This window comes from Plecotus auritus, assembly GCF_963455305.1.
Source record: "Plecotus auritus genome assembly, chromosome: 3".
Lineage (NCBI taxonomy): Eukaryota > Metazoa > Chordata > Mammalia > Chiroptera > Vespertilionidae > Plecotus > Plecotus auritus.
Window position 1 is genome coordinate 107,412,533 of NC_137772.1, and position 269,688 is coordinate 107,682,220.

Below are 269,688 nucleotides of genomic sequence, written 5' to 3' on the forward strand. Positions count from 1 at the left end.
ACTATTTTCAGTGTCCATGGGCTATACATATATGCATTATAAGTTATGTGGTTAATCTCTTCCCACCTATCCACCCCCCACTTCCCTCTGAGATTCATCAGTCTGTTTCCATGCTTCCATGCTCTGGATTTATTTTGTTCTCCATTTATTTTGTTCATTAGATTCCACATGTAAGTGAGATCATATGAAACTTGTCTTTCTCTCACTGGCTTATTTTGCTTAGCATAATTAATTGGGCTATTTGGTTTTTTGGTGTTTTTTGTTGTTGTTGTTGTTGTGTTGTTTCAGTTCCTTGTATATTTTGGATTTTAGCCCCTTATCATACATGTGGCTTGCAAATGTTTTCTCATGTGTTGTCTTTTTGTTTTGTTGGTGGTTTCCTTTGCTGTGTAAAAGCTTTTAAATTTGATGTACCATTTATTTATTTTTGCTTTTTAAGCCTTTGTTTTATGTATCAGATTTTTAAAAAATCAATACCAAGATTGATGTCAAGGACCTTACTTCCAATGTTTTCTTCTAGGATTTTTATGGTTTCAGGTCTTAGCTTCAAATCTTAGTCCATTTTGAATTGATTTTTGTGTGTGATATAAGGTAGATGTCGGTCATATTCCTAGATTTAAGTCTACCAAGATCTAGTCTCATTTCCTGCCTAGAGTGCTAGGAAAATTAACACAGAACCAAATATTTGGATATGAGTAAAAATGTTAAAACTTCCATTTCAAAAGTTGAGAACTCTCAGGACCAAGATAAAAAAAAATAGATGAAATCAAACCACATGTAAACCTTAGTTTCTACTGAGTCATTTAAAAATACTTGTTACAAAAGAAAAAAATATTTGTAATGTGTTTTAAAACAAAACAAAAGAAAAAAACAAGGATAAAGGTAAATAGTAATGTAAAACCTTATAGCTGGATAATATGTTACTCTAGCTCCAATATGTATGTCCAGATAATCCATAAATTTAACACTGCCTATCAATCAGCTTTTGATGAGTCATCACCATTTTATCCTTCCCCTTCAAGCTGAAATTGGTTTGGTTTTCTGGCCTAGCATATGCTTTTTATGTTTGATGAAGTAGTACTTGTAAGATCAAGTTTCAAAATTTTGAAGCTTCTATTTATTTTCAGCCATAAAGTATCCTATTTTAATTTTTAAAATTACAGTTGCTTCCAATGGCTATTTTTGTTGTGAAGTTGTTACTTTCTGGGCCTAAATTGTGATAGCTGGCCTAATTACTGTAGGTCCAACACTGAGCTTGATTTATTACTTTGTTTAGCTTTACTGAGAGATTGACCTAAAATGCCTTTTCTTTTAAAAGCTGGAGAATTTAATAGTGTGATTGAATTGTTGCAATAGCTTTCTAGCCATTGTCTTTGCCTTCATGTTCATCCACATCTTCCAACCCAGAGTTTGTTCTCAAGGTAGCAGCCAAAATGAGCCTTTTGGTGCAAAGAGCATATCTTCCTTTGTTAAAATTTTCCACATGCCTTATTTTACTCAGAAAAGAAATCCTTATTTCCTATTAGTCACTATGTGATCTAGCCCCTGCTACACATTACAACTTGAACAAATCTAACAAACATAATATTGGGCAAAAGAAAATGTGCACAAAAAAATACATATGGTATTATTCCAAAGCAAAATAATGTGTTGTACTAAAAGTAGTGATAGTAGCTATTTTAGGGGAGAAGGGAGTGTAGTATGTAGAAGAGGAAACAAAGTTTCTGGGGTTTAGATAGTGTTCTGTTTCTTGACTTGGGTGTTGGCACATCTTATGTTCACTTTGTGATAATTTATTGTGAGTTATATACCTACTACTTGTGCATCTTCCAGTAGCTTAGCTATATTTCAGTAAAAATGCTTGCCAGAGAGAATGGGAGGTAAAAAGGAAAACATATAACAACTCTTTCAAGGAGATTTACTCTAAAGGAGAATTGAGAAATAAAACGGTAACTGGAAAGAGTTGTTTGTTTGTTTTTAATGGGAGATATTAAAGTCTGTTTATTGTGCTATGGGCTCTGTCCTGTATAAAGGGACTATTCAATATTCAAGAGGAAAGGAGACAATTGTTAGAGAAATGTCCTTGAGTAGTTAAGAGGGGATGATCCCCAATTGGGAGTGGAGGGTGGTCTGAGACAGGAGCATGGCCTAAAAGATTTTGCTGATTATGACTGAATTCCAGAAGAAGAGTCTGGGTTGTGAGTGGGGTGAGAGACTGAGTCCAAGTAGAAGATGTCAGTAGTTGTAGTGGTGGAAGATTGACATGAGAAGCTTAGACTTCTGGCAGCAACTGAATTAAACAGGCATAAAAATAGTGATGGGACTGGGTAGTCCTTGTGGCATTTTAGGGGAAATTGGGCAATAATTTCTCATTACAGCCTCTTTGGGGATTAGTTTCAACTTAGAGTGGTGAGGCTGATTGTGTTGTGATAGGGGGAAGAAAAGACAATGGCTCTCTTTATAGCTCTTATGTTACCTCTAAACAAGGGGGAAGTCTTGAACCTATCAGGAATTTCTAGATATGGAATTACGGAACTAAAATTATGCACATTTAAAAGTTTGATGAATGTTGCCAAAGAGGTGGCACAAATTTAAACTCCTATCCACATATATCATAGTTTTTATCCACTCTCTTGCGAATACTGTGCTAAAGTTCATAAATTTTGCCAAATCTAATAGGGGGAAAATAGCTAATTATTTTTATTTGTTTTACTAATCTATACTAATAAAAGGGTAATTTGCTAATTAGGGCGGATGTCTTCCAGATATCCATCTGGACAAAGCCACAGCGCTGCTCAGGCAGCCCTGGACTCAGGCATCTGTGAGGCCTGGAGTAGGTAGGGTAGGATATTATAGGAGAGGAAAAGGAAGGAGAGGGAGAGGAAGGCAGGCCTGCATACAGATAGGCTGAGAGGAGAAACAGAAATACAGAAAGGGAAAGAGAAAAAGACGCAGGAATAGAAAAGGGAAGGAAACGCAGGACTGCACGTGGGAGGGGGTGGCAACGGCAGGGGCAGAGCAGGTGCACCTGGCGAGGGGCGGGGCTCAGGCAGCATGGAGCGGGGAGCCCTGCCCAGACACAGGAAAAGGGCGGTGGCCCCTGGTGCAGGGACGGAGAGGCAGATGGTCCCAGATGGTCTGAGGCCTTCCGGGCGGAGGTGCTCCTGAGCAGGCCTTGGCCACCCTCGCTGGGCCAAGCGCCCCACACTGGGAGGGGAGGCGCAGCTTAGCTGGGGTGGAGTCGGACACTAAGGAGGATACCTCTTTCACCCCCGAGGGCTGGACCCTGTGAGAATAAACAAATCATGTTCTCTGTCAAAGAACAGTTTAGACAGCTGCCATTTTGGACTGCGTGACTTGGCAGCCACCATGTTAGCCGCATGGCTTGCAGCTCCCCTGGAGGCTGCCATCTTGAAGCAGAAAAGGCCAGCCCCTTCCTTTGAATTAGCCAGTTGTGAAAGGCTGTGTGCCTGAGCTCCAATCAAGAGCAAAGGACAGATCACATGCATCAGGGATTATAAACCTGAGCAACCCACCTGCTTGGTGTTTGCACACTTCCAGACCATGTTTGTGCACCCTTCTACGTAGAAGTAAAGATGTTTGCCTTGCTGCCTGGATCCTGAGTGTGTTTTGTGTTCTACAAGGACCCCTGACTTGGGGGCTCGCCTTATTTCTAACAATTTGGGGGCTTGTCCAGAATACCATCTGTTGCCATGGGGAAAATGGACCCCCTCTCCTGAGAAGGTGCACCCCACTGCCAAGTTGTGGCAGCCTCGGTGAGGAGAAACAGCCATTACCCCTGGGCTGACTACAAGCTCAGGCTTGAGAGTCAGCCAGCAACTCAGAAAGGGCCCAAGCAAGACCCTGGCAATCAGGTAACCTCATGCATGAGCCAAGGTAGGAAATGGACTGAGTGCTACTTTGGTGATTAGGTGTCCTCAGAAGTTGGGCATATGTGACTGGAACGTGTCTTGGACATCAAGTGGTGCAGAGTTCTTATCTGTGGTTCCATTCTCCTGCGAGGGAAGTGTCCAGGGAGGGACTAAGCAGATCTCAGGGAATACGAGAAACCTCCAACATGGGGGGGTTTGAGTACGTAGTCACACGGGACCTGCCAAGGATATGCATGCAGCAAGAGAATGGGTGGTTCTTAAATGAGGATGGACCACATTCCAAGGGTGATCCTGGAGGCATAGGACTCCCAGCCAGAGTAGCGTGTCCTTTCTTTGAACAGAAAGGGCAATCATAGTTAACAGCATAATTCAAATCCCTGTTACAAAATTAGTCAAGAAAATGCTTTAGGTAATAATTGGCTTTAAAATTCTCAAAGTTGTTAAGATATAAAGCTTTTCACTAAAACTCTAAAAGAGAACAAGGGAAGACAAATGGGATCCCTTGAATTGCCTCACCCCTCCCTATGCCACCAGGAGAGAAACTGAGGAAACATCCAAGATGACCTATTTACAATCCCAGACTCCTTCTCAGACTCCAACAGGCCCTTTGGCCATCACACCACCAGAAACCAGCCTTTCTAGGCTGCAAAAGAAGTTGGTGCAGTAAAAAATAAATAAATAAATAAAAAGAGTTAAAGCCTCTACTGGAAGACCCACATGGTGTAGCTGGCCAATTAGATCAATTTCTAGGCCCACAAGTATATATGTGGACCAAATTAATGTCCATTTTAGGAGTCCAATTCTTGGGAGAAGAGAGAGCAATGATTCGAAGGTCAGCTATGATTCGAAGGTCAGCTATGGTGGTCTGGGAGCGAGAGCACCCAACTGGGCCTGAGGCACTTCCAGCAGAGATAAAATTTCCAAACCAAGAGCCCCAGTGGGACCATAACAACATGGCCCATTGAGGGCACAACAGAGACCTTAGGGAGCTAATCATTAAAGGAATTAGGGAAGCAGTTCCCCGGTATCAGAACCTAAATAAAGCCTTTAATATTCAACAAGGCAAAGAAGGGTCTTCCGAATTTACCAAGACTAAAAGATCAAATGAGAAAGTACTCTGGGCCAGACCCTGAGGATCTGTTGGGCCAAGGAATATTATAAATTACATTTTGTCACCAGTAGTTGGCCTGACATCTCAGGAAAGTGGCCTAGGGAAGGGCTGGCCCAGAGGGCTAGAAACAGAAGCGGCAGCACTAACCTTAGGTGATGTATCTCTACGGAAGAATGTAGCAGTTTATACATAATTTTCCAAAGTCTTTGGTAACTTAAAACTTTGGAGTTTGCTGAATTAAATAATAAAAATTATAAAATATTTAGGTATTTTAAAATGAAATATTAATCAGAGTTTGCCTTGTATGAAAAATCTAGCAGATAGATTTGAATCTATTAATTAAATATGTCTTGTATTTTATTTGAAATATATCCTTAAACTATAAATGTATTACTAATCTGAGAAATGCTAAGTATTTAACTTTCCAACTAAAATTTGAGGCTTCTAAGAGCTAAAAGTTCAAATTAAGTTGGGAGATATTATATAGTTGTAAAAAAAAATGCATAAAGTATAGAAATTCATTTTTGAGAAAAATATTTATTGTATTTTCTCTGGAAAAATTAGTAGTTCAAAATATATTGTAGTCTTTATGTGTAATATGTGTGGTAAAATTTCACCTAGGATATAATATTTTATTGGCTTGATTAAAAAGGATTAATTGGTCCAAACCAAATTTTTAATATTAAAACTAGTTTAAATTTAATTAATGTCTTTTGGAATATTTACCAAAAAAAGTGTGTTGATAAATGTTAATCTAAGAAATGCGGACTGTTTACTTTTTGGTAAATTATTGAAAATTAAGTTTTCTAAGAATGAAGAATTCTAATACATTAAAAAAAAATGGTCTGTATAAATTGCTGATGGTGTGACAGAAAAAAAGAATATTGGAATAGAGATGCTTAATGGAAGGACTGAGGCATGGTTATTCACTTTGAAGGAAAAACAAAGTGGTTATTTCTGGAAATTGTAAAAATGTTTTTGAAAGTTGTAAGAATGTCCATGGAAATTATAAGAAGTTTATAAAAAAGAAATGTTAAAAGGAAATTGATTAAATGATACAGGCCAATAAGCCAGGACAGAGCAGGGAAACTGAAATATTAAAACAGCAGTTTGCAACCATCTAGAAAACTCTGTCTTCCCTAAACCAAGGACACTTAAAAGTCAGTGATTTACATTTTGCCTCCCTAAATAGAGGGTAAATAGCTTATGCTAAAGTTATCAGGAAGACTGATGGGAGAAATCCAATTAGTGTCACTTGTTGTGCACACCCAAGGACAAATGAGGTTAGAAAACAAGCCTTATTTGGGTCAGTTCTTTTCTAGTAAAGTAATTATGTTATATTAATCAGATATTTAATAAAAAAATCATCTTTTAATCATAGGAACTGAAGTTTGCTGGCCTATGTTCCTGTCTAATACACTTTAATATATAATCTTTTGGTAAAATCAAGTTTGACAACTTTCCTAGGGTTTGAATTTTAAGAAAAGTTATTTTTTATTTGTTTGTTGTTGTTTTTGTTTTTGTTTTTGTTTTTGTTTTTGTTTTTTACCTAGAGTTGGCTGTAGGTGATTCCAATAGGCCCTGGAATGCCTCAAGATCTTCCTGCAGTGGAAACTAGGGACCAATTTCTTAAGAACTGTGTACTGAGTATCTCTTCTACTTTAATCTCTCTCAGGTTAGAAGGCCTCCTAACCCAAGGCCCTCGAGTTTCCAGTTTATTGCCATGGACTGGAAGACTACATTTGTTCTAATCAAGATTTCGAAGGGAAGCAAGTTGGGGCCCTCCTGGGAAGGACCTTACCTGTCTTACTTACTATAGAGACTGCTGTTCTGACTGCAGAGTGAGGTTGAACCCAACACATATGGGTTAAGGGCGGACATACCTCAACTTGGACAGCCATACCAGGACATGTCACCTTGAAATTGATGCTAAAAACTGTGAGCTGTCTTAATAACTATTATGTACTGGGCTCTATTTGCTTAAAGAATCTGGCAAATTACAGGGGCTTACAATGTAGGCTGGAGAAATGTATACAATCTGCATCATGCTTACCCAGTTAAGTTATTGGTTATAAATTTCTTGAATGACTTGGATATTTCAGTCTTTAGGTCAAAAGATTGGCTAAAACTAGATTTAGGAGTAGATGTCACAGGACAAGATCCCCTAGGCCACTGCCACCACCATGCAAATAAAAGTAGGATATAAGGGAAAGAATGCCTGGGTGGAATGGATCAAATATTCTGTACACGCCCTAAATAAAAGCAACTAATAACGTTTGCGCAGCAGGAAGGCTAGAGCCCCAAGTGGTCCCATTTCAATTCGGATGGACCTCAGACAGTAATGGGATGGAATGTGTGCTTGCCTAGTACCTGGAGGAAACTGCCTGGGGAAAGGCTTCCTATAAGACTCTTGCCCTGTTGTTCCCATCCAACAGAGGTAAAGAGCTAAGACCCACACCCCCCCGAAAAAAAACAAAACAGTCCAGCCAGTCCTCTGATGTAAACTATACCTCCTGCCTCTCAAGGTGGGGAACAGTGCTCGGAGTTTATGAGAAATGTATCCAGAGAGAAACCAAGATGGTGGCATAGGTAAACACCTGAACTCCTGCCTCGCACAACAATTTCAAAACTACAACTAAAAGACAAAACGGACATCATCCAGAACCACAGGAAGGCGGTCTGAGTAGAAATTCTACAACTAGAAGAAAAGAGAAAAGCTCACTGAGAATCAGAGGAGCTGCAGGAGGCAGAGGTATAGAGGCGCGTGCGCAGAGAGGGCTGGCAACTGAGTACGCGGCTGGCTTTCTCAATCAGGAGGGAGACAAAAGCTCCCGACTGCTCTGAACTCCAGTTCCGGGCAAGACTCTGGGGACCCAGACTCATACAGGAAGAAATTGGACTGTCAGGAAAGAGAAAAGCACACTGAGACTCAGAGGAGCTGCGGAAGGCAGAGGTACAGAAGCGTGCACGTGGAGAAGGCTGGCAACTGAGTACGTGGCTGGCTTTCTCAAGCGGGAGGGAGACAAAGCTCCCGACTCCTCTGAACTCCAGTTCCGGGCGAGACTTTGGGGATCCAGACTCATACAGAGAGAAACTGGACTGTCTGGCAGCGGGCAAAACTCAAGGGCGGCTTTCTCTCAGAGGAGCTTGCAGTGATTACCGCAGGACACTGAGACCCGGGGGCCTCTTAGGGCAGGGCTGACGGGAAGTCATTGCTGTTTGCTCCACCCTGAGATCGCGCTCCATGAAGCCAATGCTGTTTGCTCTGCCCTGAGACTTCGCCCCATCCAAGCTGAGTGCAGAGGCTTTTGTATATGAATGGTCTGGTCCTTTGAATTCTAAACTTACCTAACAAACTGCAGTTGAGTCAGTGAGACCCAGAACATCCAAAAGAAAGCCCAATGCCCCGCAGCAGTTTGCATTGCTTCACAGCTGGGCCGCATCTGGGCACCTCCAAAACCCAAACAAAGAAGAGGAATCTGCAGATCTATCCATACCTCCTGCTGGGTGGCCTCAGGAAGAGGCTAAATTATCACCTCCTTGGAGATCCAAGAGCCAGTTTACCCAGGGGTCAGAGTAGGACCATCCAGATTACAACTCCTCAGATCCATAAGGGATACACTCAGGGGGAAGATTCAGTAAGCACCAAAGCCCCACTGAAGCAAGTCTTGTCTCATAAGGGTGTCTCCAGCACAGAAATTCTCCTATCGTAGACACAGCTGATCCTCACAGCCAATTGGCCTGGAGGTCAATTCCTCCCAGTGACACCAACAACAATCAAGGCTTAACTACAACAAGACTGTGCACACAGCCCACAAAGTGGTGCACCAAGAGTGTCCACCTCAGGTAACTGGGGAGGCTGAGTCACTGGGCCCGATTGGACACCTAGCACACAAGCCACTCTGTCAACTCAGGGAAGCAGCCAAAATGCAGAGAAAAAGAAATAGATCACAAATGAAAGAAATGGAGGAAAGCAAATGACTGGATATAGAATTCAAAACCACGGTTATAAGGTTTTTCAAGAATTTTCTAGAAAAGGCCAATAAATTTAGTGAGACCCTTGAGAACATGAAAAAGGACCAACTAGAAATTAAGCATACACTGACTGAAATAAAAAACAATATAAAGAGATCCAACAGCAGACTAGAGGACTCCAAGAATCAAACCAAAGATTTGAAATATGAGGAAGCAAAAAACACTCAACTGGAAAAGAAAAAAGAATCCAAAAATATGAAGATAGTGTAAGGAACCTCTGGGACAACTTCAAGTGTACCAAAATCAGAATTATGGGGGTGCCAGAAGAAGAGAGAGAGCAAGATACTGAAAACCTATTTGAAGAAATAATGACAAAACGTCCCCCACCTGGCAAAAGAAATTGACTTACAAGTCCAGGAAGTGCACAGAACCCCAAACAAAAGGAATCCAAAGAGGACCACACCAAGACACATCATAATTAAAATGCCAAGGACAAAAGACAAAGAGAGAATATTAAAAGCAGCAAGAGACAAACAGTTACTTACTAGGGAGCACCCATACTATTGTCAGCTGATTTCTCAACAGAAACTATGCAGGCCAGACGCGAGTGGCAAGAAATATTCAAAGTGATGGATAGCAAGAACCTACAACCAAGATTACTCTACCCAGCAAAGCTATCATTCAGAATTGAAGGTCAGATAAAGAGCTTCACAGATAAGAAAAAGCTAAAGGAGTTCATCACCACCAAACCAGTATTATATGAAATGTTGAAAGGTATTCTTTAAGAAGAGAAAGAAGAAAAAGGTAAACATAAAAATTATGAACAACAAATACATATCTATCAATAGGTGAATCTAAAAATCAAGTGAATAAAAAATCTGATGAACAGAATAAACAGGTGAATATAATAGAAACAGGGTCATAGAAAGGGAGTGGACTGACAATTCTCAAGGGGAAAGTGGTGTGGGGGGTGCGGGAAGAGACTGGACAAAAATCATACACCTATGGATGAGGACAGTGGGGGGTAGGGTAAGGGCATGGGGTGGGGTGGGAACCAGGTGGAGGGTAGCTATGGGGGGGAAAAAGAGGAACAATTGTAATAATCTGAACAATAAAAATTTATTTAAACAAAGGAGAGAGAAATGTGTCCAGATGCGTAAATGGCCGAGTATCCTCAAAAGCCCATCGTGCTGCACTGTCAGTACTCCATGCTGATGTCTGGTGGGGTCATGGGGGACCCTGATTTGTGGCCTTGTCCAGCAAATGGAGTGGACCTTGCACTCTGATACAATTGGCTATCCCTTTCATCTTGGCATATCATAAATGCTTTTCAATAGACAGACAGACTAGGAAGAGGAGAGAGAGTCCAGGGGGCTCCTTTGATCCCCATATACACACAGATCCCATTGGGGTTCAAGGAGGAGTGCCAAGGGGTTTAAGGCTAGAAATCAGATTGCTGCAGGGTTTGAGTCTGTCCTGTGTTGGTGGCCCACTGTGAACAAGAATGTGGTGGATTAATTATATTTTCTAGAACCAGCAATGGCTTGTTAACTATGCTTGAGATGCAGTTACAGGGATAGTGAACAGCTAGATGCCACCAGCCGGATGACCTGGGAGAGTAGGTTGACCTTGGATACAATTCTGAGAAAAAAAGGAGGAAGATGTGTAATGTTGGGGCCAGTGCTGCACATTCATCCTGACAACACAGCACACATAGACTGTCACTGAGGCCATACGGCACTGGCAACTTTAGTGATGAGTGAGCTGGAACTTGGAATCAAGGGTCCTTTCTTTAATGCACTGGAGCAATGGTGTCCACTCCACCCTTGGATTAGGAGCTACAGTGATGGGATGTCACATCATCCCATGACTTATCCAAGGGTTAATTGAAACCACATTGACCAAACAGCAAATTAGTCTTTGTGCCAGTGCGCACAAAGGCTGTGGAGGTTGCCACAGGCTTTCCCTAGTGGAAGGGAGTCGGAGGCTCCTGACTACACTGGGCCCCAGTTCTGACTGCACTGAACCCCGGTTCCAGATGAGCCTCTGGGGACCCTCGCTCTTGTGGGGGGAGTCTGGACTCTCGGGCGAAGACTCGGGAGCCGGGGAAGGCAGAGGTCTGCACGTGCGCACAAGGGCAAGGCTGCCGGGAAGCCAAGACTGTCTGCTCCGCCCTGAGACTCCGCCCCATCCAAGCTGAGCACAGAGGCTTTTGCAATCTGGCAAGTCTAATCCTATAAGGCTGTCTCCAGCACCGAACTTCTCCCAGCATAGACGCAGCTGATCCTTACAGCCAACTGGCCTGGAGGTCAATTCCTCCCAGTGATACCAACAACAATCAAGACTTAACTACAACAAGGCTGTACACACAGTCCACAAAGGGGTGCACCAAGAGTGTCCACCTCAGGTTAACTGGGGAGGCCGACCCACTGGGCCATATAAGAAACCTAGCACACAAATATACCCTACCAACTCAGGGAAGCAGTGAAAATGCTGCGTCAAAGAAAGAGATCACAAACGAAAGAAATGGTGGAAAACAAACGACTGGATATAGAATTCAAAACCACGGTTATAAGGCTTTTCAAGAATATCCTAGAAAAGGCCGATAAATATAACGAGACCCTCGAAAATATGAAAAAGGACCAACTAGAAATTAAACATACACTGACTGAAATAAAAAATATTATACAGAGACCCAAAAACAGACTAGAGGAACGCAAGAATCAAGTCAAAGAATTGGAATACAAAGAAGCAAAAAACACTCAACCAAAAAAACAAAAAGCAAAAAAAAAAAAAAAGCCAAAAAGTTGAAGATAGTGTAAGAAGACTCTGGGACAACTTCAAGCGTACCAACATCAGAATTATGGGGGTGCCAGAAGAAGAAAGAGAGCAAGATACTGAAAACCTATTTGAAGAAATAATGACAGAAAACTTCCCCCACCTGGTGAAAGAAATAGACTTACAAGTCCAGGAAGTGCACAGAACCCCAAACAAAAGGAATCCAAAGAGGACCACACCAAGACACATCATAATTAAAATGCCAAGAGCAAAAGACAAAGAGAGAATCTTAAAAGCAGCAAGAGAAAAACAGTTAGTTACCTACAAGGGAGCACCCATACGACTGTCAGCTGATTTCTCAACAGAAACTATGCAGGCCAGACGCGAGTGGCAAGAAATTTTCAATGTGATGAATAGCAAGAACCTACAACCAAGATTACTCTACCCAGCAAAGCTATCATTCGGAATTGAAGGGCAGATAAAGAGCTTCACAGATAAGAAAAAGCTAAAGGAGTTCATCGCCACCAAACCAGTATTATATGAAATGCTGAAAGGTATTCTTAAAGAAGAGGAAAAAGAAAAAAAGTAAAGAGAAAAATTATGAACAACAAATACATATCTATCAACAAGTGAACCTAACAATCAAGTGAATTAAAAACCTGAGGAACAGAATAATCTGGTGAATATAATAGAATCAGGGGCATAGAAAGGGAGTGGACTGATAATTCTCATGGGGAAAGGGGTATGGGGGGTTCATGAAGAGACTGGACAAAAATCATACACCTATGGATGAGGACAGTGGGGGGAGGTAAGGGCAGAAGGTAGGGTGGGAACTGGGTGGAGGGGAGCTACGGGGGGAAAAAGGAGAAACAATTGTAATAATCTGAATAAAGATTTATTAAAATTAAAAAATAAAATAAAATAAAGACCAAAAACCTTTCAAAAAAATTAAAAAAAAAGATGGCCAGAGAGGGCGGAGCTATCAGCTATCCCGCAAAAAGACTATTTAAAGCCTTGTTTAAAAATTATAGAAGAACTCGTTGGGAAAGCCAAAATTTGGCTAAGGTCATCTTGGGTGCTAGTTATTACTTTTGAAAGTGAAATAAGAAAAAATTTAAAATCTGTCTTTTTCTATTAAGCATGCCTTTAATTGGGAAAAGAAATGCAGCCAAATCATACCAAGCAGTATGTGGGGGAAGGGAGATACGTGGCAATGTAATATGGATGCCCACTCCCCAAGTATGCTAATTTAAAGTCTCCTTCTTGCCATGAAAAGTTTTACAAAATTTAGAAATGCATCTTGGATTTCTGTGCTCATAAGGAGAGAAGCCAGCTTAAAACAAATGCACACAACTCTTCAATTTTTGGACATTTAGATAGAGTTTTTAGCTAAGCTTGACTCTTTGCCATGGTACAGAATCAAACCCAAAAGTTATTTTCCTCAGAAAGATGGTGAATTTGACCCAGGGAAAAAAGATACAAAGTGGTTCTAGCAACAATATTGGTATTTCCATAACAAAGAGTAGTTTTTAAAATGCTAATGAGCTGTGTTCAAAAGTTAAATTTAAGGCCACCAAGAAAATCAGCAAATTGTCTCTGTTACAAAAATTTGCTAAAGAAAATGCCTTAAAATAATTATAATTGGATTTGAATCTCAAGAATTGTTGAAACCTCTTATCTAATGAAGAGGGAATATGCTAATTGGCCCTCACACTGTCACAAAGATGGCGGCGCCCATAGCCAATAAGGAGAGAATATGCTAATTGACTGCCCCACCCTCAAAGATGGCAGTGCCCACAGCCAATAAGGAGAAAATATGTGAATTGACTGCCAAGCTGCCCAGGGCTGCCTGAGGCTCAGGTAACCAGTGCTGGTCGAGGCTTGCACTGCCGGCAGTGGCAGCAGCAGAGGTATGATGGGGTGTCACCTTCCCCTGATAGCCAGGTCTCCTCCTGGCTCTGAGGGCTCCCAGTCTGTGAGAGTGGGCAGGCTGAGCTGAAGGACCCTCCCTCCAGTGTGTGAATTTTCATACACTGGGCCTCTAGTAGATAATAAAGATCTAAGTAGCCCAGGTAAAAACTGGCTACAACCTTTGTTAATTGGGAAGGGGCTAGTCGCCCTTCCCGCAGCAGAACAAGCAGGTAAGGCCAAGGCTTCCTGTGGCAACTCTAAGGAAGAATCTGGTAATTTACATTTGAATAGACCAAGCCTGTTTCACAATCCAGAAACGTGGTTTTGGAATCTTAAAACTTTGGAAGTTTGCTTAATTATATAAATAATAAAACTTATCAAATATCTAGGTATTTTGAAAGGACATAATACTGAAATATTAATCTGAGTATGCCTCATACGAAATCTAGAGGACAGAATTAAAGCTATTGATTAATTATGTTTTGTATTTTTTGGAAGTTATTCTTAAAAATGTAAGATGTTATTAATCTAAAGAACTGCTAAATATTTGACTTGCCAGTTCTAAAAGTTTAAGGTTCAAATTCAATTGGGAAAAATTATATAGTTACGGTAACTAAATGCCTAAAGTATAGAAATTTATTTTTGAGATAAGAATTCTTGTATTTTCTCTAAAGAAATTAATAGTTCAAAATATATTAATATGCCAAGTGTAGTATATTAGTTCTAATTAATAAGAAGGACTCAACATTGGACTAATTAATAAGAAGGATTAATTCTGTGTTCTCAACCAAATTTTTAATATAATAACCAGTTTAAATTTAATTGAGATCTTAAGATAATTATAAAAATATTATAATCTTATATATATATATATATATATATATATATGATTATAATATTTTATATATATAAAAGATTATAATATTTTATATATATTTGATGGCCTTTCCAAGTTAAATTTCAAGGCTATAACCAAGGAATGATTCTTGGAAAACTCCAAGGGCCCAGAGTAATTCAAGGAATTTGTTCTCTCTTCTTAAAGGAAATATTTTGAATTAAACTGATCTAATATACTTGAGATCACATAGAAAGCTTTATCAAATAAAAATTAATATATTTTACTTATATACATGTATTTTAAATGTTATGAAGGTTTTGGCCTCTAAAGAGGGCAAAATAAAGTAACAAAATATTTCTTAAAATCCAACAGCAGAATTTTAAGATGGAATTTTAATAACAAAAGCCTCTAGGAGAAACCAAGATGGCAGCATAGGTAAGCACCTAAAGTGCTTCTCCGCACAACAATTTCAAAACTACAACTAAAAGACAGAACAGACACCATCCAGAACCACAGGAAAGCTGGCTGAGTGGAAATTCTACAACTAGAAAGAAAGAGGAAAGCTCACGGAGAAGGAGCGGCAAAGAGCTGAGGTACGGAGACACGCACGCTCAGAGAGGAAGGGCGGCGGAGTGCCTGGCTGGCTTTCTCTGGCGGGAGGGGGAAGGAAGCCCCCGACTGCACTGAACCCCAGTTCCGACTGCACTGAACCTCAGTTCCAGGCGAAACCCCGAGGACCCAGGCTCATACAGGGGGAGTTTGGACTGTCAGGTAGAGAGAAAGGTACCCGGAGACTCGGAGGCTCAGGGGAGCCGCGGCGGCAGGGGTCTGGATGCGCGAGTGCGCACAAAGACTGACTGTGGAGGTTACCACAGGCTATCCCTAGCAGAAGGGAATCGGAAGCTCCTGATTGCACTGAACCCCAGTTCCGACTGCACTGAACCGCAGTTCCGGGCGAGCCCCTGGGGACCCACACTCTTACGGGGGAAATCTGGACTGTAAGGCGGAAACTCGGGAACCGCGGAAGGCAGAGGTCTGACGGGAAGCCAAGACTGTCTGCTCCACCCTGAGACTCCGCCCCATCCAAGCTGAGCACAGAGGCTTTTGCAATCTGGCAAAGCTAATCCTATAAGGCTGTCTCCAGCACCGAAAATCTCCCAGTGTAGACACAGCTGATCCTCACAGCCAACTGGCCTGCAGGTCAATTCCTCCCAGTGATACCAACAACAATCAAGACTTAACTACAACAAGGCTGTACACACAGTCCACAAAGGGGTGCACCAAAAGTGTCCACCTCAGGTTAACTGGAAAGGCCGACCCACTGGGCCATATAGGAAACCTAGTACACAAAGTTACCCTACCAACTCAGGGAAGCAGTGAAAAATGGGGGGACGAAGAAACAGATCACAAACGAAAGAAATGGAGGAAAACAAATGACTGGATATAGAATTCAAAACCACGGTTATAAGGCTTTTCAAGAATATCCTAGAAAAGGCCGATAAATATAACAAGACCCTCGAAGATATGAAAAAGGACCAACTAGAAATTAAACATACACTGACTGAAATAAAAAATACTATACAGAGACCCAACAGCAAACTAGAGGAATGCAAGAATCAAGTCAAAGATTTGAAATACAAAGAAGCAAAAAACATTCAACCGGAAAAGCAAAAAAAAAAAAAAAAAAAAAAAAATCCAAAAAGTTGAAGATAGTGTAAGAAGCCTCTGGGACAACTTCAAGCATACCAACATCAGAATTATGGGGGTGCCAGAAGAAGAGAGAGAGCAAGATACAGAAAACCTATTTGAAGAAATAATGACAGAAAACTTCCCCCACCTGGTGAAAGAAATAGACTTACAAGTCCAGGAAGCACACAGAACCCCAAACAAAAGGAATCCAAAGAGGACCACACCAAGACACATCATAATTAAAATGCCAAGAGCAAAAGACAAAGAGAGAATATTAAAAGCAGCAAGAGAAAAACAGTTAATTACCTACAAGGGAGCACTCATACGATTGTCAGCTGACTTCTCAACAGAAACTATGCAGGCCAGACGGGAGTGGCAAGAAATATTCAAAGTGATGAAAAGCAAGAACCTACAACCAAGACTACTCTACATAGCAAAGCTATTATTCAGAATGGAAGGTCAGATAAAGAGCTTCACCGATAAGAAAAAGCTAAAGGAGTTCATCACCACCAAACCAGTATTATATGAAATGCTGAAAGGTATTCTTTAAGAAGAGGAAGAAGAAAAAAGTAAAGATAAAAATTATGAACAACAAATACATATCTATCAACAAGTGAACCTAAAAATCAAGTGAATTAAAAAATCTGAGGAACAGAATAAACTGGTGAATATAATAGAATCAGGGGCATAGAAAGGGAGTGGATTGATAATTCTCAGGGGGATAGGGGTATGGGGGGTGCAGGAAGAGACTGGACAAAAATCGTACACCTATGGATGAGAACAGTGTGGGGGGAGATAAGGGCAAAGGGTGGGGTGGGAACTGAGTTGAGGGGAGCTATGGGGGGAAAAGGAGAAACAATTGTAATTATCTGAGCAATAAAGATTTATTAAATTAAAAAATAATAATAATAACAAAAGCCTCTAGCCTCCTGCATTTTAAATGGGCTGGAGGTGGGGCAGCATTTGTGCCTTGTGAATCAGACTTATAAGTTTACTAAATTTACTAACTTTGTCTTTTTAATAAAGATACCTATTTAAATTACTTAATGAATTAGCTTTTTAAAATATAATCAAGGTCTCATATAAATTAAGTTGTATTAGAATCCAATGTTTTTATAAGTAATTGAATCCAAGTAAAATCTAAGAAAGTTATTGATGGCTTCCCATAATTCCTCTGTATATGCAAGTAAGCCAAAGGGGATACTCTTTAAAAATATAATTCTAAATTTAATAAAAAGGAGAAATTTTTAAATTTTCAAATCTCTTCCACTAATATTTACAGGATAAACTAAAGATTGTTGTTAAAGTACCAAATCTGACTATAATTATAGTCACCATAAATGAATAATGATTTGAAATATATGGCTTTGTGGCAGTATTTGTCAAAACATCCAAAAAGCAACCATGTTTGTTACATTTGTTGCTTGGTGTAAAAAGTAAAGGCAAAAACTTTTAAGGGAACTTTAAAAGCTGGCCTGGAAATTACTCTGGAAGGAAATAAAGAGAGGTTTCCTTCAAACATCTTAAGAACTGTAAATAAAAGTCAATATATTAGGCCTCATAAAGAAAAGTAAATAATTTGTGTTTTTGCCTCCCTGACAAAGTTTATGTAAAGTTACTCAAAGACTATTAGCAGAAATTTAACTAATGTCATTTACTGTCCATAACCTAGGACAAGTAAAGTTAAAAAAATAAACCTTATTTCAGATTGATTTAAATTGGCTAATTGAAATAAGTGAATATTCAAGGAAATTTAATTGTACTGGACAAAAACCTATTCCTGAAATATTAACTAATTTTACAAATGTTTCATCTCATAGTAAAATTGCTTAACGTGCAATGAATCCAAAGCAGTCATATTTCTGTGCAAAAAAAAATTAAAAGTTATCAAGACTGCATTGTAAAATTTCCAAAAACCTCCTAATATTTAAGTCAAAAAATGGGGGATAGTGGAAAAAATATCCTGTAAGAAAATTACATCAAGCCTTAATTGCTTTAAATTTATTTTGAAAATTAATTTTCATTTGTAATGCTGATAGCAAGACACCCATGAAAACATACATTGTGTCAAAATAAGCCAAAGGAAAAATCGTTTGGGCAAAAATAAAAAGGATCCCAAGTCTACTTTATAGAAAAGATTCCTTTTTTAACCTTTGGTTGAGAATATGTTTGTATATTTTCAGAAAACTCCTTCAAGCCCATGTGGATTACTGCAACAATGGATCCCAGAGAGGAACTGACCGAACTGCTCCAGCCACAGAAATAGAAGTGGCCCCCAAGAACAGAGGAGAAACAGTCCAGAAATGAAGATAGTGAAGACGCCTTGCCATACTAGCAGTCAGCAGCTGTGCGTCGGTGCAGGTTGCCCAGGACCAAACCAGAGAGGGTCGAACCATTTGTCCACCATCCAGAACTGAAATATCATTACTGACATGTACACATAAAAAAATTGGACATTGAAATAGGGATTCAAAGAACTGTTGGCCCAGAAAGAAACTTACTGCAGGCTGATTCCTTTAGCGCCTGACAGCAATTTAAAGGGACTTGATAGAACTCTATCCTTTCCATTAAATTTAAAAATCTTGGGAGAGGATCCAAGATGGCGGCGTAGGTAAACACCTAAACTGCTGCCTCGCACAACAATTTCAAAACTACAGCTGAAAGACAAAACGCCTATCACCCAGAACCACGGGAAAGCTGGCTGAGTGGAAGTTCTACAACTAGAAGGAAAGAGCAAACAGCATTGAGAGGTGCACAAGCGCTGAAAAGCTGAGGTACGGAGGCGCGCGAATCGGGCTGGCGACGGGACCGGCGACTTGGAGCACTGCTTTTTTCAACCCGAAGGGAGACAAGCTCCCGATTACTCCAAACTCCAGTTTCTGGGGAGACGCAGGGGACCCAAACTCCTACGGGGAGAAGCTGGACTGTCTGCCGTGGGGTCGGAAAGTGAGGGTGGCTTGCTTGCAGGGCTGCGCACAGGAATAGTTGTTTACTGTGCTGGGGCGTGGGGCGCTGGACGTGAGGACGTGGTCGGAGACACAGAGCGGGCTTACTGGCAGCCATTGCTGTTTGCCACGCCCTAGCCTAGTGACGCCCTGAGACCCCGCCCTGCACAATCTACAAACCCACCCAAGCTCCAAGCAGAGGCTTTAGCATATGAATGACCTGCCCTATCGCAGCTTAACCTAGCAAACTTGCAGCCCGGGTCAGACAGCTCCAAAACCTCCAAACCCCAAGCAAAGAGGAGAAAACTGTAGTTCTCACTGTAGTGCCTGCTGGGTAGCCTTAGACAGTAGCTGACCTGCTCCCCATTGGAGATCCAAAAGCCAGTGTACCTAGTGGTCAGTGTGAGACACCAGGTTTCAACTCCTCACATCCATAATTGACACATTCAAGAGGCAGACTCAGTGAGCACCAAAGCCCCACTGAAACAAGTCCTGCACCATAAGCGTGTCTCCAGCACAGCAGTTCTTCCATTATAGACACAGCTGATCCTCACAGCCAATTGGCCTGGAAGTCAATTCCTCCCAGTGTACCAATAGCAATCAAGGCTTAACTACAACAAGACTGTGCACTCAGCCCACAAAGGGGTGTACCAAAGGCGTCCACCTCAGGTGATTGGGGAGGCTGAGCTACTGGCCCCTATAGCTCACCTACCACACAAAGCCACTCCATCAACACAATGAAGCAGCAAAATGCAGAGACAAAGAAACATGTCACGAATGAAAGAAATGGAGGAAAGCAAACTACTGGACGACATAGAGTTCAGAACCACATTTATAAGGTTACTCAAGAATCTTCTAAAAACTGCTGAGGAACTTAGTGAGACCTTTAAGGATCTTAATGAGAATGCCAAAAAAAAAATGGAAAAGGACAAGTCAGAAATTAAGCATACACTGTCTGAAATAAAGAATATACAGAAACTCAACTGTAGATCAACGTACCCCAAGAATCAAACCAAAGACCTGAAATATGAGGGAACAAAAAACACCCAACCAGAAAAACAAAAAGAAAAAAGAATCCAAAAATATGAAGATAGTGTAAGGAGCCTAGGGGACAACTTTAAGCGTACCAACATCCGAATTTTTGGGGTGCCAGAAGAAGAGAGAGAGCAAAATATTGAAAACCTATTAGAAGAAATAATGACAGAAAACATCCCCTACCTCGTGAAAGAAATAGACTTACAAGTTCAGGAAGCACACAGAACCCCATACAAGAGGAATCCAAAGAGGACCACACCAAGACACATCATAATTAAAATGCCAAGGGCAAAAGACAAAGAAAGAATCTTGAAAGCAGCAAGAGAAAAACGGTTAGTTACCTGCAAGGGAGCACCCATACGACTGTCAACTGATTTCTTGGCAGAAACTATGCAGGCCAGAAGGGAGTGGCAAGAAATATTCAAAGTGATGAACAGCAAGAACCTACAACCAAGATTACTTTACCCAGCAAAGCTATCATTCAGAGTTGAAGGTCAGATAAAGAGCTTCACAGATAAGAAAAAGCTAAAGGAGTTCATCACCACCAAACCAGGATTACATGAAATGCTGAAGGGTATTCTTTAAGAAGAGGAAGAAGAAGAAAAAGGTAAAGATAAAAATTATGAACAACAAAATGACATCAAATACATACCTACCAACAAGTGAATCTAAAAATCAAGTGAATAAAAAATCTGAAGAACAGAATGGACTAGGGAATATAATAGAATCAGGGACATAGAAAGGGCGTGGACTGACAATTCTCAGGGGGAAGGGGGTGTGAGGGGTGCGGGAAGAGATTGGACAAAAAATCTTTTTTTTAAATATATTTTATTGATATTTCACAGAGAGGAAGGGAGAGGGATAGAGAGCTAGAAACATCGATGAGAGAGAAACATCGATCAGCTGCCTCCTGCACACCTCCCACTGGGGTTGTGCCCGCAACCAAGGTACATGCCCTTGACTGGAATCGAACCCGGGACCCTTCAGTCCGCAGGCTGACGCTCTATCCACTGAGCCAAACTGGTTTCGGCAGGACAAAAATCTTACACCTATGGATGAAGACAGTGTCGGGGGGTAAGGGCATGGGGTGGGGTGGGGAATCAGTTGGAGGGGAGCTATGGGGGAAAAAAAGAGGAACACCTGTAAGAATCTGAACAATAAAGATTTATTAAAAAACACACACACAAAAAAAAAAAAAAGGACTTGTATGCATGCATATTAGCATAACCAATGGACACAGATACTGGGGTGGTGGGGGCTTGCCTGGGGTGGGAATGGCTGGGGAGGCATCAAGAGGGGAAAAAGGAGACATATGTAAAACTTTAGGCAATAAAAATAAAAAAACATCCTAAAAGAAAAAATAAATAAATAAATAAATTTAAAAATCTTAAAACATACATTCTTGTTAAATTTAAAAAATCAAAAAGGGTGAGATGCCGGAAGCCAATTCCAGCATGTTATAATTGCAAGAGTTTCATCAAAAGGTTGATGGAACTTGGGGACTCAACAAGGGCTCAGTCACATATGTTATCAACTGCTGGAATGGCTAAAGGCATTTCCCCAAACCTGAAAAGGATGCATTAAATTGATTGTTTGCTGCCAGACAGCTCAGGGCATAGTAATCTACATGTTATTGGCTCCTGTTGGCCAAACACCTGAACAGCCAAAAGCAATTCCCCAATCTGCCAATGCCTCTGTAAATGAAACCCTACCCTTTGAAGTATATATCTCCACCTGCCTTAGGACAATTTGTGTTAATATAAAGCAAGGGGTCCTGAGACAAAGAGAACTTGGTTTCTTCAGCCAAGCTGCTCTGCCTCCCCCAATACGCCTTTCAAAATTATGTTTCATCTCTGGATGCTTATTTAATTTATGCACAGCCCTTTCTCCAGATTCCAGAACCCTTCTAGATGCTGGATCAAGACCCACTGGTGTTAGTCCCGGGCAGGGGATGGGAGGGGACAGTAGCGGGGAGGCCAGGGAAGGGGGGGCAGTGAAGGCCTGGCCAGGGCTGGGCCCTACGCTGGGGGTTAACGCCCCCCAAATGGAAGCTTTAATATCAAAGTGCACCAGGCAGGGCTGAAAGTAGGTCCCAGAGAGGAAAGGGGAAGGTTTAAAAGAGAAACCAGTGAACATGGCAGGGGGAAGCTTGGGGGGAATAATATGGAAGGAGAGAGGAAGGCAGGGTTCAGGCTCACAAGGGAAAGGCAAATGGAAGGAGGGTGGGAGGGGTAAGAAGGAGACAGACACAGGGAATGAAGGGAGAGAAGGGAGGAGAGAGGAAGGGAGGGAGGTAGAGGGGCTGTGGAAGGTTCAAAGGGAGGGAGGGAAAGAAAGCAGGAAAGAGAAGGATGCTAAAATGGGGTGAGGCCAAGAAAATGGTCAAATAAAAAGAAGAAACAGAGCCGAAACCGGTGTGGCTCAGTGGATAGAGCGTCGGCCTGCGGACTGAAGGGTCCCGGGTTCGATTCCGGTCAGGGGCACGTACCTTGGTTGCGGGCACATCCCCCGTAGCGGGTGTGCAGGAGGCAGCTGATCGATGTTTCTCTCTCATCGATGTTTCTAGCTCTCTATCCCTCTACCTTCCTCTCTGTAAAATATCAATAAAAATATATTTAAAAAAAAAAAGAAGAAGAAACAGATGTGAGAATGAGGGGAGTTTAAAAGGAGGAGTTAGTAAGAAAATTAAGTACAGGGTGATTTTTTTTAAATGTATTTTTATTCAGTGTGATTTTTAAGTGGAGAAGTCAGTACTAAGATAGGACAAAAAGCACAGAAAGAGAGAGAGAAGAAAGTATTGTTTTTAATTAGCCTGTAAAAAGAATAAAACAGCGAGGGAGGAGGGCGGAGGATGGGGAAGCAGGGAAGGAGGGAGGAAAGAACTTTATAAAGGAGTCAGTAGAGAACAGTGTTAAAGAAGGAAAGAGGATGTATGAGTTTACTGTAGGATCTATAATGAAAATCAAGTATAGTTGTGTACTGGGGACAGATTTTAAAAGTAGGAGTCAGAAAAGAAAAAAGATAAATGATAGTGAATAATTAGGCAGGTAGATAGATATTTAAAAAGTGGAAGTAAGTAGAGAAGAATGTATGGGAAAGGTAGAGAGAGAAAGAGGGAGGGAAGAAAAGTTTTAAAGTGGAGCCAGTAGAGCTTAAAAGGAGAATGGGAAGAAGGAAGAAATGGGGGAGGGAGCAAAGCAGGTCCAAGGGAGAAAGTGAAGAAAAAAATTAAGGTGGGAAGGAAGGAAAAGGGAGGGAGGGCAGGGGTAAAGATAAAGGAAAGAAGGAATGTGATGAGGTATGGAGGGTAGGAGAAAGATGGGAAGAAGGATTATGGAACAGAAGTAGGAAAAAAGGAGGAAAGAAAAAATTATAAATGATGAGTCAGTAGGAAAAAGTGTTACATAAGGGAGAGAGAAAAATTGTGTGAGAGGGAGAAGCCAATAAGGAAGTTAAATACAATTGTGTGTGAAGGGGATAAGATTCAAAAAAAGAGAGAGAAGTTAATAAAAAAAATACAATAAAGATAGCTAGGTAGGTGTGTGGATGAATAGATGGATAGACACATGCACAGGTAGATAGAACTGATTTGAAAAAGGAGAAATCAGTAAATAGTAAAAGTAGAGAGTTAGAAAAGGAAAGAGAAGAAATGAAAAATGTTTAAAGTGGTCAGTAAATAGAGGGTAAAAGAAGAGATGGGATGGAATAGGGTGTAGAAGTGAAGGGGAGGGAAGAGTAACAAGAGTGAGGGAAAAGGGATAGAAAAAAAGAAGTTTTAAAAGGCGAGCAGAAAACAAAATACTTTTTTAAAAAATGAGAGAGAGAATGTGTGCAAGAGAAATTTTAAAAAGGATGAGTCAGGAAAAAGAGACAATAGGGGGAAGAAATTAGAAGTTTAAGAAGAGGAGTTAGTAAGAAAATAATTCAGTTCAATGGGATGATGAGGCTGTAACCTTCTGCCTCTGGGATAATAAGTCACTTTAGCATCTATTTTGCTCCCTCTACCTACAACCTTTAACTTCTACTTCCAGTAGAAAGTTTCAGGTAGGCATCTTAAACAGTGGCCACCTCAAATGCTTTTTGAAAGAGAAAATATAAAAGAAATTATTGTGAAATAAACTTATCCTATACTAGAGGCCTGGTGCATGAAAATCGTGCACTGAGGGGAGGGTCCCTCAGCCCGGCCTGTACCCTCTCGCAGTCCAGGAGCCCTGGGGGATGTCTGCCTTCCAGCTTAGGCCCGATTCCCCCTGCAGCCAAGGCAGGAGAGGCTCCTGCCACCGCCACTGAGGGACCCTCTCCCCCAGTGCATGATTTTCATGCACCGGGCCTCTAGTGATTATTATAAACATCTTTACATGTTTCTTCTTTATGAAATACTATTCATGACCTTTTCCCATTTTTCTCTCTGCTTGTCTTTTCCTTATTAATATAAAGAGCTCTTTGTATACAAAGGAAAAAAGCCATTAGCCAGTCATATAAATTGAAAATATGGTGTGTGTGTGTGTGTGTGTGTGTGTGTGTGTGTGTGTGTGTGTGTTTCACTGGCATTCTTTTAAAAATTTAATCATTTCAAGTTTACAAAAATATACTTCGGTTTTCTTTTTTTATTATTATTGATTTCAGAGAGAAGAAGGGAGAGGGAGTGAGAAATAGAAACATCAATGACGAGAGAGAATCATTGATCAGCTGCCTCCTATACTCCCCCTACTGGAGATTGAGCCCACAACTGGGTATGTGCCCTGACCAGGAATCGAACCGTGATTTCATGGTTCAGGATCCACACTCAACCACTAAGCCAAACCAGCCAGGCTACTTTGGTTTTCTTTGATGATTAGTGTATGTTTTTAATTCCTAAATCTTTAATATATCAGGAATTAATTTTGTTATGTGAGGTAGAAATGCAACTTTACTGCTTCAATTTTTTTTTTCCTTCCAAATGGCCAGCAGTGGTCCCATTACTGTTTCTGGAATAATCTGCTTGTATTGCTAACTTTATCTCCCCCAGTTTTAAAAGTACTTACTATTCGACTCAAGAAGAAGGCTCAACTGGATCCAGTCACATTCTATCAATCTAAGGACTTCTTCCTCCTCCTCAGCATACTGAATACTTGGCACTTACACCATAGTTTTTAACTCTGTTTCTGGGGTTATATTTATCAGAATCTTTCACTATGTTTCTGTGTATTTAACACATTAATTTCCTATTTATTGCTATTGACTAAAAATAAATAAGTTATCAGCAAATTATTAGAGTCTCCTTCCTACATCTGCTATAAAAATAGAAATTTATTACCCTATTGTGAGTATCTCCCTTCCCCCACATTGGGCTGCCAGTTGCGAGTGTACCCCCCCCCCCACGTTCTGCGTGGTTCAGGGTTCGGGTTCAGGGTTTGGGCTCTGGAGGAGGCCGCACACAAATGAAAGAGATTAGACAAGAAAATATTAATTTGGGAATTGGGGGCCAGGAAGAAGCCCAAGAGAGGATTCAGCTTTGCTCTGGCCTTGCGATCCCTTTTATTCAGGTTTGGGATCCACCTATAGCCCTTAGGCAGGCAATTTCCAGTAACAGACAAACTATCTTATCTGTAAGGATTTACATAAGACTAAAAGGTAGAAGTTGCTTCAGCTACCATTTTCTCGACTAGACAGTGGGTGTATGGCTCTGACCCTTGCCAGAGCCTCAAGGTTGACCAGTCTTCTGGGTTCCTTGTCCACCTCTTTCTGCTAGTGAAGGCAATGGGCAGCTTCCAACAACCTATGAATACTTTGTTAACTCACTGGAATTATTGATCTTTGAACATATTGACTGGTGGTGTATATTTATTTCTTGAAGTTCTCACACATTCTCACTCTTGTGCTGTTTCTCTTTGTACCGTGTTTTCCCGAAAATAAAACATCCTCTGAAAATAAGACCTACTTACAGGTTTCCTTCTGAGTGAAATATAAGGCATCCCCCGAAAATAAGGCCCCCAGGCTCTGTCTCAGAATGAAAATTAATTTATCGTAAACTGGTTGCTAGGGCCGCCCCGACTGGTGTCTAGCAACCAGTGACGTTACACGGAGTCCTGACGTCACTGCTGTGTGGAGGTGGAGCGGAGGTCGGAGTGAGCGGTGAGCGCGGGGTGGGAGAGAGGAGGAGACTTTCACAGATGTGTGTAGAAGAACAGGAGGATTAGAGCGGATGGGATGCGGCGAAGGTGGTGAGTGCTGGTCTGTCTCTGGTGACACTACCTGATGCTCGCGGCCGCCTTCATGATGACTGAAGGTTCTCAGTCAGTGGCAGACCCTGCTCCAGCCCAGATCCAGGCCCCAGCAAACCCAGTGACAGTCCCCAGGCAGGCCCCAGGGGGTAAATGTCTGATAAAGGAGTAGGGGGATGCCTGGTGAAGGTGTTCAGTAGCACAGGGGTGGGGGGAGGGGGATAACTTAAACTGACAGAGGAGGATCAGAGGGGGCAATCAAAATGACACAGGATGATCAGAGGGGACAATCAAAATGACACAGGAGGATCAGAGGGGACAATAAAAATGACACAGGAGGATCAAAAGGGGTTACTAAAATGGTAATCCCCCCTCTGATTCTCCTGTGCCATTTTGATCCCCCCTCTGATCCCCCCTGTGTCATTTTGAGTGATCCCCCTCCCCCCACCTTGATACCCCAATTCCTTTTTTTTTTACCCCTAGAAATGAGTGCAAAAAGAAAAAGCTACTCCGTGGAGTACAAGAAAGGAATCGTGGAACACTCTTGGGGCCAAAATCTTACTGCTTTCTGCAAAGAGAAGATGTTGAGTATCCGATTGGTCCAAAAATGGCGAGCAGAGTATGGTAACCTCATTGAACAAGTGGACAAGGGAAATGCTAAAAAGTGCAAGTGTGGATCAGGTCGGCAACCATTATTTTCCAAGCTGGAAGACCTGATCTGTGAATGGGTTGTTGACAGGAGAGCAAAGGCTTTGGTTGTGAATAGGGCTCAGATTCAAGAATTTGCCCTTGCAATGGCACCACAGTTTGACATAGCCCCCGAAGACTTCAAAGCATCACAACACTGGCTGGATAATTTCCTTCAGCGAAGTGAACTGTCTTTAAGAAGATCTACAACATTGTTTAGGTTGGAAGATACTCAAGTTATAAAGTGAGCACTTGCATTCAAGTCCTTTATTGATGATGCTGACTTCTCTAAATACAATCTTTCCAACATGATTGCTATGGATGAAACTGCAGTGTTTATGGGCCAATCATCTCAAACAACAATTGAACAGCAGGGTGCCTCCTTAGCATACATTCCCTCCACTGCTTATGAAAGTGCACGTGTTTCCTGTATTTTGGCAATTCGTCTGGATGGCACTAAAATCCCACCTTTAATCATTTCTAAGGGCAAGAAGGAAAAGACTGAACGTGTTTTGGGCATTTTTATTCTTGAAACTGAAAAAGCCTGGGCCACACAAGCAGTTATAAGGAAGTGGGTCGATTTAATGCTGCCGCTTGTTATGCGAGGGAGCCAAAGAGGTCTGCTAGTCTGGGATGTAGCCAGCGCTCACCGCGCTAAAGACATGAAGACATTTCTTCACGAAAGAAAAATAGATCAGATAATGATTCCCGCAGGAATGACGGCCTATCTCCAGACTCTTGATATTGCAATAAACAAGCCATTCAAAGACAATTTGTGCATGGAAATTAATGACTACATTGAAAATAGAATGGAGAGAAATCAGCGTGGAAACTTTGTGAAACCTAAACTGCAAGAAGTTGTGACTTGGGTGAAGAATTCATGGGAGAAAATCACTGACAGTTGCATTGCAAATGCACTGTGAGCAGGCTACCTTGACAAGAAGTACTCATTTAAAGACAGTGCTATTGCTAAACATGAGAGATTTGGTCCACTGATTCTGAAAGAAATGGAGTCACAAGAAATTCACCAGGAAATTCAGGAATTGGATTGTTATGATGATGTTCCAGAAGATGATGACATGATTGTCATTGAATAAATGAGTAAATTCTTGATACTGTAGGATTCACAGTTTGTCTGGTTTGTGTTGACAACTACCGTACTACCGTACCGTATACAGGTAACAAATTTCCTTTATTTTCATTTAACAATAAATGTGTACTGTATTCTTCTTTATGGAAAAAATAAGACATCCCCTGAAAATAAGTCCTAGCATGTCTTTGGGGGCAAAAATTAATATAAGACACTGTCTTATTTTCGGGGAAACACGGGTATTCATCAGTTTTCCAGGTGTGTCATTTCAGGGTGTGGTCTCCACTAATTGACTGGTGAACACCAGGGCAGGGGTCATTATCCCATGCTGCTGGTACTGAGATCAGCTGTGGCTGGTTTTGTTGCTTATCTGGTCCTGGAACTGAAATACAACTGAGGCATAGATGTTATCTCTAGAGAGGAAAGGTCAGGGGGTCCAAACTGCATGACCACTAATATGCTAGGGGAAAAAGTCACCTTGGGGGCAAGGTACCACTCTACAATTGATTGTCCATTGCTAGGCACCTGGAGCTTCCCATCCTGGAGACCTTCTGTACCTGGCTCATTGTCCTTGCTCTGCTCATGTCTGTCTAACTGCCTAAAACAGAAGAACACCACTTGGTTACCTCCAAAGGGTGGGAATTCAGGGGAAGAGAGTTTTTGCTTTTTTTGTAATTATTTATTGATTAAGGTATTACATATGTGTCCTTATCACCCCATTGCCTGCCCCACCTCCCCACTCATGCCCTCACCCCCCTGTTGTCTGTGTCCATTAGTTAGGCTTAGAGTATATGCATGCATACATGTCCTTTGGTTGATCCACCTTCTCTCCCCTACCTTCCCTCTGAGGTTTGAGCATCTGGTCGATGCTTCTCTGTATCTGGATCTGTTTTTGTTCATCAGTTTATGTTGTTCATTATATTCCATAAATGAGTGAGATCATGTGATATTTATCTTTCTCTGACTGGCTTATTTCGCTTAACATAACGCTCTCCAGTTCCATCCATGCTGTTGAAAATAGTAAGAGTTCCTTCTTTTTTACTGCAGCGTAGTATTCCATTGTGTAGATGTACCACAGTTTTTTAATCCACTCATCTGCTCATGGGCACTTAGGCTGTTCCCAAATCTTAGCTATGGTAAATTGTACTGCTATAAACATAGGGGTGCATATATCCTTTCTAATTGGTGTTTCTAGTTTCTTGGAATATATTCCTAGAAGTTTGATCACTGAGTCAAATGGGAGTTTTATTTTTAATTTTTTGAGGAAACTCCATACTGTTCTTCACAGTGGCTGCACCAGTCTGTATTCCCACCAGCAGTGAAGGAGGGTTCCTTTTTCTCTAAATCCTCTCCAGCACTTGTCATTTGTTGATTTGTTGATGATAGCCATTCCGACAGGTGTGAGATGGTACCTCATTGTTGTTTTGATTTGCATCTCTCGGATGATTAGTGACTTTGAGCATGTTTTCATATGTCTCTTGGCCGTCCTTATGTCTTCATTTGAAAAGTATCTATTTAGGTCCGTTGCCCATTTTTTGATTGGGTTGCTTATCTTCCTTTTGTTAAGTTGTATGACTTCCCTGTAAATGTTGAAGATTAAACCCTTATCAGTGATAACATTGGCAAATATGTTCTCACATGCAGTGGGCTTTCTTCTTGTTTTGTTGATAGTTTCTTTTGCTGTGCAAAAGCCTTTTATTTTGATGTAGTCCCATTTGTTTATTTTCTCTTTAGTTTCCATTGCCCTAGGAGCTGTATCAGTGAAGAAATTGCTTTGGCATACCTGAGATTTTGCTGCCTGTGGATTCCTCTAGTATTTTTATGGTTTCCCAGCTTATGTTTAAGTCCTTTATCCATTTTGAGTTTATTTTTGTGTATGGTGATCTAGTTTCATTTTTTTGCATGTATCTGTCCAATTTTCCCAACGCCATTTATTGAAGAGACTGTCTTGACTCCATTGTATGTTCTTGCCTCCTTTGTCAAATATTAATTGAGCATAGTGATTTGGGTTGATTTCTGGGTTCTCTATTCTATTCCATTGATCTATATGTCTGTTCTTGTGCCAGTACCAGGCAGTTTTGAGAATAGTGGCTTTGTAATACAGCTTGATATCTGGTATTGAGAGCCTACCTACTTCGTTTTTCTTTCTCAGGATTTCTAAGAAAGTTGGGGTTTTTTGTTTGTTTGTTTTTTTACTTCACTTTATGCAATTGTGTTTTGTTTAACAGGTGTACCAGGTAATAATGGGGATATTTTTCAATATATGGCGTTACACATATGTTGATATATGTGCGATTTGATATGTATGCTATTTTGCTGTATTGACAGCAAGCTTCAAAACTTCTTATGTCAAATTTGCTGAAGGTGTTAACATCATAGATATTTTTACGCTTAAAAATGTCAAATTTCATGCCAAAAAAAGAGCATTTGCGGGAAGTTTTTAATTCATTACTTTATTTTGAAGAAAAGTGCTGCTAAAAGTTATTGTATACTTTGGGAAGCTTATGGTGAACATGCTCCATCTCAAGATACTTGTGAATGCTGGTTTAAACACTTTAAAGGTGAGGATTTTGATGTGAAAGACAAAGAATGTCCAGGTCAACCAAAAAAGTTTGAAGACTAACAATTACAGCATTATTGGATGAAGATGCATGTCAAACTCAAAAACAACTTGCAGAAAGATTAAACGTTGCTCAGCAAACAATTTCCGATCATTTATAAGCAATGGGAAATATTTTAAAGGAAGGAAAGTGGGTGCCACATCAACTGAATGAAAGACAAATGGAAAACCAAAAAGTCATCAGTAAAATGTTGCTTCAACAGCATGAAAGAAAGTCTTTTTTGAGGAGAAACCAAGATGGCGGCATAGGTAAACACCTAAACTGCTGCCTCGCACAACAATTTCAAAACTACAACTAAAAGACTAAATGTCTATCACCCAGAACCACGGGAAAGCTGACTGAGTGGAAGTTCTACAACTAGAAGGAAAGAGCAAACAGCATTGAGACATGCACAAGCACTGAAATGCTGAGGTACGGAGGCGTGCGAATCGGGCTGGCAGCGGGTGTCTGGGTGCACTGCTTCTTTCAACCTGAAGAGAGAAAAGCTCCAGATTACTCTGAACTCCAGTTTCTGGGGAGACACTGGGGACCCAAACTCCTATGGGGAGAAGCTGGACTGTCTACCATCGGGTCGGAAAGGGAGGGTGACTTTCTTGCAGAGGTGCGCCCAGCAATCATTGTTTACTGTGCTGGGGCGTGAGACACAGGGACTTGGAAACACGGAAACGCAGAGACAGCTGACTGGCAGCCATCACTGTTTGCCACGCCTTAGTCTAGTGACTGCCTGAGACCCTGCCCCGCACAATCTACAAACACACCCAAGCTCAGTGCAGTGGCTTTTGCATATAAATGGCCTGCCCTATCGCAGCTTAACCAAACAAACTGCAGCTCTGGTCAGACAGCTCCAAAACCTCCAAACCCCAAGCAAAGAGGAGAAAACTGTAGTTCTCGCTGGACCTCCTGCCGGGTGGCCTCAGACAGTAGCTGACCAGCACCCCATTGGAGATCCAGAAGCCAGTGTATCTAGTGGTCAGTGTGAGACGACACCCAATTTCAACTACTCACATCCATAAGTGACACATTCAAGAGGCAGACTCAGTGAGCACCAAAGCCCCACTGAAGCAAGTCCTGCCCCTAAGCTTGTCTCCAGTGCAGCAGTTCTTCCATTATAGACACAGTGGGTCCTCACAGCCAATTGGCCTGGAGGTCAATTCCTCCCAGTGACACCAACAACAATCAAGACTTAACTACAACAAGGATGTACACACAGTCCACAAAGGGGTGCACCAAGAGTGTCTACCTCAGGTAACTGGGAAGCTGACCTACTGGCCCATATAGGACACCTAGCACACAAAACCACCCTACCAACTCAGGGAAGCAGCGAAAATGGGGAGACAAAGAAACAGATCACAAATGAAAGAAATGGAGGAAAACAAACGACTGGATATAGAGTTCAAAACCACGGTTATAAGGTTTTTCAAAAATATCCTAGAAAAGGTTGATAAATTCAACTAGATTCTCGAGGATATGAAAAAGGACCAACTAGAAATTAAGCATACACTGACTGAAATAAAAAATATTATACAGAGACCCACAGCAGACTAGAGGAAAGCAAGAATCAAGTCAAAGATTTGAAATATAAAGAAGCAAAAAACACTCAACCGGACAAGCAAAAAGAAAAAAGAATCCAAAAAATTGAAGATAGTGTAAGGAGCCTCTGGGACAACTTCAAGCGTACCAACATCAGAATTATGGGGGTGCCAGAAGAAGAGAGAGAGCAAGATACTGAAAAGCTATTTGAAGAAATAATGACCGAAAACTGCCCCCACCTGGTGAAAGAAATAGACTTACAAGTCCAGGAAGCGCACAGAACCCCAAACAAAAGGAATCCAAAGAGGACCACACCAAGACACATCATAATTAAAATGCCAAGGGCAAAAGACAAAGAGAGAATATTAAAAGCAGCAAGAGAAAAACAGTTAATTACCTGCAAGGGAGCACCCATACCATTGTCAGCTGATTTCTCAACAGAAACTATGCAGGCCAGAAGGGAGTGGCAAGAAATATTCAAAGTGATGAATAGCAAGAATCTACAACCAAGATTACTCTACCCAGCAAAGCTATCATTCAGAATTGAAGGTCAGATAAAGAGCTTCACAGACAAGAAAAAGCTAAAGGAGTTCATCACCACCAAACCAGTATTATATGAAATGCTGAAAGGTATTCTTTAAGAAGAGGAAGAAGAAGAAAAAAGTAAAGATAAAAATTATGAACAACCTATATATATCTATCAACAAGTGAATCTAAAAATCAAGTGAATTAAAAATCTGAGGAACAGAATAAACTGGTGAATATAATAGAATCAGGGGCATAGAATGGGAGTGGATTGATAATTCTCAGGGGGAAAGGGGTGGGAGGGGTACAGGAAGAGACCCGACAAAAATCGTACACCTATGGATGAGGACAGTGGGAGGGAGGTAAGGGCAGAGGGTGGGGTGGGAACCAGTGGGAGGGGAGCTATGGGGGGAAAAAGGAGAAACAATTGTAATAATCTGAACAATAAAGATTAAATTTTTTAAAAAAAAGAAAGTCTTTTTTTGCATTGAATTGTGACTGGTGATGAAAAGTGGATTTATTAGAGAATCCCAAACGCACAAAATCATGGGTTGATCCAGGTCAGCCATCAACATCAACTGCAAAGCCAAATTGCTTCAGAAAGAAGACAATGCTCTGCATTTGGTGGGATCAGGAAGATGTGGTGTATTATGAGCTTCTAAAACCAGGTGAAACCGTTAATACTGATCACTACCGACAACAAATAATTTGAACCACGCTTTGATTGTAAAATGACCAGCGTGTGCCAAAAGACACGGCAAAGCACCATCACACACTTCAAAACCAATTAAAAACACATTAAAAGATCTTGCTTGGGAAGTATTAACCCACCCACTGTATTCACCAAACCTTGCTCCTTCAGATTACCACTTGTTCCGAGGGATGGCACACACACTTCCTGAGCGGCACTTCAAAACATATGAAGAAGTGGAAAATTGGGTCTCTGAATCATTTGCCTCAAAACAAGAAAAGTTCTATTGGGACGGTATCCACAAATTACCTGAAAGATGGGGGAAATGTGTAGCTAGCAATGGACATTACTTTGAATAAAGTACTTTTGATGTTTCTCTTGAAACTATCTTGTTTTCTTTGATTACAAAATCTGCATTATCAGCTGGTTTACCTGTTATAAACCCATATAATTTTTATAACACAAATTAAAATATCTTTCAATAGATAAAAATGATACTGAAGATTAATGTTCTTTGTTGATTATACCCATGGTCTGAGTAAGAGAGGCAGAAAAGCAGAAGTTATGTGGGAAATGAAGAGTGGGATGCTTTGTGCTTTCAGCAAAGACAGAGAGCAAAGTTTATGCAGAAAGGAGAAAGCAAGTTAATGAGCATTATATTTAGAATCCCTACTATGGGAAAGGTGCTATCATTTAATGACATGTGTGGACAAAAAGGGGCCACATGCTAATCTGACTAACTCAGGGAAGGCCTGTGTAACCACAAAATAACAACAAAGGATGGTCTGAAATGAAAACTTTTTAAATTAAAAAGCAATTTATAGGCCAGTATCTTCCCTGACAAAGATCAACTTTGATCTTACTGAGCTTATTGTCTTTTTGCATCTACAATAACATACCTTTGGAATGTCCAGGTACCTCCCCTTTTCCCAGACCTCTGAGGGTACAACCAATGCACCAGGGTGGAGATCATAAATCCTCTCATTATTGTTATCATGTTAATTGTTGACTGTTAACTATCCTGTACCCACCTACATAAAAGAAGTGTGTGTCTATCACTTTACTTTTTATCCAATTCCAGAGGTTTCCCTGCTTTGCTTTCTCCCACCTTTCTAGTCTATTACCAATGGATTTCAAGTAACCCATTTTCGTCTCCTCCTTTGATGGACCTATAAAACTAGGTGAAAAACTGCCATTCTCAGAGCATTATCTCAATCTGTTCAGATTTTGCTTCCCTGCAATTGTTGACAGTTTGGCTCAAATAAACATACACATTCTTTACAGGTTTGAATGTTTCTTATGTTAATACATGTTACTTGAATTTTCTCTAATCCTCAGAACAAACTTGCAAATTAGATATTAGCTCTACAGATGAGAATATGAAGCTCAGAGAAACAGATTACTCTCGAGCCCTGAGTAAAGACCAAAGCAATGGAGCTGAGGTTCAAATCTACCATGCTGCTTCTCACATGGGAGCCTCTAAGGCTGAGGTGTGATGATAGAAAAGAAACTCTGGACCTGGACACTACCAGCCCAGGAATGGGCTCCTTAGCAACTAAGAATCTTTGTGAAGGTTTCAGAGGTCATTCCTCAGGACATGCAGGAGACCCATAGGGAAATTACAACTTAACTGTAATTAAACTGGCCAACTCGCCCAGGGGAGCACCCCTGTGGGTTACTCACCTAGAGCCATGAGCCCTTGTGGTTGTCTTAGCCAGGAAAGAAATGAAGGCAGGGAGGAGAGTTAAAGGTGACTCTAGGGGTGAGAGCCTTATGGAGCTCAGCCATTTTGACCCACTACATAACATCCCTAGCAAATTTGCTCAGACTCTATAGATATAATAAAACACATCCCCTAAAATTAACATGGGAAGTTGTGCCTCCAAGGCTGGGAACTCCCAGACACCATCCCTCATTAATACTCTTGACAGGAAGCCTTTACTTACAAGTGAATTACAGAAATGGGAAGATTTAACTAGAAATGATGTCTTTGGGTGCCTGAATTAATCTTTTGCCTGCAAAAATTAGAAAAATGCCGGCTCTAAAATTAACAAGGGTAAATGAGAACAGGAATTATAGCAGGTCCCTTTGGAGAAAAGTTGGTCTCAGCCAGAAAGGAACCAGCAATTGTTCCTGATTTTATTGGAGACCCTGATGGGTTGGTTCTCAAAGTGAACTGTTTAGGGGTGGGGAATGTCTGGCCTGTGGGCCATATAAGGCCCACAAAATCCAAAGCAACCACAGGCAGGACTCAAAATTCAATAAATATGGGAGCTTTTTACATAACACCATAAATTTATATTCAATGAATTATATTAAGCAAATAATATTATAAATATCAAAATGGCCCTTGTCAGGAAAAAAAAAGGTTCCCCACACCTGTGTTTGAACATGAAATCCTGGCTATTCTAACCTATTCCAATTAATATACCTACTGGTTTCTGGGAGCAAAAGCAGCAGAATTACTAAAGAACAAATGGGATTTAGAAAAACAAAACTGAAACAGAAACAAACATAGGGCTGCTCTGAAGAATATGAGAAGAGTTTCCCCTTCTTATCAATAGTTTAAGAGAAAATTGAAATTTTCATAAAAGGGGGGAGGGGTCTTATAATTCCATGTTTGAGCCCATGTAATTCTTCTATCCTTCCAGTAAAGAAACAAAATGAAAAGAGATGGAGATGGTTCAAAATTTCAGAGTTATAAATAAGCTAGTTATTCCCAGACATCCTGTGGTTCCAAATCCACATACCTAATTATCAGCTATTCCTGACTGCCAATATTTTTCAGTAATAGATTTATATAGCACCTTTTTCAGCACTCCTGGTTCATAGATAGACACTCAGTGACTGAATCTATGCCTGGTTGGGCTGGACCATCTTTTAAAATGCAAATATGTGGGAGGTAAACCTTATCAAAAGGAAAAAAAATATTTTTAGCCATCTAAGCAAATCAATTTAACTTATTTCAGCTATTCCTTTCTAAAATTAATAGAGGAATGGGAGGGGGGAAATGGGAGATATTTTTAATAATATCAATAATAAAAATATATTTAAAATGAAAGAAATAACTCTGATAAAAGTTACTATCTAAATATTTTAAAGTAACATGAAATACTGAAATATTGATTGCTAGATAAGTCTTGTGTTCACCTAATTTTGGCTTTTGGTGCTAAGAGGCTGTAGAGTGCATTTAGAGTTGTTAAAATAGTTTTTAAATTTTTATTGTTGAAAGTATTATATATGTCTTCTTTTTCTCCACACTGACCTCTTCTAACATGCCTACCCTCCCCCGCAAGCCTTCATTACCCTATTGTCTGAGTTGTTAATAAATGTCTAATGCTTTGTGAAAGGTGTGTTTCTTGAAAGTGTATTTGACAATTGAGGAACCTATGTTTCCAAAGGTTATGAAATGTGTTCATAAAAGTCAATCTAGGAAATACTGGTTGCCTACTTTTTGGTTATTATTAAAAATTGAGGTTTCTAAAAGTAAGAATTTCTAATTAAATTGGGCCAAATTTTATAGTTTAGGTAATAGAAGGCATGGGGTATGGAGATTTATTTGGGGGTGGGGAGTTAAAGAAAGAACGTGAGCCATTCTAAGGATAGTTATTTCTGAATGGGTAAGGAGATATGTGAAAGTTGTAGAATTGTTTGTAAAAGTTGTGAAGGCGATAAAAGTTTGTGAAAGTTTTAAGTTTATAAACCAGCTGGCTCTCTCCTGTTGCTTAATTACTTAGATCGGAGCCAAGACTTTATTTCCACTGCTCATTCACAGCCTAAGAGGCTTTTATTAAAAGTCTCAACAGATCTTCCTGCTTGGTAATTAGTCCCCCTCCCCCCTTTCCAGTCTTCTTAAGAATTATCAAGGGCAAGTGAAAAATATGTCTTGTGTTTTCTCAGCAAAAATCAGTAATGTCAATGGGGGGAGAAAGGTGACATGTAATACTTTCAACAATAAAGATTTTAGAAAAAACAAGGAAGTGGCATAAGGCATACACCTGTACGTGCTGCCTCTCACAACCACACCAAAACTACAACTAAAAGACAAAGCGACTATCACCCAGAACCATGGGAAAGCTGTGGAGTAGAAGTTCTACAACTAGAAGGAAAGAAAAAAGCTCATTGAGACTGTGTAGGAGGTGCAGAGGCATGGAAAAGCAAAGGTACGGAGGCGCACAAATCGGGCTGGCGACTGGGTGTGCTGTTTTTTTCAATTGGAAGGGAGATAAAAGCTACCAACTACTCTGAACTCCAGTTTCTGGCAAGACTCTGGGGACCCAGACTCCTACGGGGAGAAACTGGACTGTCTGGCATCAGGTCAGAAAGTAAGGGTGGCTTTCTCGCAGAGGTGCGTGCAGGAATCATTGTTTACTGTGCTGGGGCGCAGGATGCAGGGACATGGAAACACAGAGATGGCTGACTGGCAGCCATTGCTGTTTGCTATGCCCTAGTGATTCCCTGAGACCCCAACCAATTTACAAACCCACCCGAGCTGTGCGCAGTGGCTTTTGCATATGAATGGCCTGCCCTTTCACAGCTTAATCTAACAAATTGCACCTGGGTCAGACAGCTCCAAAACCTCCAAACCCCAGACAAAGAGGAGAAATCTTCATATCTCAGTGGCCTCAGACAGTAGCTGACTTGCACCTCCATGGATATGAAGGAGCCAGTGTACCTAGTGGTCAGTGTGAGATGACACCAGATTTCAACTCCTCACATACATAAGTGACACACTCAAGAGGCACACTCAGTGAGCACCAAAGCCCCACTGAAGCAAGTCCTGCCCCATAAGGGTGTCTCCAGCACAGCAGTTCTTCCATTATAGACACAGCTGATCCTCACAGCCAATTGGCCTGGAAGTCAATTCCTCCCAGAGTACCAATAGCAAGCAAGGCTTAACTACAACAAGACTGTGCACCCAGCCCACAAAGGTGTGCACCAAGAGTGTCCACCTCAGGTGATTGGGGAGGCTGAGCCACTGGGCCCTATAGGTCACCTACCACATAAAGCTACTCCATCAACACAGGGAAGCAGCCAAAATGTGGAGACAAAGAAACATGTCACGAATGAAAGAAATGGAGGAAAGCAAACTACTGGATATAGAGTTCAAAACCACAGTTATAAGGTTACTCAAGAATCTTCTAGAAACCGCTGAGAAACTTAGTGAGACCTCCGAGGAACTTAGTGAGACCTTCAAGGATCTTAATGAGAATGCCAAAAAAATGAAAAAGGACCAGTCAGAAATTAAGCATACGCTGTCTGAAATAAAGAATAATATACAGAAATCCAACAGTAGATGAGAGGACTCCAAGAATCAAACCAAAGATTTGAAATATGAGGAAGCAAAAAACACTCAACCAGAAAATAAAAAAGAAAAAAGAATCCAACAATATGAAGATAGTGTAAGGAGCCTCTGGGACAACTTCAAGCGTACCAACATCCGAATTATGGGAGTGCCAGAAGAAGAGAGAGAGCAAAATATTGAAAACCTATTAGAAGAAATAATGACAGAAAACTTTCCCTACCTGGTGAAGGAAATAGACTTACAAGTCCAGAAAGTGCACAGAACCCCAAACAAAAGGGATCCAAAGAGGACCACACCAAGACACATCATAATTAAAAAGCCAAGGGCAAAAAACAAAGAGAGAATCTTGAAAGCAGCAAGAGAAAAACAGTTAATTACCTACAAAGGAGTACCCATACGACTGTCAGCTGATTTCTCAACAGAAACTATGCAGGCCAGAAGGGCGTTGCAAGAAATATTCAAAGTGATGAATAGCAAGAACCTACAACCAATATTACTCTACCCAGCAAAGCTATCATTTAGAATTGAAGGTCAGATAAAGAGCTTCACAGACAAGAAAAAGCTAAAGGAGTTCATCACCACCAAACCAGTATTATATGAAATGCTGAAAGGTATTCTTTAAGAAGAGGAAGAAGAAGAAAAAGGTAAAGATAAAAATTATGAACAACAAAGTGACAACAAATACATATCTATCAACAAGTGAATCTAAAAATCAAGTCAATAAACAATCTGATGAACAGAATAAACTGGTGAATATAATAGAATCAGGGGCATAGAAAGGAAGTGGACTGACAATTCTCGGGGGGAAGGGGGCGTGAGGGGTGCGGGAAGAGATTAGACAAAAATCTTACACCTATGGATGAGGACAGTGGTGGGGGGTAAGGGCATGGGGTGTGTGTGGGGGAAATCAGGTGGAGGGGAGCTATGGGGGGAAAAGAGGAACATCTGTAATAATCCAAACAATAAAGATTTATTTTTAAAAAACAATAAGGATTTTAAAATAAATAAATAAGCTGCTTACTTTCTCTTTGCTTATGCAGTTGTCTCAAAAATAAATGTTTAAATGATGCTGTTATAGAACTAAAATAAACTGTTTTAAGTTTGACTGATGACTTTTAAAATTATTACCATAAAATATATTTATTTTACCCAGGTTTACAAAATTCATGTCTAACCTTTTATCTAAGTTTGCTTGTAAAACATCCCAAAATTTAAATTTTAAGAGACTTTTGTAACCCAGATATGACTTTGAGTTATGCCAGTGGGACCTAGATACCTCCTTATAAACGAAACATTTTAAAACCAATTAGGCCTATTTATTATACTTAAAATAACATGGAAAGCTTTGCAAATAAAAATCTTATATAATAAAGGGCTAATATGCAAATCAACCAAACAACTGGTCGTTATGACACACACTGACCACCAGGGGGCAGACGTTCAATTCAGGAGCTGTCCCCTGGTGGTCAGTGTGCTCCCACAGGGGGAGTGCTGCTCAGCCAGAAGCCCTGAGCTGAGCTCACAGCTGGTGAGAGCAGCAGTGGTAGCAGGAGCCTCTCCCGCCTCAGTGCTAAGGATGTCTGACTGACAGCTTAGGCCCACTCCAGACGGACATCCTCCGAGGGGTCCCGGCACTGAGGGAACCCCCCAAGTGCACAAAGTTTGTGCACCGGGCCTCTAGTATAATAATAACTTCTATTTGTATACATATATTTTTATTAAAATGGATGATGTAAAGATATCAGCCTGCCTGAAGGAGGAACTTACAAAGATTCAAAGTCCAGTTCAAACAGGGAGCTCCCATGGGGAGGCAGGTGTCCTGTCTGCTGGAAACCAAGATCAACAGTAATTAATATAAATGTGAGAAGTCTGGCAGAAGAATGTTTGGACTCCCCTTTGATATTCACAGTGAGAATATTTGCATTTTATTACCTACTGCTGACTCAATGGCCTAAAGCAAACTCCCCACAATCTGATAATCTTACTGTTTACTATAAACATTACCATAGATATGTCTGTTCGCATTCCTAAAAGGCAATTGTGTATTCTAGTAAATGAAAGCAGCTGGGTAAAGGAGACTCAGTGGAACTTGACTGCTATAGTTGAGTTTGCCCTGGCCTCCCCCCATAATATTAATATTAATCTTGTCTTGTGTATCATTTGTACATCAGCTCTTTCTCCAAGCCTTTGAACCCGAAAGCCACGCCGTGGCTTTTCACACTGTCAGTGACACTGAGCAAGCCAAAAGTAATGGTTGCCTGTGGGGGTGTCCAGCAGTGGCACTTCAGACATTGGGAGTTTATGATTTTTTCCCAGTGTTCAATACACACTTCTGATAAGCCATGTGCAATGTTTTATATATTTTCTTGTTTGTTTTTTTAGGTTCTTTTTTTTTACATTTTTTTCCAATCTTTATTGTGGAAAGTATTACATAAATCCCCTTTTTCCTCCCATCAACCCCTGCCAGCCCTACCCCAACCCCATACCCCTGCCCCAAGCCCTCATCACTCACTATCTGCATCCATGGGTTATGCATAGATGCATACAAGGTCTTTAGTTAATTATCTCCCACTCACCCACCTTTCCTCCGAGATTTCGAACTCTGTTCCATGCTTCCATGTCTCTGGATCCACTCCATTCATCAGTTTACTTTGTTAATTAGATTCCATATATTAGTGAGATCATGTGATACTTGTCTTTCCCTGACTGACTTATTGCACTTAGCATGATACTCTCAGGTCCCTACATGCTGTCTCAAAGGATAAGAGATTCTTGTTTTTTACTGCATAATATTCCAAGGTATAAATGTACCACTGCTTTTTTACCCACTCATCTCCTGATGAGCATTTGGGCTGTTTCCAGATCTCAGCCATTGTAAAGTTTGCTGCTATGAACATAGAAGTGCATATATTCTTTCTGTTTGGTGTTTCAGGTTTCTTAGGATATATTCCTAGAAGTGAGATCACTAGGTTAAATGGCAATTCCATATTTAATTTTTTGAGGAAACTCCATACTATTTTCCATAATGGCTGTACCAGTCTCCATTCCCCCCAGCAGTGTACTAGGGTTCCCTTCCCTCCACATCCTTGCCAGCACTTGTCATTTGTTAACTTTTTGATGGTAGCCATTCTGACAGGTATGAGGTGATACCTCATCATTTTAATTTGCATATCTCTGATGATCAGTGACTTTGAGCATTTTTTCATATGTCTATTGGCCATCTGTATGTCCAATATACTTTGGAGAAGTATCTATTTAGGGCCTTTGCCCATTTTTTAGTTGGATTGTTTGTCTCCCTTTTGTTAAGTTGTCCTTATATATTTTAGGTATTAACCCTTTATCAGAAATATCATGGCCAAATATATTTTCCCACACAGTGGGCTACCTTTTCATGTTGTTGGTGGTCTCTTTTGCTGTGCACAAACTTTTAGATTGATGTCATCCCATTTGTTTATGTTTTCCTTTGATTCTCTCGTCTTAGGAAATGTATCAGTGAAAATAGTGTAATATTTGATATCTCAGATTTTACTAATGATATATGATGTCTCAGATTTTACTAACGTTTTCTCTAGGATTTTTATGGTCTTGTGACTTACATTTAAGTTTTTTATTCATTTTGAGTTTATTTTTGTGTGTGGTGTAAGTTGATGGGCTAGTTCCTTTTCTTTTCTTTTCTTTTCTTTTTTTTTTTTTGTATGTATCTATCAAGTTTTCCCAACACTATTTGTTGGAGAGACTGTCTTTACACAATTGTATGATCTTGCCTCCTTTGTCAAATATTAATTAAGCACAGTGGCTTGAATCAATTTTTGGGGTCTCTCTTCTGTTCCATTGGTCTATATGGCTGTTCTTGGATAGTACCAGGCAGTTTTCAGAACAGTGGCTTTGTAATATAACTGGATATCTGTTATTGTGGTCCCTCTAACTTTGTTCTTTCTCAAGATTGCTGCAGCTCTTCATGGTCTGTTTCAGTTCCATATAAATTTTTGGAGTATTTGTTCTAAATCTGTGAAATACGCCATTGGTATTTTTTTTTAAATATATTTTTTATTGATTTGTTACAGAGAGGAAGGAAGAGGGATAGAGAGTTAGAAACATCGATGGGAGAGAAACATCGATCAGCTGCCTCTTGCACACCTCTTACTGGGGATGTGCCCGCAACCAAGGTATATGCCCTTGACCGGAATCGAACCTGGGACCCTTCAGTCCGCAGGCTGATGCTCTATCCACTGAGCCAAACCGGTTAGGGCACCATTGGTATTTTAACAGGGATTGCATTGAATCTATAGATTGCTTTGGGTAGTATGTACATTTTTGTATTTATTCTACCAATCCATGAACACAGTATGCTATTCCACTTGTTTATATCTTCATCTCTTTTTTCAATCTACTGTAGTTTTCTGAGAACAAATACTTTACCTCCTTGATTAAGTTTATACCTAAGTATCTTATTTTGTTGTTGTTGCTGCAATGGTAAATGCATGTGTTGTTGTTTTTTGTTGTTGTTGTTCCTCTGAGTTTTCATTATTGGTGTATAAAAATGCCATCGAATTCTGAGTGTTAATTTTGTGTCCTGCTACATTGCTGAATTCATTTATTAAATCTAGTAGTTTCATGGTGAAGACTTGGGCTTTTCTGTGTACATTATCATGTCATCCTATATAATAAAGCAGTAATATGCAAATTGACCCTCATGCCCTCACACAAGATGGCCGTCCCCATGTGGTCAAAGATGGCCACACAAGATGGCCGACAGGCGAGGGTAGTTGTGGGCGATCAGGCCAGCAGGGGAGGGCAATTAGGGGCGACCAGGCTGGCAGGGGAAGGCAGTTGGGGGGCACAAGGCCTGCAGAGGAGGGAAGTTGGGGGGGAACAGGCCTGCAGGGGAGGGCAGTTGGGGGTCCCAGGCCTACAGGGGAGGGCAGTTGGGGGGGACCAGGCTGGCAGGGGAGGGTAGTTGGGGCGATCAGGCCGGCAGGGGAAGGCAGTTGGGGGGCACCAGGCCTGCAGAGGAGGGAAGTTGGGGGGGACCAGGCCTGCAGGGGAGGGCAGTTGGGGGTCCCAGGCCTACAGGGGAGGGCAGTTGGGGCGATCAGGCCGGCAGGGGATCAGTTAGGCATCGATCAGGCTGGCCGGGGCGTGGTTAGGGGGTAATCAGGCTGGTAGGCAGAAATGGTTTGGAGCAATCAGTCAGACAGGCAGGCGAGTGGTTAGGAGCCAGCAGTCCCGGATTGTGAGAAGGATGTCAAACTGCCAGTTTAGGCCTGATCCCACAGGCCTCTAGTGTGGGAATAATGAGAGTTTTACATCTTTCCAATTTAAATACCTTTCATGTTTTCTTCTTATATGATCACCGTGGCTAGGACTCCAGTACTATGTTAATAAGAGTGGTGAAATCAGGTGGAGGGAATAATGGCGGCGGAATAGACAGACGTGTTCCGAGCCTTGTCCTGGAGCAGAAAGAAAGAACAGCTGAGGGTCGCGCAAGGAGTGTTTGTTGGCCGGTTGGGAGACAGCTGAATCCCAGAAGGAGGTGGGGGACTGCTGAACGGGGTTCCCCTGACCTGGCAGCACAAACTGCGGCTGGGTCCCCTCCCGGAGCTGCGGGCTTGGACGCGGAGTCTGCGCCATCTTGATCCGGAAAGTGGAGCTTATCTGAAGCCTGAGAATCCACAACTGCGGCACCCCAGGAACAGCTGCGAGCCCCAGAACAACGCTCCCCAACTGGCGCAAGCACACGGGTTCAGAGAAGCTCTACACTCCACCACGGAAAGGTCAGATTTCGCCTGGGATAAGGTGAGGTCTCTGGTCCCGGCGGGAGAGAGGAACGCGCGTTTTGCGGGAGCTGGAGGACCAGGGAAGTCTGTGCCTAGAAAAATCCGTGGCTGTAGGGGCTGGCGTGATCTGTGACTGTGGAAAGGGGTCCTCAGAGCTGCTAAGAGAAGGGCACTCTAAAAAGCAACCCATTTTGATCTGAAGTGCAGGGACACCCTAAGAATTTCAGGCAGTCCAGACTTACGCGCAGCCCGTGCGCTCCCTGGGTGCCTGGGCTTACTCGCAGTCCCGGAGTTCGCACACTTGGGCTTTTTCCTCTTCAAATCCTTGCTTCTGATTACTAAGCCCAATACATAGGATCACCCAGTTGGGGACACCCTGGGAGACTGCAGGGGAAGGTTGTTTTTCTGGAACCTGGGGATCGGAGCGGGGAGTGACCATCAGAGAGCCAGCTCTGAGGCAGCCCACTCCCACAGGCCCGTGGCGAGTGCCACAGGGAAAGAAGGCTCTAACACTGCCTAGAGAGGCCATAGATAGACCCGGAAGTCAATCAAGAAACACTGCCACCCAGGGGCTGAATCACAAATTGACTCTTGTGTAATCAAAAATAAAGGAATACGAGAAATTAAGACACACCGCCTGCTTAAAATCAGGACTGGCTTACAACACCGAAGAGCAGTGGATCGCAGGGAACTGCAATACTGTCTGGACTGAGAAACAGGCGTGCCAAACAGAAAAACAGAGGAAGTGAATGACCTTCACTACTCCACATTTTATTTTTACCTTTTATTTTTTTTATTTTTTTATTTTCTTTTAATTTTCATTTTTTGCATCTTTTAATCAAGAAACTTTTTTTTCTTTTTTCATCACTTGATTTTACCTTTTTAATGATTACATTTTTATTTTCAATCCGTATTATTACTACTGCTATTTTATCTTTTTTTTTTTTTTAAGTGTCATTTTATTTTCTCTTCATTTTATTTTGGGATTAGGGTTCTACATTCTATTTTTTATCTTTCCTTTAGCATCGTTTTACTCTATCTCAACTCTACCTTTAGGCCATCACTCTCTTCCTAACCTCCCCCTTTTCAGTGTCCTGTTTGTCTTACCCTTTTACTGCTTTAGATTTTCCCTATTCTTTCTGTTTACCCCTTGTTAAAATTTCACCCTACTTACATATCTAATCTCCAATCCCCTGCTCCAAGTCCACATACACCTCTCCCTTCGCTGTCTGAGTTATCCATAAACTTGTCCTTATCTCTGTCCTTTTGTTGTTGTTTGCTTGAATGTAGATTATATCCAATTTTTATGCTTTTTTTGTGAGATTGTTTTGCTTATTCTTCTTTTGTGTATTTTTTTGTTTGTTTTGTGCTTCAGCTTTCCCTTGCCTCACTCCATATTAATTGGTGTTGTAGTTTGTACTACTCCCCAGGCACTTGTTGCTGGCATTTGCTGGGATTAGTGATTGTTCTATTGGAGTTTTATCCCCAATATATATAGTCTGTTCCCCTTTCTCTCTTAGTCAATTTCTTGTCTCTCTTACTTTTTTTTTTTCTCTTTACTTTCCCTTTTCCCAATTTCATTTTCACACTCCTTTTTTCTTTCTTTCTTTCTTTCTTTCTTTCTTTCTTTCTTTCTTTCTTTCTTTCTTTTTTCCTCTTCTTCTTTCTCTCCTATCACCTAATTTGCCTTTCTCTGGTGGTCACCTTTATTGGAGGTTATTAATATCGTGAATACATTCCTGTTCAGTGCCTTGTGAGTTGTACCTGGTAGTGCTGTATTTTGTGCCTTTAAATCAACCCAGGAGAGAGAGAACTACATAACCAGACACCCAGAGAAGAGAGACCATGGGGAGACAAAGAAGCAGCCCACATATGAAAGAAAAGCAGGCATCACCAGAAAAGGAAGTAAACGAAATGGAGGCAAGCAACCTTCCAGAAAAAGAATTCAGAGAAATGGTCATAAGGTGGCTGAAAAGAATGGAAGACAAATTCGACAATATGAGCAAGAACCAAGAGGAAATGAAGAAGAACCAAGAAGAAATGAAAAATTACATCGCTGCTGTAAAGAACTCAATAGAAAGCATCAAGAGTAGACTAGAAGAAGCAGAGGACCGCATCAGTGAGCTAGAAGACAAGATGGAAAAAAATACCCAAGAAAAGCAACTTCTAGAAAAAAAAATTAAAAGGCAGGAGGAGAGTCTAAGGGAACTTTGGGACAACACGAAACAAAACAACATCCGCATAATAGGGGTTCCAGAAGGAAAGGAAGCTGAGCAAGGAATAGAAAACCTCTTTGAAGAAATAATGACAGAAAATTTCCCAGATATAGGGAAGAAAAAACCCACACAAATTCAAGAAGCTCACAGAGTCCCAAGCAAAATGAACCCCAAAAGACAGACGCCAAGGCACATTATAATTAAATTGGCAAACACCAACGACAAAGTAAGAATCTTAAAAGCAGCAAGAGAGAGACAGAAAGTTACATACACAGGAACCCCCATCAGACTAGCAACTGATTTCTCAACAGAAACTCATCAGGCCAGAAGGGAATGGAATGAAATATACAAAGTCATGCAAAGGAAGGGGCTGAATCCAAGAATACTGTACCCAGCAAGGCTGTCAATCAAAATTGAAGGTGAAATCAGGAGCTTCACAGACAAAAAAGGACTAAGGGAATTTATTACTACCAAACCAGCAATGCAAGAAATGCTAAAGGGTCTACTGTAAAAAAAAAAAAAAAAAAAAAAGAAAGAAAGAAAGAAAGAAACAGGAAGCGAAGAAGTAACACAGGGGTAAAGAATAGGAATGGCGACAAATAAGTACCTATCAATAATAACTTTAAATGTAAATGGATTAAATGCCCCAATCAAAAGACATAGGGTAACAGATTGGATAAGAAAACACGACCCATATATCTGCTGTCTACAAGAAACCCACCTCAGAAAAAAAGACGCACACAGACTGAGGGTGAAGGGATGGAAAAAGGTTTTCCAGGCAAATGGAACTGAAAAAAAAGCTGGGGTAGCAATACTTATTTCTGACAAATTAGATCTCAAACTGAAGGACATAACAAGAGATAAGGAAGGCCATTTCATAATACTAAAGGGAGCAATCCAACAAGAAGAAATAACTCTGGTAAACATATATGCACCCAATACAGGAGCACCCAAATACATAAAAAAACTCCTGGAGGATATCAAGGGAGACATTGACAGCAATACAATCATAGTAGGAGACCTTAATACCCCACTATCACCATTGGACAAATCCTCTAAACAAAACATCAGCAAAGAAACATCAATCCTAAATGACTCACTAGACCAGATGGAATTAATTGACATCTTCAGAACATTTCACCCCAAAGCCACAGAATATACATTCTTCTCAAGCGCACATGGGTCATTTTCAAAGATAGACCATATGTTGGGACATAGGCAAAGTCTCTTCAAATTCAAGAAGATAGAAATCATATCAAGCATCTTCTCAGACCACAGTGGCATAAAACTGGAAATCAACTACAATAAAAACAACCCAAAGAAATCAAACAAATGGAGACTAAACAGCATGCTAGTAAACCATGACTGGGTTACCAGAGAGATCAAAGAAGAAATAAAAAACATCATGACAACAAATGACAATGAAAACACTACAATCCAAAATCTATGGGACACAGCGAAAGCAGTCTTGAGAGGGAAGTTTATAGCTCTACAAGCCTACTGCAAAAAACAAGAAACAGGGGTAATAAATTACCTAACCCAACAACTCAAAGAGTTAGAAAAAGAGCAACAAGAAAAGCCCAGTGTAAGCAGAAGGAAGGAAATAATAAAGATCAGAGCACAGATAAACGACATAGAGACCAAAGAAACAATACAAAAGATCAACAAAACCAAGAGCTGGTTCTTTGAAAGGATAAACAAGATTGATGAACCTCTAGCCAGGCTCACCAAGAAGCAAAGGGAGAGGACCCAAATAAACAAGATCAGAAATGAAAGAGGTGAAATAACAACAGATCCCGCCGAAATACAAAGGATTGTTAAAAAATACTACGAACAACTCTATTCCAACAAACTGGACAACCTGGAGGAAATGGACATATTCCTAGAAAAATATAACCTTCCAAAACTCAATCAGGAAGAATCTAAACAGCTCAACATGCCAGTAACTATGGAAGAAATTGAAGCAGTCATCAAAGAGCTTCCGGCAAACAAAAGCCCGGGGCCAGACGGCTTCACAGGAGAGTTCTACCAAACATTCAAGGAAGAACTAAAACCTATCCTCCTCAGACTATTCCATAAAATTCAAGAGGAAGGAACACTTCCAAGCTCCTTCTATGAAGCCAGCATCACCCTAATACCAAAACCAGATAAAGACAACACAATGAAAGAGAATTACAGGCCAATATCCCTCATGAATGTAGATGCCAAAATCCTCAACAAAATTCTAGCAAATCGGATCCAGAAGTACATCAGAAAGATCATACACCATGACCAAGTAGGGTTTATCCCAGGAATGCAAGGATGGTTCAATATCCGCAAATCAATAAATGTGATACATCACATAAACAAATTGAGAGATAAAAATCACATAGTCATATCAATTGATGCAGAAAAAGCATTTGACAAAATCCAACACCCTTTCTTGATAAAAACTCTCAACAAGGTGGGAATAGAAGGATCATACCTCAACATCATAAAAGCTATATATGATAAACCCACAGCTAACATCATACTCAATGGGCAAAAACTAAAACCATTTCCCCTAAGAACAGGAACAAGACAGGGATGCCCACTGTCACCACTCCTGTTTGACATAGTACTGGAAGTATTAGCCACTGCAATTAGACAAGAAGAAGAAATAAAAGGCATCCAAATTGGAAAAGAAGAAGTAAAGCTGTCCTTATTTGCAGATGACATGATATTGTACATAAAAAACCCGAAAGACTCCATCAAAAAACTAACAGACTTAATAAATGAATTCGGCAATGTAGCAGGATACAAAATTAACACCAAGAAATCTATGGCATTTCTATACACCAACAATGAACTTACAGAAAGAGAGACTAAAAAAGCAATCCCATTTTCCATCGCACCAAAAAAATTAAGATACTTAGGAATAAACCTAACCAAGGAGGTAAAAGACCTATATGCGGAAAACTACAGGACCCTGAAAAAAGAGATAGAGGAAGATGTAAACAGATGGAAGAACATACCATGTTCATGGATTGGTAGAATCAACATCATTAAAATGTCCATACTACCCAAAGCAATCTATAGATTCAATGCACTCCCCATTAAAATACCAATGGCGTATTTCACAGACCTAGAAAGAACTCTCCAAAAATTCATCTGGAATAAAAAAAGACCCCGAATAGCCACAGCAATCCTGAGAAAGAAGAATAAAGTAGGAGGGATCTCAATACCAGATTTCAAGCTGTATTACAAAGCCACTGTCATCAAAACAGCCTGGTACTGGCACAAGAACAGACATATAGATCAATGGAACAGAATAGAGAATCCAGATATCGACCCAAACCAATATGCGCATTTAATATTTGACAAAGGAGGCATGAGCATACAATGGAGTCAAGACAGTCTCTTTAATAAATGGTGTTGGGAAAATTGGACAGATACATGCAAAAAAATGAAACTAGATCACCAACTTACACCATACACGAAAATAAACTCAAAATGGGTACAGGACTTAAATATAAGACGGGAAACCATAAAAATACTAGAGGAATCCACAGGCAGCAAAATCTCAGACATATGCCAAAAGAACTTTTTTAGTGATACTGCCCCTAGGGCAATGGAAGCCAAACAGAAAATAAACAAATGGGACTACATCAAAATAAAAAGCTTTTGCACAGCAAAAGAAACCATCAACAAAACAACAAGAAACCCCACTGGATGGGAGAACATATTTGCAAATGGTATCACTGATAAAGGTTTAATTTCCAACATCTACAGGCAGCTTATACAACTTAATAAAAGGAAGATAAAGGATCCAATAAAAAAATGGGCAACGGACCTAAATAGAAGCTTTTCGAAAGAAGACAGAAGGAAGGCCAAGAGACACATGAAAACATGCTCAAAGTCACTAATTATCCGAGAGATGCAAATCAAAACAACAATGCGATACCATCTCACACCTGTCAGAATGGCTATCATCAACAAATCAACAAACGACAAGTGTTGGCGAGGATGCGGAGAAAAAAAAACCCTCGTGCACTGCTGGTGGGAATGCAGACTGGTGCAGCCACTGTGGAGAACAGTATGGAGTTTCCTCAAAAAACTGAAAATGGAACTCCCATTTGACCCAGTAATCCCACTCCTAGGAATATATCCTAAGAAACCAGAAACACCAATCAGAAAGGATATATGCACCCCTATGTTCATAGCAGCACAATTTACAATAGCTAAGATTTGGAAACAGCCTAGGTGCCCATCAGCAGATGACTGGATCAGAAAACTATGGTACATCTACACAATGGAATACTATGCTGCCGTAAAAAAGAAGGAATTACTACCATTTGTAGGCACTTGGATGGAATTAGAGAACATTATGCTAAGTGAAATAAGCCAGTCAATGAAAGAAAAATACCACATGATCCCACTCATTTGGGGATAATGAAAAACATTATAAACTGATGAACAAAAAGATAGTTACAGAGGCAGTAAAGCATCAAACAGACTGTCAAATTACAGGGGTAAGGTTAGGGAGAGGTGGGGGAAATAAGAGATCAACTGAAGGACTTATATGCATGTATATAAGAGTAACCAACGGATGCAAAACATTGGGGGGTGAGGGCATGTATGGGAGTGGGGTGGGGGTGGGGGGCAATGGTAAGATATGTACACATATAATACCTTAATAAAAATTTGAGAAAAAAAAAAAAAAAAAAAAGAGTGGTGAAATCAGACATCACTGTCTTGTCCCTGTTCTTAAAGGTAATGGTTGTAGTCTTTGCCCATTGAGTCTGATGTTGGCTGTAGGTTTGTCATATATGGCATTTATTATTTTGAGGTATGATCCCTTTATTCACACATTGATGAGAGTTGTTATAAAAAATGAGTGTTGGATTTTGTCTAATGATTTTTCTGAGTCTATTGATATGACCCTGTGTTTTTTGTCTTTCAAATTATTTATGTGACATATTAAGTTTATTAATTTGCAAATATTGTACCAGCCTTTCATCTCTGGAAGAAATCAAACTTGGTCATGGTGTATGATTTTTTTAATATAGTTCTGGATCCAAGTTGCTCATATTTTATTGAGGAATTTTAGCATCTATATTCATTAGGGATATTGCCCTGTAATTCTCTTTTTTTGTAGTGTCACTATTTGGTTTTGGAATTAGGATAATTCTCGCCTCATAAAAAGAGCTTAGAGTGTTCCTTCCTCTTGGATTTTTTTGAAATAATTTGCATAGTATAGTTGTAACTCATCTTTGAATATTTGGTAAAACTCTCCTGTGAAGTCATCCAGACCAGGGCTTTTGTTTTCTGGGAGTTTTTGATTACTGCTTCAATTTCATCAGTTGTTATTGGTCTATGCATGTTTTCTAATTCTTCCCAATTCAGTTTTTGAAGATTGTATTTTTCTAGAAATTTGTCCATTTCATCCACATTGTCGAGCTTGTTGACATATAGTTGTTCATAGTATTTTCTTACAATTCTTTGTATTTCTGTGTCGTCAGTTGTTGCTTCACTGCTTTCATTTCTGATATTATTTATTTGAGTCCTCTCTCTATATCTTGACTCTGGCTAAAGGTTCATCAATCTTGTTTATCTTTTCAAAGAACAAGCTCTTGGTTTCACTGATTTTTTTTTTTTTTTTTTTTTGTATTGGTTTCTCTTAGTCGTCATTTATTTCTGCTGTAATCTTTATTATTTCTTTTCTTCTACTTATTCTGGGCTTTTCTTGTTCTCTTTTTAATTCTTTAAGTTGTCAGGTTAAATTGTTTAATATTAATTTATCTTGTTTTTGTGTTTTTGTTGTTGTTGTTTTGTTTTGTTTTAGGTAGGTCTGTAGTGCTATGAACTTTCCTCTCAGGACTGCTTTTGCAGTGTCCCCAAGATTTTGTGTTGTTTCATGTTCATTTTTATTAGTTTTCAGGAAGTTTTTTTATTTATTTCTTAATCTCATTGGTTACCCATTCATTGTTTAATAACATGCCATTTAGCCCCCATGTGGTTGAATGTTTTTTAGTGTACTGTAGTTGATTTCTAATTTCTTACCATTGTGATCTGAGAAGATGCTTGATATGATTTCAGTCTTCTTGTAGAAACTTGTTTTGTATCCTAACATGTGGTCTACCTTTGATAATGACCCATTTCCACTTGCAAAGAATATATATTCTGCAGATTGGGTTGAATTGTTCTATAAAAGTCAATTAAATCCATCTGACCCAGTGTGTCATTTAGTGTCACTGTTTCCTTGTTAATTTTGTCTGGATGATCTATTCAGTGAAATCAGCGGGGTGTTAAAGTCCCCTACTATGACTGTATTGCTGTTGATTTCTCCTTTAAAACTCTCCAGAAGTTTTTTTATATATTTATGTGTTCCTATATTGGGTGCATATATGTTCACTATGATTAGATCCTCTTGTTTTATCAATCCCTTTAGTATTATGTAGTGACTTTTATTGTCTCTATTATGGCCTTCATTTTGAAGTCTATTTTGTCAGATATAAGTATTGCTACCCAGCTTTATGTTTGTTTCAATTTGCATGAAAATTTTTTTTCATCCCTTCACTCTCATCCTGTGTTAAGTCTTGTTCTGAGGTGGGTCTCTTGTAGACAGCATATATTTGGTCATGTTTTCATATCCAGATACCTTATATATTTTGCTTGGAGCATTTAATCTGTTTACATTTAAGGTCATTATTGATAGGTACTTATTTATTACCATTTTAATTCTTTATGCCTATTTCTCTCTCTCTATTTCTTCTTCTCATCACAGTAGCCCCTTTAGTATTTCTTGCAGTTTGGTTTGGGAAAGCTTGTTATTTCACCATCTATTTTGAATAATAGCTTTGCTGGATATATTAATCTTACTTTCAGGTCCTTGCTTTTCATTACCTTGAATACTTTATGTCATTTCCTTTTGGCCTGGAGAGTTTCTGATGAAAAATCAGCTGACAGCCTACGGGAGATCCTTTGTAGGTAACACACTGCTGTGCCCTTGCTGCCTTTAAAGTTCTTTTTCTTTAATTTTTGGCACTTTAATTATGATGCTTCTGGATGTGGGCCTGTTTTGGTTCTTCTTGCTCTGTGCCTCTTGAACCTGTGTGACTTTTTCCTTCACCAGATTAAGGAAGTTATCTGCCATTATTACTTTAAAGAGTTCTCTATCCCTTGTTCTCCTTTTTCACCTTCTGGTACTCCTATGATGCTAATATTGTTAAGTTTCATGTTGTCCCACAGCTCCTTTAAGCTGTTCTTCTGTTATTTAATTGTTATGGGTTTGTTGGCTCTCTGATTGAATGATTTTTTTTTTTTTCTGCCCTGTCTTCTAATGCACTGATCCAATCCTTGGCTTCCCCTAATGTGCTGTGTATTCCTTTAAATGTATTTTCATTAGTGCTATGTCTTTATTTATGACTGGTCTTTTTGCATAGTAACTATACCTTTTCTCATGCTGTTGAGCATCCTTACCATCATTATTCTGAACTTTATATCTGATAAATTTCTTATCTCCATTTCATTTAGCTCTTTTTCTGAAGAATTTTCTTGTTTTTTTCATTTGAGCTGTGTGTGTGTGTGTCCCTATTTTAGCTGCCTGTTGGGTTTGTATCTATGTATTAAGTAGATCTGCTATGATTCCCCATCTCTAGTGCAAGACAAAATCAGATGTTGTTTTTAACTGGCCCTGAGTATTCATTTGGAGCTATCAGCAATCCGCGGTTTTTTGCTCCCTCTGCTAGGGCTGGGTGCCTTTGGAAAGGACTAAAATGTTCACCAATGCCTGCTTTACCTAGCCCCTGCCCCAAAAGGAGATAAGGTAAAGGCTCAAAGCCTCCAGAGAAGTGCAGTCTTGCCTGCAGTCTGATTCTTTTCAGTCTTTATTAGGCTATCAACCACGCTGTGGTGGGAGAGTTTTTCCAACAAGGTAAGGCAATTGTTTCCACCCCAGGCAAAAACTACCTGGATGGTAATGGTCTGCTAAAGAAAGATGTCCTCTGCAGTATGAGGGAATGACTCAGCACAGTAAACAAGAATGGCTGCCTTCTGAGCTCTAACTCCAGAGCCTCCAACTCTGGATTCTGCTCATGCAGCTGTTGTCCACTCTGCTGGAGCCCAAGATGAATAGCTGCACACAAAGGTTTGTATGTTGGCCCTTTAAGAGTGTGCCTGCAAATCCACCTATTTCTACCTAGCAGACAGTTGCCCTGGTGCTTTTTACAGACAGATGTTATGTGGGCCCCTTTCTCAGTGCTGGTGCTCTGAGCTGTGGAGCCCAGCTTTGGGTTGAGACCCCAGAGTTCTCAATGGGAACTCCCACTTCTGAGATATCTCTCTGCAACTTCAGCTGCTGTCTGTGGGAGCCCCCCCAGCCCTTTCACACCTCCACACTTTCTACCAGTCTCTATGAATATCCACTTTTTGTCCTTGATTATCAGGATTCTCTCCAGCTAGTCTTCAGTTGATTATTCAGGATGGTTTTTCTAGATTTTAGCTGTAATTCCAGATTGGTCCTGGGCATGTGTCAGTGTAGCTTCCACTTACTCCACCACCATTTTGGAACCTCTACCTTGTATTCTAATTTGCTGCTTCAGTTCTCAGCTTCTTCTAATCAATTGTTGATTTCTTCTTGGGTATTCTTTATTACAGTTATGTCATTCTTCATTTCCAATTACTTCTTATTTATGGTTTTTGCATCTTTGTTCATGCTTATGAAGTTCCCACCAAGTTTTTTAAACTTTTCATTAAGTTGCTTATAGTTCTAAGTTGTTTGAGCATCCTTATAACCATAGCTTTGAATTCACTATCTGATAAATTGCTTGCCTTCATTTCATATTTCTTTTCCTGGTGATTCTTCCTTTTCTTTTATTTGGTGTCTATTACTTTGTCTCCCCATTTTAATGGGTCTGGTCTTCCAGGGATACCGGGTCAGGTGTACCTGGTTGAGATGGCAGGTCCATGCCTTCTGGGGACTTGTGTCCCGGCAGCTGGTCTGAACATGCTGGGTCACGGAGGCAGTGGTGGCAGGCTAAGTTGTGGAGGCAGGGCAGTTGTCCAGGGGCACCAGGTTAGGTGCACTTGGTGGTGGTGACAAGTTTGTGCATCCGGGGGCATTGTGTCAGAATGGCAGGAACAGGTTTTCCACATCAAGGCTGTGGGGAGAGTCGTCAAGGGGCACTAGGTCAGATGTATCAGGTCTGTGTGTCCTGGCTATTCTTGTTTTTATATTCCTACCCTAATATATACATGGCTATGGGAAATATATTGTATTTCCTTATAGTTTCTAGTTCAAAATGGAGATGACCTTTAGATCTATGGTGGAAATACAGTGCATAATTTTCACAGTGCTTTCCATGTTGAGACCTGTTACTGGGGTGTTGGGGGTTAAAAAGGGCATGGAATCTCCTAAGTCCTAAGCCAGAGAATTTTTAAAATTTGGCTATTATTTTAAAGGACACAAGAACATAGCCTGAGACAAAATGTTAGAAGGAGGAATTTAGTCTTTTGGAGAATACACCACTCCCATACCTTTGCATAACCTTGACTATTTAGGGAAGAAATCAGTGAAAAGGAATATCTGTTTGCAGAGACTTCCCGGGATATCTTTTCAAAACAGGTTTACCTGTTCCTATTTATTTTAGATGTCGATTTCCCTGAAGTTTCTCTCAGCTGTGTTCCAGCCCACCTAGTTCATAATCTGGCTTCTTGAAATCTTTGCTTTGAGCAAAACTGAAGAATACTAGAGTCTGATGAGTAAAATACAACATTATATGTAATGTAATTGTGTGTGCCTTCCTTTTTATGTTTTCAGAAAAATCATTATTCTGGGAAATAACAACGGCCTTGAACAGTGTGTAGATAAGAAGCCTCATTCTCTTCCATAGGGGTGTCATGTTTCCATTGGAATGAAACCAGCTCTTGACAATGATTAGCCAAAATGATCATAGGCTTCCTACTTCCTCATTCCATGTAACAGGGAGATAGCCAGAAGGAAAGGGAAAACCAACAACATGGCCAATAGCTGGAGAAAAAATTTCCAAGAGGCTTAGGTTCTGATTTCAAAGTTTTGTTATATCACTACCAAGCATTTAGAGAAATGACATATTTTCCCAATGTTCACTATTTTGCAAAAGTGACACTCTGCTTTTAATAATACCTTGGGAGTAATTTTATAAAACATGAAAGATTTAACAAAAATGAAAAACCCTTCCTTTACAGAAGCTATTTCCATTGCCATCGAGATAAACCAAAGTGAGTGAGGCCCTGCTTGCCTTTCTCTTGGTGTTCATTCATCTTAGTTATACCTACTTCACATTTCCTGGGTCTGCTCCCATCTTTTCATTTTCCTACAACTATAATCTGGGCATGGATGTTTTTACCTAATAATCTCTCTAATTTACCAATTAGTTTCTGAAACATCTCCTCAGCAAAACCTACCTCTGTCAACCAGTATGGACATAATTATTCTCTTTGCTGAGCTGTGGAGATTCAGGAGAGCTCTGTTCCTCCTGATGTCTGCCCTTCATATGTATGAGATTAGTATGTTGTAAATCTAATAGTGGCTCCCCACCTGGTTACATATAAGAATCATTCTAGGCAGAGGATCAGGCCCCATTCTAGAACTATGAAATGAGATTGGTTTTCATAAAGCTACAAGTACTTCTGAAGCACTTAAGTTGGGAAGTCAGTGACTATGGTTTTAGTTTGTGTATTCTGTCCCTTATGGGTATCTGTGTCCATTTATGTGCACTGAGTGTTTTTAAGTAAGATAACCAGATATTTGGAACACTTCTGGTAGTGTTTGTTAAAATGCAGGTTTCCTGGCACCAGCCCTGCCAAGTCTACCAATCTGAATCTGTGGGGTATGATCTAGGAATATGCATTTTAGCATGTTGCTACCCACTACTCACCCAAGTAATTCCCCTATATAGGAGTCACACTAGAATACTTACAGGGACCAGGCAAGTTAGTTGCATGAATCAGGCAAGCAGCAGGGAAGTGACCATAGGAAAACCTATGCCTTGTACAAAAGTGTCGGCACTACTTACCTGCTTGTTGCTATTTTGCCACAGTAGAAATAGATATAATATTACCTAAGTTTTGATTTTTTTCTTAAGTGAAAAATTCAGAGATATTCAATTATTCACAAGTCAAAAAACAACCAGTAAACAAACACAGCTGCCATTAAGAGTTCTATCCATGTACCTGAAATTTCTGGATAACTGTAATGTCATGTGACACTGGGGGGCTGACCAAGTGGCTTATGATTAATTACAGTGACTTATGATGAATTACAGTAGTAGTTGTGGGTCACCCAAGCCAATTCCACCATTTAATGTTTCAGTCCCCTCCTTTAACATCCCCCCAACCCCAGGGCAATAACTCCCAAAACCATGTTATCTGTCATCCAGATATCCTACCTGTGTTGCTAAATCTGAATGTATTTTGGCTACCTCTGATATCCTACAAATACCCAAATGCAGCAGGTCCTCAAGTACAGTTGTCATCTTCCAGCACCATCCCTCCAAAAGCTCTTTACCTTGTGTTCCCTCAGTGAACACCAGTACTATCCATCTAGCTAACAAAGACAGAAAGCTGGTTGTTAACCTTACTTCTTCACAACCCCTAATTGGATAATTACCAAGTCTTTTTAATTCTGCCCTCTTACCATTGATTAAATTGGTCTACTTCTCTTCATTCCACTACCAATAACTTATTTTGGGCCATTTCTTGCCTTAATTGCTAGGATTGTCACCCCTGCCCCCAGCTGGCTTTAACTCCCTTCAATTCATTCTGCTTTTAAAGTCACTGAAGCTGGTGTAGTAATCCTACAATGCACTCTCTGATTATGTCAATATCATGACAGCAATGAGGCACCAGTAAAAGTTCAACCACGATAATATCATGTGGCCCTTCACTGTCTTTCTCTGCTCTTGCCTACCTTCTTGCTCCATTCTTCCCCCATCCCACACCTGAACTCTATGCACATCCATACAAAATTACCTCCACTTCTCCAAATGTGTTATTTTGTCCATTCCCTGGTACCATTATAAATGCAGTTCTATCTGCTGAAAAACTCATCTCCTGAACCAGAACTCTTAGCTTAGCTATGCCTACTGGTCCTTAAAAATCGCACCATCATCATTACACAGTTATAATTAACACTAGAGGCCGGGTGCATGAAACTCGTGCATTGGGAAGGGGGTGTCCCTCAGCCCAGCCTATACCCTCTCCAATTTGGGACTCCTCGGGGGATGTCCAACTGCTGGTATAGGCCTGATCCCAAACCGGCAGTCAGACATCCCTCTCATAATCCAGGACTCCTGGCTCCGAACTGCTCGCCTGCCTGCCAGCCCGATCACCCCCTAACCACTCCCCTGCCAACCTGATCGACGCTTAACTGCTCCCCTGTCAGCCCGATTGCCCCCAACTGCCCTCGCCTGCCAGACTGATCGCCCCCAACTGCCCTCCCTTGCTGGCCCGGTCACCCCCAACTGCCCTTCCCTGCCGGCCTGGTCACCCCTAACTGGCCTCCCCTGCTGGCCTGATCACCCACAACTATCCTCCCCTGCTGGCCATCTTGTGGTGGCCATTTTTGTCCTCATGGGGGTGGCCATCTTGTGCAAGGGTGGGAGGGTTAATTTTCATATTACCTCTTTATTATATAGGATGTATTAAATGATTACTATGTGGTAGGCATTGTTTTAAGGACTTTTACAAGTATTTCATATAGTCTTTACAACAACCTGAAGAGGTAAGAACTGTTATCATGTTTTAGAGATGAGGACAACTATGTCACTATCCCCCAAGGCCTCACATGTATTTCTAGAATGGTACCCTAGTAAAACTTGATGTTTTCCTTTTTTATAGCATTTAACAAACTATTACACTTCTGTTTTACCTGACTCTTCTAGTAGACTCTAAGCTTCTAGACATAGAAGTAAAAAAGACTATGCCTTATATATAGGGTGTCCCCAAAAATGTATACACAGTTTGAATGATTATTAAGTCAGTGTTTATTAACATACATTTCATTTTCAAAATTTAAAAGGATCTACTGAAATGAATAATTTTTTTATTAATGCCTGTTTTCAAACTGATGACTGTTCTAGTCCAGGCACTGCAAATAATGTAAAGCAATGGAATCACAAATATCCTATATAATAAAGAAGTAATATGCAAATTGACCCTCATGCCCTCACATCACCAAATGGCTGCCCCCACATTGTCATAAGATGGCTGCCCCCATGTCACAGGATGGCCACCCCCATGTTGTCACAAGATGGCCGCCCCATGTCATCACAAGATGGCCACCACAAGATGGCTGCCCCACATCGTCACAAGATAGCTGCCACAAGATGGCCACCCCCACATCATCACAAGATGGCCAGCAGGGGAGGGCATTTGGGGCAATTGGGCCAGCAGGGGAATAGTTAGGCATCAATCAGGCCACAGGGGAGTGTTTAGGGGGCTATCAGGTTGGCAGGCAGAGGGGTTAGGGGCAATCAGGCAGGCAGGCAGGTGAGTTATTAGGAGCCAGCAATCCCGAATTGTGAGAGGGATGTCCGACTGCCGGTTTAGGCCTGATCCCACAGGCAGTCGGACTTCTCCCCAGGGGACCCAGATTAGCGAGGGTGCAGGCTGGGCTGAGGGACACCCCCCTCCAGTGCATGAATTTCAGGCCTCTAGTCAAGAATAATTTTGTTCAGTATTTCTGCACCCTCAATTCATCAACTGTTGCCAGTTTTGTACCATAAACTTTATCCTTTATGTATTCCCATAAAAAACTCTATCAGAGGGGGTCTAAGGGGTACATCTGTATTACTTTCAATAATAAAGATCATATATATATATATATATAATTTTCTTTGTTCAAAGTGTAGTCTGGCTTCAGTCATAATTTCAAATCAGTTAAACCTAAAAAGGAGTGAAAATTAAATGAGTTGTTAGATGCTAAAGTGTCTTCAAATTTTTCTTTTATTTTTTTTTGGGGGGGGGGCACTGTGAATAATTTTAATGGCAGTGTTTGTACTTCAACTGCATTTTCAAACTTCCAATAGCATTTTAGGAAGAAGTTCCTTTGTTTGGCTAAAAGGAAACATCAATTGCGTTATCAGTTGTTAAAATGTGTATACATGTTTTGGGATACCCTCTATATGTTAGGTTTGATTGAGCAATTGAATTGATACCCTTACCCCAGGAACTGGCTTTTCAGGTCATTTCACTATGGACATTCCCTTTGCTGAAGACTGCTTTTCACTTGCATGACCACATTCCATTCTCTTCCCTCTGGGTATGCATAAAGAAGTCTCCGCCCAGAAAAATCCCGCCAAAAGTCCTTTAAAAGCTGCTGACTCCCCTCACTGGGTGCTGGAGCCATCCAGGCTCAGCCACCTGGTGTGCGGATGATCGAATAAATTTGTAATCCCTCACCACTCTGGCCTCGTGCATTCCTCCTTCGGTGACCTAACACTATAGTTGTATTTCCAGCACTCAAAACAATGCTGGTCAAATAAACAGTTACTGAACAAATTAATAAACAACTGATATTTGAGTTGTTCAGCATTTGAGTGTCCTCCATTGAATACACATTTTGTTTAAAAATATTACTAATTCCTGTCATTTCTGCCCTGTGGTAAGGGGCAAGAAATAGGTGTAAAATGATACACATCAATAAAAACTATAATGATGGCCAAATATAAACTTTCACTCTTCCCTCTCTTTTGACTTCAAAGTGCTTGACTATGTCTGATGCTTTTTATTTTCAGTCATACACAAGTTCAAGCCCTTCCTTCCTCTTGATTACTCATTTACCTATGTCTCCATCTAAGAACCTGTGCATCCATCCATCCAACCAGCAAAATGGCTGACATTGAGAATATAGAAATGAATAAGGCTAAATTCATCTCCTCAAGAAAATGTGTAATGATTTTCCTGGTCCACAGAAAGATATCAATAAATGTTTGTTTCTTCCACACTCCCTTTACAGATAAGGACAGGGACCACTCTACCACCAGTGTGAAACTTGCAGGCTGGAACATTTTCTAAGCAAACTCCTTACCCCTTTTTTACTGTGAAAATAATACCACAACCATCTCATGATTAGTCAACTTGATTTTATAATGGAAAAATCCTCTTTTTCTATGGGCTGAGGCCCAACTAACCTTATATCCTTAATTGAGAGTTGCACTTACTTGGAAGTGTAACTGGTGGAAGCAGGGTGTGTGTGTGTGTGGGGGGGGGGGGTTGGTGGGTGGGTGGTGGGGGGCGGGGGGCAAATCTGCACCTGTTGCTTGTGGAGTGGAATTCTTGTGATATCCCAAGAAAAAGAATTTTATATAGATAGGATGAGATATGGTAGAAAGCTTTATTTCTGTGGAATCATATCCCTGAGATTCCAAGATTCATTTCCCTTTGTGCCACCAAGGAAGAAGTCCCATTTTGCCTTTAGTAGGCCTAAAATCAGAGCCAGTGTCCAGAATTTCCTTTCTATATTTGCACACTCCAGTCCAGCATCAAGCTAGCTTAATTTGTGTTTCTCACTGAAATTCACTAGTCCATTGAGTGTGGGGTCCACATGGCTGTGGGCCATATGGATGAATGCAAGGAAGTGAGTACAAGAGAGCCCCAAAAACCAAGAGCCAAGAGAGAGTGAATTCCTTTGTTTAGGGAATTATGTATTCCCAAATTTTTGCAGGCTTGCTTTGGCTGAACCCATTCTAGTAAAACCATGGTTCCAAAGGCTTGACCAACAGGCAAGTACCTTCCCTATTCACTCCAGCTTCACTGTGCATGCATCGATCTCTCCTTTGTTGGACCCCTCCCCCCAGTTATTCTGCAGGGAATGGGCTGGAGGTCCCCTGGGGAGTGTGAAATTGCAGCTTCCTGGTGAAGTTACCCAAATGACATGCTTAAAATGTCTGGCCTTCCTTTTGGTTTCTTTCCTATTATTAATAACTAGCTAATTAAAAGTATATCAGAAATGAAATTTTAGTATCAGAAATTAATTTTGGACATTGCATGAACTTTGAGATCATGGGAACCAGCTTTGAAAAAGAACACAAAGCTTTAACAATAGATCTGGTAGCCTCCTATTCATGTTATAAGAAAAAAGAGGATTGAGACTAGCTAGTAGACAGGATCTATGGGTTGTTCTCTATAGGCCCTCTGTTGAATTGCCAGCCACAGAATGTCTCTTACAGTCCACATGTGGATCTAGGGAAACCATGATGCACAGAAAAGTCCCAGTAGCAATTAAGACCAGCTATGAATGTAGAAAGACATCTCAGTGCCCAAAATACCTCAACGTATTCTCTTACAATGTCAAAGCAATTACTCCTAAAGGCAAGAGTATGAACAGTCAGTACACATCTATACTAATAAAAGGGTAATATGCTAATTTAGACCGAGAGACCTGCCAGGGAGGGCAGTTGGGGGCCATGAGGCCGGCAGGGGAGGGCAGTTGGGGGGCCATGAGACCAGCAGGGGAGGGCAGTTGGGGGCCATGAGGCTGGCAGGGGAGGGCAATTGGGGGCCATGAGGCTGACGGGGGGGGGGGGGGGGCTGTTGGGGGCAAGCAGGCCGGCAGGCAGAGTGGATAGGGGTGATCGGGCAGGCAGGCAGGTGAGTGGTTAGGAGCCAGTGGTCCCAGATTGCAAGAGGGATGTCTGACTGCTGGTTTATACTGGCAGTCAGACATCCCCAGAGGAATCCCAGATTGGAGAGGGTGCAGGCCAGGCTGAGGGACACTGCCTCCCCGCCCCAGCCCATGCAAGAATTTCATGCACCAGGCCACTTGTTTGTAATAATAAGCATAGAATCTTAGTTGGAAATTTCTAGTTTCTTTATAAAGTTTGTCAAACATCCACAAATTCTTTTAAGGCATCCTCAAAGGAAAGTTATATAATTTAACATGAAAATTAGGCTCTTAAAGTAAATTTTAAATTTCTCAAAAAAGTCTCACAACATTAAATTCCCTACATAGTACTACTAAAAGTGGAAACTCATATTTATTAAATAAATAAAAACTGGTTACCATTTTCAGGGTCAAAACTGAATATTTAATTATAAAACATACTAAGCCTAAGAACATTTAGAGGAAACATGAAACAAAAACATTTCTCCTCTTATTTTCAATAGCCTTTTCTAATGCCTAATAGAGAGGAGGAAATGGAAAACAAACAACAACAACAGCAAAATACTTGCTGGTCTGTAACAAGATTCTAAGGAAAAAATTACCTATTAGTTATTATTTCATTCAAGGGATTATGAGATGCAAAAACAAACACATCAATTTTCTCATCAATAGTCAAGTGGGAAGGCAAACACCTCTCTCAAACTATGATATCTTAGTGAATGGTGAATAACAAAGGAAACTCTAAATATCAAATCTACCAAAAACAAACAAACAAAAAACAAAACAAACACACACCTAGAAATAAGTGACAATGATTCAGTAAAACTAGAAATAATCAAGTTGCAATATAGTATTTGTGTCTTCAGTGACACCTGTATCCATGTACTTCCCCAATCATATCACTTTATCAAGTCTATGTGGATCTTCTTTATAGTGTACTATTTACATAAAATGTGGGATATTTTTTGAGGAGAAAAACGGTCTGGGTCATCTAGGCCATTTGTTCTTGTAGCTCTCTGGGTAAGGGAAAGCATATGGCTAGCACTTTTGCTGCCTTTTTTATATCTGCAGAAACTTTTAGCACATTTATGGGAAGACATACAATGCACTCTTGAAATTAGGTCTCTGGATGTAGGTTTCAAGATCATTCTTTGTTCCATTCTTCCTGGGTCATCAAATTGCACCTAAAAGGTGGTCTAGAATGTGAATTTCAAACATGCTATTGATAGGCCCAGAACTGTTGCTGCAAAGGGGAAAAAAAACCCACATTAATTGAATCCTGGCTTGTTCTTACTCATAATGTCATAAATACGTTTTCTATGTCCTAAAGCAATATGAATTGATTTGTAAAACCATGTGAAATATTCTGATGAGTAATCCCACAGGTTTTAAAATATATATTATTTACTATTATTAAAAGTAAATTTTTTCTTACAACAAAAACTACATACAGTAAGTATAGGTCAACAATAATGTTGCAACCCTTTTTTTATTTACGCTGGTTTTCCTGTTGGTATACTGATGATCATTAGCCATAGTATATTGTATTTGCAGATACTTCATATGTTAAAATTTCTTTATAATTCTCATAAACTTTTTGGCAAGGTCACTATTATTTCCATTTCATAGATGTCATTTGTAAATAATAATAGTACTTACCTGAAAGGATTTTTTCAGAGTCATTAGATCATATTAAGAACATAAAGTATTTGATAAATTCTTTAATTATTGAGCACTCAAAACATGATGGCTATTATTATTATGCAAAAGTATTAACAACTATTTTAAGGTTATCAGAAGTACATTTAAAAAATTATCTTTATTGTTGAAAATATTACAGATGTCCCTTTTTAACACCATTGGCCTCCTCCATCCTGCATACCCCCATCCAGACCTTCACCAAACTATTGTCTGTGTCCATGGGCTATGCATATATGCATACAAGTTGTTTAGTTAATCTCTCCCCACTTACCCACCCACTTGTGCCTTCCCTCTGAGATTCATCATTCTGTTCCATGTTTCTATGCTGCTGGACCTATTTGGTCCATAAATTTGTTTATTAGATTCCACATATGAGTGAGATCATGTGATACTTGTCTTTCTCTGACTAGCTTATCTCACTTAACATAATACTCTCCAGATCCCTCCATGCTGTCTCAAAGGGTAAGAGATTTTTTTTTAAATTTTGCATAGTATTCCATGGTATAAATGTATCATTGTTTTTTTATCCACTCATCTACTGATGGGCTGTTTCCAGATATTAGCTATTGTAAATTGTGCTGCTATGAATATAGGTGTGCATACTTTCTTTCTGATTGGCATTTTTGGTTTCTTGGGATATATTCCCAGAAGTGGGTCAAATGGTAGTTCCATTTTTAATTTTTTGAGGTAACTCCATACTGCTTTCTATAGTAACTGCACCAATCTGCATTCTCTCCAACAGTGCTCACCAGCACTTGTCATTTTTGGTTTATTGATGACAGCCATTCTGATAGATATGAGCTGATACCTCATTGTTTAATTTGCATCTCTCTAGCGATTAGTGACATTGAGCATTTTTTTCATATGTATCTGGATGTCCACTTTGGAAAAGTGTCTATTCAGGGCCTTGCCCATTTTGAAATGGATTGTTCGTCTTCCTTTTCTTAAGTTGTATTAATTCCTTATATAATTTGTAAATTAACCCTTTATCAGATGTATCATTGCCAAATATGTTCTGCCATAGAGTGGGCCCCCATTTCATATTGTTAATGGTTTCTTTTGCTGTGCAGAAGCTTTTTATTATGATGTAGTCCCATTTGTTTATTTTCTCCTTAGTTTCCTTTGCCCTCGGAGATATATTGGTAAACATTACTATGAGAGATGTCTGATATTTTGCTGCCTATGTTTTTTTCCTAGGATTGTTATGGTCTCACAAAGTACATGTAAGTCTTTTATCCATTTTTTCATTCTTGTGTATGTTGTAAGTTAATGGGCTAGTTTCAATTTTTTGCATGTATCTGTCCAATTTCCCCAATACCATTTATTGAAGAGATTGTCTTGACTCCATGGTATGCTATTGCCTCCTTTGTCAAATATTAATTGAGCATAATGGTTTGGGCTGATTTCTGGGGTCTCTGTTCTGTTCCACTGACCTACATGCCTGTTCTTGTGCCAGTACCAAGATTACAGTGGCTTTGTAGTATAACTTGATATTTGGTATTGTGATCCCCCCAACTTCGTGCTTCTTTCTCAAGATTTTTGTGGCTATTTGGGGTCTTTTATGGTTCCATATAAATTTTTAGAGAATTTATTCTAGGTCTGTGAAATATACCATTGACATTTTAATAGGGATTGCATTGAATCTGTAGATTGCCTTGGGTATTATGCACATTTTAATAATGTTAATTTTACCAATCCATGAACACACTATATCTTCCTCTACATATTTTTTTTCAATATCCTATACTTTTCTGAGTACAAGTCTTTTAACTCCTTGGTTAATTTTATTCCTAAGTATCTTAATTTTTTATTGCAATGGTAAAGGGGATTATTTGCTTAGTTTTTTTGTGTGTTTTTTTTTCTGAGAATTCATTATTGGTGTACTAAAGGCCCAGTGCGTGAAATTCATTCATGGGTAGGGTCCCTAGGCCTAGCTGGTAATCAGGACCTATCTGTGGGGCGATTGGGGGGCCCTTGCTGACACCTGCCTTGGCCAGCCTTGTGCCACTTGCTTGCTGGCCCCATTTCCTGCTGCTGCCACCGGTCACCTCCTACTGTGGGAGGCGACCGGTGGGGTGATCAGAGGGTGGTACCACCCGCTCTCTGGCTGGCCCCGCCCCCTGATTGCCCCACCACTGCTGCTGGTTGCCTCCCTCTGCGGGGCGACTGGTGGGATGATCAGGGGGGCCCCCACTGGCACCCACCTTTGCTGACCTGGGACCTGCAGGCTGGGGGCAGATCCTGCATTGAGCACTGTCCCCTGGTGGTCAGTGCGCATTATAGCGACCTGTCATTCCGCCATTTGGTCGATTTGCATATTAGGCTTTTATTTATTATATACTAGAGGCCTGGTGCATGAAATTCATGCATGGAGAGGGGTGTCCCTCAGCCCCGCCTGCACCCTCTGCAATTCTGGACCCCTACACCTTTTTCTTATCTAGCTAACCTCTTCACATTTAAAAAAATTAACTGAAATATCACCTACTCTAGGAAATCCTCTTTGAATAAATATCTTTACAATCTGCATTAAGTATTTTCATAGTATATCATTCTTTTTCTTTAACAGCTACTTAGAGTGGATGCAATGTGGTTTTCATTCTTGCATCTGAATTTTTTCTTCTTGCTCTTGTAATAGCAAAACTTATCCAATTTACATTTGCCCTTCAAGGGCTTATATTTGGTTCAGTTTCTAATTGGCTCCCTGGTTTTTTTTAAGCAATAAATTTGGGTTGTGATAGTAAGCCTCACTTGTAATCAAGCCTGTAGGTCTCCCTATCTGAATATTTCTATAATACCTATCACTTTAGCATACCAGAGATTGTGTTCATTTATAGAAAATAACAATAAATGTCACCTGATCATTTGATCTTCTAGTAATATTTTATAGCAAGATGTATTATTCTAGTAATTTAACTATTACAAAACTGAGGTGTACAGAAATAAATCACATTGAACAATAAAGAATGACTCAAATATCAAAGCATAGTACACTTAGGGCCTCCCTTGTCCTGTGCCTCAGATATCATAGCATAGTACACAGTTCACATGAAACTCAGCTTCCTTTAAAATAGGAAGGGATGCCAAACTCATGAAGCAGCTACTTCACACATATTTTTTAAATTTAATTCACAGCACATACTCTTTGTACTAATTATTGGAAAATCATCCTAGGAATTGCCTCTGTTCCTTTCCGTATTGTTGCCTTACATTTTGATGTTATTACTGTGCTTTTATCATCCACTTGCTCTAATAAGATTGTGACTTTTTAAGGGCAGAGATCATGACTTGAGCTTGTGTTTCTCTCTCATGGTGCCTAGATAAATACTCAAATGCCATCCAGTCCAAATGACTGTGATGAGAGAGGCCCACCATTGCTGGAGACCTCTGATTTTTACTTAAGGGGCCCCACTTGTTCTGCGCCTTTACAGAGGGGTGAGTGGGGGCTGAGGGAATTTGAGGAAACCCAGACAGAATTCTCCTCCTAAAAGATTTTGCTGAGCTGGCACCCGGGACCACCGGGCATTTGTCCAATTAAAACCCGGACACACAGCAATAACAAAGGCACTGGTCTCCTACAGCTAATGCATGGGATCAAACCCCAGCCTGCAGGAACTCACCCCTGCAGTCAGGACCAGGCTGCTGGGCAGACCTAGGCTGGTGCTCCTAACTCCTGGGAGAGGGAGACTTCCCGTGGCTGCAGGCTAGAGGCCCTGGACTCCATGCCATGCACCCGAACAGGTCCCTAGCGCAGGTTGGTCAGCGGAGCGGCTTCTTAGCCTGGGATTGTGAGGCAGCTTGGCCAGGCTCGGCCTGGCCTGTTTACCTCATGATTGCAGGGCAGCTGGGCCTGGCCTGTTATCCCTGTGATTGCAGGGTAGCTCAGCCTGGCCTGTTTGCCCCTGGATCACAGGGCGGCTCGGCCTGGGCTCTTCACCCCGTGATTGTGGGGCGGCTTGGGCTGGCCTGTTTACCCTGTGATCATGGGGCAGCTCAGCCTGACCTGTTCGCCCCATGATCGAGGGACAGCAGGGCCTGGCCTGTTAACCCTGTGATTGCGGGGCAGCTCAGCCTGGCCTGTTTGCCCCTGGATCACGGGACGGCTCGGCCTGGGCTCTTCACCCCGTGATTGCGGGGCAGCTCGGCCTGGGCTCTTCGCTCCATGATTGTGGGGTGGCTGGGCCTGGCCTGTTCTCCCCATAATCGCAGGGCGGCTCAGCCTGGGCTCACTGCTTTCCACCAGCTGCAGCTCACCAGTCTCCTATGGGCTGGGGGTAACCATCCAGTCGAGCCCACAGCCTGTGGCATCAGCTGTGAAGGTCCCCACGGCAACTCAGCACTGACTTCTGGTTGGTCAGCCTTTGGTCGTATCAGTCGTTACAAGTTACAACCCTGGGCTTTTATTATTAGGATAGGATAAAAAAAAAGTCAAATTTTGAGTGTTCATCATGTATCCTGCTACATTGCTAAATAAATTTATTAAATCTAGTAGTTTTTTGGTGGAGTCCTTAAGTTTTTCAATGTATATGTCATCTGTGAATAATGAGTTTTACTTCTTTCCAATTTGGATGCCTTTTATTTTTTCCTCTTGTCTGTTCACTGTGGCTAGAACTTCCAGTACTATGTTGAATAAGAGTGGTGAAAGCAGACATCCCTGTCTTGTTCCTGTTCTTAGGGTAAAGGTTTTAGTTTTTGCCCATTGAATATGATGTTTACTCTAGGTTTGTCATATATGGCCCTTATTATGTTGATGTATGATCCCTCTATACACACTTTGCTGAGTTTTTATCAAAAATGGGTGTTGGATTTTGTCAAATGCTTTTACTGGTACTGCATCTATTGGTATGATCATGTGATTTTTGTCTTTCAATTGGTTTATGAGATGTATCATGTTTATTGATTTGTAAATATTGTACCAGCCTTGTATTCCTGGAATAAATCACACTTGGTCATGGTGTATGATCTAATATATTACTGGGTCTGATTTGCTAATATTTTGTTGAGGATTTTAGCATCTATGTTCATCAGGGATATTGGCCTGTAATTCTCTTTCTTTGTGGTATCTTTATCTGGTTTTGGAATTAGGATAATGCTGGCTTCATAAAAAGAGGTTGGAAGTGTTCCTTCCTCTTGGATTTTTTTTAATAGTTTGAGGAGTATAGGTGTTAGTTCTTTGAATGTTTGGTAAAACTCCCCTGTGAAGCCATCCAGAACAGGGCTTTTGTTTGCTAGAAGTTTTTTGATAACTGCCTCTATTTCATCAGCTGTTATTGGCCAATTAAGGTGTTCTGATTCTTCCTGATTCAGTTTTGGAAGACTGTATTTTTCTAGGAATTTGTCCATTTCATCTACATTCGTGAGCTTGTTGGAATATAGCAGCTCATATTATTTTTTTACAATACTTCTGTATTCAGTTGTTCCTTCACTGCTTTCATTTCTGTTTTTATTTATTTGGTTCTCTCTCTTTGATGCTGATGAATCTAACTAATGGTTCATCAATGTTGTTTATTTTTTCAAAGGACCAGCTCTTCTTTTCATTGATTTTTTTATTTATTTTTATTTTTTAGTCTGTATGTCATTTATTTCTCCTCTAACCTTTATTATTTCCTTCTTTACACTTATTCTGGGCTTTTCTTGTTGTTCTCTAATTTTTTAAGTTGTACAGTTAAATAGTTTACTATTATTTTTCCTTGTTGTTGTTATTGTTGTTGTTTTGAGGCCTGTAGGCCTGTAGTACTATGAACTTTCCCCTCAGGGCTGCTTTTGCTGTGTCCCAGAGATTTGGGGTTGTTGTGTGTTCATTTCCATTTGTTTCCAGGAAGTTTTTAATTCCTTTCTTGACCTCATTGGTAATCCATTCATCCTATATAATAAAAGCCTAATATGCAAATTGACTGTCACTCCAACACACAAGATGGCTGCCCCCATGTGGTCAAAGATGGCCACCACAAGATGGCCAGCAGGGGAGGGCAGTTAGGAGCAACCAGGCTGGCAGGTGAGGGCAGTTAGGGGCAATCAGGCTGGCAGGGGAGCAGTTAGGTGTCTATCAGGCTGTCAGGGGAGTGGTTAAGGGGTGACCAGGCAGGAAGTCAGAAGCAGTTAGGGGCAATCAGGCAGGCAAGAGGTTGGGAGCCAGCAGTCCTGGATTGTAAGATTAGGCCCCACTGCCCTAAATGGGCAGTCGAACATCCCTCCAGGAGTTCCAGATTGAAGAGGGTGCAGGCTGGGCTGAGGGACACCCTCAGCACCCCGTGCACAAATTTTGTGCACCGGGCCTCTAGTTGTTTAATAATATGCTATTTAGCCTCCATGTGTTTGAATGTTTTGCTTGTTTTTACTATAGTTGATTTCTAATTTCATTCCACTGTGATCTGAGAAGATGCTTAGTATGATTTCAATCTTCTTGAACTTGTAGAGGCTTGTTTTGTCTACTAACATGAGGTTTATCTTTGTAGATGACCCATGTGCACTTGAGAAGAATGTATATTCTGTAACTTTGGAGTGGAATGCTCTATAAATGTCAGTTAAATCCACCTGGTCCAGTGCGTCCTATAGAGTCACTGTTTCCTTATTAAATTTTTTTGCTGGAAGATCTATCCAGTGAAGTCAGCAGGGTGTTAAAGTCCTTTACTATTACTGTATTGCTGTCAATCTCTCCCTTAAATTCCTCTAGAAGTGTTTTAATATATTTAGGTGCTCCTAAATTAGGTGCATATATGATAGATTGATCCCTTTAGTATTATCTAATGATCTTTCTTGTCTCTTATGATGACCTTCATTTTGAAGTCTATTTTGTCAGATATGAGTATTGCTACCCTAACTTCTTTTTTGTTTCCATTTGCATGGAAAATATTTTCCATCCCTTCACTTTCATTGTGTGTGAGCCTTTTGTTTTGAGGTGGGTCTCTTGTAGACAGCATATAGTTAGGTCATGTTCTTTGTTTGTTTGTTTGTTTGTTTGTTTCTAATCAATTCAGCTACCCTATGTCTTTTGATTAGAGCATTTAATCCATTTACATTTAAGGTTATTATTGATAGGTACTTATTTATTGACATTTTTTATTTTATATGCTTATATTTCTCTATTTCTTCTCATTATAGCAGTGCTTTTAACCATTTCTTGTAGTGCTTGTTGGTGGCCATAAACTTTTAGTCTTTTTTCTCTGGGAAGCTCTTTATTTCACAGTCTATTTTAAATGATAGCCTTGCTAATTATATTAATCTTGTTTTCAGATCCTTGCTTTTCATTACCTTGAATACCTAATGCCATTCCCTTCTGGCCTGTAGAGTTTCTTATGAGAAATCAGCTGACAGCCTTATGGAAGCTCCTTTGTAGGTAATAAATTACTTTTCCCTTGGTACCTTTAAGATTCTGTCTTTAAATTTTGGCATTTTAATTTGAGGTGTCTGGGTGTGGGCCTGTTTGGGTTCTTCTTGCATGGGGCTCTCTATGCCTCCTGAACTTGTGTGACTTTTTCCTTCACTAGTTTATGGATGTTTTCTGCCATTATTTCTTCAAACCAGTTCTCTATCCCTTGCTCAATTTTCTCATCTTCTGGTACTCCTATGATGCGGATATTGTTATGTTTCATATTTTCCCACAGCTTCCTTAATATGTCCTCTGCTTTTTAATTGTGTTTTTTTTTTTTTTTTTTTTTTGTTCTCTGTTTGAGGGATTTTTTTCTTCTCCATCTTCTAGTTCACTGATCCAGTCCTGTAATCTGCTGCTTATTCCCTCTGATATATTATTTGTTCTATATCATTCTTCTTTTCCTTCTGGTAATTTTTCATAGTTTCTCTATCTTTCCTCATGCTGTTGAGCATCCTTGCCATCATTATTCTGAATTCTATATCTGATAAATTGCTTATCTCCATTTCATTTATCTCTTCTTCTGGAGAATTCTCTTATTCTTTCATTTGGGGCTTGTTTTTCCCCTTCCTATTTGGGTTTGTGTCTATGTATTAGGTAGATCTGCTATGACTCCCAGTATTTTTGGAGCATCTCTGGTGCAGGACAATGTCAGACACTTTTTGTGACTGGCCCTGAGTACCCTGTTTGGAGCTATCAACATTCAACAGTTTGTGGCTCCCTCTATTGTGGCTGGGTGCATTTGGAAAGGGCCAAGCTGCACACCAAGGTCTGATTTTCCTAGCCCTGGGTTCAGAAGCAGATCAGACAAACTCAAAGTACCTAGAGATCTACCTCTGCCTGCATTACAACTGTTACTTCCAATCTCTTAATGTGTCTCAGGCTATAGACCAGAACAAGGTGTAAACTCCATGTGGTAAGGTGAGAGTTTTTCCTACAGGCTACAGCAATTGCTTCCCCCAACTCAGATCTGTCTTAGAAAGACGTCCTCTGCAGTATGGGGGAATGACTCAGCACAGGGGTCCAGGCAGCTGTCCTCTGAACTCTATCCCCAAATCCCCCAAGCCTAGATTCTCCTCAGACAGCTCTAGTCCACTCTACTCTTCCTCCTTCTGCCAGAGCCCAGGGTGAGTGGCTGCACATAAAATTTTGTGCATTGGCCCTTTAAGAGGGTACCTGCATTTCCAGCCATCTGTCCCTTGCAGACAGAAACCTTACTGCTTTTCACAGCCAGATATTCCTTGGGCACCTTTTTCAGTTCTGGTGCTCTGGGATGAGGGGCCCAGAATTCTCAGTTGGAACTTTCCATGCACAGTGGCAATATTATTCTAGAACTTTAGCTGCTGTATGTGGGAGCCTGGCCAGCCTTCTCACACTTCTGAACTTCCTATTAGTCTTTATGAGGTTTACACTTTCCATCCTTGGTTATGAGGGTTCTTTGCAGCTAGTCTTCAGTTTATTATTCAGGATGGTTTTTCTGTATTTATTTGCAATTCCAGTTTGGTCCTGGGAAAGTATCAGTGTAGCTTTCACTTAATCTTGATATCAGAAGTATATTTTAAGTGGGCCAGTCTGGTTTAGGTCTTCCTCTAGATATGGACAGTTCTCCCTAAACATGAAGACACTACTATTTATATATGCTGATCCATCTGACTAGAATGCTTTTCCCTTCCTCACTCCCAACTCCTAACCCCTCTTCATGTCTCTTCATGGCTAATACCTACTCTTCATGTCTCAGCTTAGACAGTACTTCTTGCAGGTGTAAGCAGTCCCTAACCTCTTGTAAGTATAGATTATATTATATGTACCAGGGTATTCCTCCTATGTGCTTCAATGTGGATCACAATTGCCTGCTTCCCAATGACACTAGAGCTTCATGAGATTAGGGATCATGTCTACTTACATACACTACATTCTTAGTGGTCAACACAGTGCCAGAATAGAGTGGGTGCTCAATAAGTATCAGTGAGATTAGGATATCTTGGATCTGAAATCAGCCTGGTTGGTGTCAGAAGAATACGTTTTCATATAGTGTGATGGCTAGCAGCCTAAGAACCTGCTGAGTGTGAGGCTATAACACAGGAAGTGGCATTGTGGAAATAGAGGGGCAGAAGGGAAGGGCTCTAGAGAAACTCAGGTTCCATCTGGTTACTAATGGTCAAACCAGCAGATCCACAACCAGATTCTCTGGCTCTGAATATGTGGATAACAGTCCTGTAGCACATGGATCAAGGGCTGGGTTAACTACACATGGTCCAAAGTCTAAGTGATTTCTGACCAGAGTATTCACAGCAGATCGCAAATCAAGGCCCTTGCTGGCTGTAATGACAGAGTCCAATATGATCTAAGACCCCAGAAGACTTACCAGGCAGTTGGGATGTGTTGTGCATGTCTGGCCCAGCACAGAATTGCATTGCTGAGGAAGAAACTTTGAGACTTTGGGCACAGCTGATGGAAAATGAACTGAAATGTTCTGATTGGTTACGGCAACTGCATCATAGGAAGGGATGACTGTAGAATAGTATTTGACAGCATGCAAGGAATTAAGAGAGAGAGCTGTGCTAGGAACTTGAGTTTTACACACATCACCAATAGCGTTCTCTGAAGTGGAGCTAGACTGACCTTTAATAAAAAGGAAAACAAGTAACCATCAGTATATACAACTCTGTAACTCTGAACTACTGTATTTGAAACAAATTGTCCTCTATATAATTTCCTCACACTTCAAACTTATACTATTGCTACACTTAAATTCTGTTGAAAAAACAAAGTGAACATTTTTGTAGCAATGTTTAATGCAATAAATACACTATAAATTAGTATTCATATGTCATTAAAAGACAGAGATTTTAGAGAAGTATCAGATCTCTATGCTTTTGGGTGTGTTTTTCTGTATGCATTTTTGTGTTTGTGTATTGCTTCCATCATAATCAAAATTGTGACCATCTCTGTGAAGCAAGGAAGAATGTTGGAAAGAACTCCATTCAGCCATGAATAAAATTTTCTATCAATGAAGTGGGTTATATCATTATATATCTATACTCTGTACAGTATCTAGAAGGCAGGAAAATATTTAAAAATATATAATGAATGTTAACAATGTAATCTCAAGTCCCTCTGTGAATACCTATTTATGTTCTTCTGGACAGTAATAATAGTAAAAGTAATTTTATTTCTACTTTAAATACAAATGTATCTGGAATATTTGTGAATATTTGCATTTCAGCAAATGGATACACTGATTGATGGAAAAGTATATGTAAAGGCAACCTAATGAAGTCTAAACACTAAACCAGATCAGCACTTCTGTGTCATAGGACATACTTTAGCACAGAAACCTGGTGACATCAAGTAGTTGTTTAACTTCTCCAGCCTTTAATTTACTGATGTAGGTGATGAAAGTGAAATCTGAAGAATTTAAGTGATTTCAACTGTTCTGATCCTCTTTCAAAAACAATTTGGCTCATGCAGTCCTTGCTATACATGTGCTCACATTCTCAAACTCATTCCTTACAGTCTTTGGGGATCCCAGCCCAAGGAAAAGACCAAAACAGGGAAACGTCGTATGTGGGGACATACTATCTCTTATCCTATCTAATAAAAAGGGAATATGCAAATTGACCATCACACCGTCACAAAGATGGCTGTGCCCACAGTGGAGGCGGGGTTTCCGTAACACAAGATGGCTGCACCCTCAGCGGAGGCTGGGTTCCCGTAACAAGCCTTAATGAGCAATCAACAAAGACCTGAGGCTGCATGGTGCTGCGCTGGAGCAGGGGGCCTGAGGCTGTGCCCCCCCACCCCAGCACCGGGCCAGGGGACCTGAGGGTGCGCCCCCCCAATGCTGGCGCTGGGCCGGGGAACCCGAGGCTGCACCCCACTCCCAGCAGGGCTTGACAGGGGACCTCAGGCCATGCCCCACACCCAGCAGGGTTTGATGGGGGACCTCAGGCTGCACCGCCCATACTGGTGCCAGGCTGGGAAAACTGAGGGTGCACTGGGGGACCTGAGGCTGTGCCTCCTGCCCAGCGCTGAACCAGGGGACCTGAGGCTGTGCCCCCTGCCTGGCAGGGCTTGACAAGGGTGGGGCCAGATGAGTCTGGATCTCGCCCAATGGAAGTGGGGCTGGCTGGGTCTGGGTCTCACACGATTTTGAGGCACCATGGGTGGGTGGGGACTTGACTCTGCGTCTCACGGTGTGACCCAGATTCTGACAGGAGGAAGATTTTCATATAGATTTTACTAATTTTCTTTCATCTCTGACACTTCTATTATAGAGAAAGGGCAAATAGTAATATTAAAATATTTCCTCTAATTAATCCCCTTTTAATGTGCATGAATTTCATACACCAGGCCACTAGTTATATATAACATATAATATAATATATTGTTATATTATATATATATAAACATAAAACTGGAAACACTAAATATAGCAATTAAAGAATGGCTAAGAAAATTATTTTATAAACTAGAGGCCTGGTGCATGAAATTCATGCACGGGGGGGGTGTATCCCTCAGCCCAGCCTGCACCCTCTCCAATCTGGGACCCCTCACAATCCGGGACTGCTGGCTCCTAACCACTCACCTGCCTGATTGCCCCTAACCACTCTGCCTGCCAACCTGATAGCCCTCTAACTGCTCCCCTGCCAGCATGATTGACACCCCCTACGAGCCTGATTGACACCTAACTGCTCCCCTGCTGGCATGAGCACCCCTGCCAGCCTGATTGACACCTAACTGCTCCCCTGCTGGCATGATCATCCCTAACTGCCTTCCCCTGCAGGTCTGAGAGGACTGGGGGACTGAGGTTGGATGAGGTGGGGCTGAGGGGACTGGGGGACTCTGGCTAGATGAGGTGCATGGTGCCTGCCACACCCCGGTGGGGCTGAGGGAACTGGGGGACTCTGCCTGGATGAGGCAGGGCTGAGGGCACTGGGGGACTGAGGCTGGATGAGGCAGGGCTGAGGGGACTGGGTGCCGCCATCTTGTGAGGGCATGGCAGTCAACTAGCATATTCCCTCTTTATTGACTGTGGGCACTGCCACCTTGTGAGGACGTGATGGTCAATTAGCATATTCCCTCTTCATTAGATAGGATCATTTGATAAACTAGTAAAACAATTAAAATGATGATGAGGACTGCGTAGTAAAGAATTAAACTATACGTGGCATGATGTTAAGTAGCAAAATCAGGAGACAAAATTGAACACCCAATATGATTGCTAATGTAAAAAAATGCATTAAAAAAGACTTGAAGAAAAGACATTTAAAAAATAGTTATTATCTTTGTTGGGCTAGTAAAGGACTAATATTGTTTTTCAAATAAAAGAGCATATATAAATAAAATTAAAATAAGGGTTTAGACTCAATGACCTTCAAGCTTTCCTCCATTCTAAATATACCACAGCCTATGATCCTAGAGTATCTGTGTTGTCCCAAGAGCAGCTGGTTAAGATGAAGTAATATCAAGAGATACTGGGGCACATAAAAGCCTGAACTGACTCCCTCAGAAAGAGTATTTCAGAGTTTCTGCAGAATATAAATAGTGAAAATGCAGAAGTAAGTAATGTATGTATAAGAAATAACATTGATAGGCATATGCCTGTGGCCTGACCTCTATATGATTTAATCCGGGCTGACTTCATCATTCAGTGTGACATTCAGACAGCTACTTTCAGTAAATTACCCATGGTTCATGGCTACTCTTTTTCTATTCACCTCCACTCTCCCTAAGTTAGAAAAAAGTCTAAATTGACTTTTCTCTGAGACTGACCTGATTATATGAACAAGGAGGACTATCTTCTATTTTTGGGCCCCTTTCTCTTTTGACTTTAGATGCCATTCCTAGTAATCTTGTTGGTGCCCATGATTTCCACTATATCCCCACAATATGCACAGTATCCCTGTGATAGCACTTTAGTTACTAGAGGAATTATATTTTGCTATTGTGAGCTCCATAAGAAAAAGAACTGCATCTTTTTCATTCTTGTGCCCCCATCTGTGAAGCAGGGACATTTGAGCTAGAACTAAGGGATGAACTGGGAGTTAAAGGGTAGAGTATGGGAAAGGCCACTCCCAGCACAGGGAAGGTTCTGAAGTGAGAGAGCAAAATCCCTTTGAGGAAGTTAGCAGAAGGGTGACCTCAGACTATGACATCAAGGAGATGGGTAGGAGTGTCTGTCATCCAGCATCTGATAGGCAGGTTAGGAGCACAACAGTAAGGACTGGTTTCTCAATGAAGAGTAACCTGCAGGAATACTAAGTCACAAGCTGGTAGCTGTGTTCTTAAACTCTGGCTCTGTTTTTTTTTTTTTTTTTTTTTTCCATCTTCTTATTTCTACAAGTCCATGAGCATGCCTAGACTATATAACACAAATAACAAAAATGCCTCATGGTGAGTAAATGTTTGTTTCACGGTGAATATGCGTATGATATATGTTTCTTGAGCACCTACTGTCAGTCGCTCATTGCTCTAGGTATTAGAAATACAACAATGAACAAAACAGGCAAAAAAAATTCCCTATCTTCGTGGAGTTGATATTCTAGTGGGATAAGATGTGCAATAAACAAAGTATGCAAATAAAGAATACTAGAAGATGATAAGTGCTGAGTAGGAAAATATGGTGGAGAAAGTGGATAAAGAACCCCACATTAGATGTGATGCTGGGAAGGAGCATCCAGTTTTAGTTGCACTCCCTGAGAAGGTGACAAAGACATGAAGAAAGTAAATAAATTAATGTGTTAAATGCTCAGTACCTAGTATGGAATTAATATGAATACTTCCCTTCCCTTTAAATTCTACTCACATAATAAAGTCACCAGTGTGTTTATCACATATCAGTAAGATGAGCTTTCTGATAATAATGGTCAATTTTGAGCCCCATTTTTGGATAACACTATTTAAGTGCTTGTGGCCAGTTTGTGTACTTCAAGCAGACAACAACAGAATGACTCCTGGTGAAATGTCCCAGCCTCACTCCATTCCCTGGTTACAGCAGTGACTTCATAGGAGCTGAGGAGTGCATGGGACATACACGTAGGCCCAAGTATATTACAATGACCCAGGGGTCAGGTGAAGCTGACCTCTCACAGTGCCATCCAAGGAGCCCCCTGAGGCAGGAACAGAATACACATTCAAGCACTTATTAGTCAGGAAACTGATTCCTCTCATAGGTGAATGTTTGCTTGCCAATACACTGTTTTCCCTTAAAAGGAGACAGAAAAAACACACAAAACTTTACACATTTCCCAAGGAAGATAATATGAACATTGCTGAGTTCAATTGTTTTCTATCATCTATATACACTGAGTGGCCACATTATTATGATCACTGAACGCATAATAATCTGGCCACTCAGTGTGTGTGTGTGTGTGTGTGTGTATACATATATACATATACATATATATATATACATATATATACATACATACATACATATACATATATACATACATACACATATATATACATATATATATACATACATATATATATACATATGTATACATATATATACATATATATATATGTATATTAGAGGCCCGGTGCATGAATTTGTGGATCAGTAGGGTCTGGACAGCCTGGCCAGGGGGAGGGGACATGGGCGGTTGGCCGGCCTGCCTGCTGGTTGGACTCCTGGTCGAGGGGACAATTTGCATATTAGCCTTTTATTATATAGGATATACACTGAGTGGCCAGATTATTATGCCTTCAGAGATCATAATAATCAGGCCATTCAGTGTATATAAAAGCCTAAGCGACTGTTGCAACCAAAACAACCGAACGGACGACCGAACAGGCTGCATGGGGTGACCAGGCTGGCAGGGGGGTTAGTGAGGGACAACCAAACGACTGAGCAGCAGGCTGTGTGGGGCAATTAGGCCAGCAGGGGGGGCAGTGAGGGGTGACCAAATGACTGAACAGCAGGCTGTGTGGGGCGACCAGGCCGGCAGGGGGGCAGTTGGGGGTGACCAGGCCAGCAGGTGGGGGGGGCAGTTAGGGGCGACCAGGCTGGCAGAAGGGGGCAGTTAGGGCAACCAGGCTGGCGGGGAGGACAGTTAGGGGTGACCAGGCCGGCGGGGGTGGGGCAGTTGGAGGCTATCAGGCCAGCAGGCAGAAGCAGTTAGGGGTGATCAGGCCAGCAGGGGGGGCAGTTAGGGGTGACCAGGCTGGCAGGGGGGGCAGTGAGGGGCAATCAGGCCAGCAGGCAGAGGCAGTTAGGGGTAATCAGGCTGGCGGGGGTAGGGGGGCAGTTAGAGGCAATCAGGCAGGCAGGCAGGTAAGTGCTTAGGAGCCAGTGGTCCAGGATTGTGAGGGTGATGTCCGACTGCCGGTTTAGGCCCAATCCCAGAGGGTCCCAGATTGGAGAGGGTGCAGGCTGGGCTGAGGGGACCCTCCCCCTCCCACGCACGAATTTTGTGCACCAGGCCTCTAGTTCAAGTTATAAAAACCATAGCCAGAGTTTAAACTAATGGATTATTTAAATATAAGAACAAATTGTTGAATAGGACTCAGGATGATTCTTCAGGATGTGAAAGAATGACCTGCTTTTCTGCTTTAGTTTTTCTTCATTTACCTATCCTAATTAATTTAAATAGCAAGCATCCCTTTGGCAGGTCACATTGTGTACTAGCAATTTCTTTAAGGAGTCCCAGCTGAAATAGGGATGGACTGCTCCATAACTTCCTGTTACAAAGGAATGAATGCTAGAATCCATCATATCCCTACTCGATTGCCACAGTCACAACCATCACTACTGGTAAAGCCCCATTTAAAAATCCTCAGAAATAATAAAAGGAGATTGAGGCAAATGATAACAGAATCTTGAATCTGAGAATATTACATATTTTATCACTGTAATTAAATGATACACATCAGCAATGGGAAAAGTTCACTGATTCTTAATAAAGGCCTGACTGTTCACTATAATGATTCAGTGTCTGTCTACACTTCTAGCATTAGCATCAGAGGAAAATAAACAAGGGCCCTTATCATACCTTTGTGCCATGATTGTGCCTGGGAGGAATAGCTGGATGGGCATTTGTTGTTTCTTACAAAATCTCCTATTGCTCTGAAGTACTTCTGTAATCTAAAAAATAGAAGTAGAGATCTATTTTTTTTTCATATATACAAACACACATACATTTCCAATGATAATAATAGAAAAAAAATAAAAGTATAGCATTAAAGCATTGTCTGTAAGGATAACATTCAAGGGCTTGGGAGTTGAATACCTGGCCCATAGCAGCTGGAGGGATTTTCTTTAGGATATACTTCACATAATCAACTGTGGCCTCAAGAATTGAAGCCGCATCATTCTTTCTCCCCTTTATACTCGGCACCAGAGTACGCAGCTGCTCACAGCAATGCTTGATTCGCTCTCTAAGCAGGGAATGGTAACAAATAAGAAACAATTAGTCTCATTTTCTTCCTGGGTTTGTTTGTAAAGGAACTGCCCCCTCCCTATTTAGTCTCCCTTTCAGAGAAAGGCCATGTTCCACAAGCCAGTAGCTTCATAACCGCTGGAATCAAAGCAACCCAGGGCACCTACTAATATTGCTGCAAAGTGCAATGTCTGTGATGATGGCAACCCAACTCCTTGCCCCAGGCCCATTGCAGTGTGCAGGATTCCCGAGTATAGCAGTCACACCTCATCTGTAGTTTCACTTTCTGCAGTTTCAGTTACCTGCAGTCAACAATGGTCCAAAAATATTAAGTGGAAGATTTCAGAATTAATCAATTCATAAGTTTTAATTTGTGCACTGTTCTGAGTAGGATGATAAAATATCACACCATCCACTCTGGCCCCATCTGGAATATTCTGAATCATCCCTTAGTCACATGTATCATGATACACATGCTACCTGCCCATTAATTACTTAGTAAGTTGTCTCTGATTGGTTATGACGAGGGGAGGGGGTGAGAGTCACCACATTCACATAACTTATTATTATAGTACTAGAGGCCCAATGTATGAAATTCGTGCAAGAATAGGCCTTCCTTCCCCTGGCTGCTGGCACCCAGGACCCGGGCTTCCCTCGCAGCCCCAGTTTCATCCAGAAGGTCGTCCGGTCTAATTAGCATATTACTCTTTTATTATTATAGATAATGTTATAATTGTTCTATTTTATTATTAGTTATTGTAGTTAATCTCTTACTGTGCCTAATTTACAAATTAAACTTTATCATATGTATGTATAGAAAAAACATAGTAGATATAGAGTTTGGTACTATTTGTGGTTTCAGGCATCCATTGGAAGTCTTGGACTGTATCCCCCATGGATGAGGAACCACTGTACATATCCAACCTCCTATGGAAATCTACAGGCGACTCTTCCCTCAGAAGAGAGAATCACACATTATATAAAGTAAATCCTTTTGAAATTCACACTAAAAGCCTAGAAGACAAAGAGTAGTCAGAATATTCATGTCACTGTGATTTGGGCCACATTTCCAACAATAGATCAATTAGCATCTTATAAGCATGGGCTTTACATGTAACTTGGTGCTCTGAGCCAAAGGAAAATCAGAAGTGATAGGTATGGACAGAACAAATAAACCAATACATGAATGAGAACATACAGGCTAGTACCAGAAAAAAAACTAATCTAAGTGTTTCATAGTTCCTAAGGGAAATACATAGGAAATATAAATTGATCTAAGCCTTTGATACCTTCATTTTTCCATGTATTCATTTAATAAACATTGTTAATAAACCTGTTTTGTGCTTAATACTGCCTTGATACATGTAATGTCAAGTGGTAGCTCTGCTAATTATTAGCTGAGGCCATCAATTACTTAATCTCTCTGAGTCTCAGAATGGCAATAGCCAGTAATATATAACCAGTGATATAGAGCCAATGAATAACTAAAATATTATAGATCAGTGGCTTTGAGGAGCTCTGAGGGTTCTGTGGAGGTGTCTCAGGGACTATTCTGGGAAGAGAGGGATGGAAATGCCCACAATTTAACAATGTATATGAAGAGCTTTGAAACTTTTCACACATTTTAATATGGCAGTTTCACTTATAAGGATCTAAAACATGGAACAAACTTTTTGCTATCCATTATAGTAGTATGTCAGTAAAACATGAAAAAAATCTAAACATGCAATATAAGTGAATGCTTAAGTAAGCTACATTATACTAGTTCAGTTGAATATTATCTGGCAGTAGAAATAATATGTTATAAAGCTTATTGGAAAAAATAGGATGTTTTTATAAGATATAAGTATAAGATATAAGACATTTTAAATATTACCACAGCCATTAAACAAAGCAAAAATAAAGCATAGAAAATAACACTAAAAGAAAAATAATAAAGTAATAGTTATTTCTGGATGATTGGGCTATGGAAAATACTATTTTTTCTTTTTATTTCCTACATTTTCCAAATATTTTTGCTGGGTATATGTCACTTTTATAATGCAAAATCATATTAAATGTTCTTCCAACATCTATTAGGAAAGTGTTCAAACATAAAGAAAGATTGAAGACAGGCTGATGAATCTCAAGAGAGGGCAGGGGTGGGTGGGGGGGCAATAAATTAACCAAAGAATTTATATGCATATAATCATAACCCATGGACACAGACAATAGTGCGGTGAAGGCCTGGGTGGGTGGGTAAGTGGTTTAGAAGAGGTCAATGGGGAAAAGGGGGAACATATCTAATACTTTCAATAATAAAGATAAATTTTAAAAATTCTTAATACTTAAAAGTTGAAATAAGTAAGAATTTGTATGGGAAAACTATATATTCACCAACTAGATTCTATAATGAACATTTACTGTCCTTGTTCTACATAACTGTAAACTTCAGTTACTAACCCTTAAACATATCATTAGAGTTCAAATTATTCTATTTTTAGGTAAAAATTACATAAAATAAAATACATGGATCATAAGGGTGCCATTCTATAAGTTTTGACAAATGCACAAAAGTAGATATCACAAACCCTAATTAACATTATCATACCCTCCAAAATTTTCCTGTGTGCATTCATGGTCAATCTCATCCTGAGTAAGAAGCAACCACATTCTTGATATTTTTCCATTCCACATTATTTTTTCCTGTCCTTGAACTTCATATAAATAAAATCTTACAGCATGTGCCCTTTCATGGATTTCTTTCACTTAGCATAATGTTTTTGAAATTTATCCCTGTGGCTGCTTATATGAGTAGATTGTTCCTTTTTATTGAGTATTCCATGGTATAAATATGCCACAGCTTACTTATTCATTCTCTTATGGATGACTACTTTAACTGTTTCCAGTTTTGAAACATTATGAATAAATCTGCTAGGTCAGTGGTCGGCAAACCGCGGCTCACGAGCCACATGCGGCTCTTTGGCCCCTTGAGTGTGGCTCTTCCACAAAATACCACGTGTGGGCGCGCACATACAGTGCGATTGAAACTTCGTGGCCCATGCGCAGAAGTCGGTTTTCGGCCTGGGCGAGACTATTTTAAAGAAGTGGCATTAGAAGTAGTGGGGGTGTCAGTCGCATGTGTCTGGCAAGCTGCCGTTTGCAGACCACTGTGCCAGGTCATTCTATATATCATTTTATAAGTGTATGTTTTTATTTCTCTTGGGTAAATATCTAGAATAGAATTAATGATTTTACAAATTCATAAGAAACTGGCAGGACTTTTCTCAAAATAGCATCATTTTACACACTCCCACCACCATCATTGTATGAGGTTTCCTGTTATTCCAAGTCTTTGACATTTAATATTGTGAGTAGTTTTAATTTTAGCATTTTGGCTTTTCTGAGGTATGTGTGGTAGTATTTTATGCTTTAATTTGCATTTCCATGACAAATTATGTTGAGCATTTTTTTCTGATGCTTTTTGGGCACTTGTATAGCTTCCTTTGTCAAGTGTCTATTCAAATATTTTACCTATGTTATAATTGGATTTTAGATCTTTTTATAATTTAATTTTAGGAGATCCTTAATTACAGTCTGTTGTCAGTATATTTGTTTTGTAAATACTTTCCCCAATCTGTACCTCATTTATTTATTTTTTAATGCTGTCTTTTGATAACAAAAGTTTTAAATTCTGATGAGACTAATTCATCTACTCTTTCTTTTATGGTTATTACTTTCTGTGTCCTATAGAAGGCACAGCTGCTACCCCCAGCTTGTGACGACATTCTCCTCTACTTTCTTCTAGAATTGTACTGTCCAGTACAGCAGCTATTAGCAACATGATTGTTTAAATATTAATTAATTAAAATTAAATAAAATTTAAAATTCATTTCCTAAGTTGCAATAATCACATTTCAATAATAACTACATGTAGCTAGCTGCTAACTTATTGAACAGAGCAGATAAAGGCCATTTCTAACATTGCAGAAAGTTCTATTGAACAGTGCTATTATAGAAGATTTACAGTTTTTCTTATAGTATAGCTCTGACTATGCTCCACCTTGAATTAATTTTCATATTAATTAAAAAGTTCATTGTTTTCCATATGGATATCCAATGGTTCCAACACTATTTATAGAAGTCTTGTTTCTTAATTTGTTTGTTATAGTGATTTGTTGAAAATCAAATGACCATAAATGTTTGGATTTAGTACTGGGCTATTGTGTTCCATTGATCTATCTGTTGACCTTTATGCTGGTAACATGGTAACATATAGATTATTATAGCTATATACTTAGTCTTGAAATCATAATTTAAGTCCTCCTACTTTGTTGTACTTTTTCAAGATTACTTTATCCTAAGTCCTTTTATCTTCTAAGTCCTTGTCATATATTTTAAAATCATATTGTCAATTTTCACCCAAAAAAAGCCTAATGGGATTATTATTATGATTCAAATAGTTACATTCCAATTTAGTGAGAACTGACATTTTTACAATAATGAGTCTTTCAATTCACAATTATGATATAATGCAAGATTTAGGTTTTTTTTAATTTCTCACAACAATATTTAGAGTAATCCATGTACGGATATGTGTGTCTTTTTGTATATTTGTTCCTACATATAGTAAGCCTTTTTTACTCTATCATAAATTTCATTTTTTAATTTTCATTTTTCAATTGTTTGCTGCTAATATATAAAAATATAATTATTATTTTGTACATAGACCTTATATTCTACAACCTTGCTATATTCATATTTTAGTTCTAGTAGTTGTTTTTTAGATGTCTTAGGACTTTATACATAAACTAGAGGCCCGGTGCATGAAATTCGTGCATAGGGGGAGGTGTGTCCCTCAGCCCAGCCTGCACCTTCTCCAATCTGGGACCCCGGTGGGATCAGGCCTAAACGGGCAGTCGGACATCCCTCTCACAAACCAGGACTGCTGGTTCCCAACCGCTCGCCTGCCTGCCTGCCTGCCTGATTGCCCCTAACCACTTCTGCCTGCCAGCCTGATCACCCTTAACTGCCCTCCCCTGCCAGCCTGATCAACACCTAACTGCTCCCCTGCTGGCCCGATTGCCCCTAACTGCCCTCCCCTGCCGGCTGGTCACCCCTAACTGCCCTCCCCTGACAGCCTGGTTGCCCCTAACTGCCCTCTCCTGCAGGCCTGATCACCCCCAACTGCCCTCCCTTATAGGCCTGGTCCCTCCCAACTGCCCTCCCCTGCTGGCCTGATTGCCCACAACTGCCCTTCCCTGCTGGCCATCTTGTGGAGGCCATCTTGTGTCCACATGGGGGTGGCCATCTTTGGCCAAATGGGGGCGGCCATCTTGTGTGTTGGAGTGATGGTCAATTTGCAATATTACCTCTTTATTATATAGGATAATCATACCATCTATAAATAAGAGTTTTGTTTCTTCCTTTCTAATCTCTATGTCTTTTATTTCTTTTTCTTAGCAAATTGCAATTGCTAGAAAAGTTTATTCAATGATGAATAAGTGTGATATATATGGGCACCCTTACTTTCTTCCAGATCTTTTAAGGACAAATGGTCAAAATTACATCATTAAGTACAATGTTAGCTATAGATGTTTTTATAGATGCTCTTTAACAAATTAGGAGATGCTCTTCCCTATCTAATTTGCTAAAAAGTTATTTTTAATCTTGAAAAGGTATTTAATGTTGCTAAATAATTTTCCAGAATCTGTTATCATATGGTTTTCCTTCTTTATTCTGTTTAATGCAGTGAATTTAATTGGGTTTTTAAAAATGTTATACCTGCCTTACTTTTCTAGGAAAAACTCAGTGTGGTTATGATGGATTACATCTCTACACAATACTTGATTTGTTAAAATTATGTTAAGCACCCTAGCTGGTTTGACTGAGTGGATAGAGTGTCAGCCTGTGGACTGAAGGGTCCTGGGTTTGATTATGGTCAAGGACACATGCCCAGTAGGGGGCATGCAGGAGGCAGCCAATCAATGATTCTCTCTCATCGTTGATGTTTCTGTCTCTCTCTCCCTCTCCGTTCCTCTCTGAAATCAATAAAAATGTCTTTTTTAAAAATTAGGTTAAGCATTTTTATGTCTCAGTTCATCAGGGATTCTTGTCTGTAATTTTCTTTTTTAATAATGTCTTTATCAGGATTAGAGTTACACTGGCCTCATGAAATAGGTTAGAAACTGTACCCTCTTATTCATCCTCCATTTTTTTCTAAGAATTTATTTAAGATTGATATTACTTCTTTAAATATTTAACATGTTGGCTTGGTGTTTTATCTTTGGCAAATTCAATATCTGTAATATATAGTGCTATTCATATTTTCTGCTTCATTTAGTATTGATTTTGATAAATTATGTTTAAGAATTTGTAATTTCAAAGTTATTGAATTTACTTGGATAAACTCAATCTTTTCATATTACAATGTTTAGAGAATCTATAGTGATAATCCTTACTTCATTCATGATATTGGTAAAATGTATTCATTCTCACTCCTTACCTGCTTCCCTTCTCCCTTTCTATTTAACCTTGGATTTTCTTTACTTTTCTTTTTCTACCTTCTTAAGATGGATCCTTTTTAGACCCTTTGCCTTTTCTAATACAAACACTTAAAATTATAGGGCTTTGCTTTAGCTGAAACTCACAAAGGTTGAAATATTATCTATATAATATAAAGAGGTAATATGCAAATTAGGCCAGGATGCCGTAACAGTAATGACCTGTCAAGAGGAGGCTGCGCATGCAGGTGAGGCCCAGAGCGGAGATGGAGACAGAGACAGGGGGGCCTGCCCAAGCTGCCACATCACCACGCCAGCTCAGGCAGCTCCAGAGCAAACACAGGCAGGGGGGGTCAGGGGAGCCTGGGGCGGAAGTCAGGCCTGGGTCCTCAGTGGACTGAGAAGTAGGCAGAGGACAGACCACTGAGGGTCTTATATACCATAGCAGGGAGCTTATATTTTATTCCACAGAAGGAGGAAAAGTGAAGAATGTCAAGCATGGGAGCATCCTGGTCTTGCTTTCATTTTAAGTGAACCATTCTGGTGGCCGTGGGAAGGATCAATTTAGACAGCTGCATTGTTTTGGGGCCCAAGAAAAAGAGAGACTGATACTGGGAACTAGGACTAGACAGAGGCAGTTGATCAGAGACATATTTATGTAGAAACCTGACAGAACTATTTGGCTGATTACATAGGGATGAAAGCAAACAAAGAAAATGGTATTAACCCAGGTTTTCCAGTTTGGGAAACTTTGTTGAATGGATGATTCTAATAATTGGGAGAAGGTATCAAGGAAAGGAACAGTGTAAGGGAGCTTGCTTAGTTCAGCAATAGCCAAACAATTAGGACAGAAGACAGACTTAGTGCTCTTCCTTTGCTGCAACGTTTTTTTTCTGCCTTCAGCCACCACCATGTAAGGCTAATGTGCCAACTTTTCTCCTAATCTAGGATATTATCTATCTACTACACATTCCTATCACCTAAATTAGCTTTCCAGCATGATCCCTTAAAAATACTTATCGAAGTCATTCAATGCTCTGTGAGTATGGGGACTTTCAAGATGTGAAAACATTATGAGCCTATATAGATTGATAAAGAGATATTGGGTGCTCAATTTTTAACAATAAAAAGCAGATACTGAATGTGGTTATGCCAGAGGCATAATTTTAATGAGCCAATGTCTCTTTACTGAAGTGTCACACTTCAAAAGAGATCCTCTCAAATAATACAATGCATAACACTCATCTGGGTTGCCTATTAAAATGTAGGAGCACACCTTGAAAAACACTCTTTCTAGAGCTCATTTTAGTGGGTTAATCTCCCTCCAAGTAAAGCAATCCTATATAATAAAAGTGTAATATGCAAATCCACTGAACGGCAGAACAACCGGTCAGTGGGGGGCAGGGCCGGTGATCAGGTGTCGCCAGGCCAGCCAAGGTGCATGCCAGTGGGCAGAGGGAGGGGACAGCGATGGGGTGAGGGGGTGGCAACCAGCGGCAGTGGGGTGATGGGGGCTAGTGCCATCCCCTGATCACCCACCTGGTTGCCTCCCACAGAGGGAGGCCATGGGCGACAGCAGCGGCGGGATGATTCGGGGCAGCGCCTCCCAGCACCATCCCCAGATAGGCCTGCTGGGGTTGCCTCCTGCAGAGGGAGGGCACCAGTGGCCATGGAGCAATTGGGGGTGGGGCCAGCCACTCACTGCCCATGCCATCCCGATCAGCCTGCTGGTTACCTCCCGCAGAGGGAGGTCAGACTGCGGCTTAGGCCAACTCCCCACTCCCCTAAGCTGTCAGTAGGACATCCCCTGAGGACTCCCAGACTGTGAGAGGGGGCAGGCTGGGCTGAGGGACACCCACCCCCGGTGTACAAATTTCATGCACCGGGCCTCTGGTTTTTTCATAATCTTTCATTTGAAATATTTTCTAATTTTTCTCGTGATTTTCTTTTACCCATGGATTATTTAGAAGAGTATTTTTAAAATTCTAAATATTTGAGGTTTTCCTTATATCTAATTCTTATTGATTTCTAATTTAATTTCATTGTAGTCTGGGAACACTTTCCTTGAGAATTCAAATATCTTAAATGTATTAAAATGTATTATATCCCCCAGCATGCAATTTATAGAAGTGAATGTACCATGTGCCTTTGAAAAGAATGTGCATTCTGTTACAATAATAGTGTATAATGTTCCAAAAAAAAGTGTTAGATCAAGGTAGGCAATAGTGTTCACATCTTCTATATCATATATTTTTTTTGCTAACTGTTGTATCAATATCATATATTTTTTTGCTAACTGTTGTATCAATTGTTTAATTTTCAACACTGCTCATAGATATTTGTTTCTTTAATTCTATGAATTATTCTTTGAAATACTTTCAAGTTTTGTTATAGTCACATACTATTTGTGATTGTTATATCATCTGATAAGTTAATATTTTCATCAGTATAAAATGCCACTCTACCTCAAGTGATAGTTTTTGTTGAAGTCTGCCTTATTTGGTATTAGCATAGGCAATCTGGTCTTCCTGCTTCTTATACTTCCTGCTTTACCTTACTATGCCTTTATATTTGAAATTTGTCTCTTACAGACAGCAGATATTGATCTTATTTGTTTGTTTTTATCCATTCTAATAATCTCTACCTGTTAGTTAGATATAGTTAAATAAAGGTACACCATTTTACTTTTTATTTCCTGTAGTTTCTTTTGGCTTTTCTGTTCTTTTGTTCTTCCTTTCCTGATATCATTTAGAATAATTTTTCAAATGCAATTATAATTTTCCTTTGGACTAATAACTATCTATGCCTTTTGCAAATCTCTGTAGGGTTGCTTTAGGGATTACTATATATATATGTAACTTTTCACAGTCCATTTAGAGTTAATATTTTACAACATCACATAAATGCTACTGTCATGTAAGTACATTTATCTGACACATCCTTCATTGTATAGTTGCCATATGTATCACAAAGCCCACAATAAAATGCTGTGATTTTAACATAATAATGTGAAGCATTTTTATGGATTAAAGACTCAAATGTAAGACCTAAAATCATGAAACTAATAGAATAATACATAGGTAGTAAACTATTTGACATCATTCTTGGTAATACCTTTTTTAAAAATATATTTTTATTGATTTCAGAGAGGAAGGGAGAGGGAAAGATAGAAACATCAATGATAAGAGAGAACCATTGATCAGCTGCCTCCTGCATGCCCCACACTGGGAATTAAGCCTGCAACCCAGGCATGTGCCCTGAGCAGGAATGGAACCATGGCCTCCTGGTTCATAGGACAATGCTCAACCACTGAGCCACACCAGCCAGGCTATAATATCTTTTTTGACATATCCCCTACACCAAGAGAAACAAAAGCAAAAATAAACAAATAGACTTCATCAAACTAAAGAGCTTCATTCAGCATAGCAAAGGAAACCATCAACAAAACAAAAAGAACCTACTGAATGGATGAAAATATTGGCAAATGATATATCCAATAAAGGGTTGCTATCTAAAATCTAAAAGGAACTCATAAAACTCAATAACTAAAAAATTAACAATTTGACCAATAAATGGGCAGAGCACATGAGACATTTCTCCAAAGAAGGCACATGAAAAGATGCTCAACAACACTAATCATCAGACAACTGAAAATCAAAACCACCTGACAGCAGTCAGCATGGCAATTATCAAAAAGTAAAAATAACATGTGCTGACAAGAATGTGGAGAAAAGGAAACCCTTGTGCACTGTTACAAATTGCTAGAGCCACTAGAAAAAATAGTAGAGAGATGCCTCAGAAACTAAAAATAGATCTAACATACCACCCAGCAAATCCACATCTGGGTATTTACCTGAAAAAAAAAAAAAATGAAGACACTAATTCAAAAAGATAATGAAATCTTTCCATTTGTGACAAGATGGATGAACCTAGAGAATATAATGCTGAGTGAAATAAGTCAGACAGAGAAAAACAAATGGTTTCACTTACATGTAGAATCTAATAAAACAAAGTAAATGAACAAACAAAACAAAAACAGACTCATTGAAAGAGTGATTAAACTGATGATTGCCAAGAGGGGTGGGGGGGTAGGGGATGGATGAAAAAGGTGAAGGAGAAAATAGTCAATAATATTGTGATAATTTCACATGGTGACAGATGGTTACTAACTAGACTTAGTGTGTAAGTACATTGTAAGGTAAATAAATGTCAAATCACTATATTATACATGTGAAAACAATATAATATTGTATACCAACTCTACCTAATAAAAAATTTGAATCATTTTAAATAAAGAGGAAAATGTATCTTTTCTAATATTTTCTCATATATTTATTATTTCTGATGCTACTTAATCCTTCCTGAAGATCCAAGTTTCCATTTTTTACCATTTCTCTTTATCCTAAAGAATTTATTTTAGGTATCTAACCCTATAGGTCTGCTAGTGTCAAAATTTCTAAGTTGTCTTTTAACTAAAAATGTTTTTATTTTACTATTTGCTGTTGGGAAACAATACCTAATGGAAATATAATTTAAAGCAAAAATAATGACAATATGATATTGATAACATATGTAAAAATAAGATATATGACAATAACAAAAATAGGACAGAGTAAATAGAAATATACTATTGTATATTAAGTGTCATAATGTCAATTCAAGGTAAACTATGATAAGTTAAGAATGCATATTATAACTCTAGAACAACCACTAAAAAAAAAAAAAAAGTTTCAGCTAAAAAGCCAATAGATTAGACTAAATGAAAACAAATAGAAATATCATGGACCTAAAATCAAGCCTAACACTAATTATATTATACTAGAGGCCCGGTGCATGAAATTCGTGAGTGGGGGGGTGCCTCAGCCTGGCCTGCATCCTCTTTCAGTTCAGGACCCCTCAGGGGATGTCCGACTGCCAGCTTAGGCCCGCTCCCTGCAAGGAGCGGGCCTAAGCTGGCAGGTGTACATCCCTCTCGCAGTCCGGGACCCCTCGCTCCTTATTGCTTGCTTGCTCACTGCTCCTTACCACTTGGCTTGCTGCTCCTTAGCGTGGCCGCGGAGGCAGGAGAGGTTCCCACCACCACCGCTGCACTTGCCAGCTGTGAGCCCAGCTTCTGGCTGAGTGGCACTGCCCCTGTGGGAGTGCACTGACCACCAGGGGGCAGCTCCTGCGCTGAGCGTCTGCCCCCTGGTGGTCAGTGTGTATCATAGCAACCCGTCATTCTGGTCATTCTGCCGTAACAGTTGCTTAGGCTTTTATTATATAGATGTAAAAAGACTAAACACTCCAGTCAAACAGAAGAGATTGTCAGAATAAGCAAATAAAAAAGAAAAACAAGATTAAATTACATGCTAATTATTAGAAACACTCTTAAATACTGGTGTACATGCATATAAACATTATAAGAAAATCATGCAAACATTAATCACAAGAAAGATCTATTAATATCAAAGTAGACTTTATGACAGGAAGTATTGGCATAGATAAATTACCATTTATCATTTCCTAATAATCAATGGTCAATTCAAAAGAAGACAGGCACCTTCCAACAGAGTGTCAAAATACGTGAAGCAAAAGCTACAGGAATAAAATGAAAAACAGACCAATTTATAGTCATCACTGAAGATTTTAACCCTCACAAAATCAATAAGGATACAGAATGTATTAATATTTATAGGACACTACCCCCAAACAGCAGTACATCTTTGAAGTACACATGAAATATTCATCAAGAAAGACCATGTTTGGGCCATAAAATAAGTCTCAGAAAATATAAAAAATTAGAAACCTTACAGAGTATTTTCTCAGATGACAACTGTAATCAGATTATAAAGCAACACCTGGAAAATCTACAAATTTAGAAATTAAGTTACACACTTATAAATAATAATTGGTCAAAAAAATCACAAGGGATATGAGAAAAATATTTTGAGCTGAATGATAGTGAAAATATATCGAAATTTATGATCTGCAGCTAAAGCACTGCTAAGAGACTATAAAATTAAACATATGGTTTTACATGCTTACATTTGAAAAGAAGTAAAAGTTAAAATCAATAATCTAAATTTTTACCTAAGAAGATATTTAAAAAGACCAAAGTATGGAAAAAAGGAAATGATAAAGAGTAAAAATCAATGAAATATAAAATGGGCAAATAATATAGAAAAATCAATAAATAAAAATCTGGTAAAACTGATAAACACCTTGCTAGACTAAGCAAATAAAAAGAGAGAAAATACATATTATCTACACCAGAGATGAAAGAGGGAATATCATCAAAAACCAACAAACATTAAAATGATAAGAGAGTACTGTGAACAAAAAGTGTTTTAATAAACTTGACATTAGTTTAAATGGAAAAAAATTCTTGAAAGACATAAACTAAACCAAATAAATACAGGTAAAACATAAGAAACCTAGTCTTGTAATCATTAAAGAAATGGTGTGTGTAATTAAAACCTTCCAAGCCTAAATTACTTCACTATTTAATTCTATTCAACATATCAATCCCACTCAAACTCATTCAGAAAATAAGAGAGAAAAAATAAGACTTTTTATTTCATTTTATGAGGTCAGCATTTCCTTGATACCAAAACTCAATAAAGACATTATATGAAAACTACAGACCAATATCCTCATTAACACATACATAAACTGTTAACAAAATATTACCAAATCTAATCCAGGAATTAAAAGAAAGGATGGGCCTGGCTGGTGTTTTTCAGTGGTGCAGGGGTGGGCAAACTTTTTGACTCGAGGGCCACAATGGGTTCTTAAACTGGACCGGAGGGCCAGAACAAAAGCATGAATGGAGTGTTTGTGTGAACTAATATAAATTCAAAGTAAAGGAGCGGAGGGGAGAGCAAGAGAACCCTCCGCTCTTTCAGCTCTGCGGGCCGGATAGAACAGCCGAACGGGCCGGATCTGGCCCACGGGCCGTAGTTTGCCCACGGCTGGGTTAAAGATTGGTCCCATGCACAGAAGGGTTGTGGGTTTGATTGCCTGTCAGGGAATATAGCCAGATTATGGATTCAATCCCCAGGTGGGACACGTATGGGAGGCAACAGATTGATGTTTCTCTGTCACATAGATGTCTGTCTGTCTCTCTCTTTCTCTCTCTTTCTCATCTTTGAAAAGAAAAACATATCCTCAGGTGAGGATTTTTTTTAAAGAATAATATATCACAACAAATCTGGTATAGCATTTTTAAATATCAATGTAATCACTACATTAACAGAAGAAGAAAATCATATAATCATCTTAATAGGTACAAAAAAACATACGGACAAAAAAGCTTAAACTATGAAGAAAAGAAAACTTTCTTAAGGTAATAAAAGGCATGTATACTACTTATAGCTATGTCCCATGTAATAGTAAAAGATTTAACAATTTTGATGTAAGATCAGAAACAAGGTAAAGATGTCTACTTGCATCACTTTTAAATCAAAAATTTTACTGGTGGACCTAGACAGACCAGTGAGGCAAAAAAATAGAAATAAAAGGCACAAAGATTGGCAAGGGAGATATAAACTGTTTAATTCACAGAAGACATAATAATGTATGTAAAAAAATCCTAAGGAATCAATAAAAAACAACTAGAAGAGATGAATAGATATAGCAAAGTCAAAGGATACTAGACCAACATACCAGAGATGAAAGAGTGAATATCATCAAAAACCAAATTTAATTCTACATGCTAGCAATGAAAATTTGGAAATAGAAATGAAAAACAAGACTGTCTACAACAAAAAAATGAAAAAATACACAGAACAGTCAGGAATAAACAAACAGTAAAACATTGCTGAAACAAATTAAAGAAAACCTTCAATAAAGGGAAAGATGAACAGTAAGAATATTATTCAATATCAATTATGCCCAAAACTAATCTATTTATTTAATAGAATCCTAGTCAAAATTCAACAAGGTGGAGAAAATACGAACATGAGAATGAGAGAAAAGAAAGATATAAAAATAAGCCATATAAAGACTAACTGGAGAGAATCCTGATAACCAAGGATGGAACGTGGAGACCTCATAGAGACTGGTAGGAAGTGCAGATACACAAAAGGTCTGGCCAGGCTCCCACAGACAGCAGCTGAAGTTCTGGAGAGAAATCTCAACTGTGGGGGGTTGCCATTGAAAACTCTGGGGTCTAATCCCCAAGTAGAGTACCCCAGCAGAGAGCATCAGAACTGAGAAAGGTACCCACATAACATCTGGCTGTGAAAAGCAGCAGGGTTGCTGTCTGCCAGGGAGAGACAGCTGGGAATGCAGGCACCCTCGTAAAGGATCAACACACAAAATTTCACGTAAAGCCACTCACTTTGGGCTCCAGCAGAGAGAGGGCAGAGTAGACTGGAGCTGTGTAAGGATAAACCAGGGTTGAGGGCTTTGGGGCTGGAGCTCAGAAGGCAGACACCCCGGTTTCCTGTGCTGAGTCATTCCCTCACATAGTGCAGGTCATCTGTCTCAGGCAGACCTTTGTTATCCAGGTGGTGTTTGCATGGGGGGAAGACTATTGACCCAATCTATTAGAAAACCTCTTGCCCCACCTTATGGAGTTTCTGAGGCTCATTAAGAGACTGAGAGTAGAGGGGAGGAAGATGGTGGCTGGCAGGACGGAGGTGAGGAAGAGGAAATGAGTGAGTGAGGGGATGAAAGGAGAGTGTGTGGATGTGTGTGGTGAGTGTGTGAGTGAGTGACAGACAGTTAAATACTGCAGGAGCAGCAGGGGCTGGCAGACCAGGCTCTCTTGGACAGGGAGAGACTACCACCGCTGCAGGCACTCCCCGGACTGTGGGACTCCGGCACAGATCCCATGCTATCTTGAAGGAGAGAATGGCCTTTTTTAGGAACTCATCAGCACCACCAACCAGACAGGACTTGGAACTGCCCCACTGCCGGAAGCCATAAAAGCAGAATTCGGTCTTACTTCCTGGTCAGCCCTACTTCCTGATTAAGCAAGAACAAAGAAAGCCCGCGCGCCAAAGAAGCCCACGCGCGCCAAGGGCCAGAAGAACCTCCCACATCAGAAAAACCAATCAGCTAGGACAGATACCCAGTCCCCAACCAATCATCCCATGGCAACTCCTTATCCTACCCCTCCCCTCCTGAGTGCTTATATACCGCAACACTCGAATAAAAAAACGAGGCTTGATCAGAACCCTGTCTTGCCTCCGTTCTTCGCGTTCCTTGTTTGTTTCATTCTCTTAGGTGGTTCCTGTGTGCCCTCGTTGCTGCCCCGCGGGCCAGGGCATCTGGCGCCCAACGTGGGGCACCCTGGGGACACCCGACAAGAACGTCTACCGGAGAAGCCCTGGCCAGGCACCCCCCAGAGTCGCCGCGAGGACCCGTGAGTGAAGACTCAGCACTAGATCGCCATGGTCCCACCCGCCGTGAGACAGATCGGAGTAAGGTAGGTAGACGATTTTTCAAACAAGATTTCAGAACATTTCACCCCTTTTTGCTCGACTGCTATTATTGGCTCTCTTGGTCGATTCCTTCCTGCCCACTAATAAGCACTCACTTGTTGATTTGGGGAAGAGTGGAGGGTACCCATCTCCGGCTGTGAGAACTCTGATTCACTTGAATTAGTATCGTCGCCTGGCTTTCTTGTCGCGAATTCTCTGCAATTAGATCTACTCTTAAAACCTTGAGCTTGCTTTGAACAAAAGGTCGTTCACCTCACAGACTCAACAAAGGGAATTCCTACTCCCTGACAAGGGCAAAAGGGGTCTTCCCGTCTGTGCGGATCCGTGTAGGCGGATTATACCTACCGACTATTTCATGCAAGCAAGGGAGTAAAGGGTAGAGTCGAAAAGAGAGTAATTCCGCCTGAATCCCTGGGTTGACGGGAAAATTCAGGCTGACCTGGAACGGGGATTATACGTCCCAGAGGCTTACGTGGGGGAAGGGGTCACTCGGAGAGCCATCCAGTTGACCAATAATGGGGAATTCTTTGAGTACCCATGAAATGTTCCTTGACAGTGTCAAGATGTCCCTCAGAGCACGAGGAATAAGGGTTAAAAGAAAAGACCTTAGGCAGTTCTTTGAGTTTGTTCATGATACCTGCCCTTGGTTCCCCCTAGAAGGAACTATTAATCAAAAACACTGGGAACGGGTAGGAGATGCCCTACAGGATTTTTATCAGGCCCTTGGCCCTGAGAAGATTCCCGTTAATGCCTTTTCTTATTGGAACCTAATTCATGACATTCTAAAAATCCATTCTCAAGACCCTGATGTTAAAGAGGTCATCAAAACAGGAGAGGAGATTCTTAAGGAAAACTCCCGTCCCCCCTCAACATGCCCTTCAGTCGTTATAGATCTCCCAGGAGAACCCCCAGAGACCCCTAAAGCCCAAAAACCTTTAAATATTAAAAAAGAACCAGAAAAGCCACAAGAAAAAATCCCCAATATCTACCCCTCGCTTACCTTTAAAAGAGATCATTCAGATCACCTAACCCCCGAAGAACAAGAAACCTTAGATGAGGAGGCGGCTCGCTATCATGATGACCCTTGGTGCCCAACTGCCCCAGCGCTTCATAGACCTCCCCCCCATAATCCCAATTCCCTAGTTCATCCTTCTCCTCTTCCAGATTTTAACTCCCGTCCATCTGACCCCATCAGACAAGCTAAAATAACCCTTGCTCGAGAAGTTTCTTCTTTAAAGGAAATTTTACAGCAGAAACGAGAGCATGTCCAACTTATTAAAGAAATTCAAGCCCTCGAGGCTGAGCTTTCCACCCTAAGTCCTACCCAACAGAATACTCCTCCCTCAACAAAATCACCCCCCAACAGACGAAAAACTAAAACTAAAGCCCCGCCCCAGGCCCTATCGGCTAAAAACAAACCCCCTCTCCTTGCCTTCCCGGTCACCCGCAGTCGCGGCCCTAAACCCCCCTCAAAAGATATAGGGGAAGAGGAAGAAAACTCCCCTGATGAAGATGATACTCCCCCAGACTCCCAAAATCCTGATCAAGACCCTACAGAAAATGACTCTGAAACAGAGGACCCAGACCCTGAGCCCCAACACAAGAATCAGAAATACCGTCGCCTAAACCTTAAACACATAAAAGATTTAAAGGCGGCGGTTACTAATTACGGGCCCACGGCTCCTTATACAGTAGCTATACTTGAGAGCCTGAGTGATCGCTGGCTAACTCCTAATGACTGGATCTCTCTAGCCCAAGCGACACTCTCAGGGGGTGAATATGTCCTCTGGAGAACAGATTTTGTTGAAAACTGCCAAGAAACCGCCCAGCGCAATAGTGAAAGCAAAACTTCGCGCTCTTGGACGAGAGATAAGTTACTCGGCCGGAGTCCCTATGACTCCAATGAGGCACAGGCGTCCTTTCCCCCTGGGTTATTAGCTCAAATTCAAAACGCAGGCCTTAAGGCCTGGCGCCGACTCCCCCCAAAGGGCTCAGCCACAACCTCCTTGGCCAAGGTCCGACAGGGCCCTGATGAGCCTTATAGCAATTTCATCAGTCGCCTCACTGATGCCGCGGAACAGCTGATTGGCGAGGGCGAGAATGAGAGCACATTTATTAAACATCTTGCCTATGAGAACGCCAACCCGATATGTCAGGAAACCTTAAGACCATACCGGTGTGGGAGCCTTTCTGATTATATCAAGTTATGTTCAGGGATTGGTAGTTCCCACTCTCTTGGCCTAGCTATAAGGGCAGCTTTAAAAAACTTCGGCCCGGAAAAACAAAGAGCTTGTTATAACTGTAAACAACCTGGGCATTTTGCTCCTGATTGTCCTACAAAGGAGCCTCAGATGCCAACCCTCCAGAAACCCCCCTCTAACAACTCATCAGATCGAAAACCCCCTAAAACCCTCTGCCCACGCTGCCGGCGCGGTCTTCACTGGGCTAAGGAATGCTACTCTAAAACGGATATAGAGGGCAAGCCTTTACCACCAAAACAGGGAAACTTCCAGAGGGGCCAGCCCTCGGCCCCAAACCAGGAACTGAATCAGGGGGCTATCCGATTCGTCCCACAGACGCTACCCCCTCAACAGATCCTTCACACTCAGGAGTCAGTTCCCTCCTCCGGGCCACCCCCAGCAGTGCAGGATTGGACCTCTGTCCCAACGCCAAATATGTACTAACTCCTGATATGGGTCCACAAGCAATCCCTACAGGGATTTATGGACCATTACCTAAGGGCACCATGGGACTTATTTTAGGAAGAAGTAGCTTATCTATGAAAGGATTAGAAGAATATCACTACTTGCTCCTGGGAGAGGTGCAGAGAATGTACAGTTTGAATTTGAATTGCCATTGGTTTAGAGCAAAGAATATCCTTACATGGCATTTTTCCTGGTTTGTATGCTTAAATAATGTGGTTTCTTGTTCAAATTAAAATCTTAGTTTGTATTTGGAATTTAAAATCTATAGTAAGAAATGAAACTCCACTCCTGAAACAGCCTCTGGTGTGGAGAAATTCAATGGTGGCAGGAGAGGGCAAAGCTATCTGCTCTCCTGCAATGAGATTACTTAAAAGTTTTCTTTAAAATTCATAAAATAATCCACAGGAAGATTCTGATCTTGGTCAAATTGGGTGTTAGTTATAAAGAAAAAATTTGAGATCTGTCTTTTAAGCATGAAAAAATGTGGCCAGATCTGTTGCAAAAACTTCCCCTAAAGTAAGCAGGATGTAGGGGAAGGGAGAGACACATGGCAATCCAATATAGACAACACTCCCCAAGAAAGCCACCATAAGAGGCCTCATATTCGCCATCTTTCCTTTTTCCAGCTAATGAATTAAAGTTTTTACAAATTCATAAATGCATCGGGGATTTCTGTGCTCATGTAAAGTGAAAAGGCCAGTTTACAAACGAGTGCGCATAGTTTTTGAGCTGGGCTTGACACTTTTCTGTGTACAGAATAAAAACCCTAGAGATTTTAGCTTTAAAGATGGTGAAGATGAACTGGGAGACAAATTAAAGCTAGTTTCCCAAGGCATTTTAAGCAGCCCCTTTTGAAATTCCCACCCTGAGGCAAGTAACCAGCAGGAAGTAAATAACAAGTTTGCATATGAATGGAGGATGCAAAAACTAGTAAATCATATATGAATATAAATATTTGTTTGATGGGTGTTTTTTTTCATGTTAAAATTTCAAGGCCTTAACAGAGATGATTCTTGTAAAGCTCCAAGGGCCCAGAGTAATACAAGAAAATTATTCTCTCTTCTTAAAAGAAATCCTTTTAAAACAACTAATATACTTGAAATTGCATGGTATTATTCTACAATGTCATTATAATTTTTGATATTTTACAAACAGCATATTGTACAATTAATCCAAACAAACTTAAAAATCTAAATTTTTTTTAATGTTTGGCAGCAATTTAAAAGGGACATGAAAGGATTCAATTCCTTCCACTGTGTGAAAGGCCCCTTGGGAAAGTACTTGAGCATTCTATATTGGCCCTTTTTGTCAAAAGGAACCCTCTTCTCACAATTCAATTGCCCACAGCTGTTGCTTGAGTTTTCAGTTCATTCTGAGGTTGAAACCTCATGTTGGATGGTACCATAGATCTGTCTCTCGCACAATGGCATGAGCTGGGCCCTCCCTGGAGAAGAAACCTGGGTTCCCCAAGATATATGATCAATGCTGGGGCCCCCCACCAGTGGGGGGATCCCAAGGCAGGTGCTGGGCATGGAGGCCATAGGGGCATAGGCTACCAAGGAGACAGAACTGAACCTTACATCACCCTGCTTGGCCCCGGAGGATGGCTGGTTAGTCAATGACGGGTAAGACTCCTCAAGGGAGGGGCAACCTAAGACAGGCACAGTCGCAGGGGGCCATCAGGAGAGAACTTGGGGTCAACAGAGGTATGGCACAGATCCTCACCCCCCCAACATTACAGGGGCTTGAACACTCGCCCCTTCTGAGGGAGGTCTCCTGCCCCATGGCTGCTTCGTGCTTCCCATGCCCAGCTCAGATTGGGACCCAGGCAACAAGAGACTTGGCCCAGCTAAGACTCAGACCCAGGCAACAGAGAAGTGGTTGATGGCAGCTGCCCTATACCTAAATCTAGCCTAAATCCAGGAGTGCTCAAGGCTTTCTCAAGGATGCATATAATCCTTTCCATTAACAAAAATTGTTGTTAAAGTATTAAATTTGACAGTAAAATAGTCAAGTTTTCAGATTAATTTAAATTGGCTAAATGAAATAAGGGAATATTCAAGAAAATCTAATTGTACAAAAGGCTGTTCCTAAAGTATTAACCAAAATTTCTATTTGTAGTTCATTTCATGGTAAAATTGCTTAACATGCAATGAACCTAAAGCAGTCATATTTTTGTGCAAAAAATTAAAATTTAAAGTTATCAACACTGCATTATATATTTTCCAAAAGCCTCCTAATAATTAAATCAAAAAAAGGGGGGATAGTGGAGTAATATTGTGTAAGGAAAAATACCTTGTAAGTAAATTACATCTAGAAAAATTTTTACTTTGAAAATTAATTTTCATTTGTTATGCTAACAGCAAGACACCCATGAAAAACACACATGGTGTCAAAATAAGCCAAAGGAAAATTAGTTGGGCAAAAATAAAAAGGATCCCAAGTCAAATTTATAGAAAAGACACCTTTATTAACTTTTGGTCGAGAATATGTTTGTATATTTTCAGAAAAAAAAACAAAAAAACTCCAGGACCATGTGGATTCCTGCAACAGAGAGGAATTAGCAGGAAATAATTCAGCCATGAAGACAAGAGGAGACGGCATACGCTGAGGGGCTCTTCTATAGGCCCTACCTGCAACCTAAGACAGGCACTGAATCAGAGCGATTCAGTTAAGCCGATGACGGGTAATGCAGGCGTTAAACCAGGTATCCCGAGTCTCCCAACCTAAGACAGGCGCAGCCACCGCAGGGAGGCTCTCTGGCCTTAATTCCAGGCTCTACCTCTCCTCCCCAAAAGATACCGAGCGTCGTTACCTGTGGGCTTGGGAAACCCACGGGAGGAGCCGGGTCACTACTCCCTCGCTCGGTTAAAGCCCACTCCCGCTTAAAAACAGAAAGGGAGGAGATGCCGGAAGCCATAAAAGCAGAATTCGGTCTTACTTCCTGGTCAGCCCTACTTCCTGATTAAGCAAGAACAAAGAAAGCCCGCGCGCCAAAGAAGCCCACGCGCGCCAAGGGCCAGAAGAACCTCCCACATCAGAAAAACCAATCAGCTAGGACAGATACCCAGTCCCCAACCAATCATCCCATGGCAACTCCTTATCCTACCCCTCCCCTCCTGAGTGCTTATATACCGCAACACTCGAATAAAAAAACGAGGCTTGATCAGAACCCTGTCTTGCCTCCATTCTTCGCGTTCCTTGTTTGTTTCATTCTCTTAGGTGGTTCCTGTGTGCCCTCGTTGCTGCCCCGCGGGCCGGGGCACCCCACGACCCAGCAGCCACTCCAGCCAAAATCCTGCTGCCCCACCTGCAGACCGGGGTACCTGGGACCTCCACCTCCAAAGGTGCACTGCTCAGCAGCAATAAGTGCAACCTCCCCACTCCCCAGCGGCAGAACAACGGACACCACATTCTCGCACTTCCAGCATGCAGGCAGCCAGGGCACACTACTCCATAGGCAGTTCCTGGGAGCCACTGGGAGCCCCAGCTGGGTGTGATTTTTGTACAGACAAGGGTGCCCGGCCCTGAGGTAGAAATTCTGAACTCCCTCTTCCTGAATAACTGCCCACGGACACCCGAGCTTTGCAACTTCAGTGCCAGGGCCCCTTAGAGTGCGTCAGAGCTCTGCGCAGGCAAACACACCTCCACACTCGTGCATTTCCAAGGAGTAGGCCCCCTGAGCCCATCTATCCACAGCACACTCAGGGGAGCAGCTGTGAGACTCTGCTGGGTGTGATTCTGCACAGACAAGGGTGTGCTGCTCTGCAGCAGAAATTCTGAATTACCTCTTCCTGAATAACTGCCCACAGTCACCCCAGCTGCTCAACCTCAGTGCCAGGACCCTCAGAGTGCGTCAGAGCTCTGCACCAGCAAACACACCTCTACAGTTGCGCATTTCCAATAGGAAGGCACCCTGAGCCCATCTATCCACAGGGGGCTCGTGGGAGCCACAGTGAGCTCTCCCTGGATGTGATCTTGGACAAACAGGGACGCACTTCCCCCCAGCAGTAGAAATTCTGAATTCACTCAACCTGGACACCTGCCCACAGATGTCTCAATTACATGACAATTACACTGCCAGGGCCCTTCAGAGTGCGTCAGTGTGCCTCGCTGGCAAACATACCACTGGTGCCCCTGTGAGCCTCCAATGGGAATGAGTGCCTATCTACCACAGGTGCAGCAGCAAAAGCTGAGTCTGCCCACCCCACAACTATAGAACTCTGGACACCACAGTCATGCCTTTCCAGAGCGGAGGCCCCCTGAGCCCCATTACCCCAACAGTTGGTTCCTGGATGCCACAGTGAGTCCCCGCTGGGCACGTGTGACTTCAATCAAGGGTGCAAGACAGCAAAAATTGGGAAATCCCCCTCCATGGCTGCTGACTTCTAGACACCACAGTTGTACTCTCTCCAGCTCGGAGGCCTACATCAAGAGAACCCAAATAGCTCAAGTAGGGAGCTACAATAGATTACCAAGCCTGGGAGACCTGAGAGATCACACCAGTAGCACCATCCCCAAAAGAACCTGGGTATCAAAGCAATCGGATCTACAATTAAAACAATACAGGAAAACATGGGAAGACAAAAAAGCAATCCCCAAAGGAAAGAAAAAGAGGAATCACCAGAAAGGGAGTTAAAGGAAATTGAGGCTAGCAACATACCTGAGAAAGAATTCAGAGTAATGGTTATAAGGATGCTCAAACGGCTGGATGACAAATACACACAACTCAATGACAAATACACACAACTCAATGACAATTATAAGGAGCTTAGTGAGAATGTCGCCGACATGAAAAGGAACAAAGGGGAGATGAAGAACAACATAGCTGCAATAAAGAACACAATGGAAGGCCTAAATAGTAGACTAGAAGAGGCTGAGGACCGCATCAGCGAATTAGAAGACAAGGTAGGAAAAAACACACAAACAGCAGCAACTGGAAAGAAGACTTAAAAAGCAAGAGGAGAGCCTAAGGGAGCTTTGGGACAACACAAAACAAAACAACATTTGCTTAATAGGGGTACCAGAAGAAGAGGAAGATAAGCAAGGATTAGAAAACCTGTTTGAAGAAATAATGACAGAAAACTTCCCTGATATTGGCAAGAAAAAAAACATGCAAGTCCAAGAAGAGTCCCAAACAAGATGAACCCTAAAAGACCAACACCAAGACACATCATAATTAAATTGGCAAACACAAATGACAAAGTAAGAATCGTAAAGGCTGCCATAGAAAGACAGAAAGTTACCTACAAGGGTTCTGCTATTAGAATATCAACGGATTTCTCAACAGAAACACTCCAAGCCAGAAGGGAATGGAATGAAATTTAAAAAGTGATGCAAAGCAAGGGACTGAACCCAAGAATACTATACCAAGCAAGGCTATCATTCAAAATTGAAGGTGGAATCAGGAGCTTCACAGACAAAAAATGGCTAAGAGATTTTATCACTACCAAGCCAGCAATGCAAGAAATGCTAAAGGGACTGCAGTAAAAAGAAGAAAGAGAAAGGCAAGAAGAAACACAAACATTAAGGAAAAATATGACAACAAACACGTACTTATCTATAATAACATTAAATGTAAATGGATGAAATGCACCAATCAAAAGACATAGAGTAGCTGAATGGATAAGACAACATGACCCATATATTTGCTGTCTGCAAGAGACCCACCTCAGAACAAAGGATTCACACAGACTGAGAGTGAAGGGATGGAAAAACATTTTTCAGGCAAATAGAAATGACAAAAAAGCTGGGGTTGCAATACTTATATCTGATAAAATAGACCCCAAAGTAAAGGCCATAACAAGAGATAAGGAAGGCCACTACATAATACTAAAGGGAGCAATTCAACAAGAAGATATAACTCTGGTAAACATATATGCACCCAATGCAGGAGCACCCAAATACATAAAACAACTTCTGGAAGATACCAAGGGAGAGATTGATAGCAATACAGTAATAGTAGAGAACTTTAATACCCCACTGACACCACAGGATAAATCATCTAAACAAAAAATCAGCAGAGAAACAGCAATTCTAAATAACACACTAGATCAGATGGACGTAATTGACATCTTTACAACATTTCACCCCAAAGCTAGAGAATACAGATTCTTCTCCAGTGCACATGGAACATTTTCAAGGATAGACCACATATTAGGAAACAGGAAAAGTCTCTTCAAATTCAAGAAGATAGAAATCATATCAAGCATCTTCTCAGAGCACAATGGCATAAAACTGGAAATCAACTACAATAAAAACAATCCAAAAAAAATCAAACACCTGGAGACTAAATAGCATGCTATTAAACAATGACTGGGTTACCAGAGAGATCAAAGAAGAAATTAAAAACATCATGGCAACAAATGACAATGGAAACACAACAATCCAAAATCTATGGAACACAGTGAAAGTAGTCTTGAGAGGGAAGTTCATAGCTCTACAAGCCAACTGCAAAAAACAAGAAACAATGGTAATAAATTACCTAACCCCACAACTCAAAGAGTTAGAAAGAGTGCAAAGAAAAGCCCAGTTTAAGGAGAAGAAGGAAATAATAAATATCAGAGCAGAGATAAATGACATGACACACACACACACAAAAAAAAAACAATAAAAAAGATCAACAAAACCAAGAGCTGGTTCTTTGAAAGGATACACAAGATTGATGAACCTCTAGCCAGGCTCACCAAGAAGCAAAAAGAGAGGACCCAAATAAACAAAATAAAAATGAAAGAGGAGAAATAACAACAGACCCCACCGAAATACAAAGGATTCTTAAAAAATACTATGAACGACTCTATTCGAAAAAACTGCACAACCTGGAGGAAATGGACATATTCCTAGAAAAATATAACCTTCCAAAACTCAATCAGGAAGAATCTAAACAGCTCAATATGCCAGTAACTATGGAAGAAATTGAAGCAATCATCAAAGAGCTTCTGGCAAACAAAAGCCCGGGGCCAGACGGCTTCACAGGAGAGTTTTACCAAACATTCAAGGAAGAACTAAAACCTATCCTCCTGAGACTATTCCAAAAAATTCAAGAGGAAGGAACACTTCCAAGCTCATTCTATGAAGCCAGCATCACTCTAATACCAAAACCAGATAAAGACAACACAATGAAAGAGAATTACAGGCCAATAAGCCAAATGAACATAGATGCCAAAATCCTCAACAAAATTCTAGCAAATCAGATCCAGCAGTACATCAGAAAGATCATACACCATGACCAAGTAGGATTTATCCCAGGGATGCAAGGATGGTATAATATCCACAAATCAATAAACGTGTTATATCACATAAACAAATTGAGGGAGAAAAATCACATAGTCATATCAATTGATGCAGAAAAAGCATTTGACAAAATCCAACACCCTTTCTTGATAAAAACTCTCAGCAAGGTGGGAACAGAAGGATCATACCTCAACATAATAAAAGCCATATATGACAAACCCACAGCCATCATCACACTAAATGGACAAAAACTAAAACCATTTCCCCTAAGAACAGGAACAAGACAGGGATGCCCTCTCTCACCACTTCTGTTCGACATAGTACTAGAAGTACTAGCAATTGCTATCAGAGAAGAAGAAGAATTAAAAGGCATCCAAATTGGAAAAGAAGTAATAAAACTGTCCTTATTCACAGACGACATGATACTGTACATAGAAAACCCTAGACTCCATCAAAAAATTATTAGACTTAATAAATGAATTCGGCAATGTAGCAGGATACAAAATTAACACCAAGAAATCTATGGCATTTCTATACACCAAAAGTGAACTTACTGAAAGAGAGACTAAAAAAGCAATCCCATTTACCATCGTACCAAAAAAATTAAGATACCTAAGAATAAACTTAACTAAGGAGGTAAAAGACCTATACGCAAAAAACTACAGTACTCTGAGAAAAGAGATAGAGGATAATATAAACAGATGGAAGAACATACCGTGTTCATGGATTGGTAGAATCAATATCATCAAAATGTCCATACTACCCAAAGCAATACATAGATTCAATGCACTCCCCATTAAAATACCAACGGCATATTTCACAGACCCAGAACAAACTCTCCAAAAATTCATCTTGAATAAAAAAATACCTCGAATAGCTACAGCAATCCTGAGAAAGAAGAACAACGTAGGTGGGATCTCAATACCAGATATCAAGCTGTACTACAAAGCCACTATTCTCAAAACAGCCTGGTACTGGCACAAGAACAGACATATAGATCAATGGAATAGAATAGAGATCCCAGAAATCGACCCAAATCACTATGCGCAATTAATATTTGACAAAGGAGGCATGAGCATACAATGGAGTCAAGACAGTCTCTTCAATAAATGGTGTTGGGAAAATTGGACAGATACATGCAAAAAAATGAAACTAGACCACCAACTTACACCATACACAAAAATAAACTCAAAATGGATAAAGGACTTAAACATAAGACGGGAAACCATAAAAATACTAGAGGAATCCATAGGCAGCAAAATCTCAGACATATGCCGAAGGAACTTCTTCACCGATACTGCTCTTGGGGCAATGGAAAATAAAGAGAAAATAAACAAATGAGACTACATCAAAATAAAAAGCTTTTGCACAGCAAAAGAAACCATCAACAAAACAACAAGAAAGCCCACTCTATGGGAGAACATATTTGTCAATGTTATCACTGATAAGGGTTTCATCTCCAACATTTACAGGGAACTCATACAACTCAACAAAAGGAAGATAAACAATCCAATCAAGAAATGGGCAAGGGACCTAAATAGGAACTTTTCGAAAGAAGACAGAAGGACAGCCAAGAGACATATGAAAACATGCTCAAAGTCACTAATTATCCAAGAGATGCAAATCAAAACAACAATGTGGTACCACCTCACACCTGTCAGAATGGCTATCATCAACAAATCAATAAACCACAAATGTTGGGGAGGATGTGAAGAAAAAGGAACCCTCGTGCACTGCTGGTGTAAATGCAGATTGGTCCTGCCACTGTGGAGAACAGTATGGAGTTTCCTCAAAAAACTAAAAATGGAACTCTCATTTGACCCAGTAATACCACTTCTAGGAATATATTCCAAGAAGCTAGAAACATCAATCAGAAAGGATATATGCACCCCTATGTTCATAGCAGCACAATATACCATAGCTAAGATTTGGAAACAGCCTAATTGCCCATCAGTAGATGAGTGGATTAAAAAACTGTGGTACATCTACACAAAGGAATACTATGCTGCCATAAAAAAGAAGGGATTCCTACCATTTGCAGCAACATGGATTGAACTGGAGAGCATTATGCTAAGTGAAATAAGCCAGTCAGAGAAAGATACATATCACATGATCTCACTCATCTATGGGAAATAATGAACAACATAAACTAATGATCAAAAACAGTTCCAGAGACAGGGAAGCATCAATCAGACTGTCAAACCTCAGAGGGAAGGTAGGGCAGGGTGGGGGTAAGGGGAAGAGATCAACCAAAGGACTTGTATGCATGCATATAAGCCTAACCGGTGAACACAGACAACAGGGGGGTGAGGGCAGCAGTGGGGGGGGGTGGAATGTGAAGGTAATGGGGGGATGAGGACAAATATGTAATACCTTAACCAATAAAGAAATTAAAATGCAAAAAAAAGAAATACTTTAAAACAACATAATAAGCTTAACTGTAAATGGATTAAATGCTCTAATCAAAAGATATTAGGGTGACTGAATGGATAAGAAAGCATGATCCATATATATGCTGTCTAAAAGAGACCCACCTCAGAACAAAAGATACCACACAGACTGAGAGTGAAGAGATGGAAAAGTATATTCCATGAAAATGGAAAGTGCAAAAAAAGCTGAGTTATCAATACCTCATATAAGTCAAAAGAGGACTTCAAAACAAAGGCCATAACAAGAGACAAAGAAGGTCACTTCATAATACTAAAGGAATAATTCAACAAGAAAATATAACCCATGTAAACATATATGCACTCAATATATGAACACCCAAGTACATAAAAAAAAAAATAAAAAAAAAACCTCTTGGTGGACTTTAAGGGAGAGATTGATAGCAATACAGTCATAGTAGGTGACTTTAAACACCCAAGTGACATCACTGGATAGATCTGTGAGACGGAATATTAACAAGGACAGAGGCTTTAAATGACACACTAGATCAGCCATGGGCAAACTACGGCCCGCGGGCCGGATCTGGCCCATTCGGCTGTTCTATCTGGCCCGCGGAGCCAAAAGAGTGGAGGGTTCTCTTGCTCTCCACCCTCCGCTCCTTTACTTTGAATTTTATATTAGTTCACACAAACACTCCATCCATGCTTTTGTTCCGGCCCACCGGTCCAGTTTAAGAACCCATTGTGGCCCTCGAGTCAAAAAGTTTGCCCACCCTCCTGCACTAGATCATATGGATCCAATGGAAATATACAGAACATTTCACCCCAAAGCAGCAGAATAAAATTCTTATCAAGTGCATATGGAACATTCTCAAAGATAGACATGTTAGGGCACAAAACTAGTCTATACAAATTAAATGTCCTTGCTATACAAAATAAGAAGATTGATATAATACTAAGCATCTTCTCAGATTATAATGGCATGAAGTTAGAAATCAAGTACAATAAAAAAAAACACGAAAAAACACTCAAATACATGAAGGCTAAATAGTATATTATTAAACAATGAGTGGGTTACCCTACGAGAACAAGCAAGAAATTAGAAACTTTCTGGAAACAAATGAAAATAAACACACAACAACCCAAAACCTAAGGGACAGGGTGAAAGCATTTCTAAGAGGGAAATTCATAGCACTACAGGCCTACCTCAAGAAACAAGAAAAAGCACTAGTAAGCTACAACTAAATGAATTAGGAAGAGAACAGCAAGAAAATCCCAGAGGAAATAGAAGGAAGGAAATAATAAAGAACAGAGTGGAAATAAAAGACATAGAGACTAAAAAATACAGTACAAAGGATCAATAAATCCAAAAGATGTTTCTTTGAAAAGATAAACAAGATTGATGAAATGCTAGCCAGACTTATCAAGAAACAGAGAGGATTCAAATAAATAAAATCAGAAATGAAAGAGGCAATATAACAACAGACACCACAGAAAGACAAAAGATTTTAAGCAAATCCTATGAACAACTATCTACCAACAAACTGGACAACCTGGGAAAAACGGGCAAAAACATACAATCTTCCAAAATCAATCGGGGAGAGTCAGAAAACCTGAGTAGGCCAATAACAACAAATGAAATTGAAGCAGTAACTTAAACTTCCAGCAAATCATAATAGTATAATATCAGAGTAAAAAAGATAGATAAATAGATCAGTGGAATAAAATAGGGAATCGAGAAATACACTAATAATTATATGAAAATTGATTTTATGAAAGTACCAAAGTAATTCACTAGAGAATGGAAAGTCTTTTCAACAAAATCTTGAAAATATCCATCTGAAAAAATATTCACCTGCAAACTTACTTTATGCCACATATATAAATTGCTTTAAGATGATTAAAATATTCATAGAGCCTACAACTATAAAGCTTCTTATAGACAACACAGATATATCATCACAACTTGGTGGTAGACAATTTCTAATACAGGATAGGAAAAGCATAATACATATTGTAAAATATTGGTAAATTAGACTTAATAAAATTTTTTTAAAAACTTCTGCTCATCAAAGTAAGTTACAAAAATAAATTGTAAGCCACAGACTGTAAGAAAATATTTCCACACATAAATGTGACAAATAATTTATTTTTAATATTTTTTAATTAAATTTTTTTTTAATTTAATAAATCTTTATTGTTCAGATTATTACAATTGTTTCTCCTTTTTCCCCCCATAGCTCTCCTCTACCTGGTTCCCACCCCACCCTTTGCCCTTATCTCCCCCCACACTGTCCTCATCCATAGGTGTATGATTTTTGTCCAGTCTCTTCCTGCACCCCCCGTTCCCCTTTCCCCCTGAGAATTATCAGTCCACTCCCTTTCTATGCCCCTGATTCTATTATATTCACCAGTTTATTCTGTTCCTCAGATTTTTTAATTCACTTGATTTTTAGGTTCACTTGTTGATAGATATGTATTTGTTGTTCATAATTTTTATCTTTACTTTTTTCCTCTTCTTAAAGAATACCTTTCAGCATTTCATATAATACTGGTTTGGTGGTGATGAACTCCTTTAGCTTTTTCTTATCTGTGAAGCTCTTCATCTGACCTTCCATTCTGAATAATGGCTTTGCTGGGTAGAGTAATCTTGGTTGTAGGTTCTTGCTATTCATCACTTTGAATATTTCTTGCCACTCCCGTCTGGCCTGCATAGTTTCTGTTGAGAAGTCAGCTGACAATCATATGGGTACTCCCTTGTAAGTAATTAACTGTTTTTCTCTTGCTGCTTTTAATATTCTCTCTTTGTCTATTGCTCTTGGCATTTTAATTTTGATGTGTCTTGGTGTGGTCCTCTTTGGATTCCTTTTGTTTGGGGTTCTCTGTGCTTCCTGGACTTGTAAGTTTATTTCTTTCACCAGGTGGGGGAAGTTTCCTGTCATTATTTCTTCAAATAGGTTTTCAGTATCTTGCTCTCTCTCTTCTTCTGGCACCCCCATAATTCTGATGTTGGTATGCTTGAAGTTGTCCTAGAGGCTCCTTACACTATCTTCAACTTTTTGGATTCTTTTTTTTTTTTTTGCTTTTCCGGTTGAGTGCTTTTTGCTTCTTTGTATTTCAAATCTTTGACTTGATTCTTGCATTCCTCTACTCTGCTGTTGGGTCTCTGTATAATATTTTTTATTTCAGTCAGTGTATGTTTAATTTCTAGTTGGTCCTTTTTCATATCTTCGAGGGTCTCGTTATATTTATCGGCCTTTTCTAGGATATTCTTGAAAAGTCTTATAACCGTGGTTTTGAATTCTATATCCAGTCATTTGTTTTCCTCCATTTCTTTTGTTTGTGATCTGTTTCTTCGTCCCCCCATTTTTCACTGCTTCCCTGAGTTGGTAGAGTAGCTTTGTGTGCTAGGTTTCCTATATGGCCCAGTGGGTCGGCCTCCCCAGTTAACCTGAAGTGGACACTTTTGGTGCACCCCTTTGTGGACTGTGTGTACAGCCTTGTTGTAGTTAAGTCTTGATTGTTGTTGGTATCACTGGGAGGAATTGACCTGCAGGCCAGTTGGCTGTGAGGATCAGCTGTGTCTACACTGGGAGATTTTCGGTGCTGAAGACAGCCTTATAGTATTAGCCTAGCCATATTGCAAAAGCCTCTGTGCTCAGCTTGGAAGGGGTGGAGTCTCAGGGCAGAGCAGACAGTCTTGGCTTCCTGTCAGCCCTGCCCTTGCACGTGAGTCTCCAGACCTCTGCCTTCCGCAGTTCCCTAGTTTCCGCCTTACAGTCCAGATTCCCCCCGTAAGACCGTGGGTCCCCAGGGGCTCACCCAGAACTGGGGTTCAGTGCAGTCAGGAGCTTCTGACTCCTTTCCACTAGGGATAGCCTGTGGTAACCTCCGCAGTCAGTCCTTGTGCGTACTCGCGCCTCCAGACCCCTGCCGCCGCGGCTCCCTGAGTCTCCAAGTTTCCGAGTCTCCGTGTGCCTTTCTCTCTGACAGTCCAAACTCCCCCTGTATGAGCCTGGGTCCTCGGTGTTTTGCCCGGAACTAAGGTTCAGTGTAGTCGGAACTGGGGTTCAGTACAGATGGGGGCTTCCTTCCCCCTCTCGCCAGAGAAAGCCAGCCAGGCACTCCGCCGCCCTTCCTCTCTGTGCACGCGTGTCTCCGTACCTCAGTTCTTTGCCGCTCCTTCTCCGTGAGCTTTCCTCTTTCCTTCTAGTTGTAGAATTTCCACTCAGCCAGCTTTTCTGTGGTTCTGGATGGTGTCCATTCTGTCTTTTAGTTGTAGTTTTGAAATTGTTGTGCGGGGCAGCAGTTTAGGTGCTTACCTATGCCGCCATCTTGGTTTCTCTCTAAATTAAATCTTTATTGTTGAAAGTATTGCCAAAACCGGTTTGGCTCAGTGGATAGAGCGTCGGCCTGCGGACTGAAAGGTCCCGGGTTCGATTCCGGTCAAGGGCATGTACCTTGGTTGCGGGCACATCCTCAGTGGGAGGTGTGCAGGAGGCAGCTGATCGATGTTTCTCTCTCATCAATGTTTCTAGCTCTCTATCCCTCTCCCTTCCTCTCTGTGAAATATCAATAAAATATATTAAAAAAAAAAGAAAGTATTACATGTTTCCTTTTTACCCCCCATTGACCCTTTCTAGCCCACCCCAAACCCTGCCCCAGGCCTTCACCACAGTATTGTTTGTGTCCATGTGTTACACATACATGCATACAAGTTCTTTGATTGATCTCTTCTCACTTACCAACCCTCTCCCACCATCCCTCTGAGATTCTGCAGTCTTTTCTAAGCTTCTATGCCTCTGGCTCTATTTTGTTCATCAGTTTATTTTGTTCATTAGATTCCACATATGAGTGAAATCATGTGATACTTATCTTCTTTGATTGGCTTATTTCCCTTAGCATAATACTTTCCATGGCCCTCCATGCTGTCTCAATCCATAAGAGATCCCTCTTTTTTACTGCTTCATAGTACTCCATGATGTAAATGAAAACAGCTTTTTTTATCCACTCATCTACTGATAGCCACTTGCCTGTTTCCCAAATATAGCTATTGTAAATTGTGCTCCTATGAATATAGGGTTGCATACATTATTTCTGATTGGTGTTTCGGTTTCCTAGGATATATTCCTAGAAGTGGGATCACTGGGTCAAATGGCAGTTCCATATTTAATTCTTTGAGATAAGAAAATTCCATACTGTTTTCTATAATGGCTGCACCAGTCAGCATTCCCAACAGCATTGTACTCGGGTTCCCTTTTCTCCACATCCTCACCAGCACTTCTCATTTGCTGATTTATTGATGGTAACTATTCTGACAGGTGTGAGGTCATACCTCATTGTCATTTTAATTTGCATCTCCCTGATGATCAGTGACTTTGAGCATTTTTTCATATATCTCTTAGCCATCTGTATGTCCATTTTGAAGAAGTGTCTATTTAGGTCCTTTGCCGATTTTGTAATTGGCTTTTTTGTCTTCCTTTTGTTAAGTAGTATTACTTATATATTTTGGATATTAACACTTTATCAGATGTATAATTGTCAAATATGTTCTCCCATACAGTAAGCTACCTTTTCATTTTGTTGATGGTTTCTTTTGCTATGCAGAAGCTTTTTATTTTAATGTAGACCTATTTATTTTCTCCTTTGTCCTAGGAGGTATATCTGTAAATATACTGTTATGAGAGATGTCTGAGATTTTGCTGCCTATGGTTTCTTCTAGGATTTTTATGGTTTCGCAAAGTACATTTAAGTATTTTAGCCATTTTGAGTTTATTTTTTATTATGGTATAAGTTTGTCGGCTAGTTTCATTTTGGGGGGCATGTATCTGTCAAACTTTTCCAACACCTTTTATTTAAGACACTGTCCTAACTCCATTTTATGCTCTTGCTTCCTTTGTCAACTATTAATTGACTGTAATGACTTGGGTCAATTTCTGGGCTTTCTGTTCTGTTCCATTGATCTACATGCCTGTTTCTGTACCAGTACCAGGCTGTTTCGTTTACAGTGGCTTTGTAGTATATCTTGATATCTGGAATTGTGATCCCTCCAATTTTGTTCTTTCTCAGTATTGGCTATTTGTGATCTTTCTTGCTTCCATATAAATTTTTGGAGTATTTCCTCTAGATCTGTGAAATATGCTGTTGATATATTAATAGGTATTGAATTGAATCTGTAGATTGCTTTGGGTAGTATGGACATTTTAATGATGTTAATTCTATTAATTCATGAACATGGTATATTCTTCCACTTGTGTATATCTTCTTTCAATGCCCAGTAGTTTTTCAACGTACAAGTCTTTTACCTCCTTATTTATGTTTATTCCTAAATATCTTAATATTTTTGTGGAAATAGTAAAAGGAATTGTTTTAGTTTCTCTTTCTGATGATTCATTATTGATGTACTAGAGGCCCGTTGCACGAAATTCGTGCATGGAGGTGTGTGTGTCCCTCAGCCCAGCCTGCATCCTCTCCAATCTGGGACTCCTCAAGGGATGTCAGACTCCTGGGCAGTCTGACATCCCTCTTAATATCCAGGAATGCTGGCTCCCAACCGCTCACCTGCCTGCCTGCCTGATTGCCTCTAACTGCTTCTGCCTGCCAGCCTGATCACACCCTAACCATTCCCCTGCCAGCCTGATCAACTCCTAACTGCTCCCCTGCCAGCCCAATTGCCCCTAACTGCCCTCCCCTGCCAGCCTGGTCACCCCTAACTGTCCTCCCCTGTAGGCCTGGTCACCACAAACTGCCCTCTCCTGCTGGCCCAGTCACCCCTAACTGCCCTCCCTTGCCAGCCTGGTTGCCCCTAACTGCCCTCCCCTGCCAGCCCGATTGCCCCTAACTGCCCTCCCCTGCTGGCCTGGTTGCCCCTTACTGCACTCCCCTGTCAGCCTGGTTGCCCCCAACTGCCCTCCCCTGCAGGGCTGGTCCTCAACTGCCCTCCCCTGCTGTCCTGATCACCCACAACTGCCATCCCCTGCTGGCCATCTTGTGGCGACCATTTTGTGTCCACATGAGGGTGCCCATCTTTGACCACATGAAGCCAGCCATCTTGTGTGTTGGAGTGATGGTAAACTTGCTTATTACCTCTTTATTATATAGGATATACATGCCATCGATTTATGGGTATTAATATTGCATCCTGCTACATTGCCAAATTCTTTTATGTAATCTTATAGTTTTTTTGGTGGAGTCTTAAGGTTTTCTATGTATAATAGCATGTCATCTGCAAATAATGAGAGTTTTACTTCCTCCTTTCCAATTTGGTTGGCTTTTATTTCTTCTTATCTGATAACTGTGTCTGGGACTTCCAGTACTATGTTGAATAAGAGTGGTGAAAAATGGATATTGGATTGTCACATTCTTTTTCTGCATCTATTGAAATGGTCATGTGATTTTTGTCTTTCAATTTGTTTATGTATCATGTTTATTGATTTGCAAATATTGTACCAGCCTTGTATCCCTGGCGTAAATTCCACTTGGTCATGGTGTATGATTTTTCTAATATATCCCTGAATCTGATTTGCTAATATTTTGTTGAGAATTTTAGCATGTTTGTTCATCAGGGATACTGGTTTATAGTTTTCTTTCTTTATAGTATCTTTATCTGATTTTGGAGTCAGGATAATACTGGCCTCATAAAAAGACCTTAGACATGTTCCTTCCTCTTGCATTTTTTGGAATAGTTTCAGGAATAAATGTGGTAGTTCTTCTTTGAATATTTGTAAAACTCTCCTGTGAAGCTGTCCAGTACAGGGCTTTTGCTTGCTGGGAGTTTTCTGATTAATGCTTCTATTTTATCAGTTGTTATTGGCCTGCTCAGGTTTTCTGATTCTTCCTGATTCCATTTCTGAAATATGTATTTTTCTAGGAATTTGTCCATTTAATCCACATTCCCAAGCTTGTTGGTATATATTTGTTCATAGTATTTTCTTACAATCCTTTGTTTCTGCTTTCATTTCTGATTTTATTTATTTGGGTCTTATCTGTTTCTTGATGAGTCTGACTAATGGCTCATCAATGTTGTGTATCTTTTCAAAGTACTGGCTCTTGGATTATTTGATCTTTTCTATTGTTTTATTTTTTGCCTCTATGTCATTTATTTCCACTCTGATCTTTATTATTTCCTTCCTTCTGCTTACTCTGGACTTTCTTATTGTTGTCTTTCTAATTCTTTAAGTTGTAGGGTTAAATAGTTTATTATTACTTTTTCTTGGTTTTTGAGGTAGGCCTGTAGTGCTATAAACTTCCCTCTCAGGACTGCTTTTGCAGTGTCCCAGAGATTTTGGATTGTATTGTGTTCATTTTCTTTTTTTTTTTTTTTTAAACATATTTTATTGATATTTTACAGAGAGGAAGGGAAAGGGATAGAGAGCTAGAAACATCGATGAGAGAGAAACATCGATCAGCTGCCTCCTGCACACCTCCTACTGGGGATGTGCCCGCAACCAAGGTACATGCCCTTGACCGGAATCGAACCTGGGACCCTTCAGTCCGCAGGCCGACGCTCTATCCACTGAGCCAAACCGGTTTCGGCTGTAGTGTGTTCATTTTCATTTGTTTCCAGGAAATTTTTAATTTCTTTCTTGATCTTATTGGTAACCCATTCATTGTTAAATAACATGCTATTTAGCCTCCATGTGTTTGAATGTTTTTAAGTTTTTTACTATAGTTGATTTCTAATTTCATTCCATTGTAGTCTGAGAAGATGCTTGATATGATTTCAATTTTCTTGAACATGTAGAGACTTATTTTGTGTCCTAACATGTTTTCTATCTTTCTGATTGATCCACGTACACTTGAGAAGAATATATATTCTGTTTTGGGGAGAAATGTTCTATAAATGTCAATTAAATCCATCTGATCCATTGTGTCATTTAGAGTCACTGTTTCCTTATTATGTTTTTGTGTGGATGTTAGTGGAGTGTCAAAGTCCTTTACTATGATTCTATTGCTGTCGATCTCTCCCTTAAATTCCTCCAAAGTTTTTTATATGTTTAGGTGCTCCTATACTGGGTGTATATATGTATGTTTACCAGGGTTATATCCTCCTATTGCAGGGGTGGGCAAACTTTTTGACTCGAGGGCCACAATGGGTTCTTAAACTGGACTGGAGGGCCGGAACAAAAGCAGGGATGGAGTGTTTGTGTGAACTAATATAAATTCAAAGTAAACATCATTACATAAAAGGGTACGGTCTTTTTTTTTATTTCAATAGTTTTATTCATTTCAAACATTTTAACAAGAAGAATGTAAACAGTAATTATTATAATTTGAAACTTCAAAAAATGGAGGAATCATAGCACAATAACATACCTTATATTGAAGATGGCAAAGGCAAAATAAAATTGCCTAACAAAGAAAGGTACAAAAGCCTTTCAAATTAAACTTAAATATAATAAAATAATTTAAAACTAAAACAAATAGAAAAGAACAAAATGTGTAAACAGTAAATTAAATATTTTCTTTAGTGCAACTTCCAAATTATGCCTGAGACGTAGATGTAGATGGCAATGTAGACTGGGTTGAAAGGTTTTTGGTCTTTAAAACATCAACTTCAGTGGGAACAGTGTTGTTGGTCTCCTTTTTAGCTAATGCTCTGATACTGTGCTCTCCAGGGGCGTGTCTCCCTACATCACCACGATAACGTGTCTACGCATTCCCAGGGTGATGTCGCGGGACGCGTCCGCGGGGATTACAAGGACCCTCTGGAAGATTGAGAGGTTGTTCCTTCTACTGAATGGGCGGATATAAATCCGCCCACTCAGAAGAAGAAGGTGCGGCCGTGTTTCCCGACGTTGCCATGTTAACACTGCTGCTGGTGAAGAAGCGGAGGGGAGAGCAAGAGAACCCTCCGCTCTTTCAGCTCCGTGAGCCGGATAGAACAGCCGAACGGGCCTGATCCGGCCCGCGGGCCGTAGTTTGCCCACGGCTGTCCTATTGGATCAATCCCTTTAATATTATGTAGTGTCCTTCATTGTCTCTTGTAAGGCCTTCATTTTGAAGTATATTTTGTCAGACCCACCTTTTTTTTGTTTCTATTTGCATGAAAATTTTTTCCATCCCTTCACTCTCATCCTGTGTAAATTTTTTGTACTGAGGTGGGTCTCTTGTAGATACCATATAATTGAATCATGTATTTGTATCCATTCAGCAACCCTATGTCTTTTGATTGGAGCATTTAATCCATTTACATGTAAGTTTATTATTGTTAGGTACTTATTTATTGCCATTTTAATTCTTTATGCCTATTTCTCTATTTCTTCTTCTCATTATTGCAGGCCCTTTAGTATTTCTTGCAATGTTGGTTTGGTGATGATAAACTCTTTGAGCCTTTTTTATTTTTTTTTTCTGGGAAGCTCTTTATTTCACCATCTATTTTTTAATGATGGCCTTGCTGGCTATAATAATCTTGGTTTCTGATTTTTGCTTTTCATTACATTGAGTACTTCATGGCATTCCCTTCTGACCAGTTGAGTTTCTGATAAGAAATCAGGTGAAAGCCTTATGGAAGTTCCTTTGTAGGTAATAGATTGTTTCTCTCTTGTTGCCTTTAAGATTATTTGTCTTGCCCTAGCTGGTTTGGCTCAGTGGATAGAGTGTCGGCCTGGGGACTGAAGGGTCCCAGGTCCGATTCCGGTCAAGGGCATGTACCTTGGTTGCAGTCACAAACCCAGTAGGGAGTGTGCAGGAGGCAGCTGATCGATGCTTCTCTCTCATCGATGTTTCTAACTCTATCCCTCTCCCTTCCTCTCTAAAAAATCAATAAAAAATATTTTTAAAAAAAGATTCTTTGTCTTTAATTATTATGTCCTGGGGCATGTGACTGTTTGGGTTCTTCTTGCTTAGGATTCTCTGTGCCTCCAGGACTTGTGTGACTTCTTCCTTCAGCAGCTTTCTGTCATTATTTCTTCAAACACATTCTCCATACCTTGATCACTTTCTTCTCCTTCTGGCACTGGTATTATGAAAATATTGTTATATTATATCTTGGCCCTCAGCTCCCTTAAACTGTCTTCTTTTTTTTAATTTTTTTATTAAGGTATTATATGTGTACATATCTTACCATTGGCCCCCCCATTTGAGCATGTTTTCATGTGTCTCTTGGCCTTCCTTCTGTCTTCTTTCGAAAAGATTCTATTTAGGTCCGTTGCCCATTTTTTTATTGGATCATTTATCTTCCTTTTATTAAGTTGTATAAGCTGCCTGTAGATGTTGGAGATTAACCCTTTATCAGTGATAACATTTGCAAATACGTTCTTCCATAGAGTGGGCTTTCTTGTTGGTTTGTTGATGGTTTGTTTTGCTGTGAAAAAGCTTTTTATTTAGATGTAGTCCCATTTCTTTATTTTCTCTTTGGCTTCCATTGCCCTAGGGGCAGTATCAGTGAAGAAGTTCTTTCGGCATATGTCTGAGATTTTGCTGCCTGTGGATTCCTCTAGTATTTTTATGGTTTCCCGTCTTATATTTAAGTCCTTTATTCATTTTGAGTATATTTTTGTGTATGGTGTAAGTTGGTGATCTAGTTTCATTTTTTTGCATGTATCTGTCCAATTTTCCCAACACCATTTATTGAAGAGACTGTCTTGACTCCATTGTATGCTCATGCCTCCTTTGTCAAATATTAATTGTGCATAGTGGTTTGGGTCGATATCTGGATTCTCTATTCTATTCCATTGATAAATTTTATTTTTTTATTTTTATTTTTATTTTTTTTCAAATTTTTATTAAGGTATTATATGTGTACATATCTTACCATTACCCCCCCACACCACTCCCATACATGCCCTCACCCCCCAATGTTTTGCATCCATTGGTTACTCTTATATGCACGTATATAAGTCCTTCGGTTGATCTCTTATTTCCCCCACCTCTCTCTAACCTTACCGCTGTAATTAGACAGTCTGTTTGATGCTTTACTGCCTCTGTAACTATCTTTTTGTTCATCAGTTTATAATGTTTTTCATTATCCCCAAATGAGTGAGATCATGTAGTATTTTTCTTTCATTGACTGGCTTATTTCACTTAGCATAATGTTCTCTAATTCCATCCAGGTGTCTACAAATGGTAGTAATTCCTTCTTTTTTATGGCAGCATAGTATTCCATTGTGTAGATGTACCATAGTTTTCTGATCCAGTCATCTGCTGACGGGCACCTAGGCTGTTTCCACATCTTAGCTATTATAAATTGTGCTGCTATGAACATAGGGGTGCATATATCCTTTCTGATTGGTGTTTCTGGTTTATTAGGATATATTCCTAAAACTGGGATTACTGGGTCAAAAGGGAATTCCATTTTCAGTTTTTTGAGGAAACTCCATACTGTTCTCCACAGTGGCTGCACCAGTCTGCATTCCCACCAGCAGTGCACGAGGGTTCCTTTTTCTCCGCATCCTCGCCAACACTTGTCGTTTGTTGATTTGTTGATGATAGCCATTCTGACAGGTGTGAGATGGTATCGCATTGTCGTTTTGATTTGCATCTCTTGGATAATTAGTGACTTTGAGCATGTTTTCATGTGTCTCTTGGCCTTCCTTTTGTCTTCTTTCAAAAAGATTCTATTTACTTACGCCAAAACCGGTTTGGTTCAGTGGATAGAGCGTCGGCCTGCGGACTCAAGGGTCCCAGGTTCGATTCCGGTCAAGGGCATGTACCTTGATTGCGGGCACATCCCCAGTGGGAGGTGTGCAGGAGGCAGCTGATCGATGTTTCTCTCTCATCGATGTTTCTAGCTCTCTATCCCTCTCCCTTCCTCTCTGTGAAATATCAATAAAATATATTTAAAAAAAAAGATTCTATTTAGGTCTGTTGCCCATTTTTTTATTGGATCATTTATCTTCCTTTGATTAAGTTGTATAAGCTGCCTGTAGATGTTGGAGATTAAACCTTTATCAGTGATACCATTTGCAAATATGTTCTCCCATACAGTGGGGTTTCTTGTTGTTTTGTTGATGGTTTCTTTTGCTGTGCAAAAGCTTTTTATTTTGATGTAGTCCCATTTGTTTATTTTCTCTTTGGCTTCCATTGCCCTAGGGGCAGTATCAGTGAAAAAGTTCTTTTAACATATGTCTGAGATTTTGCTGCCTGTGGATTCCTCTAGTATTTTTATGGTTTCCCGTCTTATATTTAAGTCCTGTATCCATTTTGAGTTTATTTTTGTGTATGGTGTAAGTTGGTGATCTAGTTTCATTTTTTTGCATGTATCTGTCCAATTTTCCCAACACCATTTATTGAAGAGACTGTCTTGACTCCATTGTATGCTCATGCCTCCTTTGTCAAATATTAATTGCACATATTGGTTTGGGTCGATATCTGGATTCTATATTCTATTCCATTGATCTATATGTCTGTTCTTGTGCCAGTACCAGGCTGTTTTGAGGACAGTGGCTTTCTAATACAGCTTGAAATCTGGTATTGAGATCCCTCCTACTTTATTCTTCTTTCTCAGGATTGCTGTGGCTATTTGGGGTCTTTTTTTATTCCAGATGAATTTTTGGAGAGTTCTTTCTAGGTCTGTGAAATATGCCGTTGGTATTTTAATGGGGAGTGAATTGAATCTATAGATTGCTTTGGGTAGTATGGACATTTTGATGATGTTGATTCTACCAATCCATGAACATGGTATGTTCTTCCATCTGTTTACATCTTCCTCTATCTCTTTTTTCAGTGTCCTGTAGTTTTCCGCATATAGGTCTTTTACCTCCTTGGTTAGGTTTATTCCTAAGTATCTTAATTTTTTTGGTGCGATGGAAAATGGGATTGCTTTTTTAGTCTCACTTTCTGTAAGTTCACTGTTGGTGTATAGAAATGCCATAGATTTCTTGGCATTAATTTTGTATCCTGCTACATTGCCGAATTCATTTATTAAGTCTGTTAGTTTTTTGATGGAGTCTTTCGGGTTTTTTATGTACAATATCATGTCATCTGCAAATAAGGACAGCTTTACTTCTTCTTTTCCAATTTGGATGCCTTTTATTTCTTCTTCTTGTCTAATTGCAATGGCTAATACTTCCAGTACTATGTCAAACAGGAGTGGTGAGAGTGGGCATCCCTGTCTTGTTCCTGTTCTTACGGGAAATGCTTTTAGTTTTTGCCCATTGAGTATGATGTTAGCTGTGGGTTTATCATATATAGCTTTTATTATGTTGAGGTATGAGCCTTCTATTCCCACCTTGTTGAGAGTTTTTATCAAGAAAGGGTATTGGATTTTGTCAAATGCTTTTTCTGCATCAATTGATATGACTATGTGATTTTTATCTCTCAATTTGTTTATGTGATGTATCACATTTATTGATTTGCGGATATTGTACCATCCTTGCATTCCTGGGATAAATCCTACTTGGTCATGGTGTATGATCTTTCTGATGTACTGCTGGATCTGATTTGCTAGAATTTTGTTGAGGATTTTGGCATCTACATTCATGAGGGATATTGGCCTGTAATTCTCCTTCATTGTGTTGTCTTTATCTGGTTTTGATATTAGGGTGATGCTGGCTTCATAGAATGAACTTGGAAGTGTTCCTTCCTCTTGAATTTTTTGGAATAGTCTGAGGAGGATAGATTTTAGTTCTTTCTTGAATGTTTGGTAAAACTCCCCTGTGAAGCCGTCTGGCCCTGGACTTTTGTTTGTTGGAAGCTCTTTGATGACTGCTTCAATTTCTTCCATAATTATTGGCCTTTTGAGATGTTTAGATTCTTCCTGATTGAGTTTTGGAAGGTTATATTTTTCTAGGAATATGTCCATTTCCTCCAGGTTGTGCAGTTTTTTCGAATAGAGATGTTCATAGTATTTTTTAAGAAACCTTTGTGTTTCGGTGGGGTCTGTTGTTATTTCTCCTCTTTCATTTTTATTTTGTGTATTTGGGTCCTCTCTTTTTGCTTCTTGGTGAGCCTGGCTAGAGGTTCATCAATCTTGTGTATCCTTTCAAAGAACCAGCTCTTGGTTTTGTTGATCTTTTGTATTGTTTCTTTGGTCTCTATGTCATTTATCTCTGCTCTGATCTTTATTATTTCCTTCCTTCTGCTTACACTGGGATTTTCTTGTTGCTCTTTTTCTAACTCTTTGAGTTGTTGGGTTAGGTAATTTATTACCATTGTTTCTTGTTTTTTTGCAGTAGGCTTGTACAGCTATGAACTTCCCTCTCAAGACTGCTTTCGCTGTGTCCCATAGATTTCGGATTGTAGTGTTTTCATTGTCATTTGTTGCCATGATGTTTTTTATTTCTTCTTTGATCTCTCTGGTAACCCAGTCATGGTTTACTAGCATGCTGTTTAGTCTCCATTTGTTTGATTTCTTTGGGTTGTTTTTATTGTAGTTGATTTCCAGTTTTATGCCACTGTGGTCTGAGAAGATGCTTGATATGATTTCTATCTTCTTGAATTTGAAGAGACTTTGCCTATGTCCCAACATATGATCTATCTTTGAAAATGACCCATGTGCACTTGAGAAGAATGTATATTCTCTGGCTTTGGGGTGAAATGTTCTGAAGATGTCAATTAATTCCATCTGGTCTAGTGAGTCATTTAGGATTGATGTTTCTTTGCTGATTTTTTGCTTAGAGGATTTGTCCAATGGTGATAGTGGGGTATTAAAGTCTCCTACTATGATTGTATTGCTTTCAATCTCTCCCTTGATATCCTCTAGGAGTTTTTTTTTTTATGTATTTGGGTGCTCCTGTATTGGGTGCATATATGTTTACCAGAGTTATTTCTTCTTATTGGGTTGCTCCCTTTAGTATTATGAAGTGGCCTTCCTTATCTCTTGTTATGTCCTTCACTTTGAGATCTAATTTGTCAGATATAAGTATTGCTACCCCAGCTTTTTTTTCAGTTCCATTTGCCTGGAAAACCTTTTTCCATCCCTTCATCCTCAGTCTGTGTGCATCTTTTTTTATGAGGTGGGTTTCTTGTAGACAGCAGATATATGGGTCTTGTTTTGTTATCCAATCCGTTACCCTATGTCTTTTGATTCGGGCATTTAATCCGTTTACATTTAAAGTTATTATCGATAGGTACTTATTTGTCGCCATTTTTATTCTTTACCCCTGTGTTCCTTCTTCGCTTCATATTTCTTTCTTTTTATTACAGCAGACCCTTTAGCATTTCTTGCATTGCTGGTTTGGTGGTAATAAATTCCCTTAGTCCTTTTTTGTTGTGAAGCTCCTGATTTCACCTTCAATTTTGATTGATAGCCTTGCTGGGTACAGTATTCTTGGATTCAGACCCTTCCTTTGCATGACTTTGTATATTTCATTCCATTCCCTTCTGGCCTGATGAGTTTCTGTTGAGAAATCAGTTGCTAGTCTGATGGGGGTTCCTTTGTATGTAACTTTCTGTCTCTCTCTTGCTGCTTTTAAGACTCTTACTTTGTCGTTGGTGTTTGCCAATTTAATTATAATGTGCCTTGGCGTCGGTCTTTTGGGGTTCATTTTGCTTGGGACTCTGTGAGCTTCTTGGATTTGTGTGGGTTTTTTCTTCTCTATATCAGGGAAATTTTCTGTCATTATTTCTTCAAAGAGGTTTTCTATTCCTTGCTCAGCTTCCTTTCCTTCTGGAACCCCTATTATGCGGATGTTGTTTTGTTTCGTGTTGTCCCAATGTTCCCTTAGGCTCTCCTCCTGCCTTTTAATTTTTTTTCTAGAAGTTGCTCTACTTTGGTTTTTTTTCCCATCTTGTCTTCTAGTTCACTGATGCGGTCCTCTGCGTCTTCTAGTCTACTCTTGATGCTTTCTATTGAGTTCTTTACAGCAGCGATATCATTTTTCATTTCTTCTTGGTTCTTCTTCATTTCCTCTTGGTTCTTGCTCATATTGTCGAATTTGTCTTCCATTCTTTTCAGCCACCTTATGACCATTTCTCTGAATTCTTTCTCTGGAAGCTTGCTTGCCTCCATTTCGTTTACTTCCTTTTCTGGTGATGCCTGCTTTTCTTTCATATGCGGGCTGTTTCTTTGTCTCCCCATGGTCTCTCTTTTCTGGATGTCTGGTTATGTAGTTCTCTCTCTCCTTAACCCAGGCAACATCTGACCTTTCCGTGGTGGAGTGTAGAGCTCCTCTGAATCCACGTGTTTGCGCCAACTGGGGACCGGTGTTCTGGGGCTTGCAGCTGTTCCGTGGGTGCTGCAGTTGTGGATTCTCAGGCTTCTGATAAGCTCCACTTTCCCGTCCAAGATGGCGCAGACTCCACGTCCAAGCCCGCAGTTCCGGGAGGGGACCCAGCCGCAGTGGGGGCTGTCAGGTCTGGGGAACCCCGTCTAGCAGTCCCCCACCTTCTTCTGGAGTTTAGCTCTCCATTAACTTGCCAACAAACACTCCTCATGCGACCCTCAGCTGTTCTTTCTTTCTATTCCGGGACAAGGCTCGGAACACATCTGTCTATTCCGCCACCATTTTTCCTCTCCTTAAACTGTCTTCTTATGTTACAATTGTTTTTTGTTGTTGCTCTCTGATTGATTTTTCCTACCCTGTCTTCTAATTCACTGATCCGATCCTCAGCTTCCCCTAACCTACTGTGTATTCCTTTCAATGTGTTCTTTATTATTGCTATGTCACTCTTTATTTCTTACTGGTCTTTTTGTATACTTAGTCTGTCTTTTCTCATGCTGTTGAGCATCTTTGCCTTCACTATTCTGAAATCTACATCTGATAAATTTCTTATATTAATTTCATTTATCTCTTCTTCTAAAGAATTCTCTTGTTCTTTCACTTGGAAGTTGATTTTTTTTTGTCCCCCCATTTTGGCTGCCGGTTTGGATTTTTGTCTATGTATTAGGTAGATCTGCTATGACTCCCAATCTCTAGTGCATGATAATGTCAGACACTATCCTGTTTTTGACTGGCCCTATTCACCCTATTTGGAGCTAACAGCAATCAACAGGTTGCGGCTCCCTCTGCTGGGGCTGGGTGCCTTTGGAAAGGACCAAGATGTGCACCAGGCTGCTTTTACTAGCCCCTGGCCCAGAAGGAGATCACGCAAAGACACAAAGCCTCCAGAGATCATCCTCTGCCTGCAATCCAATTGACATTCAGTCTTGATTTGCCTCAGGCTATTGAGCACAGGGTGGGATTAGAGGTCTTCCAACAGGGTGGGCCAACTGTGGAAAAAAAGTCCATGGAGAAAGATGCCCTCTGCAGCTTGAGGGAATGACTCAGCATTGGAAACCTTAGTGGCTATGCTCCAAGCTCCAATCCCTGGGCCCCCAATCCTCACACAGCTCTAGTCTACTTTGCCCTCTTTTTGTCAGAGTCCAAGGTAAGTGACTGCACACAAAATTTTGTGTGTTGGCCTTTTAAGATGGTGCCTGAATTTCTAGCCATCTCCGACTGGCAGACAGCCACCCTGCTGCTTTTCACAGCATGGTGTTACATGGGCATCTTTCTCAGTTCTGGTGCTCTGGACTGGGGAGTCTAGCTTGGGATGTAGACTCCAGAGTTCTCAGTGGGAATCCTTGCCACTGAGATATCCCTCTGCACCTTCAGCTGCTGTCTATGGGAGCCTGGCCAGCCTTTTCATGACTTGGCACTTCCTACCAGTCTCTATGCAGTCTCCACTTTCCATCTTTGGTTATCAGTGTTCTATTAACTAGTCTTCAGTTGATTTTTCAGAGTGGTTTTTCTGTACTATATTTTAGTTGTATTTTCAGTTTGGTCCTGGAAGAATGTCAGTGTAGCGTCCCTTTACTCTGCTGCCATTTTTAAGACCTCTGTTCAGAAAATATTTTTCCATGATTGTTAGGAACAGTCTGACAATGGATTTAAATCCAGGAAATTAAAGAGCTCCTAGAACTCAGTTAAACAAAAGAAAAAAGACACAAGTAACCAAATACTTTTTGATGAGCAAAACACTTGAATAGACTTTCCATAAAATAATATACACAAATGGCCAAAAGCACATAAAAAGGTGTCATCAGGGAAATTCAAATTTAAAATCACAGTTAGATCATATTCCACAACCACTAGAAGAAGGAAGATGAAAAAGACAAATAATACCAAATATTTTTGAGGACATGGAACAATTGGCATTCATAAATTGCTGGTGGGAGTGCCAATGGTGCTCTTTTGAAAATTGCCTTGGAAGTCTTCTAAAAAAAGAAACATCCATCCATCCCTATGACATGCAATTTAATTTCTATGTCCCTGTTATGTACTTAAGAGAAATGGAAATCTAGTTTGACAAAACATATATAAAAGGATTGTTCACAGCATTAGACAAAAGCCAGAGAATATATAACCACAATATGATATGCTGACATAATGAAATGCTCAACAATAAGAAGGAACAAACTACTAATACATACACATTAATGCAGCTCACAACATTTTCTGGGTGAAAGTAACTAGACATAGGTGTACATTTTAATGATTCTATTTATATGAAATTCTAGAACAAACAAACCAAATACATTGTTAAAGAAGTCAGAACAGCAGTTGCCTCTTGTGGGTGGTAAAAAATAGACCAGGAGAAAGTGCAAAGTGATTTCAAATGTAGGTTGTAGAAACCAAGATGGTGGCATAGGTAAACACCTAAACTGCTGCCTCACACAACAATTTCAAAACTACAACTAAAAGACAAAACAGACATCGTCCAGAACCACAGGAAAGCTGGCTGAGTGGAAATTCTACAACTAGAAGGAAAGAGAAAAGCACATTGAGACTCAGAGGAGGTGCAAAAGGCTGAGGTAGGAGATGCGAGTGCAGAGAGGACTGGCAGCTGAGTGCGTGGCTGGCTTTCTCAAGCGGGAGGGAGACGGAAGCCCCTGACTACTCTGAACTCCAGTTCCAGGCAAGACTCTGGGAACCCAGACTCATTCGGGGAGAATCTGGACTGTCAGGAAAAGAGAAAAGCACACTGAAACTCAGGGGAGCTGCAGAAGGCAGAGGTCCGGAGGCCCGCACGTGCATGGAGAGGACTGATTGCTGAGTGCGCGGCTGGCTTTCTCAAGCGGGAGGGAGACGGAAGCTCCTGACTGCGCTGAACTCCAGTTCTGGGTGAGATTCTGGGAACCCAGATTCATTCGGGGAGAAACTGGACTGTCTGGCAGTGGGCGAAACTCGAGGGCGGCTTTCTCTCAGAGGTGCTTGCAGCGATTACCAAGGGACACTGAGACCCAGGCGCCTCATAGGGCAGCGCTGATGGGAAGCCAAGGCTGTCTGCTCCACCCTGAGACTCCGCCCCATCCAAGCTGAGCACAGAGGCTTTTGCAATTTTGCAAGTCTTGTCTCATGAGGGTGTCTCCAGCACAGAAGTTCTCCCAGTGTAGACACAGCTGATCCTCACAGCCAATTGGCCTGGAGGTCAATTCCTCCCAGTGATACCAACAACAATCAAGACTTAACTACAACAAGGCTGTGCACACAGCCCAAAAATTTTGGCTGCACCAAGAGTGTCCACCTCAGGTAACTGGGGAGGCTGAGCCACTGGGCCCTATAAGACACCTAGCACACAAAGCTACTCTACCAACTCAGGGAAGCAACAAAAATGTGGAGACAAAGAAACAGATCACAAATGAAAGAAATGGAGGAAAGCAAACGACTGGATATAGACTTCAAAACCACGGTTATAAGGTTTTTCAAGTATTTCCTAGAAAAGGCCAATAAATTTAGTGAGACCCTCGAGGATATGAAAAAGGACCAACTAGAAATTAAGCATACACTGACAGAAATAAAAAATATTATACAGAGACCCAACAGCAGACTAGAGGAACGCAAGAATCAAGTCAAAGATTTGAAATACAAAGAAGCAAAAAACACTCAACCGGAAAAGCAAAAAGAAAAAAGAATCCAAAAATGTGAAGATAGTGTAAGGAGCCTCTGGGACAACCTCAAGCGTACCAACATCTGAATTATGGGGGTGCCAGAAGAAGAGAGAAAGCAAGATACTGAAAACCTATTGGAAGAAATAATGACTGAAAACTTCCCCCACCTGGTAAAAGAAATAGACTTACAAGTCCAGGAGTATGGAGGCATGTGCGTGCGAGCGAAAAGGGCTGGCAACTGAGTACACAGCTGTCTTTTTCAATCCAGAGGGAGACACAAGCTCCCAACTGCCCTGCTCTGAACTCCAGTTCCAGACGAGACTCTGGGGACCCAGACTCATACGGGGAAAAACTGGACTATCTGGCATCGGGCGGAACTCGAGGGCGGCTTTCTCTCAGAGGTGCTTGCAGCGATTACCAAGGGACACTGAGACTGGGGGGCCTCTTAGGGCAGGGCTGACAGGAAGCCATTGCTGTTTGCTCCGCCCTGAGACCCCGCCCCATCCAAGCGGTATGCAGAGGATTTTGCATATGAATGGCCTAGTCCTTTGAAATCTAAAATTACCTAACAAACTACAGCTGAGTCAGGGAGACCCAGAACATCCAAAAGAAGGCCCAAGGCCCCCGCAGCAGTTTGCATTGCTTCACAGCTGGGCCTCATCTGGGCACCTCCAAAACCCAAACAAAGAAGAGGAATCTGCAGATCTATCCATACCTCCTGCTGGGTGGCCTCAGACAGAGGCTAAATTAGCACCTCCTTGGAGATCCAAGAGCCAGTGTACTCAGTGGTCAAATTGGGACCATCCAGATCACAACTCCTCAGATCCATAAGGGACACACTCAGGGCGCAGATTCAGTAAGCACCAAAGCCCCACTGAAGCAAGTCTTGCCCCATTAGAGTGTCTTCAGCACAGAAGTTCTCCCTTTGCAGACACAGCTGATCCTTACAGCCAATTGGCCTGGAGGTCAATTCCTCCCAGTGATACTAACAACAATCAAGGCTTAACTACAACAAGGCTGTGCACACAGCCCAAAAAGGGGTGCACCAAGAGTGTCCACCTCAGGTAACTGGGGAGGCTGAGTCACTTGGCCCTATAGGACACCTAGGACACAAAGCCACTCTATCAACACAGGGAAGCAGCCAACATGTGGAGACAAAGAAACAGGTCACAAATGAAAGAAGTGGAGAATATAGAGTTCAAAACCACGGTTATATGGTTTTTCAAGAATTTTCCTGAAACTGCCAATAAATTTAGTGAGACCCTCGAGGATATGAAAAAGGACCAACTAGAAATTAAGCATACACTGACTGAAATAAAGAATAATATACCGAGATCCAACAGCAGACAAGAGGATCGCAAGAATCAAGTCAAAGATTTGAAATACAAAGAAGCAAAAAACACTCAACCAGAAAAGAAAAAAGAAAAAAGAAATTAAAAATGTGAAGATAGTGTAAGGAGCCTCTTGGACAACCTCAAGCGTACCAATATCCAAATTATGGGGGTGCCAGAAGAAGAGAGAGAGCAAGATATTGAAAACCTATTTGAAGAAATAATGACAGAAAACTTCCCCCACCTGGTGAAAGAAATAAACTTACAAGTCCAGGAAGCACAGAGAACCCCAAACAAAAGGAATCCAAAGAGGACCACACCAAGACACATCATAATTAAAATGCCAAGAGCAAAAGACAAAGAGAGAATATTAAAAGCAGCAAGAGAAAAACAGTTAGTTACCTACAAGGTAGCACCCATACAATTGTCAGCTGATTTCTCAACAGAAACTATGCAGTCCAGATGGGAGTGGTAAGAAATATTCAAAGTGATGAATAGCAAGAACCTACAACCAAGATTACTCTATCCCGCAAAACTATCATTCAGAATTGAAGGTCAGATAAAGAGCTTCACAGACAAGAGAAAGCTAAAGGAGTTCATCACCGCCAGACCAGTATTATAAGAAATGCTGAAAGGTATTCTTTAAGAAAAGGAAGAAGAAGGAAAAGGTAAAGATAAAAATTATGAACAACCTATATATATCTATCAACAAGTGAATCTAAAAATCAAGTGAATAAAAAATCTGATGAACAGAATAACCTGGTGAATATAATAGAATCAGGGGCATAGAAAGAGAGTGGACTGACAATCTTCCGGGGGAAAGGGGTGTGGGGGTGTGGGAAGAGACTGGACAAAAATCATATACCTATGGATTAGGACTGTGGGGGCGGGGGTGATAAGGGCATGGGGTGGGGTGGGAACCAGGTGGAGGGGAGCTATGGGGGGAAAAAGAGGAACGACTGTAATAATCTGAACAATAAAGAATTATTTTAAAAAAAGAATTAAGAGAAACTATTTAATGAAAGTTTTTGAAGAACATTAACATTGTCTCAGAAAAGTAGGATAACAGGCTGCAGGGGCTCCACCTGTCCCTATCTTTTTCTTTTTCCTTTGTGTATGGAAGCAGCAAGGGGCAACAACAGATCAAGGGATTTGTTTTGATGTTGTCATCTACCACAGAAGTTAGCTTGGTTATGACCCAATTCACATAAATCAGGAAAAGAACAAATCTGGTTTCCGTCATCCCCAGTTAACAGTGATTTCAAGAGGCTGAAAGAGACCTGAAAGTAAAGCTTGATCTAAACCAGGGGTGGGCAAACTTTTTGACTCGAGGGCCACAATGGGTTCTTAAACTGGACTAGAGGGCCGGAACAAAAGTATCGATGGAGTGTTTGTGTGAACTAATATAAATTCAAAGTAAAGGAGCGGAGGGGAGAGAAACCAAGATGGCGGCATAGGTAAGCACCTAAACTGCTGCCTCGCACAACAATTTCAAAACTACAACTGAAAGACAGAACGGACACCATCCAGAACCACAGGAAAGCTGGCTGAGTGAAAATTCTACAACTAGAAGGAAAGAGAAAAGCTCACAGAGAATTGGAGGTACGGCAAAGGGTCTTTGTGCGCGCAGAGAGGAAGGGCGGCTGAGAGCCTGGCTGACTTTCTCTGGGGGAAGGGGGAAGGAAGCCCCCGACCGCACTGAACCCCAGTTCTGACTGCACTGAACACCAGTTCCGGGCGAGCCCCTGGGGACTCAAGCTCTTACGGGGGGCGGGGTCTGGACTCTTGGGCGGACTCGGGAGCCAGGGAAGGCAGAGGTCTGAAGGAGCGCACCTGCCAGTGCGCACAAAGGCTGCGGAGGTTGCCACAGGCTTTCCCTAGTGGAAGGGAGTCAGAGGCTCCTGACTGCACTGGGCCCCAGTTCTGACTGCACTGAACCCCGGTTCCAGGCAAGCCCCTGGGGACCCACGCTCTTGTGGGGGGAGTCTGGACTCTCGGGCGGAGACTCTGGAGCCGGGGAAAGCAGAGGTCTGAAGGCACGCGCGTGCGCGCAAGGGCAAGGCTGACGGGAAGCCAAGACTGTCTGCTCCGCCCTGAGACTCCACCCCATCCAAGCTGAGCACAGAGGCTATTGCAATTTGGCAAGGCTAATCCTATAAGGCTGTCTCCAGCACCAAACTTCTCCCAGCGTAGACGCAGCTGATCCTTACAGCCAACTGGCCTGCAGGTCAATTCCTCCCAGTGATACCAACAACAATCAAGACTTAATTACAACAAGGCTGTACACACAGTCCACAAAGGGGTGCACCAAGAGTGTCCACCTCAGGTTAACTGGAGAGGCCGACCCACTGGGCCATATAGGAAACCTAGCACACTTATTTACCCTACCAACTCAGGGAAGCAGTGAAAATGTGGCATCAAAGAAACAGACCACAAACGAAAGAAATGGAGGAAAACAAATGACTGGATATAGAATTCAAAACCACAGTTATAAGGCTTTTCAAGAATTTTCTAGAAAAGGCCGATAAATATAATGAGACCCTCGAAGATATGAAAAAGGACCAACTAGAAATTAAACATACACTGACTGAAATAAAAAATATTATACAGAGACCCAACAACAGACTAGAGGAACACAAGAATCAAGTCAAAGAATTGAAATACAAAGAAGCAAAAAACACTCAACCGAAAAAGCAAAAAGAAAAAAAAAAAAATCCAAAAAGTTGAAGGTAGTGTAAGAAGACTCTGGGACAACTTCAAGCGTACCAACATCAGAATTATGTGGATGCCAGAAGAAGAGAGAGAGCAAGATACTGAAAACCTATTTGAAGAAATAATGACAGAAAACTGCCCCCACCTGGTGAAAGAAATAGACTTACAAGTCCAGGAAGCGCACAGAACCCCAAACAAAAGGAATCCAAAGAGGACCATACCAAGACACATCATAATTAAAATGCCAAGAGCAATAGACAAAGAGAGAATATTAAAAGCAGCAAGAAAAAAACAGTTAATTACCTACAAGGGAGCACCCATATGACTGTCAGCTGATTTCTCAACAGAAACTATGCAGGCCAGAAGGGAGTGGCAAGAAATTTTCAATGTGATGAATAGCAAGAACCTATAACCAAGATTACTCTACCTAGCAAAGCTATCATTCAGAATTGAAGGGCAGATAAAGAGCTTCACAGATAAGAAAAAGCTAAAGGAGTTCATCACCACCAAACCAGTATTATATGAAATGCTGAAAGGTATTCTTAAAGAAGAGGAAGAAGAAAAAAGTAAAGATAAAAATTATGAACAACAAATACATATCTATCAACAAGTGAACCTAAAAATCCAGTGAATTAAAAACCTGAGGAACAGAATAATCTGGTGAATATAATAGAATCAGGTGCATAGAAAGGGAGTGGGCTGATAATTCTCAGGGGGAAAGGGGTATGGGGGGTTCAGGAAGAGACTGGACAAAAATCATATACTTATGGATGAGGACAGTGGGGGGGAGGTAAGGGCAGAAGGTGGGGTGGGAACCGGGTGGAGGGGAGCTATGGGGGGGAAAAGGAGAAACAATTGTAATAATCTGAATAAAGATTTATTAAAAAAAAAAAAAAAAAAAAAGGAGCGGAGGGGAGAGTAAGAGAACCGGATAGAACAGCCGGATCTGGCCCGTGGGCCGTAGTTTGCCCATGGCTGGTCTAAACTAAGTCCTTGGGTCTCTCATATGTACAAATATGTCTCAAGAACTCAGAGAGAAGGGTCTCTTGGCAACATATAACTTAGGACTCTCTAAAAATTTCTTGTTCTACCTTCCTTAAATTTCTAAGACTTGACCAATCCTGGAAAAACCTTCGTTTGTGAGAAACTATGGCACAGCTCATTTTCACTTCTTTTCAAGTGAGTAGACATCCTAAAAATTATTAAACCACCATCATTTGGACTTAGGGCCACACAAACAAAATAATGGCATCACTTTGAAAAGCATGTACCTTACCAAGATAGACACACATATTTATGTTTTTAAAACATATAATTAAAGGGAGTTCACCAAGAATATTAGAATTAGGTAGCTAATTTTTATTAAGTGGTTCTGAAAGGAAACAAAGATGTTAGAAATGTCTTAAAAAGAAATTCCCAAATGCAAATATTCAAAACTATCTACTGGGACTATTACTTCCTTATCATTAGCAAACATAATGCTACCCTTTGCTATTTAAAACAGCAAAATGAAACAAAAAAGACAAAACCATATGTAAAGCAGCTGATTGGGAGGAGGAGAAGAAAGGGAAATAGACTAGAAACATCTATTTGAAGATTCAAAGGTATAATCAGAAGGGTTAAGAGGAGGAAAAGGCAAAAAAATAATAATTATGGATGGATTGTTTACTTTCTGGTATCTCTTAAGCAAATTCCTAAAGGGAAAGAGAACTTTTCTTTTAGAGAAACAAAATTTTCTAGCCCTTTAAATAATGCCACAGGGGTGGACATCCCCCAAAATGTCAGTTTGTAGTCTACTAAATGAACAATTCTCCAATTTTAGTTCTCACCAACCATTAATATTAAAAAATAAAAACAAAAAAGAACTTTAGAGGAACCAATAAAGGATTGCCAACATTAGATATGAACATGAAAAATAATGAAAGAAAGGTACTATCTCCCAATATCATTATGTTGTAACCATTAACTAAAATCACAACAATTTTAATACCAAATAAAGTATGGAAAACACAATCATAGAATATAAGTTATATAATTTTAAAAATACTCATTGCGGGAGTCTGCGCCATCTTGATCCGGAAAGTGGAGCTTATCTGAAGCCTGAGAATCCACAACGGCGGCACCCCAGGAACAGCTGCGAGCCCCAGAACAACGCTCCCCAACTGGCGCAAGCACACGGGTTCAGAGAAGCTCTACTCTCCACTACGGAAAGGTCAGATTTCGCCTGGGATAAGGTGAGGTCTCTGGTCCCGGCGGGAGAGAGGAACGCGCGTTTTGTGGGAGCTGGAGGACCAGGGAAGTCTGTGCCTAGAAAAATCCGTGGCTGTAGGGGCTGGCGTGATCTGTGACTGTGGAAAGGGGTCCTCAGAGCTGCTAAGAGAAGGGCACTCTAATAAGCAACCCATTTTGATCTGAAGTGCAGGGACACCCTAAGAATTTCAGGCAGTCCAGACTTACGCGCAGCCCGTGCGCTCCCTGGGTGCCTGGGCTTACTCGCAGTCCCGGAATTCGCACACTTGGGCTTTTTCCTCTTCAAATCCTTGCATCTGATTACTAAGCCCAATACATAGGATCACCCAGTTGGGGACACCCTGGGAGACTGCAGGGGAAGGTTGTTTTTCTGGAACCTGGGGATCGGAGCGGGGAGTGACCATCAGAGAGCCAGCTCTGAGGCAGCCCACTCCCACAGGCCCGTGGCGAGTGCCACAGGGAAAGAAGGCTCTAACACTGCCTAGAGAGGCGATAGATAGACCCGGAAGTCAATCCAGAAACACTGCCACCCAGGGGCTGAATCACAAATTGACTCTTGTGTAATCAAAAATAAAGGAATACGAGAAATTAAGACACACCGCCTGCTTAAAATCAGGACTGGCTTACAACACCGAAGAGCAGTGGATCGCAGGGAACTGCAATACTGCCTGGACTGAGAAACAGGCGTGCCAAACAGAAAAACAGAGGAAGTGAATGACCTTCACTACTCCACATTTTATTTTTACCTTTTATTTTTTTTATTTTTTTATTTTTTTTAAATTTTCATTTTTTGCATCTTTTAATCAAGAAACTTTTTTTTCTTTTTTCATCACTTGATTTTACCTTTTTAATGATTACATTTTTATTTTCAATCCGTATTATTACTACTGCTATTTTATCTTTTTTTTTTTTTTTTAAAGTGTCATTTTATTTTCTCTTCATTTTATTTTGGGATTAGGGTTCTACATTCTATTTTTTATCTTTCCTTTAGCATCGTTTTACTCTATCTCAACTCTACCTTTAGGCCATCACTCTCTTCCTAACCTCCCCCTTTTCAGTGTCCTGTTTGTCTTACCCTTTTACTGCTTTAGATTTTCCCTATTCTTTCTGTTTACCCCTTGTTAAAATTTCACCCTACTTACATATCTAATCTCCAATCCCCTGCTCCAAGTCCACATACACCTTTCCCTTCGCTGTCTGAGTTATCCATAAACTTGTCCTTATCTCTGTCCTTTTGTTGTTGTTTGCTTGAATGTAGATTATATCCAATTTTTATGCTTTTTTTGTGAGATTGTTTTGCTTATTCTTCTTTTATTTATTTTTTTGTTTGTTTTGTGCTTCAGCTTTCCCTTGCCTCACTCCATATTAATTGGTGTTGTAGTTTGTACTAATCCCCAGGCACTTGTTGCTGGCATTTGCTGGGATTAGTGATTGTTCTATTGGAGTTTTATCCCCAATATATATAGTCTGTTCCCCTTTCTCTCTTAGTCAATTTCTTGTCTCTCTTACTTTTTTTTTTTCTCTTTACTTTCCCTTTTCCCAATTTCATTTTCACACTCCTTTTTTCTTTTTTTTTTTCTTTCTTTCTTTTTTCCTCTTCTTCTTTCTCTTCTATCACCTAATTTGCCTTTCTCTGGTGGTCACTTTTATTGGAGGTTATTAATATCATGAATACATTCCTGTTCAGTGCCTTGTGAGTTGTACCTGGTAGTGCTGTATTTTGTGCCTTTAAATCAACCCAGGAGAGAGAGAACTACATAACCAGACACCCAGAGAAGAGAGACCATGGGGAGACAAAGAAGCAGCCCGCATATGAAAGAAAATCAGGCATCACCAGAAAAGGAAGTAAACGAAATGGAGGCAAGCAACCTTCCAGAAAAAGAATTCAGAGAAATGGTCATAAGGTGGCTGAAAAGAATGGAAGACAAATTCGACAATATGAGCAAGAACCAAGAGGAAATGAAGAAGAACCAAGAAGAAATGAAAAATGACATCGCTGCTGTAAAGAACTCAATAGAAAGCATCAAGAGTAGACTAGAAGAAGCAGAGGACCGCATCAGTGAGCTAGAAGACAAGATGGAAAAAAATACCCAAGAAAAGCAACTTCTAGAAAAAAAAATTAAAAGGCAGGAGGAGAGTCTAAGGGAACTTTGGGACAACACGAAACAAAACAACATCCACATAATAGGGGTTCCAGAAGGAAAGGAAGCTGAGCAAGGAATAGAAAACCTCTTTGAAGAAATAATGACAGAAAATTTCCCAGATATAGGGAAGAAAAAACCCACACAAATCCAAGAAGCTCACAGAGTCCCAAGCAAAATGAACCCCAAAAGACCGACGCCAAGGCACATTATAATTAAATTGGCAAACACCAACGACAAAGTAAGAGTCTTAAAAGCAGCAAGAGAGAGACAGAAAGTTACATACAAAGGAACCCCCATCAGACTAGCAACTGATTTCTCAACAGAAACTCATCAGGCCAGAAGGGAATGGAATGAAATATACAAAGTCATGCAAAGGAAGGGGCTGAATCCAAGAATACTGTACCCAGCAAGGCTGTCAATCAAAATTGAAGGTGAAATCAGGAGCTTCACAGACAAAAAAGGACTAAGGGAATTTATTACCACCAAACCAGCAATGCAAGAAATGCTAAAGGGTCTACTGTAAAAAAAAAAAAAAAAAAGAAAGAAAGAAAGAAAGAAACAGGAAGCGAAGAAGTAACACAGGGGTAAAGAATAGGAATGGCGACAAATAAGTACCTATCAATAATAACTTTAAATGTAAATGGATTAAATGCCCCAATCAAAAGACATAGGGTAACAGATTGGATAAGAAAACACGACCCATATATCTGCTGTCTACAAGAAACCCACCTCAGAAAAAAAGACGCACACAGACTGAGGGTGAAGGGATGGAAAAAGGTTTTCCAGGCAAATGGAACTGAAAAAAAAGCTGGGGTAGCAATACTTATTTCTGACAAATTAGATCTCAAACTGAAGGACATAACAAGAGATAAGGAAGGCCACTTCATAATACTAAAGGGAGCAATCCAACAAGAAGAAATAACTCTGGTAAACATATATGCACCCAATACAGGAGCACCCAAATACATAAAAAAACTCCTGGAAGATATCAAGGGAGACATTGACAGCAATACAATCATAGTAGGAGACTTTAATACCCCACTATCACCATTGGACAAATCCTCTAAACAAAACATCAGCAAAGAAACATCAATCCTAAATGACTCACTAGACCAGATGGAATTAATTGACATCTTCAGAACATTTCACCCCAAAGCCACAGAATATACATTCTTCTCAAGCGCACATGGGTCATTTTCAAAGATAGACCATATGTTGGGACATAGGCAAAGTCTCTTCAAATTCAAGAAGATAGAAATCATATCAAGCATCTTCTCAGACCACAGTGGCATAAAACTGGAAATCAACTACAATAAAAACAACCCAAAGAAATCAAACACATGGAGACTAAACAGCATGCTATTAAACCATGACTGGGTTACCAGAGAGATCAAAGAAGAAATAAAAAACATCATGACAACAAATGACAATGAAAACACTACAATCCAAAATCTATGGGACACAGCGAAAGCAGTCTTGAGAGGGAAGTTCATAGCTCTACAAGCCTACTGCAAAAAACAAGAAACAGGGGTAATAAATTACCTAACCCAACAACTCAAAGAGTTAGAAAAAGAGCAACAAGAAAAGCCCAGTGTAAGCAGAAGGAAGGAAATAATAAAGATCAGAGCACAGATAAACGACATAGAGACCAAAGAAACAATACAAAAGATCAACAAAACCAAGAGCTGGTTCTTTGAAAGGATAAACAAGACTGATGAACCTCTAGCCAGGCTCACCAAGAAGCAAAGGGAGAGGACCCAAATAAACAAGATCAGAAATGAAAGAGGTGAAATAACAACAGATCCCGCCGAAATACAAAGGATTGTTAAAAAATACTACGAACAACTCTATTCCAACAAACTGGACAACCTGGAGGAAATGGACATATTCCTAGAAAAATATAACCTTCCAAAATTCAATCAGGAAGAATCTAAACAGCTCAACATGCCAGTAACTATGGAAGAAATTGAAGCAGTCATCAAAGAGCTTCCGGCAAACAAAAGCCCGGGGCCAGACGGCTTCACTGGAGAGTTCTACCAAACATTCAAGGAAGAACTAAAACCTATCCTCCTCAGACTATTCCAAAAAATTCAAGAGGAAGGAACACTTCCAAGCTCCTTCTATGAAGCCAGCATCACCCTAATACCAAAACCAGATAAAGACAACACAATGAAAGAGAATTACAGGCCAATATCCCTCATGAATGTAGATGCCAAAATCCTCAACAAAATTCTAGCAAATAGGATCCAGCACTACATCAGAAAGATCATACACCATGACCAAGTAGGGTTTATCCCAGGAATGCAAGGATGGTTCAATATCCGCAAATCAATAAATGTGATACATCACATAAACAAATTGAGAGATAAAAATCACATAGTCATATCAATTGATGCAGAAAAAGCATTTGACAAAATCCAACACCCTTTCTTGATAAAAACTCTCAACAAGGTGGGAATAGAAGGATCATACCTCAACATCATAAAAGCTATATATGATAAACCCACAGCTAACATCATACTCAATGGGCAAAAACTAAAACCATTTCCCCTAAGAACAGGAACAAGACAGGGATGCCCACTCTCACCACTCCTGTTTGACATAGTACTGGAAGTATTAGCCACTGCAATTAGACAAGAAGAAGAAATAAAAGGCATCCAAATTGGAAAAGAAGAAGTAAAGCTGTCCTTATTTGCAGATGACATGATATTGTACATAAAAAACCCGAAAGACTCCATCAAAAAACTAACAGACTTAATAAATGAATTCGGCAATGTAGCAGGATACAAAATTAATGCCAAGAAATCTATGGCATTTCTATACACCAACAATGAACTTACAGAAAGAGAGACTAAAAAAGCAATCCCATTTTCCATCGCACCAAAAAAATTAAGATACTTAGGAATAAACCTAACCAAGGAGGTAAAAGACCTATATGCGGAAAACTACAGGACACTGAAAAAAGAGATAGAGGAAGATGTAAACAGATGGAAGAACATACCATGTTCATGGATTGGTAGAATCAACATCATTAAAATGTCCATACTACCCAAAGCAATCTATAGATTCAATGCACTCCCCATTAAAATACCAACGGCGTATTTCACAGACCTAGAAAGAACTCTCCAAAAATTCATCTGGAATAAAAAAAGACCCCAAATAGCCACAGCAATCCTGAGAAAGAAGAATAAAGTAGGAGGGATCTCAATACCAGATTTCAAGCTGTATTACAAAGCCACTGTCATCAAAACAGCCTGGTACTGGCACAAGAACAGACATATAGATCAATGGAACAGAATAGAGAATCCAGATATCGACCCAAACCAATATGCGCATTTAATATTTGACAAAGGAGGCATGAACATACAATGGAGTCAAGACAGTCTCTTTAATAAATGGTGTTGGGAAAATTGGACAGATACATGCAAAAAAATGAAACTAGATCACCAACTTACACCATACACAAAAATAAACTCAAAATGGGTACAGGACTTAAATATAAGACGGGAAACCATAAAAATACTAGAGGAATCCACAGGCAGCAAAATCTCAGACATATACCGAAAGAACTTTTTCAGTGATACTGCCCCTAGGGCAATGGAAGCCAAAGAGAAAATAAACAAATGGGACTACATCAAAATAAAAAGCTTTTGCACAGCAAAAGAAACCATCAACAAAACAACAAGAAACCCCACTGTATGGGAGAACATATTTGCAAATGGTATCACTGATAAAGGTTTAATTTCCAACATCTACAGGCAGCTTATACAACTTAATAAAAGGAAGATACATGATCCAATAAAAAAATGGGCAACGGACCTAAATAGAAGCTTTTCGAAAGAAGACAGAAGGAAGGCCAAGAGACACATGAAAACATGCTCAAAGTCACTAATTATCCGAGAGATGCAAATCAAAACAACAATGCGATACCATCTCACACCTGTCAGAATGGCTATCATCAACAAATCAACAAACGACAAGTGTTGGCGAGGATGCGGAGAAAAAGGAACCCTCGTGCACTGCTGGTGGGAATGCAGACTGGTGCAGCCACTGTGGAGAACAGTATGGAGTTTCCTCAAAAAACTGAAAATGGAACTCCCATTTGACCCAGTAATCCCACTCCTAGGAATATATCCTAAGAAACCAGAAACACCAATCAGAAAGGATATATGCACCCCTATGTTCATAGCAGCACAATTTACAATAGCTAAGATTTGGAAACAGCCTAGGTGCCCATCAGCAGATGACTGGATCAGAAAACTATGGTACATCTACACAATGGAATACTATGCTGCCATAAAAAAGAAGGAATTACTACCATTTGTAGGCACTTGGATGGAATTAGAGAACATTATGCTAAGTGAAATAAGCCAGTCAATGAAAGAAAAATACCACATGATCCCACTCATTTGGGGATAATGAAAAACATTATAAACTGATGAACAAAAAGATAGTTACAGAGGCAGTAAAGCATCAAACAGACTGTCAAATTACAGTGGTAAGGTTAGGGAGAGGTGGGGGAAATAAGAGATCAACTGAAGGACTTATATGCATGTATATAAGAGTAACCAACGGATGCAAAACATTGGGGGGTGAGGGCATGTATGGGAGTGGGGTGGGGGTGGGGGGCAATGGTAAGATATGTACACATATAATACCTTAATAAAAATTTGAAAAAAAAAAAAGAAAAAAAAAAAAGAAAAAAAAAGAAAAAAAAAATAAAAATACTCATTGCACTGTTTTTTCTCATTTCACTGCACATCATTGAACTCTATAGGATAGCACTGGCCAGCAAGCCTTAAGTCTTTATTTACTTGGCCAAGGCATAGCACATATAAATACAGGCCTTTTGGAATAGACTTAACCCATCCTCCAGCCCATTTTATCAAGCTCAAAACCCCACCATCTTGCCACTAATCTTCAGCAGATAATGGAAGCCATTTGGCAAAACTTGCTCAATCTAACCTCCATCAAAGACTCATCTTTATCCACACTTAGTTTTAGCTCCTTCCCTATATTTTCCAAAGAAAACGTTTTTTTTCCATTGGTTCCTTAGCCTTCTGACTCCTCACGAATGCTAAATCCATCATCAACCCCCTTATCAAGTGTAGGGGATTAAAATTCTTTGGCATTCCTCTCACTGAGAGGTGGGATCTATATACCCTTCCTTTATATCTGGCTCTGTGACTGCTTTGACCAATTGCATAGGTAGAAGTGTCACTGGTCCAGTTTCTGGTTCCAGGCCCTAAGAGACTGGCAGCTTCCTCTTCATTTCTCTTGGAACAATCTCTCTAGGAGCCCTGGGCTGCTGAAGAAGCTTCAGTTGATGGCCCTGGTAATGTCTTGGACAGTTCTGACTAGACCACCCACCAGCTGAATACTAACAAGTGACCCCAGTTAATGTCATGTAGGCAGGAGAATTTCCTAGCTGAGCCTTGCTCAAATTGTTAACCCATAAACCATGTATCAAGCCAATAAATTCTGGTTTTTCTTTTTTTTTTTTTTAATGTAGCCTTAGATAACCAGAACATGACCTCTTTGTCCCTTCCAGCTATTTTCTTTTGGAATATAAATATACTAAAGTCTTGCTCAGACTTTTCCAAATTTCCCATTTTACCCTAAACCTCCTTTTATATAACATTCACCTTTCATTTTCTCTTTCATCTATGCTCTGCCCTTTCATTCTCCATCTTTCTGCAATGATGCTTCTTCCCTAACCACGCTGTCAGTGTAGGTAGCTAGTTATTGATATAAGGGAGGTAGCTAGTTACTTATATAAGGAAGAAAGTAAAAGGGAACTAAATCTTAATAAACTGGGAAGCTGAAGCAGCTAGCAGGACAGCATTCCATTAGGTGTACTAGTAAACAGACTCATACACACACTCTAGGGAACTAGAAATGGACAGGAAAACCTCACCAGGGTGCTAAAAGCCCAGTACCAGAGAGAAGGGAGGAAATTCCTCTGCTGGGCACATGCGCAATAGAAACGAGATGATGTAATTGAACTTTTGGACACGCTCAATGAGAATCAGGATGATGAAATAGAGGGACAGGGACTAGCCTGGGAACAACTAGAAAGGTAATCAAGTTGGATAAGAGGCGTGAAACCCCAATAGGATTTGCTGGGATGAGGCCTGGGAAAAATTAAAAATTGGAGTAAGGATAGTTTGAGTGGTTCTTTGTTCTTTACCTGAACCAAGAAGATATATAGAGGATTAACAGGAGCCTTGTGGCAGTGCTTTAGTGCCTACCTACCCTGCACATCACCAAAGGTATATGAATTCCCCTTAATTCACAAAATCTTGCCATCAGGTTTAAACTTCTCCATCCTTGTGCCTTGAAATTCTTTTCTCAGGACATGGCAAAGGAACTCTGTACTTTTACCAGCAACAATGCCAATAAAATTATTTTTGCCAACATCAGTGATGTTTAGGTTTTGCCAAATACAAATAGTGAATTATCATTTCTGACCTTATTTGAACTCTGTGTCATGTGATATTCCTGAACACTCAGTACTTTAGGAAACTCTTCCTCTGGTCTCAATACCTCTCCCTCTTGCTTTTCTTCTTATATTGAGCTTTACCCCAAGGTTCTCTCCTCTTCGTGTCTCCTTCCTACATGCTTTTTAAAGTCACATCCATCCTACATTCACACTTCAAATAGATGTTGTATGTATCCTGAGAACTTTAAATCTATATTTCTAGCCTAGACCTTTCTCTAGAACCTAAGGGCCAACTCCTTACTTGACAGCTACCTCCATTTAAACCAGAGGTTTAAATGCTTCCTGGTCAGTGAATGGTTCCACCATCTACGTGAAAGTTACGCTTGACTCCTCCTTGAGCCATGCTCATATTGATTCTACCAACTTAATATATCTAAAGTTGGCTTATTCCTCACTATATCCCATTTCTAACACCATAGTCAGGATTATACCATTTCTTATTACAGACTCCTCTGGCCTCCAGACTCAATTCACTCTTTAACATCCTGGTAAAGTATTCATACTATGGTACAAATCTTATCATACATCCCACTCCTTTACTAAAATCCTTTAGTGCCTCCCCAGTAGCTCAGGTTAACTTCAAATTCCTTAACATGACACAGCCAGCCTTTACCTACATCTCTTGGCTCTTTCCACTTGTGTCATTATAGTCAACTATATGAAAATACTTGCAGTTTCATAAATTCACTATATACTCTCATACTACCAGCCTCTGTGGCTGCTACTTACCCACATAAAAGTCCTCCCTGATTTCTAAACCAAATTAATAGTAACTTTTGGTTGAAAGCTCAATTTAGCTTTCATCTTCTCAAGAAAACTCTTCTTGCCCCCTTATTCTGTTTTACGTAACTTTCCTATGTGTTTCCTATGTGTTCCTCTCTATGATAGCATGTGTTAAAACATAGTGTTCTATTTAATAGCTGCTTATATAGAAGTCTGTCTGAACACTAGACTATGATCTCCTTGAAGGCAAGGATTTATTTTTTTATCTCAGTTCTCCAGTCATATTATTGCACACAGTAGATATTCATAACTACTTTTTGAATGACCAACTGAATGAATGAGTGGCATGTATTTCGTTTTCAGATTTGCTAGTTTCACATGGACTTTAAACAATATTACAAAAATTATAAAATTCATGAAAGTATTTCTTCCTACAAGGGAATAATGCTAAAAAGGCTATATCAAAATTCACCTTCTCAGTTTTTCCTTGCTTGAATGAAGAAGAGAAATCTTTTTGCTTGTATCAAAATCAGAAAATGGAGCCTTTAATTCAAGCCCAATGTCCTTTCTTAGAGACTCAGAACTAGAAACAAGAGAAAATCATACTATATATTTAAGAGGAAAATTATTCAGGCAATATTAAATAATAAGCACCAATACACTAATCAAAGGGTGTTTATCTAAATATCTTGCTTCATACTAAGTTGCAGTAGATATCAAAGCATGTTACCTTACATATTTGGTGCAGAATATTTTATTTCAAAATTTCAAAAGAATTTATTATCAAGATCATCATAAATTCAATGACTGATCAATATTCTAAAATACACAGATAAAGAATAACAGATACAAACAGGATTAAAATAATCTGACCTCACTGATTACAACTATCCCAAATTATATAATTGTATCTAAAGGTACATTACAATGCTTCTCTATCTGCATCGACCAGATCGTCAAACCTCAGAGGGAAGGTAGGGGAGGGTGGGGGTAAGGGGGAGAGAGCAACCAAAGGACTTGTATGGATGCATATAAGCCTAACCAATGGACACAGACAACAGGGGGATGAAGGCATGAGTGTGGGGGGGGAGGGGCTGGGGGAACAATTGGGAAGATAAGAACACATATATAATACCTTAATCAATAAAGAAAAAATAAAACAAAATAAAATAGAACATATAAAAAATTAAAATAAAGGTGCATTACAAGAAAAAAGAAAATGGATTAGAGGACCAAGATACACTATTCCAACTTGATCAGCAAGGGCTGGTTCCTTCTATATAAAAATTTGTCAACTGCCCAGGTGGAGTGGCTCCGTTGGTTGAGCATTGTCCTGTGCATTGAAAGGTTGCCAGTTCAATTCCCGGCCAGGGCACATACCTGGGTTGCAGTTTGATCCCCAGTCAGGGCATGTACAGATCAATGTTTCTCTCTTATCTCTCTCTCTCTCTCTCTCTCTCTCTCTCTCTCTCTCTCTCTCTCTCTCTTCTCTCTCTCTCTCTCTCTCTCTCTCTTTCTCTCTCTCTCTCTTTCTCTCTTTCTCTCTTTCTCTTTCTCTGCCTGCCCCCCTCTTTCCTCTCTCTAAGCATGTCCTCAGATGAGGAAAAAATAATAATAAATAGAAAAATAAAAATTTGTCAACTAATGGACATTTTCTAGCTCTACCATTTTTCTAGAACTTCTTCAAGCATTTTAATTAACTAATTTGATTGATTTTTATGAAATTTTCCTAAGAAACTTACAAACCAATATTAGCTCCTTTATCCCAAGAGATATAACTTGATTTGAAATTTTACTTCTATTTTTAGTAGTAGGATTCTGAGGAAGAACAAAGATTCAAGATGAGTGAGGCTCAAAAAGCAGTTGCAAATAGTATAAGAAAATTACAAAGCCTTCCAAAACCTTATATCCCAGATAAGGTTTAATACAGTAAATCTCTTTGAGGTTAAAATGTTAAATAAGATCAAGAAAGCTGTTGATATCTCTGCATTACTTAAGTGATGGCATCTTTGACTTCACCACATTTATTGGTTGCCAAGTCTCTTCAAAACAGTAAATGGCCATATTTCTACAAATAGTGTATGGTCATGTTCTACAAATTCTGGAAGTGAATGACTCAAAACTCCCATCATCATCACCCATCTCCTCAGCAAGTATGTCCATTGTAGCCCTATGCTATAAGGCTACATCAAAATTCACTTCTCAGCTTTTCCTAGCTTGAATGAACCTCCTGGAGAATCAACTTGAATTGAAGGGGAAAAATTCACAAAAACTGAATTTTTGTAAGCATAATACAATGCTAGCATTCGAAGGGTCTGACCACCAGTTAAATTGCCTATAAACTGCAGATTTGAATACCAGTTCTGATATCTCTCAAGTGGAGGAACAGAAGCAGAGAGAGAAAACTTCTTAAGTGTTATTTTCAATAATTGGGCGTATAGGTTAATGAATTCAAAAAAAGACATCAGGGAGAAGATTAGTAGGTGGATAACAGCTGAGGCTGCTCTTCTTTGTTTAATTATTGAGGTTTATGTAAATTTTTTGTTTGAAGATAAGATTCTATTGTTTTAAACAAGTTTGAACACCACTGCTATTATTTAGTTTTGATTAGTGATCATCCAGACTCTACTTTAACACATCCAATCATGGGGAACTTACTACCTTATAATTCACCTGGCTCCCCTATAGTCAACTATGATTGTTATGAAATAGTTCCTTATATTTAGCTGAATACTCTGTAATGTGTACCTATAGTCACAGCTCAGGATTCTGAAATATAGAAAAAATTGCTTCCCTATTCCACAAACTTGCCTCTTCTATCTATTGCATCACCCCTAGCACAGTAAGTTCTCAATAAATTTTAAATAAAATGTATACAGCAAAAACTGCTACTTTGAAAAAGTAAAAAAAAAAAAAAAAAACTAACCAAGCAAATAGATCAGTAGAAAAACATCCCAGCCGTTCACTACAGGACTTCTGCAGGGGAAATCCAGATTGTTCAGGCTTCATAGAACTTTCATTCTTAACTGGAAGTTTTAAAAGGGGGACCACTTTAATTCTAAAATCACACATACACATCCCAATCGACAGCAGTTGTCACTTTTTACTCAATAGATTTTACAAAGCAGTATTTTTAAAAACAGAAAGCAATTTATCAATTTAAACGATGGATCATGAGTCCACCCAGGTTAGAAAGCAAAATTAAAGCACTACATACAATTTATTCCAGAACACCCTCTTACAACCAGATTCTAAAAATTTAGAAATACATTTGTTTGAAACACATTCAACTGAGTTTACTTATTAAGTTCTTATTTATAGATAATTGACAGAGATAGAAAATATGTATGAGTCTTCAGTAAGCAGCTACATTGTCAAAATATGGCATCTGATGTTTTTATTGTGTATGTTTTTTATGTTTTGCTTTGCTTTGCTTTGTTTTTGCAACTGCTCATTCTCAGAGCAAAGATGAGAAAACTGGAAGCAGATGTAGTTAAGACGAATAGAAAGGGTGCTAGACAGGTGGTGATGAGCAGCTGCTCTATTTCTACTGAGAATCATATAAGAAGAGGCTGCAGAAAGATCTTCGGTCACTACGATAAGCCATTCCAGGAAGAACTCTGAAATTGTAGGGGCTGGGAGCCACTGGAATGTTACAAAACAGACTCACTAATCTCCCCTGAATATTAAAGAGCATTAAAAAAGAAGGGTGTATTGAATCTTTTATCATCTGAAGTATGAGCTCATACAGGATAATCTGAGACTGTCAGACTCATTTTAAGAAAAATATTACCTTAATTTTAAAAGATTTCCCAGCTAGTATCCCAGGCCTAGAAAAACCATAAATAGTCATTGACCAGCAATAATTCCAGTAGAATTTATTTCAGAAATTAGAGGATATCCTTTTACAAGCCAAATTAAAGCTAATTTAATTTCTGAAGTGTTTAGATGTTGGTGATATACTATATAATACAATAGAAGTGAAGGGTTTAGAAATGTTAGATCAAATTGAAGCACTGATACTATCTATTTCTAAAACAGAAATAATAACCACTCTATTAACTTACAGAAGTAAAATAATTTATAGGCAAGAGTTTTTGCAAAGCACAAAGTATGATATGATTCAAGGTAGTGGCCCTGGCTTTTAGGCAATCATATAAGGACACAGCATGATTAATTTAATTTTAGTGACTAAAAAATGATGTAGTAGCTAGATTACCAAAACCAAAATAACAATCTCACTATCAATAAATAATGCCTGTGCCTACCATAATGCTATATTGGTCCTGTATAACACGTGTTAATCCCAGGAAGAAGCAAGTCTTTTCTCCATAGGTAGAGAACACGTTTCCATTTATTTATTTACTTGTTTTCTTCAGACTATGATTGCCAAGGATTACATGTTCTTTACAATACATAGCATATAGTCAATTCTTAGCAAATAAAAGGCACAAGTGATAAACCAACTTTAAAAAATATGAATATAATTTTGTGGTATTTTAATTAGAAATTTTCAAACCTTTACAAATTTGTTTTTCACTCACCAGTATTTGAGAAATATGTTTTCCAGTATTTTACCACAATGCTAAGTTTCTCCATAGTCAGTGGTTCAATTAAAGTAATATCAGCTCCGTGCCCTGAAAGACAACCTAAGAATATTTGTATTAAATACTGATCTATGATTTCTATTTGGAGAAAAAACAAATAATATACCTAGTAGGCACATACCTTTAAAATTTTCAGGGATTATAAAAACAAATAGTAAATGTATATTTTTCTTCCTGCCAAATCTGAGGGAAAAAAATATCAAAGTGAAGCAAAAGCATCAAAACATTGGATTCAATAATTTAGCCTCTTAGGAATTGAACTAGAATGATTTTCTTTATTGCTTTAAAATTTAAAATGGTGGTATTAATATTGAAATTTAGTAAAAGTAGCATCTCAAATCAATGAGGGAAAGGTAGACCACTTGAACAACTTATAAGGAAAGGGAATGTATTTTTATTTCATATAATTACATACAGAGAAGTCTGAAGTGTGCTGCTGGCTAGGGTCTATATAGTACAATTGCAGGTTACTTGAGAAATACAAGGGAAAGAGATACTTTGCTAAAACTGATATTTACTCCATTTGATGATTTATTTATGAGAGATGCTTAAGGGTCTCTAGTTTAATGGGCAAGGAAATCCAAATTCTGAGTCCCCGTCAAACCCATGGCTTCTCTGAGCAGGAATTCATTCTGTTAATAAGAATAGTCTTTTTATAATTCACATCCATGGCAACCACTAATGCTTGATTCTTTACAACTGGGGAAGGGAAAAGTGGATGACTTTAAAGAAATAAACCTTTATTTTTAGAATAATTTTATACTTACAGAAAAAATATGAAAATAATAGATTTCCCACAGATCCCAAACCCAATTTTCTGTATTCCTAACATTTTATGTTAGTGTTCATATTTCTCACAATTAATGAGCCAATATTGATACATTATTATTAATTTAAGTTCATATTTTATTCAAATTTCCTTAGTTTTTACTTATAATCCTTTCTTCCTAGCCCAGGATCCCATATATTTAGTTATCATGTCTTCTTAGTTTCCTCCAGATTGGGACACTTTTGTGATTTTTTTTTTTTTTTTTTTTTTATGATCTTGACAGTTTTGAGAATATTGCTCAGGTAAGTGTAGAATGTAAGATGGGCCACTTTTATTCTTGCTTTTAAAAAATGAGACTAAATATTATCCAGATTCTTGGTCTAACCACCAGTTTACAAGAAATTTAAGTAAGGAGGAATATTTTAAAGAATAAGGATGAAGTGAGCAAAATCCCAATTGTGGGAAATTCTATTTTTTAAAATGACCCTTTTAAAAACATATAAATAAAGAGCAAGATCAAAAATAACAGAGGGAAGGAAAAAGTGAATCCTGATCTGTATAAACTTACAGTTTAAAAAAATAAATCATAAGATAAATAAGAGAAATTTCAACATTGTTTATATATTTGACAATATTAAGAAATTGTTATTAATTTTTAGGTGTGATATTGGTATTGTGAATATTTTTAAAGACTTCTTATCTTAGATAGGTACTTATTAAACTATTTATGGATAAAAGGAAATGATATCTTAAATTTGCTTTAAAATAATTCACTAGTCAGCAGGAGTGGAAGGGTGGGAAAGGGAAGAGATGAAACAAGATTGGCTGTTTCTATTAAAGCTACATTATGAGAACATGGAAGTTCATTATATTATTCTTTCCACTTTTATATGATTGAAAGTTTCCAAAATAAGACAAATTGTGGCATTATTCTGCTGAGAGAACGTATTTGCCAATGTGATAGCTGATAAGGCCTAATCTCCACAATTTATAAGGAACTCACACATCTTAACAAAAAGAAGATAAACAATCCAATCAAAAAAATGGGCAAATGCCCTAACCGGTTTGGCTCAGTAGGTAGAACGTCGGCCTGCGGACTCAAGGGTCCCAGGTTCGATTCCAGTCAAGGGCATGTACCTTGGTTGCGGGCACATCCCAGTGGGGAGTGTGCAGGATGCAGCTGATCGATATTTCTCTCTCATCAATGTTTCTAACTCTCTATCCTTCTCCCTTCCTCTCTGTAAAAAATCAATAAAATATATATTTTTTAAAATGGGCAAAAAATTTAAATAGACACTCTTTGAAAGTGGACATACAGAAGGCCAAGAGACATGAAAACACGCTCAAAGTCACTAATCATCCAAGATATGCAAATCAAAATGACAATGAGGTACCATCTCACACCTGTCAGAATGGCTATCATCAACAAATCAACAAATGTCAAGTGCTGGAGAGGATGTGGAGAAAAAGGAACCCTCATGCACTGCTGGTGGGAATGCAGACTTGTACAGCCACTGGTATGGAGTTTCCTCAAAAAATTAAAAATGAAACTCCCATTTGACCCAGTAATCTCACTTCTAGGAATATATCCCAAGAAATCAGAAACACCAATCAGAAAGGACATATGCACCCCTATGTTCATAGCAGCACAATTTACAATAGCTAAGATTTGGAAACAACCTAAGTGCCCATCAGCAGATGAATGGATTAGAAAACTTCAGTACATCTACACAATGGAATACTATGCTGCTCTAAAAAAGAAAGAACTCTTACCATTCGCAACAGCATGGATGGACATGGAGAGCATTATGCTAAGTGAAATAAGCCAGTCAGAGAAAGATAAATATCACATGATCTCACTCATTTGTGAAATATAATGAACATCATAAACTGATGAACAAAAATAGATCCAGAGACAGAGAAGCATCAAACAGACCGTCAAACTTCAGAGGGAAGGCAGGGGGTGGGGTGGGGATAAGAGATCAACCAAAGGACTTGTATGCATGCATATAAGCATAACCAATGGACACATATACTAGGGGGCTGAGGGCATATTCCAGGGGGTGGGAGTGGCCAGGGAGAGGTCAATGGGGGTAAATGGAGACATGTAATACTATATGTAATGCTTTAAACAATAAAGAATTTTTTTTTAAAAAAGCTAAGCCACAAAAAAAATTGTGGCATTATTATTAACTACACTTTGGTGGTCAATAAATTGGAATTTCTGATAATTTGATAGATACTGAGCTCTGACATTAGCTAAGAGAAATAATTTTCAAATTATAATATTATTGTGAACCCGACTTTAAAGAGAACAGCTAAAACTGCCTCAGAAAAACAAACTGTGCTTAAATATGTAAAACATCGTTTATGGGGATGTAATAAAGATGGTTATTATTTACTAGAGGCCCTTTGCACAAAATTTATGCACTCGGGGGTGGGGAGATCCCTCAGCCTGGATTGTGAGAGGGTGCAGGCCAGGCCAAGGGACCCCACCAGTGCACGATCAGGGCCAGAGAGGGACGCGGGAGGTTGGCCAACTAGGGAAGGGCTATGGGAAGGCTCCAGGACATGTCCAGCCCTCTCACCCAGTCCCGATTGGCTGGACCCCAGCAGCAAGCTAACCTACCAGTGAGAGTGTCTGCCCCCTGGTGGTCAGTGCACATCATAGCAAGCAGTTGAGTGGCCTTAGCATATCATTAGCATATTGCGCTTTGATTGGTTGAACGGCCGACTAGATGACCGGACACCTAGCATATTAGCCTTTTATTAGGATTCTTTCAAATAAGACCTGAAAAACCCCAACTGCATAATATTGTTAGATTATCTTCCACATGCATTTAAAGGTAAATATACATCATTCTATATTGCTAGTTACATTATAAGTAATTTATACATCTGGGTCATATATACAGTATTGAGAACCTACTCTGTGCTAGACTCTGTGTTAGACTCTAGGAGATATTTTGATATTTTGAACAGACATAAACAGACAAGGTCCCTTCTCTCAGGTAGTTAACGGTTTTTTGAAGAAGACAGACATTGAACAAATACTGTAGATAATTATGTAAGTGACCAAATATGTGCCCAGTGCTATGAAGGAAAGCCACAGATAATTGGAGCGCATATTTGGACACCAACCTGCTCTGCAGCCTCAGGGAGGTTTCCTGGCAGAAATGCCTCAGTGGCTGGCTAGGCATTAGCCACCTGAAAGAGAGGGGCTGGAAGAGGGTAGGAAACAGATGACCAATAAAGTACATTCTGGGCAAAGGGAACAGCAGGTGCACAGCCCTGACATGCACAGAACAGGTGAATTTGGGAAAGTAAAAAAAGTCAAGATGGCTCTAGCACAGAGCATCTGATGGAGAGACACAGAGATAAGACCACAGAGATGAGACCAGAGAGATAGGTAGGGCTGGAGTCTAATTATCATAGGCCTTGTAGGCAAAAGTAGAGATTTGGTATTTAATTAAAATGGACAATAGGAAACTTTTAAGCTCAGGAGTAACATGATTATATTTACACGTTAGAAATACCACTGTTTATTATGAGATGGATTGACAGAGGGTGGCACAGAGTGGATATTAGAGACCACAGTGCCATTATCCAAGCAATGGTTGATGTTAGACCAAAGTAGACACACCCAAGAACTTTCTTTAAAAAAATAAATAATTCATAACATTTACTAAGTTAGTTACTTCAAATAAATATGATGTTGCTAAAGTTCACCCAGTTGAGGTCTTTTCAAACTTCATTCTATCCTATAAATTCTGAATTTGGACTGAAAGAGAAGAATGGAAAAAACATGTGGTTTCTGAGGAAATGAGAAGGTTGGGCAGAAATACTACCATCAAAATGGGCATATGAGGGAGAGAGGCTAGGATTTGACTAGTACTGTGGTCGGCAAACTGCGGCTCACAAGCCACATGTGGCTGTTTGGCCCCTTGAGTGTGGCTCTTCCACAAAATACCACGGCCTGGGCAAGTCTATTTTGAAGAAGTGGCATTAGAAGAAGTTTAAGTTTAAAAAATTTGGCTCTCAAAAGAAATTTCAGTCGTTGTACTGTTGATATTTGGCTCTGTTGACTAATGAGTTTGCCGACCACTGGAATAGTAGATTGTGGCAGTAGGAAAGGCACATTAGCTCTAGCCAGTTTGGCTCAGTGTATGGAGCACTGGCCTGCAGACTGAAGGGTCCTGGGTTTGATGCTGGTTAAGGGCATGCACCTAAGTTGCAGGCTCGATCCCCAGCCCTGTTCAGGGTGTGCAGGAGGCAATCTCCCACACCGATGTTTCTCTCTGTGTATCTCTCCCCCTCCCTTCCACTCTCTTTAAAAATCAGTGGAAAAATATCGACAGGTGAGGATTAAAAAAGAAAGGCACATTAGTATTTGGTGTGGTAGGACATGGTGTCATGATGGGAATGGAGTCATAAGAATGATTCTTGGAGAGAGAAGATGGTGGCTGAAGAGGCAGATCTTTTTTGTACCTCCTCCCCGGGCCAGACTGGAAATAAAACTAAATTAGAGAATATTCACCTGGAATTACCAATGGAGGTCCAGCTGAGGAGGAGACGTATATCAAGGAAGAACATAAAAAACCTGGAGACTTGCCGAAACCGGTTTGGCTCAGTGGATAGAGCGTCGGCTTGCGGACTGAAGGGTCCCGGGTTCGATTCCGGTCAAGGGCATGTACCTTGGTTGCGGGCACATCCCCGGTGGGAGGTGTGCAGGAGGCAGCTGATCGATGTTTCTCTTTCATCGATGTTTCTAGCTCTCTATCCCTCTCCCTTCCTCTCTGTAAAATATCAATAAAATATATTTTAAAAAAAAAAAAAAAAAAAAACCTGGAGACTGGTAGGAAGGTCAAGGTCACTAGAGGAGTTGACACAGTTTCCACAGGTGGCAGGCCAAGAGTGAAAAGAGATCGCTCAGCTACAGAAGGGTTATTTCTCTGAGAATATTGAGGTCAGAAAACCAGACTAGGCAACAGAGTCAAGAACAGTAGCCCACATAACATCCAGCCATGAAAGGCTGCAGGGCTGCTGGCTGCCAAGGACACCAGAGCCAGTAGGACAGAGCCAGCAGGAGAAAAAGCCTCAGTTTATTATTTTTTTAACCTAGAATACAGGATTTTCCTTTGCAGCTACTCACCTGCAGATTCAGTGGAAGGAGGGTGGTGAGGACTCAAGGTGCCTAAGGAGAGGCTGGGGTGGGAAGCATTGAGGGGAGACATGGAAAAAAGGCAGCCAGGAGACTGCATTTGGTCTTACCCCCACAAACCAAAACAGCCATTTTTTCTGAGAAGGGCTGGCCCCTCCCAGAAGCCACAGCTCAGGAAAAGGAAAAAAACCCTCCCTAAGTGATACAGCCCACCCCACTCTCAAGATCCCTGCCTGACACTCCCTGCATCTCAATCTTTGCAGAGGAGACAGCAGCACAGACCAAGCCTACAAGTTTAAATAGAATCAGGGAGCATCAGTGACTGGATTGGAGGTGAGGCCATCCACTCTACTATCTTGGGAACCTAACTGGTGCTTTCCCCTCATAGGAGAGCTTATAGAAACTCCCAGTATCCAGAGGATCTCCGCCCAGCCGAAGGCAGGGAAATATTTTGGGACATTCTCAGAAGACTAACTCTAGGACAGGGAAACACACACACACACCACTTTGCCTGAAATTTGAATAGCACCTCCCCCTCATGACAGATGCAGTGTCTATACTCCCAATTCCATAAAGCCCTTTCAGAAACAGTCTTTTTTAAAAAATATTTTTATTGATTTCAGAGAGGAAGGGAGAGGGGGAGAGAGAGAGAAACATCAATGATGAGAGAGAATCATTGATTGGCTGCCTCCTGCACAACCCATACTGAGGATCAAGCCCACAACCCAGGTATGTGCCCTGAACGGAAATTGAACCGTGACCTCCTAGTTTATAGGTCGATGCCCAACCTATAAACACTGAGCCCATGCCAGCTGGGCTCAAACATTTTTTTAGGTGATGAAAACCTGTGTGGTATAATGAAGGCATTGAAAACAGGAAGAGGAAAGCGTGGTAGAAGGGAACAATGGACTCAACAGATAAGACCACTGAAAGAAACATTGTGTAATTTAGTCCAAGTTTTGAAATAAAATAAAAAAAAATGTTTTTCAGATTCACAAAAAAGTAAATGATCCTAAGTTAAAATACCCCAGAATGAGAGAATTTATTTAAAAAAAAAAGATTGTTTTGCTTTTAGAAATAATCTTGCATCTATATTTTTAAATTTAAGTAATTGATCTTACTGATACAAAAATAGGTTTAATTTGGATAGATTTATATGCCCTGATGACTTTGAAATTTCAACCTTTATCTCAGACAGAATTGGAATCCCTAGGTTTTTGTCATTAGTAAAGAATCAATTACCAACCCAAACACTTTTCCTCCCAGTAAAACCTTAACTGTAACACTGTATAGAACTTCAGTCTTAGCTGCTCATTCACATTCTCTACAAATCAATTGGGTTTCTAGTTTCCAGGATCACCAAAAATATTTTTAAAAAAAAAATGAGTGAATATTCTTTAAAAGAAATATCCCAACTAATACCACTTCTTTCATATTCCAAAACCAAATTACAGGTTCTGAGAACTGATGAGTACCTTCTCAAATGAAGTCTCTTGGGTTTTAAAATTTTATAATTCACTAGAGGCCTGGTGCACGAAATCATGCAGGGAAGGGGAGTCCCTCAGCCCGGCCTGTACCCTTTCGCAATCCAGCAGTCGGACATTCCTTGCACAATCCTGGACCACTGGCTCCTACCGCTCACCTGCCTTCCTGCGTGATCGCCCCTAACCCCTCTGCCTGCGTGATCGCCCCTAACCCTTCTGCCTACCTGCCTGATTGCCCCTAACTGCCTCTGCCTGCCTGCCTGATTGCCCCTAACCACTCTGCCTGCCTGCCTGATCACACTTAACTGCCTCTGCCTCGGCCCCCACCACCGTGGCTTTGTCTGGAAGGACATCCAGAAGACGTCCAGTTTATCCTGACTGATTAGCATATTACCCTTTTATTTGTATAGATGTTTCCTGATGTTTCACAGAATATACTGTTTAAATGTTGTGATGGTTCCTCATACTATCCTCCACATACAAAATTAGATACTGATATTTTAGTGTCCATTTCTATGACTGTCTCTAGTACTTTCTGGAACTGGAGGCAGCTCAAATTGCAGCAGTGCTATCCCCAGTCTTGCCTTCATCTCCAGGTTTGTTCCCTGGTACCTAGGGGGAAAAAAAAGATCATTCAAAGCCTTATGAGCTAAGTTGTATACTTGGCTGACTAAAGAACCTCTGAAATCTATCATCTAATAAGAGGATCAAAGGGTTCTTATAAATCCTTATGGAGCTGGAAAAAGTTGCTAATTTTACTTGCTTTCGAGCTGCAAGAATTTCAAGAGACAAAAGACAGTATCACTTTTAGGTTGTGACCTTCTTGAATACAGTTACCTATTATGCTCTGCATGTCCCAATGCAGCCAGACTAACCTGGTGTGTCCTATTTGATACATAACAAATAATGGTTTTTGTTAATTAATTAACTAATTAATTAAGACAAGCATTTTCAGTAAGAAAATTGAGGGTTTTACTAAAAATTTAAAAACACTGAGTTCATTTGCTACTAATAGGGCACCTGCAATAAAATGTAGTCAAGTCCTTAGTTTATTCTGGTCAACAGTGAAGGATGGTGTGCCCTGCTCCCACTATGCTGTTTGTCAGAAGAGTTCCTCCTATGAACTTTCTAAGTCAGCTTCACCACATGACATGATACTAGAAATGGTAAAGATCTAGAATTTTCTCAGTTCTGATTTATACCACCATCAATTTATGGAATAATGTTTTTACTAAAACTACTTACACATTTTGTTGTTATTGTGTGTATTGTCCAATATCTAGAGGAACCAGTCATGCAAACTGCGTAATAAAAGTTACTGAGTTGCATTGTCAAGTACAGGATGTTTTGGAATCAGGGACATAACACAACAACTTATTAGATTCCTGTGGCCCAGAAGACAGAATTTTCTTAGTTAAATAGTAAGTTAATCAATCAAACAATTGAAACTAAATAGGAAAAAGTAAAATCAGAGTCAAACCTGATTTGTAGACTGAGCAAAGAGAACCACATTCTGCATTCCTTTCCTACTGCTAAACTGCTCTGAACTCATGAGAATCACAGAATTTTAAAAACAGTAGAGACATTTCATGAAATGGAGAATCATAATTTCTGACAGGATCCAATCAATATTAATTAGTTTTAAACACATTTTAGTTTTATGTACCTGCCTTTGGAGGATAAAGTGTCTGAATATATCTGACTTGTCAAGTATCTGCTCCTTGAATGTGGCTCAACTTTGAAGGGTCAAATATCTCCAGAATTCTGGAGCTAACCATATGAATCCTAAAACTATGTTAAAATATTTTACCACTGAGTTCATCTAGCTCAAAAAAAATGTATTCATAAAATGAAATGTAATTAAGGAGTATTATTAGGAATGTTAACCTATAAATGAGATGTACCATAACTCTTAAAAATGTCAGTCTGTAAACTACTGATAATTTTATGAATGATTAAAATTGATCAATGATTAGCTCCAAACTGAAAACATAGTTTTTCTATAAAAACAAATTGAAGAAGGCTGCTTATGTTTTATTCCAAAATGATTATGTGCTCTAATACTTAAAATAAGTTTGGACACTTCTACGCTTTAGGAAGTTTCTCATTCACTGTGAGGTACATAAAGTGCCAAAGAGAGAAGAGTAAGGTAAATAGTTGTATATTTTTCTGGACCTATCCAGAGATATTATAAGATAACAACAAAGATCTAAGCTAAACTAAGACTCTTCAATTTTGGTTTATCATTAAATGTTAGTGCTTTAGGAAAGAGGAAAGTTTAAATGCCTTATAAATGGGTCGCTATGTTTATAGGACTTATTACCTTAAGAAAAACTCATTACCCTAAGAGAATCATTGATTGGCTGCCTCCTGCACAACTCATACTGAGGATCAAAAAATACAAACGATAAGGTCCACCTCAGGAAGAGGCTGTGGGGAGCGGCAGTGCCTAGGCACCCTGCCTAGCCACCACCCAGACTTGCTGCAGCTGCAGGAACCACACACACCACCCCCAACAACATGCGCCAGTGGAGGACACTGCCCTAGACCCCGCGTGCCAGACGCAGACACTGCCACAGGAAACCTGGCGGCCATCACTGATCTGCAGGACTCTCGCCCCTTCTGTGAACTTACTCACACCTATTAGAACTGAGGACCTGAGAAGACTGAAGAGGCTGCAGATCTGTAGGAACTCTTGCTGGTGGTTAAAAAGGGGACTGGACAGTAGAACCAGGAAGGAGGATCAGCCCTGCCCACCTGAACGCAGGGGAAATGCCCTCTTTCCCACTGGCAAAACAGCTACTTCTAACCGGACTTGCAGTGATATGAGATAAGGGGGAACAGCCCAGGGCTGGAAATCTGTTGCCCTGCAGGTGGCAGCAAAGCAGAGCCAGAAAGCCAGGCTGAGACATTAGGAGAGAAAGTGCCCAGCCCCCTCTCCTACAAGCACCACTCCCAACACTAGTCTGAACAAACCATCCTGGCCAAGACCAGGATACACCAACAGAGCCCAGCTGCTTGGTAGAAGGGAGAGCAGCTCATAACTGGGAAACTCAAGGTGTGAGACTCAAGCAGATCCAGGTTCTAGGCTAAGGAGGCCCCACCCATGGACTATTAGGGGCTACAAACTATCCGGCCTCAATCAGGTTGCCCAGGGCCAAAGAAGCTCCAGGGAGGCCCCGGATAGACACACCAACAGACCAGATTCAATAACATTAAAGCAAAACACAGTGAGCTCCAAAAATAGTGAACCTAAAGGTTTTTGAGTGTGTGTGAGGGAGTGGGTTTTGTTTTTGTTTTTGTTTTCTGTTCGCTGTTTGTTTTCCCTCTTTTTTTCTTACATATCTCTAATTTTTCTCTTTATATTGATTCTATTCATTTCTTGTCTTTTTATTGTTATTACTAGAGGCCCGATGCATGAAGATTCGTGCAAGAATGGGACTTCCTTCCCCTGGCTGCCACCTTTCCGCCCTTGCTCTGGCCCAGAGCTACCTTTCTGTCTTCCCATGCTGCCCAGAGGCCCAGAGGGGCTGGGGCAGTGCAGAATGCCTGCGTCATCGCCATGGCGATGACACAAGCGTCCCACCCCCCCTGGCCGTACGGCCCCTGTGTATGCAAATTAACTCACCATCTTTGTTGGGTTAATTTGCATACTCCTGATTGGCTGGTGGGAGTCACAAAGGTACAGTCAATTTGCATCTTTCTCTTTTATTAGTGTAGATTTTTTCTCATTTTATTTTTTCTCTTCTCTCTTTTCTTTTTCTGTTTAACTTTTCCTACCTATCCTATATAATAAAAGAGTAATATGCAAATTAACCATCACTCCACTACACCCAGAAGCCACGCCCACCAGCCACACCCACCAACCAATCAGGAGGGAATATGCAAATAAACCCAACCAAGATGGCTACGGCCACAGAGAGCAGGAGGGAGGCTTGGGTTTCCCCAGCAATGGAGGAAGCCAAGCTTTCCACCTGCCCTTGCTGGCCTAGGCCTCCACTCAAGGCTACAAAGTTTTAATGATAGAAGATACATAAACCCAAACAGAAATGGCGGCAGCCACGGAGCTGGAAAGAGCAGGAGGCTAGGGTTGCCCCCAGCGATGGAGGAAGCCAAGCTTTCTGCACACCCTGGCCAGCCCAGGCCTCCGCTTAAGGCTACAAAGTTTCAATTATAGAAGATACATGAATCACAATAGAAATGGCTGCCACCACGGAGTGAGCAGAAGGCTTGGCTCCACTCCAGGCTACAAAGTTTCAATTGTAAAAGATAAATAAACCCCAGATACCAGGGCCTCTGCTTGGGTCGCCAGGGAGAGTGGCCGGCCTGCAAACCACCACAGGCCCCTCGCCCAGGCTGCCTCACGCCCCAAGGGAACCCCCACCCTGATCTGGGACACCCTTCAGGGCAAACCAGCTGGCCCCCACCCGTGCACCAGGCCTCTATCTAATAAAAGAGTAATATGCAGATTGACCATCACTCCAACACACAAGATGGCTGCCCCCATGTGGTCAAAGATCCTGCCCCCATGTGGACACAAGATGGCCACCACAAGATGGGCAGCAAGGGAGGGCAGTTGTGGGTGATCAGGCCAGCAGGGGAGGGCAGTTGGGAGGGACCAAGCCGGCAGAGGAGGGAAGTTGGGGGCGATCAGGCCTGCAGGGAAAGGCAGTTGGGAGGGAGGGACCCAGGCCTGCAGGGGAGAGCAGTTGGGGGTGACCAGGCCTGCAGGGGAGGGCAGTTAGGGGTGACCAGGCCTGCAGGGGAGGGCAGTTAGGGGCAAACAGGCTGGCAGGGGAGCGGTTAGGCATCAATCAGGCTGGCAGGGGAGTGGTTAGGGGGTGATCAGGCTGGCAGGCAAAAGTGGTTAGGGGCAATCAGGAAGGCAGGCAGACGTGGTTAGGGGCAATCAGGAAGGCAGGCAGGCGAGCAGTTGGGAGCCAGCAGTCCTGGATTGTGAGAGGGATGTCCGACTGCCCCTTTAGGCCCGATCCCACTGGGATCAGGCTTATACGGGCAGTCAGACATCCCTCGCGGGGTCCCAGATTGGAGAGGGTGCAGGCTGGGCTGAGGGACACCCCCTCCCCCGTGCACAAATTTTGTGCACCGGGCCTCTAGTCTTATATAATAAAAGCCTAGGTGGCATCACGTGACACCCTCACACAACATCGTCATAAGATGGCCACCACGACGTTGTCACAAGATGGCCACCACAAGATGGCCAGCAGGGGAGGGCAGTTGTGGGCGATCAGGTCGGCAGGGGAGGGCAGTTGGGAGTGATCAGGCCAGCAGGAGAGGGTAGTTGGGAGCAATTGGGCCAGCAGGGGAGCAGTTAGGCATCAATCAGGCATCCAAGGGAGCATTTAGGGGGCAATCAGGCTGGCAGGCAGAAGCAGTTAGGGGCAATCAGGCAGGCAGGCAGGCAAGTAGTTGAGAGCCAGCAGTCCCGGATTGTGAGAGGGATGTCCAATTGCTGTTTAGGCCTGATCCCACAGTCAGTCATCCCCGAGGTGTCCCAGATTGGAGAGGGTGCAGGCTGGGCTGAGGGACACCCCTCCATGCACGAATTTCATGTACCAGGCCTCTAGTATCTTAATATATCCATTGTTACCACATTTTAAATTTATTATTATTTTTATTTTGTTTATTTGTTAGGCTGGCTGACTTTGCCCTAAATTCATTATTATTTCATTATTTTCTGTTTTCTTTTCTTTTTCATCCCTATACTATTTCTTTTAGCTTTCTCTTTGCTCTCTTATTGCCATATTTTCTTTTTCTTTCTCCCTCTGTTTTATATCCCCTCTAAGTGTTTGGTGTCGTGTCTCTTAGTATATTTTTTACCTTTCCTTTGCTTTCTTTCTCTTCTTTTTCCTTCTTTCTTTCTCTTCTTTTTCCTTTTTCCTTTCTTTCCTTCTTTCCTGTTGTTCTTTTGCATAACTTTATTTTGGTGGTGTTTTGGTTCAGTCCTATTGTGTCTTGTTCTGTTATGTCAAACCTGTATAAGAGCTGGCATGACAAGACTGGAGCTGAGCCTCATTGTCAACAAGTCAGAGGGGATAGTCCCTCCATGAATGGGACATCAATAATCAAGTCCCAATTATAACAGGAGATCTCAAATAATGGACACAAGAGGCAATCCTAGAGCATCCAGCTCAGGTGACCAAAGAGACAGCACCACTAAACCCCTCAAAACACTTTCTACATAAAGCCATCCCACAAAGACTGGGAGATATAACATTTCTCTATAATATATAGAATCAAATACAAAGAGACAGATAAATGGGGAGACAAAGAAACAACCCACAAATTAAAGAAAAGGAGGAGTCTCCAGAAAAAGAACTAAATGAAATGGAGGCAAGCAACCTATCAGAAATGGAGTTCAAATCAATGGCTATAATGATACTTAAGAAACTGAGTGCAAATTATAACAGCATGAGAAAGGAAAATGTCTATACTACCCAAAGCAGTCTATAGATTCAATGCAATCCCTATTAAAATACCAATGGCTTTCTGCACAGAACTAGAACAAATTCTCCAAAAATTTATACGGAATCATAAGGGACCCCAAAGAGCTGCAGCAATCCTTTGAAAGAAGAACAAAGTAGGAGAGATCACAAAACCAGATATCAAACTATACTACAAACCCACTATACTCAAAACTGCCTGTTACTGGCATAAACAGGCACACATACCAATGGATCAGAACAAAGACCCCAGAAATTGGTCTCTCCACACCATTATGATCAATTAATATTTGACAAAGGAGGCAAGCACAACCAATGGAGTAAATATAATCTCTTCAACAAATGGTTTTGGGAAAACTGGACAGACACATGTAAAAAGATGAAACTAGACCACCAACTTATACCATACACAAGAATAAACCCAAAATGGATAAAAGACTTAAATGTAAGCCATGAAACCATAAAAATTCTAAAAAAAAATATGCAGTAAAATCTCAGACATAGCAAAATTTTTGCTGATACATCTCCTAGGGCAAAAGAAACAAAGGAACAAATAAACAAATGGGACTATCTATATATATAAAAGCCTAAGAGACTGTTACGACCAGTCAACTGAATGACCAGTCGACCAGTCACTATGAGGATGCACTGACCACCATGGGTAAGATGCTCAATGCAGGGACTGCCCCCTGGTGGTCAGTGTGCTCCCACAGCCAACCTCCCATGGCCAACCAACCTCTGGCAGTCCCTCCCCACAGCCAGCTGGCCCCTATGGGCCCCAATTGGCCCCAATCATCAGCCAAACTGAGGGACCCCACCCATGCATGAATTTGTGCACCAGGGACCCCATCCATGCACGAATTTGTGCAAAATACAAAGCTTCTGCACAGCAAAAGAAACTACCATCAAAATGAAAAAGGAACCCAGAGTATGGGAGAACATATTTGGCAATTACACATCTGATAAGGGGTTAATTACCAAAATATATAAAGTACTCATACAATTCAACAAAAGGAAGACAAACAATCTAATTTAAAAATGGGCAGAGGACCTAAATAGACACTATTCCAAAGAGCATATACAAATGGCCAAAAGACATATGAAAAAAAAATGCTCAAAATCACTAGTCATTAAAACCTCAATGAGATATCACCTCACATCTGTCAGAATAGCTCAATATATCAACAAACAACAAGAGCTGGTGAGGATGCAGAGAAAAGGGAACACTAGTTCAGTGCTGGTGGGAATACAAATTGGTATAGCCACTATAGAAAACAGTATGGAGTTTCCCCAAAAAATTCAAAATGGCATTGCCATTTAACCCAGCAAACCCACTTCTGGGAATATATCCTAAAACCCCCAAAACACCAATAAGAAAGAATATATGCACCCCTATGTTCATAGCAGTGCTATTTACAATAGCTAAGATTTAGAAACAGCCCAAGTACCCAAAATGGATGAGTGGATAAAAATGATGCTGTGGGACATTTACACAATGAATACTATGCAGCTGTAAATAAATAAATAAGTAAAGAGGGATGTTTTACCCTTCAGGATAGCATGTATGGACCTGGAGACTATTATGCTAAGTGAAATAAGCCAATCTGAAAAAGACAAATATCACATGATCTCACTTATTTGTGGAATCTAATGAACAAACTGAATTGACCAACAAAATAAGACCTGAAGCATGGAGGAATGGAACAGACTGACATGCCTCCATGTGTGGGGTGTGGGGATGAGGAGAGATAAACTAAATAACTTATATACTTATATGCAAAGCCCATGGACATGAACAATAGGGTGGTGAAGACCTGGGTGGGTGGGCAGGGGCTGGGTGGAGGGATGCCAGGGGGGAGGGAAATGGGAGACATCTGTAATACTGTCAACAATAAAATAAAATGTTTAAAGGATCAAAATAAATAAATAAAATTAATACCATTCAAAAATACAAACATTCTGTACAAGGGTTTAAATAATTCATATATCATAAACTCATAACCATTCTGAGGACAAAAAAGGAAATTTTAGAGACATTTCTTATCTCTAAACCATCATGAAAGGCAAAGCTTCTATAAAGAAATCACTTTTTTTTTTTTCAGAGAGGAACACAAAAGCTAGAACTCATTTTCTGCCCTACTCACTCACTTGCTCACTCACACCTACAGCAAGTTACTGAATACTTGCTATTACTGAAGACCTATGTATACTAGGTATTAAGAATAGTGTAACAAAAGACAAGAAAATCAAATTCAAGTGAATTCCACAAATTATCCTTTGTTTTTAAACAAATGCTTTTACAAAAAGCAAAATAGTAGAACTACCATATGTGTACATATAGTGCCTTTATCTACCTTCTTTTTCCTGCTAAGAAATCTTAAAGCTATGTTATTTAGAGCAAAGAAGCAAGAGTGGGGAGAATTCACAGAGATGAGTATCAGACAGAAAGTTCTTTTCTCAAACCTACTGGTTTTAATTAATGCCCCCTAGACATAAAACTTGCTCTTAAACAGAACTCTATTCTTATCCTGTTCAAAATGTAGTTTCAATAATGAGCAAATACAAAATCTACTCCATTCGGAGAGGCATAGCGAAGATTTACTCTGAGAATGAAGACAGAGATCAGCCATACTAATTTGTTCCAGTGCTCCTCCCAAACTATGTATGTATTTAGTTTTTACTACATTTGGCATATACTGAATCTCAGAAGTATAAATGAAGAGGCTGCAATACGGAAGACAATTAATTACAGACTTTTAGAAAGAACAATAAGAAAAAAGGAAAAAGCTCTGGTCTGAGTTGTGTGAAAAGAAGCCCATGTGGTCTCAAGGCAAGTCAACTCAGCCTCAGTTTTCTAAGCTGTCAAATAGGAATGATGAAACCTTGCCCTACCTCCCTAACAAAGCCGTTATAAAACTTTTTAATACTCTATAAATGAGATATTATCATGAACCCCAAACAGGAGGTGTTTGGTTTTTTTTTAAGATATATAATAAAACTAGAGGCCCAGTGGTTGGGGTCCCTTGGCCTGGCCTGTGGGGATAGGGCCGAAACCAGCTCTCCGACATCCTCTGAGGGGTCCCGCATTGCGAGAGGGTGCAGGCCAGAAAACCCCACAGGTGCACTATCAGGGCTGGGGAGGAATCACGGGAGGGGCTCCAGGGCGTATATGGCCCATCTCTCTCAGTCCCCATGGGCCAGACGCCAGCAGCAAGCTAACCTACTGGTTGGAGTGTCTGCCTCCTGGTGGTCAGTGTGCGTCATAGTGAATGGTTGAACGGTCAAATGGTTGGACACTTAGCATATTAGGCTTTTATATATAGATAGATAGGCATATCTTCAGACGGAAGATAGTTCACAACATGTTTTGGAAGTAAAATCTACTTTGAGGTAGTTTGCTGCTTTGTCTAGATTCATATTCCCAGCAGAAAGCCAAAAGGAATGAAGAAGACCAACTGTTCTAACAAATTCTAGGAGTAATGTCTGTCTATCTGTCAGTCTCTTTCTCTTTAACAAGTAACTCAGTGTCTTTGGCTTTTTGTCATTCCAACATTCTTTTCTGCTAACATAATATGCTCCCTCCTTTTGATTTAGAGATCACAATATTGTTTCTGAACTCAGTCCTTTAGCCTAGAAAGGCCTGTCTTATAATTCTGAAAAGTCCTTATATATTTGAATATTATCTACAATTATACCTTTTCTATCAAGTTTTCATATAAAAGGTGAGCAAATTTGTTCTGACTTAACCCTGTTTTAAATCATTCTAAATAGCTCAAAATCCTAGGCAAGGAAGAACCTAACTCTCACACCACTAGACTCCAAATCTTGAGAGTGCAGGGGCTCAAACAGAAGCAGAACTTATATGAAGCTATAAGAATATTACAGGTGGTATTGATCTGGACTCAGTAGATCCAGAGAGCTTCAGGGCTCTTTCACATTAGGATATCTTTTAAGAGAAACATCTTCAGTCCATAGCCAACATACCATGAAGCCAAGAGTGTTCACCTGCTTCAGTATCTGCCATAACAATTTATGAATTCTGAAAAGATTTGCCATTTTAATGACATAGTTATTAAAAAGGAGTCTCTATGCAATTAAGGTAAGCATTATATACCAAATACATTTCTATGAACAATTAATTCTTACATTTTCATCGACACCTATTACTTTCAAATTTTTTTAATCCTCACCAAGGATATTTACCTAATTAATTTGACAGCTTCCATTGATTTTTCAGAAAGAGTGAAAGGGAGGGGAGAGGAACCAAGAAAGAGAGAAACATTGATGTGAGAGAGACACATCAACTGGTTGCCTCCCACATACTCCCCAACTGGGGCCTGGGAGCAAACCTTCAACCGAGGTATGTGCCCTTGACTGGGAATCAAACCCACAACCCTTCAGTCCAAAGGCTGACACTCTAATCACAGAACCAAACTGATCAGGGCCACACCTATTACTTTTTAAGTTAAAATGAACATTTTTATAATAGTATGTCAAATAAAATAAAAACAACATTTATAACCCTAGCCAGTTTGGCTCAATGAATAAAGCATCGACCTGTAGACTGAAGGGTCCCGGGTTCAATTCTGGTCAAGGACACATGCCGAGGTTGTGGGCTCGATCCCCAGTGTGAGGTATGCAGGAGGCAGCTGGTCAATGATTCTCTCTCACCATTGATGTTTCTCTCTCTCTCTCTCCCTCTCCCTTCCTCTCTGAAATCAATAAAAATATATATTTCTTAAAAAATATGTAGATTCTGCCCACAAAAATATCCTTCATCTTAAAAATTAAATTAGAAATAGTATCATTTTTATGGACTTTTATAGAAATATGTGCATTGTTGTTTTTTAACATGTTTTTATTGATTCTAGAGTGAAGAAGGGAGAGGGAGGAAGAAAAACATCGATTGGCTGCCTCCTACACTCCCCCTACTGCTGATCGAGCCCACAACCTTGGCATATACCCTCACCAGAAATTGAACCATGACCTCCTGTTGCATGGGATGACACAATCAACTGAGCCATACCAGCCAGGCTAGAAACAGGTATTAATAAAAACTATTCTAAATGTATAGAATCAAGGTTTTGGGAATTTACCTAATTAATTTGACAGCTTCCAGCTCCTTGGCAGTTGGTAAAGTCATCTTCAGGAAAACCATGTTGAATGTGCACTCATTCAGAAGTGCTGCTGCCTTTCTCACATCACTAATGGTTATGGTGACTTTTGCTATATTTGAAAACAATTTCTGTACAATATCAGACAGGTATTGAACAGTGACATCTCCAACTAATAAGATGTCTATTTTTGCCTGAAAGAGAAGGAAAAAAGCAGAAGTACCACATAATTAATATCTGAGCACAGAGAAAAAATGTCATATATGAGAGGACAGAATAAAGTTCACAAATTACACAATGAGTGACTATACAACTGGACTCAGTGGTCAACTATAAGCACCTTGAGGCAGGAGCTATTAATCTCTTGTTCTCAGTTCATAGGACAGTGAATGGATCTGAAGGTCATGCTATTTTAAAAAGTTTTGCCTACAAATATTATTTTCTTGCAAGTTCCTTTTTTATCCTGTTAACAACAGATAGGATTCTTATGGCCTAGATTCCCAATCACCTTTTTTGATGGAAAATCTTTTTACTAATGAGAGAACCAAACTGGTTATTCTACCAGACTATTTTTTTTTTTACTCCCAAACAGCTTTGATGTAACACAAATTCCGTAAAACAGGGTAAGCTTTAAATTCCTAAATTCCAAGAAACACTCAAAGTCCTTTATTTGAATGGCATATACATTCTATTCAAATCTCAATATAAGGAATCAAAAACCTTCTTTATTTCCATTTAGGGATATTTTAAAGCACATTCAATTAGGAAAAATATAATTTCCATCTTCATCTTCTATTCCCTATAGCTATTGAACACAAACTAGTGAAAATGTCAAAGAATTGACATGCTTGCCATCAGTAGACAGTTGGAAATGTCAGGCCCTAGACAGCTCCACATGAGAAAACAAATTTGGGAACTGACCAGAGTTGAAGCCAAAAGAGGTGGGGGAAGGAATTAGAAATACCTGTACAAAAAGAAAGGCAGCTCATGAAAGACACAACTATGCAGAGCAGGATGCTGTTGTAGGTAGCCCAGCATGGGGTTTCCCTTCCCCTTCAGCCTAGTTTCCCAAGGACTGCTGGAAAAAACACGTGAGGTGCAAGACACGAGGCGAATGAGTTCAAAGTAAGCAAAGCTTCTACACTTCTCACTTCTATCTATCTTCTAATTTTCTCCCCTCTTTTGTTAAAAAAAGTGAGTCTCCTTTCACTCATCTCTCATATCCTAATTCAATCCCCTCCCTAGAAGCAACAATTGTCAACAATTTGTTTTATATACACCAAACCATTTCTTTGTCAAACATATAACACACATATATAGCTTTTTGCATAAATTAGATATTATATATTTTAAAAATAATATTTTCTCATGTACTACAGTTTAACAATTACACAGAAATTCTGGTTCACTGAAACATTCCCATTGTCCTTGTTATTATAGATTTAGTCTCTTAAATAGATGTTTTCTGTCATGATCTGGGGAGAAAAGAGAACATGTGCTCATCTGTCATCTTGATCTAGTCTCCTCATTTATGATGATAATTTATTGAATCATTCTCCCAATGTGGAATTCTGATGTTATTATAATGCTGTAATTTACACTTTGCAAATATACCTTTGTGCAAGTAAGCATATATCCTAGAGGGAAAACTATAAGTTCAAAAGGTGTTTGCTTTTGTTTTTCAACTTAGGCACTGCCAAATTGTTCTTCCCAAAATATACAAAAATGTATGTCCATACCAATAGTATATAAGAGTAACCATTTCCCTAAACCCATAATTAGACTTATTATTTTTAACCTTTTTTTTTTTTTCATTTTTAGGATAGTGATACTCATATCAGACAAAATACTTTAAACAATGGCTGTAACAAGAAACAAGGGCATTTCATGATTAAGATATCAATTAATCAAGAGGATACAATTATCATAAACATCTAGGCACCCAACATAGAAACACATAAATATGTAAAGCAAATATTGTTGGACATAAGGGTAGAGATTGATAGTAATACATTCACGGTAGGGGACTTTAACACCCCATTGACATCAGTAAATAGATCAACCAGAAATAAAATCAATGAGGAAACAGCAGCCTTAAATGACACATTAGACTAGTTGGACTTAACTGATATTTTTAGAACATTTCACCCAAAAGTAGCAGAATATACATTTTTTCAAGTGCACATGAAACATTTTCTAGGATAGACCACATGTTAGGCCACAAAATAAGACTCAATAAATTTAAGAAGACTAAAATCCTATCAAGCATCTTCTCTGATCATAATAGTATAATACTAGAAATCAATTAGAAGAAAACTGAAAAACACACAAACACATGGAGGCTAAATTGTGTGTTACTAAACAATGAATGGGTTAACCAAAAAAATCAAGGGAGAAATAAAAAGATACCTTGAAAGAAGTGAAAATGACATACAAAGAAAGCCCAAAGTGAGTAAAAGCAAGGAAATAATAAAGATCAGAACAGAAATAAATGAAGGAGACAACTGCGGCACCCACAGAACAGCTGCGAGCCCCAGAACAACGCTCCCCAATTGGCACAAACACACGGGTTCAGAGGAGCTCTACACTCCACCACAGAAAGGTCAGATTTCGCCTGGGATAAGGTGAGGTCTCTGGTCCCAGCGCGAGAGAGGAACGCGCGTTTTGCGGGAGCTAGAGGACCAGGGAAGTCTGTGCCTAGAAAAATCCTTGGCTGTTGGGGCTGGCGTGATCTGTGAATGTGGAAGGGGGTCCTCAGAGCTGCTAACAGAAGGGCTCTCTAAAAAGCAACCCATTTAGATCTGACGTGCAGGGACACCCTAAGAATTTCAGGGGTGTGCTAGACTTACGCGCAGCCACGGAGTGCGCACACTTGGGCTTTTTCCTCTTGAAATTCTTGCTTCTGATTACTAAGCCCAATACATAGGATCACCCAGTTGGGGACACCCTGGGAGACTGCAGGGGAAAGTTGTTTTTCTGGAACCTGGGGATCGGAGCGGGGAGTGACCATCAGAGAGCCAGCTCTGAGGCAGCCCACTCCCACAAACCGGTAGTGAGTACCACAGGGAAATAAGGCTCTAACACTCCCTAGAGAGGCCATAGATAAACCCGGAAGTCAATCCAGAAGCACTGCCACCCAGGGGATGAATCACAAATGGACTCTTGTGTAATCAAAAATAAAGGAGCCCTGACCAGTTTGGCTCAGTGGATAGAGCGTCGGCCTGCGGACTGAAAGGTCCCGGGTTCGATTCCGGTCAAGGGCATGTGCCTTGGTTGCGGGCGCATCCCCGGTGGGAGGTGTGCAGAAGGCAGCTGATCGATGTTTCTAACTCTCTATCCCTCTCTCTTCCTCTCTGTAAAAAATCAATAAAATATTTAAAAAATAAATAAATAAAAATAAAATAAAATAAAAAAATAAAGGAATACAAATTAAGACACACCACCTGCTTAAAATCAGGACTGGCTTACATCACTGAAGAGCAGTGGAACGCAGGGAACTGCAATACTGTCTGGACTGAGAAACAGGCGTGCCAAACAGAACAACAGAGGAAGTGAATGACCTTCACTACTCCACATTTTATTTTTATTTTTTATTTTTTTATTTTCATTTTTTGCATCTTTTACTCAAGAAACTAATTTTTTTTCTTTTTTCCCACTTGATTTTACCTTTTTAATTATTACATTTTTATTTTAAATCCGTATTATTACTACTGCTATTTTATCTTTTTTTTTTGTAAGTGTCATTTTATTTTCTCTTCATTTTGTTTTGGGATTAATGTTTTACATTCTATTTTTATCGTTCCTTTAGCATCATTTTACTCTATGTCAACTCTACCTTTATGCCATCACTCTCTTCCTCACTTTTCCCTTTTTGGTGTCCTGTTTATCTTACCCCTTTCCTGCTTTAGATTTTCCCTATTCTTTCTGTTTACCCCCGTTAAAATTTCACCCTACTTATATATCTAATCTCCAATCCCCTGCTCCAAGTCCATACACACCTCTCTCTTCTATGTCTTAACTATCCAAAAAGTTGTTTTTCTCTCTGTCCTTTTGTTGTTGTTCGCTTGTAGATTATATTGAATTTTTATGCTTTTTTGGTTGATTGTTTTGCTTATTCTTCTTTTGTTTATTTTTTTGTTTGTTTAGTGCTTCTGTCTTCCCTTGCCTCACTCAATATTAGTTGGTGTTGTAGTTTGTATTAATCCCCAGGTACTTGTTGCTGGCATTTGCTGGGATAAGTGATTGCTCTATTGGAGTTTTATCCCCAATATATATAGTCTGTTTCCCTTTCTCTCTTAGTCTCTTTCTTGTCTCTCTTATTTTTTTTCTTCTTTTTTTCCCTTTTCCCAATTTCATTTTGACACTCTTTTTTTTTTCTTCTTCTTTCTTTCTTTTCCTCTTCTTCTTTCTCTCCTATCCCCTAATTTGCCTTTCTCTGGTGGTCACCTTTATTGGAGGTTATTAATATCGTGAATACATTTCTGTTCAGTGCCTTGTGTGTTGTACCTGGTAGTGCTGTATTTTGTGCCTTTAAATCGACGCAGGAGAGAGAGAACTACATAACCAGACACCCAGAGAAGAGAGACCATGGAGAGACAAAGACACAACCCGCATATGAAAGAAAAGCAGGCATCATCAGAAAAGGAAGTAAATGAAATGGAGGCAAGCAACCTTCCAGAAAAAGAATTCAGAGAAATGGTCATAAGGTGGCTGAAAAGAATGGAAGACAAATTCGACAATATGAGCAAGAACCAAGAGGAAATGAAGAAGAACCAAGAAAAAATGAAAAATTACATCGCTGCTGTAAAGAACTCAATAGAAAGCATCAAGAGTAGACTAGAAGAAGCAGAGGACCGCATCAGTGAGCTAGAAGACAAGATGGAAAAAAATACCCAAGTAGAGCAACTTCTAGAAAAAAAATTTAAAAGGCAGGAGGAGAGCCTAAGGGAACTTTGGGACAACACGAAACAAAAAAACATCTGCATAATAGGGGTTCCAGAAGGAAAGGAAGCTGAGCAAGGAATAGAAAACCTCTTTGAAGAAATAATGACAGAAAATTTGCCTGATATAGAGAAGAAAAAACCCACACAAATCCAAGAAGCTCACAGAGTCCCAAGCAAAATGAACCCCAAAAGACCGACGCCAAGGCACATTATAATTAAATTGGCAAACACCAACGACAAAGTAAGAATCTTAAAAGCGGCAAGAGAGAGACAGGAAGTTACCTACAAAGGAACCTCCATCAGACTAGCAACTGATTTCTCAACAGAAACTCATCAGGCCAGAAGGGAATGGAATGAAATATACAAAGTCATGCAGAGGAAGGGTCTGAATCCAAGAATACTGTACCCACCAAGGCTATCAATCAAAATTAAAGGTGAAATCAGGAGCTTCACAGACAAAAAAGGACTAAGGGAATTTATTACCACCAAACCAGCAATGCAAGAAATACTAAAGGGTCTACTGTAAAAAAAAAAAAGAAATAGGAAGCGAAGAAGGAACATAGGTGTAAAGAATAGGAATGGCGACAAATAAGTACCTATCAATAATAACTTTAAATGTAAACGGATTAAATGCCCAAATCAAAAGACATAGGGTAATGGATTGGATAAGAAAACATGACCCATATATCTGCTGTCTACAAGAAACCCACCTCAGAAAAAAAGATGCACACAGACTGAGGTGAAGGGATGGAAAAAGGTTTTCCAGGCAAATGGAACTGAAAAAAAAGCTGGGGTAGCAATACTTATATCTGACAAATTAGATCTCAAAGTGAAGGACATAACAAGAGATAAGGAAGGCCACTTCATAATACTAAAGGGAGCAATCCAACAAGAAGAAATAACTCTGGTAAACATATATGCACCCAATACAGGAGCACCCAAATACATAAAAAAACTCCTGGAGGATATCAAGGGAGAGATTGACAGCAATACAATCATAGTAGGAGACTTTAATACCCCACTATCACCATTGGACAAATCCTCTAAACAAAAAATCAGCAAAGAAACATCAATCCTAAATGACTCACTAGACCAGATGGAATTAATTGACATCTTCAGAACATTTCACCCCAAAGCCACAGAATATACATTCTTCTCAAGTGCACATGGGTCATTTTCAAAGATAGACCATATGTTGTGACATAGGCAAAGTCTCTTCAAATTCAAGAAGATAGAAATCATATCAAGCATCTTCTCAGACCACAGTGGCATAAAACTGGAAATCAACTACAATAAAAACCCAAAGGAATCAAACACATGGAGGCTAAACAACATGCTATTAAACCATGACTGGGTTACCAGAGAGATCAAAGAAGAAATAAAAAACATCATGGCAACAAATGACAATGAAAACACTACAATCCAAAATCTATGGGACACAGCGAAAGCAGTCTTGAGAGGGAAGTTCATAGCTCTACAAGCCTACTGCAAAAAACAAGAAACAATGGTAATAAATTACCTAACCCAACAACTCAAAGAGTTAGAAAAAGAGCAACAAGAAAAGCCCAGTGTAAGCAGAAGGAAGGAAATAGTAAAGATCAGAGCGGAGATAAACGACATAGAGACCAAAGAAACAATACAAAAGATCAACAAAACCAAGAGCTGGTTCTTTGAAAGGATAAACAAGATTGATGAACCTCTAGCCAGGCTCACCAAGAAGCAAAGAGAGAGGACCCAAATAAACAAAATCAGAAATGAAAGAGATGAAATAACAACAGATCCCGCCGAAATACAAAGGATTGTTTAAAAATACTACGAACAACTCTATTCCAACAAACTGGACAACCTGGAGGAAATGGACATATTCCTAGAAAAATATAACCTTCCAAAACTCAATCAAGAAGAATCTAAACAGCTCAATATGCCAGTAACTATGGAAGAAATTGAAGCAGTCATCAAAGAGCTTCCGGTAAACAAAAGCCCAGGGCCAGACGGCTTCATAGGAGAGTTTTACCAAACATTCAAGGAAGAACTAAAACCTATCCTCCTCAGACTATTCCAAAACATTCAAGAGCAAGGAACACTTCTAAGCTCCTTCTATGAAGCCAGCATCACCCTAATACCAAAACCAGATAAAGACAACACAATGAAGGAGAATTACAGGCCAATATCCCTCATGAATGTAGATGCCAAAATCCTCAACAAAATTCTACCAAATCGGATCCAGCAGTACATCAGAAAGATCATACACCATGACCAAGTAGGATTTATCCCAGGAATGCAAGGATGGTACAATATCCGCAAATCAATAAATGTGATACATCACATAAACAAATTGAAAGATAAAAATCACATAGTCATATCAATTGATGCAGAAAAAGCATTTGACAAAATCCAACACCCTTTCTTGATAAAAACTCTCAACAAGGTGGGAATAGAAGGATCATACCTCAACATAATAAAAGCTATATATATAAACCCACAGCTAACATCATACTCAATGGGCAAGAACTAAAACCATTTCCCCTAAGAACAGGAACAAGACAAGGATGCCCACTCTCACCACTCCTGTTTGACATAGTACTGGAAGTATTAGCCATTGAAATTAGACAAGAAGAAGAAATAAAAGGTATCCAAATTGGAAAAGAAGAAGTAAAGCTGTCCTTACTTGCAGATGACATGATATTGTACATAAAAAACCCAAAAGACTCAATCAAAAAACTAACAGACTTAATAAATGAATTCGGCAATGTAGCAGGATACAAAATTAATGCCAAGAAATCTATGGCATTTCTATACACCAACAGTGAACTTACAGAAAGAGAGACTAAAAAAGCAATCCCATTTTCCATCGCACCAAAACAATTAAGATACTTAGGAATAAACCTAACCAAGGAGGTAAAAGACCTATATGCAGAAAACTACAGGACACTGAAAAAAGAGATAGAGGAAGATGTAAACAGATGGAAGAACATACCATGTTCATGGATTGGTAGAATCAACATCATCAAAATGTCCATACTACCGAAAGCAATCTATAGATTCAATGCACTCCCCATTAAAATACCAACAGCATATTTCACAGACCTAGAAAGAACTCTCCAAAAATTCATCGGGAATAAAAAAAAGACCCCGAATAGCCACAGCAATCCTGAGAAAGAAGAATAAAGTAGGAGGGATCTCAATACCAGATTTCAAGCTGTATTACAAAGCCACTGTCCTCAAAACAGCCTGGTACTGGCACAAGAACAGACATATAGATCAATGGAATAGAATAGAGAATCCACTTATCGACCCAAACCAATATGCGCAATTAATATTTTACAAAGGAGGCATGAGCATACAATGGAGTCAAGACAGTCTCTTCAATAAATGGTGTTGGGAAAATTGGACAGATACATGCAAAAAAATGAAACTAGATCACCAACTTACACCATACACAAAAATAAACTCAAAATGGATACAGGACTTAAATATAAGACGGGAAACCATAAAAATACTAGAGGAATCCACAGGCAGCAAAATCTCAGACATATGTTAAAAGAACTTTTTCACTGATACTGCCCCTAGGGCAATGGAAGCCAAAGAGAAAATAAACAAATGGGACTACATCAAAATAAAAAGCTTTTGCACAAGAAAAGAACCATCAACAAAACAACAAGAAACCCCACTGTATGGGAGAACATATTTGCAAATGTTATCACTGATAAAGGTTTAATCTCCAACATCTACAGGCAGCTTATACAACTTAATCAAAGGAAGATAAATGATCCAATGAAAAAATGGGCAATGGACCTAAATAGAATCTTTTTGAAAGAAGACAGAAGGAAGGCCAAGAGACACATGAAAACATGCTCAAAGTCACTAATTATCCGAGAGATGCAAATCAAAACGACAATGCGATACCATCTCACACCTATCAGAATGGCTATCATCAACAAATCAACAAACGACAAGTGTTGGCGAGGATGCGGAGAAAAAGGAACCCTCGTGCACTGCTGGTGGGAATGCAGACTGGTGCAGCCACTGTGGAGAACAGTATGGAGTTTCCTCAAAAAACTGAAAATGGAACTCCCATTTGACCCAGTAATCCCACTCCTAGGAATATATCCTAAGAAACCAGAAACACCAATCAGAAAGGATATATGCACCCCTATGTTCATAGCAGCACAATTTACAATAGCTAAGATGTGGAAACAGTCTAGGTGCCCGTCAGCAGATGACTGGATCAGAAAACTATGGTACATCTACACAATGGAATACTATGCTGCCATAAAAAAGAAGGAATTACTACCATTTGTAGGCACCTGGATGGAATTAGAGAACATTATGCTAAGTGAAATACGCCAGTCAATGAAAGAAAAATACCACATGATCTCACTCATTTGGTGATAATGAAAAACATTATAAACTGATGAACCAAAAGATAGTTACAGAGGCAGTAAAGCATCAAACAGACTGTCTAATTACAGCGGTAAGGTTAGGGCGAGGTGGGGGAAATAAGAGATCAACTGAAGGACTTGTATGCATGCATATAAGAGTAACCAACGGATGCAAAACATTGGGGGGTGAGGGCATGTATGGGAGTGGGGTGGGGGCGGGGGCAATGATAAGATATGTACACATATAATACCTTAATAAAAATATCAAAAAAAAAGAAAGAAATGAAGGAGATTCTAAACAAAAAACTACAACAGAAAAGATCAATAAAACCAAGAGCTGGTTCTTTGAAAATATAAAGAAAATTGATAAACCTATAGCCAGATTCATAAAAAAAAAAGGAAGAGGGCCCAAATAAAAAACATCAGAAGTGAAACAGAAGTGACAACGGACACCAAATGGATCATAAGAAAATACTACAATTATACACCAACAAATTGGACAACTTGGAAGAAATGGATAAATTCCTAGAAACATATAACCTTCAGCCTGCAGACCAAAGGGTCCCAGGTTCGATTCTGATCAAGGGCATGTACCTTGGTTTCAGGCTCCTCCCCGGCCCAGGCTCTGGTCAGGGCTCCTGCAGGAGACAACCAATCAATGTGTCTCTCACATCAATGTTTCTCTCTCTTCCCTTCTCCCTAAAAATCAATGGAAATATCCCTGGGTGAGGATTAAAAATAATAATACAAAATAAATAAATAAATAAATAAATAAATAAATAAATAAATAAATAATAAATAAATAAATAGTTTTTTAAAAAAAGAAATTTAAGAATTAAAAACCTCAGAACAAACAAAAACCCTGGACCAAATGGCTTCACAGGTGAATTTTACCAAACATTCAAAGCAAATTAACACTTATCCTTCTCAAATATTCTTTAAAAAATGAAGAGGAGGAAAGGCCCCAAAAACATTTTATTTATGAGGGTCAGCAATACCCTCATACCAAAACCAGACAAAACACTAAAAAGAGAGAAAAGTATAAGCCAATATCCCTGATGAACATAGATACAAAAACAAAATATTAGCAAACTGAATTCAGCAATACATTCAAAAGATTATACACCATTATCAAGTGGGATTTATTCCTGAAATGCAAGTCTAGTTCAATATCTGCAAATTAATTAATGTCACAAACCATGTAAGCAAATGAAGGATAAAAATCACATGTCATATTAAGAGCAGAAATATTATTTGACAAAATTGAATATCCATTCATGATAAAACTATAAGCAAAATGGGACAAAAAAAAAACACAAAACATTCCTCAACAAAACAAAGGCCTTATATGACAAAGCCACAGCAACATCATACTCAAGGAGGAAAACTTAAAAACATTATCCTTAAGATTAGGAACAAGGCAAGATGTTTCTCTCTCTCTCCCTCTACCTTCCCCTCTCACCTCTTTTATTCAACTTACTATTGGAAATTATAGCCACAGCAATGAGACAAAACAAATAAATAACCAAAGCATCTGAACTGGATAGGAAAGAATAAAACTGTCATTATTTGCAGTAAAGTAGCAGAATAAATATTTATTTAGTAATTAGTTGCATTTTTATATACCAATATTGAACTATCAGAAAGAGAAATTAAGAAATTAATCCCATTTACAATTGTATAAAAAAATACCTAGGAATAAATTTAACCAAGGAGGTACTCAGAAAGACCTGTACTTGGAAATCTATAAGACACTGAAGAGCCCTGGTCAATGTGGCTCAGTTGGTTGGGTGTTGTCCTGTACACCGAAAGTTTGATTCCTGGTCAGGGCACATGCCCAGGTTTTGGGCTGAATCCCTCCTAGGGGGCGTGCAGGAGGCAGCCAATTGATGTTTTGCTCTCTCTTTGATGTTTCTCTCTCCCTTCCTCTCCCTTTCCCTTTCTCTAAAAGTCAATTTTAAAATATTATTTTAAAAGACACTAAAGAAAGAAATTAAAGGAAATACAAATAAATTGGAAGCATATACAGTCAAACCTTGGTTCTCAAACATCTCCCATCTTGAACAGTTTGGTTCTTGACCAAGTTGTTCAGGAAAATAATCTCTCAATTATCAAACAAATCTTTAGTTCTCAACCTGACAATCCTTTCATGCTGATACATCAGCATGACAAAAAGTCTCTCAGGCAACAAACAAGGGAGAGAATGTGCAAGTATGAGTCAGTTTACCACTAAAGTTGGAGTTGTTAACATCTTGTAATATCTTGCGAAATTGTTGTTCTGGGAATATTTTCATGTTTTTTGCTTCTGTTGCTGGAGAAATGGATGATTACCACAATTTTAAAACATAAAGAGGCCATCAAGAATGTTGATGTTGCTAAGGTTGTAAACAATGATCACAGGCAATTGAAGAGGTAGAAAAACTGTTTTGATTTGGAAAAATGAAAAGCAGTTAGCTGGTGACAGCATTTCGGAGGCAGTGATATGTGAAAAAGCAAAGATGCTGCATACTGACCTCCTAATAGAAACTCCTGGAATGAGTACTGAAAGTGATTCATTTAAGGCTAGTAGGGAGTGGTTCAATAAATTTAAGAAGTGTTTGTTCATAGATTAAACAGTTCATTAGACATGTCATATACATAAGAAAGGCTAAAATAGGGAATCATTTGGAGATCTGGAATGGATTAATTCAATTTATATTATTTCTAATTAAGTTCAAGAACCAAGGTTCTACTGCACCGTGCTCATGGATAGAAAGAATTAGCATCCTTAAAATGTCCATGCTACCCATAGCAATTTATAGATTCATTGCAACGCCTATCAAAATACCAATGGCATTTTTCACAGAACTATAACAAATAATCCAAAAATTTATATGAAACCACCAAAGACCCCAAATAGCCACAGTAATCTTGAAAAAGAAGAGCAAAATTGGAAAAAGCATGCTACCTAATATCAAACCATACTGCAAGGCTATCATAATTAAAATAACATGATACAGACATAAAAACAGACACATAGATCAATGGAACAGAATAGAGAGCCCAGAAATAAACCCACTTCATAGTCAATTAATATTTGACAGAGGAGGCAAGAACATACAATGGAGTAAAGATAGTTTATTTAGAAAATGGTGTTGGGAAAATAAGACAAATATGTGCAAAAACACCCAAACTAGACAACCTCCTTACATCAAACACAAAAATAAACGTACAATGAATTAAAGAGTTAAATATACTCAAAACCATAAAAATTCTAGAAGTAAACATAAGCAGTTAAAAACTTGGACCTTTCTCATAGCAATAATTTCTCTGATATATCTCCTTAAACAAGTGAAGCAAAAGAAAATATAAACAATTTAGACTACATCAAACCAAAAAGTTTTTATATAGCAAAGGAAGCCATTAACAAAATGAAAAGACAACCCACTGAATTGGACAACATATTCGCTGATACATCCTATAAGGGATTAATATCTAAAATATATAAGAAACTCATACAAAATAACAGCAAAAAAATCCAATTAAAATATTGGCAGAGGACTTGAATATGCATTTCTCCAAAGAGGTCATACAGATGGCCAATAGAAATATGAAAAGATGCTCAACATCACTAACCATCAGGGAAATGCAAATGAAAACCACAATATCACCTCACATTCTTCAGGATAGCTATCATTAATAAAGCAACAAACAGATCTTCTTATCATCCTGCAATGATTCTTTGAAGCCCAAAAAATACCTTATCTCACCCCTAGTTCAGAATATACCCATTTTCCTTTTCTATCTCTGAACCTCTCCTGTATGTGGGGTCTCTGACTCTCTCATGTATGTAGGGTTCCCATATGTATGTATATATTAAATTTGTTTATTTTATCTTGCTAAAAAAATATCAACAAACAATAATTGTTAGTGAGGATGTGGAGAAAAGGTAATCCTTGTCTACCATTGGTGGAATTGTATATTGGTGCAGCACTATAGAAAACAGTTCGGAGGTTCCTCAAAAAATTACAAATAGAACTACCAATGAGCCAGCAATTCCACTTCTGGATATTTATCTGAAGTGATCCAAAACACTAATACAAAAAGACATATTCACCCCTATGTTCATTGCAACATTATTTACAAAAGCCAAGATATGGAAGCAACTTATATGTTCATTGACAGATGAATAGATAAATAAGTAGAGGTACATACATAAAACTAAATAATACTTGGCCATAAAAAAAGAATGAAATCTTGCCATTTGCAACAACATGGATGACCTAGAGGGTATTACGCTCAATGAAATAAGTCAGACAGAGGAAGACAAATTCCATATGAATTGAATTATATGTGGAACCTAAAAAACAAAATGAAATTAAAAAAAAAAATAGAAACAAACTCATGGATACAGAGAACAAAATGATAAGTCTCAGATGGGAGGTAGTTTGTGGGACTGTTGAAAAAGGTATAGGGATTAAGATGTACAAATTGCCAATTATAAAAATAGTCACAGGGATGTAAAATACAGCATAGGGAATATAGTAAAAAAAATCTATAATAACTATATGTTGTCAGATGGGTACTAGACTTATTGAAGTAGTCACTTCATAAAGTATATAAATTCCTAATCACTATGTTGTACATGTAAAACTAATATAATATTATATATCAACTGTAATTGAAAAATAAAAAAATAAATATTAAAGAGATACCTTTAAGCCAAAACAAAAGAACACTAATTAGTAAGTGGAAAACATGAAAGTATAAATCTCACAGGTAAATGTAAAAATACAGTTACTCAGAATACTCTGTTTAAAGATGGTGAGTAAATCAATTACAAATCAAGTATGAAGGTTAAAAGACATAAGTATTAAATATAACTACAATAATTTGTTAATAGATATACAAGGTAGAAAGATATAAACTATGATATGAAAACCATAAAATGGTATAAAGGGAGTGAAAATGTAGAGCTTAGTATGAGTTCACAGTTCAGTTGTTATCAGAAAAAATAAATTTCTATATATACTAGAGGCCTGGTGCACAAAATTTGTGCACTGGGGAGGGGGGGACCCTCAGCCTAGCCTGCACCCTCTCACAGTCTGGGAGCCCTCAGGGGATGTCCTACTGATGGCTTAGGCCCGCTCCCCATAAGCTTAAGTCTGGCCTCCCTCTGTAGGCTAATCTGGGGCTGCTGGGGGGTGACAGCAGCAGCTTGGACACAACCCCCTGCCTCCACTCCAGGGCTGCTGGGGGCCGGGCCCCCCTGTGGGTTTGTGTCTGTCTCCGCTCTGGCCCCCAGAAGCCCAGCGCTGCAGCCAAAGGGCTACTGGGGGCCAGGCCGCCCCCCTGCATGTAGTTCTCTCAGGCTCTAGGCCACACCTGGCCCCTTCTCCTGAGCTGGTCATGACCGTTACAGCGTCCTGGCCTAATTTGCATATCACTTCTTTATATGTCCTATATAATAAAGAGGGGGTATGCAAATTGACCGTCACTCTGCCACAAAAATGGCGGTGCCCACATCTGAGGTGGAGGTTTCTGTAACACAAGATGGCTGCACCCACAGTGGAGGCGGGGTTTCCATAATACAAAATGGCTGCACACACAACAGAGGCTGAGTTCCCGTAACGAGCCTTAACGAGCAATCAGCAGGGACCTGAGGCTGTGTCCCCGCAACCCCCATGGGGCTTGACAGGGAACCTCAGGCCGCGCCCCCCACCCTGCTGCCAGGCCAGGAAACCTCAGGCTGTGTCCCCCTCCTGGCAGGGCTTGATGGGGGACCTCAGGCCACGTCCCCTGCCCAGCGGGGCTTGATGGGGGACCTCAAGGTGCGTCCCTCCGCCCCAGTGCTGGGCCAGTGGACCTCAGGCTGCTCCCCTCGCCCTGGGCCAGGGGAACTCAGGGCACACCCCCCCACCCAGCAGGGTTTGACAGGGGATCTCAGGCCACACCCTCCACCTGGTGGGGCTTGACGGGGGACCTCAAGGCGCGCCCCCCCGCCCGGCCCAGGCTGTGGGACCTCAGGCCATGCCCTCCGCCCTGGCGCTGGGCCAGTGGACCTGAGGTTGTGCCCCCCACCCGGCTGGGCTTGATAAGGATGGGATCAGCCAGGTCTGAATCTAGCCCAATGTGGGGGGAGCCCAGCCGGGTCTGGGTCTTGCGTGATTTTGAGGCACACGTGGGTGGGCAGGGACTTGACTCTGGGTCCCATGGTGTGCAGCAGACTCTGACAGGAAGAAGATTTTCATACATTATACTAATTTTCTTTCATCTCTGACACTTCTATTATAGAGAAAGGGAAAATGGAAATATTAAAATATTTCCTCTAACTAATCCCCTTTTAATGTGCACGAATTTCATGCACCAGACCACTAGTATATAGATAAAAGCCTAAGCGACCGAATGACCAAATGACCAGTCAACCAGGGGACAGATGCTCAATGCACAGGTTGGGGCTCCCTCCTGTATGGATCGGGCCTGTGGGGATCATGCCAAAACCAGCTATCCAACATCCCCCTAGGGGTCCCGGATTGTGAGAGGGTGCAGGCCAGGCAGAGGGTCTCCACCAGTGCACGAATCCTGTACCAGGTCTCTAGTATAAACATAAAATGTTTTATGTAAGCCTCATGATCTTCACAAAGCAAAACCGTATATTAGATACACAAAAAATAAATAGAAAGGAATCTAAGCATACCACTACAGAAAATCATCAAATCACAAAGAGAGAAAGATAAGAAAAAAAAAAATTACAAAACAGCCAGAAAACAATAAAATGGCAATAAGCACATACCAATCAATAGGCAACACCTATTGTTGGTAGGAATGCAAATTAATGCAGCTTTGTGGAAAACAATATGGAGGTTCCTCAAAAAATTACAAAAAGAGGGAAGCCTGAGAATCCACAACTGCGACACCCACAAAACAGCTGAAAGCTCCAGAACAATGCTCCCCAATTGGCGCAAACACACGGGTTCAGAGGAGCTCTACACTCCACCATGGAAAGGTCAGATTTTGCCTGGGATAAGGTGAGGTCTCTGGTCTCGGCGGGAGAGAGGAACGCGCGTTTTGCGGGAGCTGGAGGACCAGGGAAGACTGTGCCTAGAAAAATCCGTGGCTGTAGGGGATAGCGTGATCTGTGAATGTGGAAAGGGGTCCTCAGAGCTGCTAACAGAAGGGCTCTCTAAAAAGCAACCCATTTTGATCTGAAGTGTAGGGACACCCTAAGAATTTCAGGCTGCCTAGTCTTACGCGCAGCCCCCAAGTTCGCACACTTGGGCTTTTTCCTCTTGAAATTCTTGCTTCTGATTACTAAGCCCAATACATAGGATCACCCAGTTGGGAACACCCTGGGAGACTGCAGGGGAAAGTTGTTTTTCTGGAACCTGGGGATCGGAGTGGGGAGTGACCAATGGAGAGTCAGCTCTGAGGCAGCCCACTCCCATAAACCGGTAGTGAGTGCCACAGGGAAAGAAGGCTCTAACACTGCCTAGAGAGGCCATAGATAGACCTGGAAGTCAATCCAGAAACACTGCCACCCAGGGGCTGAATCACAAATTGACTCTTGTGTAATAAAAAATAAAGGAATACGAGAAATTAAAACACACCGCCTGCTTAAAATCAGGACTGGCTTACAACACTGAAGAGCAGTGGAAGGCAGGGAACTGCAATACTGTCCAGACTGAGAAACAGGCATGCCAAACAGAACAACAGAGGAAGTGAATGACCTTCACTACTTCACATTTTATTTTTATTTTTTATTTTATTTTTTTATTTTCATTTTTTGCATCTTTTACTCAAAAAAATTAACTTTTTTTTCTTTTTTCATCACTTGATTTTACCATTTTAATTATTACATTTTTATTTTCAATCCGTATTATTACTACTGCTATTTTATCTTTTTTGTTTGTTTGTTTTTTGTTTTTTTGTTTTTTTTTTAAATATATTTTATTGATATTTTACAGAGAGGAAGGGAGAGGGATAGAGAGTTAGAAACATCGATGAGAGAGAAACATCGATCAGCTGCCTCCTGCACACCTCCTACTGGGGATGTGCCTGCAACCAAGGTACATGCCCTTGACCGGAATCGAACCCGGGACCCTTCAGTCCGCAGGCCGACGCTCTATCCACTGAGCCAAACCGGTTTCGGCTGTTTGTTTGTTTTTAAAGTGTCATTTTCTCTTCATTTTATTTTGGGAGTAGTATTCTACATTCTATTATTATCTTTCCTTTAGCATCGTTTTACTCTATCTCAACTCTACCTTTACGCCATCACTCTCTTCCTAACCTTCCCCTTTTCAGTGTCCTGTTTATCTTACCCCTTTCCTGCTTTAGATTTTCCCTATTCTTTCTGTTTACCCCCGTTAAAATTTCACCCTACTTATATATCTAATCTCCAAGCCCCTGCTCCAAGTCCATACACACCTCTCTCTTCTATGTCTTAACTATCCAAAAAATTGTTTTTGTCTCTGTCCTTTTGTTGTTGTTCGCTTGAATATAGATTATATCGAATTTTTATGCTTTTTTGTGAGATTGTTTTCCTTATTCTTCTTTTGTTTATTTTTTTGTTTGTTTTGTGCTTCAGCTTTCCCTTGCCTCACTCAATATTAGTTGCTGTTATAGTTTGTATTAATCCCCAGGTACTTGTTGCTGGCATTTGCTGGGATTAGTGATTGTTCTATTGGAGTTTTATCCCCAATATATATAGTCTGTTCCCCTTTCTCTCTTACTTTCTTTTCTTTTCTCTCTTACTTTTTTTTCTTTTTTTTTCTTTCCCTTTTCCCAATTTCATTTTGACACTCCTTTTTTTTTCTTCTTTCTTCTTTCTTTTTTTTCCCCTTCTTCTTTCTCTCCTATCACCTAATTTGCCTTTCTCTGGTGGTCACCTTAATTGGAGGTTATTAATATTGTGAATACATTTCTGTTCAGTGCCTTGTGTGTTGTACCTGGTAGTGCTGTATTTAGTGCCTTTAAGTCAATGCAGGAGAGAGAGAACTACATAACCAGACACCCAGAGAAGAGAGACCATGGGGAGACAAAAGAAACAGCCCGCATATGAAAGAAAAGCAGGCATCACCAGAAAAGGAAGTAAACGAAATGGAGGCAAGCAACCTTCCAGAGAAAGAATTCAGAGAAATGGTCATAAGGTGGCTGAAAAGAATGGAAGACAAATTCGACAATATGAGCAAGAACCAAGAGGAAATGAAGAAGAACCAAGAAGAAATGAAAAATTACATCGCTGCTGTAAAGAACTCAATAGAAAGCATCAAGAGTAGACTAGAAGAAGCAGAGGACCGCATCAGTGAACTAGAAGACAAGATGGGAAAAAATACCCAAGTAGAGCAACTTCTAGAAAAAAAATTTAAAAGGCAGGAGGAGAGCCTAAGGGAACTTTGGGACAACATGAAACAAAACAACATCCTCATAATAGGGGTTCCAGAAGGAAAGGAAGCTGAGCAAGGAATAGAAAACCTCTTTGAAGAAATAATGACAGAAAATTTCCCTGATATAGAGAAGAAAAAACCCACACAAATCCAAGAAGCTCACAGAGTCCCAAGCAAAATGAACCCCAAAAGACCGACGCCAAGGCACATTATAATTAAATTGGCAAACACCAATGACAAAGTAAGAATCTTAAAAGCGGCAAGAGAGAGACAGAAAATTACATACAAAGGAACCCCAATCAGACTAGCAACTGATTACTCAACAGAAACTCATCAGGCCAGAAGGGAATGGAATGAAATATACAAAGTCATGCAAAGGAAGTGTCTGAATCCAAGAATACTGTACCCAGCAAGGCTATCAATCAAAATTGAAGGTGAAATCAGGAGTTTCACAGACAAAAAAGGACTAAGGGAATTTATTACCACCAAACCAGTAATGGAATAAATGCTAAAGGGTCTGCTGTAAAAAAAAAATAGGAAGCGAAGAAGAAACACAGGGGTAAAGAATAGGAATGGTGACAAATAAGTACCTATCAATAATAACTTTAAATGTAAATGGATTAAAGGCCCCAATCAAAAGACATAGGGTAATGGATTGGATAAGAAAACATGACCCATATATCTGCTGTCTACAAGAAACCCACCTCAGAAAAAAAGATGCACACAGACTGAGGGTGAAGGGATGGAAAAAGGTTTTCCAGGCAAATGGAACTGAAAAAAAAGCTGGGGTAGCAATACTTATATCTGACAAATTAGATCTCAAAGTGAAGGACATAACAAGAGATAAGGAAGGCCACTTCATAATACTAAGGGAGCAACCCAACAAGAAGAAATAACTCTGGTAAACATATATGCACCCAATACAGGAGCACTCAAATACATAAAAAAACTCCTGGAGGATATCAAGGGAGAGATTGACAGCAATACAATCATAGTAGGAGACTTTAATACCCCACTATCACCATTGGACAAATCGTCTAAACAAAAAATCAGCAAAGAAATATCAATCCTAAATGACTCACTAGACCAGATAGAATTAATTGACATCTTCAGAACGTTTCACCCCAAAGCCACAGAATATACATTCTTCTCAAGTGCACATGGGTCATTTTCAAATATAGACCATATGTTGGGACATAGGCAAAGTCTCTTCAAATTCAAGAAGATAGAAATCATATCAAGCATCTTCTCAGACCACAGTGGCATAAAACTGGAAATCAACTACAATAAAAACAACCCAAAGAAATCAAACACATGGAGGCTAAACAGCGTGCTATTAAACCATGACTGGGTTACCAGAGAGATCAAAGAAGAAATTAAAAACATCATGGCAACAAATGACAATGAAAATACAACAATCCAAAATCTATGGGACACAGCGAAAGCAGTCTTGAGAGGGAAGTTCATAGCTCTAGAAGCCTACTGCAAAAAACAAGAAACAATGGTAATAAATTACCTAACCCAACAACTCAAAGAGTTAGAAAAAGAGCAACAAGAAAAGCCCAGTGTAAGCAGATGGAAGGAAATAATAAAGATCAGAGCGGAGATAAATGACATAGAGACCAAAGAAACAATACAAAAGATCAACAAAACCAAGAGCTGGTTCTTTGAAAGGATAAACAAGATTGATGAACCTCTAGCCAGGCTCACCAAGAAGCAAAGAGAGAGGACACAAATAAACAAAATCAGAAATGAAAGAGGTGAAATAACAACAGATCCCGCCGAAATACAAAGGATTGTTTAAAAATACTACGAACAACTCTATTCCAACAAACTGGACAACCTGGAGGAAATGGACATATTCCTAGAAAAATATAACCTTCCAAAACTCAATCAAGAAGAATCTAAACAGCTCAATATGCCAGTAACTATGGATGAAATTGAAGCAGTCATCAAAGAGCTTCCGGTAAATAAAAGCCCCGGGCCAGACGGCTTCACAGGAGAGTTTTACCAAACATTCAAGGAAGAACTAAAACCAATCCTCCTCAAACTATTCCAGATAATTCAAGAGGAAGGAACACTTCCAAGCTCCTTCTATGAAGCCAGCATCACCCTAATACCAAAACCAGATAAAGACAACACAATGAAGGAGAATTACAGGCCAATATCCCTCATGAATGTAGATGCCAAAATCCTCAATAAAATTCTAGCAAATCGGATCCAGCAGTACATCAGAAAGATCATGCACCATGACCAAGTAGGGTTTATCCAGGAATGCAAGGATGGTACAATATCTGCAAATCAATAAATGTGATACATCACATAAACAAATTGAGAGATAAAAATCACATAGTCATATCAATTGATGCAGAAAAGCATTTGACAAAATCCAACACCCTTTCTTGATAAAAACTCTCAACAAGGTGGGAATAGAAGGATCATACCTCAACATAATAAAAGCTATATATGATAAACCCACAGCTAACATCATACTCAATGGGCAAAAACTAAAACCATTTCCCCTAAGAACAGGAACAAGACAAGGATGCCCACTCTCACCACTCCTGTTTGACATAGTACTGGAAGTATTAGCCATTGAAATTAGACAAGAAGAAGAAATAAAAGGTATCCAAATTGGAAAAGAAGAAGTAAAGCTGTCCTTACTTGCAGATGACATGATATTGTACATAAAAAACCCAAAAGACTCAATCAAAAAACTAACAGACTTAATAAATGAATTCGGCAATGTAGCAGGATACAAAATTAATGCCAAGAAATCTATGGCATTTCTATACACCAACAGTGAACTTACAGAAATAGAGACTAAAAAAGCAATCCCATTTTCCATTGCTCCAAAAAAATTAAGATACTTAGGAATAAACCTAACCAAGGAGGTAAAAGACCTATATGTGGAAAACTACAGGACACTGAAAAAAGAGATAGAGGAAGATGTAAACAGATGGAAGAACATACCATGTTCATGGATTGGTAGAATCAACATCATCAAAATGTCCATACTACCAAAAGCAATCTATAGATTCAATGCACTCCCCATTAAAATACCAACAGCATATTTCACAGACCTAGAAAGAACTCTCCAAAAATTCATCGGGAATAAAAAAAGACCCCGAATAGCCACAGCAATCCTGAGAAAGAAAAATAAAGTATGAGGGATCTCAATACCAGATTTCAAGCTGTATTAGAAAGCCACTGTCCTCAAAACAGCCTGGTACTGGCACAAGAACAGACATATAGATCAATGGAATAGAATAGAGAATCCACTTATCGACCCAAACCAATATGCGCAATTAATATTTTACAAAAGACGCATGAGCATACAATGGAGTCAAGACAGTCTCTTCAATAAATGGTGTTGGGAAAATTGGACAGATACATGCAAAAAAATGAAACTAGATCACCAACTTACACCATACACAAAAATAAACTCAAAATGAATACAGGACTTAAATATAAGACAGGAAACCATAAAAATACTAGAGGAATCCACAGGCAGCAAAATCTCAGACATATACCGAAAGAACTTCTTCACTGATACTGCCCCTAGGGCAATGGAAGCCAAAGAGAAAATAAACAAATGGGACTACATCAAAATAAAAAGCTTTTGCACAGCAAAAGAAACCATCAACAAAACAACAAGAAACCCCACTGTATGGAGAACATATTTGCAAATGTTATCACTGATAAAGGTTTAATCTCCAACATCTACAGGCAGCTTATACAACTTAATCAAAGGAAGATAAATGATCCAATGAAAAAATGGGCAATGGACCTAAATAGAATCTTTTTGAAAGAAGACAGAAGGAAGGCCAAGAGACACATGAAAACATGCTCAAAGTCACTAATTATCCGAGAGATGCAAATCAAAACGACAATGCGATATCATCTCACACCTGTCAGAATGGCTATCATCAACAAATCAACAAACAAGTGTTGGCAAGGATGCGGAGAGAAAGGAACCCTCGTGCACTGCTGGTGGGAATGCAGACTGGTGCAGCCACTGTGGAGAACAGTATGGAGTTTCCTCAAAAAACTAAAAAGGAACTCCCATTTGACCCAGTAATCCCACTCCTAGGAATATATCCTAAGAAACCAGAAACACCAATCAGAAAGGATATATGCACCCCTATGTTCATAGCAGCACAATTTACAATAGCTAAGATGTGGAAACAGCCTAAGTGCCCGTCAGCAGATGACTGGATCAGAAAACTATGGTACATCTACACAATGGAATACTATGCTGCCATGAAAAAGAAGGAATTACTACCATTTGTAGGCACCTGGATGGAATTAGAGAACATTATGCTAAGTGAAATAAGCCAGTCAATGGAAGAAAAATACCACATGACCTCACTCATTTGGGGATAATGAAAAACATTATAAACTGATGAACAAAAAGATAGATACAGAGGCAGTAAAGCATCAAACAGACTGTCAAATTACAGCGGTAAGGTTAGGGCGAGGTGGGGGAAATAAGAGATCAACTGAAGGACTTATATGCATGTATATAAGAGGATGTAAAACATTGGGGGGTGAGGGCATGTATGGGAGTGGGGTGGGGGTGGGCAATGATAAGATATGTACACATATAATACCTTAATAAAAAATAAAAAAATAAAAATAAAAAAAATAAAAATAAATTAAAAAGAAAAATTACAAAAAGAACTACCATATGACCTAGCAATTCCACTTTTGGAAATTTATTTGAAGAAATCCAAACCACTAATTAAAGAAGACATTTGCACCCCTATATTCACTACAGCATTATTTACAATAGCCAATATATGGAAGCAGCCTAAGTATCCATCGATAGATGAATGGATAAAGAAGTGGTACATATATACAATGGAATATTACTTAGCCATAAAAAATGAGGTCTTGCCATTTGGGACAACATGGATAAACCTAGAAGGTATTATGCTAAGTGAAGTAAGTCACAGAAAGGCAAATACCATATGATTTTACTTATATGTGGAATCTTCAAAACAAAATAAACAGACAAAACAAGAACTCATAGATACAGAGAACAAACTGATGGTCACCAGATGAGAGGGGTGTTGGGAGATGGGTGAAAGGAGGAAGGGAATAAGAACTACAAATCGGTTGCTACAGAATAGTCATGGGGATGTTTTAAAGTATAGCATAGGGGATATAATAAAAATATTATAATTACTATGTATGGTGTCAGATGGGTAACTGGATTTATCAGGGTAATCACTATAAGTTATATAATATGTACATGAAACATAATATTGTATGTCAACTCTTATTGAAAATTAAAAAAAAATAAGATATGCTTTGATAGTGTATTCTAATACTTTTATGGTACTACTTTAGCAGTTAGCTTTTTATCCTATTTGGAATTTATTTGGTGATTAACATGAGGTAGGTAGGAGTTATCCAGTTTTATCCTTTTCAAATGTAGAGTTAATTACCCCCAATAACATTATATATATATAGTTTTCCAGGGCTTCATTCTGATCCATTGATGTGTTTCCCTATTCCTGGTTAATACCACACTGTTTAATTTCTAGGTTTTTATAGTATGCCTTATATTTAATAGAACATATGGTTCTTGCTGTTTTCATTTTGGCTCTTATATATTTTCCCACAATTTCTCTTCCAACAGAATTTTAGCATAAGCTTTTCAGGAATCCTGTCAAAATTTTTGTTATTGGTTACATTTACTTTAAAGATTAATTAGAAAATATCATTACTGTATCAAATCTCTCTATCTAAGAAGTATGATTCACAGAATTCTGGCCTTTTTTAATGTCCTTCAGTTTTATAGTTTCTTTCATATGGATTTTACATGAGTCCTCATATATTTATTCCTAGCTATTTCAAGGTTTCAGAGTTTTGTGGAGGGTATAGCTTTTCTCTCTCACTACATTTTCTGATTGATTATAGCTGAAAGAGAAACGCTATTGATTTCTGTATAAGGAATTTGCTTCAAGTACTTTACTGTGCTCTCTATTTAGTTACAATACCTTTTAGTTGATACTTTTGAATTTTCTAGGTAGATAATCATACTGTCTTCAAAAGGACATTTTTGCCCCTGTTCCATAATGTATGCCTTATATTTATTGATCTTAAAGCATTTACTAGAACATTCTAAACAATTGTGAATAGCAGAAGTGAAAATGGGCATTCTTGCCTCTTTCCTAACTTTAGTGTAAATATTTCAAATGCTTGTACCAATAAATATGATACAAAAGGTTTCTGGTCGGTAACCTTTATCAAGTTAAAGAAGTTTCTTTGTACTTGAAGGTTAAGAATTTTTAATCAGAAATGGGTGTTAAAATTTACAAAATGCTTTTTTAGTAAAAAACATTTTTTTTCTCCTTTAATCTGTTAGGTAGTGAATTACATTAATAGATTTCCTAATATCAAGCCATCATTGCATCGCTGGAATAATGTATAATGAATTAAATTCGTTCCTTTTATTTTAGTTTTTTGTATCTATGTTCATAAGTGAAACCAGATATAATTTTTATTTCATTGTCTTATCTGGTTTGGGTACAAGGGTTATGCCAGCCTTAAAGAATAAAATAGAAAGTTTCAATATTATTCTGTAGTCTTAAATATCTTGTAATACATAGAAATTATCTGCTTCTTGAAGCTTAGGTAAAACACCTCTGTGAAATCTGAGCCTGATGTCATTTAGAGAGGGGTTTTAATTACCTTTTATAGTTTTTTAGAATTCAAAAATTTAGGTTTTATACCTCCTCTTACTTTTGTTCATATATATTTTTAAAAATCCATTTCACATATCTTTTCAAATGTATTAATTTTTAAATTTATTACTTGCTTTTAATTCATCTTGCTTTTACTCTAACTAGAGAGTAATATATAGTTACATTTTTTTCTGTCTTCTTTTCCTGGCAATGCTTTATTAGAGACTATGACCTCCTAGTTCATAGATTGACACTCAACCACTGACCCACACTGGCTGGGCTGTTGATCTTTTATTTGTGTCCTAACAGACAATCAATTGTTGTTAACCTTCCATGGATACTTGAAAACATTGTGTTTTCTGTTGGGCATATATTCTCTCCATATATTTTAGATTAAATTTGTTAATTGATTTCTTTCTTATTTTAGTTCTACCTGATCTTTCAGTTTATGAGATAAATTAGAGAAGTCTACTTCCCTCTTTAATTATGGTTTGTCAACTTATCAATTTCTCTAACTATAGATTCTAATTATGGGTACACTAGTGACCTGGTGCATGGATTCGTGTACATTGAAAGGAAATTAATCATAAGGTGGCCAGCAGGGCAGGACTGGGCGAGATGGGCCAGACATGCCCTGGAGCCAACCTCCTGCCGTCCCTCCCCAGCGTCTGCAGAGTGAGCAGGGTCCCTCTGGCCTGTGGGGATCAGGCTGAAACTGGCTCTCTCACATCCCCCAAGGGGGCCCAGAGTGCGAGAGGGCACCCTGCAAAGTTGCTGTCATACAGGGTGTGGAACGCAAATGCAAGTGTGCAATAAACCAGATTTGGGGCCAACAGTGCCCAGCAACAACATAACCCATGGCTGAAGGTGGAATCGCCTGGCACTGCAAGGAATCCGGCTCCCTCCTCTCTGGTTTCAGGGTGCATCACCCGAGAACTGCCACTGCCAAGTCACTGCAGCTCAGCAGCTCCTGCGTTGAGCGTCTGGCCCCTGGTGGTCAGTGCACGTCATAGCAACTGGTTGGACAGGTGGAGGGACACTTAGCATATTAGCCTTTTATATATATAGAGGTTCATAATTATACATATTCATATAAACTATAATATTTAATATATATAATATGATATATAATTCTCTCTCTCTTGGCTCTTGACTCTTGGCTCTCTGGTTCATTTGGCTTTGCTCCTGCCTATGTTGCTTCCCCACCAGCCATGTCACCCTGTGGACCCCACAAGCAATGGACTAATGGACTATAGCAAGGAACATAAACTAAGCTAGCCTGATGATGGACTGGAGTTGTTCTCCAACATGGAGCAAAACTCTGGACACTGGCTTTTACCTTAGCCCTGCTGAAAACAAAATGGGACTTTTTTCTTGGCAGGACAAAGGAAAATGGGACCTTGGAAACTCAGGGTATAATTCCACAGAAATAAAGCTTTCTACAATAACTCCTATAAGGATCTCCAGAAATTCTTATTCCAGGGGCACCCCAGGAACTCCATCCACTGATAATACCAGCATCCAAAGTTTCTGATGAAAAAAACAAGCTGTTTTATTTTTCTTATGGTGCTTTTCTCTTATGCTGTGGGTCTTAATAATTTTCTAGGATGTGCTGGGCATGTGTTTTATTAATCCTACTTGGCACTCAGTGGATCTTTGGCTCTAGAATTTCCTTCTATTTCTTTATTCCCTTGTCTCTGTGTCTTTGTCTCTCCTAAGAAATCTTCCATTATATGTTAGACATTCTAAATTGATCCTTCATGTCTCAACTTCAGAGAGACTTACTTAACTTTATTTTTCATATGACCAACTCAGTCTTCAGTCCTTCTAAATTTTTTTACAACTTCAGTTCATTTAATGTGAATGGCTCATTTCTAAGATTTTTCAGTAATTTTTGTCTAGTGTCTGTGTGTTATATTGGAATTCAGCGAGTCAAACAGAAGACGCCACAGTCAGAGGGCAGAATTTGGAGTCTTTATTGTAAATGCCAGTGGCCGAGAGGACTAATGTCTCTTCAAAACCTCACGGCCCCAAATGAACTTAGGGATTAGTTTATAAATGCAAAAAAAAAAAAAAAAAAACCAAAAAACCTATGTGCTGGGATGGGGCAGTGTGCTTAGCAGATATCTTGTGGAAGGCTAGTAGCCTTGAGCACAGTTCAGATAACCAGAAGACACCTGGCATGGGAGGAACCAAGGACGACCAGACCCCCATGCCGGCAGAGCAGTTTGCAGGACCAGATAATTAAGAGGGGGCAGTAACTAGACTATAGGCTAACAAGAATGTGCATTAGGTTACTGGCACAGATTCAGATTGCTAGCCCCTCCCCAAAAAATGTCTTATTTTCCCCATTATTCGAGCAAGTGTGCTTATAGAAGCTAGAAATAGCAGAGTTACTTCTATCAGGGAGGCTATCTGGTTTAGTTACTTCCTGGAATTAACAGAACAAAGAACCATCTGTGTTTAGTGGCTTACAAAATGGAGGTTACGGAACAAGATGGAGTACCTATGGTTCAGATGGAGGGCAAGGGACAGGATAGAGTCAGTCCTTTCAAGGCCCATTGTTCATGTGCATTACATCTAGTTCTGTTAATGTCTGGTGACCCTTGGTTATCCAAACATAAAAATGAGCATGGTTTAAGTCGACGGTTTTAAGCAGTTTCCCTGGCAGTTGAGGTGGTCTGTTTCCCCAATTACTGATTCCTTTAAAGGGACAACTAACAACAACCTTGATGTGAGCAGATGGAACAATGGAAGCAAAGATTGGAGAGCAGAAGCTGGGACTAACAATTTGTCAAAAAACAGCAAGCTTTACTCTGAAATATTTCCTTCATGGGCAGAGTTGCCTTTCCTAATCCTTTTCAGTTATAGAGTTCTGCAAATTACTAACAAGAACCCATTGCTACTACATATAATTGTACTACATAAAGCTCATTTTCTTTGGAAAGAGCAGTTCCTGGGTTTTTTCCTTGGTTTAAAAGAACTATGGCTCCAGCTGTAGTAAGAGTGAGCTGAGAGAGTCCAAGGGCTAAAGAAATTCAGGGGTTCAGCTGGCCCAGGTATTCAGCATGAAGCTAACTTCATCACCAGGTGAGTACCCTCTTGGCCATTTCATCATTGTTTCACCTAACATTCTGCCTGAACTGTCACTAGAATTGCTTGACCTCCCATTTCTTCTTTTCTCTATGTATTTTAAACTGTGTTTTTGTACCTTTGTTTTAGTGGCAATTTGATCCTATCTGATTTTTAAATTTCAAGTTTTCCTGTGGAACTGTGTGTGTGTGTGTGTGTGTGTGTGTGTGTGTGTGTTTTCACAGAAAAGCTGCTTTGTTCAAACCAAGATCCCATTGAGGACCTGCATTTAGTTGTTATGTCTCCTTGGACTTCTCATTTGGAATACCCCCTCCCCCTTTTTTTTTCTCCATGTTATTTACATTTTAAAATATCTCCTGCCATAGAGTCTGGGTGGATGGAGACATTGACATGCATGCTCAATTCACCATCATGAGCCAGTCTTGCTCACCTGCCTCACCCTGTTTTAAACAGGATAAAAATTCAAACTCTACAGTATGGCCTTTCATAGTAGAATATCAACCCATGTCACCAGTCTCTCCCTTCTATTTCCCTCAAATATCATTCGTTAAGACAACAGCATTACACTTTCAAATGAGCTTTGAAATTCTGAATTTCTATAATAGAGAATATTAGGACCCTAGATGAGTGAAACACCCTTCTAGAATGTTTCCTTTTCATTTTATAAACATTCCTCATTTCTAATAATACTGTAGGAGCAACATGAGACTCTGAGCCACCTTGATGCTTTTAGTGCAGACTTTGCAAATCACCATTATGGCACAGGATTTCCTCTGTACCAATATATTCCCATGTGAACCAAACACTAAGCATTGAAAATGGTTATTAACAGGTGGTCATAAAAGGAGTGATTCTAATTTTGTTTTTTAATTAACCTACAAATGTCTAAAAATAACCTATCTGTTATAGATAGGGTGACCATTGCATTTACCTCCCAAACTGAGACATTTTTGAGAATGAAAGGGGATGCTATTAATAATTATACTAAAACTAGAGGCCCGGTGTATGAAAATTCGTGCACTCAGGGGGGAGGGAGGTCCCTCAGCCCACCTGCACCCTCTTGCAGTCCAGGACCCCTTGGGAGATGTCTGACTGCCGGCTTAGGCCCACTTCCCATGGGGATGGGCCTAGCCAGCAGTCAGACATCCCTCCTACAGTCCAGGAGCCCTCGCTCCTTACTGCCCACCTGCTCGCTGCTCCTGAGCGCTGCCTGTGACGTGGGAGAGGCTCCTGCCACTGCCACTGTGCTCGCCCGGCTCCTGGCTGAGCGGTGCTCCCCCTATGGGAGCGCACTGACCACCAGGGAGCAGCTCCTGCATTGAGTGTCTGCCCTCTGGTGGTCAGTGCATGTCATAGCGACTGGTCGTTCTGCTGTTTGGTCGATTTGCATATCACCCTTTTATTATATAGGATAACACATATAAATCAGGGTGTCCTAGGCTATGAATAACTTGTAAAACTCTATTAGAAAGGTTTATTTTCTTTTCCTTTAACAGATCCTGGTACTTTGCATCTGCTTAAATATGGTTGAAATCTATTCTCTCCATAGATATTTACTGAGCCCTACTCTAGGGCAGATACTATGCTGGGAATATAAGGTGAACAAGTAGACAAAGTCCCTGTCACCAAGGAGCTTACATTCTAGTAGTCCTTCTTCTTCTGATAAGTATGACTTTCAATCCTTGGAAGTCATGAAAAATAGTGTATGAACCTCATTTCTACCAAAGCTGTTACCACTGCTCCTTTTGTAACAGCTTGATGCAGTGAAAAGAGAACAAAGGCTATCAAGGCACATAAACCAGGGTCTGTCACCCTAGTTCAGCCACTTACTAGTGAATTTGAGGAAGATACTTGTGTGATCCTAATCTGGGGGATAATAACTCAAAAGACTGTTATAAGAAGAAATATGTGTATAATATCCTGTAGGTGGTACTTATTATCATGTTTTCTCAAGTAATCCCAAACCTGAACACAAGGAGTACAGAAAAATGGCAAATCAACTTGGGGAAGGGGAGAGGTAGAATTAGGAAAATGTGTCCACCTCAGGCAGTGAAAACAGCCCTAAATCAAATTGCTCTCAGCATTACTTGAGCCACGGGGCTCAGTAATTGGGCCTACTGAGGAGCAAAGGTAAGTTCTGAATAGTGGACATCAGCTGATAACTTGATCCCATCTCTAGCTAGCTAGTCCTGGTCCTTCTGACTGTATGCACCTCAGAGGCTCAGTTCTCTATTTCCCCAGAACCTCTCAGCTAGTCTTGTGGAGTGAAGGGTGTAGCATGGGTCCTGGAGAGTGGGGATAAATCCAAAAAGTGGGAGAGGGACCCACAAACTTATGAGGAAGGGCAACACCACTAAGCAGTCCTCTGCGCAGGAATCTAAGTGTGCAGAGTGCCTGGCACCAGAACACAGAGGGAGCATGAAAGAAAGCAGCTTTGGGAGAGAACCGATTGCTCTCCTGCAAGGGCTTCCTTCCCAGCCCTACAAAATTAGTGCCATAGCATATTTGTAATGTTTGTAATCAGACAAATTAGAACACTACCCCAAGGTAATGCAAATTAACTCAATAGCTTCTAATCAACTTAAATCATAATATTTATCAGTTAAAAAGATCTTGTTGATGGTGTAATATGAACACACGTGATGGGAAGAATCCACTGATAAGAATAATAAAAGAAAACCGAATAAAACTTTCTAGGCTATGCTGCTCTGGAAAACTGCCTTTTAGTACATTTAAGATTTTCACCTGTACGCACCACAACTTGAACCAATGCCAGACTTCCTTTGGCAGATTTTTTTTTTCTATTTAAATTGAACTACCAAGCAAAATAGAGACAGATTCATAAATAGAGAGAAGGCAGATAGCTTGGTGGGGGTGGGAAGTGTTGAGGTGGGTGGAGGGATTAAGCAGAAAAGAGGGGGGAAAAAAAGAGAACACAGGGACGTGGACAACAGTGGAGTGATTGAGGGGGTAGGGGGTGGAGGTGGAAAAGGGCATAGAGAGAATAAATCATGATGAAAAAAATAAAATAAATTTAATTTTTTTAAATTGCTAATTGCACCTTGGGTGACAAAGGGATGGCCTTGCAAACTCAAGAGACCTAAAGTAACCATAAGGATGGTCTGAAATTAAAACCTTTTCATTAAAAAGCATTTTATAGTGGATAGTCATGTCCTAGGCCAGTATCTTCCCTGACAAAGATTAACTTCAATCTCTACTGAACATCTAAGATAACATACCTGTGGAATGTCAGGGTAACTTGTAACTTCCCTTTTTCCAGGCCCCTCAGGGCATAAACCACAAATTCCTTTATTGTTAGTTATCTTGTTAATTGTTGACTGTTAACTATCCTGTTACCCATCCAAGTAAAAGAAGTATGTGTCTATCATTTTACTTTTTATCCCATCCCAGAGGTTTCCCCACTTTGCTTACTTCTGCCTTCCTAATCTATCACCAATGAATTTCATATAACCCACTTACTTCTCCCTCTTTGATTTTAATGTATAAAACAAAGTGAAAAACCGCCATTCTCCAGAGCACTATCTCCATAGCTTGAGATCCTGCTTCCCAGCAATTGTCAATCAATAGTTTGGCTCAAATAAATTCACAAAAATTCTTTATAGGTTTCAATGTTTTTGTTTGTTTGTTTGTTTGTTTTTATGTTAACAAAAGCAACATTTGGGAAATATTGGAACATTTGAAAAAGCCTAATGAGAAAGTAAAAAGTATCTGTAATTCCACCTCTCTGGAATAAACACTACCAACACAACACCTTGATATAGATCTTTTAAGTGTGGGCAATTTTTATAATGCAGCATCCAGTCACCAATACTCCTGATCCACTCCGTCTGATTTCTGGGATTACGGTAGCATTCCAGCCACTCCAGTCTCTAGATTTTTTAAATACTGGATTTCCATTTGCAATCTGCCCCAGGCTAAACCCTTAATTAGTAGCAATTGGTGCTCAAGTGCTTCAAGCCAATGGCTTCCACATTTTAGTGAGTTGTTATTTATGTCACTCTATCACCTGGAGCAGCACTGACACGGAGCTGGAGGGGTTGATACTCTCACCTGGCAATCATTGGCCTCCATTTTCCCCAGGAGTCAAGGGCTTAAACATTTAGCTCTATGTGGAGAGACTAAATTGCTCTTCAAATGCAAACAAAGGGTTCATTTGGGGCTTCTGACTGTCTTACGGTAGAAAACGACAATTATTTATTTACTACTAATCAGACATTTTATTCAGAATTCCATTTTGTGCACCATAAAATACTATTTTTCCTTTTTAAGTAGGTGCCTGCATTTTGAAATAATTAAGAAAACCAATTAAATTGATCCACTTCCAAAAGGTCATAATTCCAGTTCAGAAAGCTTGTTCCTAAGCAGTGAGGACATTGAAGTATTGTAGAACGTTCTAAGAGGTAACAAAACTTCACACAGCTCAAAAGGTTTCTCTCTCATATGGGAAATAAGAAAGCCAACACTGTTTGCCCTACTTTCTGGGATGGGTGAGGTTTTGTTTACACCCTTCCTATTGGGCTAATAATCACCTTTCATTTTTATCTAAAACAGCTACACAAGTGATTGTTTGCTTCTGCTACTGCATGATAAGTAAGGCACTTTCAAAGAGGCCCGTGGACTTTTGGACTTCCATTGAGGGTGGGAAGAAGTGTGAGGAGAGCAGCCGCTTTGGTTTCCACACATACCTGCCCTTGTGGGTGTGCGCTGAGGAAGGCTGCAAGGTCACTTGGAGGCGCCATGCCAGTAAGCAAACTAAAGAAGAGCCTCCAAGTTATGCCAAGACAAGCTTTCCTACATTACATAAACTTTCCTATATTCAAGCTAAAAATGTCATTCACATTTTTCCAGGCCACCGGCCCCAACTACCTACTAACTTTTGCTCCTACCTAAATACCAGTGGTCTCCTGCCTGAAAAATGCTTTTAAGTTTGGCAGGTGCCAGGGCTAGAAAGAGGTTTCTTTGTAAAACACACTCTTCTCCTTCCCCCTCCTTTCCTGGGAGGATACAGCCTGGTCCTAACCTCGAGTGGGGTAGGTGCTCCAGGACCTTGGGCCCGGACAGCCTCAGGAGCCCTGCCTACCCTAGGCTCGCTCCCGCCCTTGAAAGTAGCCCTTCCTGTCCCTGACCTCCCGAGATGAGGCAATGAGAGACGCCTGTGCAGCCGCAGGGGCCACCACTGCCCCGGGCCAGGGGCGGTTACGAACGCAGCTGCCTCCGCTTCCTCTTTCTCTGCCTCTTGCCTCTTACCTGACTAGAGATTTGGCCCGGATCCTGGCGGATAATTGAGGCCTCCATGGCCCGTTGCCCACGTGCCTGGTGCTGGGGCAGCCTCCCCGCAGGAGGAGATCAGCTACCCCGGGCGACCAGCCCGCTAATGGTTCTGGGCCAGCAGCTGCGGGCACGTACACCCGGCAGCCCTTAAAGTGACCTTGCCGCTCAGGCCTGGGCACCTGGGGAAGCAGCAGAAGGCTCTGAGATCGAAGAGGGGAGGACTGCTGGAACCGGGTAGGAGGACATGGGGCTAGGGGCAGGCGGCAGGGCTGCCTGAAAGGAGCTGCCCAAGGTGCCCTGGAGGGCCTTAGGGGACAGGACCCTGGAACTGGCCCATTCCCTGTGGATTACACAGGCCTTAGAACTGCCACTCCTCCGCCTCAGGCCTGTCTACTAAATATCATATGAGTATCTTACGGGAAATCTTTCAAGTTTTAATATTACGTATTAGCAAACAGGCTTATTTTCTTTTTCCTAGACAAACATATGTATAGAATAGGGAAGGCGAGTACTGCATTCTTTCCAACCCTTAGAAAAGTTGAAAATTGTAGTAGCATCTCATTTTGTCCTATGATTCAACAAATATTGTCCCAATTTTCCTAAGTGAGAAAGTGAGCCAATAAGAAATCTCCTGGAAGTGCTGCTATGTAACCCACTTTATTCAGCCTTCACTAGACATTTTATTGAAGTCTGTTGAGTGCCAGAATCTCTTGTAGGTCTTTACTGCTGCTCCTGATTTTCCCATTGTTAGAATGGAGGAGGTGGGGGTGGGGCGGGGGAGGAAGGAGGGAGAGGATGATATCTGATAGTGTTTGTCAGTTTGAATTGCCTAAACTCTTGATCTCACTTGAACCATCAATACCCCCTATCTCAGGGCAAAACTCCTCTATGTCCTGAGCAGGTCCTGGTGTGTTCTGGGGTCTTGATTTAGATCTTGAGGGCATACAAAATTATTATTGTAGTTCTGCATTATTTTGATGAGAAAAGGTCCAGATAAATTTCTGATGAGATCATTCTGCATTATTTTTAAAAGTAAATGTACTCGTTTTAATTGATATGAATTTTGGCTATTTATTGGTTTTTCGATCAGGAACTGAGAATATCAGTGAGGCAGTTTGCTCATCAATATAGAACAAAGGTGAGGTCCTGCCCAGGCATAGTGTGAAGTGTTAAATGAGGCAGCTTAAGTATTTCCCCTCTTTATGATAATCAAGTTTGCATGGCTTCAGAGGTCTAGATTAGCAAATCTGATGCTAATAGAGACAAAAATATTGTTGAAACTGACACAGATTCATGCCCCTAAATTTATGTGAGAGGACTAATCATTCCTGTTTTGCAGGTGTTATGCCCAGATTTCGTGATCCCCAAATACCACCAGGGAGCCGAGTCCGATGCAAAAGCAAGGAGCCTTTAATCGAGCTAGCTCGAGCTCAATCCCACACACACACACCGGCGCAGCGGCGAGGTGGAGAGAGAGAGAGCCCCAGACCCCAAACGCGCTGATTTATAGGGGGCCTGGGAGAGGTAGGAGGGCTGAGGTAGTGTGGCCTCCACTAATTGGTTGGGGTCAGGTTGCACATGGGGGCAGGGTGCAGCTTACTTTCCTCTTGCATTTCTATTGGCTAATTCAAAAGTGTGGGTTGGGCTCTTGGAGAGGTTCTAGGCCTGGAACCTGACTCCATGAGGTGGAGGACATGGAACAAAGGGAACATGGAGTCAGTCTCTCCCCGCCCTTTCACAGGAAGCAAAAAAAGATAACAAATCTCTTCTGTATTCAAGCTTCATAAGAATCAAATTAAGTATTTTAATATTTTCCAATCCTTGTCCCTTTTAACATTTTTGAATCATATGCATTTATATTATTAGACAAATGGGCAGATGGGTGGCCTTTGTGGTTCCCAAGAGTAAATATATGCTACTAATACTGGAATTTTTGGACTAGAACACACAGTGTTCCCCTGAGCAGGATGGCTTACCCAGATTCTTTGTCTGACGCAGTCGAAGAATGAATCCATGGACTAAAGGTGGAAATTTATTGAAGAACAAGTACAGACTCCCACATGGGGAGAGGAAAGAGTCCCACCGAGTTCCTTTTTTCTCTGGTTTATAAAGGCTGCAGTTTTTTGTGCCTCAATATCCCTTCTGATTGACCACTATTCCCCTTTGATTTGGTCACTATAGCAACTCCTGAGCTCAAAGGTCAAATCTCACATGGAACATCTGAGACCCTCCTTCTTTATTTTGTAAATATAGACCTTTGGCTATTTCCAGTTCCCTTATCTTATGGAAATATAACTTCTGTCTTCCCCTTGTATGGAAATGTAACTGCTGCTTCCCCCAGCTTCCTTGTCTTATGGAAATGTAACTTCTGCTGGCTCCCTGCCCCCTGTCTTATGGAAATGTAACTTCTGCTGGCTCCCTGCCCCCTGTCTTATGGAAATGTAACTTCTGCTGGCTCCCTGCCCCCTGTCTTATGGAAATGTAACCTTTTGCAATTCTGTGTTTTTTCCTTGGGCTACCTTAATTTTAAAAATTCCCTATTTCACTACTTATGCTCTTGATGAAAACCCTGAATACTACAAATTATTAAATATGATGAGAATAATTCTACATAGAGAAATATATGTAAAAACTTGCACTTAAAATTAACAATTCAAATAGTCTCTTAGAAAATAGTTTTTGGGTCACCTAAAATTATTAGCATTCATAGTATATGCTTTAAATTACTTTTCCTAAAAAATAAATTATAATTGTGTACTTATGACAATATTCATATACCTTGAATAGTTCTGTTATAGGCAGTTAAACAGACATGAGAAGAACAAGGACAATGGGCCAGGTACAGAAGGTCACCAGGGAGGAAAGCCCTGGGTACCTAGCAAAGGACAATTGTGGGGTGGGCCTTTACCCCCAGGGTAAACTTTCCTCCCCTAGCATATCCCTGGCCATGCCATTTGGACCCCCTGATCTTTCTAGAGATAACATCTAGGTCTCAGTTGTATTTTAGCTCCCATTCCATAAGAGCAACAAAACCACTCAGGGCTGAGCTCAGGACCAACTGCATTGAATAATGACCCCCTGCCCTGGTGCCTACTGTTAGGTTTAATCAAATAATTGAATCAATACCCCTCCCCTGGGAACTGACCTTTAGGCCACTTCACAACAGACATTCCCTTTTGCTTAGACCACATTCCACTTGCTAAGACCATTATCTCTCCCCTCCAGACCTTCCGAGGATCAGGATCTGCACAGAGAATTCTTTGCCCCAAAAAAGCCCACCTAGAGTCCTTTCAAAACCTCTGACTCCTCATCTCTGAGGGCTGGTGCACTTTTGGGGCACCCCCATCTTACAAAGGACGCCTCAAGAAGTTGAATTATGGAGTCATTTATTAAAAGCCGGCGGCATAGGAGGGAGCAAAAGTGCTCCAGACCTCACAGCCCCAAACAGCTTGCCACATCTGGCTTATATTGGCAGAATATCACAGAAGTATCGATTACATCTTTGGGTCTGGAATGAGGAACCTGGTTCAGTTACAGAAGCAAAATTGAGCAAGTTAGTTATCTAAAGTATTTAGGAATCACTGAATCAACAGAAACACATTATCTGGGACCACTGGGACAATTTAGAATAATTGTGCTGTCCAGATTCCGGGACCACTGAGTCAACCGGAATGCATTATCTGTAGCTACTGAGACAATTTAGGATAATTGAGCTGTCCTGGTTCCCAGAAGAATGTGCTTCGATGACCACTGAGATCACAATCAATGGGATATTCAAACCATCATCAATGGAGTATTGGGATAGCATACATAAGTTCAGGAAATCAAAATAACTTTCTATTGTTTTAGCAAACAAATAAATACAGAACCCAAACAGCAGTTTCTACCTGAGATGATTGCTACCATATTTCATTATTAGATAGGATATTTCTGAGTTTCTTTGTTTCCTAAGTACCAGCTTCTACAGAAGTCCACTACAGTTGACTCTCACAGCCCCCCTCCTCCAGAATCAGTTAGAATGGTTAACTTAGATTGTATCTAATGTCCATCCTGGATGCGCCAGTGACCTCCCTCTAGAGGGCCTGCTGGGCCTGCTCCCTCCTCCCTCTGCCTTTAAAATAGCATACAATACTGAAATATTGATTGCTATGCATGTTTAGAAATACTTAATGGAAGGCTTGAGGCATGGTTATGCAGTTTTGAAGAACATAGAAAGAAGGTTTGAAGGCTAATTTGAAATTGTGAGATTTGTGAAGGTTTGTGTATGTGATGAGAAGGAAAAGAGAAATGTTAAAAGAAAGAAAAGGCCAGTAGCAAATAGGAAGGAATTAGTATGCCTATTGCAGGAAGCAGGGGCACTGAAAGAGAGAATGTCCTGGCAAGTTAGCCAGGGAAGCAAAAGGGGAGACTCAGACTCCAAGGCTCTTAAACTTGGAGGAAGAGGACTGATGGGGCTGGGGCTCCTTTCCATTAAACCCCCAGTAGCCCAGGGTAACCTTACAAGTGGGGGGCAAACCTGTTAGTTTCCTGGTGGACACTGGGGCAGCCTATTCAGTCTTGACAGAGCTGATGGGACCCGTAACCTCTAAGAAGACATCAGTCCAGGGAGCCACCGGACAAACTGCCTGTTTTCCTTGGACATCAAAAAGGACTGTGGACCTCGGAAGGAACACGGTAACGCATTCATTTCTGGTTATGCCAGAATGCCCATACCCCTGCTTGGACGTGACCTCTTACAGAAGCTACAAGCCACCGCTACTCCAGCTAGGCCACTGAACTGGACCGAAGTGGAACAACGGGCCTTTGAGGAGCTAAAGAAGGCTCTCGTCTCAGCACCTGCCCTAGCCTTGCCAGACGTCATGAAGCCCTTCCACCTCTACGTGAGTGAGGTAAGGGGCATTGCCAAAGGGGTTCTCACTCAGACTCTAGGTCTCTGGAAGAGACCTGTAGCCTATCTGTCTAAGAGACTAGACCCCGTGGCAGCAGGGTGGCCAGTGTGCCTCCAGGCAGTGGCCGCCACAGCATTGCTGGTAAAGGAGGCAGATAAGCTGACTCTGGGCCAGGAACTAGCCCTGACAACACCCCATGCTGTGGAGGCCCTCCTTCGAGGTGCTCCAGAGAGATGTATGTCAAACACCAGGATCACCCAGTGCCAAGCTGTTCTCCTGGATCAGCCCCGTATCCGGTTCCAAAAGACACTGGACATCAGCCCTGCCAGCCTGCTTCCAGATGATGATCTGGAGGAACCCATTCATGACTGCATAGAGGTAACAGATGCAGTACAAACAGCTCGCCCAGACCTGACAGATGTCCCGCTATCATCACCAGACAAGGTACTGTTCACAGATGGGAGCAGTTATGTTCAGGATGGGATCCGATATGCAGGGGCAGCGGTAGTCACCCTGGACCACACCATTTGGGCACAGTCCCTGAACAGGGGGACATCAGTACAAAAAGCTAAACTTTTGGCCTTAATCCAGGCCCTTCGATGGGGACACAGTGCCATCCACCGGGAAAGAGGGTTATCAACTTCAGCCGGAAAGGACATTAAAAATAGGGAAGAGATTTTAGCCTTATTAGAGGTTGGCAGTTGCCATAGTGCACTGCATAGGACATCAGAAAGGGGAGACAATTGCAATAGTGCAATGCAAAGGACATCAGAAAGGGGAGACAACTGAAGCCAGAGGAAATAGAGCCGCAGACCAAACTGCCAAGGAAGCCACCCAAAAACCAGTGGGGCCTTTACACATCTTAGTAACCCTGCCGGACCCCGACCTACCACAGACCCCCTCCTATACCAAACAAGAGGAGGAATTGGCAGAACAGAAGCAAGCCATCAAAGGACCAGATGGTTGGTGGACCCTACCAGATGACAGACTGTTAGTCCCAGAGGCTCTAGATTGGACATTAGTTGCCCATTTACACCAGGATTTCTGAACTTCTGCGAGGCAGGTACTACATACCAAGCTTAGATAAGATAATTAAAAGCATAGTCACTAGAAGTACTGTCTGTGCACTGCTAAGCAAAGTAAGAGGGTCCCCCTGGGAATTCGGGCCATGGGGAAATCCCCTAGGAGAGCATTGGGAAGGGGATTTCACAGAGATTAAGTCACCAGCGTCAGGGTACAAGTACCTGCTAGTTCTCATAGACACCTTCTCGGGTTGGTTTGAAGCATACCCCACTAAGAAAGAAACTGCCTCTATAAGTAGTCAAGAAATTACTCCAGGAGATTATACCTAGATTCCAGCTGCCAGTAGTCATAGGATCAGATAACGGCCCCGCCTTTGTAGCCAAGGTATCTCAAAGTATAGCTCAAGCCTTAGGCATAAATAGAAACTCCATTGTGCATACCAGCCACAAAGTTCAAGACAGGCATGAGCAGGACTCTAAAAAGGACTTTAACTAAATTTGTCCTAGAAACCGGTGAAAACTGGACCAACCTCCTGCCCTTCGCCCTCTTATGGGCCAGGTGTACCCTCTACCAGGAGGGGTTCCCCCCTTTTTTAAAACTATTTTTTTAAATATATTTTATTGATATTTTACAGAGAGGAAGGGAGAGGGATAGAGAGCTAGAAACATCGATGAGAGAGAAACATCGATCAGCTGCCTCCTGCACACCCCCCACTGGGGATGTGCCCGCAACCAAGGTACATGCCCTTGACCGGAATCGAACCCAGGACCCTTCAGTCTGCAGGCCAACGCTCTATCCACTGAGCCAAACCGGTTTTGGCAAGGTTCCCCCCTTTTTTGAGATCATGTATAGTAGACCTTCCCCCATCCTTCCCAGGGTCAGGGAGAAACTGAAAGCTGGAATTCATAACCATTCCCTTGCTCAAGTCCTTACAGGCTCTGCAGTATACCCAGAGAGCCACCCATAAGCTTGTTTGAAACGCACTGCCAGTGCCCACCACGGACCCTGTACATCCCTTCCAGCCTGGGGACTCGGTGTGGGTAAAGAAGTTCACTGCCCAAGGACTCACCCCAACCTGAAAGGGACGCTACACTGTTATCCTGAGCACATCCACGGCTGTTAAAGTAGACAGCGTCCAGACCTGGCTACACCACTCCCAGCTTCTGCACCAGGAAACGGCCTGGATCCTGGCAACCAGCAGCCTCACCCGTGAGATCCCTAGCCTGGGCTCCACGCTGCCAGGAGGAGACTCAATGTCTGCAGGAGGGGAACTGAACTTCAGTGAGGACAGGAGACCATGATACTAGGGGACCGTGGTACTAGGGGCCTTGGTAACTGTAAGAACATTTTTGCTAGCCAGTGGGAAAGTCCAGGGCCAAGTAAGGCTAGATGTGCTAGGGGACGGGAGAGCAGGAACAGAACAGAGAATGCCCTTAAAAGAAGTGGGGTGAGTAAATAGAAAACTAATTGTGCCAAGCAGGCAGTTTAGAAAAATTAATGTAGTCAAACTATTTGAAGTTAGGGGGCAATACAATCCCCTAACTAATAAGGATGAGTCCATGATTTGACTCATGCACATAAAACCAGTGGGGAATGAAGTATGGTAGCAATCATCTCAGGTAGAAACTGCTGTTTGGATTCTGTACTTATTTGTTTGCTAAAACAATAGAAAGTTATTTTGATTTCCTGAACTTATGTATGCTATCCCAATACTCCATTGATGATGGTTTGAATATCCCATTGATTGTGATCTCACTGGTTATCGAAGCACATTCTTCTGGGAACCAGGACAACTCAATTATCCTAAATTGTCTCAGTAGCTACAGATAATGCATTCCGGTTGACTCAGTGGTCCTGGAATCTGGACAGCACAATTATTCTAAATTGCCCCAGTGGTCCCAGATAATGTGTTTCTGTTGATTCAGTGATTCCTAGATACTTTAGATAACCAACTTGCTCAATTTTGCTTTGTAACTGAACCAGGTTCCTCATTCCAGACCCAAAGATGTAATCGATACCTTTGTGATATTCTGCCAATATATAAGCCAGATGTGGCAAGCTGTTTGGGGCTGCAAGGTCTGGAGCGTTTTAGCCTCTCGTATGCCGCTGGCCTTTAATAAATGACTCCATAATTCGACTTCTTGAGGCGTCCTTTGTAAGATGGGGGTACACTACAACAATAAAGAGGGAATATGCTAATTGACCATCATGCCCTCAAAGATGGCGGCACCCAGTCCCCTCAGCCCTGCCAGGGCAGAAGGTGTGCGGCATGGCCAAGCCCACCCCCAGGCAGGTCCAGCCACTCTGTGCGCCTGCCTCTGGAGTCCTCCAGTCCCCTCAGCCCCCCAGCCGCCCAGGGCTGGCCTGAGGTGCAGGCAAGCCTCAGATGGTGGCTCTCCAGCAGCCCAGGGCCACTCGAGGCTCAGGTAACCAGGGCCAGCCAAGGCTTGTGCTGCTGGCAGTGGCAGCAGCATAGGTGTGATGGGGGCATTGCCTTCCCCTGATCACTAGGTCGCCTCCCGCCCCTGAGGGATCCCGGATTGTGAGAAGGGGCAAGCCGGGCTGAGGGACCCCCCTCCAGTGCATGAATTTTCATGCACCGGGCCTCTAGTATAAACAGAAAATCTCATTGTCTAAGGGGTTCAGGATCTGGATCTTAGAGTCCCCTGGACCAACAGCGCTGCTTTGAAAAAAGGCTTTTCCTGAAACCTCAGAGTATCCAACTGTCTCTTCCATGCCAATTCCATAAATTCCATAATAGCCATGCCATTACTGAATTTCCCCAGAGCAAACAGGATGCGTGAGTGGGGAGACACGTGGCCTATGGCACATGTCCTAGAAGACAAAGGGAGATAGAGGCAACTAGAAAAGGCCCCAGACCATTTTTTAAATAGTCCATTGGGAGAATGCTGAGGTTCTAGAGAGGGGCAGTTCCCAAACCAGGGACAAAAGACATTGCTTTGCTGGTTTTAATGCTGGACATTCTGTGGTGTAAACTTTTAGTGTGTTCTGCGTGCCTGTATAAGAGTGTTGATGTTTTGTGTCTCTTTGCTGTTTGTTTAATTTGTTTAAAGAGGAGGCAAGTCCTGCTTTGAGGAAACCCACTTATGTGTGGTAAGGTTGAAAATGTGAGAGAGATTGCAGGAACGTCCCAGCAGCTGCCAAGAATTCTTAATCTTGGGGGTTCTTCTTGCTCTCCCTCTCAGGGTTCAGCCACCAGAAACAGCTAGTGATATTTCTGTCTGTGTCGGCAATGTAATTTTGGTTTTCTATCTTTTAGGGATTTTGGTTTGCTCTTCCCTTGTTGATGAATAAAGGGACAAAGATTAAATGGGGGTGGGGGGATAATAGGAGGATAAGGACACATATGTAATACCTTAATCAATAAAGAAAAAAAGATTACAGTGGGAAGTAGGAATTACAGGCATAAGGAAGTAAATTATACAGGCTGTGTTGGACAACAAGGTTAATGCTTCCATGATAATGGGCAGTTCTTGAATAATAATGGACCATTCCAAGGTTGATTCCCAGGTCCTGGGGGCAATCCTGTTTTTATAAAGAAAAATAAAATAAAATAATACTTTAACATTAAGGCCACTGAAAGCCAGTGAGTTATCTCTGTTACAGAATTTGCCAAGGAAAATGCCTTGGGTAATAATTGGCTTTAAAATCTCAAAATTGTTAAGGCAAAATATATACAACTAAAATGAAGAGAATATGGTAAAAAATATTTTTCAGTGGTAATTATATATGCCTAAACAGTTTTCCAAAGTCTTTGGTAACTTAAAACTTTGGAGTTTTTGAATTAAATTAAAAAAATTATTAAATATATAGATATTTTAAAATAACAGAATACTGAAATATTAATCTGAGTTTGCCTGGTATGAAAAATCTAGAGGATATATTTGAATCTATTAATTAAATAAGTCTTGTATTTTATTTAAAAGATATCCTTAAAAGTGTGAAAATATTACTAATCTGAGAAATGCTAAGTATTTAACTTGCTACCTAAAAATTTAAGGCTTCTAAGAGTTAAAAGTTCAAACTAAGTTGGGAGAAATTATATGGTTGTAATAATATAATGCATGAAGTATGGAAATTCATTTTTGAGGAAAATAATTCTTGTGTTCTCTCTGGAAAAATTAGTAGTTCAAAATATATTATAGTGTTTATGTTTATGTGTGTCTATGTACTACTGTGCGGTAAAATTTCAACCTAGGATATAATATTTTATTGGCCTGATTAAAATAAAAGGTATTAATTCTATAGTCCAAACCAAATTTTTAATATTAAAACAGGTTTAAGCTTAATTAATGTACTTTAGAATAATTACAAAGAGTATGTAATATAATCTTTGGATTGTGTATATTTGACAGTCTTTCCAAGCTAAATTTTAAGACTTTAAACAAGAGATAGCTTTGGGACATTTAATCTTTGGATTGTGTATATTTGACAGTCTTTCCAAGCTAAATTTTAAGACTTTAAACAAGAGATAGCTTTGGGACATTTCAAGGACCCTGGAATTGAGGAGGAAACTGGTCTTGCAAGGCGTGTCAGGCCATAAAAACTGTGAACAATGCACTGCCCTGGTTGGAGGGGGGAGAAGGGTCTTTATTGCTGGCCCCAGGACAGATCATCGGATATGGCCTGGGGACCCCCAACACCTAGGGGCCTTCCTGTAAGCCCACAAAAGGGGGCAGAACCATATCTGCAAGACAAAGACCCCAGAAGGTTATAAAAAGTGAAGCCCTCTGTGTGTCTCTTCGCTCTGGTTTGGAAATTATTCCCGGAGTCCACTAGTGTTAATAAACGGGGTCCCTCTCTTTCTCTAGGAAGCGTGCTTGGTATTTCTTTGGTCTTCTGTAACATATGGATCCCTGACTGGGAAGCTAATTGCGCTTTGGCTTTGTTTAAACTCTGGTGAGTGGATGGGGTTTGGGGGCCGGGGGCTCGGGACAGGCCTCTGGGAGGTGCTCGCTACTGATTTTAGCAGAATTGAACTGGGGGCGGGGCGGGGGGGGAGGGGGCTCCAGGTGCTCCCGGACCTCAGTCCAAGACCCAGCCGGCATCTGGAGAAAGTGGACGGACACCTCTGGACCTGTAGACAGAATCGGTAAGGTAGGGGCCCCAGTCAGTCAGGCCCACTCCAAGTGAGTGGAAGGGGGAGCTTGAGCACCTCCCCGGAAGTCATAGGACTTTGTCAGGTAAATCAGGAATCAGGACTCCGGAGGTGAGTGAATTCAGATTTGATTGAGGAATTATGGGTTCATTCTTCTGTTTGTTTGTGTGTGGGACTAGCCAATTTGCTACCGAGAAGGGGGGCTGGACGCAGCCTCAACTCCTCTGGTAGGTTCTCACCAAGACGTTGGTCGAGAATTCTGTTAAGGGCTGTGGGTGCCGGGAGTGCCCACATGCCCATCTGGGGAGTTGGGCATTATCTGCTCAGCTCCAGGCTGGGCTAGTCTACTGAGAGAGTGTGATTAACTGCTGATTAACTCATCTGTGTGAAAGCGAAAGCTACTTTGATTTTCTGATTGCTCATCTGGTTAAAATGTTTGGTTTACTGAAGGCTGAACCCATGATGGTCTGCAAAAGTCTCAAGCAACACTGTTGAATTAGTTTTTTCTCAGAGACGTTTGCTCTCTATCACGGAGAGCATATTCTGTCTATGTTTGTGTATTAGGGGCTTTGGTTTGCTCTGTGATTTTGCTGTGTTAGGTTGAAATTTTGGAATTCTGGGGTAGATTTAAAGGTATTTGCGGCTTTTCTTGTCTCTTTTGGCTGGCTGGGACTTTCAGGGGCGGGGCTCACAGCTCCCCAGGGCGGAGAGATTTTATCTGCCCTGCCCCTGCCTGTGCTGATTAAGGATCCTTTCTTTAAGGAGACCCTCCAGGCTTTTAGTAAATTTCCCTGCACCCTTGTCTGTCTCTCACCACTGATCATCATGGGGTTGGGACAAAGTAAACCCACTGTTCTCAATTGCATGCTGGAAAATTTTGAAAGGGGTTTTATTGAGGACTATGGTATTAAGATGAACCCCAAAACACTGAGGAAATTCTGTGAGTTAGAATGGCCAGCCTTTGCGATCAGCTGGCCCCCAGAAGGCTCTTTAGATGTAGGACTGGTCAGGGCAGTCTGGAATGTAGTCACAACAGACCCCAGACACCAAGATCACTTCGCTTACATAGACAGCTGGTTAGGAATTTCTCAAACCTTGCTGCCTTGGGTCTTGTTCTGTAAGGTTTTAGTAGTAGGAGAAAAGAAACAGGTCTCTCAAAGGGAACCCAACCCCTTGTTCTGCCAGGATCCCCTAAGGAAGTCCCACTAGTTTTACCATCTCCATATGTGCCACAGGCAGCACCAAGTGCTTCCCCAGCTGGTCTGAAAGGTCCAGAAACACCGATCCCTTCCATTTCTCCTCAACCTGGCTCTCCAAAGCCAGTTGGGTGGTGCTTGCGTTTAGCCGATCAAGGGCCCAGGCCACAACCAGCACGTCAGATGCCTCTAAGGGAGATTCGGGTGCCAAAGTATGTGGGACCCCTTAACACGACCCGCGTGGTTCAGGGCTCACTCAGGGTCCGGTTTCTGGAGGAGGCCGCACACTAAAATGAAGAGAGAGAGACTAGAAAAGAGTTAATTTGGGAAAATGGGGGGCCAGGCGGGAGCCCACCTCTAGTGGGAGGACTACCACTAGGCTCTGGCCTTGCTATCCCTTTTATTGAGGCTATGGGATACACCCATTACCCTTAAGCAGCTTTGGGAAACACCCATAGCCCTTAAGCAGGTAATAAGCGGATTATCATATCAGTAAGGATTTACATGATTACAAGATGGGGAAGTTGCCTCAGTTACCATTGTCTCAATTAGATAGGGAGTGGTTGGCTCTGACCTTTCAGAGCTTCAAGGTTGACCAGGCTCTTTCTATTAGTGAGACAATGATTGGTTTCCGGCATCTCCCCCGTTTCTTTCTTCTAAAAAATCTTGCATCTGCAGATCAGAAATAAACACCCAATTTCAAAGTCCAAGAGTTCTAAGTCTAAGTTTCAATGTCCAAAAGTTCTTCAATTGTTCATGTTGGCAATGATATCTGGATGGTGGACAAACGGTGGCGATGCAGGTCTCTGGTTTGGTCCTGGGCAACCTGCAGCGACACACAGCTGCTGACTGCTGGCATGGCAAGACGTCGTCAGCGTCTTCCATGTCTGGACTGTTTCTCCTCTTGTCTTCATGGCTGGAGCATTACTGCTAATTCCTCTCTGTGCAGGAATCCACATGGTCTTGGAGTTGTTTTCTGAAAACTTACATATCTCAACCAAAATTAATAAAGGAATTTTTTCTATAAATTTTACTTGGGCTCCTTTTAATTTTTTGCCCAAACAATTTTCCCGATTTATTTTGATATCATGTGTGTTTTTCATGGCTGTCTTGCTGATAGCATTACAAATGAAAATTGGTTTTCAAAAGAAAAAATTTTTTCTAGGTATAATTTACTTACAGGACTTTTTTTTTTTTACATGGTTTTTTTCACTATCCCCCTTTTTAATTATTAGGAGGCTTTTGGAAAATTTTTTATAAATTTTGGTTAATACTTTAGGAACAGCCTCTTGTACAATTAAATTTTCTTCAATACTGTCAAATTTAATACTTTAACAACAATTTTAGTTTACTCTGTAAAAATTAATGGAAAGGATTATATGCATCCTTGAGAAAGCCCTGAGCACTCCTAGATTTAGATTAGATTTAGATATAGGGCAGTCACCATCAGCCACTCCTCTGTTGCTTGGGTCTCAATATGAGCTGGGCCAAGTCTCTTGTTTGTAGCTGGATCTCAATCTGAGCTGGGCATGGGAAGTGCGAAGCAGCCATGGGGCAGGAGACCTCCTTCAGAAGGGGCAAGTGTTCAAGCCCCTGCAACATTGGGGGGTTGGGGATCTGTGTCCCACCTCTGTTGACCCCAAGTTCTCTCTTGATGGCCCCCTGTGACTGTGCCTGTCTTAGGTTGCCCCTCCCTTAAGGAGTCTTACCCGTCATTGACTAACCAGCCATCCTCCGGGGCCAAGCAGGGTGATGTGAGGTTCAGTTCTGTCTCCTTGGTAGCCTATGCCCCCGTGGCCTCCACGCCCAGCACCTGCCTTGGGATCCTCTCGCCTACTGGCGGGGCCCTGGCATAGATCACATATCTTGGGGAACCCAGGTTTTTTATCCAGGGAAGGCCCAGCTCACGCCATTGTGCGAGAGACAGATCCATGGTGCCAGCCGCCATGAGGCTTCAACTTCAGCATGAACAGAAAACTCAAGCAACAGCTATGGGCAATTGAATTGTGAGGAGGGTCCCTCTTTGCAAATAAGGCAAGAAAGGCCAATATAGGATGCTCAAGTGCCTTCCCAGTGAGGCTTTCCACACAGTGGAAGGGATTAAATCCTTTCATATCCTTTTAAATTGCTGCCAAACATAAAAAAAAAAAATTAGATTTTTAAGTTTGTTTGGATTAATTGTACAATATGCTGTTGTAAAAATATCAAAAATTATAATGACATTGTAGAATAATACCATGCAATTTCAAGTATATTAGATCTGTTTTAAAAGGATTTCCTTTAAGAAGAGAGAATAATTTTCTTGTATTACTCTGGGCCCTTGGAGTTTTACAAGAATCATCTCTGTTAAGGCCTTGAAATTTCATCAGCCATTCATATGCAAACTTGTTATCTACTTCCTGCTGGTTATTTGCCTTAGGGCGGGAATTTCAAAAAGGTGCTGCTTAAAATGCCTTGGGAAACTAGCTTTAATTTGTCTCCTGGTTCATCTTTGCCATCTTTAAAGCTAAACATCTCTAGGGTTTTTATTCTGTACACAGAAAAGTGTCAAGCCCAGCTCAAAAACTATTGAAGTATGGTAGCAACCATACTTGGGTAAAAATTGATGTTTAATATTTTAACCTTGCTGTTTTGGGTTCTGTACTCATTTAAAAGTTATTTTTATTTTCTGAACTTATGTATGATTGAATATTCCCTTGATGGCGGTTTGAATATCCCATTGATTGTGAGCTCACTGGTCATCGAAGCACATTCCTCTTGGACCCAGGATAGATAGTGATCCTAAATTGTCTCAGTAGCTACAGATAACTGAATTCCGGTTGACTCAGTGGTCCTGGAATCTGGACAGCACAATTATTCTAAATCATCCAGGTGGTCCCAGATAATGCGTTTCTGTTGACTCAGTGATTCGTAGATACTTTAGATAACTAAGTTGCTCTACTGTAAAAATGCTTTTCGCGAAACAGGTTCCTTATTCCAGACCCAACGATGTAATCAATACCTTTGTGATATTCTGTCAATATAAGCCAGATGTGGCAAGCTGTTTGGGGCTGTGAGGTCTGGAGCCCTTTTGCTCCCTCGTATGCCGCCGGCTTTTAATAAATGACTCCATAATTGGACCTTTTTTTGAGGCGTCCTTTGTAAGATGGGGGTTACACTACAACACTATGCGCACTTGTTTTTAAACTGGTCTTTTCACTTTACATGAGCACAGAAATCCCCGATGCATCATTAGCTGGAAAAAGGAAAAATGGCGAATATGAGGCCTCTTATGGTGGCTTTCTTGGGGAGTGGCGTCCATATTGGATCGCCAAGTGTCTCTCCCTTCCCCCACATACAGCTTACTTTTGGGGAAGTTTCCACAACAGATCTGGCCATACATTTTTTCATGCTTAATAGATAAAGACAGATCTCAATTTTTTTCTCTTTTTCGCTTTCTGAAGTAATAACTAGCATCCAATTTGGCCAAGATAAGAATTTCCCTGCGAATTCTTTTATAATTTTTAAAGAAAACTTTAAGTAATCTCATTGCAGGAGAGCAGATAGCTTTGCCCTCTCCTGTCACCATTGAATTTCTCCACACCAGAGGCTGATTCAGGAGTGGAGTTTCATTTCTTATTACAGATTTTAAATTCCAAATACAAACTAAGATTTTAACTTGAACAAGAAACCACATTCTTTAAGCATACAAACCAGGAAAAATACCACGTAAGGATATTCTTTGCTCTAAGCCAATAGTAATTCAAATTCAAACTGTACATTCTCTGCACCTCTCCCAGGAGCAAGTAGTGATATTCCTCTACTTTGGTGCAAGCCAGAAACCTCTATTTAATTTTCACGCACAAAGGAGCAGCTGCATGGTGTGGTTCCAGGCGCAAGGTCCTCATTAGTCTGGCTAGTTTCTCTCTTGGATCCCTGTTGCAGTTTAATATTTCTAGCAGGAATCCATACAGGTTTGGAAAAATTCTCTGGGAATATACAAGCATACCCTCTGCCAAAGGTTAATAATGGATCAGGTCCCTTCCATAAACCAGATTCGGGATCTTTCCATTTAACTAGACCATTTTCTTTTGTTTTATTCTGATGCCGATGTATTTCCATAGGCGTCCTTCCTTCATCATCACAAGTGAAAAATTTAAAGTAATTAAGGCTTGGTGCAGTCTACCTGCAGGTGATTTCTCCATCATCCCACCTTTTTGTTTTTCAAGTTGGGATTTTAGCTGCTGATGCTGTCATTCATTAATGGCCTGTCCTTGGGAATTATATGGTATTCCTGTAATATGCTGAATTTTCCACCTTTTACATGAGAAGGAAAACCCCTATTTTGTAAAAACTGCTGTTTAGAATTCTCTGCTGTTTTTCTTAGATGGCCTCTTATTCTAAAAGGTAAACTTTCCTTTCTAGCCTGCTTTAGCCTAATGAGGACCATAAACTTAGCTGTCTGACCTGGTAAACCAGAGACTAGGTATGCCCATAATTTTTAGAACTGTGTTTGTTTTCAAAGACAGCAGCGAGATAACCACTAATTGCACAGAGGACTGGCTCCTTAATAAAAAGGGAAGTCCTGCTTGTAGCTTTGCTTAGAATTTGAATTCAATTTCTCTAAGCCCACCATGGTGAATAAAGTGTGACTCCAAACTCTCCTGCATTGTTTGATTATTCCGGTTTTCTGCAACATACAAAATTCCTGGAATTGACAGCTCGTGTAAGCAGGCCCATTATCAGTTTTAATAATTTTTGGAATTCCCATGACAGCAAAAGCAGCTAGCCAATGATTAATAACCTGTTTTGCTGTTTCTCCTGTAGATGCAGTAGCCCATAGGACTTTTGAAAAGGTATCTACAGAGACATGTAATGCCCAAGGCATCCAAAGGAATTATAATGCTTTATATCCATTTGCCAGATACGGTCTCTTAGCAAACCTCTGGGATTGACTCCTGTGTTACGCCCTTGAGGTAGATGTAACATGCAAGTTGGACATTCCTTAATAATCTGTTTTGCCTGTTGTCGAGTGATTGAGAATTGTTTAGACAACATTTTGGCAGGCTGATGTAAAAGCTGATGAGATTCTAAGACTTCTTTTAATAAAGCAACCAGTTGATCAGCCTGTGCATTTCCTTTTGTTAAAGGACAGGTAAGACACTATGAGCCCTGATATGGGTGATGTAAAAAGGATATTGTCTCTGTTGTACAATCTGCTGAACTTGTTTGAATAGTAAAAATAAACTTTGGTCACTAAGCCATTTCAACCAGGCAGTTTCAATTCTATTCACTAAGTTTGCAGCATAAAAGGAATCAGAGACAATATTAAGAGGCTCTTGGAAATCCTGCAATGCAGCCTTAATAGCTTCTAGTTCAATTCTTTGTACAGAAGTATGATTGGTCAGTATGACTCGGTCTGAATTTACTGTATGATAGGCAGCTTTCCCATTTGATGATCCATCAGTAAAAACAGTTAAAGCTCCAGGAATAGGTTCCTGCCTAGTATTTTTTGGTATAATGATGGAGGTATTATATAAAAATTATAGTAATTTATCTTTTAATAGATGACAGCTAAGTTTCCCTGAATATCCACTTAGCCCAATTTGCCAATTTATATCAGTCTGAAATAACATTTCTAATTGCTTTCCGGTGAGGGGGAGGTAGATACACTGGGGCTCTTCCCCTCTAAGCTGTTTACAATGTTTTCTAATTTGAAATAATAATTGGGCCAATAGTTCTACATATGTAACTGCAGTTTTAGAGGATTGATGTCCTAGGTGGACCCATTCAATAATGGCAGGAGAATTTTTATTTTGAAAGATGACTCCAGTGGGACTATTTGCAGTAGTGTTAATTTGTCCCAATAAAGGTAATTCGGGCTGTACCCGTGCTACTTGGGCTGAGGAAATTGCCTGCTCAACCCTTAGCAACTCATTTCTAGCTTCATCTGTTAAAGTACGAGGAGAAGAAAGATTAGAGTCACCTCTAAGTAAACTAAATAAATTTGTCATTTCTCCTGTAGAGATCTTCAGATAAGGTCTTAACCAGTTAATGTCTCCTAATAATTTCTGAAAGTCATTTAAGGTTTTAAGACAATCTTTTCTTATCTCCACTTTCTGAGGCCTAATGCTTTGGTTTTTACCCTGGACAGATATCTTGCCTCTTGTACTCATGCGGGTACGCTGTGCCCCGAGGGCCAGGGTAGGTTTCTCTCCCTTTGAAATTCTATATGGTAGACCCCCTCCCTTAATTCGGCCAGAGGGAGATTTGGGGGAAATAGGGAACTTAGAAATCCAGAAACAACTACAAGGACTTGGAAAAACTGTCTTTGCGGTCCACAGGTGGGTTATTGACCGACTACCCATCTCTCTAGGAATAGCCGTACATCCTTATAAACCTGGAGACCAGGTTTGGGTAAAGGATTGGAAAAAGGAGCCCCTCAAGCCTACCTGGAAGGGACCCTATCCAGTCATATTAACCACCCCCACAGCTCTTAAGGTTGCAGGTCTAAACATCTGGATCCACCACTTCTGGGTGAACGCAGCCCACCAGCCGAGTGACATCCAGTCTGAGGGGAAGGTGACCCCTGACCAGAAACACCCCCTGCGGATCACCCTCAAGAAGACAGTAGACCTGCCAAGCAACCTGTTCCAAGGAATTCAGATAACACCCTGCTGAATTCTCCCTAACACTAATCTTTCTTTCTTATCTCCTCCTAACGTAACATGCTCTAGTATTTCTGGATAATCACTGGTTTTATCTAATAATTCTTATTTTGTCTTTTTATGAGTGCCAGCAGAATCAGAGACTAGTACCAGGAGGAGAACTCATCTGCTCTTTCTGGGACACAGAGCACCATAAAATTACTGCTCCCCACACAGCAAGGAAACAAAGGCCTTATCATAAATTGTTGGATTACACCTTGTCATGCCATCCTTTGCTCCTTGCTTAGAAACTCGCTACCCAAATATGCTAGACCGGGTAGTCCATGAGAAAACCCAATCAAACCAGATTTTTGTTAGCTATACTTATCAGCCTGAAGCATGTTACGACTCTACTACCAAATGCACGTGTGTGTCGGGGGGGGGGGGGCGGGGGAGATTGTAGTAGATGGAAAAATTAATAATAATGGGACCTGTCACGGCCAATATGCAGCTAACTAATATTGCTCCTATTTGTTTCAGCAGTATGAAGGGCCAACATCCAACAGGTCACCTCCGAGATGAACTATGCAACTCTACCCCCAAGGCTGAAAACACCACCTACCCCTGATGCCCCCTGCAGGAACATTCTACATGTGTGGGACCACTGCTTACCTCTGCCTGCCTGCAAACTGGACAGGAATGCCTTTAAACTTCAGATGGTCCTACAAACCAGAAGAACTCCCTACAAACCCCTCTGAGAGGAAGAAGTGGGATGCTAACCCCTTGGTCATCGTCCCTTTTCAGCAGGAAGTAGCTAAGAGCGGTCATCACCCCTGTTCACCATAACATCCCATGGTTGTTGCTCCACAAGGCTAAAAGAAGCTTGTGGGACAAGGGGGGGGGGGAATGAGTAGGAAACTGGTCTTGCAAGGTGTGTCAGGCCATAAAAACTGAACAATGCACTGTCCTGGGTGGGGGCGGGGGTCATTATCTCTGGCCCCAGGACAGATCGTCGGATATGGCCTGGGGACCCCCAACATCTGGGGGCCTTCCTGTAAGCCCACAAAAGGGGGTGGAACCATATCTGCAAGACAAAGACCCCAGAAGGTTATAAAAAGTGAAGCCCTCTGTGTGTCTCTTCACTCTGATTTGGAAATTATTCCCGGAGTCCACTAGTGTTAATAAACGGGGTCCCTCCCTTTCTCTAGGAAGCATGCTTGGTATTTCTTTGATCTTCTGCAACAGAATGACTCAAGGATTTATTCTCTCTTCTTAAAAGAAATATTTTTGAACTAATTTAGGCCTATTTAATATATTTGAAATTACATGGGAAGTTTTGTGAAATAAAAATTAATAACTATGTCCTATTTATATACATATATTTTGTTAAAATGAATGTTATAAAAATTTCAGTCTGCTTCAGAAAGGAACTTGCAAAGATTCAGAGCCAAGTTCAAACAGGAAACGTTCGGGGGGTAGCATGTGTCCAGTCAGGGATACCAGGCAAGCCAAGAGTGATGATTCTCTGTGTGTGTGTGGCGGGGGGGTGGGGAGGAGGAGGGTCTGCCAGTGATACTCTGGGTATTTGAGTTTCACATATTGGAAGTTTATAAATTATTTTTAATGCTCAATACACCACTTGCAATAAGCCATGTGCCTCATTTTAAAATCTTACATATTATTTATTCTTTATATGCTAAATTATAATTGAATCTAAAAGTATACAAATTTTATATTATTCTCTATGTCATTTTACAGGAATTATTATTTACCAGGAAATTTTTGTCTTGGAATGTTATATTTTATAGAAAAGCAAATCTTTTTTTTATCAAATCTATAACCATGCCACTTTTAAATGTTGTCATTCATGGACAGCTGTTGCTTTACTCTGATGCATTTGTAGCTACATTGTATCTTTAGAAAAATCCATGAAAAGGACTCTGACCTACTCTAAATTGCAGGCTTCTAAGCAGGCAATATCTTTGAACTGGATGAAGATTTATAGAACTTCAAGGAATAACTGAATTCAAAAAAACACTGGCAAATAATCAGGAAAAACAAAAATAATTATGGGACTAAATGTCTTGAAATAATTATTTTTATGACTCTGTTTAAAATATTGTTGACTTTTAAATCTTTTATTTCCCAAATATAAGGAGAACTAAAAAGCAGATATTCTGCATTGTAGGAACTAACAAATTAGTAACATTCATTTCACAGTACTCCCAGGAGACAAAGATTCAAAGATTACGACCACCCGGAGATTTTTGTCCATTGGGAAATACATTAATGAAGGACTCTCTCCAACAGTGTTAAAGGGACCTTACCTTACCAGGTACCTAACCATGAATGTACATTTGCCCCTGTCTCTGACACTGGCCTTCATCTCAAGGATGAGAAGCTGCTGACTAAGGAGGAGGTAGACAGCCATCCCAAGACATCAACAAGGCCTGTATACTCACAAATTGATGCTGCTCAAACCTTGTTCTTATATCGCCTAATTGTTATTGACTGCATGTATATAAAAATAATTTTTATGCTGTCATTATCCTCCTTATGGTTTCCTAGTAGAAATAGTATCTGTCTCCCTAGACCCCTTTCCTATTAGACATAAAAAAAATTCCCACCTGCTAGACAGTAATATTCTAATTATCACCTATAATAATGAAGTTAACGTTTTTGTTTGTTTGTTTTGGCACACACTGGTGGTCTTCTACTATCAATATAAGCTTTGGTACATTTTTTAGGCTATATTTATTATAAAGGACCTACCTTGGACAAACCTCTCCAAGAGCACTTCCTTAATAATTCCCCTGGTAAAATAATATATAAATCTAATCTAGATGAGTATTTTATTTTATTTTTTATTTTTTATTTTTTTAAATATATTTTATTGATATTTCACAGAGAGGAAGGGAGAGGGAGAGAGAGTTAGAAACATCGATGAGAGAGAAACATCGATCAGCTGCCTCCTGCACACCCCCTACTGGGGATGTGCCCGCAACCAAGGTACATGCCCTTGACCGGAATCGAACCCGGGACCTTTCAGTCCGCAGGCCGACGCTCTATCCACTGAGCCAAACCGGTTTCGGCTAGATGAGTATTTTAGATGAATATTGTCTAAATATATAGGAATGGGTGAAATTAACTGCTCAGAAGAAAAATTGGAACTTCTGGATAATAGCAGATACTTGTTTCCCCTCAGATCCTTCCTTGTCTAATAATAGACATTTTCTGTTCCTAATCAATGTTACTGGTTTATTATTGTTACTTTTATTCTTGGTATATAAATGTTATACTAGATGCAGAAAAACAAAACTTGACAAATAGCAAAGAAGACTCGGATCATGGTGGCTCAAAAATTAGAAATAATCCAGAATACTTTATAACAAGGACATATAAGATCTGACTGCCTCCCATTTACCTGCCCTTTTTGAATAATAATAATTCGACCTTAAATGCTATCTAAGGTTATGGTCTTGCTCCATCCCCAGTGGTCTACCTGTTAAGCAAGACATGCTGACACTGAGACATCCTAGGAATGAGCCTTCCTAGCTCCATGGGACTCCATTATCTAACCAAAAGGTTGGTCATCAATGCATCCTTTGGATTGATTTATGACCGAAAGCGGAATGTGTGGACGAAAGGGGCCACATGCTAACCTGACAAGCTCAGGGAAGGTCTTCATGGCAGTCTTGCAAACTCAGAGACCTAAAGTAACCACAAAGGATGGTCTGAAATTAAACTTTAACTAAAAAAGCAATTATGCTGGGTATAGTTACATCCTAGGCTGGTATCTTCACTGATAAAGGCAACCTTTACCTTAACTGAGCCTATCTGTCTTTTTGCATCTATAATAACATACCCTTTGAAATGTCTGGGTAACTTGTAACTTCCCTTTTTCTGGACCCCTTGGGGCACCACCTAATGTGCTGGGCGCCAGGACAGATACCACAAATTCCTTCATTTCATGTTAATTGTTCTTGCACCCACCTAAGTATGTGTCCATCATTTTACTTTTTATCTAATCCCAGGGGTTTCCCTGCTTTGCTTTCTCCCACCTCTCTAGTCTATCACCAATGGATTTCATGTAATCCACCTACATCCCTTTCCTTTGATTGCAGTGTATAAATACAGATGTAACCCGCCATTCTGTGGAGCATTACCTCAATTCGTTGAGGTTCTGCTTAGCGGCATATGTTGACAGTATGGCTCAAATAAACTCACAAAAATTCTTTACAGATTTCAGTGCTTTTTTACATTAACAGTTCTTTAGATTCCACATATAAGTGAAATCATATAGTATCTGTTATCCTCTGACTGACATTTCACACTTAGTATAATACCCTCACAGTCAGTGATTTTCAACCTTTTTCATCTCATGGCACACATAAATTAATTACTAAAATACTGCTACACATAAAAAAAATATTTTTTGCTTCTCTGACAAAAAATAGGTATAATTTTTATTCATTCATACTGGATGGTTATTGTTGTGCTGGCTGTTGTCATTTTTATATTTGATAATCTAAGAAAAAAAATTGGTGCCTTTGACTAAATCATCAGGTATTGCATGTTTTAAAAATTCTATCAGCATGCCAGTTAAAAATTGCTGCTCTAGGTCCAACCATACTGTAGCAAATGGTAAGATTTTGTACTTTTATATGGCCAAGTAATATTCCATTGTATATCTCTACCACTGCTTTTTTATTCACTCATCTATTGATGGGCACTTGGGATTGCTTCCATTACTTTTTTTTTTTTTTTAAGTTTTAAGTGACAGGCCAGCAGAGGACATTTGGCTCAGGCAGACCAGAAAGTCCCAAAGTAGAAAGTGGCCCCAGCCTCATTTCATGGAACAGCCTGTGGTCACCCAATCCAGCTCAACAGGAGGCAGCCACACCGAGGGTGACACAACAGGCCAATGATAACAACGGCTGCTTTCAGCCCACAACCTCAATGGCCAGCACTAAATCGGTCTGAAGGACAACAAACTCCATCTAATTGAAGCAGGAATTTTGGGGGAACATAGGCAGGATTAGGGAATTTTTAAAATTGGGGTTAATGGGAAAAGTGTGGGGCTGCAGACTGGGAGAAGGCACATTTCCATAACACAAGGAAGCCAGGTGCAGTTACATTTCCATAAGACAAGGAGGCAGCAACAGGTATATTTCCATAAGACAAGGGAACTGGAAGTAGCCAAGAAAGATCATATTTACAAAATAAAGAGAAGGAAGCCCTTCATTCAGAAGGAGAAGAAGAAAGCCCAAAGGGAATAGGGAAACAATGAGGAAGGAGGGAGCCCTGGAGTTAATACAGTAACCAACTTGAAGGGGAATATTGACCAATCAGAGGGGAGATCAAGGCACCAGGATCTGCAGCCTTTATAAGCCCTTGGGAAGAGGAACCCAGTGGGACCCTTCTTCCTCTCCCTACTTGGGAGTCCATTCTGTGGGACTCTTCCCTCTTCCCACGTGGGAGTCTGTACTTGTTCTTCAATAAATCTCCACCTTTGCTATACCACTTTCTGTCGGTGGATTCATTCTTTGATTCCAGTGGACAAAGAATCCGGGTTCCAGTCCCAAAATTCAGTATCATAATCAGACTAGAACACCTACATCCCCCAGCCTCTGCCCCTTGAGGGTTTGACACATAAAACTCAACCCCAAGGACAGCGGATGCTGAGTCCTAACCTTCACCAGTTGTGGCTGTAAGGTTCAAGGCGCAGGAAACAGGAGTTGGAAACCAAGGCATGTTAAAAGAGGAAGTTTATTCCACACTAATGATCGAGATAGAAAAACCAGGATTAGAGGAGAAGGAGGAGGAGAAGGACCCGCTGAGCTATCTTGCAGACTGGGGAGAGCAGCAGCATGTGCAGAGGTGAACATGCCTTTTGAGGGGAGGAATGGGAAGGGGTGGGGCCCAGGGAGGAATGGGAAGGGGTGGGGCCCAGGGCACTCGGCATGTGCTGATTGGTGGTTCAATGTCTTGGGGATGTCCCAGCGGCAGACACAGGTTACGTCATACGCCACCCACCAGTTGGGGGAAGGGAGGATCTATCATTCCAGACTTTTGGTCTATTAAAAAAAATTGAGAGTCCAGGCAAAGTCAGGGGGTGAAGGTCCATTTTCTGTAGTGATTTCCTGCTGAGAGGGGGCATCATCAGGGGCATCTACCTGGGGTCTCTAGGATTCTGGTGACATAGGTGTCTCTAGGTTCTGAATTCAAGGCCAGATAGATCTCTTCCACCTTCTGGTTGGTGAACGCCTGCATTCTGTTCTGCAAAAAACTAGTGGAACAGCGCATGAGACAGGGGCCAAAAAGCAAAATTAAAGGAATGGATACCAGTGGGCCTAATAATGGGAGGAGCCATGGGAGTGTTTTCCGTGGTGGACGAGGGGTGCAGCAGCATGATTTCCCCAAGGGACTGGCTGGTGAAGTCTCGAGAGCAATCCTGTTGAGTCACTTGGGAGGTAAAAGCTAGTCCTGAGGCTGCCACAGCGTCACTTGTCTGGTTTTGCTGCTTTTCTGGGCCTGGAGCTGAAATACAACCTGGGGGTAAGGTTCTTGAGGAGGACTGAGTCCCCTGGCTGGAGGGCTGGTCCTCGAGAGTCTTGGTCAGCTGGTTCTGGCCTGGGCAGAAACCTGTCAGCGTGTTCCCGGAGCAGTTGCCTGAGTAAGGGCAGGTATGGAAGATAAGTAGCCAGGAGAGGAGGGTCAGTAGGGAGACGATGGTTGAGCAAGAAGGGTCTCCTATATAGGAGTTCAAAAGGGCTTAAGAAGGTGGGGATCCTTGGTGTAGCCCGGATTCCGGTCAGGGCCATGGGCAGGAGGTCCAGCCAGGAGCTGCAAATTTCTACAGAGAGTTTAGTTAGATGGTCTTTAGGGAGGCCATTGATCCTCTCGATCTTACCTGAAGATTGTGGGAAGTAGGGTATGTGCAGTTTAGTTAAGTCAGGGTTAGAGAGAGGAAAATCTGAGAGTCCCGCCCGAGGTTGAGTGAGGGCCTCAATGACCTCGGGGCAGGAGTGCGTTGCCGCAGGTTGGAGGCAGCAGGAAGGAGAGTGGCCGGGTTCAGGGCTGGGGACTGAGTTAGGGAGATGTCAGGACTCTTGAGGAACAGGAGATGGAGTTCCTGCACGCGAGAGGGGGCAAGGAGAGATAAGGATTGGTGGGACAGAAGATCCTGTAGCCTATGGGTGGAGAAGACTTGTAAGGGTTGCTGGAGGCAGATCTTCTGGGCCTCCTTGGTGAGAGCAGCGGCTGCAGCCAGAGCCCAGAGGCAGGGCTGCCATCCCCGAACCGTGGGATCAAGCTGTCTGGACAGGTAGGCTACGGGGGTTAAGGCTGGCCCTAGAGCAGCCGTGGGCCCGTTCGGCTGTTCTAACTGGCCCGCGGAGCCGAAAGAGCGGAGGGTTCTCTTGCTCTCCCCTCCGCTCCTTCACCAGCAGCAGTGTTAACATGGCAACGTTGGGAAACACGGCCGCAGCTCCTTCTTCTGAGTGGGCGGATTTATATCCGCCCATTCAGTAGAAGGAACAACCTCTCAATCTTCCAGAGGCTCCTTGTAATGCCCGCAGACGTGTCTCCTGACATCACCCTGGGAATGCATAGACACGTTATCGTGGTGATGTAGGGAGACACACCCCTGGAGAGCACAGTATCAGAGCCTTTCTGAGGTAAGAGTAAGAGCTCTACTCAAACACAATTTTTTCCTGTTCCCACATTCTGTACATCACAATGACTTGTTAATAAAACAACAAAGACTTTCAGCTTTTAGTCACTTCAACTGGCGGCCTGTCCTTTGTCACAAAACCCTGAAACAGCACCAGAAGAGGTGCAACTGGAACAAATCGATCTTCAGTCTGACTTTGTCCTAAAGGAGAAATTCAGCTCTCTTGAACTAAGAGACTTTTATGCTTCACTTAATGAAGCTACTTTTCCAAACATCTGGAGGATGGCACAGAAGATACTGGTGCTGTTTGGGTCAACCTATGTTTGTGAGCAGACATTTAGCATCATGAACATCAACAAAGCCCCTCACAGATCCAGCTTAACTGACGAACACCTCAGATCTATCCTGAGAATAGCCACAACAAAACTAACTCCAGACTTTGATGCATTAGCTAAAAAAGGAGACCAACAACACTGTTCCCACTGAAGTTGATGTTTTAAAGACCAAAACCTTTCAACCCAGTCTACATGGCCATCTACATATACGTCGCGGGCATAATTTGGAAGTTGCACAAAAGAAAATGTTTAATTTACTGTTTACACATTTTGTTCTTTTCTATTTGTTTTAGTTTTAAATTATTTTATTATATTTAAGTTTAATTTGAAAGGCTTTTGTACCTTTCCTTTGTTAGGCAATTTTATTTTGCCTTTGCCATCTTCAATATAAGGTATGTTATTGTGCTATGATTCCTCCATTTTTTGAAGTTTCAAATTATAATAATTAGTGTTTACATTCTTCTTGTTAAAATGTTTGAAATGAATAAAACTATTGAAATAAAAAAAAAAAGACCGTACCCTTTTATGTAATGATGTTTACTTTGAATTTATATTAGTTCACACAAACACTCCATCCATGCTTTTGTTCCGGCCCTCCGGTCCAGTTTAAGAACCCATTGTGGCCCTCGAGTCAAAAAGTTTGCCCACCCCTGCCCTAGAGGCTGGGTGAGGACCCCCATAGCTATTCCCTGTCTTTCATCATAGTAAATAGTTGGAAAGGCCTAGAAATGCCTGGGAGAGAGAGAGAGAGATGCCAGAAGGGTATCCCGGAGCTTAGAAAAAGCCTGGCAAATGAGGGAGGGTGAGGAGAGGGGGCCTACTGGTGTTTCTTTAGCAGCCTGGTATAGGGGCTTAGCTAGGAGAGCAAAGTTTGGGACCCAATGGTGGAAAAATCCTACCAGCCCTAGAAAGGACAGGATCTGTTCCACAGAAGTGGGAGGCTGTAGGTCTCGTATTGCTTGAGTTTGGTCAACTGTCAGTCCCCGGGAATTGGGCGTCAGACAGATCCCCAAGTAAGTGACGGTGGGGGCTGACATTTGCACCTTGGCAGGGGACACACAGTATTCTTTGTACCCTAAAAAGTTGAGGAGGCCAGCTGTATGCCTCTGAGACATGTCCAGGGAGGGGCTGCAGAGAAGGAGATCATCTACATACTGGAGAAGAGTGCTGGGTTCTAACGAGCATTGTCAGAGGTCTCTGGGTAAGGCCTGGCCAAACAGATGAGGACTGTCTCTGAACCCCTGGGGCAGGACTGTCCAGGTGAGTGGGTCCTTTTACAATTCTTGTCAACAGTTAACTTTAGAACTTTGTTCTTTCTTTCAACATACCTTCCATTAAATATTTCTAAACATGTCTAGAAATTAATGTTTCAGTATTGTATGCTATTTAAAATATTTAGAAAAGGCAGGGGAAGGAGGGAACAGGCCCTGAAGCCTGTTTCCAGGCCTCTAATGGCTTGAATTTTAAAACTGCCACTTTTTCCCTAGAGATAAAGATCTAAGTTTCTGATAAGCCTGTGCCAGCAAGAAAGTTGTTCTCTAGGAAGGATGGAGTGGGGGAGAGGGAGGGGTGAGAAGGCGCTGAGGCCAGAGCAGTTTTCAGAGCATTAAAGGGTGATTTGCCGTCAATACCCATGACCGAGATCATGGAAGGGAAGAGTGGCCTGGAAAAAGGAGGGCAGGACAGAAAAGGTAGCCCCCATATTGACCAGGAAGGAGACCAGATTACCCGCTACCTTGAGCGTTACCCTGGGCTCAGCGAGGGTGATGGGGGTGGTCAAGTCCGGGCATCTTCAGTCTTCAGCCAGTCCCAGCATGACCTGGAAGGGCGGCCCCTCTATGCTGAGACACAGATGGCCCGTCACTTTTCCAGGGGCAGTCACTTTTCCAGTGGCCATTTTGAACGCACGCCGGGCAGGGCTTGGTTGGAGCCTGGGGCTGGGGCACTGCTTTGCCCAGTGGCCTTTGTTTCCACACTTGAAGCATCCTCCAGGTGGCATTCGTCCTCTCGTTGCACCCCCACCATGCACAGTCCCCTTGGGACCATGCTTGGCTGCCGTCGGCCTCAGAGCTGCAACCAAGGCTTGGGTTCGCAGATTCACCTTTTGTCAAAGGTGGGCTTACTCTGCCTGCTCCTATGGGCATTAAAACCTTAAAGGCAGTATTCACTGGATCTCGGACCAGGGTTGGAGAAGGAGTTAGGGGAGGGGAGGGGGTGGTGGAGCAGACGGCGGTCCGTGGGCCAGAGAAGGAGGAGGAGCATGGCGGCGGGCGGCCACACCAGGCCGGGCCTGTGGGGACGGGCTGTGGGAGGTCTCAGTAACTTTATTTAAAGAGAGGGGCAGGACTTGCTGTTTCAAGATGGCGGCCCCCATGGGAAGAGTTGGCCATGTGGCCAAAGAGGGGAGGGACTTGCTGTTCCAAGATGGCGGCCCCCATGGTAACGGCTAACCATGTGGCCAACATGGCGGCTGCTCACAATACACAAGGGAAGAGCAAACCAAAATTTCTACAGACAAACAGAAATCTCACTTAGCTGTTTGTAGTGGCTGGTGGGACGGCAGGCGAGTGGCTCTCACGCTACGCTGCGGCCTCTGCTCGGCTCATGGCCCGAGGTGGCGACGGTGGCTCCCGCAACGGTGGCCACCAGCAGGGAAAGGGGGAGCTGCGGTGAAGAAGGAGGAGGAGGAAGAGAGGGAGCAGAAGGTGGGGCGGCGGGAGTGGGAGAGGTGGAGATGAAAAATCGGCTGGGTCGAAAGAGTCAGAAGTCAGAGAAAGGGGGCTTAGGACTGGTTTGAGGGGGTGAAGAGGACTTTGCGAGGAGGATCTGATGAGTGGAACGTGAAGAGTAAAGTGAGGGGTGGGAGCGAAGGGCCACTTCCCGGTTTGCCAGCAGAAATTCCTGAGGTCAGTGAGGATGTTAAGATCAAAAGTCCCGATTTCGGGCCATCTGGACCCATTCCAATTCATACTGAGGCCATGCCACATTACAGAAGTAGCCAGATTGGTGAGGAGACACCCTAGAGGTGTGCTAGTGTTACAGAAAACCGAAGAAGAACAAAGCAATACTTAGAGATGGAGTTACATTTATTACGCGCGGGTCCAGAGGAGAATGTCTCTCAAATTCTGGGCCCCAACATGCAGGAATTTTCCCTATTTATATGTTTTTACCTTCTTTGTCTCCCAAATATGGGGTGTTTCCGGCCCCTTTTGCAAGTTCTTAAAGAGCCCGTATGTGCTGGGGCCTTGAGACCTCAACCAGGGGCCTGGCCTGGCACCAGCACTGATAACCTTGTCTGGGGAAGGTTTAATGGCCTCTCTGAAGTGGGAGTAGTCTTAGCAAGCAAGAATTTACAGAAGCCAAATAGCAGGGCTAAAATTTCAAACAGCAGTATTTATATAAGATGGATGCTTCATTCCCCACTGGTTTTATGTACATGAGTCAAATCATTGACTCTTAGTCATTGTAGTTATATTTTCCCCTGAGGACTATAATCTTAATTTTCTGCCTAATAAAGTTAGTGGGCCTGCTTATAAGATAAGGCCCAGAATTAGGGCCAGGAGTAATCTTTAGAGAGTCCGAAGAGTCCTGGACTCTCAATTTTTCCTGGGCTGTTTTAAGCCAGGTGTGATGAAGCCACGCTGGGATTCCATTGACCCTGACTGCCGTGGTGGTGGTCCTTTCCAGGTAGGAGTCAGTCCTTGGGTGGCAAATTTCTTTACCCAAACAGAGTCACCAGGGTGGAAGAGATGAACCAGATCAGAAGTTGGTACAGGCAGAGCATCTCAGATGTGCTTCTGGATTGCTTCCTGGGTAGACTGTAAAGCCTGTAAGAACTTGAATAAAGACTGGTTATGGATTTTAGCTTTTCTAGATTGGGTAGGTCAGGATCTGGAAGAGTCACTAGAATCTGTAGAGGCCCCACTGGTTTTAAGGCAGCCTCCTGGGCAGCTTCATCTGTGGCCCAGTTCCCTCTTGCTTCTGTGGAGAACCCTTACCTTGTTGTAAATGCATACCTGCTATCAGTATAAATTGTTACTGTTTTTTTTGTTTTGTTTTGTTTTTTTTACTGATTTTTCTTTTGTCTACCAGAGAGCCTGAAACTGGGTGACTCAAGTGTTTGACATCCAGTGCTCTAGTGTGTTCTGGAGTAAAACCTTGACCTCATGTGGGGCAGTTAGGATTAGTTACTGCCCTAGGGTTAATTTATTTGCTTTTTCAATAAGCACAGCTGTGGTTGCTACCGCCCAGAGGCAAGTAGGTCACCCAATTGCAAAGGGGTCAAGTTTTTTGGACAAATAGGCTACCAGCCTTTTCTAGGGGCTGAGACTTTGGTGAGTACCTCTTTGCCTATGCCCCTTGTCTCTCATACGTAGAGGTGGAAAGACTTAGTTACATCCTGTAGCACTAGTTGACCCATCGTCCCTGCTCTGCTCATGTCTGTCTAACTGCCTAATATATTACCTCAAGGATCCTGGCTCTGAATTCTTTAGGGAAAATGGACGTTGAGTTTCTTCTGTAGCTGCTTCGTGCTGAGGAGGGACGGAGTTTTCCCTCAGAGCCAAGAGATCCTTGCTGTCTGTCAGAGGGACGATGAGGCCTGGGCACAGAAGGAGGTGGGCTTGTGACCTGGCAGAGACAAACTGTAACAAATGGTCCGGTGGAAGGGAAAGAAAACATTTCAGTTTTAATAACCTCTATTGAAATAGAATTTTTCTCCTCAAAATTACCTCTATATTTATTAAAAGAGCCAAATCAAGACCTATTTACCTATTGTATTTAATTTGGCCTGATTGTTTGCATAAACACAACAAGAATGTTAACTGACTACCTTTGCCAGAATTTCATGATTGAATCTTAGTGTGCCCCGTAGGGCCAGGAAGCCAAGCCATCCAGCTACCGTCAGGCCTGCCTGTAGTATCTGCTGAGTTAGGTGAAGTCCTCACCTGTAGTGGCTCTACCCGGGCCCATGCTCTAGGCTTCAAGGCCCATCTCAGCTCTCCTACTCATCGCGGCTCAGAGTGGTGGGGGTCCCACAGAACGCAGAGGCGCCCTTATTGCTCCCCTTGTACTCTGACCAACTGCCAGTGATGGTAGGGCATGGGCCTGATGCTCCAGCACCAGGTATTTTCAGGGCTACCAAGCAGGATACCAGGCTTTTCCTTGGCACTCTTATTGGCTTTAAGTCTTCAGAGTTCAGACAGGGCTCTTTAAAACATGACACTCCAGTCAAAGTTTCTGGTCAATAAAACCACTATTAGAAACTGGTCTTATTGAATTTATGCAGAGAAATGTATTGCCATGATTTATTAAGCATTGCCAAATTTCAGAGGAATTATATAAGGAGAAAAATATACTGACCTGCTTTAAGATCTTCTGATTTTCCTTGTCAGTCCTTTCTATGGATTCTTCAGAGTAATATAACTGTCTTCAAATGACAGGGAGAAATTCAAAATGTGTCTATATTCAAGTAGACAATTATAGCTGTCCTTGTAGTAGGGTTCCCCCTACTTGACTTGACCTTAAAATTTCATATGGTGTCTGGGCGGGGCAGGAGAGGGGGAGGTGACATGCCCTCTCAGAAAGGACTAAGGGAGCTTTATTCCTTTATAGGGTCTCACATGTCACAGGACCTCACGGGGTCTGTAATTCCTGTAACAAAGGACTGGTACTCACCACTTCCCTCTGTTCCAAACAGGCCTTCCCCAGTTTCCTAAAGTTGAGGTTTGTGCCACCCCTGACATGGGCATGGTGGCACTGTGGCCACCTTAGGTAGCCAAATCTTCTGCTACCATATATGACATATGGTAGGGCTATACAGATATCTTAGGGAGGTGACTAAAGTCTATTCTTGACCTTCCTACAGAAAGCAAAATTGTCCTTGTCTTTCTGGAGTCATGTCCATGAAGTCGCAGGTATCATCTAAATCTATTATACAGCTTTCTGCAGGTCACTGTCAGGGCTGTGCATGGTGGCCAGTTCTTCTTTCTAGCCACAAACACAGCCTGTCTAATTTCCCTAAATTTTATACTGGCACGGGAGAAAGTTGTTTTTCTGTAAACAGGCAGCTTAACCCCTACATATCTGGGCTTGGACATCTGCCTAGAAAGCCGTAATTTATAAGTTTAACATGCGGCCTTAGGTCCTTCCAACCCAACAGGGTCTCTGCCATCCCTCAGTCAGACTCCTCCTCTCTTGGAGAATCTCAAAGTCCTGAAGGCTCCCTGGTCCAGGGAGAGTGCCTTCCCTTTGCTCTTTGACTTTAGGTTGCCAGTCCAAAACAGCCAGAGTTGCAGTTAGAAACAGCTTTGCATACTGCAAAGCGCTTCTGTGGCAGTGGTTTGGGTTTTAGGCCCCTTGTCTTCCCGCCAGTCCCCTTTGTGGCAGAGCAGCGACCAGGCCTCTCCCAAGAGAGTGCACTGGAAGAGGATCTCAGCCCATCCTCTTCCAGCAGCAACAGGTACTGAACCCTTTCAGTACATTTGCAAACAGGGAGCTTTCACTAGCTCTTTCTGCTGCTTTCACAGATCCCGGGCCTGCTGCTCTATTCCTGGGGCTGCAGGGAGACTAGTAGCAGTCACTGGCTTCTGGTTTAACTGTTGTAGCTAGCAAGGCAAAGGCCTAAGTCTTGTATTGCTTGTTGTAAAACTCATTACTCACTGGGCAGCAGCGGGGCAGCTCTAGTGTCAGGTAAATGTCTGCTGTCCCCCGTTTTTCTTGCTGCTGTGGATCCTAGGGCCACTGCAGGCAGCTCGGGCATCCAGCCCCCCTTCTTTCACCTGGCTCTTGGGGGCTGAGTCTGCCTAGCAACCAGTTTTAAATCACCAGGGCAGCTGCGGACTTCAGCTCCATTTCTCCTCCGCTTGGCTCCTGGGAGTTTAGTTCTTTTAATGTATTAGTTATGCTTGCAGAAAACTTGCGACCTTAAATCTAGTGACGTTCTGATAAGACACCTGGACCATACCCCTATGCCAGCAGAGCGGTCTGCAGCCAGTAAAATCAACAAAAACCTATCTCTCCCTGCTTCATAATTAACTGTGGACAACACCCCCTTCTCCCGTCCCGTCCCCCAGTCCAGTTGCTTGTCTCTCTTTCTGATTGTGAGTCAGAGGAAGACAATTCCTACAGAGGGGAGAAATAGAAACAGTGGGAGTTTCAGAGAAAACTACAGACTACCACTGTAGTAGTCCTCCCTTTCGAAGGCTGAGGTCCGACCTGTGGAGAAAAATGACTCTTAGTCAGCCTGGAAAGATAGGGAGGAGGAAGATAAGGGTGTGTAGGGAGATTTCTTGCGAACTGAAAGCCTGGATGGCCTCCTGAAAGAAAAGATCTTTAATCCAGTTACAGATGCTATTAGAATCAGGATGAGAGAGGAAGGGAAACCCAGGTTATGTCCTCTATGAGGATCCTAATAACTGAAAACAGCAAGTCAAACAAATGTTGGACTATGATGTCACAGGCAGGGTCAGGGCCTGTAAATCTCTCCGCCCTGCGGAGCTGTAAGCCCTGCCCCTGGAAGTCTCCAACCACCAAAAGAGATAAGAAAGCCATAAATAAAAGTTCTTTGTTCTTTGAAATGTCACAAATTTATACCTTAAAATTAACCCTAGGACTTTAACATTTCAATTTAATACAGCAAATTCACAAATCAGAGCAAACTGATACCCTTACTTATACAATCAGAGAGAAAAATTTTTATTAGCTAAATGGCCTGATTCCCTCCTACTGTGATAGAGAGCAAACATCTCTGAGAAAAATAACTCAGCAGGGCTGCTTAAGACGTTTGCAGACCATCACAACAGGTCCGCCCTATCTTTAAACAAATTAAACAATAGAAAGAGATAACAAATACTCTCCTGTGTACAGCCAGAAGGCACAAAGTGGCTTTTGCTTCACACAGACCAGTTAATGAGCAGGTAATTATGCCAAGACAGACAAACATCCATACTCACACTCTCTCAGTAGACTAGCCCGAACTGGAGCTGAGCAGATAAACGAAACAATGCCCAACTTCCCAGACGGGAATGGGGGCACTCCCGGCACTCATGCCCCGGAACAGAATTCTCAACCAACGTCTTGGTGAGAACCTACCGGAGGAGTTAAGACTGCGTCCAGTCCCCCTTCTCGGTAGCAAATTGGCTAGTCCCACACAAACAAACAGCAAAGTGAACTCATAATTCCTTCATTCACCTCCAGAGTCCCACATTTATATACTAGCTAGTCCGAGTTTTTGACTTCTACCAGATATTTACCCAGAGTTTAAATAGTCACCTGATTCCTGACTCCTGATTAATTTGCCTGAGGAAGCTGTATGGCTTCCAGGGATGTGATCAAGCTCCCCCTTCCACTCACTTGGAGTGGGCTGAACTGACGGGGCCCCTACCTTACAGATTCTGTCGACAGGTCCAGAAGTGTCCGTCCACTCTCTCCAGATGCTGGCCGGGTCCTGGGCTGAGGTCCGGGAGTGCCCGGAGTCCCCCGGTTCAATTCTGCTAAATCAGCAGAGCGGCACCTCGCGGAGGCCTATCTGGCTCCCCAGGCCCCAAACCCGGCCCATTCACCGGAGGCCAAAAAGGCCAAGCACAGTTGTTCCTCGGTTCAGGGAACCAATAATGTTACAGAAAACCGAAGAAGAACAAAGCAATACTTAGAGAGATGGAATTACATTTATTATGCGCGGGTCCAGAGGAGAATGTCTCTCAAATTCTGGGCCCCAACATGCAGGAATTTTCCCTATTTATATGTTTTTACCTTCTTTGTCTCCCAAATATGGGGTGTTTCTGGCCCCTTTTGCAAGTTCTTAAAGAGCCCGTATGTGCTGGGGCCTTGAGACCTCAACCAGAGGCCTGGCCTGGCACCAGCACTGATAACCTTGTCTGGGGAAGGTTTAATGGCCTCTCTGAAGTGGGAGTAGTCTTAGCAAGCAAGAATTTACAGAAGCCAAATAGCAGGGCTAAAATTTCAAACAGCAGTATTTATATAAGATGGATGCTTCACTAGGATCCGGTTTAGATTTTTCATTACCCATACTAAAACTTGGGGTTGGTAGCCGAGGCTAAGGACCAGCGTCCCAGTCTTTGAGCTAAGACTACGGACGGGGAACCCGAGGGACAGCAAGGGACGTCTCCCCTACCTCTTGGGGTCCGGACGGAAGACAAAAGGCCGGAGAACCGAGGGGGGACAGGAACGTCTCTGCTGCCTCCCCAAGTTTGGAACCCCTCCTGGAGGAGCCCGGAGGGCAATCTTTGACGCGTGCCGTGGTTTACGGACAGAGACGCTGGAAAAATGACCGCCAGAAATTAGCATGGGCTGGGACTTACTGCTGACGCTGCTGAGCTGGGGGGAGAAGCCTGAGGTCCTGAGCCACGAGGAGAGAAGAGGGGAGAGAAGAGGTGGGCACCCCGGACCGTGAACGGTCAAATGGGATGCTCGCACCCTCCTGGGTCTTCGGCACCAAATGTAAGGTTCCAGGCGCAGGAAATGGGAGTCGGAGACCACGGCATGTTAAAAGAGAAAGTTTATTCCGCACTAAGGAGCGAGATAGAAAAACCAGGATTAGAAGAGAAGGAGGAGGAGAAGGACCCGCCGGGCTGTCTCGCAGACTGGGGAGAGCAGGAGCATGTGCAGAGGTGAACACACCTTTTGAGGGGAGGAACGGGAAGGGGTGGGGCCCAGGGCACTCGGCACATGCTGATTGGTGGTACAATGACTCAGGGATGTCCTGGCGGCAGACGCAGGTTACGTCATACTCCGCCCACCATTTGGGGTAAGGGAGGATCTATCAGTGGCTTCATTCCCCCATTCCTTCGAATAAACTTCCCTCTTGCTTGCTGCGTCCGCCTAAATCCTTGAGCAACTCTGATGTTAGAGTAAGATGTTACGTTTTTTTTTCCTTTAAATCTATATTATTTAAGTATTACATATGTCTTTTTCCCCCACTGACCTCTCCCCGGCCACCCCAAACCCCACCACATGCCGTCACCCCGCTACTGTCTGTGTCCATTGGTTATGCTTATATGCATAACCATATATGCATAACCATATAAGCATAATCTTTGTGCTGCTATGAACATAGGGGTGCATATATCCTTTCTGATTGGTGTTTCTGATTTCTTGGGATATATTCCTGGAACTGGGATCATTGGATCAAATGGGACTTCCATTTTTAAATTTTTGAGGAAACTCCATACTGTTTTCCACAGTGGTTGCACCAGTCTGCATTTCCACCAGCAGTGCAGGAGGGTTCCTTTTTCTCCGCATCCTCGCCAGGACTTGTTTGTTGATTTGTTGATGATAGCTATTCTGACAGCTGTGAATAGTCTGAGGATGGTAGGTTTTGGTTCTTCTTTGATTGTTTGGTAAAACTCCCCTATGAAGCCGTCTGGTCAAGGGCTTTTGTTTTCTGGAAATTTTTTATTACTGCTTCAATTTCATCAGTTGTTATAAGCCTATTTAGGTTTTCTAATTCTTCCTGATAGAGTTTTAAAAGGTTGTATTTTTCTAGGAATATGGCCATTTCATCTAGGTTGTCCACTTTGTTGGAATAGAGTTGTTCATTGTATTTTTTTTACAATCCTTTGTCTTTCTGTGGAGGCAGTTGTAACTTCACCTCTTTCATTTCTGATTTTGTTTATTTGGGTCCTCTCTCTTTGCTTCTTGGTGAGCCTGGCTAGAGGTTCATCAATCTTGTTTATCCTTTCAAAGAACCAGCTCTTGGATCTATTGATCTTTTGTATTGTTTTTCTTTTTGGTCTCTATGTCATTTATTTCCACTCTAATCTTATTTCCTTCCTGCTGCACCTTCTGGGCTTTTCTTATTGCTCTCTTTCTAGTTCTTTAAGTTGATGGGTTAGATAATTACCAGTTTTTCTTGTTTTTTTTTGAGGTAGGCCTGTAGTTCTGTGAACTTCCCTCTCAGAATTGCTTTCACTGTGTCCCATAGATTTTGTTTTGTTGTGTTTTCATTATCATTTGTTTCCAAGATGTTTTTTATTTTTCTTTTATCTCGTTGGTAACCCAATCATTGTTTAATAGCTTCTAAGTGTTTGATTTTGCCTTCATTGCTTTTATTGTAGTTGATTTCTATTTTTATGCCATTGTGATCTGAGAAGATGCTTGATATGATTTCAATCTTCTTGAATTTGTAGAGACTTAGCCTGTGTCCCAATGTGTGGTCTATCTTTAAAATGTCCCATGTGCACTTGAGAGGAATGTATATTCCGTAGCTTAGGAACGAAGTGTTCTGAAGATGTCAATTAATTTCATCTAATCTAGTGAGTCATTTAGGATTGTTGTTTCCTTGTTGATTTTTTGTCTAGGAGATCTATCCATTTATGTCAATGGGGTATTAAAGTCCCCTACTATGATTCTATTGCTGCCCATCTCTCCCTTGATATCTTCCAGAAGTATTTTTATGTATTTGGGTGCTCCTGTGTTGAGTGCATATATGTTTGCCAGAGCTATATCCTCTTGTATCAATCCCTTTAGTATTATGAAGTGGCCTTCCTTATCTCTTGTTACAGCCCTCACTTTGAGGTCTATTTTGTCAGATATAAGTATTGCTACACCACCTCTTTTTTCATTTCCATTTGACCGAATAATTTTTTCCATCCCTTCACTTTCAGTCTGTGTGATTCATTTGTTCTGAGGTGGGTTTCTTGTAGATAGCATATATGGGTCCTATTTTCTTATCCATTGAGCCAAACTTTTGATTGGAGCATTTAATCCATTCACGTTTAAGATTACAATTGATAGGTACATGTTTGTTGCCATTTTATTCTTTATGTCTGTTTTCTCCTTCTCTCTATTCCTACTTCTTACATCAGTCCCTTTAGGATTTCTTGCATTGCTGGTTTGGTGGTGATAAACTCCCTTAGCCTATTTTTGTGTGTGAAACTCCTGATTTCACCTTCAATTTTGAATGATAGATTTTCTGGATAGCGGCTTTTTGAGTTCAGTCCCTTGCTTTTCATTACTTTATATATTTCATTCCATTCCCTTCTTTCCTGATGCATTTCTGTTAAGAAATCTGTTGATAGTCTAATGGGAAATCCCTAGTTGGTAATTCTCTCTTGCAGCTGTTAAGATCCTTTCTTTGTTGTTAATGTTAGCCATTGTAATTACCATGTGTCTTGGTGTGGGTCTTTTGAGTTTGCTTGATTTGGGACTCTCTGTGCTTATGTAACTTTTTCCCCCCCAAATCAGGGAAGTTTTTGCTCATTATTTCCTCAAATATGATTTCTATTCCTTGCTCTGCCTCAACTCCTTCTGACACCCCTATTATGCCCCGGCCCGCGGGGCAGCAACGAGGGCACGCAGGAACCACCTAAGAGAATGAAACAAACAAGGAACGCGAAGAACGGAGGCAAGACAAGGTTCTGATCAAGCCTCGTTTTTTTATTCGAGCGTTGCGGTATATAAGCACTCAGGAGGGGAGGGGTAGGATAAGGAGTTGCCATGGGATGATTGGTTGGGGACTGGGTATCTGTCCTAGCTGATTGGTTATTCTGATGTGGGGGGTTCTTCTGGCCCTTGGGCGCGCGGGCTTTCTTTGTCCTTGCTCTTTGTCCTTGCTCAATCAGGAAGTAGGGCTGACCAGGAAGTAAGACCAAATTCTGCTTTTATGGCTCCCGGCACTATTATGCAGATGTTGCTTCATTTCATGTTGCCCCTCAGTTCCTTTAAACTCTCCTCCTGTTTTTTAATGTTTTTTTTCCAATTGCTGTTCAGATCGGGTGTTTTTTCTAACCTGTCTTCTAATTCACTGATTTGGTCCTCAGCTTCTTCTAGTCTACTGTTGAAACCTTCCATTGTGTTTTGTATTGCAGCTATATCATTCTTCATTTCCTGTTGATTCTTACCCATGTAAGTTAGAAGGTTGATCATCTTTATAACCCTTACTCTGAACTCTCTCTCTTACAAATTACTTGCCTCCATTTCTTGTAGTTCCCTTTCTGGAGATTCCTCCTTGTCTTTCCTTTGGGGATTGTTTCTTTGTCTCCCCATCTTTCCTGTCCCTTTGTATTTGTTTCTATGTAATGGGAGTTGCTGACACTTTCTGGCCCTGGGCAACCTGTTTGAGGTCTGAAAAGTTGAAGCTCCTAGTGGTCCAATGGACTGGGACACCTTAGCCCAGAGGCTGAGTCTGCCTTGAGTCTCATGCCTTTAACGTCTCTGCTGTAAGTTGCATTGCCTTCCTCCACAGATCTGGTCCCTCAGTTGTTCACTGTAAATGCTCAGGGTTGGCAGGGGCAGGTGCACAGATCCTCTGGTGTGTGACTCCCTGTGAGGCTCCAAAATCTTCTGGCATGCAATTTGCTGGGCAGCCCTGGGGTCTGGGACAGAGTGGTGCCCTAGGGTCCTGGGAACTGGGTGGGGTGCCTCACTGGTTCCACGGGCCAGCATTTTCAGCATTATCATTGGGGTTGGGCAGGCTCTGGGTGAGGCAACCCTGGCTTGCACCATCAGCACAGTCTCTGGGGCGGGGAAGGTGGAGGGTCTGAGATTCCCAGCTCTCACTGTTGACGAGATCTTTGGGTCTGGGTGGGGCACAGCAGGCCAGGAGTCCCCTGCTTGTACCATCTATGTAATCCCTGGGGTTGAGCGGGGTGTCAGGCCAAGAGTCCCCAGCCAGCACCAGCAGCACAGTCTTTGGAACCGGGCAGGTGCAAAGTGGGGTCCCTGGCTTGCACCATTAGCAAGGTCTTTGTGGCTGGGTGGACTTGAGCGAGGTGAACAGTTAGAAGCTCCTGGTACTGAGGACTGGTCAGAGAGAGACACGGGGTATCTCTGCCTTGCATTTACCACTGCTCGCTCAATGTCTGGGAGCACAGGGTCCAGTAGCACCAGGTCCAGGAGTACAGGTGGGGAGTCACGGAACCAGTGGTCTCTCTGTCTTTCAGTCACTGCCAGAGTCTTGGAGCCAGAATAGGGTGCCACTCACTGCCAGAGTGGCAGTGGTCCCTCATGAGTTATGGCTGGTCAGCAGCTCACTCCTCAGGTCTGAGGTGGTGTCAGAGACCTGTCTGGGTGTTGATGTGGCTGTGCTCCTGGCCTCCACTGCTTCCCCTTTCTTCAAATAGGTTTTCAATTTCTAGGTATCTCTCATCTCCTTCTGGCATCCCCATAATGAGAATGTTGGTACTCTTGAAGTTGTCCCAGAGACTCCTTACACTATATTCATATTTTTGGATTATTTTTTCTTAAATTTAATAAATCTTTATTGTTCAGATTATTACAATTGTTCCTCTTTTTTCCCTCATAGCTCCCCTCCACCTGGTTCCAACTGCACCCTCTGCCCTTACCCCTCTCCCCACCCATTGTCTTCATCCATAGGTGTACAATTTTTGTCCAGTCTCTTCCCGCACCCCACATACCCCTTTCCCCCCGAGAATTGTCAGTCCACTCCCTTTCTATGCCCCTGATTTTATTATATTAACCAGTTTATTCTGTTCATCAGATTTTTTATTCACTTGATTTTTAGATTCACTTGTTGATAGATATGTATTTGTTATTCATAATTTTTATCTTTACCTTTTTCTTCTTCCTCCTCTTCTTAAAGAATACCTTTCAGCATTTCATATAATACTGGTTTGGCGGTGATGAACTCCTTTAGCTTTTTCTTATCTGTGAAGCTCTTTATCTGCCCTTCAATTCTGAATGATAGCTTTGCTGGGTAGAGTAATCTTGGTTGTAGGTTCTTGCTATTCATCACTTTGAATATTTCTTGCCACTCCCGTCTGGCCTGCATAGTTTCTGTTGAGAAATCAGCTGACAGTCGTATGGGTGCTCCCTTGTAGGTAACTAACTGTTTTTCTCTTGCTGCTCTTAATATTCTCTCTTTGTCTTTTGCTCTTGGCATTTTAATTATGATGTGTCTTGGTGTGGTCCTCTTTGGATTCCTTTTGTTTGGGGTTCTCTGTGCTTCCTGGACTTGAAAGTCTATTTCTTTCACCAGGTAGGGAAAGTTTTCTGTCATTATTTTTTCAAATAGGTTTTCAGTATCTTGCTCTCTCTCTTCTTCTGGCACCCCCATAATTCTGATGTTGGTATGCTTGAAGTTGTCCCAGAGGCTCCTTACACTATCTTCATATTTTTGGATTCTTTTTTCTTTTTGCTTTTCCACTTGAGTGTTTTTTGCTTCTTTGTATTTCAAATCTTTGACTTGATTCTTGTGTTCCTCTAGTCTGCTGTGGGTCTCTGTATAATAGTTTTTATTTCAGTCAGTGTATGCTTAATTTCTAGTTGGTCCTTTTTCATATCCTCGAGGGTCTCGCTAAATTTATCGGCCTTTTCTAGAAAATTCTTGAAAAACCTTATAACCGTGGTTTTGAACTCTATATCCAATCGTTTGCTTTCCTCCATTTCTTTCATTTGTGATCTGTTTCTTTGTCTCCGCATTTTGGCTGCTTCCCAGAGTTGATAGAGTGGCTTTGTGTGCTAGGTGTCCTATAGGGCTCAGTGGCTCAGCCTCCCCAGTTACCTGAGGTGGACACTCTTGGTGCACCCCTTTTTGGGCTGTGTGCACAGTCTTGTTGTAGTTACGCCTTGATTATTGTTGGTATCACTGGGAGGAATTAACCTCCAGGCCAATTGGCAGTGAGGATCAGCTGTGTCTACGCTGGGAGAACTTCTGTGCTGGAGACACCCTTATGAGACAAGACTTGCAAAAGCCTCTGTGCTCAGCTTGGATGGGGCGGAGTCTCAGGGCAGAGCAGACAGCATTGGTTTCCCGTCGGCCCTGCCCTAATAGGCCCCTATGTCTCAGTGTCCCGTGGTAATCACTGCAAGTACCTCTGGGAGAAAGCCCCCCTTTAGTTCCGCCCACTTCCAGACAGTCCAGTTTCTCCCTGAATTAGTCTGGGTCCCCAGAGTCTCGCCTGGAACTGGAGTTCAGAAGCAATGAAGTTCGGGAGCTTTTGTCTCCCTCCTGCTTGAGAAAGCTAACCGTGTACTCAGTTGCCTGTCCTCACCACGCGTGTGCCTCAGTACCTCTGCCTTCCACAGTTCCTCTGAGTCTCAGTATGCTTTTCTCTTTCCTGACAATCCAGTTTCACCCCGTATGAGTCTGGGTCCCCAGAGTCTCGCCCAGAACTGCAGTTCAGCATAGTTGGGAGCTTTTGTCTCCCTCCCACTTTAGAAAGCCAGCCGTGCACTCAGTTGCCAGTCCTCTCCGCGTGTGTGCGTCTCAGTACCTCTGCCTCCTGCAGCTCCTCTGAGTCTCAGTGTGCTTTTTATTTCTAGTTGTAGAATTTCCACTCGGCCAGCCTTCCTGTGGTTCTGGATGATGTCCGTTTTTTTTTTAGTTGTAGTTTTGAAATTGTTGTGCGAGACAGCATTTTAGGTTTTTACCTATGCTGCCATTTTGGTTTTCTCCTCTGGGTTATTTTTTCTACTCTCTCTCTGTCTCTCTCTCTCTCTCTTTCTCCTGATTGGGTGTTTTTGCTTTCTCATATTCCAAATCATTGACTTGAAAGTGCTGGCCAGTGGAACCAGCTCTACTGTTGAATCCCTGTAAATTGTTCTTTATTTCAGTTAGTGTATTATTAATTTCTGAGTGGTTCTTTTTCATGGCATTGAAATTCTCACTAAGATACTTGAAAGTTTCACTCAGCCCCTTGAAGCTCTCATGAGGATCCTTGAGTAACCTTATAACCCATGGGTTTGAACTCGGTATCTAGTAGTTTGCTTGCTTTGATTTCTTCCTTTTTTGACATGTTTCTTTGTCTCTGCATTTTGGATGCTTCCCTGTGTTTGTTTCTATGTATTAGGTAGAGCTGCTATGTCTCTTGGAGTTGGTAGAGTGGCCTTGTGTAGTAGGTGTCCTGTAGGACCCAGTGGCTCAACCTCCCTAGTCACCTGATCTGGGCACTCTACCTGCTCCCCTGTGTGGGCTGTGTGCACAGTCTTTTTTTTTTAAAAAAATATATATTTTATTGATATTTCACAGAGAGGAAGGGAGAGGGATAGAGAGCTAGAAACATCGATGAGAGAGAAACATCGATCAGCTGCCTCCTGCACACCTCCCACTGAGGATGTGCCCGCAACCAAGGTACATGCCCTTGACCGGAATCAAACCCGGGACCTTTCAGTCCGCAGGCCGACGCTCTATCCACTGAGCCAAACCGGTTTTGGCTGTGTGCACAGTCTTGTAGTTGAGCCTTGATTACTGCTGGACTCTCTGGAGGAATTGATCTGTGAGGACCAGCTGTGACTACAGTGGGAGAGCTCCTGTGCAGGAGGCAATGCCCAGATGTGAAACAAGGCAGGCTGGTGCAAGTGCCAGGTCTTGGGCCTTTTATTGATATATTTGGGGCATGGTGTCACCAGCTGCAGCTTGAGACATTTTATCAAAGGTTGAAGCCTGAGCCAGGACAAGCCATTCATATGGGTGGGGCTGCAAATTGGATAGGGTAGGGTCTCAGGGAATCCCCATGGTGGAGCAAACAGTGTGCTCCAGGCTGATTGAGACTCAGATATGGCTGCCAGACAGCCCTGAAACTGGGGAGGTTCCAGCATAGAAACAATGACCCTTGCAAGCAAGCCTGACTGGAGGAAAGCAGCCCCTGGGTTCCTGACCTGATGCCAGACAGTCCAGTTCCTCCCCATATGTGTCTGGGTCCCTCAGGGCTGCCCAGTGCTGTAGCTCAGAGGTATAAAGTCTGAGTGTGTTCATTCACTGGTCCTTTAAAAAGGAACAGCTGAATCTCCAGCAGCATCTGTGTCTCTCAACCACAACTCCCGCTGGTTTTTACAGCCCATAGTTATGGGGACTTCTCTTTTCAGCTCTGAAATCCTGGTCTGGGGTTCTGGCGTGGGGCTGGAAACCCTTGTTCCTCACAGGCAGCCTCCCTCCTGATTAAAAAAGCAGCCTATGTGGGTAAAGGACTAGCCCGTTCCATGCTTCTGTCCCTCATACTAGTCTCAATGTGCTTTCTTCTTTACTCCTCTAGTTGTAAGACATCCATTCAGCCAGCTTTCAGGAAGTTCTCAGTGATGGTTATTCTGTATTTTAGTTGTAATTTCGATGTGGTTGTGGGAGGTAGTGAGTGCAGGTGTTTACTTATGCTGCCATCTTGTCAATGACTGTCCCACAGCTTTTTTATCCATTCATCTACTGATGGTCACTTGGGCTGATTCCATATCTTAGCTATTGTAAATAATGTTGCTATGAACATAGGGATGGAGATATTCTTTCTGATTGGTGTGTCTAGATTCTTAAGATATACTCCCTGAAGTGGGGTTGCTGGGTCAAATGGGAGTTCCATTTTAATTTTTTAAAGGAAATTCCATGCTGTTTTCTATGGTGGCTATACGAATCTGCATTCCCACCAGAACTGAATTTGCATTCCCTTTTCTCCGCATCCTCACCAGCACTCGTTGTTTGTTGATTTTTGATGATAGCCATTCTGACAGATATGAGGTGATATCTCATTGTGGTTTTAATTTGCATTTCTCTGATGATTAGTGATTTTGAGCATTTTTTCATTTGTCTCTTGGCCATCTGTATGTGCTCTTTGGAGAAGTGTCTATTCAGGTCCTCTGCCCATTTTTTAATTGGATTGTTTGCCTTTCTTTTGTTGAATTTTATGAATACTTTATATATTTTGGAGATTAACCCTTTATCAGATGTATCATTGCCAAATATGTTCTCCCATACAGTGGATTCCCTTTTCATTTTGATGGTGGTTTCTTTTGATGTGCAGAAGCTTTTTATTTTGATGTAGTCCAATTTGTTTATTTTTTTTCTTTGTTTCTCTTGTCCTAGGATATATATCAGCAAATATTCTATGTGAGAGGCCCAACATTTTACTGCCTATGTTTTCATTTAGGATTTTTATGGTTTCATGGCTTACATATAAGTCTTTTATCCACTTTGAGTTTATTCTTGTGCATGATGTAAGTTGGTGGTCTAGTTTCATCTTTTTACATGTGTCTGTCCAGTTTTCTTAACACCATTTGTTGAAGAGACTGTCTTTAATTCATTGTATGATTTTGCCTCCTTTGTCAAATATTAATTGACTATAATGGTGTGGGTCAATTTCTGGGATCTCTATTCCATTCCATTGGTCTATATGTCTGTTCTTGTGCTAGTTTTGATTATAATGGCTTTGTACTATATTTTGATATCTGGTATTGTGAAGCCTGCAACTTTATTTTTCTTTCTCAAGATTGCTGCAGCTATTTGGGGTCTTTTATGATTCCATATAAATTTCTGGTGTATTTGTTCTAGTACCCTGCAGTATGCTATTGGTATGTTAATACACATTGGGTTGAATCTATAGGTTGTTTTGGGTAGTATGGACATGTTAGTGATGTTAATTCCTCCAATCCATGAACACAGTATACTCTTCCATTTGTTTGTATCTTTCTCTATTTCTTTTTCCAATGTCCCTTAGTTTTCAAAGTACAGGTCTGTTATCTTCAAGGTATGTTATTTTTGTTGTTGTTGCAATATTAAATGAGTTTTGTCTTTTTAGTTTCTCTTTCCGAGAATTCATTAATAATGTCTAAAAATGCCATCAATTTCTGGGTTTTGAATTTGTATCTTGCTGAATTCATTTCTTATGTCCAGTAGTTTCCTGATGGAGTCTTCAGGATTTTCTATGTACAATATCATGTCAATTTTGAATAATGACAGTTTTGTTTTTTAAAATATATTTTTATTGATTTCAGAGAAGAAGAGAGAGCACCTAAGTATAGAAAAAAAAATTTTCTTGTGAACTTAAAGAAGAGATTAGTGGCAATACAGTCATAGTATGGGTATTTAAAACCTCACTAACATCACTGGATAAATATTTGGGACCAAAAAAAATCAGCATTAAGTAACACACTGATTCAGATGGATTTAATTGATATTTAAAGAACATTTTATCCCTAAGCAGCAGGATACACACTCTTCTCAAGAGCACATGGAACATTCTCAAAGATAGACCACATATTAGGATACAATATAAGCCTTAACATATTAAAAAATATTGAAATCATATTAAACACTTCTCAGATCACAACAGAATAAAACTAGAAATCAACTACAATAAAAAAAATTTCAAATACATGGAAGCTAATTAGTAAGTTATTAAACAATGAATGGGTTACCAAAAAGATAAAGAAAGAAATAAAAAGAAAACCTCAAGTGGACATTCCTAGAGCATCCTATTCAGAAGATCAAAGACACTGCACCATTGTGTCACACAGGACATTTGCTACAAAGGCCACTCACAATTACTGGGGGGCATAGCAGTCTAATACATAGAAACAAACATAAAGAGACATCAGAAATAGTAAGACAAAGAAACAACTATGAAGTGAGAGAAAAGGAGGAAGCACCTGAAAAAAAGCTATTTCTTATGTCTCTCTTTGTTTGTTTCTATGTATTACATTGCTATGACCCCAGGCATTGTGAGTGGCCTTATGTAGCAAGTGTCCTGTGCAACACAGTGGTGCAGTCTCTTTGATCTTCTGAACTGGATGCTCTAGGAATGTCCAGTGTGTTGGTTATTTGGGATTTCCTGTTATAATTTGGTCTTGATTGTTCTTGTTCTGTTTGTGAGTGGGAAGTTATATATAATAAATAAATAAAAGGCTGTCTTGCTGTTAAGATCAACCCTTACCATGTCATGCAGGCTGCTGTGAAGTTGCTGACAAAAGAAAAGAAAACACAACCAAAAAACACAATAATATATAAAAGACCCCTACAACAACACAGAAGCGAGCAAAGAAAGAATCTATCCCATATAATAAAGAGATAATATGCAAATTGACCATCACGCCCTCCCACAAGATGGCTGCCCCCATGTAATCACAAGATGGCCGGCAAGGAAGGGCAGTTGGGGGCAACCAGGTCAGCAGGGGAGCAGTTAGGTGTTGATCAGGCTGGCAGGGGAGTGGTTAGGGGTGATCAGGCTGGCAGGCAGAAGCAGTTAGGGGCAATCAGGCAGGCAGGCAGGCAAGCGGTTTGGAGCCAGAAGCCCTGGATTGTGAGAGGGATGTCCGACTGCCAGTTTAGACCCGATCCCCCGAGGGGTTCCAGATTGGAGAGGGTGTAGGCTGGGCTGAGGGACACTCCCCCCACCATGTATGAATTTCATGCACCGGGCCTCTAGTATATATATATATATATATATAAAAGCCTAAGCAACTGTTACAATGGAACAACCAGAATGACTGGAACAACTGGTCGTTATGACGTGCACTGACCACCAGGGGACAGACGCTCAATGCAGGAGAAGGGGGAGGGAGGCACAGCAAGGCCTGGAGGTGCACACTATGGCCCAGAGATCCCAAGAACCAAGCCCAGAGCTTGCTTTCCAATAAAGAAAATAAATTGAAAATAAAAGTGGCCAGATGCCACCACTCTGGGAAGAGCAGCTCCAAGAGGGAAAGGCCTCTCCAGGCCCCATCTGGCCTGGCTGGCGCACCACAGAGGACCATGCACTGACCATGGCAGCAACCCCCGCCCCCCCGCACTGCACCTTGGTCCCATGGCTCGCAGTGACTCACCGGTGATGTGCAGGAAGCACGGCCCCTCCGACTCCAAAGCTGGTCATGCCAACAGCTGCTTCCCGTTCTGCTCCATGTCGGACTCAGTGCTTCTGGGCTGGACCACATCATCTCTGGCTTCCAGCTTCTGGCTTCCTTCCCGCCTCTTTGGTATACTATATGTGCTCAAGGGTGTGGCTTCAGCCTCTCCGGCCATTAGCACCACAGCACAGTCAGAGAGTGCAGGACACAGCCACCAGGGCTGGCTGGGCATTGATTTGGCTGTGTGACTGATCTCATGTCCAGTTATACTGAGTGTTTACATTTGTAGGGAAGTGGGCAGCCCACTCCTGCCACCTGCATCACCATCTAGGCTAAGAAAGTCACGCTGATCTCCATGTTTCTCCTCCCATCCAGAATCAAAAACTCTTGGGGATGAATGATCCCAGCAATGGCCTCAACACATGCTCAGTGTCATTGTCACAGACATTCCAACTCATTACAGCCCATTCCTCAGCCCACAGTACCGCCTGTTCCACCCACTGCCACTCCTCATTTGTCACCCCCTGAGGACCACCTTATGTTATCCTATCTGAAATGTGAGCAAGATTTCAAATGCCCCCTGTTCTTTTTTTTTCAATAGCTCCCTTGCCCTACCTTTCTTTCTCTAAATGCCTTGCATTTTAAATATATATATTTAATGGACTTTAGAGAGGAAAATAGAGATAGAAACATTACTGATGATAGAAAATCATTGATCGGCTGTCTCCTGCACGTCCAAACTGGGGATCGAAACCTCCCATGGGCCCTCCCCAATCAGCGGTGATGGAAGGAGGAGTGGGGAGGCAGGGAGGTGGGGAAACTGATCAGCCCTGATCGCTGGCCAGGCCTAGGGACCCCACCCATGCATGAATTTTGTGCACTGGGCCTCTAGTAATCAAATAAGAAGAGAAATAATACAAGAAGAAAAAAGAGGAGGAAAAATATAAATATGCAAGAAAAGAGAGAGAAAACTAGGAATAAAAGTAGGTAAAGGACCCTGGCCAGCGTTGGTCAGTGATTGAGCTTTGATCTATGAACCAGGTAGTCATGGTTCAATTCCCAGTCAGGGCACATGCCCAGGTTGTGGGCTTGATCCCCAGTGGGGTTGGGGGAGCATGCAGGAGTCATCTAGTCAATGATTCTCTATCATAGTTGATGTTTCTCTCTCTCTCTCCCTTTCCCTTCCTCCACTGTGAAACCCAGAACAACCCACACCCACTTCTCCCCAGCCCCTGAAACAGTACTGCTGGGGTGACCCAGAGCAAGCCAGTGAGCCCAGCCAGGGGCCACAGGACCATGCTGAAAGTGTGCTGCTAGAGGGATGTAGGGTGCCACCCTGGCACAGTGTTGGGCCTGCACAGCGAATTGCATGTCAGAGGGCTCTGGGTCTTCCAAGGAAGTTGCACACCAGAGGAACTATGCACATTCTCCCACCACCTTGAGCATCTGAAGTAAAAAACTGAGGGACCAGATCTGTGGGAGAAGGGGATACAACTAAGAGCAGAGACAATAAAGGCATGAGACTCAAGGCAGAACCAACCTCTGGGCTAACGATTTCTGGACCATTGGCCTGATAGGGTCTTCGACTTCTCAAAACCCAAGTAAGGTAACCAGGGCCAAAAAGGGACAGCAAAAAAATGGGGAGACAAAGAAACAACCCCCAAGGAAAGAAAAAGGGAATCACCAGAAGGAACTCAATGAAATGGAGGCAAGCAATATGTCAGAGAACAAATTCAGAGTAACGGTCATAAAGTTCCAAAATAGCCTGGATGAGATAATCAATAACATATGTAAGAATCAAGATCAAATGAAGAATGATATAGCTACAATAAAAAACACAATGGAAGGTTTCAACAGTAGACTAGAAGAAGTGGAGGACCAAATTTGTGAATTAGAAGATAAGGCAGAACACCACACCCAATCTGAACAGAAAGTGGAGAAAAAAATTAAAAATCAGCAGGAGAGCCTAAGGGAGATTTGGGACAACATAAAACAAAGTAACATATGTATACTAGGAGTCCCAGAATGGCAAGAAGAGAAGTAAGGATTAGAATACCTATCTGAAGAAACAATGACAGTAAATTTCCCTGATGTGGAGAAGAAAAAAGTCACACAAGAACAGAGTCCCAAACCAAGACATGTCGTTATTACAATGCCAAATGTTAATGACAATGAGAGAATATTAAAGGCTGCAAGAGAGAGAGACAGAAAGGTACTTACAATGGATCTCCCATTAGATTATCAAATGATTTCTCAACAGAAACACATAAGGCCAGAAGGGAATGAAATGAAGTATACAAAGTGATGCAAAGCAAGGGACTGAATACAAGAATACTCTATACAGCAAGGCTATCATTAAAAATTGAAGGTGAAATCTGGAGTTTCACAGACAAAAAAAGGCTAAGGGAGTTTATCACTACCAAGTCAGCAATGCACAAAATGCTAAAGGGACTGTTGTAAAAAGAAGAACTAGAAAGGGAAGAAGGAACACAGGCACAAAGAATAAAGATGTCTACATATTAGTACCAATCAATAATAACCTTAAATGTAAATGGACTAAATGCTCCAATAAAGTGGATAAATGGATAAGAAAACATGACCTGTATATTTGCTGTCTACAAGAGACCCACCTCAGAACAAAGGACTCACACAGACTGAAAGTGATGTGATGGAAAAATACTTTTCAGGCAAATAGAAAAGATAAAAAATTGGGGTAGTAATACTTATATCTGACAAAATAGACATCAAAGTGAAGGCCATAAGTAGACCTAAGGAAATCCACTTCATAATACTAAAGGGATCCATACAACAAGAGGATATAACTCTGGTAAGTATATATGCACCCAATGCAGAAGCACCCAAATACATAAAAAAAAAACCAAAAACTTCTGGAAGATATCAAGGGAGAGATTGACAGCAATACAATCATAGTAGGGGATTTTAATATTCCATTCACATCACTGGATAAATCCTCCAGACAAAAAAATCAGCAAAGAAACAGCAATTCTAAATGACTCACCTGATCAGATGGACTTAATCGACATATTCGGAACATTTCACCCCAAAGCTATAGAATATACAATCTTCTGAGATGCACATTGGACATTTTTAAAGATAGACTGCATATTGGGACAAAATAGGCAAAATCTATTCAAATTCAAGAAGATGGAAATAATATCAAGCATCTCATATCATATGGCATAAAATTAGAAATCAACGACAATAAAAACAATTAAAAAATTCAAGCACTTGGAGGCTAAATAGCATGTTATTAAACAATGACTGCATTACCAAAGAGATCAAATAAGAAATAAAAAACACCCTGGAAACAAATGATAATGAAAACACAACAATCCAAAATCTATGGGACATAGTGAAAGCAATCCTGAGAGGGAAGTTCATAGCATTACAGCCCTGCCTCAAAAAATCAAGAAAAATTGGTAATAAATTTTCTAACTCTGCAACTTAAAGAATTAGAAAGAGAGCAACAAGAAAAGCCCAGAGTGAACAGAAGGAAGGAAATAATAAAGATCAGAGCAGAAATAAATGACATAGAGACAAAAAAAAAAACACAACACACCAAAATATCAATAAAACCAAGAGCTGGTTCTTTGAGAGGATAAACAAGATTGATGAACCTCTATCCAGGCTCACTAAGAAGCAAAGAGAGAGGACCCAAATAAACAAATCAGAAATGAAAGAGGCATTATAATAAGAGACTTCACAGAAATACAAATTATTGTGAAAAAAAATACTACAAATAACTTGATTCCATCAAACTGGTCAACCTAGAAGAAATGGACATATTCCTAGAAAAATATGACCTTGCAAAACTCAATCAGGAATAATAAAAAAAAAAAATAAAAACACCTGAGTTGGCTAATAACTATGGAGGAAATTGAAGCAGTAATCAAAAAACTTCCAGCAAACAAAAGCCCTGGGCTGCACATCTTCATAGGGGAGTTTTACCAAACATTCAAAGAAGAACTAAAACCTACCCTCCACAGACTATTGCAAAAAATTCCAGAGGAAGGAACACTTCCAAGCTCTTTCTATGAAGCCAGCATCACCCTAATACCAAAACCAGAAAAGACACTATAAAGACAGAGAATTACAGGCCAATATCTCTGATAAACATTGATGCCAAAATCCTCAACAATATTTTAGCAAATCTGATCTAGCATTACATTAAAAAGATCATACACCATGACCAAGTGGGCTTTATTCCAGGGATGCAAGTATGGTACAATATCCACAAATCAATAAATGTGATACATCACATAAACAAATTGAGAGACAAAAATCACATAATGTTATCAATTGATGCAGAAAAAGCATTTCACAAAATCCAACATCCTTTCTTAATAAAAACTCTCAGCAAAGTGGGAATAGATGGATCATACCACAACATAATAAAAGCCTTATATGACAAACCTACAGCCAATATCATACTCAATGGGCAAAATCTAAAACCATTTCCCCTAAATGGATGCCCACTCTCACCACTCCTGTTCGACATAGTACTGGAAGTGCCAGCCATAGTGACCAGACAAGAAGAAATAAAAGGCATCCAAATTGAAAAGTAGTAAAACTATCACAAATGACATGATATTATACATAGAAAACCCAAAGACTCTATAAAAAAACTACTAGATGTAATAAATGAATTTGGCAATGTAGCAGGATACAAAATTAGCACCCAGAAATCTATGGCTTTTTTATATACCAATAATGAACTCACAGAAAGAGAAACAACAACAACAACAAATCCCATTTACAATTGCACCAAAAAAAATTAAGATAACTTGAGAGGAGGAAGATGGCTGCCAACAGGAAGGCAGACTGCAAGATAGTGTGTGAGTGAGAAAACAAAGGGAGAGTGTGTGGTCAAATGGGGAGTGTTTGTTGGTGAGTTGAGGGATAGCTATACTCCAGGAGACTGTGGGGGACTGCTGGACGGGGCTCCCCTGACCGGGCAGCCCCCACGGCTACTGGGTTCCCTCCCTGAGCAACAGGCTCGGACTCAGAGACCGCGCCATCTTAAAGGGGAAAGTGGATGTTATTGGACGCCTGAAAAGCCCAGGGAATCTACAACTACAGCACCCACCAAACAGCTGCAAACCTGAGAACACCACACTGGTCCCCAAGTGGTGCAAGCACATGGTTTCAGAGGAGCTCTACACTCCCTCACAAAAAGGTCAGATTTTGCCTGGGATAAGGCAAGTTCTGTGGTCCCAGCAGGAGAAACGCGCACTGCAGGAGCTGGAGAACCTGGGGAAGTCTGCGCCTAGAAAAATCCATGGCTGTTGGGGCTGGCGTGATTCGTTGTGGAAGGGGGTCCGCAGAGCTGCTAACAGAAGGGAACTCTAAAAAGCAACCCATTTTGATGTGGGTGCAAAAGGACAGCCTAAAAACTTTAAGGGTGTGCCGGCTGCTTAGACCCAAGGGGAAAAAAGACTGCACAGACTTGCATGCAGCCCTGGAGTTCACACACTTACTCTGGCTCTTTTTTTTTCTTTTTCTTTTTTTTTTTCCCCTCTTTAAATCCTTGCTTCTGATTACTAAGTCCAATACATAGGATCACCCAATTGGGGACAATCTAAGAGACTGAAGGGGAAAGTTGTTTTTCTGGAACCTGGGGATCAGAGCAGGGAATAACCATCAGAGAACCAGCTCTGGGGCAACCCACTCCCCCAAACCGGTATTAAGTGCCACAGGGAAAACAAAACCTAAACACTAGCTAGAGAGGACCTATAAACCCAAATAAAGGTGACCACCAGAGAAAGGCGAACTAGAGGATAGGAGAGAAAGGAGAAGAGAAACAAAAAAGAGTGTAAAAATGAAATTGGGTAGAGGAAAAATAAAGTAAGAGAGAAAAGAGAGAGAATAAGAAAGAAGAGGGGAAAAAACTATATATATGGGGAGAAAACTCCAATAGAATAGCCACTAATCCCAACACATGTCAGCAACAAGTACCTGGAGATGAATGCAAACTACAAACAACAACTAATATGAAGTGAGGCGAGGGAAAACAGAAGCAAAAAACAAACAAAAACAAAACAAAAAACAAAAAGAAAAAGCAAAACAATCTCACAAACAAGCATAAAAAATCGATATAATCAACAGTCAAGCAAACAACAACAAAAGGACAAAGAGAGAAAAAATTTTGGATAGTGAAGAAAGAGAAGAGAGAGGTGTGTATGGATTTGGAGCAGGGGATTGGAAATTAGATATATAAGCAGGGTGAAATTTTAACATGGGGTAAAAAAAAGGAATAGGGAAAATCTAAAGCAGGAATAGGGTAAGAGAAACAGGACAACAAAAGGGGAAATGTGAGGAAAAGAGTGATGGCATAAAGGTAAAGTTGAGATAGAGTAAAATGATGCTAAAGGAAAGATGAAAATAGAATGTAGAACACTAATCCCAAAGTAAAATAAAGAGAAAATAAAATGATAATTTTTTTAAAAAAAGGTAAAATAGTAGTAGTAATAATACTGATTGAAAATAAAAATGCAATAATTAAAAAGGTAAAATCAAGTGAGGAAAAAAGAAAAAAAATAGTTTCTTAAGTAAAAGATGAAAAAAAATAAAAATAAAATGTGCAGTAGTGAAGGTCATTCACTTCCTCTACTGTACTGTTTGGCATGCCTGTTTCCTAGTCAGGACAGTATTGAAGTTCCTTGTGTTCCACTGCTACTCAGTGTTGTAAGCCAGTCCTGATTTTTAAGCAGGCAGTAGTACATCCTTATTTCTTCTATTCCTTTATTTGTGTTTACACAAGAGTCAATTTGTGATTCAACCCCTGGGTGGCAGTGTTTCTGGGTTTACCTCCAGGTCTATAGGTCCTCTCTAGCTAGTGTTTAGGTTTTGTTTTCCTTGTGGCACTTAATACCGGTTTGGGGGAGTGGGTTGCTATTATTCATGTATATAAAAATATGTGTGAATATTTGTTTTTAATGCTATATGTAAAGTTCAAAAAATTTTATCTATTCTACTATTAATAGACATTTAAGTTGTTTTCTGTTTGGGGCTGCTGTGAATATGCATGTACCAGTCTTTTGGTATAAATGTATGCACCATTCTGTTAGGTATATAACTAGGAGTGGAGTTGTTGGATCACAGAGTAAGTGTATGACAGCTAAATGTAGAAAGTAACACTTAACAGTATTTCTAAGTGGTTGAATAAATTTACACTCCTATCACAAGCATATGAGGATGCTATATTCCTCTATATCTTTGACATTTAATAAATTATCAATCTTTAAAATTTGTCATGGCATCTATTAATATTAATTTGCATCCTGCTGAGTGAGCAATTGTGCAGAGTACCATTTCATATGTCCTTTGGTGATTTGGATATCATCTTCTGTGATGTGTCTAACACCAAAACTTAATTTTAAAACTAAAATTTGAAACATCAACTAAAGTACATTAAATTCTAGGATTAGTAACTCAAAACAACAACGATATACACTTAACTTGGAAGGTTATAGGTATATAAAAATGTTTCTATTACACAATTTGGGTTATTAATATTTCCAGAAAGTGAAAGGGTTTGTGTCCATTTCTGTGACCATTCATTTGCTCATGCATTCATTAAAAAATTATTAAATACCTATTTATACCAAGTACTGTATTCAACATTAGGGTTTTTTTAAATTAAATCTTTCTTTTTTAACACTTTTTTATTGTTTAAAGTATTTTATATGTCTCCTTTTTCCCTGATTAAGATCCCCCTTGCTACTCCTGCCCCCAGAAGAAGCCCCCACCACCCCAGTGTCTGTGTCCATTGGTTATTCTAATATGCATGCATACAAGTCCTTTGGTCAATCTCTTATCCCCACCCCTCCCCCTGCTTTCTCTCTGAAGTTGGACGGTCTGTTCAGTGTTTCTTTGTCTCTGGATTTATTTTTGCTCATCAGTTTATGCTGTTCATTATATCCCACATATGAGTGAGATCATGTGATATTTATCTTTCTCCAACTGGCTTATTTCACTTAGCATAATGCTCTCCAGGTCCATCCATGCTGTTGCAAATGGTAAAAGTTCCTTCTTATTTATACCAGTATAGTATTCCATTGTGTACATGTACCACTGTTTTTTAATCCACTCATCTGCTGATGGGCACTTAGATGACAAATACATATGTACATATCCTACCATTGCCCACCCCCACCCCACTCCCATACATGCCCTCACCCCCCAATGTTTTGCATCCGTTGGTTACTCTTATATGCATGCATACAAGTCCTTCAGTTGATCACTTATTTCCCCCACCTCTCCCTAACCTTACCGCTGTAATTTGACAGTCTGTTTGATGCTTTACTGCCTCTGTATCTATCTTTTTGTTCATCAGTTTATACTGTTTTTCATTATCCCCAAATGGGTGAGATCATGTGGTATTTTTCTTTCATTGACTGGCTTATTTCACTTAGCATAATGTTCTCTAATTCCATCCAGGTGCCTACAAATGGTAATAATTCCTTCTTTTTATGGCAGCATAGTATTCCATTGTGTAGATATACCATAGTTTTCTGATCCAGTCATCTGCTGACGGACACCTAGGCTGTTTCCAAATCTTAGCTATTGCAAATTGTGCTGCTATGAACATAGGGGTGCATATATCCTTTCAGATTGGTGTTTGTAGTTTCTTAGGATATATTCCTAGGAGTGGGATTACTTGGTCAAATGGGAGTTCCATTTTTAGTTTTTTGAGGAAACTCCATACTGTTCTCCACAGTGGCTGCACCAGTCTGCATTCCCACGAGCAGTGCACGAGGGTTCCTTTTTCTCCGCATCCTCGCCAACACTTGTCGTTTGTTGATTTGTTGATGATAGCCATTCTGACAGGTGTGAGATGGTATCGCATTGTCGTTTTGATTTGCATCTCTCGGTTAATTAGTGACTTTGAGCATGTTTTCATATGTCTCTTGGCCTTCCTTCTGTCTTCTTTCGAAAGATTCTATTTAGGTCCGTTGCCCATTTTTTTATTGGATCATTTATCTTCCTTTTATAAAGTTGTATAAGCTGCCTGTAGATGTTGGAGATTAACCCTTTATCAGTGATAACATTTGCAAATACGTTCTCCCATACAGTGGGATTTCTTGTTGTTTTGTTGATGGTTTCTTTTGCTGTGAAAAAGATTTTTATTTTGATGTAGTCCCATTTGTTTATTTTCTCTTTGGCTTCCATTGCCCTAGGGGCAGTATCAGTGAAGAAGTTCTTTCGGCATATGTCTGAGATTTTGCTGCCTGTGGATTCCTCTAGTATTTTTATGGTTTCCAGTCTTATATTTAAGTCCTGTATCCATTTTGAGTTTATTTTTGTGTATGGTGTAAGTTGGTGATCTAGTTTCATTTTTTTGCATGTATCTGTCCAATTTTCCCAACACCATTTATTGAAGAGACTGTCTTGACTCCATTGTATGTTCATGCATCCTTTGTAAAATATTAATTGCGCATAGTGGTTTGGGTAGATATCTGGATTCTCTATTCTATTCCATTGATCTATATGACTGTTCTTGTGCCAGTACCAGGCTGTTTTGAGGACAGTGGCTTTGTAATACAGCTTGAAATCTGGTATTGAGATCCCTCCCACATTATTCTTCTTTCTCAGGATTGCTGTGGCTATTCGGGGTCTTCTTTTATTACAGATGAATTTTTGGAGAGTTCTTTCCAAGTCTGTGAAATATGCCGTTGGTATTTTAATGGGGAGTGCATTGAATCTATAGATTGCTTTGGGTAGTATGGACATTTTAATGATGTTGATTCTACCAATCCATAAACATGTTAAGTTCTTCCATCTGTTTACGACTTCCTCTATCTCTTTTTTCAGTGTCCTGTAGTTATCCGCATATAGAAATTTTACCTCCTTGGTTAGGATTATTCCCAAGTATCTTAATTTTTTTGGTGTGATGGTAAATGGGATTGCTTTTTTAATCTCTCTTTCTGTAAGTTCACTATTGGTGTATAGAAATGCCATAGATTTTTTGGCATTAATTTTGTATCCTGCTACATTGCCGAATTCATTTATTTAGTCTGTTAGTTTTTTTATAGAGTCTTTCGGGTTTTTTATGTACAATATCATGTCATCTGCAAATAAGGACAGCTTTACTTCTTCTTTTCCAGTTTGGATGCCTTTTATTTCTTCTTCTTGTCTAATTGCAATGGCTAATACTTCCAGTACTATGTCAAACAGGGGTGGTGAGAGTGGGCATCCCTGTCTTGTTCCTGTTCTTAGGGGAAATGGTTTTAGTTTTTGCCCATTGAGCATGATGTTAGCTGTGGCTTTATCATATATAGCTTTTATTATGTTGAGGTATGAGCCTTCTATTCCCACCTTGTTGAGAGTTTTTATCAAGAAAGGGTATTGGATTTTGTCAAATGCTTTTTCTGCATCAATTGATATGACTATGTGATTTTTATCTCTCAATTTGTTTATGTGATGTATCACATTTATTGACTTATGGATATTGTACCATCCTTGCATTCTTGGGATAAATCCTACTTGGTCATGGTGTATGATCTTTCTGATGTAGTGCTGGATCCGATTTGCTAGAATTTTGTTGAGAATTTGGCATCTACGTTCATGGGGGATATTGGCCTGTAATTTTCCTTCATTGTGTTGTCTTTATCTGTATTTGGTATTAGGGTGATGCTGGCTTTATAGAAGGAGCTTGGAAGTGTTCCTTCCTCTTGCATTTTTTGGAATAGTCTGAGGAGGATAGGTTTTAGTTCTTCCTTGAATGTTTGGTAGAACTCTCCTGTGAAGCCATCTGGCCCTGGGCTTTTGTTTGCCGGAAGCTTTTTGATGACTGCTTCAATTTATTCCATAGTTACTCGCATATTGAGCTATTTAGATTCTTCCTGATTGAGTTATGGAAGGTTATATTTTTCTAGGAATATATCCATTTCCTCCAGGTTGTCCAGTTTGTTGGAATAGAGTTGTTCATAGTATTTTTTAACAATCCTTTGTATTTCGGCGGGATCTGTTGTTATTTCACCTCTTTCATTTCTTATTTTGTTTATTTGGGCCCTCTCTCTTTGCTTCTTGGTGAGCCTGGCTAGAGGTTCATCAATCTTGTTTATCCTTTCAAAGAACCAGCTCTTGGTTTTGTTGATCTTTTGTATTGTTTCTTTGGTCTCTAGGTCGTTTATCTCCGCTCTGATCTTTATTATTTCCTTCCTTCTGCTTACACTGGGCTTTTCTTGTTGCTCTTTTTCTAACTCTTTGAGTTGTAGGGTCAGGTAATTTATTAGCATTGTTTCTTGTTTTTGCAGTAGGTTTGTAGAGCTATGAACTTCCCTCTCAAGACTGCTTTCACTGTATCCCATAAATTTCGGATTGTAGTATTTTCATTGTCATTTGTTGCCATGATGTTTTTTATTTCTTCCTTGATCTCTCAGGTAACCCAATCATTGTTTAATACCATGCTGTTTAGTCTCCATGTGTTTGATTTCTTTGGTTTTTTTTTATTGTAGTTGATTTCCAGTTTTATGCCACTGTGATCTGATAAGATGCTTGATATGATTTCTATCTACTTCAATTTGAAGAGACTTTGCCTATGTCCCAATATATGGTCTATCTTTGAAAATGACCCATGTGCACTTGAGAAGAATGTATATCCTGTGGCTTTGGGGTGAAACGTTCTGAAGATGTCAATTAATTCCATCTGGTCTAGTGAGTCATTTAGGATTGATGTTTCTTTGCTGATTTTTTGTTTAGAGGATTTGTCCAATGGTGATAGTGGGGTATTAAAGTCTCCTACTATGATTGTATTACTATCAACCTCTCCCTTGATATCCTCCAGGAGTTTTTTTATGTATTTGGGTGCTCCTGTATTGGGTGCATATATGTTTACCAGAGTTATTTCTTCTTGTTGGATTGCTCCCTTTAGTATTATGAAGTGGCCTTATCTCTTGTTATGTCCTTCACTTTGAGATCTAATTTGTCAGATATAAGTATTGCTACCCCAGCTTTTTTTTCAGTTCCATTTGCCTGGAAAACCTTTTTCCATCCCTTCACCCTCAGTCTGTGTGCATCTTTTTTTTTTTGAGGAGGGTTTCTTGTAGACAGCAGATATATGGGTCTTGTTTTCTTATCCAGTCCGTTACCCTATGTCTTTTGATTGGGGCATTTAATCCATTTACATTTAAAGTTATTATTGATAGGTACTTATTTGTCGCCATTTTTATTCTTTACCCCTGTGTTCCTTCTTCGCTTCCTATTTCTTTTTTTTTACAGCAGACCCTTTAGCATTTCTTGCATTGCTGGTTTGGTGGTAATAAATTCCCTTGGTCCTTTTTTGTCTGTGAAGCTCCTGATTTCACCTTCAATTTTGATTGATAGCCTTGCTGGGTACAGTATTCTTGGCTTCAGACCCTTCCTTTGCATGACTTTGTATATTTCATTCCATTCCCTTCTGGCCTGATGAGTTTCTGTTGAGAAATCAGTTGCTAGTCTGATGGGGGTTCCTTTGTATATAATTTTCTGTCTCTCTCTTGCCGCTTTTAAGATTCTTACTTTGTCGTTGGTCTTTGCCAATTTAATTTTGATGTGCCTTGGCATCGGTCTTTTGGGGTTCATTTTGCTTGGGACTCTGTGAGCTTCTTGGATTTGTGTGGGTTTTTCTTCCCTATATCAGGGAAATTTTCTGTCATTATTTCTTCAAACAGGTTTTCTATTCCTTGCTCAGCTTCCTTTCCTTCTAGAACCCCTATTATGCGGATGTTGTTTTGTTTCGTGTTGTCCCAAAGTTCCCTTAGGCTCTCCTCCTGCCTTTTAATTTTTTTTTCTAGAAGTTGCTCTACTTGTGTATTTTTTCCCATCTTGTCTTCTAGCTCACTGATGCGGTCCTCTGCTTTTTCTAGTCTACTCTTGATGCTTTCTATTGAGTTCTTTACAGCAGCGATGTAATTTTTCATTTCTTCTTGGTTCTTCTTCATTTCCTCTTGGTTCTTGCTCATATTGTCGAATTTGTCTTCCATTCTTTTCAGCCACCTTATGACCATTTCTCTGAATTCTTTCTCTGGAAGGTTGCTTGCCTCCATTTCGTTTACTTCCTTTTCTGGTGATGCCTGCTTTTCTTTCATATGCGGGCTGTTTCTTTGTCTCCCCACGGTCTCTCTTCTCTGGGTGTCTGGTTATGTAGTTCTCTCTCCTGTGTTGATTTAAAGGCACAAAATACAGTACTACCAGGTACAACACAGAAGGCACTGAACAGAAATGTATTCACGATATTAATAATCTCCAATAAAGGTGACCAGCAGAGAAAGGCAAATTAGGTGATAAGAGAGAAAGAAGAAGAGGGAAAAGAAAAAAAGGAAAAAAAAAGGAGTGTCAAAATGAAATTGGGAAAGGAAAAAAAAGTAAGAGAGACAAGAAAGAGACTAAGAGAGAAAGGGGAATAAACTATATATATGGGGATAAAACTCCAATAGAACAATCACTAATCCCAGCAAATGCCAGCAACAAGTACCTGAGGATTAATACGAACTACAACACCAACTATTATTGAGTGAGGCAGGGGAAACAGAAGCACAAAACAAACAAAAAAATAAATAAGCAAAGGAGAATAAGCAAAACAATCTCACAAAAAAGCATAAAAATTCTATATAATCAACATTCAAGCAAACAACAACAAAAGGACAGGGAGAAAAACAATTTTTTGGTTAGTTAAGACAGCGAAGAGAGAGGTGTGTACGGACTTGGAGCAGGGGATTGGAGATTAGATATGTAAGTAGGGTGAAATTTTAACAGGGGGTAAACAGAAAGAATAGGGGAAATCTAAAGCAGGAAAGGGGTAAGATAAACAGGACACCGAAAAGGGAAAGATTAGGAAGAGTGTGATAGCATAAAGGTAGAGTTGAGATAAAGTAAAACGATGCTAAAGGAAAGATGAAAATAGAATGTAGAACACTATCCCAAAGTAAAATGAAAGAAAATAAAATGACACTTAAAAAAAAAAGATAAAATAGCAGTAGTAATAGTATGGATTGAAAATAAAAATGTAATAATTAAAAAAGTAAAATCAAGTGAGGAAAAAAAGAAAAAAAAATAGTTTCTTGAGTAAAAGATGCAAAAAATGAAAATAAAAAAATAAAAAATAAAAATAAAATGTGGAGTAGTGAAGGTCATTCACTTCCTCTGTTGTTCTGTTTGGCACTCCTGTTTCTCAGTCCGGACAGTATTGCAGTTCCCTGCGTTCCACTACTCTTCAGTGTTGTAAGCCAGTGCTGATTTTAAGCAGGCGGTGTGTCTTAATTTCTCGTATACCTTTATTTTTGATTACACAAGAGTCAATTTGTGATTCAGCCCCTGGGTGGCAATGATTCTGGAATGACTTCTGGATCTATATATGGCCTCTCTAGGCAGTGTCAGAGCCTTCTTTCCCTGTGGCACTCACTACCGGTTTGTGGGAATGGGCTTCCTCAGAGCTGGCTCTCCGATGGTCACTCCCCACTCCGATCCCCAGGTTCCAGAAAAAGAACTTTCCCCTGCAGTCTCCCAGGGTGTCCCTAACTGGGTGATCCTATGTATTGGACTTAGTAACCAGAAGCAAGAATTTCAAGAGGAAAAAGCCCAAGTGTGTGAACTCGGGGGCTGCGCGTAAGTCTAAGCAGCCAGCACACCTTGAAATTCTTAGGCTGTCCCTGCACGTCAGATCAAAATGAGTTGCTTTTTAGAGAGCCCTTCTGTTAGCAGCTCTGAGGACCCCCTTCCACATTCCAGATCACGCCAGCCCCAACAGCCACGGATTTTTCTAGGCTCAGATTTCCCTGGTTCTCCAGCTCCCACCAAACGCACGTTCCTCTCTCCCGCCGGGACCAGAGACCTCACCTTATCCCAGGCGAAATCTGACCTTTCCGTGGTGGAGTGTAGAGCTCCTCTGAATCCGCGTGTTTGCGCCAACTGGGGACCGGTGTTCTGGGGCTCGCAGCTCTTCTGTGGGTGCTGCAGTTGTGGATTCTCAGGCTTCTGATAAGCTCCACTTTCCCGTTCAAGATGGCACAGACTCCGCGTCCAAGCCCGGAGCTCTGGGAGGGGACCAGCCGCAGTGGGGGCTGTCAGGTCAGGGGAACCCCGTCTAGCAGTCCCCCACCTTCTTCTGGAGTTTAGCTGTTTCTTAACTTGCCAAGAAACACTCCTCGTGCGACCCTCAGCTGTTCTTTCTTTCTACTCCGGGACAAGGCTCGGAACACGTCTGTCTATTCTGCCGCCATTTTTCCTCCTCCTTGCTGCATAGTATTTCATTGTGTAAATGTACCACAGCTTTTTTATCCACTCATCTAATGATGGGCACTAGGGCAGTTTCCATTTCTTAGTTTTTGTAAATTATGATGCTATAAACGTAGGAGTGCATATATTCTTTTGGATTGGTGTTTTGTGTTTCTTAGGATATATACTTAGAAGTGGGATCACTGGGTCAAATGGCAGTTCCATACTCAATTGTTTGAAGAAACTCCGTACTGTTTTCCATAATGCTGCACCAGGCTGCTTTCCCAACAGAAATGTACTAGGGTTCTTGATTCTCCACATCCTCTCTAGCACTTACCATTTGTTCATTTGTTGATGGGAGCCATTCTGATAGGTGTGAGGTGATACCTCATTGTCATTTAAGTTTACATCTCTCTGATGATGAGTGACATTGAGCATATTTCCATATATCTCCTGGCCATCTGTATGTTCACTTTGGAGAAGTGTCTATTTAGATCCTTTGCCCATTATTAAATTTGACTAGAGGCCTAGTGCACAGAATTCGTGCATGGGGGGGGTGGTCCTTCAGCCTGGCCTGAACCCTCTCACAATCTGGGACCCCTCAGGGGATGTCCAACTGCCGGTTTAGGCCCGAACCCTGCAGTCGGACATCCCTCTCACAATCCGGGACCCCTTGGGGATCAGTCCTAAACCAGCAGTCGGACATCCCACTCACAATCCGGGACCACTTGCTCCTAACCGCTTGCCTGCCTGCCTTCCGGCCCACCCCTAACCACTCGACTGCCTGCCTGCCTGACCCTAACTGCTTGCCTGCCTGCCTGCCTGACCCTATCCGCTCACCTGCCTGCCTGCTCAGTTCATGTCATAGTAACTGGTCGTTCTGATTGTTCTGCCATATAGGTTGCTTAGGCTTTTATATATATAGATTGTTTGTCTTCATTTTGTTAAGTACTGTGAGTTCCTAATATATTTTGGATGTTAAACGTTTATCAATATATCATTTCCAAATATGTTCTCCCATGCAGTGGGCTCCATTTTCATTTTGTTGATGGCTTCTTTTGCTGTGAAGAAACTTTTCACTTTGATGTAGTCCCATTTGTTTGTTTTTTCCTTAGTTTCCTTTGCCTTAGGGCAGTGGTCGGCAAACTCAGTCAACAGAGCCAAATAACAACTGTACAACGATTGAAATTTCTTTTGAGAACTAAATTTTTTTTATATATTTTATTGATATTTTACAGAGAGGAAGGGAGAGGGATAGAGAGCTAGAAACATCGACGAGAGAGAAACATCGATCAGCTGCCTCCTGCACACCCCCCACCGGGGACGTGCCCGCAACCAAGATACATGCCCTTGACCAGAATCGAACCCGGGACCCCTCAGTCCGCAGGCCGACGCTCCATCCACTGAGCCAAACCGGTTTCGGCGAGAACCAAATTTTTTAAACTTAAACTTCTTCTAACGCCACTTATTCAAAATAGACTCACCCAGGCCGTGGTATTTTGTGGAAGAGCCACACTCAAGGGGCCAAAGAGCCACATGTGGTTCGCGAGCTGTAGTTTGCCAACCACGGCCCTAGGGGATGTATTCATAAACATATTGAGCGATGTCTGAAATTTTGCTGCCTATGGTTTCTTCTAGGATTTTTATGGTTTCATGACTTACATTTAAGACATTTATCCATTTTGAGTTTATTCTTATGTATGATATAGGTTAATGGTCTAGTTTCTTTTCTTTTTTTCTTTTTTGCATGTATCTGTCCAATTTCCACAATACCATTTATTGAAGAGGCTGTCTTGACTCCGTTGTATGCTCTTGCCTCCTTTGTCAAATATTAATTGAGTGTAATGGCTTGGGTTGATTTCTGCATTCTCTGTTCTGTTCCACTGGTCTATATATCTGTTTTTGTGCCAGTAGCAGGCTGTTTTGTTTACAGTGGCTTTGTGTATAATTTTATAACTGATATTGTGATCCCTCCAACTTTGTTCTTCTTCCTCAAGATAGCTGCAGCTATTTAGGGTCTTTTTGATTCCATATAAATTTTTGGAGAGTTTGTTCTAGGTCTGTGAAATATGCTACTGGTATTTAATAGGGATTTCATTGAATTTATATATTCCTGGGTAGTATGGCCATTTTAATGATGTTAATTCTACCAATCCATGAATATGGTATATTCTTCCACTTGTTTATATCTTC

The 269,688-nt window shown here is 40.8% G+C and overlaps 1 protein-coding gene across 1 annotated transcript; it reads right to left on the minus strand.

The window, feature by feature from the left end:
* Positions 1-64,546: 64,546 nt before the first annotated feature.
* SOHLH2 (spermatogenesis and oogenesis specific basic helix-loop-helix 2) lies at positions 64,547-203,918 on the minus strand (the record flags this gene model as incomplete). The annotated part of the gene is made up of 11 exons (XM_080659394.1): positions 64,547-64,666; positions 74,856-75,102; positions 79,548-79,697; positions 81,490-81,581; positions 81,727-81,874; positions 147,001-147,111; positions 149,455-149,554; positions 151,073-151,177; positions 151,257-151,318; positions 170,110-170,321; positions 203,871-203,918. 11 exons carry the CDS (start codon positions 203,916-203,918, stop codon positions 64,643-64,645), a joined length of 1,299 nt encoding a protein of 432 aa, XP_080515520.1. The 3' UTR covers positions 64,547-64,642.
* Between the last annotated feature and the right edge of the window lie 65,770 nt (positions 203,919-269,688).